The sequence below is a fragment of the Argiope bruennichi genome, chromosome 5 (assembly GCF_947563725.1).
Source record: "Argiope bruennichi chromosome 5, qqArgBrue1.1, whole genome shotgun sequence".
NCBI classification, from domain to species: domain Eukaryota; kingdom Metazoa; phylum Arthropoda; class Arachnida; order Araneae; family Araneidae; genus Argiope; species Argiope bruennichi.
This window is the reverse complement of record NC_079155.1, coordinates 22,639,370-22,889,589: the sequence shown is the minus strand read 5'-3', so window position 1 is coordinate 22,889,589 and position 250,220 is coordinate 22,639,370. Positions and strand designations below refer to the sequence as shown.

At 30.2% G+C, this 250,220-nt stretch overlaps 5 protein-coding genes across 5 annotated transcripts; 3 read left to right on the top strand and 2 right to left on the bottom strand.

The window, feature by feature from the left end:
* Positions 1-13,408: 13,408 nt before the first annotated feature.
* Positions 13,409-42,280, top strand: LOC129969007 (uncharacterized). Its single transcript, XM_056083399.1, has 15 exons — positions 13,409-13,525; positions 19,004-19,054; positions 20,393-20,434; positions 22,238-22,503; positions 22,609-22,791; positions 23,869-23,975; positions 25,923-26,019; positions 26,126-26,178; positions 27,763-27,859; positions 27,960-28,012; positions 29,441-29,579; positions 31,727-31,791; positions 35,292-36,006; positions 37,592-37,746; positions 42,057-42,280. The coding sequence occupies exons 1-15, from the start codon at positions 13,512-13,514 to the stop codon at positions 42,090-42,092; spliced, it is 2,073 nt and encodes a 690-aa protein (XP_055939374.1). The 5' UTR covers positions 13,409-13,511; the 3' UTR covers positions 42,093-42,280.
* An 8,375-nt stretch (positions 42,281-50,655) lies between these two features.
* LOC129968135 (coilin-like) lies at positions 50,656-61,832 on the bottom strand. Its single transcript, XM_056081956.1, has 8 exons — positions 61,534-61,832; positions 57,692-59,078; positions 54,990-55,121; positions 54,413-54,517; positions 51,949-51,996; positions 51,213-51,288; positions 50,892-50,956; positions 50,656-50,790 (listed from the first exon to the last, which is right to left on the bottom strand). The coding sequence occupies exons 1-8, from the start codon at positions 61,767-61,769 to the stop codon at positions 50,743-50,745; spliced, it is 2,097 nt and encodes a 698-aa protein (XP_055937931.1). The 5' UTR covers positions 61,770-61,832; the 3' UTR covers positions 50,656-50,742.
* Positions 61,833-62,085: 253 nt separating this feature from the next.
* LOC129968208 (ribonuclease P protein subunit p21-like) lies at positions 62,086-75,830 on the top strand. Its single transcript, XM_056082061.1, has 5 exons — positions 62,086-62,264; positions 65,209-65,309; positions 66,064-66,146; positions 70,373-70,474; positions 75,721-75,830. The coding sequence occupies exons 1-5, from the start codon at positions 62,208-62,210 to the stop codon at positions 75,828-75,830; spliced, it is 453 nt and encodes a 150-aa protein (XP_055938036.1). The 5' UTR covers positions 62,086-62,207.
* A 2,666-nt stretch (positions 75,831-78,496) lies between these two features.
* Positions 78,497-170,620, bottom strand: LOC129969446 (uncharacterized). Its single transcript, XM_056084019.1, has 31 exons — positions 170,604-170,620; positions 169,328-169,549; positions 167,161-167,393; positions 165,353-165,567; positions 158,156-158,328; positions 153,721-153,855; positions 153,499-153,605; positions 147,183-147,366; positions 144,483-144,641; positions 139,827-140,012; positions 132,838-133,050; positions 129,665-129,870; positions 128,807-128,999; positions 127,276-127,760; positions 123,133-123,354; positions 120,494-120,638; positions 118,832-118,999; positions 115,075-115,321; positions 109,358-109,497; positions 106,720-106,880; positions 104,240-104,530; positions 101,074-101,269; positions 98,105-98,335; positions 94,575-94,786; positions 92,536-92,722; positions 92,341-92,428; positions 88,937-89,179; positions 87,333-87,502; positions 85,428-85,624; positions 81,772-82,006; positions 78,497-79,017 (listed from the first exon to the last, which is right to left on the bottom strand). The coding sequence occupies exons 2-31, from the start codon at positions 169,542-169,544 to the stop codon at positions 78,716-78,718; spliced, it is 6,141 nt and encodes a 2,046-aa protein (XP_055939994.1). The 5' UTR covers positions 169,545-169,549; positions 170,604-170,620; the 3' UTR covers positions 78,497-78,715.
* A 30,304-nt stretch (positions 170,621-200,924) lies between these two features.
* Positions 200,925-222,312, top strand: LOC129968737 (transcription and mRNA export factor ENY2-like). The gene is made up of 10 exons (XM_056082935.1): positions 200,925-201,079; positions 202,233-202,277; positions 203,649-203,680; positions 205,602-205,628; positions 205,838-205,870; positions 205,983-206,042; positions 212,370-212,440; positions 215,324-215,395; positions 217,749-217,860; positions 222,061-222,312. Exons 1-9 carry the CDS (start codon positions 201,062-201,064, stop codon positions 217,826-217,828), a joined length of 438 nt encoding a protein of 145 aa, XP_055938910.1. The 5' UTR covers positions 200,925-201,061; the 3' UTR covers positions 217,829-217,860; positions 222,061-222,312.
* Positions 222,313-250,220: the final 27,908 nt, after the last annotated feature.

Here is a 250,220-nt window from a genome sequence, read left to right as displayed (position 1 = left end):
TAACATTTAGTTGGTTTAAATTTCATTACAACAATAAAATTTATTGCCGCAAATCACGAAAAAATATTTTTAAAAATTTTCAAAAGTCAGGAAAAATTTGTAGATTTTCTGAATAGCAAGCAAGATATCGCTTTAGATTTTAAAAATACCTAAAAATCAGCTTTGAACAATAATATAGCAAAAAATATCGTAACATAGCGCTTAGTCTAATTAGAATTTCAAAAAGATCTCTCAAAAGTGCACATTCCCATATTCCAAAACATATTTGTAGCAAATTAGGTAGTTCTAAGTCTAAACGATCTATCCTGCAGAGTCCCGGCGCGTGATTGTGTATGTGTGCTGCGCGCTTGTTATCGTTGTTATATAGTTAAAATTAATTTTTTTAAGTAATATATATCGACAAATCAAACCTAAAGCATAAACATGCCACGAATTTTTTTTTAATTGAGATGATTTCCTTTGATTATTAAAGAAATAAATAATTATCATGAAATTTTTCGTTTAAGCATCCATTTATTTATGTTTGATCATACTTATAAACGAATTACAAGAATTAATTTTTGCAAAAAAAGCGGCAACTAGAAATTTTTTTTCAATCGAGCCTTATTTTTCTAAATGAAAACTATTTTTCATTGAAAGAATTAAATCGCTGAACCGAGTGTTAATTAAAAAAAAATATTTTACTTTATAAAAGCTTTAGATCTTTAAATCATACGATATTTTAACTGTGCGATTACAATAATCCGGTAACAAAAGGAATCTTTAAAAAAAGAACAATAAGAAGATAATGGATATTGTTGTTTTAAGACTTCACAAGGTCGCAAATGAATGATTCATTAACTACATTTAAGATATTCTTAGCATTTGTACTTTACCTACTGACACTAATGTATCTTGCTTATTGTACTTTGCCTGAGACACTAAATATAGCAAAAAACTGAATGAAGGATAACTTATCTTTTCGTTGGCATTCTGTGCATATTAATAGTGGATGAATTAATCAAAGAATTTCTTTTCTTTTTATCGAAATTATCATAATATCTTTTCCTATTTTTCGATTATATTTTTAGAAAAAAAAAATCCTCTTAAAAACCAAAGATGAAGTTTTCCATTCTTTTTTTATATATTTCTAAAAATTATAGTTACAAATCTGAAAAAAAAAAATCCCCTCTCCAGTTAGTCACATAGCAGGAAAAAGAAATGTATTGTTCTTTTAAATTAATGATGAAGGGATTCCAATCAATATATCCCCGAAACGTGCTAACTTTAGCGATAAAAATAAACGCTCTGTAAAATTTATGAATTTTTTCTCTATTCCTGTTAAGAGCCAAGATCTAGAGATCCTTCTAAAAAATTCTATAACTCGTGCTCATATTAGCAATAATTATTTTTTCGACATATTGATGGCAGTAGAGCTTTTTAATCGCAACCATTATTTATTGTTTAGCAATTTGCTGTCTTCTTATGTTGTTAGCGTCTGCAAATGCTGTTCTTTGCTTTCAGTTCGGCTGTATATTTGTTACTTGTGCTTCGTTCGGTTTTTTTTCTCTCGCTTTGAATAAAGCGTCGTTTTCTATGTATTATCCAAGTGTTAGACTTGTTTCACCATACACTTTCCTGTCCTCCCAGATTTTTCGTAATAAAATAGTACTTTTTCTATTTAATTTTGTAGCACGGTGCTGTCTGTTCGCACTGGCACTGGAGGCTCTCATGTCCTGTCTAGAGAACCAAAATCTATGAGGTGTTCACAGGAGTCCTAAAAAGGTGGAGAATTCACAATATCAAGCAATCTCAAATTAATTTTTCGCCTGTCACCTCATATTATCAAAATCTGCCATTGATGTAGCATATGGAGGAAAAAAATTGAGTGTTATGGATTTACTCCTATGAACCAGCTAGGTCCAAATCTAATACAGATAAAATCAAAATAACGTGCCACATATTTTATTATTTACCAAATCGTTGTGTTCCTCAATTATATTAAAGTCAATGTGATTAATCAGTTATTATTAATATTACTAGTTAATCGGTTATTAATCACACTGTACGTAACCCTAACATACAAAAGAACAGACAAAAATAATCTAATGGCCGCAAGGGCTTAATAGTAACTAATGAACTTCGGGGATGCAGGACTCTGGCTCCAAACCCGATTCCTCCAAAAAAAATTGTAACGTGAGCCTAGTAGAAGTTAAATTTAATGTCGTTAGCCAGCAGCCTTCTTGCTAATGTTGTTCTAAAACTTGAAGAAGGGAATGCCAGTTCAAGCCAGTGGCTTAGCAGTGCTGATTTTTTTCGCTACTAGTCATCTTCAGTGATTTAGAAAGTGCAGATGGCACCCGAAGAATGATAATAGTTTTTCTATTCCTTCTTGATATTTCATTTTAAAAGAGTGAAAAAAAAAACGCCATAATCTTTTATCACTTTATCACTCTTTCAATCACTCCTTAAGATAATGCCCTCCTCGGCATCTTTGACTTTGCTTCTGATATCACATTCGCCACCTAAAAACGGTTCAAAATTACAGATTCGTTCCAAAGTAACCTTTGTGTTGCTTCAAAATTGAGCTTTTGTAATATAACTAAGCTAAAATAAACATTTCCCTTTGATTAATTCGGTCGAAAAATAAAGGTAAATCTAAGATTATGACGTGATATTCAAGTGCTAAAATTCACTCTAAAGATGTGTTGAGTTTTAGAATGATTTTGTACACATATGTACAAGCAGACAGATTGTCAATCAACCCTTTGAAGATTTGGTCAAAAACATGATACTAAATTTAATTGGTAGTCTTTTATTTTGAACCAAGTCTACATCTTTAGAATATAGTAGGAACTGACAGTTTTAGTAATAGAATCAAGTTATTTTTAATCTATCTCCTCATTGTATTTTTGAATTATAGTCACAAGCTTATCGATAAAGCGTCATTTACGAAACCAGAGGAAGTGGTCTCCCCGAAATATTCTCCCATGTCCTCCAATTAGAGTCTTATCATCTCCCCCCCCTACAAGAAATTATGGGCCTTGGGTAAGGACGTAAATTCCTTGCATTGCAATAGTGAGCAATAGTAGTCTTTTATTTTGAACCAAGTCTACATCTTTAGCATATAGTAGGAGCTGACAGTTTTAGTAATAGAATCAAGTTATTTTTAATCTATCTACTCATTGTATTTTTGAATTATAGTCACAAACTTATCGATAAAGCGTCATTTACGAAACCAGAGGAAGTGGTCTCCCCGAAATATTCTCCCATGTCCTCCAATTAGAGTCTTATCATCTCCCCCCCCCTACAAGAAATTATGGGCCTTGGGTAAGGACGTAAATTCCTTGCATTGCATTAGTGAGCAATAGTAACGAATTGTTGATCAGTACCTTGAATTTATTTTGTTCAATCTATCCTTCAAATATGTATTTTGAACACTTTTTTGTCTACTGAATGAAAGCAAAATTAAACACAGAATTATAATTGAAGTCACAAGTTTACATACCGAGTTTCATTGATTAAGTCATTCCTACATGAGTTATTAAGTTTACATGGATGCGAAAGTACAAACCGATAATCAAATTTTGAATCGGACTGTTCTCAAATTTTGAATCAAATCTGTCAAATGACCGTCTTTTGGTTTGTACGTTCGTATGTATGTAAACTCAATAGTTAAAAAACGCAATGGTTTAAATAAATAAAATTTCGTACATAATCTCAATCATTAAATTTGAATTCTGCTTTAAATTTTGACTTTCATCTATCGGAAGAAAAACTTTCAAAATGAATATTCAGTTTTCTTAATTGTATTTGTAAGTACATTACTCTCCTTGCAAAATAAGAACCCGATTGCCCATGGCGTTCACAGCCTTATCCAAGATTCACAATTTTAAGCGAGTAAGGGGTTAATATCTTTATTAGAAAGTGAACTAGTTTTTTTTAAGGGGGGAGTAATTTAAGTCATTCCTTTTTTGAATTATTGCATTGACATTCACGCGAAACACAGATCAATAGACAGTCAATCATTCCACAAATTCGGTTCAAAATTTGATAAGAATCTATATTTTAGATGCTACAGCTGTTATGAATTTTATTTATTTAGCCTTTTGCGTTTTGGAGAATTCGAGTTCAGTTATAGTCAAAGAGACAAACAAGCAGACAAACATCTTGTGAATAGATTTCATTCAAAATTTCATAGAAATCTACAAATTCGATTGTGAGTTCATATGCCAAATTTCACCCATCAAGCTCAAAAAGTTTTTGAGTTTTCCTATGCACTGGCACATAGACTTAATTCCAAAAATTAGTTTTTCGAGTTCTGAAACGTAGAGATTCGTCAAAATCTCTAGTTCGAAATTTTGACGATTACAATACTTCTTATATGTTTCGCATGTAAAAAAGTATAAAGTGGTGGGGTTTTTTTTTTCGCATTAATCTAAAATAGGAAAATACAGTAAAGTCTAGAACTTCAGTTCTTTGATAATGGCAATACTTAGTGTATTTCATATATCAGATGGTAAAAATTTGGGATTTTGCATAAACCTTTTATTTTTATAATCCTGTTTAAAAATAGCATGGAAACCATTTCATTTTCATCTATTAAATGTAATTGAATACGAACGAAACGAAACGAATATAACGAAATTTGAAACTCATAAATTGGCTATTTATGCCAATAACCAATTTATGAGTTTCAAGTTCCCTTTTATAAACTCTACCTAAATGTGTAGAGTTTACTATAGAAAATTGAGCCAACTCTAATCTGTTTCACACAAGAATGCACAGAATTCAGTAACAAATTTTTCATAATATTTTAATAGAAATTTTGTGTGTGTGTGTGTGTGAAGTCTCAAAAACACAGTTAACTTCTATCTGTTTTTCCTGAATCAGTTCTCTTTTATGGAGTAAGTATTTTCTTTTGACACTGCAGAGCTGTAGACACTGTAGAGCTTTCGATGGAAATTTAAAGTTGTAATAACATTACGCATATAAAATGAACCTGCAGGAAATTCTGCTCTCGACTTTTTCAAATGTTTAAGAATATGAAATATTTTGTGTTTAGCTTCTTAGTAATGTGCATAGAATCAAGAATGCATTATCACCTTGTACAGCTACTGGACTTTCCCACGTACTCCCAGTTAGCAGACAGGGAGCCTTAATGGCTACGAGTTCAGGGTGGTAAGTGGCTACTGAGTGCAGAATATGAAATGATTGTGTAAGTTCGTGAGGGAGGTATATTTCTAAATCACAAGCAGATGTGAACAACAGAGAAGGGATCAATAGCCCTCTTCGAACTTTCATACCATACTGGTAGAAGGACTTATGGCCCCGACGAGAATATCAGATCCACTTGTCTGTTGAATATATCGTGAAATCGATTCTCAACTAGGGATGACGAATATTTTCAGAGCGGTTATTACGTAACCAATATCAAAAAGTCACAAATACAAGTGATCAATACTTTTCAAAGAGGGGTGTGATACGATCTTACGATCTTGATACGATCTTACGATCTTGATACGATCTTACTGATGATATTTCAATTACAGGTTTTGGATCACGATAGAAAGTCTCAATCGATACGATATCACTGAAATTTGCCGGAGCGGTGACTTCACTGGAAAATAATAATCGATACGATCTGTCCAATGGAAGCTCTGGAAAGGAATCTGTGATTGGATTGAAAAGTGAACGGACCGGTTATTGGAATTATCGTATCGTATCATTGAATTGCATATCACTGAAATTTATCGGAGCGGTGATTTCACCTGAAAGTGCGAGGCTTCACTGGAAAGTGCGAAGTCACCGCTCCACTTTACGGGAGTGACCGATATTCGTATTTCATGATGCACTATTCCATACAGATCATTTTTAATTGCTCGTGATATGATTGACTTTGATTACATGTACTCTGTTTATTGCTGGCGCTATCTATTGGTAGAATATAGGACTAAAGTAAACATTTTAAAGAAATGACATATATTTTTAAACCATCTTTTCCAGAAAATGGTTCATTCTAATAAATAAATTAAATAAATAGTTTTGAGAAAGAAATAAAATTTAAGAAGTAAGCTGAAACAGATAAATTAATTCAATCACACGTTACTTAAATTAGTAAATTAAGTATTAATTACAATTAATAAATTTTATATTAAGTAATAATTTTTAATCAATAATATGATTGAAATAACAGATATTTGAAACGCATATTTAAAAATAACAATAGCAATATTACTTGTTATTCAAAAAATCGGGGATTATACATCTCTATTCTTAACCTCATGATGCTTCCTTGGGACCTCCCTACTGGAAAGCCAAGATTGTTATCAGAAAGATGCCACATTATTGTCCTATTTCTGAATTTTTATTGTTGCCCTTACAAGAGGATTCGATGAATGTTAACGGATTATTAATAAAGAAAGAATTTTATGATTTGTGCATTTTTTAAAAAGTTTCAACTGAAACCCGATGTGCATGCATAGTTATTCATTTTTGCTGAAACAATATTCTGGAGTAAAATTAACCCCACAAATAGAATTTTAATTAACTTTGACGATAGCATTCATATTAATATAAATAACTCATTAGTTCTTTATGTTTGTATGTAATTTTATCTGGTATTAGGAATGATACTTTATATTTTATAGCATTAGCTACTATGCATACTCGGCAGCATAAAAGGTTTGTTTTTTATTAATAATTTTGTTTTAAGGAAGTTGTATGGCAACGGAAATCTTTCGATCTTCATTGGTTAATTTTTTTGGAGGTTTACTGACTAGCGTCTCAATCGCAACGTCTATCCCTAAGGGATGGGCGAATCCATCCCAAACCATACTTTCGACAGGTAGGGACGTTGACCGAGAGGGGCAGCAGGGATAAACGTTGTCTTTTAAATGTTGAGTTGTAGCTCAACGCTTATCCCGTTTCAATTGAATAGTTTTCCAAGCAAGGTGTTGACATATTAGCTTAAAACATATTTTTCAGTGACCTTCATCTTATTCAATGGATATTTAATACAAATACCATTTATTTTACCAAAAGCAATATTTCAGACAATTCATTTTCAGGTGGCTTTTACTAGTTTTCTACTGTTTTTATTATTATTATTACTAATTCTGTTTTTATAGGGTTCTGAATTTCCTGATATTAATGAATCTTGAAATCATTTAAAAGTACTTTTGACCCGACGAATGTTTCCATTAATACATCATCTTCAAAACTGGTAATTTACTGATTTTGAAAAAAATTTAATTGTAATATGATAACATTCCTTTACAGAAGAATTTCTGAATAATATGGAAACATATTTTTTATTTACATCTAACATGTACTATTTCTGCAGTAAGTAAAAAAGATGTGCCTATTATATGATTGTATGGATATAATATCTTTATAGTCCGAGAAAAGAAAATATTCTGCCAATGGTTATATTTGCCTTTACATTCCCAGAACAGTGTATGTCTATTTTTTTATAATTCCTAAATTTCACATTTCAATTTTGTAATATAAACTAAAATTTGGATTTTTTAAACCATAGATAGTCACAAAAGGCATTGACAAATTGAAGCATCTGAAATATATATACTTTAAATAGAATATGCTTCCTGATATAATCTTTCTGTAGAAGTATTTTCTATAATATGATTAGAATGTTGTTAATTCAGAATATAAACTCAAACAGAATAAATTTAGAATGTTTTCTGATATTTTGCATTTTCTGCAGTCCCAATTTAAAGATATAGCTGGCCAATTTTTTTCTGAAATAAAAATTTCATTCCCAAAACTGTATCATGTTCCCATATCATAAAAACACAATTTAAGACATTATTTGGGAACTTCATATGTTTTACATTTATTTTCCATTAGCCAGTTGCAGTTATATAGTTTCTAAAAATAATTATGCAATGATAAATTCTTTTTAAAAAGAAAAAATCCAAGTAAAATATTGCATACATAGATTCATAGTGTCTCTTTTAGAATGTACTAAGTATTCAAAAATTGATTATTCAAAATTAATTGTAGTATTGGCAATTTGAATCTTGGAACGTTTTTTAACGATAAAATGCGACATCACATGATTTGTGAGAAGATATACTAGTGTTTAAAATACTTAGGTAAATTTTTCCTTCTTGTCGCTTTCTTTACTTTATTGATCCTGAAATTGTAATTATGGTATCTATGTTTTTCAGTTGTAATATTTTTTTTTAATATTATGCGTTGTTCTCATTCTTAATAAAGTTTACGCATTTTATATGTAGTTTGTGCATTTAATATGTGTATTCATTGCAAAACCCTCACGATAATGTTAATTCCTTTTATTAAAATTTTACATTGTAAATTAGAGCCAAATATATCAATTCAATAGACAATTTTTTTTTTTTTTCATATTAGTATTTCAATTTAGTTACATGCTAAATAATTTGCTGTTTTTATTATTTGATTTTTGAAAGTTATATAGTAAAATATTCTACATCCAAAGCATCTCCTATTATGCAATATCAATGTTTGTTGGACTAACTCGGTCAAATATTCATGTATAAATGTTTTTCATTGTTAGTCTTATAAATTAGGAGAATTGCCTATATAATTCAGTAAAATAAATAACAAATTATAGTTATTTTTTTTAATCACTAACCACTTACCAAAGACATTTTTAGCAGGCATTCAGCTAAGTGTAGCCTTCTGTAACCAATCTGTAAATATTTTTACTATATTCTTTAACACTGTAACATTTCTATATTTTAAGTGAATAAATATTTTTCCTATACCTATAGCACAATCATTAAAATTACATATATAATGCACAATATGCAGGCACAATGGTTCCAATGCTAATTGAGAGTATATTATCTATGCTTATCATTCATATTTTGGTTTCCTTAATGATTTCGAAGCAAACCTAATGAAAACAAATATATTATTTTCTTAACTGCCTCAGAAAAATGAGCTGTTATGTAAATATTTAAAAACAAGTTTTAATCAAATTACTTTCATTCTGTTTACTTTGTTTCTAGAGTGTCCATCCAACTTTATTTTGTGTTTATTATTTTTTTTTATTGTAAAACAATAAAATAAATAATATAAAATTATAGAAATATAATATTTCTTCTCATAGAAAATAACATATTTTTATATAAATACTAATAAAAAAATGGAAATAACTATTTTTATTATATTTTTTTAATTTGTGTTAAGTTTTTTTTCTGCCTCTTATAGTTAAATAGCACAATAAGTTCTTCAAATGATGAAATATATTGTATGCTTTTGAAAAATTCTTTGTTTCTAATAAAACTACAATGCTATATTGTTTAATAATTAGATACAATATACCAATGGAAAAACTAAATTGCATTTGAAATTTTTAAAAAATCTGCCTTGAAAAATTTAGATTCATTTGTATATTAAGTAAAAAAAGTATTTCATTTCTTATTCTTTATTCAATAAAGATAATAAAAAAAAAGTTGTTTGCTATAGAAAGTTTATAAAATATTATTTAAATTTATTAAATTAAAAGTTTTTATAAAATATCTATTAACTATCATCAAATTTATTCAATTCTTGAGAGCTGAACTTCTACAGATTTACTAGTTTATTTAGCATAATTATAATATATAAACCAAAATACAGTTTGTAACATTTAACCAAATAATAGAATTGCAAGTCATCGTGCACAGAGTTGTTGTCTGTAGTATTTATGTAAATATCTTTGTCTGCATTATTTAACCAATAAAAAAAAAATCATTTATTGTATCACTTGCATATTTTTTTAGTATTATTATATTTAACTATTTTATTTTAATACATTATAAGGATAAAAACGGAATCATTTTTTAATCCACCCCATACCTAACTTGCTTCAACGAACGAATAACGAAACATTTAATTATAAAAAAAGTGGAACAAATATATTTATATACTAATAATAAAGTTGAATGTGTGTGTTTTGGTGCTCTACAAGCCAAATATTTGACCTACATGTATCAAATGTGACACATATGTAGAATGGTGGATGTGTGCACCTTGGACCGATTTTTTGGAAATTTTAAATAATATTTTAAGCTGAAATTCGCTGTTTTTCCACGATAATTTCTGAAAATATCACTGCACAAACATAAATTTTACATTGTTTGAAATTTTTTTATTTATATCAATTGAATTGTAGTACGAATATTTGCTTTTTTAAAAATATCCCCCCTCCCTACATTTAATGTTACATCATTACCCTGAAATCCAAATCGTTTTCATTTTTTCATCATGTAATTAATCGCATGGTTTTTGCCTATTATTGAAAATCAAGTAAAGAAGTATTATATTTAATATCTGAGCAATTTATAAAACAAATAGAAAAAGGGAAGTTACAATACCTCAAATTTAAAAGATAGATGAAAGGGTTATTTACATTTTCAACAGCGCCATGATGTCAAGTAACAGTCTCAATCAGAAAAGTTTATGATCACAATACACAGAGTAAATAAGAATATTTAAGTAAGTCAGTTAAAATCACAATTTTAATGCTAAACTATTTGATAGACTCATTGATATGAAGTTATATCTAAACAATTTATCTAAAAACAAATAAAACCAATGTTCCTGATGAACAAACTGGTCACCTGATGTGACAAATATGAATATATATACTATGAAATGCATAACAGAATGATGGAACAGACTATAACAAATATGAAAACAATGTCATGTTTCAATATTGCATAGTATTTATTCCCTTGTCCTTTATTAATCCATTTTCTGTTTGTTTCATTACACAATGTTTTCGTAATAAATATGTCTTGCGTTTTTATTATATTTAACTTTATTACATACTAAACATTTTACCATTTGTGAGCAATGTCATTTAGATTACATCTCAAAAAACAGTTTGCTTCTGTAGGCTCTTCTAAATTTAGCTTTTAGTTTTCCTTGTTATGATTCAAGTGAACTTGCTAATCATTATTTAATTCTTTTTATCGTGATTTCATATTTGGTAAGGATATCTTTGTATTTTATTTGATAAACAGTAAGATGAGAATCTTATTTTGTCATTAAAATAGTAGAAACTTGAGTAATGTGTAAACTTGCACTATCATTTTAATAAGATAAGCATTAAGATTTAGATGAGAAAAATTTTGACAAATCAAATAAAACCTTTCTTATGATAAGGATTATATATATTATAACTATTTCTTTTTATGACTCTTATAATGAAACCAACCAAGATTTTCCAAATAAATTAATAAGTATTGCAATTATTCACAAAAGGAAGATAACACGATTACTTTATTCCCAAACACTGTAAATATGATTTTATGTCGCAGAACAACAATCTGAAAAAAATTACCATGAACACATTTCTTTACATTTTATAGCTGTATAAAGCTAACAATTGATACGTTATATTTTTCATCACTCTAAAAACTGCCTAGTTATGACATTAACTTATTAAAGTTTAGTCAAAAAAATTTTTAATACAGTGCTATATATTATTTATTTTCTTTAGTTTTTATTTCATATGTTAATTTGTTTATATTATACTGTTAAACCAATAAGAACTTGATATTTGACTATATTTCTATTTTTCCAAGTGTTATTGCTTAATTCAAAATTCAATATTAGCTTGTTATTTAATTGTAGAATTTTCAGGATATTATATTCCATACTCCTAAACATGAAAAAAATAACTGCTGCATGATTTAGCAGGTAAAATTAATTCTTTCCTAACTATAATTATTTTGCTCCAGTTTTTACTTTTTTTAAAACTTCATTTTGCCATATTTCAAAAATTTTGTGTAATTAAACTACAGGGTGACCATAAAATAATTTTCCCCATTTCGAGGCATCTACAACTAAATAGAATGATGCCAAATTCCACTAACCCTCTTTAAAAAAGTTTTCACATGGAAACATATTGGTGCTACTAGAAATAGAACATGTGACATGCTGAACATTCAGGCTTTCTATATTTGTAAAATATATTAGTTCAATATCACTTCTTTTTCAGTTATTAACTGGAAAATGTAGTAGTTTCATTTTTTAAAAATAAGAGATTTATTCCTTTCTTATATTCAGAATGTCAGTAACAGGCTGCAATATTGTGAATATTCTGGACATCTTTTAAAAGACCATTATATTAATCTTTCAAGAATATTTATATTTTGAAATATACTGAGGAAGCTGCAAGTATGAACATGAAACTCTATATAACAGTGATTTCTTAATAACTAGAAAAACAAACCCTAATTTAAAGAAAACCAGTATTAAAAAAAAACTTATATCCTCCGAAACATTCGCAGGGAGTTACATTTTAATACTTTTATGTAATTGAATATAATCTTATACTTATCATAAGAAAATTGAATTTAAATAGTCCTATGTTTAAAAAAAATCAATAATTACAAAAGAACTTAAATTATCAATAAAACATGAATTGAAAATAGTTTTATTTCATGCTTTAAAAAGGTTCATATTTTTACAGCTCATTTAATGAGATTTATCTGTTAAGTAATAAAACACAATTTGTTTTATTTATTGAGAAGAGGAAAATAACTTGTGATAGTAAAAATTTATAATATAGTAAAATAAATCTCAATCAAACATTAATAAAATCAGAATCCATTTAAGAAAATTGTTTCTTGAATAAAGGTTTGACTTGATATACAATAAATATTTCAATATTTACCTACTCAACATGCTATGTCTATTATTACACTATGATCCCCAAGTAGGAAATAAACTTTGTGATAAAGTTGTTTTTACAGTAAGCACTTTATAAAATTATTTTTCTAAATTTTTGTAAAAGTTATTTTACTTATTTTTTTAAAAATAAAGATGACCTAGATCATTAAGTTTTGGTTATATGTCTTCTACTCACAAAACGTGTTATTTAAATACAATAAGTTATTTCATTCCTGTTAGTTTATTACCTTTACAAGAATTTAGCATGCATTTACTTAAAACTACAAAGCACAAGAGTAATATAATGACAAAAAAAAAAATCAACAAGTATGAAAATGAAATGGTTAATGATTTGCTTTATTTCCATATTACATACTATGAAACTTAAATATCACATTACCTCTTCATTCACAATGTAATTTTATACATTTCTAAAAATTATATATGATCCGTTTATGAAATGCAACACAAGAACAAATTTGTAAACATTTTCAAAGATAAGAAATAGTGATTTAAAAATAGACATTAATAGAGAGGAAAACTATATCCACATTCACATGGTAAAGTAGTGACAACGTATTCCCTCGTGATCCACGAAAAACGATTCAACTGAACCGGGATAATCGTTGAGCTACAACTCAACATTTAAAAGCCAACGTTTATCCCTGCTGCCCCTCTCGGGTAAACGTACCTACCTGTGAAAAGTACGGTTCATGATGGATTCGCCCATCCCATAGGGATTACGTTGCGATTGAGACGCTAGTGTTTTTAATAAAAACATTAACAGTTTTGATCTTAACAGTTATTATAAATAAATGGGATTCTTTTTTTAATTTTATATGGGGAAATAATTTGTTCACATGGCTACCCTGAGGTAAAAGATTTTTTGCTTTTAGCTTAATTATTGTTTTGGTCTTTTATTTTTAAAAGTAAACTTTTTAAAGGTTTTAACGTTTACTTGCAGACTCGTTTGGATGTATATCAGTATGTTAAATTTTTCGTTAAATATCATTAATGCAGGAGTGTACATAGAATTTATGTTATTCTGTCAAAGGCATTATTGTGAAAAGTTCTCATAACACAAAATATATATTAAAAAGAATTGGTTGTTATGAATGTATTTTTTTATATATCTGTGTGCTGGTATTATTAATATGAATAAAAGTGCAATCAGATTTAAATTTTTAAAATGTTTTGCTTTTATATAATAATTTAAATTTCCTTTTTATTTCTTCCACATATACCAATTATATTTAAAAAGAATGAGAATAAATATTTTTAAAAATACAATGAATATACTCTGAAAAAGATACAATGAATTATAAAACTCTGATTTTTTTAATTATAAATAGAGAATATTATATATTTATACTAATGAAGTGTGAATGAAGGATATATGTAACAATATATTTGATTGCTTTTTAAACAATAGCCAAAAAGGCTGTAAATCTACTAATTCTCCTTGCCATCATTATTCAGTTTACTTTAAAATTCCAAATTAATTTTAATATGCTTATTACTGAATCTATTTCAGATATAATTTGTGCTGTTATTTAAGCTTAGTGACAACTGATGCTCTACTAACCTTTATTTCTCATATAAATTTAATTGTGTAGCATTTAATTCTTATTTGTTCTACTTCCAATGTAACTCTTTTATTCCAAATTCGATTCATGAAGCATTTCAGAATAAGCTCTTGTTAGCTATAGATCATAAAGAGGTATTTTTTCGTTAAGAGACCACCATCATAGTTGTAGTTAATCATTTTAAATATATAACCTTATTTCAGCAATTAATTTAAAAAGAAGAAACTAATAAGTTATTTGGTAATCAATGATTGCCCCTGATGTTATGAAAAATTCTTAGCTCTATCTGACACTCTCTAATACAATACATTAATTATATTTATCTTCCCTTTAATTCAATAATTTTATCAGACGGTAATTACAAAAAAAAGTATTAATTTTCAAAAAATGCTTAAATTAATTTAGGGAGAAAAAAAACCAGTAAAATATATAAAAACTAATAAATAAGTAATTGAAAACATAAGTGATAATCATTTATTAATATAACATATATGTAATGATATCTTAAAATCTAATTTAATTAATTTCCTAATTTTTAGCACATATTAACTTCACTCTAAAATATTCTCTTATTTCCTGATCCATTCCTCTTTTTCTATTTAATTAATGCAACAAAAAGCTCTATAAAAATGCTTTCATCAGCAATTCCCACTCTCCGAGAGAAGGGATAAAAAATTACTGATCTAAACAAAGTCTTCTAAAAGATCCCTATGATTCCCTTGTCTGTGGTCAACACATGTAGGAAATCCTTATCAAAATTTCACAGTATATAATCACAGGAATATAAATCTTTCATTAGCTTTTCGTTTTGAGTCGTTCTGTGTTGTGCTTGTCGCTTCTGCTTGTACATAAATTGTGTCTCCAGGGATGGAAATGAAACAAAGTTATATATATATATATACAGTGGCTCAAAAAATTGCGAGTGTACCTTACTTTTACTTCATAAATCTGACTTTCAATATAAATAACACATTACTGGGAAGTGTAAACATGTTTTTATTTTTGCACATCAATAAATGATTTAATTTAGAATAAAAATAAAGAAAAATCAATTAAAAACTTCTAAATTGAAAAGTTTCAGAAGCATTTTAAATAAACATATGCAGAATTTTGCCTCAAAAAATTGAAAATACACCAATGAAATTTTTGTAATATCTCGCATAGAAACAAAGTGTCACTATTAAGGTGCATGTCTTTTGGCTGTTATAATGGCCTCTAAACATTATGGTACCGATTCAGCCAATTTTTGATGGTATCTGAAGATATTTTACCCCATTCTTCTTGCAACAACTGTTTGAAATGGGTTTTGTTTCTAATTTGTATTTTTGAACTACTTTTTCAAGTATGGCCCATGAATATTAAATGGTATTGATGTCGGAGTACTGTTGTTGTGTGTGTAACTGCTATTTACAATGAAAAAGGCACCATATTTTGACATGTACATTCTGTTTAGGGTCGTTGCCCTGTTGGAAAATGGTATTTCCATTTAAACCCAAATTTTTAACACTTTCTTTTAGAGTGCTGAGATCATATGGTTCATCCAACTTGTTGCAGAAACTTTTCAAATCATAGGCAGAAATGTAAGTGTTGAAACTGTACAAAAGGCCATTAGATAAACTGGATATAAAAGCCACATTGTTAGAGAGAAACTGTTTATCAGCTTGCAAATTCAGAAAAAGCATTTGAAGTTTGCAAAAACTCGTCAATTGAAGACCAATAATCTTTGGAAGAAAGCCATATTTAGTAATGAAAGAAAACTCAACATTTTTGGCAGTGACAGCCATCGTACTGTATGGAGAAAGTCTAATACTGCTTTTGGATCCAAAAAATTTATGTCCTACAGTTAAACATAATGGTGACTCCTTCATGATTTGAGGTTGCATGGCTTCATCCAGGGTTGGAAATTTAATTTTTATAGATGGCATTATAAATGATATGGTTTACTTGGATATAATTTGCAGCAATTTAAAGGAAAGTGCTAAAAATGTCGATTTAGATGGAAATTTCATTTTCTAGTAGGATAACGACCTCAATCAAAATGCACATAACGTCAAAATATGGTGTCTTTTTCATTGTAAACAGCAGTTACACACACCACCACAGTACTCCGACATCAATACCATTTAATATTCATGGGCCATACTTGAAAAAGTGGTTCAAAAATACAAATTAGAAACAAAACCCATTTAAAACAAATGGTGCAAGAAGAATGGGGTAAAATATCTTCAGATACTACCGAAAATTGGTCGAATCGGTACCACGACATTTAGAGACCCTTATATTTGCCAAAAGACATGCAGCTAAATACTGACATGTTCTTTCTATGCGAGATATTACAAGAATTTCATTGGTGTATTCTCAATTTTTGTAGGCAAAATTCTACGTATCTTTATTTAAAATGCTTCTGAAACTTTTCAATTTAGAAGTTTTTTGTTTATTTTTCTTTATTTTTACTCTAAATTAAACCATTTGTTATGTTTAAAAATAGAAACATGTTTGCACTTCCCGGTAATGTGTTATTTATATTGAAAGTCGGATTTATCAAATAAAAGTAAGGTGTATTCTCATTTTTTTTAAGCCACTGTATATGTGTAAAATTTTTTTTTTTTTTTTTTGTAGCAGAGTAGTGGCCAAATACAGAGAAGACACTTTGAATTTTTTACTTTGTTTTATTCTCCCTCAAGAGACATGATTTATTTACAAGAGGCTTAGTCAGGGCACATCTGTTTACAGTGCTTACATACAATGAAATTTTGATAGGCATTTCTCTACACTTCTGATTTAGACAAGAGAAACACAGTAATCTTTTAGAAGAATGTGCTTGCTGGACAATTTTATATCCCTTCACTCGGAGTGTGGGACCTTGTCGGCTTTTATCCAATTCAGCAATTTTAGAACTCGTATTGAATTAATTAAATAGAAAAAGGGGAATGGGACCAGGAAATAAGAGAATATTTTAGAATGAAGTTGATATGGGCTAAATTAAACTGAAAGTTAGAAAATTAAGTTTAATTAGATTTTAAAATATCATAACATATACATATGCTATAAGGAGAATAAAACAATCAATTCATGTAATATAACATTTTCTTAATAGATGTATTTCATGCTATTTGCTGTCTAATACAATTATTTATTTCACTGTAATGAATGTCATTTCCTCTTGTAAGATATATGATAGCTTCCAAACTTAAATTGGCTTATATCTAAAATCATTTAATTTATATGATGCAAGTGTAAAATGATTATATAATTTTTAAATATAATTAATTATATATTTCAATCTTCTCATTTTATTAAAAAAAATTTAATAAAAATGACTGGAAATCATTGTCATTTTTCCTCTGTTCTCTGCATCTGATTTGTCTGTTTTTGATTATGCAAATAAAAAAATTAGGAAATATATTACCATGTGTATTATTTTTAAAATTTCTTATTAATTAAAATGATTGCTTTCATGTCATTTTTCCTTCCTCTTATCATCTGATAACATTGTTGGTTATTTCTATCAATATGGAAAGTCACAAATGCACTTCCAGTGAAGCCAAGGAGTCCACTCAAGTCACCTGGGTATCCCTGCCAAATTCCTATCCTTTTTATTAAGTTTTGATTAATTGAATAGCCTTGGTGTGTGCTTTGTTTGTTAGAGATGCTCACCCAGATACATTTGGGGGACAGTTTTTCTAAAAACTCTCCAAGGATATCCAAACATATATTTTCTTGATAGCAATTAGCTAAGCTGAAATCTCTTTTGTTAAATAACCCCTTAACAATAGAGACTATAACTATGTTTTTAAAAGGGGTCTGTGGAGAATTTTTCTTATTTTTGAAAGAGAAACTTGGGCATTCCAGTATTCTATAGTACCTGAACTAAAGTTATATTGAGAAGGAGGAATGTTCATTTGCCTAGATATGCAAATACTTCATTCATTTAATGATATCTGTATTTTATAATTACCACTTAACTTTAATATTTATCTAACTATAAAAATAATAATGATTTAAAATGTCTGGTTTCTTGTGTAATTAAGATACAAAATCAAATTTAAATGCAATAAATTTACCTATTAATTCATTCTTCTGTTAATTAAGATATGAAAGATGATGAATATGTATAGTTTATTGTAGCATTAGGTTTGTATGTAAGTTGATGCAGGTTTCGGCAAGTTTTTTGGTGCAAGTCCAAATTATTTGACGACCTTTTACTTTTACCCATCAAACCAAAAAGTGCCAATAATTTATATAAAGTTTCAGTATTAGTGTGCGATAAATCAAAGATATATATTGAGAATTAAGTTTAGAATTAGTTATAATCTAAGTAATCCGTGTGTCGCAAATTTATAAATTTTTATTGCATATTACATTTATTTAGATTAGATTTTCTTTTTCTGTAATTTTTAAGAAATTTACAGGAAAAAAAAATCCATCCTATTCTTTGAAAAATATTTTCCAGTGTTTCTAATATACCATTCTGAAAATAATAATATTTGAATAGCCTAATTTGTGGTATAAAACATTAACTTAATAGTGTTGTCTGGGTATTGCAAATAAATCATCAAATAATTATTTTTGCTAAGTAGCTCTGCTTTTAAAATTAATGCTTCTTAGCAAGTTTTGTGTTATTTTTATTTTATTGATTTATTTTTAAACTTTACACTTTATCAATGCATTTATGATTGTAACCAGCGATATGGCTTTACAAGCCATGCATACACATCTGGGTTTTTTTATTTTGTTAAACTACCTTTTTTTCCTTTTTTTTTTAGACAAAAAGAATCAAAAATACCTCTGAGAGTAGATTCAAAACTGAAAAATATGTAAGTAAAAGGTCCTATTCAATGATGATTAATTTAATTCTATATTATGAAACATTTAAATTTAGTATTTTCACATCAGTAAATCAAACATGTACAAAAAGATAAAAATACCCTCCCAACAAAGGCAAGCACTAGTTTCAATGAGGCTAATAAATGCTATTGACTTTTATATCCCTGCTTCTTTTTGTACGTGCATGATTTTACTGGCATGGAAATACTGAATTTATATTAACACTCCTTTAAAAAATGTAAGTGTCAGTTAGTTTATTTAGTCTGATTATTATTTTTCTTTCAAGTATAAAACATAACAGGATACAGAAACTGAAAAAAGATTGCACGTATCTGCCAAAGAATGTAATTTTTTAAAAGGTTATTCTACATTTCCTTCCATATAATATTAATGTTGTGGTGATGCTGCTTTCATCATGATGACATTGCAGTTCAAGCTGCATGCTCGAGCCAGTAGATTAATCATGCAACGTATTAGCTAACTGTATTTTTTTTCTGTGTTCATGAGATTTATATATATTCCATTAACTAGCATAGAAACTTTTTTTCCCCTTAAATAAGAATAAGTCATTGTTGAATTGAATATATGGATAACCATCCATATGGTGACCCAGACGTGATCTGGATGAAAACGGATCGCCACAAAATCATTCTTTACTGTATCAATTGTGGATGATTGGTGAATTGGCTGGAATAGAAACTGTGACCTTGTGGTTCGCAGCCAAGTAATAAGACCACAAGACAAAAGTAATTACTTGTGTCCTGTAGCTGTTATCTAGCTTATAAGCTTCACCACAGTACTCTCCCTCTACTGAGTCAGAGGTGAACTAGCGATATGGTTGTTGAGTGGTGATGTATTAGCTGTTGAGTCTAATGCGCCTGTAACCATTTGAGTAGCGCCAAACACTTTGGCTACTTTGGGACTTTGTGGTTTGAAACCGAATAATAAGACCACAAGACAAAAGCAATTACTCGTGTTATCTGGCTTTTAAGCTTCACCATACAATTATAATATTTTAGTGACTATTAAAAACATGCTGACCTGTTCATGCTCAAGATTCAAACACTTTTTTGCAATTAAGAGACAAACATCATGAAATAAAATTTGTGCAAATGGTAATAAATATGACCTACAAAAAAATATAATTATATTATATAGAAATATAATTAAAATTCTATTTCTCATCCATGTTACTAAAGTGAACAAATAGTTTTTACTACTTGAACAAATAGTTTTGTTTGTCTGTAGCTCTGTGTTTCTAAATTTCCCATTTTTTTTTTTTAACTAATCTTTTTAAAATTGCATATTAATATGTTTTTACATTTCAGCTCAAAAATACCATTAAGAGTGGAAACTAAGCCTAAAATTTTGTAAGTAAATTTTTTTAAATATTGCTACAATTTATTTATTTAATGTTACTGTATTTTGTTTATATAGATATCACTTATTTTAGGTATAAAAGCAGATAATTAATCAAAGAGGAGGGTATTAAGTATTTTTGATATTTTATTGTTGCAAAAATTTGATATTTTTGTAGTAATATAATTTTTTTCCTCTCTTCTATGCTATATTGATAGCTTTTTATGATTACATTTATGATGTCATACTTTTTTAAAACAACAGCTTGTGTCATTTTATTGTGATTGTTGATCAAGTGGATTCAGTATAATTTGGGAAGGAATTAAGTTTTCTCTTTTTTCACAAAATAATAAGATATCTACAACATCTCTAAGAAAAGGAATTTTTTATATCTTGAACTAATATTTTATTCTTCTTCTGAATGGAACACATAAGGATATTTGGGGATCGCACTAATGTTTAAAACTAGTTGATATAGATATAATGTAAATAAACCTGAAAATAATTCCAAGGAATTTTCAAAATAAAACAACTGTTAATATTTTTCATAAGTTTTAAAAAGAAAGAATTTCGTTAAAATTTATCAGCAAAATTTAAGTTTTAAATATTTTTTTCATCTTATTAATGTAAAAACTGAAAAAAAAATTATAAAGAATTTTATTTTCATACATTTTATATATCAGAAATTTGTTATTGTCTTAGAATAAGATGTAAAAGTCATTTAAAGCTTCTATTTGAAAATAAACTAATATATTAAATATTAATAATATTTGGATATTAATAATAAGATTTTCTGGATTTGCTGTAAAGCAGACTAATTATAAGTTACAATGCAGTATAAATTTTCTAAACTTTTTTGCTGACATGATGACATGTTTAATTTATATTAATCCTCTAATTGGAATAACCTTTGAATAGTGCTATATTTATCATGTACATTAGCTATTTGAATGACCAATTTACTCGGGAAATTCCCCAGAAGCACATTTTCAAGCATAAAGGATTTCACCATTTTAAGGTACCGTAGTGGTTTGGTTTAACTGTAAGATTGTCCTCTTTTTAGTCTGTCATTGATATTTTTTAGTATTCCACCAAGTATTTTAGTATTTGACTAGCACAACATAGATAAATTTTGCTTTCACTCTTAAAATTTAAACTAATTAACTAACCACTCGGATGATTTACTGTTGATAACTAGATATTCGTTTAATGCATCGATAAGTATCAATACATTAAATGAATACTATACTTAACGAAAACTATGCTTATCGATAAGTATAGTTTTACAAATTTGAGATATTCCTGTTTTGTATACATCATCTCAGTGACAGCATCTTCATAATTAGTAAAATTAGTTATCTAAAAGGGTAAGCACAAATGTATACTTGTTCTTTTCGTGATATGCTGTAATCATCGTAAAACGGTCAGATGTTTAACAATAATTTGCTGAAATTTGTGTCAATGATATGTAAAATACTAAGAAATGGTAAGACTCCAGTCAAATGAGCGATAATAAAAGAATAACCTCAATTACAGAACTTCATAAAATTATAAAATTTGATTTTAACAAAAAATCTGAAATATATTGACATGTCTAATGTATAATAAGTTATTGTGAGTCTCATTATAGATAAATTATTATTCTTTGAAGCTGAAACTCAACATATATTTATTTTGGTTTTTAAGAATTCAATTTTTAGAATTTTTGAGTCTGTTTTTAAATGTAAGCATTATTTATTCTTTTATAAGGCAATGAAATAGATGTTATGGAGGGGGTAATGTGTAAAATTCTAATTCTGTTTTCTTGTTTGTAGAACTAATACTGAACCTGAATTGAAAAGGACTTCTACTGTAGCTAAGAAAAAGACTGTTATAAATCCTACAAACAGAAATAAAACATCCACAGCAGAAATTCCTAAAAAGGAACTGAAACGAGTGAATTTACAAATAAAAAATAAAGCAAAGGAAAATAAATTCCAACCACCTGAAAAGATTTCTCTGAAGAATGAGCCTAGCAACAGAGCTTCTAAAACTATTACAGATGAAAAACAGATTAAGAATTCAAATCGCTTTTCAAATGGTTTGTCTTTTATAATATTTTGCAGATTCCATTTCACTTATTATGAAATAATTTGAAATTAAGTAAGATATATAATTCAATCCTCTATAATGTTTTTAAATTTAGTTCTGAAAAACAGAAATAAAATAACTACTAAGAAACTTCCTGAAAGACCCAAACCTATCAAAGGTAAAGAAGATGAAAATCCATTTGAGAAGAAGATTCCTGAAATAAATATCGAATCTGATGATCCTTTTAAGATTAGTGAGGAAGAGAAACAAAATAAAAATTCTAATCACCCATCTCAGAGTATGTATATAACACATTTTTACATGTTATTTATTTTTAAAAAAAACATTAAATAGCTTATTTGAATTTTATTAAATTTGAATACATCTTTTGACTCTCAACAATTTATATTTTAACCAATATGTATTCTTTTTTCATTATAATCAAGTAGTAATTTAGTTGTCTGTATAACATTATAAGCAACTGCATCATCATTGAATGGCTAATAATATGTTTATAATGCTATTTTTTTAAAATTGAATAATTTGTAATTAAATTTTGTATTTTAAATACATCAAATGGCAATGCTTAAACTTAATTACTTTGAAGTATATATTAATTGTTAGCTGATATGCCAAGCATTGCTTAGTATAAAATTAGTTTAATCTTATTTTTTACTAATGAAAATTTATCTATTTGATTAATTGTTGCAAAACATTTATTAAAAGCTTTTTAATACTTCAATGTTTTAAAATGGAATTTGAAAAGATATTGCGTGGCATTATTTATAGCAAAAATTAAAGTTGTCTTATAATAAATCAGCATATATAAATAAGTTTACTGCAGAAATATCTTTTATATAAAATATTACAATATGCAAAATGTTTCCACAAATGTCTTTTAATTTAAATAAAAGAATCTATCGCACTAAAGAATTTTAATGCCTTATAGTTTCTTCCCAAAATTGCAGACTGTCCCAAATATTTTTTTAACTACAAAAGGTAATTTTTCAGCAAGTTATTCATAAATTTAAAAAATATATATTTAAAATTTAGTTAAACTTTTTGAATGGCAAGTTAAATATATGTTTGCAACTCAGAATATAAAGCCAGCCATTTTTAACTGTGAATTTCAGCTTTCCATCAACTATTAAAAGCAAGTAATCAAGTTTAACCTTTTGAATTTGTTTTCATGTGACATTTAAAAAAAAGCCCTTGTTTCTAATACAGACCAGTTTATTTTATTATATCTGCACTTTATCACTGTAAATTATGTTATAAAATCAAAAATTATCATCTTAATTTTTTTTTCTTTAATCTGTCTTTAAAATACAAAGTCTCATGGTTACTTTGTTTATTATTATTTATATTTCTGTAGCGAATATTGAGTTTGTGGCTGATGAGCGTATGAAGAATTTTATTTTGAGTAACAGGGAATTGACACCTAGTATGCTGAAATCAAGTTCAAAAATTAAAACATCTATGGTACGTAAGTAATATCATTTTTTTTTTTTAAAGTGGTTTGCTTAATAATGAATCAAGGGTTAAATAATGAATTTTTATCAATAATAGTATTTAAATATTCTGTAAAGAATGGTACATAAATTATATTTGAAATTGAGATAAAACTATGTTAAAATTTAATGTTATGAAGTCTTTTTAAACCAGTAACGCTCAGAATCCTATTAAAAAGATAATAAATTTGAAAATAGTCTATTTTTTAAATAGATTTTGTTCTATTTTAAAGAACTTTTAATTTATTCATGTATGTAAAAAAATTTCAAAAAATTAATAACTCTTACAAAAATGCCAATTGGTATAAAATATTCTTTTACACATATTTTAAACTTGATGTTATTAACAAAATTTAAAAGAAATTTGCTGAAGTTCACAATTTAAATGTTGGATATGTATTTATTCCAGATGCAGATAAGGGTTTTAAATATAATGTGTAATAATACATAATATCTTTCCATGGTCATCAAATTGAAGCCACATTCAACATGTCAGATCTAATAGATAAAAACATTAGGAATAATGAATATTGAAACATATTATTCATTCAGATTGCAAAATAAAAAATGATGAGCAAATGACACCTTGCTGTAGATTATTTTAGAAAGAAAAGGTTTCTTTTTATTATTATTATTATTTTCCTTTACATATTGATAATAGCTTGTGCAAAAATTTGAGATCATTGGGAAAATGACATTAGGAGGAATTCGGTCATAAGAAAACAGCAATGAAGGTAACAATGCCCCCCCCCCCTTCTCCCAAAGAATTTGGGCGCACTGCTTTTCCAAAGAAATGCAGGTTTCAGCGTTTTCAAATATCTAATTTTATCATTCTCCAAGTTGATTAATTTTTTTTTATGTAATAATTCTACAATACTTTTAATGTATCAGGCACTTTTTGTACAAATTTATTCATTTTATTGTTTGTTAATTATACTTATTTTACTTCTTCGTGTTTATGTTTGGCTTTATTCATTATTAAAGAGTAGTTCAACTTTTTTTTTAATCTGTGCCATGTCTGATTATTTTAAAATTTCCTCTTCTTTGCTTGATTTGAATCCATTTGTCTCTACTATTTTGATTTTGTCAGGAAAAAAAAAAGAAAAACACCAATATTTAGTATACCACAATATAAAAAATCCTCCCTTTCTAAAACTATTATGAATAGAAAATTAAATTTAAGCCATTTTATAATTTTAGAATGTATTCTTATGATAAGACCAGTTTTATTTACATATTATTTTTGAAGCTGATATCAACAACTCTTTTTATTTTATTATTACTATCATATAATTATAGAATGTACCTCTATAATGCTAGTTTTATTTCTCTATTTTTGAAGCAGATATCCATAATTACTTTTATTATTTTAGTTCATACCCAGAGTAACTTGCAGCTGAAAACTTTTTTTAATATTTGTTCATGCAATTATATATAAATGCAATGATTAAAATAATTTGATATTTTTGGGAAATAAGAATAGAAATTCATTGGCAAATAAATAAGAAATTATCCATGTTATAGATAAAATTTTAAAAATAATGTAAATATGGCAGATTCTTTATTTAGCTTCATCTGATATTAAAAGAAATTGTACATGTAACATCCACAAGAATAAAATATCTCAAAATATAAATTAATTTAAAAACCACCAATCAAATTCATTCGTCTGACTAGTATTTTTATTTTATCTTATTCCTTTTTATCTGAACAGACACATAGTTCCAAAAATATGTTTCTTAGGTCTCAGAGGATCAAAATATGTGCAGATGTTGCAGTCAGAAGGTTAAAGGCTTTCAGTATTACAAGAGTTTCTTTATATAAAGAGAAATAATAAAAGAGGTTTCTGATAATTTCACATTAGAGCATTTTAAAAAAATTTTCTGTTGCAAAATTGATGATAATTTTTCTTTTACAGATGGATAGACCATCATTGTATAACAGATTCAAACTCTCAGTTGATCCATACAAACAAGCACTTGCAGACATAGAAAATTATGACCTTGCATCAGAAAGTAAATATCTAGCTAAATCTGGTTCATAATTGAAAGATTTTTTTTCTATTTTTAATGAAGTTTTTCAATTAATTGTTTAACTGTTTTGAATTATATTGTTTTGAAGGACAAAGGGCTTCTGAAATGCATAAGAATAAACTGTATGGAACTCCTGTACAGGTACGTGTATTTTTAGGTATCTTAAATTTGATAAAAGTACTCAAAGATTATTTAAAATATCTTGATTATTGAAGAACTTGAAAGACATATTTTTAACATATAATGTATTTTTTAAATCTGTAGATTTAAAATGCTTAGATACTGCTACTACAATTGAAATAACATGGAATTTTTTAAAAAGTATCGAGGAAATACTATAACATAATGCATGTATGTAGCGTTAAGGATATCTGAATGAATCAAAATATATATTAATTTGACTTTACTTTTCACACCCAAAAGTAAATCAAACTCATTTTGTTTCATTTTTGTTTTGTCTAAGAAGTCAAGTTCTCCAGAACACCTAATCTGTATATATCACCCATTAGTGAGCTTTTAAGGTCAAAGTATGCCCTTTTTAATTTTTTTTATTATTATTATTCTTTGATTTTATTTATTTTTGAGGTAGTGGTTGAAATTCAAAAGTAATCTCTATTTTTTAATATTTATTATATTTTGAAATATTTTTGGTAATTATCTATAAAAAAATGTTGTATTAAAATGATTTTGTACACATTTTTTATTATTTTTTTTCTCTAATTTAAAATTTTTTATTCCTTTAAAATTGAATCTCATTTCATAACTATCTTAGTTTTAATATTTTCAACATAATTTGATAGAAATATAGTGAAATCTATGCTTTAAATGAGCATCAATGGATAGTTGCTGTCAACCAGTAATGATTTTTTTTTAATTTGCTGGACTTTAGAACTGAAATTATAACATTGTTCCAAGGTAATGATTTTTAATACAATATAAAATAATATATAATAACAGAAAATTAGCAATATTTTATGTGTTAAGCTTTTGTAATAAAATTTTCAATACAAGAAATAAACATTAAAACATAAAATTTACATAAATGCCTTTTTTAATTCTCTGATAATCAATTATTATATTCTCTTAATTTTCATCATTTTATCTATTTATATATGATTAACAAGAATGAGTATATTGTGATTTAATTCCATATACGATTCAAATTTATTAATTTTTACTTTTTCATATTCAAATTATAGAGAAAGTATTGTAATTGTCAAAAAATTCAATCGTGAGATTTTGATGAGTCTCTGCATTTTACATCTTCCCGAGTTCAAAAAACAAATTTTTGGAATTATGCTTATCTATCTATGGCAAAAATACTCAACAATGCTTTTAGTTAGATAGGTAGCATAGTATCTTGCGTTTACATAAAATTAGATAGTATAATTAGAATTAATTAGTACAGTATAAATGGAAAATTTTAACTTCTATCGAAAGGTTATAATTATTATTTCAATTTAAAAACCACAGGTCAAATTCATTCATATGACATATTTTTATTTTATCATATTCACTTACTCATGGATAGACACTTAGTTCCAAAAATATGTTTTTCTGATTTTAGAGGCCTAAAATATGGAGATAATCAAAGTCTTCAGCTTAAATGCTTTTAATATTAGCACTTTCTTTATATAAAGAAAAATAATAAGTGATAATTTCACAGGAGGGTATTTTTAAAAAATACATCTTTGTTACGATACCATGATAATTTTTCTTTTGTAGATGGAAAGATCATCATTGTATAAAGGATTCAAACACCCTATTAATCCATATAAACAAGCTCTTGCAGAGATTAAAAATAGTGATCTTGCATCAGAAAGTAAGCATTTAAACCAAAATTTATTTAATTTATAATGTATTTTTTTTTTCTGTTTAATTTTTGAAAAGTTTTTGAACTAACTGATTATATCATTTTGAAGGACAAAGAGTTTCTGAAATGCATAAGAATAGAGTACATGTATCTCCTTTACAGGTAAGTATATTTTTAGGTGTTTTATATTTGTAGGAATTACTTGGATTGTTAATTACATTAATAACATTAACAATACATTTCACTCCTACAACCAAATAAAACTCATTCTGTTATTCTATTTTTATTTTGTCTTAAGAGGTCAATACATTTTCCAGAACCCCCAAACAATTTTTAGCTGCCATATTCCATCTAATTGTGAATAATTGAGATAGTGAAAGGAATTCAGAAATCTTTTTTCTTGTATTGTATTTTATTATATGTTAAAATCTTGTTCATATTTATGTATTAAAATTTTTCTTTTAAAATGATTTTATACTAATTTTTGTTTTCATTTAAAAAAATTCAAATAAAAAGTTTATTTTTTCTTCCAAATTTAATTTTACTTTGCCATTAAGTTAGTTTTAATATTTTCAGCATACTTTAAATTAAATTTAGTGAAATCTATGCTTAACTTAAATTCGACATTAAAGTGTTAATGAGAAAAGTTGTTAATGCATATTTTTGTAGACTAGTTAAATTTTTAATTAGAGCAGCAACATATGTCTTCATTTCCATTTATCATTTTAACTCTCCGGCTGCTTATCCCACGATTTCTGTGAGTTGGCAATATTCCATTTCTATCTTTTTCCACTTTAGAATTTATTTTTCAATTGCAGATTTTTATCATGTTATATTATTATCATGTAACATATAGCATCAGTTTACTTTGTTTCAAAAATATTTAAACTAATTTGCAAACATTGCATCTAAATAATGATTTTAAAAATTCTGCAGTCAGAGGATTAAAATTACCTGTTTCAAAACTCAGTGTATTAAAAAAAAATGTTAATAATCTTTGAATAATTATTACCTTTAAAAATTAGCAGAATGTTAATTTAAATTACATTAAATTAATAACAATATAGAATATTATCTTTTATGGAAAATGTCTTCAAATGATTATACAATATTTTTTCACTCTTTGGATTATTTTTTGTTGTTGTTGTTAATCAAGTGGTTTAATTAATCCTTATCATTTCAGCTGCTTAAACATATACTTATTCTAGACAGTAGAAAAATGTTTTTTCCAAATTTTAACAGTATATGATTACTTAGTTTTTGTATTAATTGGACTTCCTTAAACATAAGTGTTTAAGGTAAACAAAGTTGTGAAACTTTGAGGTATGCTATTGATTGGTTGTACAATGATAATTCAAGGCCTCTATGCATTTTCTTGGGACAATCCAATGATACAATTTCGTTTTCCATTTCCATCTTGAATTCTCATCATTGTGTAACACTTATAGATAAGATTTATGACCTCTTAATGGATTTATGACCTCTCTCTCATTTATTATTAAGTTATATATTCTTTTATAAATACTGAATTGAATTACTTATTAATTTATTTATGTAATTATATTTTTTTAATTTCAAAATTTACTCTAGAATCGCAATTCTCTATACAAACCTTTAAAATGTGTTGGTGATCCATACCAAGATGCACTGAAGAGTCTAGCAAAATTGCGAGTACATCGAAATATTAAGAGTTGCAAGAAAAAGGTTACTTTTAATATTTCTGGTGAAGGTATGCTATGTACTAAATTTTTTTTATTGTTTCTGTTATTATATTTTATTATTATTTATTTTCACGTGATATTTTTTGTTTTAAGGTCTTTAATATTCTGTTTATATTGTTACAAATCTGTAAGATAGCTTCCTAGCATGTTTAGCTCGATCATTGGAAAAACCATTTTGTGATCAATTCTGTTGAATGCGATTGATTGCCGAATCGGTGATCTCAGGGCTACCCGACAAAATATTTAATACTGGAATCTTCCAGAATTTCAGCAATAGAGAAAATGGAAAGGGATATATGCCTGAATGTTCCAGAACCTTCTCTGCCTGGCTCCGGGAACTATAAAAGGCCGGCAGTCTAACTCGTTTACAGAATTGTAAAAAGAATCAATGGAAGGCTTAGAATTGCATTGCAAATCAATGGAAATTAGTTGGATTAGACTAGCGAAGTGCAGGTCTAAGTGACTGCTGAATTGAGCTGTGTGCCGAGTCCTGGAATGTATTGTAGAAGTAGCATCGATTCGAGTGTGGAGTAGCCAATCATGTAGTGGTGAGTCAGCAGTTGGATACAACTAAAACGAGGAAACAGTGGAGAGTTGCAGAAGTTTGAAGAGATCGTAGAGTGAAGCTACATAGATTCCCTCCTCCTGCTGAATTCTGTGTGGCCGCTTTGTGTGCTGTGGTTGTTATTATTATCGATTATTACTTGTAGGCTATTGTTTGTTGTATACTGCTGTGTATTGCATGTATTCAACTGTGCATTTGTTGTCTGCATATTCTTGTCTTTGTTTTGATAAAAGTTGTTGTTTGTTACTGAGACCTGTTCGTAGTGTTTTTTCATCAACTAACAAATCAAAAGAATCCTAAATTCATAATAATATAAGCTACTGAACCTGTGTTATATATATGATTTTAAAGGCATCTTTCCTAAAGTTGATAAGTTTTGATTGTTGGGGGAAGTGATGAGTTTCTCATCTGTTTGGCAATTTTGCCAGTTTTAACTGCAAAGTAATATCTTCAAATTCTATTACTAACAGATGCAAGTTTTTAAAAGAATATATAAAATAGTTTTGGAGATCAGTTATGAGATCAAAAAAAGAATGGCAGTGATCTTTAATTCATTTATGGATTATAACTTTGTGAGAATCTTGAATACTTTGAAGTAGTAGCAATAAATACTGTGGTTAAACTTAGTTGTGGCTCTAATACACACTGTGGCTCTACTCTACGTAATGTGGCTAAACTTTTCATGTTTAATTATATTTACATTATTTTGTGGACTTTATGTATATTTTTATTTATTGCCACTTTAAAAAAATAGTAGCCTCAATATATTTTTATACAAGTTGGTACAGATGGGTCACTGAACTCTCTACAAAACTGTACTCTCGTATCTTTTTGTATCACTCCATGTTTGATAGCCTAAAATTACAACATTTTTTTTGGGGGGAGGGCACACATTTCTGTTTCTAATTCCTGTTTTTAAAGGATATTTTAAGATTTTATCATGTGATGATTTATAATTTCAACGTCTCGCTGATATTTGTTGGAAATCTTCATGTTCTTTATTTATTTTGATACTATAGGCAGTAGGTTTTGTTTAGATTGTATTCAATATCTTTAATATAACGACTGCTCAATAAAATTCAATTTATTTTTCTTTCCTCGATGCTTATTTTATAACTCTTTTCTATTTTTATTTTATATTGATGTTTTTTTTAAAAAAATTTAAAAACTGTTTTTTAGAAACTAGGAAGTTTTTTCCTTAAAACTGACTAAAGTTTCATAGCTTAATTGAAAAGTTATAAAGTTTTTTTAATTGAAATTATCTGATGGAGGATGTGGGGTTTCATAGTATTTTTTTTTTTTTTTCCTTCTAATGTTGGATTGTTTTCTCCTAACAATGAATTTTCATAATTTATAGCAAAAATGTATTTAAAATGGTTTAGTACATCTTGTAGTTCTATAATAATTATTTTTTTATTTTATTTTCATTGGATATTTAAAATTGCCATATTTTTCCTTTCTTTTTTAAGGATTTATAAATTTATTGAATTTAAAAAAATGCCAATGATATAATTTATACAAACCATATGTATTGGCTTTTATCAAATATTTTTGTGAATTAAATAAACCTTTTTTCTGCCTTGTGTACAGATAAATCTTCTGAGACTCAAACCAAAGATGAAAATGTTGAAGAAAAACCAATTGAGGCAATTCAGGTAATTTATTTATTTATTTTAAGGAGGGAAAAAAAAGGTAATACCTTGCTTATAGATTTGGCTTTATTTTTGTCTTCATAAATCTTCAATGTCTTTTGAAAAAATATTGGCAAATTTTGAATTCAAAGTACCTTCTTTTTATTAATAAATACTGTAATATTTAAAAGAAAAGGTGTGAAAATTAGTGACAACCTGTAATAAATAGTACCTGCAATAAATTAGGTATTTAAAATGCAGTTTGTGAATATGCAATTATCTTCAAACCAGGAATGTGGTAGTAGTGGAAAGTATTGTAGTGCCATTCTACAGAAAAATATTTAAACAAGAAATAAAGCTAAAAAATTATTAAATTAATTAGTGATTTTACAATGAAATTGCTTAATTTTAGTATATGTTGAAATTAACTTAATCATAAGAAAATTACTCTGTAATATATTTATTATATTCTTGTTTTGACTAAAAATACATTTATCTAGGCAATGCCAGATTTAAAAAACAAAACAAAAAAAATGCATTTAATCTTATGCCCATGGTCCCTTCAAAAATGTATTTTTATATATCAAATTGTAATATATATTAAAACTGTGTTATTTTAATTGTCTTGTGTTTGTTTGTATTCATTATTTATATGAACCATCGTATGCAGATCCCAGCATTATGACATCATAATGTTATTTAAGATGTAACTGTCTGCTTCAACTATCTTCTAATTTTTATAGTATTGTTTCTTTATTTCTTATTTCTGATATAAACATAGATATTAATTAATCTATTTGTTTTAAATGTAGAAAGTTACACTAGTTGTGCTAACTAGAATTCAGGGAAAACACATAAAAAATTATACAAAAGAAATATTTAAAAAATTGTCAAATTTCAGAAAAGATTTTACAAGACATTTAAATTTGCATCATTAAAAAGATAAAGATACTTGAAAATGTGTAAAGATCAGTTTTGTGAGCTATTATTTTAAGTTTCATTGAAGGAAAATGTCAAAGCATAGCACAATTTTTATATAATTAAAATTTTAAATACTCTGAGAAGCACATCCCAGTCTCTAAAATATATCAGTATAAAATTTGGTATTCTATGTCAAACATTCGCTCTTATAGAGCACCAAAATGCAAATACATATTCTCCATTATGATAAAGAGAAATTATATCTTTTATAAATGTTATTCACTTATTAAAAATCATTGTAATGGTAGAAATTAAATATGTTTTAAAAACCTAAAGTAAATTTTCATTTTTCTTTGAATTGACAGTTTGCATCTGAAAAAAAAAAAAAAATTAAATATCTCTTAAATTTTAAGCATAGATTTATTTATAATTGATATATAATATTGCACAATATTTTGATTCTAAATCATTTTATCTTTAAATTATTTTTAATCTATGTTTTTCCCCTTGCAAGATTCCTTTTTGATTTTTAGATTACTCTACTAGACTACTTATCTTCAATTATTAGGTGCTTTATTGATCATATCCAACCAAGTCTTGAAACTCTTGCACTGCTACTCCTTAACAGCCATAACTCGCACAACTATTCCTGTGATTGAGGTGACAAACAAATTGATGCAAATAACACAATCTCTTATCCTCACAACAATCATTGAATGCATCCATTTGACATAAATGTACTCAACAAATTTGGCTCATTCAAAACTCATCACAACCGAGCAGTGAACAAACTGGATATTAACACCTAATATTAGTAGTAAACTATTTACCATATATGATGCGGCTGAATTGGCTTATTAAATCTATGACTCCAAATAATATTGTGGAAAGGTTCAATGGTATAGGTTTTGTTCCCTGTAATAAGAATATTTTTAATGATGGTGAGCTTCTGCCTTCATCTATAACTAACTGACAGTCAATGAATCATCCTGAACTCATGTATGTTTTGGCCATTGCAAGTTCATCAGCACAAACTCTGATCCAAAGACATATCAGTCTAAATATACCACTGATCTCCTCAGTTATATCCACTGAAAATGGGACGTCTTTTCCTAAGACTCAGTGAGATAAAGAAACAACTGAAGACTGAAAATTATCACATACAAATCTGAAAAAGCAATAAAATCAAATGATGCTCCTGAAACTAAAAAAAAGATCCAAAGGAAACTCAACTACTTTAACATGGAAGAAAAAAGAATTCTAAATGTAGTGGTTTTTTTTTTTTTCCCCCAAATTATTAAGTTTAGTAAAGATTTTCCTCATTAGCAGCATAATGAATATATATTTTTTTAAATGTAACTTTTAAAACGAAAATCTTGTAAATAACTTGTTTTATGCTAAAAAAAAAGGGGGTTTTAATTTTTAAAAATAGCAATTTTATCATTTTATATGAATAAAGTTCTTTTTCTGATTTGTGTTTGCTTTTATTATAGATGTAGGTCAAAAGTATGACACTATGTTATACTATTGACCACTGTAAAAGGTTTTTTTTTTTTTAATTAGGAATGTTAAAATTAAAAATTATGGTTTTTTCTAAATATATAATAAAGGCAAAATTAAGATCAGCAATCATAGCAAAATTATAAGCTTAAATATGAAGCTAGTAAAACAATTAATATTGAAAATCAGTCAAAACTGCAGCATTTTCTCCTTACTTGTCACAAGTGTGCTTTGGAGGTCAGAGATATACACCTCAAAACAAAGGCTTTTGACATTTTTATATGTAAATGTGTATGTATATGATATTTTATTGTTGAAGTGAAGCTCATATCATTTTCATTGTTATTACTGTTTTATTCTGCCATTTCTTTTTTCTTCCTTTATTGATGATCAAGATATGGAGATTCAGCTTATTTTCTAAATTGTATTGTTTATAGTATAAGACATGCTTTTAATAAAATTTTTGAACTTTTTTATAGTTAAACTTCGAAATGAAGCAATGGCAAAAAGAAAAAAAAATTAAAGAGCATCCTGTTGTGTGTTTTAAACATTACTACTTTTCCACTGATAATTGCTGTATTAAAAGTATAGATAAAAATTAGGGAAATGAATAGAATGATTCAAGGCTTCCACAATATATTTCATCAAAATTTGAGTTTAAAAAAAATATTTCTTATAGAAAGCCATTAGAAGACCAAATTACAAAAAAAGAAAGAAAAGAAAAAGAAAGAAAGAAATTTTTAGCAACCATTATCTCAATGAAACAGCCAGTCTCTTCCAAAAGCAGTTAGCATCTAATATAGCCGAGCATTAGTTAGTTCAATGAATTTTTCTCAATTTACCATAAATAAAATTATACTGTATCTATCATATTACATATGGTTATTTTATTATTTCTTTGCTGAATATAATTTTTGATGTCTGGAAGGCATTGCATGTTTCTACTAACTGGCATAAAAGTGAATATTCTTGATAAGAATGATTCTTTTATATGGATTAGTTATTTTAATAAAATTGCTTTTTATTATTAGAATAAGGTTTTTTTTTTTTTTTTTTCCCCTTGTAGATTGAACTATTTTTCTATTGTTTTTATTTTATTTTAGCCTGAAATGACAAGAATAAGTGAAAGTTCAGAGAGCAGCACCCTTCCAACACCTGAATGCGAAGAAAATATATTAGTGTCTCCATGTAGCAGTCCCTTAAAAAAAGTTATACTTGACTCACCTTCAAAAACAGATGAAGTTTTGGAAAACAGACAAATCAGTGACTTGTGTTTACCTGAAAAAAATAAAGAACAGAAAGAAACTGACTGTTTTAATAATAAGATGTTAAAGATAAGCACTTTAACATCTTCCTTAAAGACAGATGCAAATAATGAAAAAGTTGTTCGTGATTTGTCTCCTACATTAGATCTAAAGCAAAAGAGTGATAAAAAAGCAGCTACTTTTAATCATGAGTTCAAGAACTCAATCCTTAAATCTATGAATCCTTTCCTAAACTTACTCAGAACATCTGAAGTCAGACAGAGCTTATTTTCACATCAACCCGAATGCTTCTTTGAGAAAATGAATCCAAAAATTTTTACTCCTCAACCAGTTTCGTTATATCCACGGCTTAGACTATCTGAAAGTATCAGTCCAGAATTTCTAAGTAGGCGGACCACAGATATATTATCCTGTGCACCGATTAACACTCCTTTAGTTTTGAAAAGTTTGGGCAAGTATGAACTGAGTCCTGTGTGTAAAAAACTAGAATTCAAAGATAGTCCAAAAGAAACTAATAAAGAAGAAAATGATTCAAGAGAAAACAGCCAAACATGTAAGAATAATATATTTTACACTTCATTTATGAAGTTTTAAACTGAAATAACAACTTGAATATTTATGTTTGTATAATTTATCAATTTCAAAATGTTATCAAATCATTAATTAGATTTTTATCTGGAAACTCACTATTACTCACTTTTAATATCCTGTATATTTGATATTGAATCATGTAAAAAACAAATTGATTGTTTTTATATTAAAGATTGAAAATTAAGTGTACATGAAATTTTATCGTCAACCCATTTTGAATTAGAATTTTAATAATTTTTCAAATAAGCAATATATAGTTTATTGAATTATGATATTAAAATTAATATAATTTTTAGTTGAATATATTGTTATGTACTTTGATTAAATTTTTAGCTGTTAGTTATAATACTATTATTCTTTTTGTTTATATTATCTTTTTTAATTAAGAAGCATTTCCTTTCTCATTATTTTAATTGCTTTTAAGATTCTTTTGGGGAATTAAACTTAAAAAAAATCTAAATAAAATATTTTTGTGTAACATAAGTAAATAGTGGATATTTTGATTTTATTAATTTTGATGGTGATTCTGGTTGTTGTGTGTTTTTTAAAATTTTAATTCCTATTTATAAAATTTTTCTGACAATTCGTTACTATAAATTGGCATAAAGGTGAAATAATGAATATTTTAATGAAAACAAATGCAGCTGAACTATTTTTTCCCCCAAATCCTAAACATAAAATTATCAAAACTTTAATTAACTTATATTATTATTACTTATATTATATATTAATTCCAAATACTGAGCGTAATTGATTGAGCCTGATTTTTTTTGATAACCATTAATAATTCATATGATATTAATTTATATTGGCTATAAAAACTAAACTAAATGTTTAATAACTGAAAATAACAAAAGATATTCAGAGTTTACAAAAAAATCTTATATTATAATTTGGTGTTCCAAAATTTAATTATATGATCATATTTCATTTTGAATCTTAAATTTTAGCAACTTTTTCTGCTAATACGAACATTGATTAGTAGATAAAATTTATTTTTGATTAAAAAAATTAACCATTGGATGTTAATTTAACCAATGATTCATGTCTAAAATACATGAAAATGTAACACTATTAATATTTATTGTATTTTTTTGAATACATAAGATGTGCTGTTAATGAAATTGAAATGTTTACATGGGTCATAGTCACAATATGAATATTTTTGGAAGAATCATTTACTAATTGGGGGAAAAAATTAATTTTATTATCTATCTGTGGCATCCAGAAGATTAAAGAGCTTATAAATTATGTAAAGAATGGGTGTTTAAATTTTGTAAGTTACTTATTTAATTTCTTCTGTTAAAAACTGGAAAATGTCATTAGGTTATATATGAAAGCAAGAAACATTTTTTTTAAAATAACTACATTAAATAAGTTCTTGTGGATATGAATAGGCTGTGGTAATTGCTATTGATTATCAAAATTATTGTATGAATTCAAGGGAAAGGTTATATTTCTTACCTAGCCAACTTTTCTTTATAAAGTATACAGGAATTCCAGTGTTTTACTTACATTATATCTTAGCTTGTATTATTCTTTTACAGTTTATCTTCAAAATATATTGACACAGCAGAAAATTCTAGACCAGTTAGCACATCAAGAATGTAGTATCTTAATGCATGAAGCTACATTTCCCTGTGAAATTAGAAACTATTTGCAGAATCCGGTTGCTCAGATTTTAAATGATGGAGATGAAACGGTAAGGAAACATATTTTTTTTCTTTTTTCTACCTCCACTGTGCAAGTAAAAATTTTGCTTTTAAGTAAATTTTCATTGAAATAATCCAATGAAGCAATGATTAAAAGCAACATTTAATATCAATTAAAAGTTTTTATACGGCTATCTGTTGAAAAGTTCTAAAGTTAAAATTCCTTGAAATGTCTTAATAAATTAATTAAAAAATTCTTTATAAAGAAAACTTGTTTGCTAGAAATTTGTAAGTCATATTACAAAAATAAGAAAAAAATAGTTTATCCATTTTATTGACTTTGATATATAATTCTAGATTGCAAATCCTTTGAAATGGCCTTTTCATTAACATTAGTGTCTTTCACTGTAGTCTGCTCATTACATTTTATATCATGTTCCATAAGGTATTGAGCATCCAAGATGTTTTTATTGATGTGGAGAAAACTAAATAGTCTTCAATTTTCCCAATTCTTTCAGATAATCTTTTCCGGTTTTGCTAAACAGTTGAATTTATTACCATCATGTTCAGCATCAATCTTGAAACCAAGTTGTAACAAAATATTTCTTTATAATAGATGCTATTTCAGGGATGGCAAACCATTGGCACGCATGACATTGATGGCATGCGACACAATATTTTGGGCATGCCGCCGATCAAAACGGTTTGCATTTTAGTTCAAAATAACAAAGTTCACTATGAAGTATTATGAACAAACACGAGTATTCCCATTCCATTTAAAGAGAAGAGGCATAGATATTTATACGGCTTTTAAAAATTCGCTTTCTGCAAAAGAAATTGATTTGAAAAGAATTGTTTCAGCAACTGATAGTGCTCCAAATATGGTGGGTGAAAGAAATGGTTTCATTTGTTTATTTCAAACAGATGTAGGATTTTCTATTCTTGAATTCCACTGCATTATTCACTAACAAGCGTTGTGTTCGAAGAGTGGTTTAACATCTCTTGATAATGTAATGGCGTTAGTCACAAAAATAATCAACCTCATATCATCACAGGCTTTAAATAAGCGAAAGTTTGAGGCTTTGTTGTATGAAATCAACTCGTTTGGTGTATAATGGCTTACTAATGTATAATAATGTTCGCTGGTTGAGCCGCAGAAACATACTTCAAGGATTTGTTGACTGCTTGTAAGAAATCAGACTGTTTCTGCAAAAAGAGAGGATAATTGAACAATATCCACAGTTGTTGAATGTTATGTGGCTCCCAAAATTGATGTTTTTTGCAAACATATGCCAACATTTCAATGAATTGAACGTAAAGCTTCAAGGTAGAAATAAAACAATTATCGTCATGGTGGACTCATTCGAGCTTATGACGCTAGATTGCATGTTTTATGAACAATATTATTAAAAAAACTACAAGTACTTCCTAGATTTGAAAAAATATATCAAAGATTTAGATGTACATGAGAAACCAGACGAAGAAAAAGTTATTGAAGAATTTATTTTCTAATTGATTTGTCAATCAAAGAATTTTCAGCCAGATTTTCTCAGTTCAAAGATTTATCGGAAACGCTCAATTTATTATGTACCCTGCCTGATGTGACTTCATTTGATAAACTGAACTTGTCCGAATTCGATGAGTTGAAAATTGGAGAATTTGAAATGCAACTGATTAATTTCCAGTCTAGTTCAGTAAGGATTCAAAAATTTATTGAAACAAGGAAAAAGGTGATATTGATTGAAACAGAAAGATTAATAAGCAATATAGATAAAAATGCCAGTAACAAAATTTTGGAAACATGGAATTCGATTCCAGACACATTTAACGGTTTGGGGAAGCTTGTTCATGCTATTTTAACCATATTTTCATTTACCTATGCCTGCAAGTCATTATTTTCGGGGAGAATAACATTAAAGACTTGCTTAGAAACCGTTTGGCAGATGACTCAAATTCAGCTTCAGTATGCATTCTGCGAAAAGTAACATCTTGCAATCCTAATATAAGTTATAAGTTGTCATCTAATCTGCAACAAAAGAAGTCCACTAATGTTAATTTAATTTGAATTACACATATAACTAAAAACCTTTACTACTATATAGTGCAAAATGTATTTTTTCATAGTAAATAAAGAATTGTTAGTATTTAATTTTACTATTTTCAGAATAATCACAAGTCAAAAATATTTGACAGCACGTCTCTACCTCATTAATTATTTCTTTAGAAAAAATGGCACTTTGATCCATAAAGATTCGCCACCATGTGCTATCGCATCACATTGTCAATGTTTGTCATCTCTGATTCTTAAATTAATGTCTGTGGTTTAGTTCTCTCAAGGGTAAAAATAACTTTATATGTTTTTTTTATAATAAACTTGGGATTTTTTATATATATAATATATAATACCTTAATGCAATGGCTGAATTTTTAGCACTTTATAAATCAGAAGAGGAAGCCCTTTTTATTGTAAAATTTCACTAAAGGTTAAGAGCAAAAAATGTCCATTAACCGTTCAAATAAAAATAGTTATTAAGATATGTTTTATAAGATAATGGTTTCTTAATCCTGAATTTCCAAAAATCTTAATTTTACTCAATTATTTAGTGATACACATTAAATTTAATGTAAATCATTCTTTAAAAAAAATTTCATTCTTTTTTAAGGCTTAAGTTTATGATGTGTTACTTTCTAATATCTGAATAAATATCAATCATCCAGTATTTATTACTTGTGTCCTGAATGGAAATATATCATGTATATATATATACATATATTTCTCTTTTAATGAAATGATTTTATATATATATAATTTGCATATACAAGATGCTATTAAAACTCACATTTGCAAGACATCAAATATTATGCTGCAGAATTTCAGAAAAATTGGATAATGGCACAATGAAATAATAAGATATTTATATAGCAAAAAAAAAAAGATATTATAGCTTTATAAAGAACATAATAAGAATTTGCAAAATGTAATAATTCCCTGTTTACAAAACATGCTTAATATGATGCCCACCATTCTGGGCTACCATCTGGAAACATAAAATTGCAGGTTCAACTGTGAAAGTAATGTATGCTGGGGAATGCTACGCAAATTGTGTGATATGCTATCTTTTAATTCAGGGGCAGATGTAATAAAATCATGCCAGACCAAGTCTTTATGGTGTCTCCACAATCAAGTTACAAGGATTCAAGTCTGGCAGTCTAGGAAGCCAAATTTGTAGAGAAATGATGGCTGATCATTGTATTGTCAGATAAATGGCAGCAAAGCACTTGTTTCACATCAAGGTAGAAAGAGCACCATCCTGCATAATAACTGTTGTTAAAATTCACCTAGCCTGAACAGCCGGAATCGCTTATTACTCCAATAATGATGTGTATCATTGGCAGGTGATAGAATATTTGACAGGACCTGTGGCATCGAGCTATTTGGGGGGGAAAATGGATACAGAATGAATGAAGCAGTAAAGCCTCTCCAATTGTTACATACGAAAATGTAACAATTTGTGGGTTTGTTGTAACCCATGTTGTTTCATGTGGATTTGTTGTAACCCAAATATGACAATTATGCGTGTTAACTGCACCATCCAAATGGAAGTGGGCCTTGTCCATCCACAAAATGTTCCATGACTATTCATTTTGGAGCTCTTATTGCACAACTCAAAGATTTGTCAGCTGGCAAAAGTTGCTGCAAAACTCTTAGCAACCAACACTATTTGAGGGGATTAGTAGTATAACACCTCTTGAAGAATCTTATGAACCATGGAACGAGGTCAACATTTTCTGCAATACACCGAATCTAAAGTGTCGGTATCAATGAAATGGAATATCTTGTTTTCCTCCACTTGCATTGCAACAGCATCCAGTACTTTTGTTGTAACTCAACATCATTTTCTTCCTGGCTGAACAGTCTTATGATCCTGTTGCTTCAAATTTCTTCTGGTCCTTGGATAGTAACTGGACCATTTCGTAACTTCATCAAAGAAAATTTGTATGATCACCATTTTAATAAAACATTTTCACTACTAAAGCATGTTCCTGCATAGTCTTAACATTATCTTCTTTGACTTGGAAACAGGTATGACTTAGATTTGATTATTGCATGTCCTGCTGCTAGAGCACAGGATTACTACAATTAAAACATCTGGCAGGTGCCAGAAGAGCTGTTGCACATTGCTAGCATTTTGTGCTAGATAAACTTTTTACTATGCCATTATCCAATTTTCATCTTATTTTACTGATATAGATGTCTTGGAAATGTGAACTTTACTTGTGAACACCTTGTATATTTATATGCCAAATTCAAGCATTAAAGTGGGGAATTTTGTAATATTAATCTTATTTTTATTTTCAGCATTTTGTTCCTGTTTCTTTGCGGAGACTAAGCTAAAGCTACGAGTGTAAAAAGAAAGAATTTTATAATTGTACATTATGAATTTTAATTTGTATTTAAATTATCATATATATTAAATTTCTATATTGTGTGCTTTGATATAGATATTTCAGTAAGAGCTTCATGTAATTATTTTTCCATTTAATGAAGTAGAGAATATTGGAATAAAAATATTTTTATTTATTTTTCCTTAGCATAAATGTTCAAAATTATAAGAAAATTTCAACTTTGCACTTCTTCAACTTGCATTCAAGTCATATTCTGTATAGCTTACTTTGTTTGATATATTTTTGTGTGTCAAACTAAAATCTATGCAACAGTTGCAGAAAGCAGTTTTGATCCTAGATATTATTTCTGCTAACATTCCCTTTTCTCAATTCAGAGCTTACAACAATAAATAATCAGGGGATAGAATTTTATTTATTAACTTCTGACATAATGCACCCAATCTTTAATATTTTAATGAAAATTAAGCAATGCCAAGCTTGGAATTTAAGACAGCAGAAAGTCAATGATTACATAGTTACTTAGTTATAACCTTTTCAAAAGGTTATAACAAAGATTCATTATGCTGTCTTCCAATGCAATAAAACAAAAGGGATTATCAATCAATTATACCCTCAAGAATTTTTAAACAGTTAAGCCTATTACCAACTCATGTTAATTTTGAAGAAAAATACTATTGTCATGTTGACCGGAAATTAACATAATAATGCAGCAAGAATGATAAGTCGCATATCTTTATGAATATATGGTCACAAGTTCTGAAACTATGGGGGGGGGGGAACTATTGGTGTACTACAATTAATTTCATACCTTCCAACCAGTAATGCTTTTTCAAATTACGAAAAGACATTCTCCACTAAAAATTGCCAATTAACTTTGTTAAAAATTTTACAAAAAAAAAAAAAAAAAAAAAAAGGGGAATAATAACTGTAGAAATATTTCAAATGGGTTTGCTTGTAAAACTTTAATAACACAACTACCTGTTGTAATGTAACTGGATTTTGATCACAACTCTGGAAGTCTTTTATGAAGATGAAAATATACACAATATAGTTTTCTAACTGGCTTAAACTTTCTTCATTGAAAGAAACAAAAATTCCATATTTTTTTAAAAAAAAGTTTAAGTGCAATATTTAATTTGTCTACACAAATGGGAAAAAGAACTTAAATTCTTTAAAATGTTTTTTATTAATTTCATTATTTGGGAATCTATTAAGCATCCATGCTTAATAGCATAGCAATTTCATCTAAAAACCTAATTAATGTCAGGCTATTTTAATTCAACTCAAAACACAAGATTTCTTACCACTTTAAATCAGACAATTGCATCTTGTTTAAAGCTTTACTGAACAAAGGAAGCGGAGGCATTATGTCTTTATTTACTTCGGAATAAAATTACAAGTAATGTTTTGTAAAATACAGGTACAAAAAGGGAAGGAGAGATTATGAAGTTATGACACAAATATAATGCCAATAGTCCCCCCCCCTTTCAGAAGTCCAACTTTTAAAACCACAGTTTGAATATCAATATTAAGAAAAGTAGTGAACACATATCTTGTTTGTGTAACAAAGTTCCACTATGAATATGATAGAACTACAATGTAAATAAAGATGCATCTGATTAACATGAAATTATATTAGAAAAGAGGAATACTATGAAGTCTTATAATCAAAAAACAAAAACTATTTCATGTAATTCACTTAAGGGGAAATAATTACTGGAAAGATTATGAAAGGCCTTATTATTTGTATCATTGTCAATTTTTAAATGAAGCTATTAATTTCACACAAAATTATTAATTTGATATTACTGTGAAGATCTCGGGCATCTCTTAAAACAGCTTTGCTAGAATAAGCAAAAGTAAAAAATACTGTTACAGAATCTGAGTTCATAATGAAGATTAAGTGATTAATAAACGATATTATCCAAGTTTTAAATAATTTTACTGAAAATAACTTGATACATTATAAGTTTTTCATATGGAATGAAAAACAGAAACATACTTGTCTGAATGGCCCAAGGATTTACTTGATAAAAATTAGTGCTACTTGAAGAATTAAATATTAAAAGTTTCTAAAAAGGAAAAAAAAAATTGACAATACATTTTTTTTAGTCATTTATTTTAAAAAGACTTTTTTAGCTTATTTACAATAGAATCATTTAGTTGCTGCAGGCTTGACAGCTTCCTTCACTTGTTTCCTTAGCTTCTTATTATGCTTTCTGGAGAACTTCAGATTCTTAAGGAATTTAGGATCAACCTGAAAGGAACACATAATTTTATACACTTCTCCTTTTCACATTGTTGTATATATGGAAGCATTTTTATCTCTAATTATATGCACAAAAATACAATTAAAATCAGAAATTTTACAAGAACATTTTATGATAAGTTTTGATTTTAATAAATATCTATAACAGAGAATTACAAATACAAAAATTTAATATATAATATTGATGTAGAAATAAATATTTTTCCCTTTAAGAAGGGAAAAATAAATAGAAGAATGGGACTTGGAATTAATTTTAGGACGCTGAAATGTCCTTAAATTTATGTAATATTTAATAACTAAAACTATGACAATACATTCAATAAATATCTAAACAAAAAATATAAATAAAATTCAAATCGAACTAAAAACCAGGCACCAGAGAAAAAAAATTAAGAGACGAATCAACTAGATTTATACTATTATATATGTTGAGAATTCTTTAACAAGCATGAAATATATGGAAGGTACTTTTCAAAAATTACAAATATTTATTTTTTATCTTTAAAAATATTTTTAAATCAACTAAGCACTGCACATCTAAAGAAATACAAAAACTAAAGGCAAGTACTTACACCCCTCATAGATTCCTTACGAAACCTAGATGGTTTCTTGATTCCATTTCTATGGTCCTTGCGATCTATTTAAAAGATTCAGAAACTCTTTAAAATATAATTATATTTTATTAATACTACTATTTTACTTAACTATTTCTATGGTCAAAATACAATAACTATTAAAAGCTTCTGAATGTAATTAAATCACATAAAAATAAACTGCCTTTGTAAATAACAGTAATGTTTGCAAAACAAAAGGCCCACAATTAATAATCTTAATTCAATTAAATTGGAATAAATATAAATTACACAAAAATGTAAATTTCATAAAAGTTGTACCCTAATTTTTGATTTTAAAATCTGCCTGTAAACTGCACAGCACTTTTTTTTTTATTTTTATCAACTTGTATATATTTACACTCAACTCATTATGTAGAAAATAAAACAATCAAATTTCTAAACTTCATTAACTTTCATGATACATCAAAATTAACTGCAAGGGAAATTAATAATTTCTTATTGAAATAATTTCTTAACCTATACTAACCCAGCTCAATCAGATATTCCAATGAAATCAATGATTTTTGTCAATGATATAAATCTTTACTTAATAGAAGTCCTGAATGAACATAGATAAAATATTACCAATTCATACTTTATTCACTATCAGTTACATGCTACTAAAAATTAAGTTCCAATTCTGCAAAATTCATGATTTAAATGCATTGATACTTACTTTGGTTATGATTAGTATGATTCTTTGACTTGGCCATGGCAGTCTAAAAATTAAGAATAATCTATCAATTTTAAGATGCAAAAAATGTCAAGTAAAAAAAAAGATTAAAATTTTACATGAATCTTTCAGCTCATTAAAAGATAATCTACTTTTTAATTTTTTTTCTATTATTTGTTCCAAATTACTTTTCAAAATATTTATATTATACATCAATAATTCAAAAGAAAAATGCACTGAAAATTAGCAGTATTGCAGGGTTTTTTTAAACAGCAATTGATCATAAAAATATTTTCAAATTGCACATATAGATTCAAAAGATAAAACACTCGTTACTTCTAAAGCTCTGATAAAAACGTAACTGAAATTTTTTTTTTTGATATAACAGATGTTCTTTTTGAAATAAATTAGAAGACAAAATTGTATTTAATACAACCCTGCTTTTTTTCATCGGTCAGTTTTAGTTTTGTTACTTTTTTTTCCTTACTAGCAAATGCACTAATCTGTTTCATTCGAAGATTACCACCAACTAGTTAACCAGGGAAAATCTTCCTAATTTATTGTTTTAGTTCAAATTAACACTAGTAAATTTTACGTTTCTTATTTTTCCCAATCTATAATTTGTGATAAGAATAAGTTTCTAAAATTCTTCCACCAATTACTGCAATATCCACAGATGGTAATTTAAAAAGTTAAAATTCCATTCAGTGAACATGGGATATCACTCAGGACTTCATTGCTATCCTGTTCAGCAAATCCAAACAGAAAAGAGAGGAATGGGGGAAACCACTTGAAAATTTATACTTAAATAAAAATACTTTTCACCTTAAGCCATCTTTCACTTCTTTAATAACTTGGTCTAGAATAAGTACTGTTGCTTTTAAAACTGTTCATCTGTTTAAAACATTTAACTGATTCATCTCATACTTTCATAGCTAAATATCTGCATATCTATTACTACTACATGCAGTAATATTTATTTTATTGCACATCTAAATTGCCACAATGTTATGAAATAAAATTTGCTGTTAAGTCTATTGGTAGGAAAGGCTTAGTTACTAAATCAGGTGATAAAATATACTAAAAATTAGCATTTATTACATGAATTTTCTTCGTTAATTTGCAATGCGATCCTGTTTTACCGTGATAATGATGGTAATTAGCTTGCATACCAATGAAAAATCAGCGAATAACACAGGAAATACTTTTCTTTAGGAATATTTCTAAATACTTTATCGGCTTGCATCCAAGATCTAACTTTTGATATGTAAGAGGAGAAAAGTAAAATTTGGATGCAATCAAGAAACCAATAATGAAGGAACAATTGATTCAATTCTTTACTGATTTCCGCTAAATACAGGAAATGTGTATGTAAGTTGCTGATAATACAAAAACCGATTGTGCTTCATACCTATGAGTAAGAAAACCCGTTAGTACTCCTCTACATCAATCACAACTTGCAAAGAATTACAAAACGAAAAAAGATATATCGTTTATTTCAGAAATATTTCAAAAGGTAACAATGCTTCGTAAATATGTTTACTTACGTTGGAATTAAAAATACTTTTTAAAGAGAAAAAATTAGCAGAAACATGCAAAAGAATAATTAGGGCTAACATATAAATACGATTAAAAGGCTACACACATGAACAAGCAAAAAAGTTCCCTTATGACAGAAATTTAAAAGCTATTAATTATTACTTTACTTACCTTTTTTTAGTCAAAGTTTATAATTTTTTACTTTTAATAAATTTCTATCTTTCAACACGGAATGAAATTCGGACCACGCGTTAAAAGCACCGATCAAGTCCAAGCAGAATGAAGTTGAGTTGTTGTCCGTAAGCCGAACATTAAAATTTATATCATAATAGTGTTATTAACTAATATGATCACAATCTTATAAACAGCAACAAAAAAAAACTTTCAAACGTTCAATGAAATAGAATTGTAGTTAAAAAAAGTTATCTTCCAAAATAAATAACTTTCTAGTCGAAATAAGCATGAATAATCGAAAATGTTAATTATGAAAAGTCATCTAGTTTTTACTTTTTCTTGCTTAATGAATCCAAATCTGTATATAATGAAACAGATTTTACAGCAAAATTAATATTTTCTCTAATAACAAAGGAGAATATAGGTGTGTGAGTATGTATTAGCACTCTACAACCTCGCCTAGATCCTTCCTGGAATTCCTAATTCTAGTTAGGGATGATGAATATTTTCAGAGCGGTTATTACATAACTAATATCAAAAAATCACAAATACAAGTGATCAATACTCTTCAAAGAGGGGTGTGATTCAAATCTTCGATACGATCTAACTGATGATATTTCAATTACAGGTTTTGGATCACGATAGAAAGTCTCAATCGATACGATATCACTGAAATTTGCCGGAGCTGTGACTTCACTGGAAAGTAATAATCGATACGATCTGTCCAATGGAAGCTCTCGAAAGAAATCTGTGATTGGATTGAAAAATAAACGGATCGGTTATTGGAATTATCGTATCGTATCATTGAATTGCATATCACTGAAATTTATCGGAGCGGTGATTTCACCTGAAAGTGCGAGGCTTCACTGGAAAGTGCGAAGTCACCGCTCCACTTTACGGGAGTGACCGATATTCGTATTTGATGATGCGCTATTCCTTACAGATCATTTTTAATTGCTCGTGACATGATTGACTTTGATTACATGTACTCTGTTTACTGCTGGCGCCATCTATTGGTGGAATAAATAACTAAAGTAAACATTTTAAAGAAATGACATATATTTTTAACTCATCTTTTCCTGAAAATGATTCACTCTAATAAATAAATAGTTTTGAGAAAAAAATTTAAGAAGTAAGCTGAAACAGATAAATGAATTCAATCACACGTTAATTAAATTAGTAAATTAAGTATTAATTACAATTAATAAATTTTATATTTAATATTAAGTAATAATTTTTAATTAATAATATGATTGAAATAACAGATATTTGGAACGCATATTTAAAAATAACAATATTATTTGTTATTCAAAAAATCGTGGATTATGCATCTCTAATCAAAACCACTGATCACTTCTACCTTTCTAGTACATCCTCTTCCCCGCATTAAACTATGGAACTTGGGAAAGGTTAAGAATACCTTGTATAAGGAAACAATAATTACTAATACAGATATTTGCTATAAATCCTATCATTTTTTTCTAAATTTATCATGCGAATATGTATTTTTTTGCGACTGAATGAAGCTAAAATTTGACGCTGAACTACATTTCTAATCACAAGATAACATATCAAATTTCACAGTCAGATCGCAGCCTTCGTAATAGATTGCATTCCGGCAGGCATACTTCTTATGAATGGATTTCGTTCAAAATTTGATTAAAATCTGCAAATTTGATCTAAAGCCAGTACATCAAATTGCATCCTTTTAGTTTAAAGCGTTTTTTGAATTATCGTGTTCACAGACATTGATGCTAAAAATTTATTTTTCGAACTCAAGAAGACCTATAATGTAAAGATTTGCTAAAATCGCGAGTTCGAATTTTTCAACCATGTCAATACTTTCTCCAAGTTTCGTATTCAAGAAGAATGGGAAAAAGCAAAGGAGAAGTCTCGGTCTTCCGTTTTGTTTTGTGGAAATCGTGAAGTTAAAGCAAATAAGCCGCAGAATGATTCCGTAAGAGAAATGCATTTCTAAAAGCGCCCAGAAAAAGAAATTGATTTATTCTATTAACATCATTACCATTTGGGTCGAAAAGTTAGAATAATCTTCTCAGTTATTTGAGATTTTGTTTTCTCTATCCTAACAACTACCGATCTTTCTTAAATGGAACTTCAATTACCAGTTTAAAATGGAGATAAAGGTATTGACTGATTAGAATCTATAATCAAAGTTTAGATGTGAAAATTTGCTGTCTCATTACAAAATTGCAGTTTTTTTTTCACTTCACTTACTATGCATTGCAAAAAAGAAATATGCGCAGTAAAGATTTGGTATTTATAATCCCATAGCACAGTTGCAGATGCTTAATCATTGTTTTACATCGGCAATCTGTCGATTTTCTTTTCTCTTCTTATTTTTCTTTGAAGGAAAGAATATAGAGCAGGAATGTATACGATTCAAAGCCGTACGTTTGAAATCTTCCAAAGTCGCAATTTTTGCACACTGTCGGCCAAAGATTCCAACATTCGTTGTTTCTATCGAATCCCTTGATCAGTTCGTTAAATAAAACCCCATGTTGCAAAAAACACGTAACGGCGTACCCTTTAATCTAAAACGTATCTTAGAGACAAGTTATTTTCAACTTCTCTGTATTGAAGAACTGATTAAAAGACAAACTTCCAAACTAATGAAGAATTTCAAAGCAACTTAAAGGCCCATCTCACTTTAATACCGGTAGCATTCTTCGAAGAAGGGGTCAGGAACTTCTTAGTCCACCAATATGACAACTGCCTGAAAATTCACGGCGATTATATCGCAAAAGAACCATGTTTGTACGTAATTTTTGTGATAAATTCATTGTTCTATTGTATTTTTTTATGGTTCCTCGGAGTTTGTAAATAAATAAAATGAACTAAGTAAAAAATTTGATCTTTTTCAACAAACATGTATTTTTAATAAAATTATTCACAAATTGTTGAATCTCATTAAAATTGTCAAGAACATTTTTCTAAAATTAGATAACAAATTAATAAAAATAGATAATTAGATAGTCTATATTAAGCATGTCTGCATTTTTTTATCAAAGGGCTGGATATTTCCTTTAGTTGTAAAATTGATTCCAAAACTGCAAATGCAATACATTTTTGTAATTTTTTATTAATAATTAGATATAATGTATATGTACTGGATGCTTAACTTATTAGTTTCTCCATTATTACAAACACATCAGTCATGAAATACAATGAATCATGATAGAAAATTCATATAATTAATCATTGCATGGCAAGAGAAAAGATGTATGTCATAATAAAGTTTCCAGTCAGTAAAATTGTTTGCGATGAAAGTTTTTATTAATAACTGCAATTTAACAGGAAAATATTACAAAATTCTCAGGAAATATAGCAGTTGATTCTTTTTTCTTGTTCATTATATCACTCGAACAGGATCAATTAAAGATGTCCAATTCAACGTTACCTGAAAGGTAAAATAAAATTTTTTAAACAAAAGGAAGTAAAAAAAAAAATGAACATATAACGACATTTCTATAAAAATTAAGTAAATAATTTGAAAATTACTTTTTTGATCACTTCACAAGAAGGTAGTTCATCTTGATATAAAATTTCAAACTTTCCAGTCCTACCTAAAAATTAGAAAAGAACACTAATAGGATAAAAATCAATTTACTTATTTTATATTTCATTCAAAAGTGTCATTTGTTAGAAATGTAAAAAGTGAAAAGACTCAATGTATTAGTTGTGTTACTGTCTGTCTTTACTAATTTTAAAGAAACAAAGCAAAAAAGTTACTCAAAAATGGCAAAATAAATTTATGATGTAGAACAATTTCATAATATAAGGGGAAGAAGATTTCAAAATAAAACGTTTTTTTTTTTTTACCTTCTTTAACTTCAGGTTCTACCAATTCTATTTCTAGTTCATCTGTTTGTGAATTTACAGCTTTCACTATACCTTCCTGTAATAGAAATAAATAAATAAAACTACAAAGTTTTAAATCTTTATTTCGACACTTTACAATCATTATTAACATTTAGATTAAAAAAATACATTTCATATCCAGGAAATTTTAAAGATAATCAGTAATTCAAATGAATAAACAAGCATTAAAAAAAATCTATAAACAGTATTTTTCTTTGCAATTGCCTCTGAAAAATAGAAGTTTGTTAAAAGGTAACTAATTTTTCAAAGAATTTTTAAGTCGCATAATTCTAAATAATAGTATTAATATGAAAAATAAGAAGAGGCATGATAAATTTAAACAAATCATTATTAAGCTTGACAAATGTGAAAAAAAAAATTGTTACAATTATTTAGTAAACGGCACAAAAATATGTTTAAAACTCATTTGTTATATCCATTAAATTATATTTTGCATATCAATTAGTTTTTTTTTTTTAATTATTTGTCGGCTGTAACGACGACCAAAAAGCGGCAAGAAAAAATTTCAGATGATTTCAATCATCAAACTATAAGTGCATGTATATATATTGGCATGTGTATATATATGGACTTGAGTATATTTTTATAATTTGGCAAACTTTTTTTCTTGGTGCTTTTTGATTACCATTAAAACCGAATTGCACTGTTTTTTTTAAATAACGAAGAATAAACTTACTTTGTAATTTGATACTACAGGACTATATGATGCATCCAATTCCAATACCTAGTAAATTTTACAAATAAAATACATGAAATAAAGACAGAAAATTTTAAAAATTAGATTATCTATTTATTTTGGAAAGCAATAATATGACAAATATTGCAAATTTTATGTTCATATGAAGAAATGTAATAAAAACTATGCTTTACATAACACGCACTCATGTGCATGCACCCCCCCCCCCACACACACACTAAAAAAAAAAAAAACTTTTTGAAAAATGCACAATATATTTTTTTGTCCAACTTATAAAAAATGAAACTTCACTAGCTTGCTAACAAAACTATTTTCTCTCAACATAAGATTTTACGCTGAAACAAAAATAATAATAATAAAAAATTCAACATTAGAATTATTCTTTGAGGATATTAATTTTATAAGATTGAAATCTAACTTCAATCTTGCAACTATTTTGAATCTAATCCCTTGATCAGCTGAGTTGTATAAGGATACATTGATTCATAATGCAGCTTTTACAGCAAATTAGCACTAACATTAAAAGGATATTATAAGTTTCAAACTCTAATTTAATTTAAACACGTTTATATTTATAATATACAAACAAAAGAGAAATACAAATAAAATATTTTTTAAAAAAAGTGGAAACTGAAAGTAAATGGGAGTAAACAAGAAAAGTGCGTAAAAAAATATAAAACACATACTAAATGAATGTGCAAAATACTGCAATTCAAAAAATTCTGTGGAAATTCATAGTAAGACAACACACAAGACAAAAATAAAATGTAACGCAGAATGTGAAACAAGGTAATCAGTGCATTAATTGTACCTCAGGGGATGAAATTAATGTGGATAACAAAAAGAATTATAGTATTTTTTGCAAATAGTATAAAATGGTGAAAAAATACTGAGGTAGTATTATTGATTGAGGCAGTATTATTCATATTTATTACTTTGTTTTAATATTCAAGACAAATAAAAAAAATACTTTTAACTTTTTAGTTATAATAATATTTTAAAACAACAGCAGAGCTATTTTGGTTCAGTCTTCATAAGGAGCCTCCCTTTTCCAATAGGATTGGGAAGGCATTAGGTCTATGCTGTGTACCAGGTAAAAAAAAACAAGGCATGTCTTTAGTGGAATCAGATTTTGGCCTTAGAATTCTATAGCTTTGTTGTCGAGACTTTAGGCTTCAGTTACATATTGTTATTTAAGAATATGTGAAAAAAAATATTTCATGGAAAAAAATTAGTTTTAAAAATTATATAGGCTGAAGCTACAGAATTATTTTCAAAAATAATAGCATCAATTTTCAAAAACACTCAAACCAGATGAGGAATAGGTCAAAGACAATATTTAATTTGTAAGCTAAAATAAACTGCTCTTAACTTAAAAACCAATAAATCAAAACTGTATAAAGTAAATCTGGAAAATGGATTTCCTTTTAGGCATTAAAAAAAATATTTTGAAATTCATTGGCTAGCAAATTAAAGTAATTATATATATATTTGTAATGATATATTAAACTCTTAATTTAACCAAATTAATTTCCAAAACTTTATTTTAATTTAGCCCATAGTAATTCAACCAAAATAGTGTTACTTGCACGCACGCACGCACACACACACACACATGCACACACACACACACAAACAATTCTACAGGTTTATGATAGAGAGGGTTTAGAATCTAAGGTTCAACTCTTCTGAAAGTGCATTACTAGTATGCTAACTGCAAAAATTAATTATGTAATATAAAGAAATCTTATAAATGAGAAGATTAAAGCAGAATTACAATGAACTCATCTTAATTTTTTTGCAAATTAGTGCTGTTTATTAAAATTAAAGGAAATCTCAAAAATAGCAACAAAAAAATCTATTGAGAATCCACAATTATCCATTTAGATTTTTTAAAAGCAAGATTGGAATGTTCTGATTATTTATTAGCAAAATACTAAAAATCAACAGCATTATAATGGAAAGAAATTAAAGTACCTGATATATTATTAACAATGACAGCAGTGATCCATTAGTATACACAGGTTGACAATTGATTCCTTTCTCCCAAATTAATTATTTCAAATGATCCTTTCATAATATTTTAATAACATCACTCCTCAATTTATTTTTAATTAAAGTAAAAAAACAGCAAGCATATTTTATCACTCCATATTGCATTCTGTACATATTAGATTCCTGAATCTTTAAATTATTTTCATTATTCTCATAAATAGTTATTGAAAAACACAGATGCAGTTTTGTTTTATTTATTTGACGAATCTTGGAAAAAATGAAGCTAGAAGCAAATAACCGAATGAACTTCTGACTATGTTGAACAACTCTAATAGAACAACTATATTTGATCTTAACATTGACTTAACAAGATATGCTGTTTAACAAACAGTAACAATTTTCAAAAATTTATAAAATAAATAAATTTTGAAATAAATATATCACTTACTTTATATGCAATATGAGTACCTACAAGTGGACAAGAATTTAAAGGAGGGAAACTTTTATAGGAAAAATTTGGATCCAGAAATCGATTTATTCCTTTATTAGAAAACTGCAAAATAAATTAATATAGAAATTAAAGAGTTGCCAAAAAATAATTCAAACAGAAATTAAAGAGTTGACAAACAATAATTCTAACATATTTGCATCAAACTGTTATTTGAACATTTTTAATTGAATCATTTCAAACGTATAACAAATGTTAAATTTAAATAAAAATATAATATTTATGTTCCTTCAGATTTCTCAAGCCTATTTAACTATGCAAGAAGTTTCCTGCCATTTACACTTTTTAATAGTTTACATCAATAATTTATTGGTTCTTTGAAAAGTGCAAAAGAGAAATAATACAATAGTATAAAGATTAAAAAAAAAAAAGAAGAAAAAAAAGAATTAAGAATTTAGATTTTTTTTATCTAGTAATACATTAAGGGTCTGAAAAGCATGTATTTAAATTCGTTTACTTATATCTAAAACAATGGAATTATTATCATTTCATACAAATGGTGCAATTAAATACTTACTGAATCTGAGGATTTAGTGGAAGAATTATTTATCTTGACTGGCAAGCTCTTTTCTTGATTTGAAGTGTTATCATCATTCTTATTCTTAGTAATAACGCTGGGTGACGAGCGAGTGAAGAGAGAATTTTCATTCTACATCAGGAAATATAAGTTTATTTAAGATCTTTCATATCTAAAGAAGATCAAATATATGAAGTTCATCAAATAATTTTTTAGCTAACATTAACTAAAATTAGATACAGTAAATTGCAAACATTTAAATACACATAGATTTTCTCTAGAAATAAGGAAATTTATAAGCATTTCTCTTTTTCAATAGCTAGAAATTTAGCTTAATTATTTCTACCAATTTTCATTACATGTTAATAAAATTCACATTTTGTTTCAATTTTATTTCAATCTCTAAAGAAGTTGTATAAATTTTATATTTTAATTTTTTAAGCTTTATAGTAATATGATTCAGTTGATTCCCCTTGTTTATAAGATCAAAATTCAATTCAAACAAATTAAATCATAATTACTTTAAGTTGCAGAATATATAAGCAAACACTTATCATCAACAACTAATAGTTCAGACAAAGTTTTTTTCTTTCCCCTTCTAAATTTCATTTGGATATACTTAAGTGTGTGCGGTTGCTTTTCTCCCCAAATTTCTAAACTTTTACATTCATAAATAAATAAATATTAGTTAACAGTCCAATAGCAAATCAGATTGCTTTTTAATACATTTAAAGTCTTCCTCAAAATCTATAAAAGAACTTTCTATATTGTGGGCAGCAACCTCAAATGAGCCATATAGATAAAAATTATTAAAGCTGTCACAATGAATTTCTTCTTTCAGATTCTTCAACAACTATAAGAAATGACTAAGAAACTCATTTTGATTTAAAATATTCTTTTAAAATTTTTTTATTAATTATTTTTAAGTAGGTCTTTCCATTGCCTTCAATTAAAATTTCACATTCTTATTTATTTTCAAAGCTTGACAAGATCTTGGCTTTGGAAGAAAGTTACAGAATAAGAGAGCTTGTAGATATGGAATCTCGGAAAATGAATTGCACATCCTCATATTCATGTGGCAATGAAGTCAGAAAAGTGAAACATTCCTTTCAATCTCAAACTTGCACAGCCTATGTCAATAAATCTTGTATATTTTTGAATTAGAATATTAATTACCATTAAACTTAGGAAAACATCAAATTTTTCACTTGTGAATAGTGCTACAAGAGATAAAAGTTTATGTAATTCTGATTTATAACATCAACTACAAAAAATTAAAATGAATATTGAAGTGATTCTGTTTCCAAAGTATTCCAAAGGCCAACTACAGTTTATCAGGGGTGTTTGTGGGACCCCAAAAAATCCCCTGAAACTTTTACGGACTTATAACCGACATTTTGGAGTTTCGAGAAGGGGGGGGGGAGAAATGAAAAATTACGATTATGAAGTATTGAATGACCTAATTATAAAAGTTCAATTAATTACTTTTTTTTGCAAAATTAATAACCATTAATTTTGCAAAATTAAGACCTTTGAACCCAGGTCACGTGATCGCACATCTGGTCGAACGAAGTCTCTCCCTTTTTTTTCTACCGCGCCTACTTGCCGAAAAGAATCCAGAAGAGAATGTCCGAGAACCGGGGGAATGAGTCATAACTTGCAATAAGGAAAGAACAAAAAAGTTTTTTCCCCCTTTTCACGCATTATCACTGCCTTTGGAGAAAGAAAAGAAAAGTTTTCACCACACACACTGACCTTGCGTTTTCTGCTTTCAAAGCAAACAAAATTACCCAGATCAAAATAAATAATTCATTATTATTCCTACTTCCTTTTGAACGACGATCCCCGGAATTTCCGTGTATCGAAGTTCAAAATCCCCGGAATTCCGGGGTTTCCCCGGAGCACAAACACCCCTGGTTTATAGTAGCTTAAAACTGGAGATGTTAATTTAATTAGATAAATAAGTAAAATGAAAGTAATTTCAAAATTAGTAGTAAACTTCATCAGTAAGGGAGGCACACATTTATTTATTGAATAACATTAAATAAAGTAATGCAAAATAAATCAGTGACCATTAAAGCTTTCTTAAAGCTGTTTTCTTCCAAATTCTTAAATGTTTGGGAGCAAGAAATAATTCAAATAATCATATTGATTAAAAATATTTCATTAAAATTTATATAATAATTATTTTAAACATATCAAATTTTTATTTATTTATTATTACTCTATAAATCTACTTTATTTATTTTTTTTAATTTTCGAATTTCTGATTTTTTTTTTAGATTGATTTTAAAGCGTTAAAAAATCTTATTGCTATGTATATTTTCAGTACTTTTGAAGAAGGAGAACATGTTCCCAAAGTTGATTTTTATGGTATATAAATAAAATAAAGATTACTTTTGTTCATTTCTATATCAGATAAGAACAAAAGAAAGATGCAATAAATGAAAAGGAAGCATTTATTATAAAAACAAATTTTGCTTTTTATTTGATAGCTGAAAATCTATTCTCTTTTGAAAGACTTTTCGATATTTCAACTTGTTTCACTCTTACACAACAAACATTCATAAAAAAAAAATTAGTCATAAAAGATTGATCCTAAAAAGTAAAATGAACACACAACAACAAATAAACCACCGAACATATAAAGAAGATTTAATACAATTACAAATCAATAAAAATCAGTCACTTTGCAGAATTACCGTTTTTTTCTGGATGGGAAGTAAAATCGTATTCTGCGATGCTGCAACTGAGCAAGATTGATCCTCAGAGGTATTAGAACTGCTGGGCATTTTGAAGATATTTTTTCTTGGAGATGCAACCTGATTTAGCAAAAAAGGTGTAGATGTGCTTGGAAGATAAGTATCAAATGGTTCTAAAAAACTACTTTTTATTTCTGAACAATTACTATGTTTTTTAAAAGGAAATGCATTGGATTTAGAGATGTCTGAAGTTTCTTCATTTCTGGAAGAAATTTCAGCAGCTGATGTATTTTTAATGCATTGATTTTCATTTTTCTGATGCGATATACCCAAATTATAGTCACTTGATTCATCCATTTGTGAATTAATTAACAGTGGTTTCCTTTTTCTATGTCGTTTCCTTTTCTTCTTCTTCTTACAATTATTTCCTTGACTAAAAGACAGATTACTCTCTTCTGTTTCTACAGTAGGAGCTTTATCATCAGAAACATAGGATTTATTACAGTTTTGCTCTAAAGATACCTTCTGATTATTTTCTTTAGAAGTTTTCAAGGAATCGCCAATTCCTGATGAAGGACTTGCAGAAGGTGCACAAAAAGAAACTGGACCAAGATTGAGAACTTCAGAATTATCAGTAACTGTTTCAAATATACTTTCTCTTTGTTCTGATAGATCATTTCTTGAATTAAATTCTTGTTCAAAATCGTCTAATTTCTCAGTTAAACCCATGATTTCATCAGAAAAAGAAATTGCAGTTTCAGATACAGAATCTATTTTAGATGCATCATGAGAAAATTTATTATTCTTTTTCTTTTTATGAAGCTTTTTCTCTTTTTTATTTATTTCAGGTGCCACAATAATATCATCACAAAAAATAATCTTATTCTCAGAAGCAATTTCAGAAATATCTTTGAAATGCTTGTGTTTCTTTTTCTTTTTACAAGAATTAACCTTACTTTGGTTTTTTTCCAGTACTGGAACAATATCACAGGAAAGAAAAGTTTCATTCTCAGAAATTAAGCTATTCTGTGGAACATCATTGGAATATTTTAATTTCTTTTTAATTTTAGATGATTTGCAATGCTCCTCACTTCCAAAATTATACAAATCTGAATTTGTAATATTTTCTGCATCATTAGAAACAGCATTTAAAGAAATATTTTCAGTAGAGCTATTACTTTTAAAGATATAAGTTCCATTTGAAAAATTGCATTTTCTTTTTTTATTAGGTTTTTCTAGCTCATTACTGTCTTCTAAAATATCTGAGTGCCCTTTGCGTTTCTCTGGAGATTTTACTTTGACATCAATAGCACTTTGTCCAACTTCTTCATAATTTATTACCTTTGAATCATTTAGATTTAAATTAGATGGTTCTGCATAAAATAATCTGCAAGAGAAAGGCAAAGATATAAATTCTTCTTATAAACTTATATAAAAAATTTAACATTGTAAGACACTATAGTTATTTTTCTGCTATTTCTATCCTAAAATTCACATAAATTATCACAATATAAATATGAAGTAATGTGAATTGGAGCTGAATTTCAATTGTTTATACTCACTCAGTAATTAATACTGATTTTGCAATAAGAAATAATATATATGTAATGACATGTGTAATATTAAAAGAGTAAAGACATTGTAAAGAAAGAAACAGGCACAGTAACAAATTTATAACAACACAAAATAAAGGAAATGCAATAATACAAAATAAAAGTTCTTAAATTTTAACTAAAGTGATCCAATCTTTTACCAAATTTTAAGCAATTGACTATACAAATTTATCTGTGGTAAGAGCTCAAAGCAAAAGCAGGCAACTGGCAATATATCCAAAATTTTTATCAACTCAGAAAGGAGGTTCATTCATTTCACAAATGAAACTAAAAAAATACTAAATAAAACAGAGAGACTGCATAGACCAATTTGAGTATTTTTATTCATGAATTTAAATTAATTAAATTTTTATATCATACCATATACAACTGTATCTCATTTAATACTTGGAACAAAACAATGTTACACTGTTTAGTTGGCTTGTCCCTTTTCTCAATTTAATGATTTAATTTTAAAAGAATTTAGATAAAATATTATGAAAAAAAAAGAATCATTTTGATTTGGCAGAAGTTCAACATACGCCAAAACAATTTTATAACATATTTGTAAAAATGACACTGCATAATTAAAAGACGTAAATGAAAAAGTATTCCTATTGCTACATACTCGGATTTGTTCATTTCATGCCCTGAATATCCAGATATAAGTTTAAACTAATAGCAAAATGCAAACATTTATAGAATACTCAAGAGTATAGGATTGCACAATTGCCAATCATTTTGATGGCTGCTATCATGGGATGATACTATGGATATAGGTGTTATAATCTAGATTCATTTTTTAAGCTTTAAAACAAAAATAGCAGCCATAATGATTGATTGCCAAATAATTGGATTGGAAATAATTTTTTTAAAAATTAATTAAAAAAAATTTTTAAGACTACAGAAAAAAGTTCTCAAAGTATTAGTTAATATATCAGATCTAACATAAAATGTCTTTATTTCTACATCACAGAACAAGAAGTATATAGAGCCTATAAATTTAGAAAGAGTAAAAATATATTCAATTAAGCTCAGAATGTCTGTTTTATGAAATAATAATAACATATTATATACATATAAGTGCTAAAATGAGATAAGTAATAATATAGTAAAAAGGATCTTAATACATGAAAGTAATTTAACATCTATTATTTTTACTACAAGCAAGTAGATAAATCTAGGAGATATAAGTTTTTAAAAGAAAGTACAAGATTATACAAGACTGTTGACATATTTTTAGAGAATCACTCTAAATAAGTTTCTTAATTGACATTTAAATCATTACTGCCTTATATATGAAAGCACAATTATCATTACATAATTATTTTAGGTAAAATGCATGTAAATAAATTGGTAATAAATCATATATATTATTTATCAAATATATTTCTAAAGAAAACTATTAATAAAACAACATATAACAATTATTACTTAAATCCATGCAATTGGCTAGGTCATTTTAAGCAAAAATAAATGGAGATAAAGATTGAAAAACCGAGTTTAAAATAAATTATCAGCTGTTTAACTGAATAAATTTTTCCTGCTTCCTTAAATAATTTATTTGTCTTAAGCTATCTACTAATTTTTCACAAGAAATGTTCTCAAGAATAGAAAAGCCCTACATACAAATGTAATTGGAAATTCAAAAATACAGATCTATTTAACAACTTTTTGGAATAATTTAACATTTTAATCTATTTAACAACTTTAAAAATTTGTCTATTTTTTTTTTTCTATATCAAATGATCTACTTGAATAATAGCAATAAGTTTACAATTCTTTTTTTTTTTTTTTTTTGCGATAATATGCATTTAATAATGCCTTTCCCGCTTTTAAAACTTTTAAACAAAAATAAGATCAACTAATTAATTTCTAAAGCGGGAAACCTTTCTCTATTATTAAGGATAATATTAATTTTATTGCATTCATCACATTAATATATACAGAAATTAACAACAAAAGGAGTTATGGCTTTGAATAAATGCATGTAACACCAAAACACGAGGAGCATGTCCATTACAGGTTTATTTGTCATTAAAACCTTGGACTCTAGGCGTAGGGACAAGACACAGCTACACATTATGACATTAAATGAATTTTCTTTTTGTTTTTAGGGTAAATATTTCAATATTAACATATCTAGCAAGTAAATAAAAACATTTCAACATTGAAGCGCATCAAAATGAATTCAAATAACATATATGTAAGAACAGGGAGATTTAAAGTAATCATAGTGCATAATCTCACCTAACATTATCATTTTCTCTTAAAATATTAGTGATATTCTCATCTTCCGGAAGAAGACCATCACGAAGAAAAAGCAGCAAGTCAGTTCGCTCAAAAGCAAATTTTTTCAATATTGCATCTTTTAAATCATTTATTGTAAGTAATTCACGAGGTGAAATACTCATCCACACAAATTTGTAGAATTTGAAATTCAATTCACGAAAATCTAAGAGAATGCGAAAAGGATTTTCAGCCATTGGTTACTTTTTTCGCTTATTCCCTTATGATAAAAACACTTCGCTGATTTAAAAACTTCGGCATCTCCCTCTTTTATAAACAAAATTACATCACTTCATTTCTTTTGCAGATATTGATACAGACAAAGCAGAAATTTGAATCGAAAAATTTCTGATTTTTTTTAATTAGAATGATTTAAAAATCAACTGAGTCAAAATGAATATTCGATAAAAATAAACTCTGTTCGAAATTTCAAAAAAAAAAATAAAAATGTATTTTAATGATTTTTATTTAAAACTTTGAATTTTCTGGCAACAAAAGTTTGTTGCTATGGTAAAGCTGATAAATAAATAAGCCTTTAAAATACCCACCGTGTATATACTTTAAAATCTGTTTTTCAAAAAATTAATAAATAAGTTTAAATTTTGTAAAATTACTGTAATTAGGATTGGAAAATTATGGCAAAAAATAAAAAAGGGCAAGACAATTATGAACGAATTTGCTTTTTGTTTGAAGTATGTTTTAAAATTTTACCTAAATTTTACAATGTATTAGTGATAATATTTATTTTTGGATCAAATATACCAATAAATGAACTTTGATTTTTTATTCAGTGTAATTATATTTTACCTCCATACCTTTTGTCAGCTTTCAAATTTGAATAATGGGTGAAGATGTACATATTGAGATCAACAAAATAAACATTTGTGAAAAAGTTAGCCTTATTTGATATGTGTTCAGTCAAATCATAATGTTCAGCTCCTCAAGAGGTGATAAAATTGTTACATATGCTTATCACTCTCTTTGAGAAGTCATGTAGTTTGATAGTTTTCTCATGAAGCATGAGTATTATTCTTATGTTGTAAAATTCTTGGTTATGAAAACAGCAATTCTCTTAATATTTTTTGTTTTGTTTTATTTTCAATGCTTTCTTACAATTTTTATTTCTATAGACAGAATAAATGTTGAAATAGGCTCTATAAAATATAATAGTGAAAGGAAGATAAAATTTACTCATAAGAACAAATGGGTGTTAACACGTTGACTTTCGCCCTGAATTTCTTACAATATAATTTATATTGGCCCACTGGTCACCAGTTACTCCCATGGCAGTCAAGGTGTTAAAATACATTATGGCCCACAAATATAAGCTGTTGCTATAATTAGACATATTCAGAAAAATCATTTCAATTGAAACTGTTAAAAAGGATTCATATGCTATGAATATTTATGTCAAACTGGTAATTCCTAAAACTTTATTGACATCTATTTATGTCAGTGATGTAGAATTTCATTTTCGAAGTATTCTCTTACAGCTGATGTTTTTTGCATGAGCATTATGTGTTGCATTGGATTAAAATGTGATCTATTGCTACTGTATTTAGAATTTAATCTGATTAATATAAAAACCATTCTACAATTTTGGAATGCTAAAATAGGCCTTTTACTGTGATTCATATCTATACAAATGAGTATTAATTATGGAAAATATGCACATTTCTGTACCAAAAAAATAAATAAATCATGCTAAATAAATAAAAATAAATAATTCTGTGTGCTGGAAATTTGAATTTCTTTTTGTTTCCTTATAATATTAGAATTTGGTCTTGTTAAATGATTTTTTTTTCTTTATTGGCATTCTAAAGGTTGTTTGTAAATATAACTTTTTTATAATTTTAACTCTAATACAATATGTTCTACTCATTGAATAAAATTTCAAATTTATTTTTTGTATATTTTTGATTCTATCAATCAGGAATAGATACTTAGGAACCTTTGCATTTAAATAAAATTTTATTTTATAAAACTATTTCATACCGGTTTATTAACTGCAAAATAATGAGGCAGTATTTTATAATTTGATACTATGAAGTGAACCAGTTATTGTATATATTCCTGGCTAAATATACAATGCGGACATTAACCCTTTGCCTGCCATGGGTGTTTATATATGTCTCCCTAAGTCAATGTGTTAACTGCCCCTGGCATATATATACATCTTGCAACTATATATGTATATATATGTGGCACTGGGGACCGAATCTCGCAAGTTATCCTCAGCAGGTAAGGGGTTAAATGTCAGCTGTTATACATATATTTCTTTACATATCTGGTGACTAAATGACTAAATTAAATAATTGGTCATTTATTACATATCATATGGCTACAAAATGCTATTGCATAGCACACTCAGTCAGATACATCTATAACTTTAACAAGCCTTATGTTAATTCCATGAATTTGTATGGATTTTTTGCAATTCTCATCTGTTTTATAATAACAAATTAAATGTTGTGCATTCACAGTATTATTCCATATGAGTAAACATAAGATTATTTATTTATCTCTTTTTTTAGACATTCTTTTAAATATTTAATAATCATCCTAAGAGAAAATGGAATACATTTTTATCATTGCATGTTTATAGATCATACCTTTCACAAATGTTTATATCTTGAGGTGTCTAAACATATTATTTTTTTTAACAATTCATGCTTAAATTACTACTTAAATATGCCTGTAATTCTGCAATAAGTCTAATGTAATATTTGTAATTATTAAACATGTTTGATAAATTTTGAATAGTGAAAAAATTTGAATTAATTTTGAGGAATGAGATTGGTCTCATATCATTTATAATTCACAGTCTCTAAAGCATTGAAAAGGACTTTTTATTTATATTTGAATAATTATGCATCAACTTACTATCTATAAAATTTAAATAATTCTAAAAATTAAATAATATTCAAACAAGTTGATCTTTAATGGCTTCAACTTTAAAAAGTTAGAGATTTATTTTGATATTAGATTCAAATAAAATCAGTGCATTGATTTTGATATTGATTGTATTTCTGCCATTTTTTAGTTTATACTGATGTGTTATCACCTATTTGAAGCTTTTTGTTAAATTAATATATCATAAATTTTTTTAAATAAAATAATTATATATGTTAATTATTTTATAACAACCTAATAATTCTATTATTTTCATAATTTCAGCTGTTGTAAAAAGTAAGATCTAATAATGTCTAAAGTTGCTTTCTAAAAATTAAAAGGCCTAAAATTTAAACACACATCAAAGAAACCTTTTATATCTATCGGTACTACTATAGACTTGCCAAAATAAAAAATTTTTAAATTCTGAAAATTTATAAGAAAACAAGTTTAGCATTTTTTCTTCAGTGATGTTCCAATTGCAACCAATTTTAAATGTTGATGCTGTTTTTTTAATGCCAACATTCATTACTAAGAGATTTAGTAAGTTATTAAAAAGACTTGTCTGGGGCTCCAGTAATGGAAAAGTACACCCAACAAGATTAAAAATATATAAAATCATTATGTATTTTTAAAAATATTTTTATCTGCAATGAAATATTTATGGTTCCTGAATTTTTTTCATCATTTATGGGTTTTTAATATATTTTTTGAAAATTCACTTTAATTGTTTTGATCTTCCAGGCAGCTTATACTTTAATGATGGCTTGCCCATCAAACATAGGACTGATTTGCAATTATGGTCATATGATAAAATTGTTAGCAATGAGAACTCAATCCAAGTTGTAAGTAAAATTGTATTTTTCATTGCATTAATTCAAATTTATTAAATGTTCATCTTTACATTTCAAAAAGCTGTTATTTATAATTTTTTAATTTTTAAAAAAATATTTAAAATGTGCAGTTATCTAATTGATTTAAATTTAATTAATACACAAGAAATTAGAGCTAGATTTAAATACAAATTTTGTCAAATGAAAATAAAAAAAATCCAGGACAAGACAATTTCCAGAGAGTTAATTTTAATATCCTGTACATAAATTTTTTTTAAAAAAATCATCTTTAAAAGCAATTTTAAACAAAATAATGAAAAATGTTATAACTTTTTAAAATAAAATTTTACACATGCTCAACTTTATAAAACAATAATTTGTTATTGATATAATATACATCAAAAATATATAACATTTTGCAGAATATCAATCAAAATGAAACATTATACAAAAGGAAAAAATAAAAGACTAAATTTAATTTAGAATTTAAGACGATATATAAACTATTGCCTGACTCACCAAAACAATGTATGTGGAAATAAAAATAAATAATGACAAGCATCAAAATATATAATAACAAAAAAGAAAATTGCTTGATATAATCAGTTGTAGCATGTCACCACAGTGTTTTAACTCAAGATTTTAACTTTTAGATTTGAATGTAATCTAAATTTTATGCTGTTAAAATTGAGAATTTTCAGACTTTTGTAATAAAAAAAAATTGTATCTTTATATTTGTGTAATATGTGTTATTTTACATTTTCAGAGGACCTTATATCAAGAGACAAATTTGTAAGAAGTGCCATCTGATATTAAGGCCTGGCATAACATCAAAAGTACAATTGAAAAGTAATTAACTTGCCTTTATGCTTTTTCTTAAAAAATTAGAATGTTTCATAAGGATTTTAATCAATTTGTGAGTATATAGTTCAAATTTTACAAGTTTTGGAATTTAAATATAACAAGGATATAAATCTAATAAATATTCTAATAATGATATGTGTTAATCAATAAATTTCCAGTAATCAAATTAAATGCAAATTTTATATTAATATAAAAAAACTGAGATAGAGAAGGATTTTTCAATATTTATTTATTTAATTATCTGTAAGGTGTACTGGGAAATATTTATGCACTTAGATCTGTATAATTTTGATATCATCAAAATTGTTGAAAGGCTCACTTTGTCAAGATTGAAGATTAATTGTAGTCAAAATTATTATTATTATTATTGTTTTTACCTGATATTTTATAAAATTAATAGAGAAATACTAGTTATAATTTTTATGGAAATGTAAAGAAAACATTTCCAGTTTCATGTAGTAGAAAAAGATACCAAATAGCATACAAATAATATCTGTTTTAAGATATAAGATACCCTTTTATTTCAATATAATGCATGATTAGGATTGCTTTTTTTTTGCAATTTAATTTTTTAAAAAAAATATGACTTATTTAGAATTGTTATAGCATTTTCAAAATCTGTTACTATCAACAAATTCAAATCAACATAAAGGTTTTATTTTTTTCTTAATTTTTATGAGCTTTAGAGAGACTTTTTTTTTTTTTTTTTTTGTTATTTTTGGTCTGTTATAGAAAAAAATGATAGTGACTATAATTGTAATATGTCTTACAGAAAATTCATTCCATCAAATTGAATTGTATAAATACACTTTTCTCTACTTTCTTTGTCTATTATGGATTACAGATAGGCTCATATTCCTGTATCTGTAGGATTCCCATTTTTAATTGTTCTGTTTTAATAAGCTTCATTTCCAGATAAAAATTACTAATAACAAGCTTAATGGCTATCTGTAGAAAATATATTTATGTTTATATTTGGCATTTGTTGATACAAAGATTAATATTGGTAGTTATCCTGTAATGTTCAATCAACCTAGAACGGATTGCTATGAAGAATGGAATCTCTATTTTGTTTCCAAGGTTGTCTCTTAAAAAAAAATCTGTAGGTATCATCAATATAGGGAATTTTCTAAAATCATTATAACATTAATTAACAATATTTTATCGCATATTAAATGTGCAGAATTAATCTACTTCTGTTCTTAGTAACAGGATGTAACATTAATATGCATTATATTTAAAGTGAATTTAAACAAAACAATTATCAATGCTTATGAAAATCTATTGATTAAAAGTATTGTTAGTGAGAGGCTGCAGCATTGGAAATAAGATGTCATTCACAATCCAAGTGCCATTTGCTGCTTAGAATGTTATCTGCATTTCAATCTTCATTTCATTTTCATATGCTTATATAATTCGGAGGCAAGACTGTTTGCACGTGCACATACTGACAATAAAGCAATCATGGCTGTCACCACATATCTATAATATATTTTTAAAACTAATTTTATAAACTAATTATCCTTTTTATAAACTAATTGTTATTTTATACATTTTTTAATTAATTTTAACTATAAATTTTATAAACTAATGGTTACTTCTGGAAATTGTAATGAATCTTCAAATAAAAGAATGTTTAAATACTGTCATGCACCACAATGATCATTTCAGTTGTTTGAAAAATATTTCTAACATTTTTAATATTTTTTCCCCTACTGCTTCTCAAAGAATATAAACACTATTTTGAGCTTCCGTCTTTATGTTTGTAAGTGAATGGAATGGAATAATTACAATGGATTTTCTTCAAAACAGTATAGGAAAGAGTACTTTTATTTAATACAATTAGAAGCAATATGAATATTAACATTCTGCTCCCAAATCAATGAATGGCATGTGGAACTAGCAATAAATAAACTATTAAAAATTGTACTTATTGGTGGAACAGAAAATACCAATGTTAAATATTTGATCTCATCTTTATCTTATATTTCAGAATGTAAATTTTTAGAAGATAACATCATTAGCTTTCAAATGTTGTATATTTTGAAATAATTTTCACTTCACATCTAATGCATTGACATTTTAGGCTCAGGGAACAAATAATTCTATAAAATATTAAAGGAATAATTTGTTTAAATATATTTTTTTAATGCACTTTGATATCTAAGATTTCTGTGGTAGGAGGTAGATATTTTGTACTTTATTATTGCAACATCTGATATTTAATGGCAAATATTAAATTTTAAGAATTATTAAATGAGTTAAATGAAGAGTTAAGAATTGCATTAGATGAGCAATATTGCATACCTTTTCAATCTTGCCCATTCCCAGTTAGAGTGCTAGTGTAAAAGTGTATTTCAAAATCTATTTCCTTCTACAAAAACTCCCAATAATCTTTATCTGAATTAATGATTAATAATAAAAGAAAAAAATAAATAAATAACTGATATAAATTAAGCAGAAAATACTGCTTGATGTGGATATGAAAATATGGTAGTTTTTAGAAAGTGAAGCCAAAACAAACAATTCAAGTTAGAAGAGGGAGAAAAAGAAATAGGGCGAGTATCAGAAAAAAAAATGGTAATAGTACCTATTAGTGATTTTCTGCATAATGAAGATGAATGTAAACATTCTCTGGCCTTCTAAAGAAATAAATTTTTAACTCTTTCCTTATATGCACAGCATTTTATTATGTTCATTAAATTAATTTGCCCATTGTTGACGCTAAAGTTGGCTTTTGGTATTTTTATGATTGGATATGAAATTTCTTGGCAAATAATTGATATAAATTAAACAGGATGTGCTCCTTCATGTGGATGTGAAAATATGATAATTTTTAAAAAGTAAAGCCCCCCCCCCCAAAAAAAACACACTTCAAATTAGAAGAAACAAAAAAGAAAGAGGGAGAGTATCAGAAAAAAATGATAATAGTGCCTTTTAGTGATTTTCTGTATGATGAGGATGAATGTAGACACACTTTGGCCCTCTAAAGAGACAAATTTTTTAATATTTACTTATATGCACACTATTTTTTTTTAATGTTCATTAAATTAATTTGCCCATTGTTGAAGCAGAAGTTGGCTTTTGAATTTTTATGATTGGATATGAAATTTCTTGGAACACCAATAGGTTTCTTTACCAATTTTTTCAAAAATTAATTCTCAGAGAAGAAAAGTAGACAAATATATGGAATAAAGATGCTATTAAACTTGAGTAGCCATTAAAAGAATATGAAGTAGCATTTACATTCTTTTCTTCTGTTCTATTTTGTACATTATTTGTCAGTAATAAAAAAAATGCATTTTTATTTTAATAAATCAGAATCACTAAATTTTGCACTTGCTTTGTGGAAGCACCTTAAAATTCAAAAGAAATGCAGGGCATGCAGTTTGTTCTTTGTAATGTACTTTAGAAGCGAGCATTTTGTTATTTATAAATACTCTAAAATCATTTTAAAACTAATTAAACATTAATTTCTTTTATATTCAATAATATTTTAGTGTAAAGTAAAATAATTGTGTAAGTAATTGTGTTTTTAAGAAAAGCTTTTGTATGAGACATTTTAATACATAATTTTCAAAAAGTAATATATTTTTAAACTGAAAATGAAATACGTTTTACATTCTTTTCAGTGTTAATTTGAAAACAAAATCAAAGCAAATTTTGTTATGTAATTCTAAGATTTGTTGATTTATTTTTAGATAGGATTGCATATTATTTTGCTTTTACGTTATAATTTGATTTTTTGTGAAAAAAAATCATTAGGTGCTTGTTATCTATTTATGAAAATGTTATTCTAATAATGGGGTTTATTTATCGAATGAGATTTCAATGCTTATTTAAAAACTTTAAAAAAATGTGCCTGTTACTTTTAATCTATTAGTCATTTGTGTATAGTAAAATTAAAATTATTAAGAATTTGTATAACTTCATACAAGATTAATTTAGTTAATGTCTGACATAATTATTTTGTTAATGTCTGGCATAATTATTATAGTAATGTTTGACACAAGACATTAACAAAAGGTATTCTGTAAAAAAATTATTATTTTACAATTTGTCTATTTCGTAACATAAAATTTTTTAGGATTTTTACCTATATTATTACAATTAGATAATAATAATATTGTTATTTGTAAAAATGATGCAAGTTTTTTTTTTTTTTTTGAAGATTTTTTCCCTTTTTATTAAATTTAATCTTTAAATTTCAGGTTGCCCAAAGCGTACAGAAGTCACCTGTCTTTTCTGTGGAACAAAGAAAAGGTTTCATAATAATCCAGATTATGTATTATTTTATGATAAAATAAAACAAAAGACGTAAATTGTGCATTTTTTTTTATTACTAAGCAATCCTTAAGGTTATATATGCGGAAAATAATGAATCAATTCGAAATGCGTCAAATCTATCGGCTAATTGCCTTCTATGATATACAGGGCGTATATAAATTGCATATCTTAACTTTGCAGAGTTATTAAAAGGAAATGAAACAAAGTACAATCTTGCTGTTCATTGGAAATCAAAAATAGCAGTTGCAAGTTTAAATTCAACATAGTTATAAGTGTTCAATCTGAGCTGCCCCTCCCCATCATACATACAATAAATGGTACATTAAGTCATCCACACACTTTTTATTATTAGCATTGGAAGGCTGCAGATATGCATGTTTGAAGCTCATGAACGTCGGTTGGTAGCATTTGCATAAACACCTACTCACATTGGACATTTATAATTGTGTTGAATTAAAACTTTCGGTTGTTATTTTTGATTTCCGATGAATAATAAGGTTGCACTTTGTATTATTTCCTTTCAATAGTTCTGCAAGTTCTGGGATATTCATTTACACCCTGTATAACTGCGCATCACCAATTGTACCTTTGTAAAGAGACTGTGTTAAAATTCAATCAATTGTTACAGTTGGAGAAGTGCTTAAGACTACTACAACATCGGTCTGTGGCTGGGCCTTATTGATCATTTTCAATTAGCCTCGACCACTCTTTAATGGACACTTGTGTTGTCTGAAATACAGTACACTCTCAAGAATCTGGTTCGTGACTATACGGGTTAGTTTTCTTTTATCGCGATTAAATGAGGAAGGCAAGGCATTGCGTTGGCAACATTACCAAGGCATTGGAAGCCTGCTTCCTACGACCCTCCTGCGTGTCGTGTGCAAAATACAAATTGTGACAGGAATGGAGCAGAGTTCTGCTCGTTATTCATTGTTTCGTCAGTGTGTAACGGACCTCAATTGTTGCCACTGTTCCTGTTTTTAATTGCTCGGTACATACAATATTCGTAAATTGTACTTGGGCTATACTTAACGTTTTTCAAGCGACCACAGGAAAATTTCAAACTGGATGATAAACGAAAAAAAGTTGTAGTGACTGTGGAGGAGAAAATTACGCGCTATACAACGATAGACTGGTGTAATAGAAAAAGATTTAACTTCAGAGTTAAGAAAAGTACAGTGGGAGATTGATAAAAAAAATCGAAAGGAAATTGAAAAATGATGTGGTGCGCAAGCTAGTGGAAATGAAATAATAGAAAGAAACAGCATGCTGAAAGGTAAGCATAAAGAAGTTGAGGGAACTTTATTTTGGTGGCATGAACACTTAGAATGAAAAAGTGTACCTGAAACTAGGCCAATATTCAGAGTTTCCTGTAAATGATGGATGGTTAAAAGCTTTGTCTTCTTTTATTGGTAGGCAAATAAATGAGTTCATAAAACTCCGGCCTGTCCGTTTTTTTTTTTTTTTTTTTTTTTTATCCGGCTTGCCCTCCCACCACATTTGGTCAGATACTCGGGAGTATACTGTAGTTTATTTTTTTTCCACAAGAACGTTACATTCTCAAATATATGAATACAAACAATCTACAAGTTTAATGAATATAGTGGAACTCTTTAAATTTTTATGAAATTTAATTAAAATCTTATCTTGTCAAGTTTTGCTGAAATGTGGTATTGAGTATTGTCTGCTGGCCACTAGAGGGAGTGTTCTTCTACAGAAAGCGGAAGATGCATTCAGATCCAACATATAAGAGCTTCATTAGTATCGTCATATGAATGTTTATTTATACTGCAATGCTAAGATCTGTTCCTGACTTATGCACGTCTTGTTTGAGCGTACGCCTCAGAATCGAATATTAACATCATCTACAGTTGTAAAAACATTGTCTTTAAATAAATAACTAAAGTGAGATGATGCATCAAAAATGGAGAGATGTCATGCCTTCAATATTCCTACCATCAAGGGATTCAAATTATTTAAGAGAAGCTCTTCTCGAACTTACGGATAATGATGTTATTAAAGTAATGTATATATTTTCCAAATCATAACATTAGAAGATAGCGACTAATCTAAAATTTAATATACTATCACACCTTTAATATTAATTTTATTTTGATCCAGATCGTCTGACTTTCTGATACATCTGGCTACTCTCCTTCTCAATCCCATCCATCTCATTTCCTTTCACCATCAGACAAAAAACATTCTCTCTCCTCTCCTGAAGAACATCCAGATCGGCAAAAGTTGACGTCACATTTACTACCACAGTTGTCCTTACTCGATTGGTTCCCGATATCCTTTTCAATATCTAGACTCTAATTTTTTTTATTTTTTTTATTGAACATTTATAAATCCCCCGTGCACCACAAAGTTTCACACGGGGCTTACAGAAGTAAGTATGTAACACATTGCAAAAAGAAAAAGAAGAAAATTTAACAGTTAAGAAGGAGTACAGATGTCAACAATAAATTTACAGAAATTTTCAAAAGCACTTCTAGTGGAAATAAGTTGGTGAAACTCTGTAGGCCAATTTAAATTCATGTGCTTAAGAGCCAGTCTTAGGATCTGTCTTTCTTTGACGAACTTGGAACATAGAAAGAGCACATGTTCAACATTTTCCTCCCCACCAATATCACAATCGCAGGAAGATGACGGAAACAAATTAAATTTGTACAAGTAACTTTTAAAGTTACCATGACCAGTTAGAAATTGGGTTATCTGGACTCTAATTGGACTCATCCACAACTCTGCCTCTTGCCAGCATCACAATAATATACTTTTGACTGTAGAATAGTTCAATCTTCGTCATGCACCAGCTCTAGTGTAGCGTGGGTAATGGCACTTCATGCCACAGGAACCACAAATCATTTGTCTGTGTCTGCTTTCATTCTTCAGCTTTTTAACAGTTTTTCTCATGGCTTCTTTTTTCTTGCGGAGAGTTCTGGAGCGTGTCTTACTTTTACGATTTCAGTTTGTCTAAATAAACGATCCCATTTTTAATCTGTCATGACCTGAAAATGCCCTCGAGCTTTCTCTAGTTGTAGCCAACTGTTTTGTTATCCCCTCCCCATTTCTAAAAGATTTGTTATTCATCCTTCCTAATAATTCACGACGAAGCACTTTAGTGGAGTTGATATTTTAATTAAACAATTTGTTATTCATCCTTCTTATTATTTCATGATGAAGGAACAAATGTTTCAGTGGAGTTGATGTTTTTAATAAATGTGTTTTTTTTTTTGTCCTTATTAATTCGCGATGAAGGAACAAATATTTCAGTGGAATTGATGTTTTTATTAAATAATTTGCTTTTTCGTCCTTTTTATTAATTCGTGATGAAGGAACAAATGTTTCAGTGGAGTTGATGTTTTTAATAAATGTGTTTTTTTTTTGTCCTTATTAATTCGCGATGAAGGAACAAATATTTCAGTGGAATTGATGTTTTTATTAAATAATTTGCTTTTTCGTCCTTTTTATTAATTCGTGATGAAGGAACAAATGTTTCAGTGGAGTTGATGTTTTTAATAAATGTGTTTTTTTTTTGTCCTTATTAATTCGCGATGAAGGAACAAATATTTCAGTGGAATTGATGTTTTTATTAAATAATTTGCTTTTTCGTCCTTTTTATTAATTCGTGATGAAGGAACAAATGTTTCAGTGGAGTTGATGTTTTTAATAAATGTGTTTTTTTTTTTTTGTCCTTATTAATTCGCGATGAAGGAACAAATATTTCAGTGGAATTGATGTTTTTATTAAATAATTTGCTTTTTCGTCCTTTTTATTAATTCGTGATGAAGGAACAAATGTTTCAGTGGAGTTGATGTTTTTAATAAATGTGTTTTTTTTTTTTTTGTCCTTATTAATTCGCGATGAAGGAACAAATATTTCAGTGGAATTGATGTTTTTATTAAATAATTTGCTTTTTCGTCCTTTTTATTAATTCGTGATGAAGGAACAAATGTTTCAGTGGAGTTGATGTTTTTAATAAATGTGTTTTTTTTTTTGTCCTTATTAATTCGCGATGAAGGAACAAATATTTCAGTGGAATTGATGTTTTTATTAAATAATTTGCTTTTTCGTCCTTTTTATTAATTCGTGATGAAGGAACAAATGTTTCGATGGAGTTGATGTTTTTATCAAAGAATTTGTTACTCATCTTGACGAATTCATGACAAAAGAACATGTTACATTTGGAGATAAGATTCTGGAGTCTGATATAAATCAATCCAACCATTGCTTGGAAATCAACTTGGCTGCCATTAAAAGAAACTAAATCCATCAAAAAGGTGAAAAATGTAAATAAAAGTTAAATATTTAAATTAAATATACTATTAGAATTTCGGAAAGTTGCATGTTCCGAAACTACGTACTGCATAAAATTCTCCAGATACTTTTCTTCGTTATATTTCGCTTATATTATTGCAACATGAGGGCTATCGAAATTAAGTTTCTCCTACTTATGAAGTCTCATTTGAATGCAATACATATAACTTGGTCAACAGACACTTTAGGTGATGCACTTAAAATTTATTAAAAAAAATGTTAGTCTAAAAACTGACAGTACATATCACTGTAACATCAGTTGGAATAAAATTTGCAAATACAGAAACTGAGTCTGGGCAATCAAGGCGTTTGGCGAGTTTTAAATAGAAAAAAAAGTGCTGCTCGAGTATTTCCAGTTAGCTGATGGACCGTGTAGACACTGAAAGTTTGTTGATCAAATTTTTTTTACAAGAATGACGAACTCTGTTGCTATCATAAGAAAATTCCTCTGTCCCAAGAAAGTTGAACGAGGATCATCTATACCCTAAAGTGGCAAAGGCGAAATTTAAAAAAAGTTACTATCTTGTGAAAAGAAGTTGACAGAGGACAAAAATCTGGACTTTGCAATATTAACATTTAAATTTCCGCATTTCTAATAGAAAAAATGCCGGCAATATTTTTGAAGAATTAAAAAAAAAAAAAAAAACTGTTAATTCACGAAAGAATTCAACACATGCGAACACACACCCTAGAAGGTAGCATCCCACATATGTGAACGGGTAGTAACATTTGTTCCAGTTTTCACACGTGCTGTGTGAGCGGCCATCAAAGTGTTCAAGAGATGCATGTAACAAACGTTGAAACATTTAGCCAAGAATTACATGATATTTCGAGCGTATCAGCTGTTTCTTGTGCTGCTGATATGTCTCCCGACTCTGGTAGCCTAAAGTACTTAAGATTGTTACGATATAGTTTGATTTTCTGAACATTGGACAATATCTTGTTCTAATAGGTTGTACTCTTTTGACAAATGATGGACGAATTCTTAATCGTTTTTCATACAATCCCATACTCTTCACTGCCTGTACTGCTGGAATGCGGAAGTCCGAGAAACATTTCTAGGACACAGATTTTACGAAAGATTTTATTCTTCTTATCCTTCGCGATGCTGAACAGATATTACTCAAACTCACTGATGATAATCAGTCCATCTTTTATTTTCATTTAACCTCTTGATTCATCTGTTCTCATCCAGATTGTCTTTTGTTAGAGAAATTGTTTTAAAGCTTGAAGATTTTAAAGTTACAAGAGCAATCCACAAACGTTTTCACATCTTGAAGACAGCGTGACCACCAAAATCGTCGACGGCTTCAGCGTCAATCACTTTACAGGCGGTATACTTTTAATGAGTAAAGCGTTTGACAGGATGTGGCATAAAGGCTTTATTTCAAAACTAATTGATTGCAAATTCCTTAGATACTTGATTATTAACAATTAATTTTTAAGGAGGTAGATCATTGAAAGTCCAAGTCGATAATACGCTTTCTGGGACAGGTTCAAAGCAGGTACTCCACGAGGATGCATCTTAAAAATGATTAAATCCTCAACTGCGTTTTCGTGGATAACCCCGCTGTACTTACTCAAGGCAGCAACACCAAGTTCGTCATCAAGACATTTCAAGACCATCTAATCAAGACGGAAATGGTGCCCTCTGTCAGGCTACTATCAATATGGTCAAAACCAAAGCAATTGGTTTTAGAAAAGGTCACTAACAAGATGGGACTTCTTGCCTTTTTTGAAAAAAGAGCCAACATGGAAAAAAGTGAGATACCTTGGATTAATACTAGACAGCAAACTTGCTTTCAAATCCCATGCTAAGTGCGAGAAATTTTGAGAGTAAAGTATACTTTATCTCCCCACTTATTAGCGGACATTCCTTGCGTTCACTCAATAACAAAGTCCTAATTTACAAACAGATTCTTAGACCTATTCTAACTTACCCAGCTCAAATTTGGGGTCTCACAGCTAAAATCTATTACAAAATGATCCAAACTCAACAAAACAATTCTTAGGATAACGATGAATGTTCTTTGGTTTGTACGGAATTCAGTAATTCACAAAGATCTCAAAGTAGACTCGATCGAAGAACAAAGAATTTAATCAAATCTTCACCCATGAGAATCCTCTAATTAGCTGTCAGTTTGAATTTATACACAAAAAGGGGCAAATATCCGTCATCGTATTCCATTACTAAATGGCTACTTCCTCTCAAGTAGCCTTAATCTGTGGCATTATGGTCTCTTTTCTTTCTGAAAAATTTCTAACCATTATTTAAGCTGCATCTTCTCTGAAGACTTCCGTCACCCTTCGACACCACCAAACACTTTCAAGTAAATTATCGATGTTCCATTTCAAACTATTCTGAGCACTCATTCAAAGTAGAAGCTAATTGTTGTGCTGATACTCGAACATCAATGTGATGTGTGAAGACGGCATTTTCCGGCATTTTCTTAAAATAAATGTGGATTTACCGCCATGTCTGTAAAACGCAGCTTCCCCACAATCATTTCGAAACAGAAAGTAATGAACTTTAAATGTTATAACGCTACTTGTCTGCGAATTTTGACTTAAATTTCGAATGCAATATTTAAAGCAGAGGTTCCCAAACTTTTTTTCTCGTGGACCACTTTCAAAGTTTTACTATTTTCGGTAGACCCCCTGCTGCTACATTTCTACTGTATTCTCAAAACTCCTAAAAAATATCACCCTAAATTGGGGGTGTTAAGAAAAAAGTAGCACATTTTCAGTTTCAAAAAAGTAGCACAGAGCAAGTCGCATTTCATCCCTTTGCAGGTCTAAACAAGCATCCCGGACGAGCGGGCGCACGGGCGGTACTTTGGAAGTCTCGACATGTGGTGTACACTTGTACTATTATTCTATTTAATTCTGTGTTTGAACTGAGGCTCGAATATTTCTGAGTACCTACCTAGTGAATGATGCTACCTACCTACGTTGATATGTAAATCCAAGCCAAAATTTTTGTTCTTTATTATGAAAACCAGAAAATTTTTCGTGGACCCCCACTTACAACTTGTGAACCCCTGTTTTCTTTTCACGTCTACGTGGACCCCCGTGTGGTCTCCTGTGGACCCCTGGGGGTCCACCTGGAACACTTTGGGAACCTATGATTTAAAGCGAGGTGTAAAATCTGTCAGTGGCTAAATTACGTCCTACAGAAATTTCCACAACTATTTTATTTCAATGCACACATCTTTTCCATGCAGCAATGTGGTCTGTTCGGAAATCAGGGAAAATATTTCTAAGAAATCGCCAAAATTTAAAAGATAATTACCATGTTTATTAAATTATCATTAAAGCATTTTTTTTTTAAATTTAGAAACAGTATAAAATTCCTTCTTGTGCAATAATATTTTCGGAATTTATAAAGGAGAAACAACAAAATTATATTAAATTAAAATTTTAAAAGCCTCCAAGGAGAACATTACAATACTACAATACAAATTTATACTAATATATATATATGACAACTTTGATGGTTCTAACCAAATGGTCTGGGCTGTGGAGCGCGAACACACATTTTATTGTATGATTAATACTTCTTAACTATTGTACGGCAATGGCATGCAATGTGTTCTCTGGCATGAAACCTATATTAGAATGCAAGAAAGAATTGAGGACAGCACTCTCATTGGTTCTCTGTTGTGGAGATGGGGAAAAAAAAAGCAACAAATGGGTAACAAATTTAAAAAATAAATTTTATTGTAGCCTTTTAGATTTTACTAAATGTTTAATATTGTATACAGGTAGACTATTTCGTTTAAAAACAACAACAGGTATTAATATCGGATAATCAACAATTTAAAACAATGTAAGTAAACAATAAAAACTTAACAGTATTAGATGCCTCTGTTCTTGGTCCAAAACAAATGACAGAACATTTTTAAATAGTTCAGAGAGTTAAAAAAATAATTGAGATGTTTAAAACATCAACATCCTGGCACTAATTTGTCACCTGTAATTGCTTCATCTTTCAGTTCACGGGGTACAATTTCTTTTCTCACTGGAACTGAAACTGCATGTTTACCTTGCACAACTACTTTGAGAAGTTTTGAAGGACCATTTGTAACAGCGACGGTGATGTAGGTGTCATCACCTATTGTGTAAGTGTTGAGATGTCGCACTTCCCCAACAAACATTGATTGGATCAGGCTAAAACCAGCATAGCCTTTCCATTCATAGATGAATATGGACTGCAGCTGATGACTTGCTGCTATTAAGAACGTATCATCTGTAAAGGAAGTTACAGTTAGCATTTTTGTATTTCATTTAAGGAGTGTTCACACGAGGCCACGTCTACTTTAGGAAGTTTCCGTAACCCCATTGGGAAAACTGCAAATAGTCTCACCATGTCAACTATTTGCCATTGTCCTGTTGGGGTCGCGTGATCTTTCTAGCGTAGGCGTGGCTTTCTACTGCTCGCAATAGGTGTGAGCGTTGCTTTATATTAGAAATTCTTGATCTTTTAGAACGTACAGTAAAAGAATAATTACAAATCACATAATGACCGAGCAGATTCTAATAGACATTTCAAAAGAAATTTGACAAAGGACGATCCATATTTATAGAAGTAATTTTTTTTATGCGCATAGCGGCTAGCAAAGTTATACTTATACCTATGCAATTCGATATACGCATAGTAATGGTAGTTCAATGTATTTCTTACCCCAAATTTGTAAAATCTATTTTATTTAAAGATTGTGTTGCTTTAGATGATTTTACGAAAGCATTTGTCCATAGTTTTATTCCTAATGATTATAGTACTATTGAAAGCAACAAACAAATGCCCTAAGGAAATTTGTTTTGCATCTTTCACAATTTACTGAATCTTGAGAATATAAATAAAATTTTTCCTGAAAATTTAAGAATTAAATTCCAGCATCCGACATTATAATTCTGCTAACTTTTTCAAAATATTTCAGTTCAATAATCGAATATTCCAATTTAAAACAAAAACAAAAAATAAATTCTTAGCTATTATTTTCTTGCTGTGTTCAAAGGATCATCTTCGCAACAAAAAGCGCGGATATGTTGGAGCGGGTATTTTTCGCTGAATTGGCAAGGAGACAAATGAGGAAATCAAGAATAAATTTTTATATATGTTTTACATTTTAATGGATCGTTTGCTGCGAACTTGAAATTATTTATCTTTAGCAGGTCTTCAATTCGTTGTTTCAATTTCTATTGTCTGTACTTCCCCAAGCGATATCATTGTGTTACGAAAGAAAATAAACATGAAAAATTAGTATTTTTTTTTTGTACTTTATTTCCTGGTTTATGTTATTATAGTTTGATTTCACTGATATTAATCAACTCATGGTTAATAATCCTATGGGAATTCTTCTAGTAATAAGGAGAAACGCTTCTAAAAGATAAAATGTGTACTCGTCGGTTGTAACGGAGAACAAAAACCGCCACGAAGAAATTTCGCGAACTTGGCGATTTCAATTGGCAGCATGCGATTCGCACATGATTTGATCTATATTTATGCAAGTATTTATTGCATATTTATACACTTGTTTATTTTTATAATTTGGCGAAATTTTTTCTTGGCGCTTTCTGATCACCGTTACAATCGACAAGTGCCCAAAAATGTTGCACAACAGAAAATATCCCGACAAGTAGCATTCGTTATGGAAGGAGCAACGGACTTGGATCCTCCCATAATACGATACATACGCTCAACTTACACACAATTTATTAATTTCAGATGAGTAAAGAAAGTATGGCTCCTACTATCATCACTATAACATCTAGTCAATGCTTGAATACCGGAAGGAAGAAACTGTTGATTTGAGACTCCTTCAGAATAGGCGGCCGGTGAGTAAACTAAGGCGAGCTACCAACTTCTTAAGTGAATACCAACAACAACAAAGAGCTACCAACCCACAAAAGCCAACTTTTAAAGTAAATCTGTGAATGTCTAGCATTCGACGTAAATTTTGTAAACTCAGAGTTGAAAATATTAGTTTCGAATATCACGCAGCTTCGCATAAAATGAAAATCAAGGTTTTGCTTGAAAAATCTTAACTTAATGCGTTATATTTATGTATTGTTGGAAACTGGAACCGAGACTTTTTCAACTTTTAGTTAATAATAGATCATGTAACTACTATGCCTTCAAAGGAAGTTAATTTTGTATTACAGAAATGAGATTTGGATTATTGATTCATTCCGAAGGTTATTTTAGGGCGGATGTTGGTAGTTTGAATCGTGGATAGAATACAAATGCAGTAATTTTGACGGCATTGAACTTCTCTAAACTACTAAGCCACCATCTGAGTTTTGAAAGAGGGTTTAGAATCATCAGCTATTGGATATTTATTTTTAATTACTAGAGCGATTTATGGTCACTAGAATCTCATTAATGAATCTCGAATGATTGGATAGCTTATTTGCCAGGCATATACAATCGATATACTCTTTTTTTCTTCTTTTTTTGAGAAAAAGATTGCTAGTAATATTTTCTCAAATGATACACCCCTCTTCTACAGTAGTAGGAAAGAGCCCTCCTAGCACAAAATAAAAACATTGTTACGATACCTTTCTGATATTGGCCGACATTTAGAACATTGACCACATCGTGGGAATGTTGTACAATATCTTGCGCTAATAGGGAGATTATCTCGGATCCTTGATAGGCAAGCAATTTAACTTTCTGCCGATGGAAACAATGGTCATAAAATTTTTCTATTAGATGTTCATTAAAAAAAAACAGTTTATTTTATGCTAAAGGAATTAAATGCCTTCCTTATTATGTGTATTATACATTTCATAATTTGAACCACCTGTGCATCATATTAGTGAATTTTATTCGTCATCAATTCATATTAAATTCCTTAATATCTCAGAATTACTTTGAACAGTAAAGAATAGCATTCTTACTGAAGATGTCCCTATTAAAATAAATGACTTCATTTAAGGATCAGTACATTAACAAACAGAAACGTGAATTATAACTGTCGACGTTTTCAAAATGCCTTACCTGCTAAAGTTAGAGAAATCATGGAAACTACTCCACGTAATGGTATGCTTTGAATCCATTCGGCTTTTCCCTTATACAGAAAGATGTCCACCTGTCCACCAGACAGAAAATCGAAACAGTCTTCTTTCTTCGACCAATGATCAACACTCGACATAGCCAACAACTGATCGGGACCTTGCTTCAGCCACAGTGTGCTTGTAACGTACTTGGGATGTATGTTTTGTAGCAACTCAAACTAAAATATTTAAATTATGAAACAACTGATCATTCTTTGACAATGGTACCAAAGACCTGAAGAATTTTATCTGCTCAAGAATGTAATCTATTAAGTGACATAAATTCATCACCATGGCTTAAAATTCTGTGATCAAGTAAGAAGCAGTTAAAAAGTTACTTATATGTGCTCTTGACATACTACAGTTTCAAATTAACAAAACTACATACTAATAAAAATTAGTACTTATTAATAAAGTTCAGAATTCTGGATAGCATTTATGATTCACCTTTGTTGATGAATCAGTATTGAAGCAAGTTAAATTTTCTATAGAAAGAAAAGCAATTTAAGATATAACAAGAGAGTATAAATGATTTGTTAAATTTTAAAACTGAAGAACGCTGCTTACTGCAGAAGTAAGGAATCTATTTCTGAAACCAAGAGTATGAATATATACGTTTTAAGAAAACAATCCAAGCGCAAGATCTTTCATAACATTAATAATTACTTAGTTTTCATAAGCCTTAACTGTTAAGTTCTAACTTTTATTGATGACAGTTTCTGAAAAAAAAAAATTTCTTCTAAACTGAAGCTTTGGGTTGTAAAGATTAAAACTACAGCTCTCTAATCTTAATTTTAAGCTTTTATATACGGAATTCAATTTTATACCTTGTTATAAACAGTAGTCAAAATATCTTGGAACTTCTTTCCAGAGATAGTTTCAATTATCAACCAGCCGGTCTCTAAATTTCTCGTATATTTTAACGCACTTACAGTGGGTAAAAAAAGTTTCCGTACGGAAGACTAAAATAAAAATAAACTAGCATAATTTCTAATCTTTGCTTTTTATCTTTATAAACTATTAATATATTGTTAATGTGAGTCTTTAAAAGGGAGTTTCATAATAAATTTCTCTTTTTTACAAAACTCAGCAAGTCCGTTTGCAATTTTTAAGATAAATGACGAAGTATCATGCAAAAAAAGTTTCCGTACGCAATATGCAAATTTCTCATGACGTGCTCTACAACTAATCCACAGTAAATATTCGAAATTTGATGGTTTGTCAGAGTGAAGAATACGACATAACAATAGTTGTTTAATTCCAATGTTTCACTGATCGTCTTAAAAAAAATGGAAATTCGGAAATCCATTCTAGAGGTAGCGATTCGGTTGCGAAAAAATGGATTATTTATGAAAAATCAGTGAAATGACTTACAATCCAAAGTCAGTGCAGTATATTATTGAAAGATACAGTGATGTGTAAAAATTTGAGGATAGAGATAGATCCGGAAGAACTCCGAAGTTAAATAGCTTGCATAAAAGAAATATCATGTGTAAGGTGCAAAATAATCCCACGGATTAGTGCATTTCAACTTGAAACTGATTTAATGGTTAATTACAAAATTAAATTCGCATCTTAAATTGTGAGAAATATTTAAAAAAAGTTTATAATGGATTGGGGCCCGTAAGAAGCCTGTTATAAGTCTCTGCTACAGAAAAAGAGTCGAGTTTCCAAAGAAGCATATAAGCAAGCCTCTATCTTTTTTGAGAATCGGTCCGTTTTAGTGATGAATCAAAATTTAATATCTGTGTGTCAGATGGTCGAGTTATGATTTGGAGGGAATCAAAACAGCATATGTTACTTAAGAATTTATGTGGAACTGTAAAGCACGGTGATGGTTGGAGCATGGTATGAGGGTATATAAGTACAGCTGGTGTCGGAAATTTATGTTTTATAGATGGAAATATGGATAGGTACATGCATGTTGACATTCTAAAACAAAATGTTTTAACCAATACAGAAAAACTGTCCCTTTATGTGGACTTTACTTTTCAACAGGACAACGATCCTAGGCACACCTCCAAGATTTGTCAAGAGTAATGTCTCTATTATGTTAAAAAACAGCTTCATAGCCCTCCCCAGTCTCCCGATTTAATCCTCATAGGACATTTATTGGAAGAAATCTGTCGTGAATTAAAAATATATGACATAAAGAACAAGGCTGAACTCAAAAGGGTCATTCAAGACATTTGGAGTAGTATTTCTCCAGAAACAAAAACAAACTGACGAGAGTTATGCCACAACATTTGAGAAGAGAAAAAGGCCAAAGGAAGGCCTACCGATCATTAAATGCAAGTTGGTCAGCATAAAAAAGGTTTTTCAAGTACTATAAAAATACCGTACTAAAATTAAACTTATTAACAGTCATAGCTGCGTACGGAACATTTTTACCCACTGTATGTCAGAACACTTTACATGGCATTGGTGTACAATATTTATGGAGAATTAACTATTAACTTTTGGTGTGAATTTAGCATTTTTAGTGAATCGCTCATGTCGCTTAATGAGTTATTTGGAGATTAATCATTGGCAGGCATTAATAGTACCCCCCCCCCCAAAAAAAAATCAAATTAGTGTTTTAGACACGTTTCGCTCAACCTATTAATATAAAAATTCGACACAAAACTGCATTTGTTGTCGCTAAATCCCATATCAAATTTGATATGTTTAAGTGATGGCGTTTTTGAATGATCTCGTTTACATGTTTCTGAAAGGACAGATCGAAAGACAGCCAACCAGTTTGTTGGTTTAATCTCAAACATTGACAGGTGTCTACATTACAGATGTAGTACTTACGTATTAACACCACCGCAGCTACAAATTTGGCGGCTTTTGCGCTAATGCGCGAATAAAGAGCAATCATGTTACGCATCAACGCCACCGCAAACACAGATTTGGCGGTTTTTGCGTTAATGCGCCAATAAAGAGCAATCCTATTAACGCTCTTTATTGGTGCATTAGCGCAAAAACCGCCAAATCTGTGTCTGCGGTGGCGTTAATACGCAAGTACCCAGATGTAGTATATGTGTGTCGAATTTTATCTATCTAGCTCTCTTAGTTTTATAATTATCGTGTTAACTCATATTCGAACAGCGGGACAGACGGACTTCTGAATAGGTTTTTCTCCAATTTTTTTTAGAAATCTACAAGTTTAGTGTAATGACCATATGCCAAATTTCATTGGTCTAGCTCAAAAACGTTTGAGTTCTTTCTCGCAGATAGACATTTTCCAAAAATGTGATTTTCGAACTCAGAGGTCCAAAACATGGAGTTTTGTCAAAATCGCGAGTTCGAATTTTTTTGACTATTACTATACTATATTACGTATAAGAGAAAGAAATGATTAGCTAAATAATTTAGAAGCAAAGAACGATAGAACATTACAAAACAAATATTCACGCATTTCGCTTGCAGCTGGATGTGAACCTACAATCTGCCCCATCTGTCGAAGCCACTTAATCTCAGTGCACTATCGACTACTCCAGGGTTTCACATACGAAGAATAGTTTCACTGCATTATACACTGACACTAACATGCTACCAATTACAGAGGCAAAACTCCAATATAATTTCAATAAATATGTGTATTGGGAAACTTACTTTATTTTCTTCGTCGTCCCATATGTAGATGGAAGAATAGGTGCCCATACCAGTCCCAATGGCCAGCAGGATTTCGTCCTCCAATTTGTCGTGTGTAATGTCCAGCGACAACACTCCGTAAGATGGCAAATATTGACGGTCTCGCCATTCACGCCGTACCTCATTAAAGACGTATACAACTGCGGAACTGTATTCGTCTAGAAAATAAATGAAAAGATTTTCAAATTAGTAGTTCGAAGTAATTCGTCTCTTCAATGTATAAGTATCCTTTAACTGAAGGAGTTCTAATGACAAGGGATTGTATGCTAATGGCCTGGTCTTATATTTTCCATTTGTGATCCCTTTTCTTCTGAAAATGTATTGCAGTATGTCCAATAACTTCGGAAAGGCTGCTACTATAGTCATAATGGCGGTGCCCAAGTACAGTAAAGTAGTCAAGCGTAACTGAGTGAAACTACCTACGGCTCCACCTGCTGGAATACTGCGTATACGGCATTCATAAATCGAAAACTGAACAGAAAAATCGACAGGGAAAAAGTGATTTACAAAGATGTAGAGCATTATCACGAAAGGCGATTAATGCCTTGTGGACATTAATATGAAGAATAGAACGGTTGAAACGAGCTTTTGCTTTTGGCTATTGCCCCAACTATGTGATAAAACGATCTGAGAAAAAAAACTTGTTATAACCCTATCTTTATTTGGGAAGTTCAAACTTTTCACCATCAGTTGCAATGCAAATTAGAGCCTCGTTTGATTTCACACGTTGCAGCATAGAGATTGTTCAGGTTACTAACAGGAAAAAAATCCAATGGAGTCGGATCAGGCAAACACAGAAGCCAATCTTCGAAACCGCCATACCTAATTAACGTATTCAATAGTACTTGGCTATTTTACTATACCTAGACACAACTTTTATGAATATAGCACGAATTTATCCGAAGTTAAGAGGCAATGGTGGGAAGAACTTTAATGGACTATTGTATAAAAAATCGGTTTCCAACATTAAAAGTGCAAATATGAAACTGTTACATTTCGAATATTCCGTTTTGTGTAATGAACAGGAAACAGCAATAGAAACGGAATAAATTTCTAAGAGGGTATTTTCTAGGGAATAAAACTCTCGCCCTCGTATTGGGCATACTCGGATTACCCACAAGTATCCACTTTTCGGTGATAGAGCAAGTATGTGCTACACATGCCACACTCAATTGACAGCTCGTCACATTTTGATGGAATGCCCAGCTTTCGACTCCCATTGCCGCCATTTTTTTCATTCATCAAATGGAATTCTCCCAGAATTGCTGGGAAATAATTACCATCCACACATTAATTTTTTAAATTGCTTTACACCTTTTACCATATACGTTACTTAATTTCCATCTTTTATTTGTTCTTTCAAAATCATATCTTACGTTTTTATTTGTATTTCAGCTGTTTATTAGATTATACATAAACACTTGATTTTATACTAAGTTTTAAACATTAACAATGCTCTACTTTACCTAAGGATGGCGCAATATGGCCAAAAATGGCATTGTAACAAAAAACTCAAAATCAATAAATCAATCTGGGGAATAGAGTATAGTCAAATGGATTTGAAGAGTTCCTATTAGTACAGAATTCCATATAGTAACGACAGTTACGGTATCTACAAGATACTGGCTGATATTCAGAATGTCGTATAATATCATGGAGATACCATACAATATTTTGTCTAATAGGATTCCAATATTATTAAGAATGTTAGTCTAAGGATTAACAGAGGTAGAAATGACACTTCCGCAGCTAATCGAAAAGGGAAGATATTTCAATTACTTGAAAAATTTGTGTGCATTCAGCGTTTTAAGAAGATATTTCAGATTTGTGCAACTCATAATCTGAAATAAAAAATTGCAATCATACCTTCTTTACTATCGAAATAATATCCTGCGACAGCATACAGATTCTGCCCCCTCCAAAATGACTTGACTTCACTCAGTGAAGGGGCACTCTTTATCCTCAGGAACACTTCTTTTTCGCCAGATGCTTTAAGAGATGCCAAGAGCAGCTCCCCAGATATACTGTTGTTGCACCTAGTTGCAAGAGGAAGGTTAGACGAATTAGTTGACGCGCTTGAAAACGTATAGGATTCTAAAAATTGATTCGTAAGATGCCAAGCAATGGTAAACAGCCATTTAAAATTAATTACTTTTTCATATAGTTGCAATAAGAAATGGTTTATTTTGAATTTTGTCATATATACAAGAAGCAACTAGTATTTTGTAAATTTCAACTGATAATCGATTGTATTTTATTTAAAATTAAAATTTTAAATGATAAATTAAGAAAAACACAGCAAGAACATGTAGTGAAAAAATCCTCATAACACATTTAAGTTATTTTCGAGTTTGAAATATCGAAAAAGCAGCATGAAATATAGAAAATTAACAATCATTTTTTTCCAGTTCTTTTCTCAAACAGAAAAAAGCATAATACAAATGGTCTCTCCCACGCCTGCTCTCTAAAAACTTGTCATGCAAGAGGAAACTTTACATGGTATTGGCGTACAATAGTTACGAAATATAAACCTTTGGCGTGGATTTAGCATTTTTATTTGGCGAGTTATTGGTGGTTGATCCTTGTCATGCATGGATGATATCTAAAAATCAAATTTGTGTTTCAGACACGGTTTTTCATAACCAATTTAAATAAAATTCACACAAAACTGCACTCGTAGTCACAAAATTAAATACTTTTAAGACATTGCGTTTTTGAATTATCGCGTTTACATGTTTTTGATAGTACAGACCGACAGACAGTTAACACGTGGTTGGATTTGGCTCAAAATTTGAGGCGTCTACACTATAGATGTAGAATCTGTGTGCCGAATCTTATCTGTCTAGTTCTCTTCAATTTGTAATCATGTTAACTTATATTCGAACAGGCGGATAGACGAATTTCTTTTGAACAACTTTTACTCGAAATACGATAGAAATATACAAGTTTGGTGTAAAGAGTGTATAGCGAATTTTAATCGTCTAATTCAACGTATTTTTTAATTATATTTGTGATACAGACATTTTCCAATTTTTTTTTTTAAATCAAGGTCTAAAAATATGGAGATTGGATAAAATCTCGAGTTAGAATTTTTTTGGTGATTACTATACTCTATATTACTATATGAGAAAGTAAAAATATATCTTGAATGAGACCATTCGCAAAAATAGAGCAAATATTAAAAAACTAACAATATATATATTTTTTAAGAACCATCGTTGCTCCCTGGTTCCTGGAATTTTAAACGGTTTATGAAACATGTTGATTATTAAAATTATTACTAAGATAACTACCAAAGGATGAAGTGTAAAAATTACAAAAATTAAAATCAGCATGCAGCTTTATTTTTTTCATTGCTGACGAAAAGTTTTTCACGTATTTATGACGAAAACAATTTTTATTTCTTAATTGGGTTCTTTACTCTTTACTTTCCATTTTCCGAAGCATATTTTAAGATGAAAGCAAATTACCATTTGGATTGTACAGCTGCCGAGTCCGTCCAGAAGACGAAATCCTTATCGACAGTAATTGGACTTGGGTTCTGGAGTGGGTAATACCTGCCCGTTTCGGGGGTTCCATCGATCATTAGATGACCCGACTTTTTCACACGCATCCAATAGGAGTATTCCACATGGCAACAGAACTCCAGGTAAGTGCATTGTTTTTCAGAAGTCCAGATAACCATGGAATGCGAAAATTCGCCAGTTGCACGTCTGGAAGAAGAAAAGACCTGTAAATAATGCCTTGCCACATCTATTGGATCTGCACTTCTGCTGTAAATTCAAAACTTTTTATTTCCAAAGCGAAAATGTGTCATACAGATACGGATCAGATATTCTACCACTTTCTTTGACAACAATTTGAGTGTTGACAGAGAATGAGAAAGTTGCAGATTTGCTAATTTGTTCTGAATAATGCATCTTGAATTTGATGGATTTTAACCTTCGGAAGTTATATGAAAGTTACATAGCAAATATAGTAAATCTACACTGTAAAGAATTCGTATATTCTACATTAATTTGCACTAAATGCAGTGTAAGATTTTGTCTAAAACCAGCGGGAGTGGTCTTAAAAATTCCTCGCATACTCTAATAAACTTATGACAGATGTCTTGCATTGCATTGACGTACAATAGTTACAAAATATTAATCTTTGGTGTGAATTTGGCATTATTGAATATAGTGTCATCCTTGGCGTGTTATTTGGCGATTAGTCCCAGGCATGCGGTAAACAATATCCGAAAATCTAAATTGTTTTTTGACGCCTTTTTACCTACAGATTGGAATAAAAATTGACTCAAAACAGTATTTGAATAGTAACAAATTCCCATATGTAAATTAATTTTGAATAATTGCGTTTACATATTTCTGAAAATACAAACCCACGGACAGTCAACCCTTTGTTGGATTTGGCTAAAAATTTGTTAGATATTTATACTATAGATATTAAATCCGTGTACCGAAACTTATCTGACGTTTTCTAGTTTTGGTGTTAACTTCTACTCGAACAGCCGGATTTCCTTTAAACAAATTTTACTCAAAATTTGATAGAAATCTGAAAATGTAGTGTAAAAATCCTATTCCAAATTTCAATTGTCTAGCTTAAAGTGTTTTCGAATAATCTTTGTCACAGACGGACATTTTCCAAAAATGTTTTTCGAACTCACGGAGTTCTTAAATGTGGAGATTCGTCACAATCTAATTGAAATTTTTTTTTTGACAATTACTATGTCGCTTCTATACTCCCCATACGAGAAAGAAAAAATGCCGAAATGCAAAGACTATTTGATTTGTGAGGAAAAGAATGAAGAGAGTTAGCCAATTATAACAGGGAAATGGTTTTATGAGTAATTGCAGTCATTTATAACTACCTACATTTGTTTACATATTCAAGAAACAGATTGGTGGGCATGACAAAGTTCAGCTTTATTCAGAAGAGTGAAATAAAAACTTTGAAGACATTTTTTTGCAGGTATCGCATATTGCCAGAAAATTTCATTTCAAGATATGCACCAAAAACTTAAGAAAATAGCAAGTATAAAAAGACTCTAGGGCATATTCTTTCATTTTTGCCCCTTACCCTATATCTTAAAATAGAAGAAAATAATTCGTCTAATTATCCGGACGGTAAATAATACTCGTGTTTTACCGAATAAATCCGGCTCCATAGTAATCCTCATTGTCACTCCTCTATTCTGAAAAGCGACATTTAACATATTACCTTGCTCGATCCAGAACAAACTTTTGAAGCAATATGAAACTTAATCATTACAAAATATTGTTACGAATCCTTGATGAGGCTTCCCAGCATAGTGGGTTCCATAGGAGGTCCCAGAGCTTGGCGACGAATTTGGCGACTTTGGCGCCAAAATAGATTATACCCGAAACATCGAGAATTTTCCCGATCTGTCCAGCAGGAACGGAGTTACGTCTCGAACGTTCCTGATTGGTTGAAAGGCTTCTAGCCCCGACTCCTGAGACCTATAAAAGGAAGCACCCGCAGCTGCCGGGGACGGTGAATTGAGGAGAAGTCGAAAGCGACAGAGCAGAGCAGAGTAGTAGTGAACCAGAGTCGTCGTCGCGAACTGAAGAGTCATCGTGAACCAGTGGTGAATTGGGTTGCGAACCAGCGGAGTCTAAGAGTAGTCGGAATCGACAGAAGGAACTGTCCTTCAAGAGATTAGTGGAGCAGTGACGGAGTCGAGGGAGTGCTGAATTAAGTTGTGCGCTACGGTCTGCATTAGTCTGTTGTGTGCCGTTGTCTGCACGTCTCGGCTGAAGATAATTGTGTGCTGTATATAGTTGTCTTTCTGTTGTCCTGTGTGTCTTCGTGTAAATAAACGTCGTTTCATTTTCTACTGCCGCCTGCTGATTGAGTGTTCTCCACACCATATAACTCCCACTATCCAAACGAACCCCGGAAATTTCGTAACAATATTATCTAAGTTTCGCGCCAGAAAGATCTGTCATAAGTAAATTTGCTACTTATCACTTATGCTTTTTATCACTGAAGTATTTTTTTTTATCATGTAAGAACATGTTTTGGTTTGGGGCTTTTGAGGTCTCAAAATGCACGGGTAGAAAATTGGCGATTTATAGCTTTTGAGTCATCAATTTTTCGCTTTTAGGATTAAAAAAAAATGAAGGTTGTCACATTTGGCGACTTATCTCCAACAAAAAAATTACAACTTCACGCAAATGTCGCATTCACCCGAATCTTTGGTTTCGCCAAAAAAGGGGCATGGATCGTGAGAAGTTATCCGAAGAAACACAGAAGAAAATGGGAATGAACGCGAAACAGCGAGATGTCGTATCGAAAGTTATGTTTAAAAATTTAATTTTTCTAGCTGGCAAAAAAGTTTTAAAACTCGAAAAATTTTTTTTAATATTGACGCATGCGTAACCCGATAGACACGTGAATTTTCAAACCGGTTTTTCACGGGAAAAATATCCTGGCTTCGAGAAAATTTTAGAATTCGATTGATTGTGAGATGGTGAAAGATCATCGCTTCTATAAATTTGGCGATAGCGAAATATGAATCACGCGAGAACATGCTTTTCTGTCGGATCGATACCACGCGATTTACAAAAATAATGTTCCCTCATGATAATTTGAAATTGGCGATAGAAGATTTCAATTTAAAAAAAATAAAACGAACATTAACCGATTTCCGAGAAGAGATGAAAACCTTTGTTTCTAAATAAGTACATTTGAATTTTATCTCAGTTTCCCGTAGACATTTCTTGGAATGACATTTTAAAACGAAACAAACATTTCTTCTAACATTGGCACCAAATCTGCTTGGAAACCACCGACTTTGAAAAATTAACATACACTGAACTACTCAAATTTTACAAGTTTGGTATTAACTCACCTCAAATCGTGTCCGTATAAAATCTTAGTCGTTGGTCCCAAATTGAATTCTTGCACCAGAATAAAATACGCAAGCCTTGTAATCCGATCTAAAAAGAGGTGAGACTATTAAAGTAATTTTCGAATTGTAAGCATTAATGTAGTTTGAAATTGATGCCTGTGATATCATAAGGACTTCGAATCAATGTGCGCTTACCTACAGATGCTTGCAGCTGACTGCTGATATGTTGGTCCAAACTGTAGCTCAAATCATCAAAATAAGTTAAAGTTCTGTTATAGTTTCCGGCAATAGAATTGAACGATTTAACCATTTCAGAGAGGGATTTTCCATTGATCGAATCTGTGGAGAGCGAATTTCGGACTTGCAAAGAATTTTCGAAAACCTGGAATAAAAGAGAAGTCAAACATGAAATTATTGCAAATAAAAACTAGGAATCGGCACAAATTAAAGTAAAAAAAAATCGAAGGATCTCTTAGCTAAGGGCGATTAATTTCAAAATTTCCTGCAGATTTACTGCTTTAATATCAATGCTATATGCTATTACAAATCTATACAAAAATATAGATATTCTGCAAGAATTTCAATTAGACAACATAGATGTTGGCAACAAAATTGACTATTTGGGGACTAGTATAGATATTTTCCGAAGATGTTATAGTCATGTGTTATTTCAATCAAGAGCCGAGATCTGGAAATCCTTCCAGAAAATTCCTTCCGTAATTGAGAGACTAAAAGGTAAAGTGTTCACACAAGGAGTGAATTCTCTTTGGAATTGTGTTCCTGGAGCGAGATTTAGCAGTGCCTTCCTAGCTTTATTTTTTCCTTGGTTTTTTACGAATTAGTGAAGTATGGACGCGAAATTGTCGATATGCATCTAAATTGCTTAGATTAAGAAAGAAATTTTAAAATTATCTATAAAGTACATATATAAAATATACAAAAGTAAAAAAAAAAAAAAAAAAATTAAAAATTCGACTTTGAGAGGGATACATTTGCAAAGATTTTTTCAGATCTTCGAGTCGAAATAATTGTGGAATTATGACCATTTTAAACTTAAAAACAGAAAGAGCCAGACGAATGAATTCCAAGTTGTACTTCTGCATAAATTTGGAAACGAAAGGTGAAGTAAGGTTTTACAGCATGAATATAGATCTGCATTAATTTTTTAAATTGAATCCGTCCATTATCTATTTGTGAATATAGTAGCTTAAGAATACAACTAGCAAAATTGAATATTGTTACAAAAATCCTTTGGATGTATGGTAAAACAATTCTAATTGGTTGGTTAATGAAATACGACGCTCTATTCTACGAAATAACACAAAGAACCGATAGCAAAAAGAGAAACATGTAAAAACTCAACACAACCACAGTATGTAGCTAATTCTAAAGAAAATAATGAAGCTAGGAAGACACAACTAGAGCATGCTACAGGAACACAACTCCAAACAGAATTTACACCTAGTATGAGCACTTCACCTTTTACAGTCTCTTAATAAGGTAAGGAATTTTTTAGAAGGATTTCCTGATCTCGGTTCTTGATAGAGATGGCAGATGACTATCATTTTTTAGAATCTATACTTGTCGCAAAATGGTCAATTTTGTCGCCAACATCGACGTTACTGAATTGATATCGATTCAGTATTCTTGAAGAACATCTCCTTTTTATAGGTCGAGACAGTAAATCTAATTAAAGCTGCAAATCTGCAGAAAATTTTGAATCTAATCGCTCTTGGGTAAGAGCCATTTTTCGATGAAATTAAGCACAAAATAACACCATATAATGAAAGTAGGTGAGAAAATCTACTTCCATACTCAGTACTCATTGCCTCCGAGAAATTAATGAAGCATTGAAGATACAGGATCTATTATAAAAACCTGAAATATTTATTAAAATTTCTTTTGCTTTGTACTTGTGCAGTATACTATAGCAAATAAAACTGTTATTTGTTTACAATCTTTAGAAAATTGCAAATAATTTCCAAATAAAGGAATCAAGAATGTAAGCTACCCTTCAAAGACTTGGGTTTGAATGCATTCAAACCCAAGAGACTAAAATTTGTTAAACATTTAAATTATCAGTTAATCATCTTTTAAATGTTCTGTGTTTATTATGTAAACACCTGATGAAATATATATTTTAAAACAACTAATTATACTCGTAAAATAAAAATATGATAACAGACAGTGGGAAAATTTTAGCTGTTACGGCAGTCTTCCAATTGAATTTTTACCTGCAGTTCATTCAGAACTTCGTTCCTGTTATACCGCAGAATTCCGTGGTCCATCTTCTGCACGTCATAGCCGTTTATAGATGATGCAGAGAGCGATCCTTTGACGTAAAAGTCCACGAAGGTTTTGTTTCCTTCCAATGGAAAAGCTGGTTTAACCTTGCATACCAAATCTAAGAAGACGTCATTGATGCTTTCATCAACAAGGAGATCACCTGAAAAAGTACGTTTGAACTTGAAATTTTGCTAAAATGCTGACAAGACTAGTCTAGAATGTATTCAGTATAAGATGAATTCATGTACCAAGGAATTTTACAAACACCATAAATGACCCTCAGTGCAGCTTCTTGTTTTATTCTTGTGGCTATATCTAGGGTAATTTGTATTATTTAGTTTTCGCTTTCTTGTATACGTAGTACAGATAAAGTATAATGATCGTCAAATTTGCATGTGAGATTTTGATGAATTCCCAAGTTTCAGACTGCCCTGAATTCGAAAGACACATTTTTAGAAAATGTCCGTCTGAATGCAACAAATATAACTCAAAAACGCTTAGAGCTAGATGGTTGAAATTTGGTATGTGATCTTTATACCAAATTTGCATATTTCTATCACATTTTGTATAAAATCTGTTCAGAGTAAGTTCGTCTGTTCGAATATAAGTTAAAACTATAGTAACAAAACTAAGAGTGCCAGATAGATAAAATACAGTTCACAGATTTAACATCTATAGTGTAGATGTCTCAAATTTTGAGCCAAATCTAATGAGGAGTTGACCGTTTGTCGGTTTGTATTTTTAGAAACGTGCAAACACCAACACAAAAACGGAAAGGAATATATCAAATGTGATGAAATTTTGAGACTACAAGTGTAATTGTGTCAAATTTTTGCTTCAATCGGTTGAATAAATGCCTCTAAAATACAAATTATATTTTCGAATAATTTATCAGCATGCCAGGGATAATCGCCCAATAACTCGCCAAGGAGGACACGATAGATTCAGTAAATATGCTAAATTCATTCCAAAAGTTAATATTTCGTAACTGGTACGGCAATGCCTTTTAATGTGTTTTCAAGCATGACAAGTATATAAAAGCACGTGAGAAAGTTTTGTAGACACCAATCCCGTAGTTTTTATACCCAATCGAAACAACCAATTTTTAAACATCTTTCGGAATCTTTTTTTTTTTTTTTTTGCTCACTTAAGTGAAACACAAACATTATCACATGTTAACAATATATCTATTAAAGATGAAATAGTTTTCAGAAAATGAAATCGATTTATATATATGATTAAAATAATTAGTAAAAGCCATGTTCCAGTTCCCCAGCCATAACTACTTTACCGATTTCGACCGTTTTCTAATCATCTGAATTATATTTTCTAAAATTATAGTAAAAAATTGATTTTACATCGAATAAAAGTAAAGCCTTTTTTAATAATATCAATTTAATATTCGTGCAAAATTATCCCGCATTTTAGCATTTTTTACTTCATTTCTGACAATAGTTTACATCGCTATCCTGAAATTCAAATCGTTTTCGTTGTTTCAAAAAAGTAATCTAGTGATTTTCTTCCATTGTTGAAAACTAAAAGATAATTCCGTAAAATAAAGATCTGTGTAGTTTACAACATAAAAAGTTATATTACTGCAAAATTTAGAAAAGATGAACTCGACATTAGCATTTTTAAAAGCACTGCCAATTCATGGGAAGAAGTCCATTAAAAAGGTTTACAAATTGAACAGAACATCAACAAACAGACTTTTTTTTTTATAAAGATTTAATGTCCGACAATTTGACGAAATCAGACGTGGAGTCCTATTCAAACTTTTAAAAATAAATTCAGCATCCAAAGAACTCAGCTGGGTGCCAATGACAGCTAAAAGATAAATTAAAACAATACATATTCTCAAAATGGGGAAAAATCCCAGCCTGAAGCAAATCATTCATTAACAAGTTAAAAGCATGTTGAAATATGAAACTAAGCATTTCTTTCTTAATAAGAGGGTCAATTAAATGCCTCAATATGCTTAAATCCACCAAAGCGAGGAATCGCGATTACTTGCACTTGAATAACTTAAAAATCTGATACAGAAAAATATCCTTTTCTATTGATGGTACAAAGTGTGTTTTCCATGAATCGCTTGTGGTTCACACCTACTGTTTAACTATACAAAGCCATCTAATGGAGCGGAACAGTCAGATAGCAAACATAAGATTCTTTGCCATAGTTAAGAGGCATCAAAAATAGGGGCTAACTGGACCAGCAGTAGTGTTCTCCCAAAAAGTCTCATACTTAACTATGTTATCCCAGAAACCACCTTCTGGTCATTGGCGCAGAATAGCTAGAAAATATTAATCCTTGGCGTGAATTTAGCATTTTTACCGAATTTATCGTGTCATCTTTGGTGATTACTTGGGTCATTACGATTAATCCCTGGTATGCTGTTAAAAGTATCTGAAAATCGAATTTATGCTTTCGATACATTTTTCTCAATCGATTGAAACATATTTGACACAATAGTACACTTGTAGTCAAAAATCCCATATATAATTTGATATATTTAAGTCATTGCGTCTTCGAGCTATCGAGTTTGCACTCTTCTAAAAGCACATGCCGACAGATTGCCAACCCTTGTTGAATTTCGCTCAAAATTTGATTAGATACATATACTCTACAGATGTAGAATCTGTTGAATTTTATCCATTCTAGCTATCTTTGTTTTGTCGTTATTGTGTTAATTTATATTTGAACAGCCAGATTTTTCTGAACGGCTTCTGTTCAACATTTTATAGAAATCCACAAATTTGGTATAAGGACCATATTCCAAATTTTATCCGTCTTTCTCAAATCGTTTGAGTTCTTTGTCGCAGACATGCGGACATTTTTCAAAAATGTTTTTCGAACTCACCGAGGTCTAGTTTTAGTTTAGTTATATTAACGTCCCATTTAAAGCAACACTAGGGCTATTTTGGGAAGGATCTCGCAATTTTGAACCGCGGTCAGATGACGAGGACAACACCTGAGCTGGTACCCCCTTTTCCATTCCACACCACACCAGCAGGAGGACATTTGGCCATGACGGATTTAACGTGCAGTAGACCCCCTTACACGGCGGTTCTTCGGTGGAATCGGGTCACAAACCTGAAACCCTCCGGTTCTGAAGCCGAGACCTTTCCACCAAGCCACTGTGGCCCTCTCACTGAGGTCTAAAACATGGAGATTCTTCAAAAGCTCGAATTTTTTTGATGATTACAATATTTTTTTCTACACTACGTACACGAAAACCTAATAAATTATCCAAATATCAGATGTGAATCGTTGCAGCGAATGTGTTAAAGATGCACGACGGCCAGTCTTCAAAGTATTTATGACTAGTCACTTATTTATATGCAAAATTAGTTTGCAATCACCGAGTAAGACTCAAAACGATATACATTGAGAAATACAGCATTCTACTACAAAATACAAACTCTCAAAATACAGCATTTTTGTAATGATTTAGGCCACGAAAACAGATTTCACTCACCTAGAGTAATAACGTCTTGAGAAAATGAAAGATCAGAAGAAACCACTTGTTCTCCACTCAGCGTGATTCTATTCGAAATAAAATGTTGCAGGTTCATTCCATTTAATAGTCCTTGAATGAGGATGTCGGAACCTAAAGTAATATCTGACATGAAGGTGGTGTGGCCCCGAATGTGACCCGACGTATCCGTCCTTACAACATCATCAGGCAAATGAAGACCGTTGATGAAACCTATGTAGAAAGAATCAATAAATATGCATATAGTGTCCTGCCAAAATCTTATTTTTGCCTCTTGGTGCATGCGCGAAGAAATGTTCTATAAAAGAATGTTATATAAAACTCCAAAAAGTTTCAAATAGTTTTTGTATAACTTAGATAAAAATAAAAAAAACATTTTAGATTATGCGAAAATCCTTAGAATCATTCTAAGCGAAAATCCTTAGAATCATTCTAAGCGAAAATCCTTAGAATCATTCTAAGCGAAAATCCTTAGAATCATTCTAAGCGAAAATCCTTAGAATCATTCTAAGCGAAAATCCTTAGAATCATTCTAAGCGAAAATCCTTAGAATCATTCTAAGCGAAAATCCTTAGAATCATTCTAAGCGAAAATCCTTAGAATCATTCTAAGCGAAAATCCTTAGAATCATTCTAAGCGAAAATCCTTAGAATCATTCTATGCGAAAATCCTTAGAATCATTCTATGCGAAAATCCTTAGAATCATTCTATGCGAAAATCCTTAGAATCATTCTATACGAAAATCCTTAGAATCATTCTATACGAAAATCCTTAGAATCATTCTATACGAAAATCCTTAGAATCATTCTATACGAAAATCATTAGAATTGATAAGGATTTATTTATATCAATGATCAAATGTCCAGGTTCGTATAAGTGCTATGGGACAATTTATCGGGTGCATCCTTTACTTATAAGAGGTTATTTCGCGGAGCTAGATCTGGTATTTACCCTTCGCAGTCACAGAAGTAATACGATGCGTGATTATACCCCTAATACAAGGTATTTATTCCCCAGAAATACAATTGTTTTAAATTGAATTTTCCCGAAAAATTCACCTACCTCTAACTACTTTATAGATATTTTTTTTCAAAATTAAAAAATAAAGGAAAATTCTAGATGAAGCACCGTTTTGAATGATGCCTGACAGGAGGCATTAGAAAAATCCATTAATCCTTTCTCCTCTAAGTCAACTCAGATTATATTCTGCACAAAATGCAGATGGAGCAACGATTTTAAATGGATTCTGCATTCATGCAAGCTTATCGATATTAGAATGAAAGTTATGAGTTTCAATCCAAGTGATAAGCCGATACCACTATTCTGCAATGAGGCCACTGTGTACGAAATTCATAATTCTGCAATATCCCACAGCGCAGGGCTATTACAAAGGGAGATTTCTCAGGGTACAACAGTGTGCATTTTTAAGCCACTGCGATAAATGGAATTTATTCGATAAATTGTATACAAATTTATGAAAGTTCAATAGACGAGAGATTTGTATTGAATTTAAACAAATAAAATGAATATATTTGGGAAAAATATGTCAAAAGATTGAATTACAAATGCTATATTTATCCGAGCTTTTAATCGTAAATTATCAACTTATGATTTTGTTTGGTAATTTCAATTTGAACAAGTTTTAAAGTTCCAATATGACTGAATTTTTTACTAAATATTTATATGGCAGAAGTATAATACACTTTATAAAATATAAAGTTTGTGAAGCGAAATTTCTCATACCGAAATTAATGCAAAAAAATGAAGGATTAATTTTAAAAGTCTCCAAAAGTTCAGATTTTTTCCAAACAAGGGCATTTATTTTAGGAAGTCAAATTAATAAAAATAAAAATCAATGAAAAACTATATTCAATGTAGTCTCGAAAATCCCGATTTGATTCGGAAAAAAAGTCGGTACTGTTACGAATATCGAATATGGTTTCCTAGCACCTTATTTGCATCGTAGAAAGGACAGTTTTACGGTCTTTATTGGATATTGACAGAATATCAGATCAATGACCCTCGGGGATGACGACAAACTTGGTGACTTTGGTGGCAAAATGATACCGGCATCTTCAGGAATTTTGGCGATATAACCAGTAGGAGGCGAGTTATTCTTGATTGTTAGAAAACTTTCTGTGCCTTGCTCTGGAATCTATAAAGGGTCAGCTATCGAAGTCAGTCGTATAGCGAGTCAACGACGAATTAGTTGGATCAGTCCAGCAAAGCGCAAGCTTAGCATGGAGCTCGAGCAATTAGTAAAATAAGAATTGGTACCATGTACGAGTTTTGAAGACAAGTATTGAAGCAGCATCGAATCTCGTGTGGAGCAGCCTGCCGTATAGTAATGAGTCGGTAGATGGGTACAGCTAAAGCGAGGAGGTATTAGATATCAGGGATTTAGAGAAGCCTTAGTAAATAGCTATATTGATTCCTTCCTGTTGCTGTTGATTTCTGTCCGGCCGCATTGTGTGCGTAGTGGTTGTTTACTATCTATTACTACTTGTGGGCTGCTGTTTGTTGTAAGCGATGCTGTGTATTGCTTGTGCACATATCGGCTATGTATTCTTGCTCTAAGTCTAGTAAATGTATTTGTTATTGAGGCTTGCTGATTGTTACACCATACAACCACAACGAGTAAACCCATCAATTTTAACAAAACTGATGATTTTTGTTACAATATTATTCGATTCTATTTCCACAAAAAAGCAACTAACTTTATAAAAACGATTTTTTAGTTGATTTAAAAAAAATTAAGTCCAGACATTTTAAATATAAAGGGGGCTTGAAGGACGATTTCTTAAGATCGGGTTTATGATGGAGTAAAATCTTTTAAAACTAGTTTATAATAGAACATATATTAACCATGGTATAAACTAATTCACAAATGTATAATTCGAGCAATATACAAATCCTTCTTATTGTGATTCAATACATAAAGGACTACTTACCATCTATCACAACAGTGTTAGATTTGACCGAGGAAAATGTTATGTCGCCATCAATGGCTTGATCTCCAACTTTCCATACTGCGTTATTAAATATTCCATTCACATCAATGCCATCCAAACTTTCAACGATGAACACTTGACTTGCAGTAAGCGTATCCGCTTTTACGCTATCGAAATTCTTCAATCCTGATATACGCTGTTTAAAGTGAAGAAAAAGTTATTCTTTTATTATTTAAGTTACGAAAGTTTCACGTGAAACGTCAATTAACAAAAAAATGGCAAAAACCTTTTTTTGGAGAATATTTTACAAAATTTGGAGCAATATTGAAGTTAATATATACAACTAAGTGATATAGCTAAAAGATTCACTACTCCAAATTTATAATAAAAAATGTCTTCAAATTAAGTTTACCTTTGCAAAACACAGAGCCATTTCAAATATTTTGCTTTTAACATACGTTTATAAAATGTGGCAATGAGTTAACTAAACTATGCTATACTTAGAACGATCAATACTATGTCTCTTAAAGTCAGAGAACTCGTAAAAATTCCAGTCATTAAATGTTCTATTATAGGACATTGTCTAATCTTTTGTATTTAGCTCTCACCTAATGTAAAAAGTTAACACATTTAGTTTTTTTATGCATTTTCAATGTTTTACAATTTAATACGTAATGTAAAATGTAATGTTTCTTTTTCTGTGCCAATATGCTTATCTAGAGGGTTCTTTATTGTTTGCAAGGGTCCAATATCATCAAGTGTAGTTTGTTCCTTCGTGCTAGGTGGGGTTGCTTTTCGGCGACCCCCATCAAGTTTCCCACATGGCCTCTGGCTAGGTCGGGGTGTCTATATGAATTTATTTCGTGCATGCCGGAAACAGCTTTAAAGATTTGGATCAAATTTTATATTTAGTTAAAGTTTGCTTTTTGAGCTTATTTATATAGGTGCCTTTCCTAAAAAAATGCGATTTTAGGCACACTTTTTTTGTAACTATTAGAATAAAAGTATATTCAACTTCCGCTTCGAAGTATGGACAATGCGATACATTGATCAGAACAGGAATGACGTGTATTGCGGGTCATCGGTTCGATTTTTGCTTTATTTTTTACTTATGTATTTGCACTTAATATTTTTGCTTTTTAAGTTTATCTAAATGGTATCTTTCCTGAAAAAACGCCATTTTACATAAAAAAAACCATTTCTTTTATACTTAGAGCCTTTCTATCTTCTCTCATGCTGACAATGTTATATAGCGCCATCCTGGACCCGATTTCACCGTGGGAAAGCTAAGTGTAAGCTAAAAAATATCAACTTGTAAACCGAATCAACTTGTAAACCGAATCAACTTGTAAACCGAATCAACTTGTAAACCGAATCAACTTGTAAACCGAATCAACTTGTAAACCGAATCAACTTGTAAACCGAATCAACTTGTAAACCGAATCAACTTGTAAACCGAATCAACTTGTAAACCGAATCAACTTGTAAACCGAATCAACTTGTAAACCGAATCAACTTGTAAACCGAATCAACTTGTAAACCGAATCAACTTGTAAACCGAATCAACTTGTAAACCGAATCAACTTGTAAACCGAATCAACTTGTAAACCGAATCAACTTGTAAACCGAATCAACTTGTAAACCGAATCAACTTGTAAACCGAATCAACTTGTAAACCGAATCAACTTGTAAACCGAATCAACTTGTAAACCGAATCAACTTGTAAACCGAATCAACTTGTAAACCGAATCAACTTGTAAACCGAATCAACTTGTAAACCGAATCAACTTGTAAACCGAATCAACTTGTAAACCGAATCAACTTGTAAACCGAATCAACTTGTAAACCGAATCAACTTGTAAACCGAATCAACTTGTAAACCGAATCAACTTGTAAACCGAATCAACTTGTAAACCGAATCAACTTGTAAACCGAATCAACTTGTAAACCGAATCAACTTGTAAACCGAATCAACTTGTAAACCGAATCAACTTGTAAACCGAATCAACTTGTAAACCGAATCAACTTGTAAACCGAATCAACTTGTAAACCGAATCAACTTGTAAACCGAATCAACTTGTAAACCGAATACCGTCATAGATTGTTTCAAATAACATGCTAAACTAAGTGCATGCATGATTTTTTTTTTATTTGAATGACCAGTTCATATGCAGGCAAGACTGAAAAATATTCATATGTAATCAGTAGGCGATGCCTAAATATTTTCTTAAAAAAAAACAAAAAAAAACACGATTTTACAAAAAAAACACCGCCGAAAGAAACGATCTTCCAGATAGTAGGAATACTTTAATTGTGCATTCAAGGGAGGCAGCCAATGTGCTTATTTCTTTTGTGATGACCATATGTATGCAAAATACAACAAATCTCCAATATTTGACATGACATATGACAAAATTATCAGTGGTGCGATGGGCAGATACCCTTTTTATCAGTGATCTACAGAAGGTAAACAGCGCTCTTGGTTCTTACTTTTCCACTTTTTCTTCTAACTTCAATCCTGACAGACACATTATATTAATGTTTCCATGATATCTCCCTTCCCAAATACAGGTACCCATAGCTTATACCATTTTGCTCCTTTAGTCTTACATCAATGAGATCTATTAAACGAGAACGATGACGATTGATTAAAGCTAGTTTGATAGGAGAATAATTTTTCCAGTGGAAAATCTTGAATGACGGAATTCTGAACCCAGAACAAAATCCACCTAAGATTACAGCCTAGCTTAAACCAATATTTATCTTTTAGTGAGTCATAGTAAATATCAGCTTGCTACACCAATAAAAATGCTTGTAATCATCGTGTAATAATCATCACAATTTTACAACAAAAAGCAATTACAACAAAAATGCTTGTAATTTGTGTAATAATCATCACAAAATCATCGTGTAATAAAGGAATGATTTTGGCACTTGTCTGTTGTAACGGCGACCAAAAAGAGCCAAGAAAAAAATTCGCCAATTTGGCCAGTTCAATCGTCAAATGTGTGTATATATATTTATGCACTTAAATATATTTTTATAATTTGGCAAAATGTTTTCTTGGCGTTTTTTTATCGAAGTTAAAATGAATTGTACCATGATTTTGAATTCAAAAATCAAAAGATCTTTTTCAAAAAAATTAAAAAGTTTGGTCAAGACTTACTTGAGGAATAGAATGCCTTACGGCATCATTCATTATCTCTGCAATGTCAATATCATTCATCAGATCCAATAGATTCAATACAACTACTTTGACATTAGGTCCCAACTGCGCATTCGAAGTAATAATCTGATCGCCAGCAATAGTCACGAACTGCCTTTGGATATCATCGATTGAAATAAGATTCACCTTTTCCTTCACATGCAGATTTCCTATGATATTCAGTTGCTGGACGATTATTCTTTCGTTGATGTACTGAGTTGCTTTCTTGGAATACAAAGCTTTTTCTCCAATCTGGGAAAAAGAAAAACGAATTGGTTAGCTATTGGGGGATGGGCGAGTCATTCTTGTAGGTATCCAAAAAATATTTCGGGGGAGGAGACGCAAGATTCGGATACATCTTATTGAGGTCAGATTTCCCCATGGCTTATTGTTTAGAACAGATGCTATACTGCTAAATATTGGTCATTCACTTTATTAGCTAGTGAATATGCAAAAATTTAATTTACAAAAACTTGCATACGAATCTAAGAAAGAATTCAATAGAAATCGCGCGATAGCTACAGTTGGTGAGACAAATATGTTTGGTATGTTGTCTGAGTGATTTAGCGTATGATATCAAATTTCACTAGTTTGAAGATATATTAGCAGTGGAACTCCCAAAAAGATGTCCACTCCACGAAAATATGTTCCATCTATAGCCCACTTGCTTCGTTGTCGGCTGTTACAGCGAACAATGTTTCTTGCGTGAAGCAGTTCACCCTTTTCTAATTCAATATAATAGAAAATAAAAGACCAACTTTACAAATCGTAGCACAATTTATATAACTCAACAATTTTATTTCAAGAAAAAAATTTGCAATGATTAGTATAAAGCTAAGACAACCGAGATAGCAGTTACTTCTTGATGAGAGAATATCCTCACAGGAAGGAGAAGTCAGTATTGCAGTGGCTTGGCTTATTTGGACACTTGTTGGCACAAGAGCCATTACTTGACCCTACTATGTCAGACTTAATGCCACAATTTTGTCAATCATACTTGTTAACAGCGCAGTTATTTGACAATACATGTGTTATTTATACGATAGTCTTGGATTTCATAAATGTATAAAAAAATGCCAAACTCATAGGTTAGAGATAATACGAATTTAATGTTGCTTCCCAGCACAGTTAATTCCGTCGTTGTAAAGATAGTTTTACGGACGTCTATTGAATGCTAATCGAATACCGGATCAATGAATTCCCCGTGCTTAGCGATACACGTGGCGAACATTTGGCGACAAAATTGACACTAGGATCTTCAGGAATCTTGGTGATATTCAATTTTGCATTATTAAAGTAATTTGCAAGTTTTCATCATGCAACTGAATTTTCTGAAATTATCTAAACCACTATCAACTAAATAAATCGAAAGTATCAACTAACATTTGTTATTGGTATTGGAAGGATGCTAAAACCAATATCAAACATGGAAAACGATATAAAAAATAACTTATTAAATCATACATTAACACTATGCCTTCAGGTGACAACGTGGTGTCATGCAAAAACTATCAGACAAATGCTGATGATATCACATTGGTGTCGCAAGAATTTTTTTTATGAATATAATTTATATTATGAAAATTATGATCTCCCGAAAATCTCGAAAAACCGTCCAGCGACAGAATTCCTACAGGCTCCAAAAAATATCCGTTTAAACATAGGGATGGCATAGCGTTAAAATCCAAAAATTAAATCTCGTCATGGCTCAAGTCATAACAAGACATTGAAGAATAGGGTTTTTCCATTAACAGACTGCAATGCGACTCGAATAAAATAAGATTATATATATATATTTATTTATTCAAAAAACAGATTTGAGATGTCATTTATACTCAATTTTAAAGTTAAATTAACATTTCTTATGATATGTTCATTTAACAGTTGTCGGGCCCTCACGCAATTTTGAATTATGGCTTAAGATGGGATCTCACATCCAGTGCCAAGTATGACAAGTAGCTTCATATTCAACTCACTGTGAAACCTAGTATTATTCTGTGATCATATGCAAATACTTTTGCACCCTAAAGTAAAAAGGATGTGCGTGTGAAGGAAGAATTTATTAAACTCATCGAAATTTGCTTTATGTCACCTTAATAGAAAGATTTGCACTTAGCACCTTAAAAGAGCAAAATATTCTACAATATTTCTGCAATATCTTATTATTGATGGTATTTAGAAAATCGAATGACAATATCTATAACATCGCTATGTTAACAGGAACATGTCGTGTGCCCTGACGTCGGTTTTTGTCCAAACGTTGGATAATTTAAGGGTAAAAAAGGCTTTTATCTTCGTTTTTGAAATGAGTTTAACTTAACTGAGGCAAGGCAAAAATATTCCAAAAACTCGTCCAAGCTGGGGTAGAGTGACAACGACGATGGTATGAATAGGTTAAGTAAAGGCAGAATAATAAATTTCAAGTAAAGAAAGCCGAATACCTTAACGATATCGCATTCGTTTAATAAGCCGTCGACCCGCATGTTGGCGCCAAGGATTGCATCCGACAAGAGCAGAACAGTTTCCAGTTTTTCATCTTGGTGCGTGTATATGAGGTCGTTCCAGCTCAAGCCGTCAATGGTGGTGTGCGCGTCAAGATGATCTAAAAAAGGCAAGAATATAATCAAATTAGCTTAGATTGCGCTCGGATTTGCTTACAAGACTTTATACTGAGTCGTGAATACTAATTTTCATTTCCTGTTTTTATTCTTACGAAGCTGAAAAGATTAATGGCGATTTTTATACATCTCTTGCGGAAAGGTCCGCATACTTTAGCAAAGAAGTGGATTGCTATTAATATGCAACACAAATGTATGATTGCTTGCCAATTTACAAGGAATAACATACCTCGAACCAGGTAAAAAGAACATTAAAGTGAGTGGAAAAATAAAATCAAACCTTTTCCACGAATTTATGATAGTCTGTATTTTATGTAGGCGGTTCAAGGTCACATTTTCTACCTCGTTATTGGTTGTTTGGTACCAGTAACGCGGTAGAAAATACGACCTTGAACTGCCTACAGAAAATACACAGACTATAAAGCTACGTAAAATATTAGCGAGAGGTTCGATTATTTTCAAAAACTGAGGGGGAAATTGGCGGGTACAAACTTTCAATTAAAAAAGATCGTTAAGAAAGCATTAAAGAATTCCGCCTATTATATTTTTTTTATTATTTTCATATACCACATGCTAGTTTTGCTTCCCAAATGTTTATTGGATTGCTCTGAAAAGTTAAAACAAATATACTGTATATTTTCAATCATTTTATATAAATGCTTGCTGTATGCTATATATTGTTATAACCAGCAGAAGTGGTTTCCCCAAAACTTCCTTGCATACTCTAGTAAAGATATACGAGAGAAAGCCTTATATAGCACTGACGTACAATGATTATGAAATATTAACTTTTGCCTCGGATTTAGCATTTTTACTGAATATCCTTATCGACCAATCCCTGGCATGCTGTTAATAAAATATGAAAATCAAATCAGTGCTTTAGATACGTTTTCCTCAACCGATTGAAACAAAAATTTGACGCAGATCTAAACTTGAAGTCACAAAAATGCATACCGAATTTCAGATATTTAAGCTATTCCATTTATATGCTTCTCCAAGTACAGACAGACAAACCTTTGCTGGATCTGGATCAAAATTTGGTAGATCACACTATAGAAGTTAAATCCATGTACAAATTGTATCTATTTGGCTGTCATTTTGTGGTTATCGTACTCTATTCGAACAGGCGGACAGACGGACTTCCTCTGATTTGATTTTGCACAAATTTTGATATAAATTTGAAAATTAGATGTAAAGACAGTATACCAAACTTCAACGTTTTAGCTCGAAGTATTCAAGTTTATTTTTGTCAGACGGACATTTCCCAAAAATGTGTCTTTTGAACTCTGAGATTAAGTTTTAGAGACTCGTCAAAATCTCGAGTTTAAAGTTTGACGATTGCTTTGATTTCTCTACACTACATATAAAAGAAAGTAAAAAGCAAAAGATAGAAAGGATTATATTGGAACATTGCATGCATAATTCATTTAGACATTTTATTAATGAAAAAGTAGTCATACGACTGAAATAAAGATAGTTTCAATGATATATTGCGGATTAGTGACACTTGACTGATTGCTGTTTTTACCCCTTTTCGTGATATTTCCCCTAAAAAAATGTAGCAAACACCATTTATGTCTTGTCCTCAAAGCGCTCTCCAAAATCGTTGTCCGAGGCATCTATACCCCCTTTCCCCTCCATCGATACGCCACAGCAACTTCTATGTCTTGTCATGGGTTTTATTTTTTAAATCTTCAGAGATGTGCGATTATAGTTCTCAATTTTCACAAAATATTTGTATTCGGCTACATTTTTGCTTTTTGTAAATGTAGTATAGAGAAAGTATAGTAATCGTCAAAAAAATTTGAACTCGAGATTTTGACGAATCTCCACGTTTCAGGCCTCTGAGATTTGTTATACGGTTCTTCTTATTAAATTTTAAGTAAAATCTATTCAGAAAGTCCATCTGTCAAGTTGTGCTAATACAAGTTACACGATAATTACAAAACGAAGACAGCTAGATATAAGATTCGGTGCACAGATTTAACATCTATAGTGTATACACCTTTATCACCTGTTAAAGTTTCAGACAAAACCAATAATGTGTTGACTGTCTGCCGATCTGTACTTTTAGAAACCTATTAATAAGGTAATTCAAAACCGCAATAATTTAAATATATTAGATTGTGACTACAAGTGCAGTTGTGTTAAATGTTTGTTTCAATCGATTGGAAAAAATGTGTCTAAAACAAATTCGATTTTCGAATTCTATCAACGCATGCCAAGGATTAATCGCCAAAAACACTTGCCAATAATCATGATCACAATAAAAATGCCAAATTCACGCCAAAGGCTAATATTTCGAGAATATTGGGACCAATGTTATGCAAGGCGTTCCCTGGCATTTCAAGTTTATTAGAGAGTATGTTAAAAAGAGTTTGGGGAAACCAGTCCCGCTGGTTGTTAGATTGATACTATGAGCAACAGCAGCAATAATAATTATAATAATAAAGAGGCTTACCAACTATTATATGATTTAAGAAAATCATCGGAGGTTTAACTACATTATCCCGAGACTTCATAAAAGCATCCAGCGCCATTTGATTGATGTCAATGCCATTGATAAGTCCTGCGATGGTCACGTGGTTAGCTTGAACATCCCTGGAGAGAGAAGTGAAAGTTTTGCAAAAATGGCATTTTCAAAGTAAAATGATCTTTGCTGGTCTCTGGACCAATGCAAGCACTGATCGTTATTTTAACACGAATCAAACTGCCAACAGGGCAAATACCGTTCAAAATGTCAGGAAATTTAAATTGTTCTTTCAGACTTTGAAATTAATGAATTTTGTATATATTTTTTACCCAACAAAAACAATTTCATTGAAGATAATATTTAAAGCAATAAATCCGTCGTCAATACCAGAGGACTGAAAGCTGGTTGTTCCTTCGATAGCAATCTATCTATACTTATAATAAAGCTCAATGTGTGTGTGTGTGTGTGTGTGTGTGTGTGTGTGTGTGTGTGTGTGTGTGTGTGTGTGTGTGTGTGTGTGTGTGTGTGTGTGTGTGTGTGTGTGTGTGTGTGTGTGTGTGTGTGTGTGTGTGTGTTGGCGCTCTACAGGCCAGGTCATTTGGTACATGTATACCTTAGAGGTCGGAAATGTGCACCTGGGGTCCCTTTTTTTGAAATTTTAATTATTAATTAATAACTAACTTTCCCGCCAAAAAAATCTTCCATTTTCCCCACCGCCAAATGAGTAAGGATTTTTTTTCCCAACAGTAATGAGTCTAGGGTTAACATTTTTCGGTGGATTATTTCAAACGATTCTGTTTATTTTCTTAATGTTTTATGCATTTAAAATTAAACATTGTTAATTAATCCATGTTTCAGATTCATTCTGAAGTACTTTTGAATTAAAATAGCACAGAATAAAGAAAATTAAAAATGTCTAATCTGCATAGCGTTACCCCAACTGGCGTAGAAAAATTCACGCATTTGCGTTACCGTAAGTGGCGAAGAAAATTCAAGCATGCGCATTCTGATTGTTGCCATGACAACCGTTATCAACGGATGATTTAAATTATTTTTAGGTTAGTTGCATGCTTTTGTAAGTAAATTGTATTTATGTTAGTTATATATTTTTTTGTATATGCTTGTAGTTTTAAGTACATTGTTTTTTAAGTAGTTTTTTAAACCTGTTTTCGACCGATTATTTTAAACAATTCATTTTATTTTCTTAAAGTTTGATGCATTTAAAATTAAACATTGTTAATGAATCGATATGTTCATGATGAATCTGAGAAAATTTTGTTGACAAATTCTTGAGATATTACATAAATTAAGAAAGATTCTTTAGTGCCCATAAAGTTTAAACGCTCAGTGACTCTATTATCAGTAATCATATTATTAAAAAAAATGCTTTGTTTCAGTTAAAAATATTATATTAATTGCAGTTTAGTCATTTCCATTTTAATTTTAAGCATAAATTCTACCGGAACTAACAGAAAATTAGAGAGATACATATTATGTTATGGCTGAAGGACTTTATATTATTATGAGTGAATTACATGACTATCAAAATTTGAAGCTTTAAAATATTTGATGAAGCTATTAAAGTAGGAATTACATAAAATATTGAATTATTAAAATTTTAATGAGCATTAAGATTGGCGAACCTGCTGGTCGCCAAAGGTGGCTAGTAGACAATAAAAAAGTATCAAATAGATTAAATCCAGTTCTGATCGTCGGTTTATGTTCTGCAATAGAGGTAGCTGGCTAAACTGAAAGCACATAGATAATTTCCGCGCTTAACGCGTTAGATTTCTTCATCCAAAAACGAGTATACAATTTTCATGAGTAGAGTAACAGGGAATTGTTCAACTTGAAAACTTTACTTATTTTGATAATTAAATATCTCCAATAAAATAATCTACTTTTATGCCTTGAAATATACATATTCAATGCTCAGAAAGTAATTACGGTCCTACGTGTTACGAACCTAGTACAATTTCATTGTATGTTAATACAAATTAAGGAAGAAAGATTTACAAATTTTTAATGGATGCCTCATTATTAACTATTTTGATAGGAAATTCAGTTGCAAAATGAAGATTCTGGTAAATTCAAGAATTTTAACCATCTATTAAGAACAGACGTGAATTCTTTCAGAAAACATTGTTGGGAACTATAAAAATACGAGGGCGTTCACAAAATTTACGTATAAATTCCTCAAGGGCTCTTAGGAATACTAAGCTACATTGAAAGTTTGTACACTAAGCATTATTTAACTCTAGTTTTATAGTCTTCATGTTAATTTCTATAAATACTATTCCTTGAGCACATCTCGGCCAATTATGTGTGCTTGCGTTTTCTTGAAGAATAAAGTATAATAAAGTATAATTTGTTTAATTTTCTTCACCGTACACTCCCCAAACTATTTTTGTAATATAATCTTCAAGCAAAGTTCAAAATTAATTTATTAAGTCTTGTTTTGTTATATTTTAATACATATTTGTTGTTTACGTATAAAAGTAAAGACATCAGCCAACTTTCAGAGAGCTAAATCATAAATGCAAGAAGCCAAAAGAAATAACCATTTTCTCAATTAATAAAAAAAATATGCACTTTTGTTGAATTTATATGTAAGCCGTTTTCCCAAGAACTATCAAATTTGGCACTAATAAATATTGCAACGTAAAAATATAAAACTTAGAGTGCTTTGAAAATTTAAATAAAAAAAATTAAGCGAAATTGTGGGACCTCCCTCGATTATTCCTGCTAATATTGTACAAAAGTCTTTAAGAATGCCAATTTAGTTACATAAATTTAATCTGGAATTTTGGCAACTTTTTTTTGCCTGATTTTCAACAATAGATTCGATTTTTGCAGTGAAATTTAAACTGCTTAATATTTCAAATATTTAAGAGATTTACTTCCACTGTTGAAAGCTAGGGAAGAAAGATCGCTTATTTTCACAGTTTACATATAGAATCAGAAAATGAAATTGCACCATGGCAAAAGAAAATGTGAAATTCGAAATATATTATAAACACCTGTACACCTTTTTTTGATGTCATTATGACTCACTTAAGAATGTTCGTGTACACAATTAACAGAATAGGTGCAAGGCCATTAAAATGGTTTTAATGTTAGAATTTGAGGTTTAAAAATAATTTTTGCAGAGAATCATAACCATCAAATTATGTATACGATTTAATTGAAATTTCAAACAATCCATATTCTTAAGCAATTCTGTTGGTCAAAGGCGGCTAATTGAAAATAGAATTGACTTTTAAAGAGGAAAAACAAATAGGCAATGAATTACTTAAGGGCTGTGGATAGAGTAAAGTTTGTAGTTGTTCATAAAAATACACACTTCAAAGCACAAAGACAAATTTATCAATAAGAAGATTCTTCAATGGATCATTAAGTATTCATTCGAAGTCTTTAACAAATTAAGCAAAATTATTAAATTCACAGAATAGCCTTTAACGGCGCTTTGACCAATCGCTAATATTTGCTAAAAACAAGTATTACATCAAATGACAAATTTAGATATTTTAAGGCATAAGGCACACTACGATACTCTTAATTTACCTAAATTAATGGTTGATTTAGTATAAAATTTCAATGTAATTATTTACGTAACATTAGTCGGTTATTACTAGTAATTTGTTTTCCTTTTACACAAAGTATAGTTATCGTTAAAAAAAATTCGAATTAGAGATTTTAACCGATTTTCGCGTTTTAGATCTCCCACAGTCTGATAAACACGCTTTTGGAATTATGTCTGAAAATATGACAATTCAAGAACACTTTGTGCAAGATCTTCACAGCAAATCTTTAGATTTATATTAAATCTTGTTGGAAATCCATTCAGAAGAATGGTCTGTACGAGTACAAGTAAACATGTTAAATATGAAGCATAAAGAACTATATATATTTTCTGTAGGTGGTTCAAGGTCACATTTTCTACCGCGTAATGGTACCAGACAATAATAACGACCAATAACGAGGTAAAAAATATGACCTTGAACCGCCTACAGAAAATACACAGATTATAGATGTATTAAATGCTAAATATGCGTATCAAATTTTACATGTAGATTAGTATCGAATTTGGAATTAAATCCTTCAAAGAGTTGATCATCTATCGGTCTGTACATATGCATGCATCTAAATATGTTAATATGCAATGACTTAAATGAAATTTGGTATATGATATTATGACAAATCACAATCGTAAACCAGGGGTGTGATCACCCCAAATTTTCTTGCATACTCCAATAAACTTTTCATGTAAGAACGTTTTACATAGTATTTGCGTACAGTAGTTAAGATATTAACTTTAGGCCTGGATACAGCATTTTTACTAATCTATCGTGTCATCCTTGGCGATTTATTTGGTGATTAACCCCTGGCATGCAGTCAAAAGTAGCCGAATATCAAATTTGTGGTTTAAACGCGTTTTTACTCAACCGATTGAAACAAAAAAATTTAGCACAAAACTGCACTTGTAGTCACAAAAGTCTATATCTAATTTGATATATTTAAGTTTTTAAGTTTGATTAATTAATTAAAATTGTTTGATATATTATTCTCTAGAAAGCAGCAAACGGCTCTCGTTTTTTAAGTGGACACACCAGATCCTTCATTTGTCAACACGGCCGGAAGATCTTTGCTGAATGTCCTTGATACAAGGCAGACCAAGTCTACCCCCCCCCCTCCCCAATCATATTCCTAAATGTTTTAATTTTACTATTTGAGATTCTAAGAGATCTTTTATTTTTAGACTTTTTAGAGATGTTTGGTTTCATGGAGGCGATATAGAGCAGCTATACCGCCTGGGATCAGAAACAACAATATATATTTAAGTTGCTGTGTTTAATTATTGGGTTTACATATTTTGAAAGTACAGACCGACAGACAATTCCCTTCTTTGTTTCGAAAAGCCGGAAAGAAAATGAATGTATTTTGGACACCTTTACTTCTTCCTATGGTTCTCTAAAACTTTTATAGGTATATACACTATAAATGTTAAATCTGGGTACCGAATTTTATCTAGCTCCTTGTTTTTGTCCCTATCGGGTTAATTTATATTCGAACAGATGGACAGACGAACTTCCTCTGATCAGATTTTATTCAAAATTTGGTAGAAATCTGCTAATTTAGTGTAAAGGCCAAACATATGCCAAATTTTAAAGTTCTAGTGAAAAGCATTTGAGATTTTGTTGTCAAACAGACGGACCTTTTCCAAAAATGTTTTTCGAATTCAGGGAATGTGGAAGCTTAGAGATTCGTCAAAATCTCGAGTTCGAATTTTCGGCGATTACTATATTCTCTATACGAGAAAGTAATACAAAATGCATTACTCAACATCAACATCAACTTGCATATGCATTTTGGACCTAATGCATATTCGCTTTTCTTTACTGAAGTAAAAAAGAAAGCTCATTTACGGGACACTGAGCATAAAAATCTGGACATTCCACCATCAGCTCAACGTTTCTTGACAGCTGTCTAATCGGAAAATCGGCACTATTATTATTGCCACTTTCGCGTTGTTTGTTTCATTATCACTTTACCTTAAGGACATAATACAGCCTTCATCTTTTAACAAAGTGTTTAATTTAAATTATTAATTAAGGAGTCCTTAAAATCTTCAAAAGTTAATTTGCCAATTTTAGCTTAAATTTAAACAGCAAAATTTGAAGAAAAAATTTTGAATTATAACTTACCCTGTAAAAGCCTTTTGAGAACTGATACGACTGGATTCATCAAGAAGGACTACGCTGTTGATTATTCCATCCCAAGGTTTACCATTCAGATAAGAAACAGTTGACGACTTCTCGAGTTCAATAGAATCGATAAATGTTTTCTGAACGGGTATTTCTTGACGAGTATTCAGAGTGACTATTCGTCCCAGCGTTTCAGAGAAATTTATTCCATTTAGCGTGCTTCCTTCGTTAAGAATTATATGCTGACCTGTTAAAAAAATTTACAAATGAATACAATGCAAGCGTGATTTGTGAAGCGAAAGATATTTGATTGAAATTCAGAGGAGGCTAGAATGACGGATCAGCGTATTGGGTTGTCTGCAGTCTTGTTTTAATTGATTATTTAAGCAACTATTCTGGCACAACTTGTTTTTTTTTTTATGTAGGATTATAGCTATTAAAAACTGTACATTTCTGCTTCTATTCTTGATTTACCTTCATGTAATGCCTTTTTATGTGTTTGTCTTTCTAGATCTGTTTTTCACCTTGTCATTCTGTATTTTCATCTTATATTTTTGTCATTTGCTTATTTTTCACTTTATATAATGGAATAGATATATGATTTTAGATATTGGTACAATGATATTGCTATATGTCTAATATGCTACTATGTCTTCCTTCCTTTGGACATGATATTTTTAATGCTTATGTGTGTTACTGCTTTCTATATGTACTTTTCAACTTAATCTCCAAAACCTATTTGTTTTTCGTTTGCTAACTATTTAAATATTTTTAGTCAAATGAACTAAAATGTACACCCTTATTTACCGCCCATATTCTGGCGATGGCTGTAAGCCTTTTAATAAATAATGGTTCTCTCCCCAGCGACCTTCAAGGTCTTACACCCTTTCGGGTCATCGAGAGGGTAGACAAAAACCCATGAAAGTTTGAACGAAAGAAAAATCCTCTCTGCAGGCTGGAAGGCAAAGGTAGATCCCTTTACATTTGAGTCACTATCTGGTAAAAAGAAAATCAAAATTAGGGCGTTAAAATCAATTTTTAGCCCCTAACTTCTAAGATATTGCAGATATCGAAAAACTTTAAATACAAATGTTGTTCGTCTTAAATAGAAAAATCTAATTAGACAAATTAGCGTCTATCTTCAATATTAAGAAAATTGTAGACAAAATGGAAATCTCAACCCTCCCACCATTTCCACCCGCTTTGAGCTATAGTCCATTTACGAATTCAGAACATATTCCAAGCTAATTAAAATCCAAATAAAATTACTCGTTATCCTGTTCAAAAGATAACATGTACAAAGAGTTATATGCATATTATATATATGATATTTTAAACTCTTAATTTAATCCAAATTAATTTCCAAAACTTTATCATCTTAATTTAGCCCATAGTAAAATATTCTCTTATTTCTTGATCTAATTCTACTTTCTGTTTAATTCCTTTAAAAATAATGCGCCATCAGTACTAAGTATCAAATGAAAGTGATACTTTCGTTGCCCTTGTCAAAGGTCAACATATGTATTCCATCGGCACGTGGCCGGAAATCCTATGTTATATAAGACTAGTGATAATTTGCTTCGTCCCTTTTTGCTTTTTCTTACTTCTGCTTTTGTGCCGCGCTGTGGCGGATGGGCCTTGTACGCGTCTCTGCTTGTAAATAATTACGCTTTCCCGGAATGGATATTAAAGAGAATTAAAAATACAAAGTCTCGTCGATGTCTTCAAACCTGCCTTCTACTATATAAATTTCCTGCAGTGTCATAAGTTTCTACAGACGAGTTTAAAAAAATAAAAATTAACGTGCATATCGTACGTCACCTCTTTCATACAAGCGAAATTGAAGTAATGCGATCACGGATGGTTGCCGAAGTTGCATCCATTTTTATTTATTCCTCTACACATACCTTAACTTTTCTTGTTCTTTTTAAGCGCTTTTAAAATGTTTATTCTATATTGAATATCCCTTGTAATACACTGAGTTTTTTTAAAACTTTATTTAATATTTCCTTTTTAAAAGTTGAGCGGAAATTTTGGAATTTCTTCTAAGTACGTGTTACAAAAAGTAATTATAGAAATCTCGTATCTATTTTATTTTTGAAAAATTTTACTTTTTAAGTGAATAAAAACAAGATCGTCGAAAAATTTTCTATCAATCAGAATTCGTAGGCAGAAAAGTAACCCCATTTTAAATGTATTTTTCCCATTTTAAAATGGTATCAATAGTCGATATTCAAATAACGGATAAATTTGAAAATCTTCGTACTATTCGGTTATTGAAAATCATGAAATAAGGTGAACGTGATGGCCATCGGGAAATACATTCACGATAAAATATTAACTTCCATTTTCATCAATTTTCCCCGCAAATCAACCACTCTAATACAATGCTAAATCTGAGAATCTTTTGGAATAGGATTATTTTTCCCAAATTCTCTTTAAAATTTATTTTAACCCTAATTAAGCCATCAATGCTCGACAAATTGTTTTATAGCAGTTTTTAAAACAACCTTTTTATTAAAATTTTTACATTAATAGCTTTATTTAAACGGGAAAGCCGGTTTTCTAAACCCACCCCCTTATCCAATATCTTCTGGATGCAAACCTAGGGGCCGATTATGGGTAGTCAACTCAAACCAACAGTAGCTACCACATATTTTCCCATGCCACAATTCAATTTGACTGGACTATTTGATTTCTATAGTGTTATGTTGGCACTCTGCGGGCAAGATCGCTTGAATTGATCAAACGATTTGCCAAATTTGGTAGATCCGATTCAATATATACCTTACAGGGTGGCAATACACCTCTGAGTGACTTTTGAAATACTAGAATTTTAATTAAATATTAAGCTGAATTTTGACGTTTTTAAGCGATAATTTCCAAAAATTTTACCGTACAAAAATAAATTTCACACCATTTTAAAATATAAAAAAAATGTGACTAATTATATCAATTTAATAAATCTGGAAAATTTTTACTGAATTTTAGCAATTTAAAAAAAATATTTTTTGGCTTATTCCTAACTACAGGCGTTGTTGTCCCGAATTTCAATACGTTTCATTCACAAAATATTTAATCACGTGATTTTCCTCCATTGTTGAAAACTAAGGAAGAAGAATTCTGTTTAGTGCCTGTGTATTTTACAAGACAAAAAATTGAAGTTACAAAATCACAAAATTTAGACCTGGACATTCAAGTCTTTAGTAGTCCTATGTTATGAGACTGCATTAGGAAGGCTCATGTACTCAATAAATAAAGCTAAAATAATACGATTAAAATAACACTAATAATAACACTAACACTTTAATATCAGGCAATTTGGCGGACTAGTGAACATGCGCTTATATCTCAACATTTTATTCCAAAACAAATATAACCAATATTCCTGTCGAACCAGATGGTCGCCTGAGGCGACTAGTAAAGCAATAAAAGAAATATTGCTACAGCAATAATATAAATTGAATAGGCATCAAGATATAACCACATGCGATGGAAATTATGAGTTGAGCAGCGTTCACACGAGGCCAATTATTGCGCGCATTAGAAGGTCACACCTACTTCAGAAACATCACGTGACTAATGGGACAATGGAGAATAGTTGTCCCGATAAGACAACCATTTCCTTGTTCCATTGGAGTTACGTGAAGTTCCTAAGGTAGGCGGCACCATCCATTAAGCGCAATAGTTGGCCTCGTGTAAACGCTGCTTTAAAGACAATATACAAGATGATTGGTGCGAGTTTTGTAATATTTACCTTCAATGGTCGAAAATTTTTTGTTTCCAATACCGTACTTTGGTACTTTCGTAACAGCGTTATCAATAAATATCCGAAGATCGGTTCCTTTGAAAGTATGGAAATTTACGGTGTCCGAGTAGAAAACATTCTGTATGACAGTCGTCTCCGAAGGAAATCTTATTTTGCCTGAAATATGGAAAAGTAATTAGCATCAAATCTATCCAATAACTTTTTTGAATAAAAGACAAACATTTGATCCACTTTCAAAATATTATTAGAATGTAGTGAATGAATCAAATCATCAATATGAATCTAAACTACAGGCTCCGTCGAGGCTGTGTGTGACGTAACTGGCGTGCTGCCTATCATCCGGGTATTGTCACGGGCGATGCTTCTGAAAATTTATTCTTTCCTTTTTCTTCAAAAGACTCGGTGAAGCTTGTAATCAAAATCAATTATTTAATTTCTTCAGTTTAAAAATAAAATTATTTTTCTAACATGTCGCAATAATTGGAGTCAACTACAACTACACGTAAACCTAATTACAACAAGAACAAACAAGAGCATTTGACTAATTCTGTTATGCTTGGTTAGCATATCAATTGGGCATTTTAACTTTTTAGAATGAAAAACCAGATGAAATTAATGATTAGTAAATAAGAAGTTTATATTAGTTTAATGGTATTGTAACTGATATGGGGAAATGGATGATGAAACAGTCAGTGGCGACTCGTCCATTAGGTCAGTAGAGCTGCAACACCTCGTAAAATGTTTTGAAAATTATACATTTCTTTTTATAATCAAATTTTCTTACTTCTCCATCAGACAGTTCGATGTTTTCTGCTTACTTTTTCAATATAAGAGATCGAGGGTCAATAACAATGGAAAAAACCTAAAAATGTAAAATTCAGAAAATGGATCAAACTAAATTTAGAATGGAATGATCCCAAGAAAGCTCATTATGAACAAAACTGATTTATGTATTTTCAGACCGAAACAACTGTTTCTTCCTTTGAATTTAGAGACCCTGGAGCTGCAATTAAAGTAGCCAAATCTTTGAGTGTTAATTCTTTTTTACTCCCATCCTAAGTTCATCATCCTCTTTTATGTCTCGTATCTTATTAGAGTTTTGATTTCGATTGTTGCTGCTTTGAGTTAAACATCTATTTTATTGAATTATTCATTCCGAAGAGTAAGCGAACAAACGAAAATACTTGGGTGGTTTCCTAAAGCGTTATTCAAATAAATTTATGAGATATCAATTATAATTGCATGTAAAAAATGAATATTTCAGATAATTTATTAGATATTTATTCGATATTCAGCTTTTGAACAAGCATTAGTTTAATTATATTATCGTCCCGTTTTAAAGCAACCCTAGGGCTATTTTGGGATGGATCAATTTTCAGATGCTGTCAAATGATGTGGACGACACCCGAGCTGACATCTCCCTCCAAACTTCCACATAACACCAGCGTTTGGCCCCGACGGATTTAACTTGCACCAGACCTTACAGGGTGGTTCTTCGGTGAAATCGGTGAATTCGGGTCGAACCTGAAACCATGCGGTTCCGAAGCCGAGACCATACCACCAGGTCACAACAGCCATACGAATAAGGAATTTAAAATTCTGTAGAATGTTAAAACTGCAGTTCTAAATTAATTTCAAAATATAATTTACCATTTACTTCCTGGGGCTTTGTAGGATGCATAAGGTTATTGACCTGCAAGTCATTGAAGAGTTCTGCTGCAATATCTCCATGAACTTCGAGATTTTTCAAACGTTTTGTACCGTGAATTTTACCATCCTTTGGGATACGATACATCTGAAAAATGAATCTCAATTATAAATGCTTACTTGTCGTAATTTGTCTTATTTCGTGAATCAACTACGTTCTCATTAATTGGAGAATAAGCTGAATTCGATGGATTGCTAGTCATTGATTTAACCGATAGGCTTTGTAGCAATCTTATTTAAGCAAGCAATGCAGTGTGGTAGCCAAAAGTTTTAGGGGATAAATCTCTCAATGCGTTTCAATAAGGGATAAATCTCGCATAATTAGGGATAAATATCTCAATGTGTCCCCCCTTATTGCAACCTAAAAGAACACTGCTTTCGTAAACAAAACATTTGTGTACGTGCGCTGCTGCCGAAATAATGGCAGCTTTTCGAACATACAAGGACGTGGCGACGAGGCCATCCCGTGATCTCATGTCTATCAAATAATTGCGGCTAATGGCATGCTAATTTCATTGTAAATCATGGTTAATAAGCATTATAAGCATATATCAGCGTTGAAGAAAAGCAACCGCTTTTATACAGTCTTATGACTGTATTACTGGTTTTCATTAAAGTACAGTAATTATGTTATTAAGTTGCTTATTACCATGAGGGAACATGTTTTGGTTTGGGGTTTGAAGCCACAAAATGCACGAGCAGAAAATTGACATCACTTTTGAGGCATTAACTTTTCGTTTTTAAGGTTATTGGAAAATGATAAAGGTTGTCACATTTGTAGACTTATCGCCATGAAATTTACAACGTGGCACGAATGTTCGCTATATGCCCGATTCTCTTGTCTGACCAATAAAGGGCAGGGTCTTAAGTTATCACCCGAAGAAGCAGAGAAAATGAGAATGAACGCGAAACAGCGAGAGAAGGATCGAAAGCTCCATTTTAAATTATATATACTTTAATTTTTCTAGCTGGCAAAAAAAAAAAAAAAAAAAAAAAGCTTTGGAGCTCGAACGATTCTAAAATTAAAAACTACCGCTTTTTTAAATATCGAAGCATGCGTAATCTGATAGTTCCGCGATTGTTTCAAACCGTTTTAAACTGGTTTTTCAATAATATAAATTCTGGCCTCGAGAAAAAAAAATTTAGAATTTGTTTCATTTTAAGACCATTGTTTTTCTAAATGTTGAGGATTGCTATATACGAGTCGTGTGAGAAAATGTTTTTCTTTCAGACTGATACCAAGTGACTTAAAGATAATGTTCTCGCATGGTAACTTGAAATTTGCGATAGCAGATTTAGTATTTTTATATTTTATTTTTATTATAGTCTCTTAATACAAATTCAAATTCTTATCCATACAAGAGAATGAATCTTCTTTGAAACTTTCTTTTAATCGTTTCCTAATTAGGATTGGGATCAAAAGTTTGTTTCTGAAGTCGAGAATAATTGGCAATTATTCAGCAATAAATACTCTTAATTAGTGGTAGATTTTCTAATAAAATTAATCAAAAATTTTTTGTAGGCATTATAAAATTGCTTTAGGTTTTTTATTTAAAATTCACATTTAAATTCATTAACTACTAAATTTACATACTGAAAAAAATGGTAATGCAATTCCACACTGTATGCAAAAATTATTCCTAATCCTTTTTATGCCTCAATTTGTTTCTCTCTTGTAATCCCAAACGATGTGAAAAGAAAAGGAATACAGTGCGGTTGTCAAAATGTTTAGGTGGTAAATCTCCCAATGTGGTAACGCAAAACATTTGAATTTCAACCCTAAAAGAGAAGCTCATTCTTAAGGTGGGTTTCCACGCGGCCAGTTACAAGACGTCCAATAGAGAGAGCATGCGCAGAAAAGCTGAAAAATGCTGTTAGGTAGATGGCAAGTAATTGTCCTGACGGGATAACAATATGCCGCTGTATTGTTTTTTTTTAATTCTACGATTCATGCGTTTGTAGAATTTGGCGAGTTTTTTTAAATTTTTGGCGTGAAAAAATTTAACACTTATCGGATTAATTCCGATATTTTTTGCTCTGTTCTTTCTGATGCGAGGTTTTTTTTTTTTACATTTTATTTACCATTTTTTTATAGTTTTTCAAATTTAGGTATGTCGACCTCTTATTTTACTAGGTTTCTTTGTGAAAATATTCATCATTTTAATACAGATGTCATCATTATTCAGATATTCAGGGACGCCAAAACGGCAATTTATATCCAAGCATGGAATACCAGAATCTATCGTATGAAATTGTGGTAAACATAAATCACTGTGCATGTGTCGTCTTACTGGTCGTCGTATATTTGGCCGAATTTAAACCCAGATTGAAGCAAAACATTTGTGTTCGTGCGTTGTCATCCGAAATAATGGCAGCTTGGCGAACATCTTACGAACTTGGCGACGAGGCCATGCTATGATCTCAAATCTAACAAATAATTGCGGCTCACGGAAGCTTAAGTTAATTTCATTATAAACCAAGGTTAATAAGGTTTTTCAGCATATACAACGTCGAAGGAAAGCAATTGCTTTTATATAGTCATTAATGAAAAAAAACCCAAGGATTTCTAAAAGTAAACTTGCCTCATCTTCGATAGACGCAGTGTGCAAACCATTAAAAACTATTTTGTTAGTATTCACATGTCTTGGTATAATGATTTCATTCAAGAAAGTCTTGACGGACGTTATCGTCTCATTTTTGTAGCTGTGCGCAACGTCGACGTCCAGAATGAAGGTATTCACCGTTTTGACCTCCATATCCGCTTCTGCCGTGACCTTGGAAATGTATATTGGAACTTCCACAATCTAAAAATACAAACAATGTAAATACGCTTAATGCAAATAATGTCCAGTTTCAGAGTTGCTTTACCCTAGTAGCACATAAATATTGTATAATATAGCATTGATCAATATTCACAATATTGTATAATATTGTTGGATATTGAATAATATACAATACAGCACAATATTGAACAATATTGTACAACAAGCTATTAATGTTAAATCCTGGTCAATTGGATCTATTAACTGGAAATTGGATCTATTAACTGGAAATTGGATCTATTAACTGGAAATTGGATCTATTAACTGGAAATTGGATCTATTAACTGGAAATTGGATCTATTAACTGGAAATTGGATCTATTAACTGGAAATTGGATCTATTAACTGGAAATTGGATCTATTAACTGGAAATTGGATCTATTAACTGGAAATTGGATCTATTAACTGGAAATTGGATCTATTAACTGGAAATTGGATCTATTAACTGGAAATTGGATCTATTAACTGGAAATTGGATCTATTAACTGGAAATTGGATCTATTAACTGGAAATTGGATCTATTAACTGGAAATTGGATCTATTAACTGGAAATTGGATCTATTAACTGGAAATTGGATCTATTAACTGGAAATTGGATCTATTAACTGGAAATTGGATCTATTAACTGGAAATTGGATCTATTAACTGGAAATTGGATCTATTAACTGGAAATTGGATCTATTAACTGGAAATTGGATCTATTAACTGGAAATTGGATCTATTAACTGGAAATTGGATCTATTAACTGGAAATTGGATCTATTAACTGGAAATTGGATCTATTAACTGGAAATTGGATCTATTAACTGGAAATTGGATCTATTAATTGGAAATCCTGGTCAAATACAGAAGGCATTTTCGAAACCTCCCCAGCGAGACATACGAGCCTGGTACAGATTCAGCATGCATCTCTTAGATTTTAAGGGAAATTGAGCGGTTATTCTAAACTGCAACCATTCGGTGTTTCAAATAGAATAAGTTCTGCCTTTACCACCTAACTATAAGTTGAGTCTAGAATTTGAATTAAATATGAATTCAGACTGGCATTCATTTGGGTATCAGTAAGGTGACATCATGAGCTATTGCAATTAAATTTTTCTTCAAACAATTATTTTGTAAATAATTCATAAAATAAAATATTTATCTATACTTATATAAAGCTCACTGTGTGTGTGTGTGTGTGTGTGTGTGTGTGTGTGTGTGTGTGTGTGTGTGTGTGTGTGTGTGTGTGTGTGTGTGTGTGTGTGTGTGTGTGTGTGTGTGTGTGGCGCTCTACAGGCCAGACCGTTTGACCTACAGCTACCGAATTTGGTACATGTATACCTAGGAGGTCGGTAATGTGCACCTGGGGTCCCTTTTCTTGAATTTTTAATTAGAATTTTAATTATTAATTAAAAACTAACTTTCTAGCCAAAAAATCTTCATTTTCCCCACCACCAAATGAGTAAGGCTTCATTTTTTTTCCACGCTAATCAGACTAGGCTTAAGATTTTTCGGCCGATTATTTCAAACGATTCTGTTTAGTTTCTTAATGTTTGATATATTTAAAATTAAACATTGTTAATGAATCGATATTTCAGATTCATTCTGAAGTACTTTTGAATTAAAATAAAACAGAATAAAGGAAATTAAAAATTTCTAATCTGAATAGCGTTACCCCGACTGGCGTAGAAAAATTCAGGCATTTGCGTTATCTAACTGGCGTTGAAATTTCACGTATGCGCATTGTGTTCCGATTCGGATGCGATTTATTTAAATTATTTTTAGGTTAGTTGCATGCTTTTGTATTTAAAAATTGTATTTATGTTAGTTATATATTTTTTGTATATGCTTATAGTTTTAAGTACATCGTTTTTTAAGTAGTTTTTTTTAACCTGTTTTCAACCGATTATTTTAAATGATTCGTTTTATTTTCTTAGTGTTTGATACATTTTAAATTAAACATTGTTAATGAATCGATCTGCTCTTGATAAATGAGAAAATTTTGTTGACAAATTCTTGAGATATTACATAAATTAAGAAAGATATTCTTTAGTGCCCATAAAGTTTAAACGCTCAGTGATTGTTTTCAGTAATCATATTACAAAAAAATACTTTGCTTCAGTAAAAATTATTATATTAATTGCAGATTAATCCTTTCCACTTTAATTTAAAGTATAAATTCTACGGGAGCTAACAGAAAATTAGAGAGATACATATTACGTTATGACTGAAGGCCTTTATAATATTATGAGTGAATTATATGACTATCAAAATTTGAAGTTTTTAAATATTTTGATGAAGCTATTAAAGTAGGAATTGCATAAAATATTTAATTTAAAATTTTAACGAACATTAAGATTTGGCGACCAGCCAGTTCGCCAAAGGTGGCGAGTTAGAAATAAATTTATAGCGAAATATCATTGCTCAGTTTTATCAAAATCAAAAGCTTTATTTAAAATTTATAATTTGATTTAATCAATGAAGAAATTCAGATAAATATGTTTATTGGTGTACCATACCTAATTTTTTAAAATAGAGAAAGCCGATTTTGAAATCGTATAGATTAGTAAACATTTCATTCGAATTTAGTTATTTTATATATTTTTTTGCGAAAATAGCTTTTAAACTTTTTGCGCCCAAGCTCTAAAACTGCTTTTAAAAATGAATATTTTTTTTTTGTCCTTAAATGAAATTTTTAAAAACCTAACTTTCCATTAGTGCTAAAAATGCTCAAATAGTTTTTTTTTTATTTATTTAAAATTTCTGTTGTAAATGTATAAGTTTTTTGATATTCAAATTCTTACCAATAATTCTTTTGCGTACCTGTATTTTATCTATTTATTAAGATATCTTAATCTACTTATTTCAGATATTTTAATCTACTCATCAAGACATCTACTTAAGATTATTTAATCAACTTATTAGTCAGACACTATTTGAAATATTATAACGAAACTTGTTCCAACTTGGCACGAACTGAATGGCTTAGTGATAGAATGCTATGAACTGAACAGTTCACAAGTTCGTATCTGATTGCAGGCAAGTTCCCTAACAATTGTTTTGTTATTGATTTACTTTATTTCTCATTTGTTCTAGAATGTTCCTATAATTTCTGCAACTTTCTAACTCTGGAAGATTCGAGTCTTTTCGTTTTGTGGAAAAAAAACAGATGTAAGGTTTAGTTTCTTGAATAGTCTCGAGTTATAGACTTAATTAACACAAGGTTTATTTGCGCGATATTATTTAAGAATATTTTCTGAGAAAATATGACGCATTTCCCTTGCGTTATTTGACATAACACTTTTATTAATACACTTATTTTTTTCATTCTGAAGGATTGAATAGTAGCAATGTTTATATATTAATATATGTTTAATCTAAAGAAAAAAAACCAAATGGATATCGTTGGAAAGGTATATCTTTAATATAATATTAATTTAATTTTTATACAATATTTGAGGAAGTTCTAACTGAAAAACCACCTAAATTTTTTTTAATCAGTTAAGAATGCTCCAAGTTTTATTTGTGCTTACTTCTGAGTAAAATACCATTCCTGTAGTGCATCAGTACAGACACATTGTTTGCCAAAGGATTTAAAACTCTCCGCACTTTTGCGCACGCGTTAGGACGGGTTTAATTCGGCATAGGGGTGAGACGAAAGATGAAATCTTCCTATTTAACAATAAATTGGATTAACGAAATGCACACGTCCTTCCGCGTCTCACCCCTCAATGAGATAGGATCGTCAAAAACGGTCGTCTCGGAATATTAAAACGAACAATACTAGCTTTTATTATTAGCAAATAAGTAAAGATTATAGGTGTGTATTATAGGTGTGTAAAGATTATAGGATTTAATTCCGTGTTCTTTTCCTCCCTTTTAATCTAATTATGCCATTGGAAAGTCTTGGAAATTGAACTTACTTGTGTTCTTGCCTTTAACCATACAGTAGTCGGCAAGTCAGAAATGGTGTATCCATTTATCCCTTCAGAAACGACTAAATCTCCGAGCACAACGACGTCGTGGAAAACAGTCTCATCGCCCCACACGACCCCTTCCACGTGCCGCACGATGCTCTGGACCAGCATAGAAGGATCCACTGTATCCAGTGTCACATATTCAGTCATGCTGATTTCAGTCGCAGTCAGCTGCTGGCTGAAAGTCACAAATCCGCCCACAAACTGCGGCTCGGTCGTTTTTTTGATAGCAGTCTTGTCTAGATCGATTCCATTAATATTGTTTGAAATCAGATCGACTTTTATAGTCAGCTGCTCCTGAAATAGGACACCACCAGATATGGTTTGCTCTGTTGACAGTGTCACAAGTTGAGTGGTATCGATGCTGTTTATATAACCCGATACATCTAAGTTTTCGAGGACATCAACCTGCGAGGTAAACACGAAGGGTCCTGCAATGATACAACATAACAATTGTTTTTTAATGTACAGTACATTCCGGACATTTCCTTTTTTAAAATCAGTTTGAGTCGATATTTCTTGAGAATTAGGCCTATGATTTAAGTTAATGTTTTATGTTTCCTGCATTATACGTATTAAGGCTATCCGGCTTCCGTACAATCCGGCCAAGTTTTCTTTTATTGTAATTAAATGAGAAATGGTTGGCAAGGAGTTCTATTGGTAACCTTGCCAAGACATTGGAAGCGGACGTATGGTTCTACGTGTCGTGTGCAAAATACAAGTTACGACAGGAAAAGAGCAGAGTTCTGATTGTTGTTCATTGTTTCGTCAATGTGTAACGGACGTCTATTAAGAACTTTTTTAAAACTAAAAATTAATTTTTGACTCTTATCTTAAGGCTATCCTTTCTATCTGTATAATTATTTATCAAATCAGTTTGAATCGATATTTCTTGAGAATTAAGCCTATGATTTAAGTTAATGTTTTGTTTACGTTTCCTGCATTTAAGTTGAGCATTGTAGAATTTATAATGTGAACAATTAATATCTATTAATTTACTTTTTCTTTAATAAATTCTTGAATATGCAGTGCTATATGTAAACATATATAAACTACCAGTACTGAGTCTATTTTAACTTGACACGTTACCGGCAACTGCTTCTATGATTCAAAGGCCCGGAGACACGTTCACATTCTACGTGGCTTGAAATAACTGCAGGGCTTAGTACTCAATTAGAAGCGAGAAAATACGCATTATAACAATGAGCACTAATGTCAAAACTTTGTCTTCTGGTATTGGCGAACAAAGAAACGATTTCATAGAACTACGACCCATCTGGGTTTATTATTATTATTATTATTATTATTATCCAGCCTGCCCTTCCGCCATATTAAGCCGGATACTCGAGTGTGTGTTGTATTATCTCTTATGTTTTAATCAGTTTCATTTTTGGTTCAAACGGCTTTTGCTGCAAACCGAGTAGAAAAGCAACGATTTTTTTTTTAATTTACCATTGGAAATCAAATAATTTTTTACCTTTTAATGTTTGATCCGTATGCTTTAATACACTGGAAGTAGATAGTTGCACAAGACTAACCAAGTTGTTTATTAAACCCATCAGGTAGAGATTTCCTTTGATCTCCAAAATCGATTCCACAGTGCATTGGGCAGTTATTTCGTCATCGTCAAATATTGAAACAATCTGTTGACTGAATTTCTGCAAATCTTCCTGATGGGGAAAAAAAAAGTAAAGTCGGACACCATTTAGAAAGCTCATTAACCTATTTGCATCTATAAGCGGAATAATCCGTCCACGATTTCTTAAAATCCGACATATACTGATCAGAACGAAATTTCACGATTATTAATAGGTAAATTTATTCGAGTATGTTGCTACGAATCCATAGTATTACTTTGCCATAATGGTAGTATCATCGCTAAAAATACACAGATAATGGATGCCGAATATGTGCTATGTTATTGAACCCCGATATTGGTGGAGAATAAGCGATAAAAAAAAATGAAGATTCTGGAACATAAAAGAATTATGATATCTCAATTAGAAGCCATGATTCAAAGATCCTTCTAGAAAATACAATACCTTGTGACGGAGACTGAATGGAGGCGATCACTCGAACGCCTCCACTGATTTCGGGCTGCTGATAACGGAACGATTTCTAGCTGCACTATGAAGCTATTGTCATGTTCTATTTGCTTGAGCTGTTTGTCGCGTTTCCTTGTGGAATAAACCATCGGTTTCCATTTGCCGTTGTTTCGGGCTTCCACTTGACTATTTCAGTAACACTTGACTATTCGATGGTGATTATCGATAGGTGCCATGGACGGATTATTCTGCTTAGGAATATAAATGTAAACAGATAAAGAAATACTTACGCCATTTGTTTCTCCATCCACGTCTATAAATTGGGATTTAAGAATGGCAAAATTTTTGAGATCTCCAATTGTTTGAACAGAGCTGGTGGTGACGAAGCTTTCCACAGGAATGGAATTGACACGGTTGACTGCGATATCCTGCGTCGTTATGTCAAAAAATTCTAAATTTCCATTTACGGTTTGTTCACCCCGAAGTAAAAGCAAGTCTGGAAACAATCAGATGTCGCTATTAAGAATTTAAGTATTATGCAAGCAATTATTTAATTTGTAAATGATACCAGAGATTGAATATGAATATGTAAATCTAAACATCAAAACTCAGTTGAGTATTTCTTATAAAGTGAAACCTCTTAGATTTTTTTTATTCTTATGGAAATTCAGACTAATCAATAGATTTTCAAAATTTGATATGCAGCATCAGATTTTAGTCAGGTTTGTGTGCTAATCGTGAAGTTATTATTCTAAAAATTATGTTTCCACTGAGCATTAGTAGAAATGCACCAGCCAACTAAACGGCGGTGAAGTTTCATTTAGTAGACAGAATTTATCTTTTTTTTTATTGAACTGAACTTCAGCTTTCTATTTTTGTACAGATCCCCGTTCTCATGAATATTTTAGTAAAAAATTGTTACACTTACATTTTAAATAAAAAGATCCATTCTATTGCGACTGTAACTGAGTAAGTTATGAATACTTGAATATTACTATCTCATTAAAGTGCGCTATTTTAGACCATTCATTGATCATCTTAAAGATACGACAGTCAACGCCTTAAGTTTCCCAAGGCTGATTACCATTATGAAAATTTTGCTCGTCCTGAAATAGCGATATTCAAAGCTTCATAAGTCGGTCAGATTTCATCGTAGAATATGGAAAAAAATTTTAATTTAAGATTTAAAGTATCAAGAATATTTTATTGAATACAATTCCTTAGGGCCAAAGGTTTGTACGAAACTTGGGTTGCATTTTTTTTTTTCAGAAAACATTTATCGACTGAAACAAAATATATTATTTACATCAAAATTCTTTTGAAAACAAAACTAAACCGAATTTGATGATCAAATGTTTTTATTGGATAATTCTTTTAGCTATTGCATTAATTATAAATATTCTATGAACTTAAAATTTCTTGCCGACAGAATAGACTTTCTGTATTCGTGGTAAAAATCATTTTAGGTTTTAAACAAAAAAAGTTTCGTATTCAATTTTAATCACTTCCGCTTCAGTGCAAATTTTACGGGAGCTCTCAAAAAAATAAAAAGATACATAATGCAATGAACAGAAGCCTCCTTTAGCCAGTCCTTAAAGCCTCAATAATAGTATGAATTATACGACTTAAAATTTGAAGCTTAAAGATATTTCGCTGAAGAATCTATTAAGACCCTTATTCAGTCTCGAATGTTCTGCCAAGACTACTCCAAAACTGCTAGTTTTTTCTATTATCCGTGAGCATATTATTGAAACCTTCGTTTGATCAAGATAAAAGCTTGTAAAAAGTGCAAGTGGGGCTTACTGGTTTAGTTTAGTTATATTAAAGTCCGATTTTAAAGCAACACTAGGGCTATTTCGGAACGAACCTCGTCATTTTGAACTGCGGTCAGATGGCGAGGACGACATGAGCTGGCACCCTCCTATCCAAACCACACCAGTGCGCGTGACTTATTGGAATCTTGTAACGAGCTGAATGTAAACCCACCTTTAGTTTTAACGAGTATTACAACTTCACCATCATCCTACATATAATGAAATTGTTTCTAAAAAAAATGATCCCCCCCCCCACTAGGAGTGTTTCTAAAAAATTAGAGCCGGGTACTTTTTTGGTTGGTTGGTTGGTTGGTTGAGTTGCGTTTTATGGCGCAAGAGCCATATTTGACTAAACTGCGCCTAACACTGGATATGTACATTCTTCATATTTTGTGATAATAACCAGTTCAGTAAAAGGAAATTTTAAAGTTTAAAGAAAAGAACTTAAATGAGATTATAAATATTTACATCTCTAAGGAACTTAAAAAGGTTTGGATGGGGATTTTCTCCAATCAGTTGGCTTAAGGTAACGCTATTTGTTCCAAATCGGTTGAGTCTATATGTATTAAAATTTTGACACTCTTAAAATATGCCGCACTGAAAGAATGCATTGACAATGAGAGCAAATAGGTGCAGGCTCTGAACAAAGCAAGTGCTTGTGCGTAATTTTTATATGACCGATTCTAAGGCGAGTCAATATTACATCTTGTTTCCTGCTTAAATTAGATGTATTAACGCAACCGATAAAAGGCCAAAACGCGTGTAATTTATTTGTGAGCTGCTCGTCCCAATTTCTTTGCCATTTTTTATTGATCAAATTCCTAACAGCTTGTAAAGAATCAGTGGGACAAAGTTTTCCACCGTGAGCGTAGCCATTTTAGATGCCTGGTCAGCTACCTCATTACCTACAATACCCACATGGTCAGGAATCCAACAAAAAGCAATATACAGACCTTTATAGGTTAAATATTTGTACATTTCTGCACATTTAAGAACCAGAGGATGACTAAGAGGATTGACATTCTTCAGAGCATCGATTGCACTTTTTGAATCTGTATATAAAATAAATTTCCCTCCGAAATAAATTCAGTTTAAGTAAAGCTAAATATATACCATATATCTCTGAGGTAAATACTGAACAAAACTGGTGTAATCTTTCCAATATAGTAACATCTCCTATCACAACTGCTGCTCCAACATGATCTTCATTTTTAGAGCCATCAGTAAACACAGGCTCATAGTTTGAAAAGCGATCTCTGTGATCGTAAAATAAATTTTTGTACATTATTTCAGGTGTTGATTTCGGCAAGTGTTCAAACTCGTTAATAAAATTTATATTTAATTCCTCCCAAGGTGGAAGTTCATTTTTCTCCAAGATTGGAAAATCGGTAACGTTAAAATTCCTCAAAGTGTCCCCAACTCTGAAGCCGAATGAAGGGATGAACGAACGCTTTAGCGCAAATAATGACCCATATATAGGATTAAGGACTTTATAATGCATCGGGTGAGATGAATCGCTTTTAATTTTAAAAAAAGCATTGAGAGGTACTTTTTTGATATGAGGTCGTCGTGCCCCTCACAACCTTGCATGTATCGAAAATGCAGGCCTGTTTCTATATACTATTCAAAATTAATATTCATCAACTCACCATCTACTGGAATCCCATTAAGGGTATTGGTCCAGACATTTTCAGAGGAAATATGATCAATTGTCAGAGGATGCTTGAACGTCTGGTTCCCCTCCTTCCTTAGGGCGAAATTGTAAATCCTGGATATGAGGATGCCGTTGATTGACACATCGTCGCTTGTTGAGTGCAGATTCAGGGAAGGGACGATGATGGTTCCGTCAAAATGAATGTTCCCTGAATGAAAAATTAGAGTGAATACAAAACTTCTCTATAACGAGATTCGACTATATTTTGAAAAGATTCATTTTAAATTAGTAGATTACTAATTTTTAACAATGTTTAAGTTGGCCATCTATTGTGACGTTTCCCCCTTTTCCTCGCATAGTAATTGGCATTCCGGCCAGATGTAATGTTACTCGTTTTCCCACATACAGTTAAGTGCATATGGGCTTCCAAATGTGGTCCTTTTCACTAGCAGAGCCATCGGGTCTGGTCATTTGTTGTATCCGGGTAGGAAAACACAGATGTGTACCCCGTCGTTTCAAATAGAGCCATCATATCTTCAAGGGAGAACGTCAAAACACCCAGATGCTAATTTTCTCTTATGAAGAGACTCAAGTCATCAAGAACCTAACAATCACTAGCGACTATTGGAATTAAATGTCAAACCCAGGTGCACCTCAGCCGGCGTTAACTGCGAATTGATTGTAATTGACATATGCTAAAGAGGCGGTCGGTTACAAAGATGGTTCCATACACTTTCTCGGCCGGGTTGAAACCATTGAGGAAGCGTTACTGAACACTATTGGGTGATAGGGAACTCAAGTTCACCAATGAGAAACCGGAGGTAGGCATCTAGTGAAAATGAAATGCGGGTTTTCCCCCATAGGTGAGCAGTAGAAAAAGGCTTCGAATTGGGATTCGGAGTGACGGTGTCCGGGAAGTTGTTCCCGATTTTTTGAAGAGCTCCGTGTGATTCGTGCTTCCGTGTTATTAACCACACGATGAAAATCCGTGGATTTCTGAAAAGGCCCAGGAGTAGCTGTTTAGAGCTAACAGCCTTTTAGCAGTTTTTTTGTGATGTTTCCTTCGATTTGATCGAGGAACTATTTGATTATTGAGCCGTTATTTGATATTCGTAAATATTAACCTAGATGAGAACAACTTGTTTTTTTGTACATATATAAGGCCTGTAAATAAAAAAAATGTTTTGTTATGTAGCTTTCTAATGTGATTGGTCTGGATCATTATGAATTACAACTTACGAACAATCGATAATGTTGCGACAAACGTAGTTCTGAATTCGCTCGAAATGAGCAGATCTCTGGGATAGAGTTAATAAATTTGGAAGAGTTGCTTCTTGGTAGTAAATGTTCAATGAAAGGTTTTCAAGCTCTTGTGTAGACTTTTGATTTAATCTTTAAATGCCGAGTGCTGCCATTAGCAAACATAGCCAATATTGTCTTCTAAAATATTATACGAACAAGACAAACTACTGCTGGTTATTGCCAAATATATATATATATATATACACTGAAAATTTTACTATCAATTTACAACATGCACATGCCTGCACATCCTTTTCATTCAGTTTATACGATTGACAGTTTGATATTTCACTCCTTAATGTTGAATTAATCAGCAGAAGTGATCTACCCAAAACTTTCTCCCATTCTAATAACCTTTGCATGACACTGGTGTACAATAACTACGAAATATTAACTTTCGGCTGGAATTTAGCATTTTTACTGAATCTATGTCATCCTTCGCGAATTATTTGGCTATCAATCCATTTTATGCAATTAATAGTATCCGAAAATCGAATTTGTGTTTTACATATTTCCCACTACCGATTGAAATTATGACACAAACCTGCACTTGTCACAAAATCTCAAACCAAATTTGATATATTTAAGTCACTACGTTTGAGATCACTCTAACATGTGTCTGAAAGTACAGACCGACAGACAGTTAACCCACAGTTGGATTTGGCTCAGAATATGACCGATATCTACACTATAACCGCTAAATCTGTGCGCCGTATTTTATCTATCTAGCTCTCGTCGGTTTGCGATTATCATGTTCATTTATATTCCAACAGCCGGACAGATGGACTTCTGGGCGTATTTGGTTCAAAATGCGATAGAAATCTACAAATTTTACAAAGACCATAAATCAAATTTCAACCATCTAGTTCCAAGTGTTTGTTATCTTTGTCACAGACGGACGGACATTCCCAAAAATGTGTTTTGTAATTATCGTATCAACTTATATTCGGACAGATGGACCTCTGAACAGAGGTTACTCAAAATTTGATATAAATCATTAAGTTTGACGTAAAGACTGTATACCAAATTTCAATTGTCTAGCTCAACGCGCTTTTGTGTTATCATAGTCACAGACAGATGAACATTTCCCAAAAATGTGTTTTTTGAATTCAAGGAGGCCTAAAACACGAGATTCGTCAAAACCGCCAAGTTCGAATGTTTTGACGCTTACTATACTTTCTCTGCACAACGTGTAGAAAAAAAAAGAAGTGTTACTTGAGAAGTAAGGTCTCATTTATCAAGACTCGCACTTTTTAAACTCAACTGAAGTCCAGTATTGCCAATTGATAAACCATTTCTTAATTCTAAATCATAGAAAATACTTTTAAAAAATTACGTAGTTTATTCAAGAAATGGAGAAACATTTTTAAAAAATTAATTTTTTAAATTGATTAAGAACATTTTCCGATTATAAATTTTTAAACATTATAGCGTATTTTGAAGCAATATTTCCCACTATTTTTAATTATATATATGCCCATAACAATCAAGAACGTTAAGCGAAATTTAAAAGATTTAAAATAGACGATTCATTTCTATACATAGGGTATTGGGATAAGAAATATATTCTGAATGTGTACATGTCATCGCTGCTTTACAATTAACCTTTCAACCCGACTTTTGCACAATTAAAATTTTAAGTATAAAAATAGTATTTGCCACATAGGGAATAAAATCTGATCCCCTGAATATACATGCCCATTACAACCAAAAAAATTAAGCTAAATTTTTAAAATTTAAAATAGATTAATTTCTAAAAACTATTCTATGACGTTTCAAACCAGAGGATCGAATTTCACAATTAAATAATGAGTTAAGTACTAGTGAAATTTCTAATTAATCTAATTAATTTATAATTAAGGAAATTTCAATAATTAATGTGCTTTTAATTATTAATTAAATTCTTTAAATTAAATAAACAAGCTATATAATTTTTTTCCCCAGGAGTATCATTTTGATACCATCTAAAATGCTCACAACTCCATTACTGGAATAAGAAAGTCAGGACCGGATGTAAAAAAATGAAACAATAGTAAAATCACTAAAATAATTTTTAGTACTAATGGTAAGTAACTGCTCTATCTTGCAATCAATACCAATGGATTCAATAAAAGCAACAAGTTAACTAAACAAATTTAACGAAATTAAAACCGAATCAGAACTAAAAAAAAAAAGAACAAATCATCAATTTTAAAAGGAGAAATGGGATAAACAGAATATTTTCTTTATATATTTAGGATCGTCTGAACAAACATGGGCCGGAGACGGAGGCAACCGACGATAACGATTATTATATCGATCGCCGGAAATCTTTAGCTCTCTCAGTGACGTATCGACGGGAGGCATGGAGATGGACTATATATAGATGGCTATAGCAGCAGCCTCCCGGGGCTCCAATGCGACAAATTGATGCATTTGTCATATTTCATGAGCATGAGGGGGATGAAAAGTTCACTCCTACGCACGAGGCGCAATCGATTTTCGCTAAGTCATTTATGATATCTGGAGGAGGGAAATTCACAATACATTCTTTGCACCCTTTCCCCCTCTTTGCGCTTCTGCATCTATGTATTCAGCTGTCAACAAGTTAAATATTCCAAACTTTTAAATATTGCAAAACGCTTAGTTTTCGGCGCACTGAAATGAACAGCATAATTTTTTCAAAAAGAAATTAGGGATGAAAAAAGAAACTTGGAGAGAAAAATATTTATAATTATTACGATACATTAATATTTAGAAAAAAAATTATATATGGCTTAGTGAAGATTTTAAACTCGAATTTATCGAAATTGCGGAAAGATACTTATAGTAGGTAAAAATGTTTCTATGCATAGCTATGACTTAATAAAAGTTTAATTTACGACAAAATATTTTGTCATGAAAATGAAAATTTCAAAATTGGTTTAACATTATTTCATTTATTACTTATGAATGTTATAAAGGAAAAAAATATGGCGAAAATTAAATACATAAATTTAAAAAAATTCCACTAATAAGGAAGAAAAGTTTCCGTATGGTATTTACCTAGTACATGAAAGATTTTTTTCATGCTGACTAACTTGCATTTAATGATCGATAGGCCCTCTTTTGGCCTTTATCATTTCTCTTGAGCGTAGTGACATAACCAATAAGTGTTGTTTCTGGAGAAATATTTCTCCAAAATGTCCTGAATGGTTCGAGTTCAGCCTTGTCTTCGTCATTTTTTAGTAGTTCACGGATGTCAATTCTACCCTTAAGGGCTCGATTCTACCCTTAAATGCTCTATAGGGTTTAAATCGGGAGAGTGGGGAGGGCTATAAAACTGTTGTTTAACATGGAGGCTCCATTCTTGACAAATCTTGAACGTATGCTTAGGATCATCGCCTATTGAAAAGTAAAGTCAGTTTTTCTGCACTGGTTAAAACGCATTGTTTTAGAATGCCAAGATACATGTATCTGTATTTTCTTCCATATAGCATGAATTTACGACACAACAGCCATTATACATCTCCAAACTACGACCCCGCCATCACCGTGCTTTACAATTTCACATAAATACTTATCTGCTGCTTGAGTTTCCTCCAGACCATAACTTGACCATCTGACCCACGGATATTAAATCTTGATTCATCACTGAAAAGGACCAATTCCCAAAAGATAAAGACTTGTTTACATGCTTCTTTGCAAACTCGCTTTTTTCTATTGCAAGGACTTATAAAAGACTTCTTAAGAATCCGCATGTCTATTATAAACTTTAATGATATTTCTCGCCGTTTTGGATGCGACTTTAATGTTGCAATCGACCATTAAATTAGTTGCCAGTTGAGATGCACTCATCCGCGGATTATCTTGCACCTTATGCATGATATTTCTTTTATGCAAGTGATTTCACTTCAAAGTCTTTCAAATCGAACTTTATCCTTAAATGCTTGCAATTCACGATATCTTTCAACTATCTATTGCACCGTTGACTTTGGTTTGTTAATGATTTCATTCATTCTTTTCATAGATAATCGTTCTTTTCGCAATAAATCAACTCTCGTATGGCTTTCGGAACCTTCATTTTAAGACGATCAGTTAGAAACAAAAAATAAACAACTGTTACTATGTTGTATTCCTCACTGACAAACCAACAACCCTCGAATATTTACGGCGGATCCATTGTAAGATACTTCAGGAAGAATTTGCAAATTGCGCACAGAAACTTTGCATGAACATTTCGTCATTTATCTTAAAAATTAAGAAAAATCTTGCTGCGTTTTGAAAAAAGAAATTTATTACGAAACTCCCTTTTAAAAACTCGTATTAACTATATACAAGTAGTTTACAAAGATAAAAACAAAGATTAGAAATTATGCTTGTTAGTTTTTATTTTGCCTTCCGTTCGGAAACTTTATATAATCAAGATGTTGTCACAACTTGCCGTTTCGGGCCCCTGCTATAATTTTGTGGTTTACTTTTCGTTTATGTCTTTTTTAGTTTTTTTAGTTTAATTATATTAACGTCCCGTTGTAAAGCAACACTAGGGCTATTTAGGGACGGACCTCGTAATTTTGAACCGCGGTCAGATGACGAGGACGACACCTGTGGTGGCACTCCCCTCTCCACACCACACCAGCGGGAGGACGTTTGGCCTGTCGGAGTTAGCGTGCAACAGACCCCCTGGAATAGGGTCTCGAACCTGAAACCTAAAGGCTCACGAGCCGAGACTTTACCATCAGGCCACCGAGGCCTTTCGTTTATGTCATCCGATTCCCTAGGCTACAGAACTTGGTTAAGGCCATGAATGTATTACTTGGCATTGGTGAACAATAGTTACGAAATAGAAACCTTTGGTGAGTATCTAACATTGATTGAATTTATCGCGTTAATATGAATTTGGACGCCTTTTCCCCTACCGATTATAACAAATTTGACACAAAATACGATTGTAATTAAAACTGAATTTTATTGATTGAATTCAACTCGTTTATGAGTTACCTTTACGTGCATGTGAATGCTGACGGACAGTAAAATTTGGCAGAATTGGTTCAAAATGTGATAAGAATCTGCATTTTTGATGCCAAGTTTTTGTACCAAATTTTACCCGTTTAGCTTTGCGTTTTGTAGTAATTGAGTTCACTTGTACTCCCACAGCTAAACATAAATTCCTTTTGAAAGAAATTTCGTTCAGGAATCTAAAATTTAGGTATAAAATGCATATATCAAATTTGATTCATCTAGTTTACAGTTTGTGAATTTCCTTCTCGCAGATAGAGAAGGCCAAAAATAGGATTTTTGGAGGACTTTGAGAGTTTGAAAGGATTGGGGGATTCATCAAAATCCGAGTTCGAATTTTTGACAACTACAATATTCTCTATGTTTCTTATACGAGAAGATAATAGGCATTTCTAATTAATACACAATTACATTTTGAAATATAAAACCAATCATAACATTATCGAATGAATTCCGACAAGAAACTTAGAATTTTAATTGTTCAAAAGGGGAAAAATTCAGCCATATTAATTTACCACCTAAACGTCAATAATTAACTAATAAATTTACACTTAAAGTACATATTCCAGTCCAATAATTCATGATGAACCAACCGATCGCTAGGGCCACCTGACGGTAAAACCGGCCCTGTCTGATTGTTCCTAAGTAATAAGCTTCTTTTGCAATTACATAAATATTTTATGTTTTAAAAGTTAAAGTACTCACCAGTAATTTTCTGTTCGCCTGATTTTAGAACACTTCCTTTAATATTCTGCTGAATGCCATTTACAATTGATTTTATGGTTGAAATTGCGTTTTCAATCCGTGGCATCGAAGTGTCAGGAGGAACCTTATGATCGGTCACCACTTGAAGAATGGAAATTGCGCTGTCATGAGGGGATGAGGCTTGACCTAAAAAATACACAACATTTTAGATACATTTGCTCATAGAATCATTTGAATGACTTATTCTTGAGAGATTCTGTATACAAACCATTTTATTTTACAACATCGATAAGAAATTTATAATTTCACCATTTAAAATATTTTCACTTTGAGAAAGATCTTAGTTGTCGTTTTCATATTAAGCTACTTCATTCATTCCGATGCTGTACGAACATAAAAAACTCCGCAGTTTTCCATTATTTATAAGACTAAATTATTGAAAATAAGCAAGTCGGGAACAAATATTGACTCTTTGTACTCAGATGCTGGCTCTCACCATTCAAGACGGTGATTTGACATTTTATAATTTTATTTTTATTTATATTATTAAAAATGCCTACAGAGTTGTAAAATGTACTTTTTCGGAGAAATAAAACTTAAAACAAATATATTTTCATTTTTCGGAGCACTAAATACAGATGAGTATTATGGAGAATAACTATGCATCAAATTACTTTTTCGAATGCAAAGAGTTAAGTTTCATTTGCAAAAAATTCCTCTTGGCAAAGCTGGTAGACAAAGATTCCTTTTCGCTTAATTTAATATTTCTTGAATTTAATTTCAGGTAACATTAGAGCTTGAAAATTACTTTTACCCTAATGTCTACGATATTATAGTTAGCGAAAAACTTTATATACAAAAAAATGTTCGTCTTAATGAAGCGCTAATTTGATCTATTTTTCTATCTTCAATATTCACAAAATTATAGCGAAATGAAAATTTCAACTCTTCAGCATATCCATCCTTTTTGTGCTAAATGGGCCATTTACGAACTATATTTTTTCTAATTTTTTTCTTCTACACTTCTAACATATTCCAAGCCAATTAAAAATCCACACTCAATTATAACAGTTATCTGGTTCACAAAGTAATATGGAGAAAACGTTACACGCATTTATAAACATTTGAACAAAGGGAGGTTTTGCCTTCTAGGAACCATAATCTGTGAAGATCAGCTGAAATTTTCCCATGTTATGGAAAGTATCATGAGAACCATTACGATAGGTATTTTCCCTATAGAAATCTACCTAAAAATGAATACATTGGAATAAATAAGAAAAAATTAATCCAGCTTGAAGACTTTACCAAGGGTAATCCTCAGGCTGGAATTCAAACCAGGTTTTTTTTTTTTTTTTTTTTTGCAAATTTAATTTAATATTTTTAATTTGGTAAAGTTCATTTCTGTTTTAGAAATAGCAGCATTGGTGCACTCTAAATACATTGCATCCCTTTTAGTAGTTTGACTCGCGACATATTTACTTTACAAGTTAGTTTCATAAATATTCCTTCCATTTTATGGCTTGTGCTTTCCTATTGAAAAAATTTCTAAATTTCTGTAACCTCCACTACCAAATGGAAAATTATGTTCAATTTTAAATTATGAATTGAATAAAAATGCATTTAAAGACCGGAGCAAAAAAAAAAAAAATTACCAGAATTTTCCTCCATAGAAAAGCTCAGTTTTTTTTAATTCAGTCTATTACAGCGTGTTGTGGTGACCTTGCGAGTACTTCAGCAAAAAAGTAAAAGAAATGACGCACCTAAACTAATAATACAAGCCTCATGAATTCAGTTTTCGTCTTGAGTTCAATTCCGGAATTGGACTTCTATTTCTCTCAATTTCCCGCTATTTTCATTTTGAAGTTTACGACAGTTTTCGTTTCGCTGTTAACGGAATCAGTTTGCTTCCTTCCAGAATATATTTAACTTACGTGATCATTCTTTTCTTATTGCTCATCTGCTGTTATCTTCAATTGTTAACTTACCTTTTTACTTCCTCGTACATGTTGTATAGAGAAAATAGAAATCGTCAAAAAATTAGAACGAAATTTTGATGAATCTTCAGGTTAAGACTTCCTTGAGTGTGAAAAACATCTAAAAATGTCTTGTGTTTGTCTATGATACGAAAATGTTTTGATATGAATGGAATTTGGTATACGGTTTTTAAACCAAATTTGTAGACTTCTTTCAAACTGAGAAATCACTTCAGAGAAAGTTCGTCTGTTCGAATATAAGTTTACACGATAGCTACAAAATAAAAGAGCTAGATAGACAAGATTCAGTTAGTCATATTTAAAATCTATGGTATATACACCTGCCAAATGTTGAGCCAAATCTGACAAAAGGTTGACGGGTTTTCGGTTTTTACTTTCAGGAAGACATAAAGGCAATAATTCAAAAATGCAGTGACAAATGTATCGAATTTGGTATGGGATTTCGTGAATACAAATGCATTTGTGTCCAATTTTTGTTTCAATTGGTTGAGAAAAACTTGTCTAAAGCCCAAATTTGATTCTTGAATAATATTAATAACATGCCAGGAATGAATCGCCAAATAACTCGCCAAGGATGACAAGATAGATTCAGTAAAAATGCGAAATATCTGCGTGGATTCAGCAACTATTTCAAGACCAGTGTTATATAATGCGTTCTCTGGCATGCCGAGTTTATTACAGATTATACGAGAAAGTTTTGAGGAGATAACTCCCAGTGATAAACTTAAGCTTTATTAAATGAATTTATTACGTATCCCATGATACTTATAGACAATAGCTTTAGAGGAAATCGGGTTATGCATTCGAATACGTCCCGATCCACTCGCAGTGTTCATGTTGGCGATACTTTTTCATTCATTGGTGATGGTGGGCAGCAGTACGCAAGAAATGTCAGATGTCCTAAAAAGAAAATTTGAGGGCCAGAGTTGAGAAAAGAACACGAGTTATGCCCTTTCTTTACTAAGTGATGAAAGATTGCTAAATTCGATATTTCCTAATGCAATTTTCAACAAAAAAATCACCCACAAAAATTTTTTAGCGGCAATGGTCTTCCCAAAACCTTCTTGCATTCTCTCAAATTCACTTGTCATGCCAGAGAACACCCTACATGACATAGGCGAACAATTACAAAATATTAACCTTTGGCGTGAATTTAGCATTTTTGTTAAAGCTATTGTGTCATACTTGGCGGGATTTTTTGGAGATTAATCCCCGGCAAGGGGTAAATAGTACCCGGAAACCGAATTTGTGCTTTTGGCGCGTTTTTCTCAACTGATTGAACCAATATTTGACACAGAACAAATGAAGTCACAAAACCACAACAAATTCGATATATTCAAGTCATTACGTTTTTGAACACCGTGTTTACATGATTTAGGAAGTACAGACCCACAAATGGTCAACCCCTAATTGGATTCGACTTAAAATGTGATGGGCGTCTGCACTATAGATGTTAAATTTGCCTACCTAACTTTACCCATTCAGTTCTCTTCGAAGTTTTAGGGTTAACTGATATTCGAACAACCGGACATACTGACTTCCTCACAAGGGATTTTGCACAGAATTTGATAAAAATCTACAAATTTGATGTAAAGACCGATTACGAAATTTCACCGTCAAAGTTTGAATTATTTTTGTATTTTTTGTCAGAAACAAATTTCCTACAGATGTATTTTTCACATGTCGGGGAGATCTAAAACGGAGATTTGTCAAAATCTCTAGTTCGATTTTCAGACGATTACTATGCTTTCTATATACCACGTATACGAGAAAGTAAAAGCAAAAAAAAGTAAGATTTCAATTAGACATCAGAAGCGGTCTTACCGAAATTTTCTCGCACAATCTCTAGTAATTATCTTATTTTGCCTCCCCGTGACTGGAGTAGTTAGTAGCAATTATGTTGTATAGTACGCTAGCAGATTCAAAATTCGAACTTGCACTGATCATTTTAAGTTATTCATAGGATATATTGTAAAGGGTGTCCCAAAATTAACGCAAGATGAGAAGTTGCCACCATACGTGCAGTAAGGTGTTGGAAACTTAAACGGTTTGGCAACTGGTAGTTTAGGGTTAGCAAATATGGAGGGTTCCACGATATAATAACGTATTTTCATTAAAGAACAATATTTAGAAAATAATAAAAGTATGGCTGCCCCAATTAAAAAGTTTGAGATTTTTTCACCTAGACCTGGTGATTTAACACCACTAGATTTCATTTTATGGGGTTATTTAAAGTAGAACGTCTATGCTAACAAACCCACAAGCACGCGGGCATTGAAGGAGGAAATTCGACGCTGCTTCAACGAAATTCAGCCACATTTATGCAAAATGGTAAAAAGAAAAATGTCGACAAAGGAGTCCGTATGTGCCAGTAATGCCATGGAGGCCATTTGCCCTATGTGTTATTCCATACACGACCCTATACTGTGTACTTTACAATTCAATAAAAATATAAAAATTTAAAGGAAAAAAGTATTTAATTCAAATCTTCTGGCAACACGTTCTATCATTTAACGTCCCATTTTTACTAACCCTAAACAAACTACCAGCTATCAAACGGATTTTAGTAGGGTTGCCAACACTTGTTAACAAATTCAAATCTTGCGTTAATTTTGGGACGCCCTTTAGAAACGAATCTAATACAATGTCATTCCGTACTTACCTGTGACGACGACTTCCGCAGTGATGGTTTGGTTTCTATTTTTGACCCAGACACGCCCCAAATTGCGGTTAGCTTCTTCAATGTGCATCTGGCGTTCGTCAGCAAGTCTCGTCACTTCCATTAGGCATTGGTAGAGGGCACTAAACGTCAATTCGGTCGCTGGCGATAGAAATATACCAGATTCAGGGTCATTTTATTCAGAATCAGTATTTAATGTAGATACAATTAAAAACATCCAAGCACTCGTGTAAAATATATTGCTTGCTTTATATTATTATTAAGCTGTGATTTTTAAAAAAAATCTAACTTTGGTGCTTTGAACAATTTGAAGTGCTTTATAAATTGAAGTTGAGATTTACAAAGAGTAATTTAAATGATAGTCAAATGACAACTGAACCAAAGCCTGGTCGTCCAATTCCAAGCAACAGAAACTAAGAGGAGTAGTTTGAGCGTTATTTTATAACTTCAAACGAGCAATTTTTGAACATATATAAATTTCTTGAACCTCGGAAACGGATCTAATGATTTAGATCAAATTTTATATTTAGACAAGGTTTTGTTTTTTAAGTTTATCTTTATAGGCGTTTTTCCTGAAAAATGGAGCGATTTCGCACACACACAAAAATATTTTTTTATAAATAATTATTAGAATAAGTATATTCAACTTCCTCTTCGAAGTGTCAGCAGTGCAGCATAATGGCCAGAGCATGAAGTATGCATTACAGGTTCTCGGTTCGAGTCGGACTTTTTGCTTCAATCTTTTATTTATGTATTTATATTTAACATTTTTGCTTTTTTAAATTCATCTATGTAGTACTTCTTGAAAGAAAAACGTATTTTTGTATCTTTTTGTATGCTGACAATGTCATAGCACCATCTCGGACCCAATTTCACTATGGTAAAACTCAGTGCAAGTTCAAAAATACAAGTAATAATAGATGAACTATAAAATGAATAATGTAATATAGCAAATTGTTTCGAATAACATTAAAACTAAGTGAATTCATGATTTTATTTAATCAGTTCACATATAGGCAAGATTGAAAAATATTCATATGTAATCAGTATGATTTGAATCTAAATGTCTTCTCCGAAAAAATACTTACCCTCCGAGTAAAGCTTTATTTTCCAGATATTTGGTTTTAAAACAGCTTTACATAATGAATTCTGACTAATATTCGAGTCGAATAACTCATCAACTGCAGAGACAAATATTTCTGCTTTATGGAAAGGTGAGAATTGGACATAGTTTAATGATCCAAGCAAGCAGTAGTGAACATTGTCTCGATCTAGGCTGATTAAAGAATTATCCGATTAATTCGGCAAGATTTCTACTTAACAAAAGAATGGATTGCTACGAATTTCTTTTGACTCGAGTGATAACTGGCGAACACTTTGCAAAGCAACGAAGCAGCACTGACAGCGAAAACTCAAAATTAGAAATCCCTCAAATGATACTACAAACTATGAAGCATTCAATGTGGGAATATATTCGCAAGATGATGCATCTGAAGCATTATCTGTTTAAAGTTCGCAGATTTATGTCTGAGAATGGATGGAAACCCATATCAAAAGCTTATACTCCAGCCTCCAAGTCCAAAATCGAACACTAGATCACCGCCAACCCACTGTTAATTATAAAACATAGCAAACTTCATCAGCAAGTACGATATCCCAAGTATGGGCGATTATATTAGTCTTCAACTCTTGGATTTGGATTTCTGGATTTTATTGGCACAAGAGCCATGATTTGGCTATGCTGCGCCAAACTGTATTTTTCAGAATTAAAATATAAAATTTCAGTTATAAAAACAATATGAAAACTTTTGAGAGAGATGAAGAAAACTTAAATATGTGGATAAAAACCTATTGATTTCAAAAATGCAAAAATTTGAACATGTGGTGTCTTACCAAGTAAGAAAGGTAATGGAGTGTTCGTATTTTGAAAGAAGTGCAAACGTTGAGCATTGAAATTTGGACATTCTGACAATATATGGACAGACATTTGACAGTCACACTGGGAAATACAACTATAAAGTTAGCATAACGAATTTTATGCTTCAAAAATATTACATTCAAAAATTTCAAGAAATAGCATTGGTTTATAGCTACAAATTTCATTAAAATTTACGATTGAAACATTCGATGACTACAAAGCTTCCTCCTTGTATACTTAAACCACAAAAATTACTTAGGGAGTTAACATTTTTTTTTCAAAAAAATTGAATTTGTTATCGCAAATTTCAAGTTAGCATGCAAGATCCTTTTTTTCAAGTCACGTGGTATCAATCCGACAGAATAACATGTTCCGACACTACTCATATTTCGTAATCATCAACATTTAAGAAAGTGATGGTTTTTAACCATCTCAAAATCAATAGAGTTCTAATATTTTTTCCCTCGAGGCCAGAATTTTTCGTGAAAAACCATTTTAAGCCGGTTTGAAACAATCGCCTGACTATCAGATTCGCGTGCTTCCATATTTAGAAAACGATGGGTTTTTTCCCCCATTTCAAAATCGTTCAAGCTCTAAAACCTTATTTGCCCCAGAAAAATTGAAAAATTTTAAAAATGTATATATAAACTTTTGATACCTCCCCTCGCTGATTCTTGTTCATTCTCATTGTCTTCTCTATGTTCTTCGGGCGATAACTTCTGACATTACTTACGATTCTCACCTAAAATAAAAAATGTACTTACGCATCGAGTAGTGATCCAGAGTCAACTTCCACAGCGACTGAGGTCGTGTCTGGAAAAGCGTTAACGCATAATATGCTTTCCCGCTGAACATGATCTGAAGTGAAACCAGGTGTTCAGGCAAGCTCATTAGGAAAGCTCCGATGTATCGGCCAGAAAAATCTTGGGCGTAGAAATAGGCTTCTTCCTGAAAAAGAAAAATGCATCACTTTTCGATTGCTCATACAAAATATAAAATGCTAGATATAGTGAATTAAGTGGGATATAATATCGCGAGTTCGCTAATTGTACAGACTAAGTCTATCGCAAATTATACCGACGTGCTCTGATTGGTTTATGCCTTGGCATATTTTTGGCAATGTTTTGCCAAAAAGAGGCCATACCGAAATATATTTTTTTAAAAATAAAATTTGTGAATTTATCCCGCCCCCTATTTTTTACGGTTTACATGTAATATTAATCTGGAATACATATACAGCGGAAAGGATCAAATCCTGAAACCTAAATTCAGGAAATATAAAAATTACAATTTATTAAAAATATTTTTTGTATGCGTTTCTTCCTAATATTATTTTGATACAACTAAAAAAAATTAGCTACGAAATCAAATTATTCCGTTCAAGCTTACATATTTATACGTTTTGGGTATTAAATAATTATCTTCCCATATGTAGTTGATGGGAAAGTAACAAACGTTCAGCAACAAGTTTCAATGACTGCATAAATTATCTAATAAAGGCACGAAAATCATAGAAAATAAGAATTATTTAATTGCTGCATCATATGTTGAGTAATTACTTTCATGTAGTTTTTATACTTCTGTGCATAAACAACATTAGTTACTTGTATTACTAGTATTATTAGTAATTATTATTATTGTTTATTAATATTAGGAGTATTACTAGTAATATTTAGAGAAAACAATTATATTAATAAAAATTAGATCGTGTTGATATTCACTCCTATCTTCCATAAAACTAATGAAAGGTACAAGGTTTTAGCCAAATAAGCAAAAACTACACTATTATGAGTGCAAAACATTGCCAAAAAGATGCCAATGCTTAAACCAATCAGAGCACGTCGATATCCTTTGCCATAGACTTAGTCTGTACAATTTGCCAACTCGCTATAATATCCAACATTGTGAATTAAAACTCAACACCGTTTGAAATAGCACTGTACATTTCAAATTGCATCGTGTAATGTAAAACGAGTTTCAAAGGCTAAAATCTGCTGTTAGCATTCATCATTACCAACGATAAATAGATTACTCACTTTCTAGTTAATAAAAAATCAGCAGTAGTTTCCCCAAAACTCTCATAAACTCATCATACCACAGAACGCTCAACATGGTAAGAAGTATGAAATATTAATTTGGCGTGAATTCATCACTTTTATTGAATCTATCGTGTCAACCTTGGCGAGTTATTTGGCAATTAATCTCTGGCATGCTTTAATATTATTCAAAAATTAGACACGTTTTTTTCAAACAGTTTTTAAAAAATTCACATGAAATTGAACTTTTAGTTACAAATTTCCATGTTCACTTTGATATATTTAAATCACTGTAGTTTTGAATTATCGCGTTTACTTGTTTCTGAAAGTACAGACCGACAGGCAATCAACCCACAGTTAAATTTGACTCAAAATTTGACAGGTATCTAAATATAGATGTTAAGTGTGTACCAAATTTTATCCATCTAGCTCTCTTCGTTTAGTAATTGTGCTAACTTATATTCAAAAAAACCGAACGTCTGAACACATTTTACTCAAAATTTAATGGAAATTTGCAATGGAATTGGAATGATATGGAATTTTGTGACTACAGTTACAGTTTGTATCAAATTGTTTCAATCAGTTGAGAAATATTTGTAAAACATCAATTTGGTTTTCGGATATTATTAAAGCATGACAGGAATCAATCGCCAAATAATTCGCCAAAGACGACCAGTCACGCCAAAAGTTAATATTTCGTAACTATTTTACGCCAATGCCATGTAAGGCGTTCTCTAAGATTACACCTTCATTAAAGAGAGAAAATTTAGGCGAGACCACTTCCATTGGTTACTTACAAATTAACGCTTAACTTCCCAAGTCAAAAGTGATTAGTGTGTATGTGTGTGTGTGGGGAGGGGTATTCACTGCTATGCCTTAATGTTATATATTTCGATCTTATCCTTATCCCCTGAAAATAATTTTATTTTTATTTTGGTATGTTGAATTTTTTGTTCAGATTTTTTTTTAATTCAACAATACTCTGAAAATTATAAATATAGGAATTTGCACATAAAACTTAAATGCTAAACAATTTTACAGTCTTATATTTAAAACTTATATTTATCAAAATAGGTTTTGCATTAGTTGAAATAATTAATATAAAATTTCGTATTTCAAATTAAAGTTAATATTTTAAGTCATATGGCAGAAAATTAAAGAAATTCATTGCAAAATAAAGGAAAACTGTTAAACTAATACATTATACATGTCTAATAATTTTTCAATTAAAAAAGCTTTACTGAAGAAACTTTTAAGAGGAATTTACATAGAATGTTTAATTGAAAATTTTAGCAATCATTAATCCCTCAAACTGGATATTCGCCAAAGACGATTGATAGAATAACCGATTCTTCATCAACAATGGGAAAAAAATCAGGATGAGATATTAGTAGCAAATAATGGCAGAAATTTACATTCACAACAACAAAAATATTGTGGTAAAATACAATAAAAAATCATTAAAATTCAATATAAAATAATTTTACAGCAACTTAATTGGCATCATTGAAAAAGTATACATTTTGAAACTTAGTGTAAAAATAAATTTTTGTGCAGGAGTATTTTTAGAAGTTATTGAGGGGGAAAAACTAAAAAGACAAATCATTTAAAAACTTAAAAAACATTCACTTCGAGGTTAACGTATCACTTTGCAAAGTGTATATGTGCTAAAATTAAACAATTTTTTTGTTTTTGTTTTTCTTACAAATAAATAGAATAAACCATGGAGGAGGGGTATATTTAATAAAGCTAGTATAGAATAAATTCAAGAGTTGGGAGGGATTTCGAGCGTGTAGTTGTTCAGTACGGTTTCATTGAGTAAAATGCAACAGTTCATGCATGATTTATCGAATCAAAATTTTTGAAATGGAAACTCAAAGTTCGCTTTACGAATAATCGAAATTCAACTCCCCAAACGACTCCTTAAGAAACAAAATCACAGCGGCCCTTGACATTATCGATCGCATACTTCCTCAGAGCGTGGGCGGAGATCTTACCGTCCTGATGCAGAGAGCGATATTTAAGGCGAGTGTAATTATGCTCTAAACGTTAATAGATTCTGGATTCTAGTTGCCTTTGAGGGTCAACTGATTGACCGAGATGGAAGACTGCCAAATATTTCAATTAAATATTTTATGTAACTTGGTTTTAATATTTGGCTTGCTGCAAAATACTTCAGCTTCAAATTTTAAGAATCAAATAACTCTGGCCATTTCATACGCCTTACAGCCGTTTTACCGATTCTATCGTGTGATTCTTCGCGAGTTTTTTGGCTATTAATCCCTGGCACATGGTTAATAGTATCCGAAAATCGACTTGTGTTTTAGACACAATTTTCTCGATTGAAACAAATTGACACAGGACTACACTTATAATTGCTCAAATATATCAAATTTGGTTTGCGCTTAAGTCGCTGCAGTTTTGAGTTATCGCATGTATATGGTTTTGAAAGAACAGACCGATAGACGGTCAATCCCTTGTTGGATTTGGCTCAATTTGATAGGTGTCTATACGACAGACGTTAAGTCTGTGAACCGAATCCATCTTGTTCTCTTCATTTTGAAATTGTGCAACATTTGAACAGCCGGACAGACTTTCTATGAATGGATTTTACTCCAAATGCGACAAAAACCGACAAATTTGATATAAAGTCTGTATACCAAATGTTATCAGTTTAGCTCAAAGTGTTTGGGTGATCTTTGTCATTGACAAACACGTAGACTGAAATTTTCCAAACTCGGGGAGATCAAAAAAGCGGACTTTCACCAAAATCTCGAGTTCGAATTTTTTGTCGATTATATTATTTACTCTGTGCTACGCATACGAGAATGTAAAAAAACTCAAATTAGTCAGATTCAATGAAATTAGGCTTTTATACTTGTGAGCGCCCAACACCTAAACTTAAATCAACTCCTTTACCCTGGGAGCAAAATATTTTTCCTCCATTATCTATATTTTCAATTTTCTGCATCATCTTTGAAATATTGTGGGAAGACTTTTTGCTACTTGAGTAGGAAGCAGAAATTCTAATGCAGGATGCTAAGTACATAAATTTGTAAAAAGGTTGAGGTATTTAAGAGAAATGTTTTCATCGAAAGATGTATACATTGCAGATTTCGATAGTAATTTCTTACCTTGAAGTATACCACTTGAAGCCCGATTTATTCTTACTAGAAGCGATTAACTAGCAATATTTCTTTAAAATCAGCCTTAAATTAGATACAAAATTCAAGTATAAAGGCATGTTTTTATGGATAAAAGTGATAAGTTTTTCAATAATGGACATTTCCAACTTTTATTAAAAAGCTGAACTCTGAATTTTTCATGTAATTTAATGCTTGTATAACGTTGACAAAATCCGTTTCCAAATGGTTAAATTTCATTTACCCTTGATCTGAAAAGTTCCAATTCATTTGCGATGGGTATCTACGGGAGTCTCAAAGAGAACGCTAACCATCCATTAAAAGCTATATTATATGTCACATTATTCCGGATGCACATACTGCATTTGTTTGCAATTTCCTGTATGCAACTTAAAATGTTACTACGCATTGCTATGCATACACAAAAGGTACTACGCCTTCATTATAAGAGAACTACAATCAATCGACCTGCCTTCATTATAAGAGAACTACAATCAATCGACCTGCCTTCATTATAAGAGAACTACAATCAATCGACCTGCCTTCATTATAAGAGAACTACAATCAATCGACCTGCCTCCAAATCACCAAGCCTAACTTCACTATTTTCAGTTGTGGGTACATGTAATCAAAAATATGAAGGACCTAATTAGTCATTGACAAAATTGGCAAATTTCATCCAGAAACGTATGTCAGTCTATTAATCAATATATGGCTTAATGAAGTGAATATATGTGGTGAATTGCATATAAGCCAGTAACAGCGCTTCTGCCCGAACAGCTGTTTTGGCAAAATCGAATCGTTACTGGACTGCTAACCAAAAGGTCCCAGGTTCTATCCTCACGCGTCTCATACCGCCTTGTATAGATCACACCACCCAGACTCTTATATGACGCATCGCTCGATTAACTGCAATACGATATAGGGGAATAGATTGCGTCACCAATAAATTAGTTTTATGACGAAAAAACAGGGTCTACAAAACTTTCTCGCATTCTCCAATAAAGATAAATTTCCTTTAGATTTTTTCTCCCTCAACGATTGAAAGCAAAATTTGCTGCAGAGTTGCAATCGTAAGCCAAAAATCACACCGAATTTTGAAATCTAAGTCGTTGGGTTTACATTCTTATTTAGGCGCAAAACGACAGATTCGGATTTAGATCAAAATTAGATAGGCGTCTGTCTCTACACTATAGATGTTAAACCTGAACTGAATCCATCTTGCTCTTTTCGTTTTGTAGTTACCACGTTAATTTATATTTGAACAGCTAAACAGATTAATAGATTTTGCTCAAAATTCGACAGAAGTTTACAAAGACCACATACAAAATTTCACCCGTCTCGTTTAAAGCGCTTTAGTTATCTTAGTCACAGATACAGTGACAAAATGTTTTTTCGAACTAAAATAGAGCCAACTTATATTCGAAATCCGGACAGACTTTCTCTAGATGGAATTTGCTCAAAATGAGTTAGAAAACTACAAATTTGAAGTAAAAATTGAATACCAAAATTCATCCAGTTATCTAAAAGTGATCTTGAATTATTTTTGTCACCGATAGACAAGATAACATTTTGCAAATGTATGTTTTTCGAACCAAGAAAGGTATAAGTGGAGAATCGTCAAAATTTCGAGTTGAAATTTTTTAACGATTACAATACAATACTTCTTATACAAGAAAGTGAAAAGTTTCGTTCCATCCTTTAACATTCATTTGCAAACTGATGATTTTCCGTTCTCTTGGTTTTGAATCTTCATTTTTTGTCGCTCAGGATACTTCGAGAACAGAATCTATATTCCTATTAGTATATTCCTATTAGAGTATTCTAATAATGTCAATGTTTTAGATGCTGATATTTTAAAAGTGTGAATTTTAAATGGCATGAAATAATCAGTGTCTTACCTTCAACGCGATGACCATCATTGCCTCACCGTCGGCCATTGCCAAAACCGCAGCATCTGAAGCGAAAGCAGTTCCCTCTAGTCTTTGCCAGAACAAGAACTGGTCATCTGCAGAATAAACAAGTATTCTTAATGCAGTGGGCTGAAGGCAAATACTGGTCAATAAAGTCAATAAAATACAGGTATTTGATGCAAAAGGAAGATTTTGGTATATTAAACTTACTCGACCACCAATAAATAACTGCATCTTCCTGCCCAAAGAATATGATGTAGTGACTGCCACTCATAAAGAAATGTTTCACTTTTCTTGGACCATACGTGCTCAACACCTGGAGAAGTACAAGGCCATCATCATCCACTGAAAACAGAAAACGCAATCTGTTTAATTAAATTATTTATTCTGTATGATTTTCTACAAAAGAATTATAGTTATATTTTTTTTAAAAATAAGTCGAATTCGGTATCTAGATCTTGCTCTTCACCCACACAGATGGTAGCATTCCAAATGCCCACATATCCAATGCCATTACAGAGTCCAACGTACAGGTCGTAACTTATTAGGCCTAACAAACTTCCACAAGCTGTTCCAGAAGACTACAGATTAAAAGTAGATCAGGCATAAAATAATTTTTTACTAAATATGGAGTTGCTAACAGAGATGAGGGGGGTGCTATAAGTTTTTTGTGAATGAATTAGATGGAAAGATAAAATTTATAACACATGTTTAATGGAATAGAAATTTAAAGCAGTATGACAAACGACTGCATGAATAACACCATTAGATCAAATCTCATGTAGCATGGCAGATACAATGACAAATAGGATGCAATATCAATAAAGAATCTGAAGATTTCCGTTTATAGGAATTGTCTTCTGAAGCGGTATATGCCTCTCATAATTTACATAAGATTGGATTTTTGTTCCATTGTAAATTTGTATTCCATTAAATCTGTCTTATTATTTAGTATATTTTGCTACTATTCACTGGTAATGCAGTGATTCTCCCTTACGTTTCAGATTCCATGCTCTATTGCTTACCTTCATAATTTATATGGGGTACTTTGCATGTAATCCTTTCTACATTTTATCGTCTTTTTACGTTTTTTGTGCATTTTTTTCTTAGAAAATATTTTTAACTTGTGTGAAGTATATAAATATCGAATTTTATTTTTTGCGAAATTATGAATTTTTAAAAATTATTCTTAATGTTGGAACAGGATAATTCATAAAACCGTTGAAGTTTTGTATCTAAATTCATGTTTTAAGAACACTGATTTTTATATTTACGTACGTTTTAATGCTATTTTACATCTTTAGAAATTATTTTCTCGCCTTCTATTCTTTGACAGAATTTTCTTACGGAAAACAAATTAAAATCGCATGCATAATTTACACTCACATTTTATATAATTTCTTAATATGTTCTTGAAGTAGAGAGAAAGCATTCTTCATTTATAAATGTTTTATAATTTTTTTAAACCCAATATATAAAGAATGGGTAGAAACTGCTTTAAACAAAAAGTTTTATTCTAGAAACTAGATATTATATTTAAGTTATTGGCAAAATTTTAAAACAAATCCATTGATAAATCTCTAAGTTAAAAAGCAAAATCTGGTACTTTTTAGCCAAAAAAGTTCTTTTTCCTAATTTAAAACTTGCCAGTTTTTTTTCCCAGTCCATTTTATGCAAATATTCAAAAATAACCATTTTTGAAAGTTTTTCAAAAAACTCATCCCAAATGTAGTCGCATATCTTAATGTTTTATACTTGCAGCGACAAACTTTTCAGAACCATCGATTAATTATTAGCCTTTCATTAAACTTTTTTCAGCTCAATTAAAAATAAAAAAGCTCAATTAAAATATTTCAAGTTCAAAAGCTTTACACTAATTTCATATAAATTATTGATCTGTGTTTGGATCCCGTTGCCATCTAAACTCCATCTGACACACTACAGCCCTGATTAAAAGCGAGAATTTACAGAATTTGCACGCTACCAAATGACATGACAAGTCTCAGAGTTAAATCCTCCTATCGCACTTTCTTTGGTTAAAAGGTTTGTCATAACGTAAAAACATCTTTGACATAGCACACTACACTTGCTATCGTGTAGCGTCAAAGCATTGGTAATAAGCTACTGATGGTAACTTTATTTTTCCCTATACGTAGTACACAAAGAAAAAGTATTCTATGCATTAAAAGATTCGACCTCAAGATTTTGATGAATCATTGCATCTCAAAGCACCTTGAATCCATTTTACAACATAAAACAAAAATGCACAACATACATAAAAATACAACAAAAATGCTTTTGAGTTAGACAAATGAACTTTGGTTTATGCTCTTTACATCAACATAGATTTCTATCTTTACATAGATTTCTCGGTACTTACATATTAACGCCACCGCAGCTACATATTTGGCGGTTTTTAAGTGCCGCCAATCACTTTCAAAATTCAACACTTTCAAAATTTAATGCCGCCTCAGCTACAGATTTGGCGGTTTTTAAGTGCAGCCAATCTACACCTAAAATTTTTGCGGCAAATCATAAAATAAAACACTTTATTTAAAATCAAAACATTGATCTTTATTGGCGCATTAGTGCAAAACCCGCCAAATATGTAGCTGCGGCGGCGTTAATACGCAAGTACTGATTTCTTTAACATACATTTCAACATAGATTTCTTTTACATAGATTTCTATCAACTTTTGAAAGACATTCCTTCAGAAGATTCTTTGTCGGAATGCATGAGGAAGAGACTGAAGAGTATAAATCAGCATCATATATTGGATTAAATCCGTCAAACGGTGGACTATCTGCTGTATATTGTCATTCAAATAAATACGACAACTCAAAACACACAACGGCATAAAATAAATGAAATTTGATGTATGCTCATGTTTTTATTTTCTCGTATACGTAGTATAGAGAAAGTAATAATCGCCGAAGTCGAGATTTTGAAGAAACGTCGCTTTTTAGACCTCCCTCACTTCGAAAAACACATTTGTGAAAAATGCCAGTCTGCCGGTAAAAGATAACTCAAAAACTATTAGCTTTCCGGTTGAAATTTGGCATACGGACTTTACACCAAATTTATAGATGGCTCACAGAAAGCTTGAGTAAAATCTGCTCAGAAGTCGGACTGTTCACATATAAATTAACACGATGATTGCATAACAAGAATCATCTATACAAGATTCAATACACAGATTTAACATCTATAGTGCAAAGACCTGTCAAATTTTGAGCCAAATTCAACTAAGGGTTGACTGCTTCTTTGTCGTTCAGAAACATGCATACGCAATGATTCAAAAACACAATGAATTAAATGTATCAAATTTGGCGAGAGATTTTGTAACTACAAGTGCAGTTTTCTGTTAAATTTTGGTTTCAGTCGGGTGAGGAAAACGTGTAGAATACCAATCCGATTTTTGGGTACAATTAAAATATGCCAAGGATTTATCGGTAAATAACTCACCAAGGATAATCCAATAGAATCGATAAAAACGCTAGTAGCACGCCAAGAGTCAATATTCAATAACTATTGTACGCCAGTGCTATGCAAGGCGTTCTCTGGTATAATAACTTTATTCGAGAGCATGCGAGAATGTTTTGGGGAGACCATTTCCACTGGTTAAAATTGTTTTCAATAAGCCGGCAAAGAGACGTTCAAAATACTCAGTTTTCTTCCCAATATACACTCAGTTTTCTTCCCAATATACACTCAGTTTTCTTCCCAATATACACTCAGTTTTCTTCCCAATATACACTCAGTTTTCTTCCCAATATACACTCAGTTTTCTTCCCAATATACACTCAGTTTTCTTCCCAATATACACTCAGTTTTCTTCCCAATATACACTCAGTTTTCTTCCCAATATACACTCAGTTTTCTTCCCAATATACACTCAGTTTTCTTCCCAATATACACTCAGTTTTCTTCCCAATATACACTCAGTTTTCTTCCCAATATACACTCAGTTTTCTTCCCAATATACACTCAGTTTTCTTCCCAATATACACTCAGTTTTCTTCCCAATATACACTCAGTTTTCTTCCCAATATACACTCAGTTTTCTTCCCAATATACACTCAGTTTTCTTCCCAATATACACTCAGTTTTCTTCCCAATATACACTCAGTTTTCTTCCCAATATACACTCAGTTTTCTTCCCAATATACACTCAGTTTTCTTCCCAATATACACTCAGTTTTCTTCCCAATATACACTCAGTTTTCTTCCCAATATACACTCAGTTTTCTTCCCAATATACACTCAGTTTTCTTCCCAATATACACTCAGTTTTCTTCCCAATATACACTCAGTTTTCTTCCCAATATACACTCAGTTTTCTTCCCAATATACACTCAGTTTTCTTCCCAATATACACTCAGTTTTCTTCCCAATATACACTCAGTTTTCTTCCCAATACTGAGAACCACAAAACGCTGGTGTGCTGTAATCTTAAAATAATTTTACAATTATGCTGGGGAAAGGAGAAAACTCTTATTGAGGAGTGCGCAAGAAAGCTTCGAGGAGACAACTGTTTATTTAAAATTAATATTACCATTCTCGGCATAAAGATTCCGCATCACGAAATCAATATTTACATCTTAATCAAACGAATATATATTTTAAGTGGTTGCTTCTACTTACTTGCATTGTAAAGAAAGATGGGAGATCCTATTCTGTAATTGCCTTCCTCGTTCCTTTCCTGTGCCACAGCCAGGTACAGGCTGCCATCCAACACCCAGCAGCTGACAGAGCGGGCAACCTGCACTGGACGAGAAGCTATCATGTCGAATTGAGTTTGAGTCCAGTGGTAAAGCCTGGAGATGAAATGACCATAAACAGAAGGAATAAGGGCCGCAAGAAAACTCATCTTATTTCAAAACTTTCAGATAGGCTTCTGTGTATTGCCTTTCTTTAAACAAATTAATTAGACTGATTCTATTTAGAACACCGCAAAGCAAAAACAAGTAATCGTAAGATTAAGCCTTAATAGGATGCATTTCAAAAACATGAAATTAATGATAAAAATCGCAGGACTGTATGTCTACACAACATTTCTACCTCTATTTGTATCAAACTCGTATTGTATCATACCTTTCTTATTACCTCTGTTCTTTATATCAGTCATGTTTATCTATACTACTATATAAATGTGAAAGTTTGGATGGATGGATGTTAGTCAATCACGCCAGAACGGGTGAACGGAATTGGATGAAATTTAGCACAGAGATAGATTATAGTCTGGAATAAGACATAGGCTACTATTTATTCCAGTTAATTGAGTGGTTCATTTTTTGTTAATTAAAAATTAACTTTCACGCCAAAAGTGTTTCCCCACCGCCAAATGAGTAGGGCTTCAGTTTTTCTTTCCCATGCTGAAGAGGCAAGGCTTAAGATATTTTCGATCGATTATTTCAAATGATTCTGTTCATTTTCTTAGTGTTTGGTGCATTTAAAATTAAAAATTGTTAATTAATCGATCTTTCGGATTCATTCTGAAGTACTTTTAAATTAAAATGAAACATAATAAAGGAAATAAAAATTTCTAATCTGCATTGCCTTACCCTAACTGGCGTAGAAAATGCACGCATTTGCGTTACGCCAACTGGCGTTGAAAATTTACGCATGCGCAGTGTGTTCCGATTGTTGACAATTGTATTTTCATTTTAATTAAAAAAGTTTTAAAATTATGTGTATTATACTGTTGTAGCTATCTCAAACTCGATCGATAAATAAAATAGACTTGACTTGAGTTTAGAGAAATACGGACTTAATTTTCTATTTTGTTTTATTATATATTTTTAATAAATTTATTTATAGCTTTAAGTACATCGTCTTTTAGGTTAGTTTTAATTTTTTTATTTGATACTTTTTCGAAATACGCAAATCTAATCTTTCGAAGAGGAGTAATAAAGCTCGAGCTATGAAAGTAGCTAGAATACTAAAATTGCAAACAGGTGAGAACTTGCGGACTGCCAAACCTCCTCCAGTTGTGGAATACATACAAGGACGCTTTGTAAGAAGATATCTTGTTTAGGCTGGAGGAAGGCTTCATATGAGAGAGTTTGGCAGTAATATTATAAAAGCTACCATTATTACAGGAGCTGCTAAAGGAGGCAGCGTTTGAATTAACCGCATACCTGTTATTCCAAACAACTCGCCCTTTTGTTTCAAGAGGTTGCAATTTCCTTAAAAATTGGCTTTTACGATGACGATCAACAAATCTCAAGGCCAAACCAGGGCTCAATGTTGTATACGTTATGGCATTAGAATAAAAATAAATGTTGAAATTTTCCAGTAAGCCTTTCTCAATCAGTTACAAGTTTCTTGATTAGATCATATCAGACTTTGATTTCAACACTATAATGATACGATTTGAAAACATTTTACATTTTGATCATACCGTCAGTTCTCATACATACACATCAAAATTTCCACATGAACGAAGTCGCGGGTAATGGCTAGTATTTATAGAGTCAGTTAGCCCAGACTTGCCTTGTCTGAATGATTAACTAATCATTTACACCTGTTAAAAGTCTCTCCGGAATCCCCGCTCCTACTAAAAATTAAAAATATTCAAACGATTAAATGTTGGATGGCTAAATGCTCTGCTGGATTAATGCCTACTTTTGAATCTATCAAAGTCGATTGTAGACGACTCATGATTTCCAGCTGTCACTTGATCCATAAATGTTGCCATGGACTTACGCAACAAATCTTACGTTTAAGCTGCGACAGAACCACTGTTACATGGCACTAATCTTTTTGAATGTATCTATACATATGTTAAGAGACGTTACTGCCATGTTGAATTAGTTACTATTGAGATTCAATAACTTAATTGAAAGAATCAATATAAATTGGAATAAAAATAATTTCCACCACTATTTTTTTAGCTAAATTCTAATTTGTTTATTTGGTAAATTGTTGACTCCGATGTCTTACAGGTTCCCACAGCAACGTCAGAATCAATCTGAGCGCCAGCACGTTTTTCACGACAAATCAGGGGTAAAAGTGAATTATAGTGTTTACCCTGCTGCGCCAACAATGCCAAGTCGCCAATAAAGATGGCGGACAAAATAAACAAATACTTCCGCGGAACAGTTATGGTTATCATTCCCTCCCCCCCATATAATTAGGACTTTTTACTGATAAGTATTTTTTCCCATACTGCCTGGTGCCTTCTACAGATGCTGAAGGCGTCTGTAGAAGGCACCGGGCAGAATTTTTTTAACTTAAAAAACATCCTACGGCTTCGCTAGCACATTGAACATAAGGACTGTGTGGATAACAGAAACAGTACATAACCAAAAGTAAAAGAACGAAGAAAGAAGGAACATTCTCCATACAAAATTTCAAAACAAACACCCTTTTCCCAACTTCATCAACTCGTAAAAAATATATATATATTTAACACCCTTCATCCATTCTATAGGTTCGAAATACTCCCGACCATAACAAATTATGAAGAGAACCAACCGTTAGAACACCAAAAGAATTACGAGAACTGCGAAGAATTCCACTGCAGCTGTCTTTTAAAGTGAGAATGCAGACGATTTTTTAAAGCGCATACTGAGAATTAAAAATTGCAAAAGAATAAATATTTTCTGTTCGAATTCACATTAAAAAAAGAAGAAAATAAATTATAAGCTTAACTTTGTTTAATAAATTTTTAAGGTTGAATCGGAATTTAACCCCCTTCTTCACCAAATCACGATAACGCGCCAAAGCTGGCAACCTCCAAACTGGCATACCTATTATCTTTCGCCTTTATTATACACTATGATTGGACATTGCTCCCTCGCTTTTGTACATTTCACAAAACACAGCGCAAGACCGTTGTCGGTGAGTTGGCGATTTTTGAAAATTGCGCCACGCAGGAGGTTAAACTCCGGTCGTACCATTTTTAATTATAATAAAGAACAAAATTAAAATCTAATCGATATTTTTTTAAATATTTTTCATAATATAGTTGTAATTTATATACAACTCAACCATTGCAAAAAGTTGTAAAACAGCATTAAGGTTGCTAGAAGAACGATCCGATGGGTTGTAATATTGACGACAAACTCGGGGGCACACTATTCTTCACTTAATCCCAAATCAGATTATATTTACAGTTAACATCCACAAATATTGCAATGAGTTAATGGAAAATATTTAAAAATTACAACATTGCTTTAAAAACTTGTACTATATGCTGTAAAAATTATTTGCTGTTACATTACTTACTCCCTTGCCAATAACAAAGTTACGATACACAGAAAATACATGGAAAGGCATGTTCTGGCAATTAAATTCAACTTATTGTATGGAACCCAAGGAGAAAATAAACAAAAATAACTTTTAACTTACATAATGCATGTAATGATTCTTCAAGGATTTGATTAAATTTGCTTGCAGTGTCTCTTACTAAGGATATATCTATGCCAGAAAAGGCTTTCAGAACACATGACGACATAGCCGCTGCAAAACTGAGATTTTAAAATTTTCTCAGAAGGTTTCTTGGTTCTTCCTTTGATGGAGATTTGGATCTTCGTTTCTTAGGTGCTGGTGAACGCTTTGGATTTGTGCGTTTTCGCTTAGGGCTTCATTTTTTAATCTTGGCCGGTTTTTTCAGTTTAATTGTCGCTTTTACAGGTCTCTTAATTTTGGCAACTTTCTTAGATGGTTTCCTGGTTCTTCTTGGTGGAGTTTTGTATATTCGTTTCTTAGGTGCTGAGGGTCGCTTTGGACTCCTGGTGACTTTCCGCTTCTTAACGTCTGGTAATCGCTTCGGACTTTTACGTTTCCGCTTAGGGCTTCATTTTTTAACCTTGGCGGGCCTTTCGATTTAATTGGCGCTTTTGCAGGTTTCTTAATTTTAGTAACTTTCTTAGATTCTTCTTTCTTAAACTTAGGTTTCCTGGTTTTTGGTTTTTCTTTTGGTAAATTGCTGACTCTTGCAGGTCAGCAATTTACCAAAAGAACAGGATGTCTTGCAGGTTACCACAGCAACGCCAGAATCAATCTGCGCGCGAGCACGTTTTTCACAACAAATCAGGTGATATTTACAGTTAACAGCCAAAAATATTATTGCAATGAGTTAACGGAAAATATTTAAAAATTACAACAATGCTTTAAAAACTTATACTATATGCTGTAAAAATTAATAATTATTTGCCGTTACACATAGTATATAATGAAGTTACCCGAGAGCGTCTGTATATTGAAACCCTAAAAACTCTAGAAATACTTAATTTTGGCGATATTTGTACCATTTTGTAGGGCATTTATTGGGGAAGGTTTTAGTATACTGAAGTCATATCAAAATAAAAAGTTATAATTGCGATTTTAATTATTTTCTTACTACGATTCGAGCATGCGTAAAGCAATATCTATGCTTTGCATTTATCCACTCATGAACGGAAATCGCAAACTTCGCATGTTCAAATAGTAAGAGCTGTGGTATGCACATAAGATACATTTCTTTGTTTACTTCCAATTTTGAACAGCAGCGATTCAAATCCCCAAAGCAGGAAATTCAAACTTGGACGGAGCACATTAAATGCCAAAACGCTTCGTTTGTTGAGCGATAATGCAAATGTAGAGGAAAGAAACGTTATATTAGTGAATATCATAGAAAGAATATCCTCATTTCCTTCAAAGAGAGTCTTCTACTGAACGAAGTAACTGCCTCTTTAAATCGCACTGCAATTGAATTACAGAGACGTAACGAATCTCGACTGTCTGCTGACAGAGAAAGACATTTAAATTTGAGAACAGGAAAAGTGAAAGAACAATCGTTCCTGATGTTTGGTCCGAAAAAGGGTACTCCGCTCTGAATTTGGATCCATGTGTGGATTACAGAAATTGACACCGAGGCATCATAGGAACAATGCCCATGTTATTCAGCTTTAGGAACAGCTTTGATATTTAGTCATTTTCTCCAAAAAATAATTTATCGACAGATTTTAGCGAAATGGCCGAATGTGGCGAGAAAGGCAGAAATAGGGTAGCGGTAGCAAAAGTGCCAACCTCGCAAGGCGCAAAATGACTGGATATCAAAGCTTAGCCCTAAATATTTCTGAATATGTGTTATAATTTTTTTTTTGTAATTATTTGATGATTTCTAAATATTTTTGATTCCACATGACATTCCCATGTCATATCGGGTGGAGGTCAGACTTAAGTCTAAAGCTAATTTTTCCTCTTAGATGTTATGCCACGGGCAACGTTGTGCGGGAACTGCTAGTTTTTTTAAAATCCATATGGATAATACAACCTTGAAGTTTCTGGTGCTATTCCATCTAAAGTAATACAGGAGTTTGTTTCTAATTAAATTAATACTGGTGGTTAAGAATAATAAAACAGAAATAGGCTTGAAAATAAAGGCAAAACTCTCAAAAAATATTTTTTTTAATTAAGTGGCTGAATTCGTCTTGACGTGTTTAAGATATTCCAAAAATGTATATTTCTAATAACTTTACATTTTTTTATAAAATTGACGACATACAAAGCTTTACGATTCGAATTTATCCAAACGTAGAATTTTGTCACTAAGCGGAGATGTTCAGATTGTCTAGGCAGAGATGATAATGTTCATCTAAATAAATGTAAGCATATTTAAGTGTTTTGTCCCATACTCTTTCAAAAATTACTACCAACATTTTGATTCATTAGGGTTCTATTTTTCAGGTATTTTCACAAATATTAAATTGACATAATGGAGAAGAATCAATGTCTTAATTTCTGCTTTTCATTCTCTCTACTCACTAGAATTCCCAAATTAGGTCTCTCCGTCGTGATAATTATATGGAAGTACTCCATCACATAAAAAGCTAGAAGGCAAAGATAGATTCCTATCATCTAAGTAAATATTTCATGAATCTAATTTCAGGCAAAATTAGGTTTTGAAAATCAATCTTAAGCTCCTAACTTCTAAGACATTGCAGTCATCGAAAAACTTTAAATACAAAAGTTGTTCGTTGAAATCAGACGCTAATTTTGCTAATTAGATTTATTTTTCTATCTTCAATATTACGAAAGTTATAGCGAAATGAAAATTTCACCCCCACCACAGCCAATTAAACATCCTTTGAGCTATGACTTATTTACTAACTCATCCGAGGTTTCTACATTTTTTTTGCAACACATTCCAAGCCAGTTAAAATCCAAACAAAATGACTGCAGTTTTCTGGTTCACTTGGTGAAAGCGTTATACTCGTATATAAAATTTTGAATGAATGGTAGTTTAGGGTTCCAGGGACGATTTCCTGAAGTCGTGTCATGAAAACCATTGCAATAGGTAGTCTTCCGGTAGGAATTTACCTACCCAATACACTTTTTACATTCGAAATACATTTCGAATGCGTAGCATAATTTTTTCGGGAAGTTTCAAGAAGATTTCAGCAGTCAGTATTTTCTTTGACAATTTAAGTGTCCATTTTTTTGTAATGGAATATTAAAATCTTGTTTGAGACTGGATTAAGGAAAAAATTCATTTAGCATATTAGACAGTTTGATTAGTTAATTAAAAAAAAATCAAGGCACTTAGGACTGAAACCTTTAGGTTTATTTTATCGAAGTATTCGGCAAAATTACGAGTTAGCCTTTATGGTGTTAGTTGCTGGCGCATTGCTATAACAATTAATAACCTATTGGTAGTTTGATTTCTAAATTTTGTGGGAAAAACTTTTCGATTTCTATAGTTCCTAAAAAAGCTCCTATAAGAGGCATTAAATACCTCACAATAAATATTTACATATTAAACTGCTTGGTAGAAAACATTTTCCAACAGCCTTAGACAAAAGTGTGGCTCCAAGTTCCGAAATTATGTGAAGGTAGTTTAGAGGTACTTACGTCAACATGGATTGGTGAACAGCAGCCCTATATGTCACAACAGCCAAATAATGAACTCCTTTTATCATTGCCATGTCGAAATCCGATTCGCCATCCAAGACGATCATTTGTCTACCTTCCAGGCCTCGGTTCACTTTTTGGTATAAGCGTAGCCACGTTAATTCTCCGGAAGACTGCAGAACAACAAACCACTGCTCATCGAAATAAGAAAAGGCCTAGAAAACAAATCCATCATTCTGAGTGAAAATGTTAATCAAAATCAACGCAGCTCGACGGACTAAATGAGGAAGATTTGTGGAAAGGTGGCTTATCGATCCAAAAATGTAAAACATCGAACATTCATAGAACGAATTTCTCCGTGTATCCGATTAAGTTTAAAATCCAAAATGATGCAATCGAACATTCATAGGACGAATTTCTCCGTGTATCCGATTAAGTTTAAAATCCAAAATGATGCAATCGAACATTCATAGGACGAATTTCTCCGTGTATCCGATTAAGTTTAAAATCCAAAATGATGCAATCGAACATTCATAGAATGAATTTCTCCGTGTATCCGATTAAGTTTAAAATCCAAAATGATGCAATCCATCATTCAACTTTGGACAAATTTTTACATTCTATATAAAAACTTGGAGTTTGACATTGACATATGCTACTCTATTCTAAAATACCTTGCAATATTCTAACGATATTTTCTGGATATTGTCAGGTATTCAGATATCTAATATTGCGGAAATATCTTACAATGTATTTATCTCATAGGGTAGTGGCCATGTAAAAACAATTTTGGATATGAATAGCAATTTGTAGGCAGCTATAAAAATCAAAATTATTGTGGTTAAGATTGACATCGACTCTTGGATTTTTTTGCTCCGGCAAAAAAATATCAATGTGTCGCGAATTTCATTTTTACATCTTTAACATTTACCTGATGACGTGTGTAGCGCGTCGTTGGCGATTCTGTGATAAAAGCATCTCGACGTGTATAGCACTTCTTCCCACCCCAAGTGGTTAAATAATCGAATTTCGTGCACATTTAAGGAATTTGGTTTTATTATATAATTCTGCTGGTGATCCTTTTTTGTTTTTGCCAAGAGAAAAATATTAAAATTAAATCGCCTCCCAAACTAGCGGCAAGGGTCTCCCACAACTTACTTGCATACTCTACTAAATATGCTATCCCAGAGAACACCTTATATAGCACTGGAGTACAATAGTTACGAAATATTAACTTGTGAGGTGAATTTAGCATTTTTACTGAATCTATCTTGATTCTTGGCGAATGTTTTGGCGATTAATCCATGGTATGTGGTAAATAGTACCCGAAAGTCATTTTCTTTTAAGATTCGTTTTTCACAATCGATTGAAACAGAAATATGATACAAAATTACACTTGTAGTCACAAAAATCACATAACGAATTTGATACATTTAAGTTATTGCATTTAGATGTTTCTAAAAGCATAGACAGGCGGTTAATTCCTGGTTGGATTTGGCTCAAAATTTAATAGGTATCTAGATTGTAGATGTTAATATTGCTCATAGAATTTTATCTAGCTCTTTGTTTTGTATTTATGTTAAGTTATATTCAAACAGCTGGATTAATAGACCTCCTCTGAGTATTTTGCTCACAGTTGGATAGGAAATTACAAATTTGGGTTAAAAACCGTATATCAAATTCCATCTATTTATATCAAAGCGTTTGTGTCATACATTTTCCAAAAATATTTTTCGAGCTCATGAAGGTCTGAAGCGTGGAGATTCTCTGCACTTCGTATATGAGAAAATAAAAATGTATAGACTTACCATTGCTTTAGAGGCAATGTGTTCCTGCACCGACAGCGCAACCGTGTTTGCTTCCCTATCGTCCTCATCAGAGATCTCGAACAACATCATGCTCCCTTGCTGAGTGCCGACAAGGATGTGGTACGTGGATTGATGTTGGAATGAAATCCAGAACGTCAAGTTGAAGTCAGATAGGTACGATAGTCCATATTCTTGAGCCAAGGTTCCAACTCGCAACTGATGACTCGGATTTCCTTAAAAATACAAAGAATGAGCAAGCTGAAAAAATAGTTCATAAAAATTCATTACTTCTCAGTATAGAAGAAAAAAATTGGCCTAAATTTGAATTCAAATTAAAACGTGGAAGACATTGTGCATTTCTTATGGTGGGTTCACACGAGGCCAATAGTTGCGCGCAATTGTTCTCTACTGTTGTCTCTGTATTGTCTCAACTGTTCACACGAGGACAACGTCAGTGGAACAATGGCAAATGGTTGTCTCGACGGGACAACCATTTGCCATTGTCCCATTGTGGTTACGTGATTTTCCTGAAGTAGGCGTGACCTTCTATTGCGCGCAATAGTTGGCCTCGTGTGAACCCACCTTTAGAGCAAGTTTCAATGAAGCAATAAAAAATCATTCTATATTTCTTACTAGGCAGCTGCTGAAATCTAAGTTTAGAGAGGAAGGAGTGCAATTAAGAGGATTAAGAAATTTTTTTAGCTTAATTGCAAAAATTTTTGCAAATACAAATTTTATGAATAATGAAATATTAAGACTAATGTGTGTTTATAGAGAACTATAAAAACATTCAATAAAATTTCAGAATACATGGATAAATGAATTCAATTTTTTATATTGGACAAATTTTCTTAATTATATTAGAATCCCATTATTTCCTTACACTTTCTTATAACTAAATGCTTCAAAATTCGTCAGTTGATAGTTTGTACAGTAGCTTTTTTGTTATGATATAAATACTAAAAACAAAAACATTGATATTTGGACAAAACTACCAAGAAAAAATAAACTAAAAAGTTGAACTAAAATAAATTAACAAGTTAACTTGAAAGTTTGCTGAAATGTGAAATTAAATCAACTAGCGTTGAAAAGAGCCCTCAATGTGCACTGTTTGGGGCCACGAGATACCCAATATCCACCCTAGTTTAAAATCCAGAAAGAATGATTGGTTTGAGAATTATTGTGGCGCACGAGTTTTCTAACCCTTTGCACTCGAAGAAGTAATTCGATGCATAATTATTCACCTAATACAAGGAGCTTATTGCTTTCAAAAATCACCTTGTTAACTAATAGTTAACTGTTTCAATCTCTTCGGAAAATGCGTATCTAAGTTATAAACATATATGTTACAAATATTATGTAAATATAAAACAATTATATAAATATAATTATCATTGAACAAACTCGTTATAACGCAAATGTATCTTTTCCTTGACGAATGTACTCATTTAAAGTAATTGGGTAAGTTAAATTTCCCCGAAAGTTAATTCTTCATTTCTTAACTACTCAGATATTTTTAACAATAAAAGTTATTAAAAACATCAAAATCAAGCACCTTCTTGAAGAGCACCCGAGAAAAGATATCCGAGTGTCAAGAGTTAAGCTCTAGCAAGAGACCTCATTCGTGCTACTCATTAAAACAATAAGACTTGACACAACAGCAGTGTTATATTTGCAATATTGATAGATTTTTTCAATAGCCTATCAAAATTATAATTCCCGACAATAAAATGTTTTAAATTCTGTGCCCTGCACAAAATATTTTACATTTCCAAAATGCTCCTACATTTTGAATTCACTCATTTAAATTAAATGGCATCTCATTTGAGGACTATTATTGTAATATATATTGGAGTCAATCATAAAAATATAACAAAAATGCTACTGCTTGTACAATGCGCTATATCCATTACCGATTATGTAACGCATCAACCATTTCCTATAACTCCTCTATTGCAAATCTATCCTTCCTTTCACTATCCTCTTGTGGATCCGCCCCCAGAAACCTAACGGCTAAAAACTTTATAATCTGATCGCCAACAAAAATTTTGCACAGGAAGCCTTTGAAACACTTTCTGTACCATCTGAATTGCGTTCTGTCCAGAACAAACTCTTTATAGGAACACCAAAATGCATCAAAAAACAGAACTTATATAACCCCTCTCACCTGGTTTGGCCGGCTGTTCATCCGGCTGTTGAAACCATCGTTTCTTGCGAATTCTCATTCCCTCCAGGAGCTGGTGGACATTGGTTTTGAAGTTCGCTAGTCTCGGTGCGAGGTTCAAAGACTGAGTCCTATTTTCTTCAGACAACACAAGTCGAGTCTGCAGGCTGAGGAACAGCACGATTTCCGAAAGACCAACAAGGCTTGTGATGAAATTCATCGCTTCTGGAAGTGTAAATATAAAAATTAGCATTTTTACTTTCTGGTATAAGTACAGAAAAAGAATTTCAATCGTAAAAAATCTAACACGAAATTTTGCTGGATCACGATGTTTTAAATCTCACCGAGTTCGAAAAACATTTGTACTATTATATCCGTTTGTCCGTGACAAAGATGACAAAACGTTTAGAGCTTACGAGCTTAGAGAAGTACGAATGAAATGATATTAATGCAAAAAAAAAAATGCTACATCATTCTAAAAGGGGTTGATGAGATAGAATCAAATCACATTTTCCTACCATATTTCGGAATATATTGCACAGAAATTTTGATACCATCTTAATATAAAAGATTAGAACAGGAAATCTCACAGGAAAACTATTTCTCCAATTATAATCAATTTTTCAAAGTTAATTTAAACAGTTCATAATGCTCCCCCCCCCATTTTATCGATGATTTACATCTATCACTCGCGCATTTTTGCCAGTGTTCAAGTTTCTGCTTTACCAATATTTATCCGAAATCGTTAGTATTTATTACTATTCAAATTGGAGAAGTTTTCTAAGAAGTTCATTAAGACAAAATATACATTGTAAAATTATATGCATTTTTTTCTACATTAAGAATAAATGCAATGTAGTCGCAGGAACACCGACTAATATTAATATAAATATTTAGATTGAGATTTGATCTATTTAAAATTTTAGGTCGCAGATATTATGAGACGTGAAGGTAATTTAATTTTTAATTTAATTGTAATTTTTATAATTTTCAGTATTAAAGACTAAAGTTACAAGATTTTTTAAAGTTGCATCCATCGATATATTAAAAAAATTACCAATATCTGGAAGTTAACATCAGAAAATCATTAATCTTAATACATTATTATAAGAAAACCAAAATGAATCATGAGAATATGTAAAAATACTTATAGAAAAACTAATATATATATGCAAATGAAATTTCAATTTATTTAATGCATTTTTTATTTGGGTCTAAAAATTTTAAAATTTGATTTTTATATCACAATTTTTTTAACAAGTTTAGATTTTCAATATACCTCTAAAAACGCATTTCTTAAAGAAATCAACACTTTTCTTATAGAACTTTTTCAAACTGCTGCCAGGGCAAGTGGTCAGTATGGAGAAATACAGAAACATAAAAAGGACAAAACAAAAGGTGAAGAGGAACAATGTAAAACAAATTAGGGAGCCATAAATGCCAACTTCGATTTAACGATCAGATGTAAGAATGGACACGTTCGGTTTCAAGATTGTACGTTTTAACGCTCAAAATTTTAAAATATTCCCAAACATATCAATAAAATTGCCAATAGAATTTCGTTTTTTTTTCCCTTATTTGTTTCAATTTACTTTTTCACCTTACGCAAATGATAGGCAGAAGAATCTAAGTATAGATTTCGCATTTGATTTTTGTTCATATCAAATGAACAATTAATTTAAAAAGACAGTTTGAACATGTTTAAATAAGGCATTTCTTCCCTTATGTGGATTGGGACAAAAACCAGTGGGAATGGTTTCCATAAAACTTTCTCGCATACTCTGTAATTAAGGTATCCCAGAGAAAGCCTAGCGTGGTATTGGCGTACAACAGTTACGGAATATTAACCTTTGGCGCAAATTTAGCCTTTTTACTGAATTTATGGTGTCATCCTTGGCGAGTTATTTGGCGATTAATCTCTAACATAGGGTCAATAGTATCTGAAAATCCAATTATGTTTTAAAAACTTTTTTCCCCAATTGACTGAAGCCAAAATTTGGCACAGAACTACACTTTACAAAAATTTCAGACCAAATTTAATATATTTACGCCATTGCGACTATTATCGCGTTTACATGTTTCTGAAAGTAAAGACAGCTAACCCTTCATTGGATTTGGCTCAAAATTTAATAGGTGTCTATATGTAGGTGATGAATTTTATTTTTTAGTAATTATTTTATATTCGAACAAACGGACAAAAACACTTTCACAGAACAGATTTGGTTCACAATTTGACATCAATATACAAATTTGGTGTAAAAACTGAGCTAAATGGATTGAATTTTGTATACAAACAGTTTGAGTTTTTTTTTTTTTTTTTGTCACAGACAAACTGACAGAATTTTCCTAAAAATGTGTTTTTTCGAAGTCAGGGAAATCTAAAACATGGAGATTCATAAAAATCTCGAATTTGAATTTTTTGACGATTACAATATTTTCTTTATATTGCCAATACCAGAAAGAAATAATTGTCAAAAAAAAAAAAAAACTAAAGAGGGTCTGCGCAAAATTCTAACATACACCTTAAATAAAGATGTTATTTATTGCGACTATATAAAATTCAAATAAATTAACTAAATTGATGCCACTAATATGATAGGGGAACAGCTGGTCGCCAAAAGCAGCTAATATATTTGATAAATAAAATTTCCGATGGATACTCATTGGTAGATAACGTTATAATTTTAAGTAACACCTTATGATAATAAGGTATGACATAAGTGACATTAAAGTCACTTAACAAAATGAATACTCCTACCGAATAACACAAGAAGTTACTATGTTGTGACATGGCGTTTTTTTTTTTTTTTTTTTATGAAGCAAGATGCGTGCAAGATTCTAAAATTCGCGAAATTTGATGTATCTCGTTATCAAAAATCAACCGTTTCTAGCATGAAAATATAAATAATGGAGCTTAAATTACTATCACAACAAGATTTACGAAAATAAATCCCGAGTAATCCAGGTCTTACGTTTGACTGACTATACTAGTTGTATTCAATAACTTAAGAAATATAAAAATCGAATATTTACATACAAATTATGCATCATCTTAATTTTAATAAGGATTTATTGAACTTTGAAACAAATTTTTCTGATATTAGTAAGCAAAAATTTACACAATTTAAAATTATATACAGCTGTTGAATGATTTGCAAGATCATTTACTTGAAGTCTCAATAAAAGATTTGAAATAAAAGAACTTTGAAACGTTCTGCAATCAAAAAATGGCCGAGATCTTGAATTGCATGCTTTAGTATGAAATCATTTGCACTGAAATGTAATATTTAATTAAAATAAACAGTATTTCCTTTACTTTGTTTCAAATTTAAAGCACATTTTTTTCTGAATTTAGCTATTACTAAGTTTGAAATAACATCGACACAAACGCAAACTATCGAATCTGAAAAATCAAGTTTTTCAGTTCCTCCTTCAAGTTTGTCGCCAAAAAATATGCTGATGGTAACGATATATGAAGGCTAAATTATTTTCACAAATAAAAACAGTAATTAAAATTTATAGAAAACAAAGTTCCACAATTCGACTGGTTATGTTTCGAATAAACTTTATGAAATCGATAGATCGCATTTGTATTGATATAATCTATATAAAAATGTAAATATTAAAAACTTACTAAAGAGAGGCGCAACAGTTAAACATAAAAAAGGGGTTCCAGCCCCTTTTAGAACGAGAAAACAACGTAAAAGAACGCGAAGCTCTTCACACTTCAGTTTTCTTTGCCCCGCTCTCGACCACTTATGTACTGGTTGCCACAATTTGACAGCAAAATGAGCGTCAAAAATATTTCCTTTTCCCTTGCGGCACGCTTTTTTGTTCGTCTTAAATTTGAATAACTTTCTGAAGAAGAAAATTACTAAGAACTCTAATTTGGTGAGAAAATTATAAGAACGGATGATTTTTTTTAAGATACTGTGAGATACAAAGATACTGTATTTCGACTTTTAATAATTAGGTCAAAGGTAATTAATTACCTTCTAACTCTGTATGTAGTGATTTGCGGGTTCAAACTTACTTTGTTGTTTCCGTGGACTAATGTGTAAATCTTATTACTTAAAAGGAGCAGTTCCTGTATATATATATATTTTATTTCGTGTATCTCGGAAACGGCTCTGACGATTTGGATCAAATTTTATATTTAGATAATATTTTGTTTTTTAAGTTTATCTATATATATGTCTTTCCTGAAAAGAACGCGATTTTGTACACACAAACAATTTTTTTATAACTAACTATTAGAATAAGTATATTAAATTTCCGCTTCGAAGTCTGGGCAGTGCAGTATAGTGATCAGAACAACATGAATGATTCGGGTCCTCGGTTCGATTTTTTCTTTTATTTTTTCACTTATGTCTTTATTTTAATAGTTTCGCTTTTTAGATTTATATATATAGCTGTTCTTCCTGAAAAAACACTATTTTATACAAAAAATATTTTTTATAACAAATTAATACAGCCTTTTTCTATCTGCTCTCATAGGCCGCGGTGGCCTGGTGGTAAGGTCTCGGCTTGTGTGCCGTAGGGTTTCAGATTCGTGACCCGATTCCACCGAAGAGCCGTCGTGTAAGGGGGCCTGTTGCACGTTAAATCCTTCAGACCAAACGTCCTCCCGCTGGTGTGGTGCGGTGCGGTGTGGAGAGGGGGGTGCCAGCTCAGGTGTCGGCCTCGTCATCTGACCGCAGTTCAAAATGACGAGGTCCGTCCCAAAATAGCCCTAGTGTTGCGATACAACGGGGCGTTAATATAACTAAATTAAACTAGTAACTGTTCTCATGCTGACAATGTCATATAGCGCATCTCGGACCCGATTTCAGCATAGTAAAACTGAGAATAAGTTCAAAAATATAAGTAATGATAGATAAACAGTAAAATGAATACTGTAATATAGCAGGTTGTTTGGAATAATAAGTTAAACTAAGTGCATTCATGATTTTTTTTATTTAAATGACCAGTTTCAATTTTACCATGTAGGTAAAATTGAAAAATATTCATATGTAATCAGTAGGTGATTCGTATCTAAATATTTCATCCTAAAAAACACAATTTTACAAAAAAAAACAACAACAGCCGAGCGAAACTTTGTTTTCCAGATATGTCTTATAGTTAAAGCAACGGAAAATTGCATATAAATAACAATTCGCTTCGTTTAAATAATATTCTGACCTATAATAACCTTTTAGTAGTCCAATATATCATTCCAGATGTTTTTTATTTTTGTTGTGTACAGCCAACCACCTCTCCACCAATGAAGGAAACAGTATCGATATGATTTGTTGTGGCCGATTACCGTCTTTATCACAATCCACCCACATCACTAGCCGATTCTCGAGCACTCAGACCAGAGGTTGTCGAATTGGCAGACTGTGGATGAAAATGGCAGAATTATGGATGCTTATTGAAAAAATATATATTTTTTACTTTCAAACTCAATGTTTATTGCATAAAATATATAAATCTATATATTATATGCAATAAATACTATATACATTATACTATATACATCAACTAATAGAAAATACTATTCATAATGCTGTTATCCGCATTGAACCATGATGATTGAATCCACATGTAATAAGCCGGCGTCCTGGCATAGGGGTAGCGCGTCTTCCCCGTGACCTGGGCTTCCTGGGTTCGAGTCCCGGCTCGGGCATGGTTGTTCTTCCTGTTCTATCTGTGAGAGGTGTGAATGTGCCCCCCTGTAAAAAGGGGTTGTGCAAGCGAATGTGATGCGTCAGTAGCTAAGACGTACTCTTGGCCCTTGTACTAAAACAAGAGACGCTCCCTTGGCTTAAAATCACTGACTTCGTCAGCGAGCTTGTCCATGGCAAGTGCCATTATAAACAACAACAACAACATGTAATAATTTGCTTCAGTTTCATGCTATTAACATGTTCTTCTAAAAAGATCATAAGGCCGTAATGGTCTGGTAGGAAGCTCTCGTTTTCGGAATCGGAAGGTTTGAGTTCGAGAACCGATTTCACCGAAGAACTGTCGTGTAAGCGGATCTGGTGCGCGTTGAATCCGTCGCAGCCAAATATCCTCCCTCTGTTGCTGTGCGGATTTGGAGAGAGGGGAGTGCCAGTTCAGGTGTCGTTCACATCATCTAACCGCGGCTCCAAAATTATGAGGTCCGTCCCAAAATAGCCGTGGTGTTGCTTTAAAACGGGACGTTAATATAACTAATCTGAAAACGTCGATTATTGGATGGAGAAATGAAAGAGCCGTATCATAGAGACCCCTAACTGGCAAATGTTGCATCTAAATAACAATTTGCAACATTCGGCAATTGGAAAGATTAATCTATAAAAAGTTTAAAGCTGTCTGCGATTGCTACTGGTTCAGATTCGGAATTGAAAAATCACGGGATAGAGCTCCAATTTTGCTGATATGATTGCCCATATATTTGGTTTGGTGCATGTTAGTGCTGAATGGAGTTTTTGAGATTGAAGCTCCGGCTTAAGCATCGTTCCCGTTATCTGACCAAGGGTAATAATTACCAGATCAGTTTCAAATTATCTTTCATGTTGCTTCAGAATACACATTAATCCAACCAGATCACTGATATTAACTTAAAAACACACCATGCATTAAAATAGGCATATCATACTGTCCTGGAGAGATGAACGAATAAAGTTCTGAAGAGAGCTTGGGAACTCTGAAGTACATTTGAGACATTATTCAAAATTAAAAATAATAATAATAATAATAAATCTTAGATTGCAATAATAATAATAATAATTCAGCCTCAACCTGAAGTTTTATTTCTAATTTTAGCTGCATTTACATCCTTCTTCCAAGCATTACCAGCTATTTCGGGAAAAAATTCGTTATTTAAAGCCGCTGTCATCTACCATACCAAAGGTTAAGTGATATTAACGCCTCGTTTTAAAGCAACACTACGCTGTTTGGGGACAGACCTCGTCATTTTGAACCGCTATCAGATGACGAGGACGACACCTGAGCTGGCATCCTCCTCTCCAAACTTTCGGACCAACGTTTGGCCCTGATGGATTTAACGTGCACCAAACCCTCTTACACGGCGATTCTTCGGTGGAATTGTGCCAGGAACTTGAAATCCTCCTGTTTCACAATCGAGATCTTACCACCAGACGACCGCGGCTCTCGTGCCATACAAAAAGAAAAGCATTTGGTCTCGAAATTTGATAATCGTCACTATTCAGACAATAAATTAATATTTCATTCAATAAACCAGCATGGATATAGTGATGTGTTGTCGTTGTTTCTTATGGTACTTGACATGGACAACCCCGCTGTTACGAAGACAGCGATTTAAGCCGGTCGGGGAGCGTCTGTTGTTTTTATAGTAGCGCCAACTAGGGCAAAGAGAACGACTTTGATACTCACGCATCACTCATTAACTTGCACAACCCCTTTTTACAGGAGGGCACATTCACACATCTCACAGATAGAACAACGGAAGAACAACCATGCCTAAATCGGGACTCGAACCCAGGACGCCCAGTTCACGGGGAAAACGCGCTACCCCTATGCCAGAACGCCGTCGTAGTGATGTGTTCTGGGATGAGCGTTTTGGAAGAATGTTTGACCTTTGTTGGCGTTTTGATGGTTTCGCATTTGTGCTGTCTTTTCTCGACTTGGCAAAATATTTTTGAGGTTACTTTGAGATTTCTTTTGTTCTTTACAGCGTTGCATCCTTTAAGTTTGACCAGGTCAATGTGTGCTATTATTTAAGCTCTGTCACTTAATTCTAGAAAAGATTGGTGATTCTAGAAATTATTACATATAAATCTTTTTGAACAAAAGTACCACTTTTCTGAATTCCAACGTAGCTGAAAGTTTGTCCCTGAAATTTATTGACAATAATCGCAAAGTTCAGAAAATGCTTTTTAAAAAATTATAAACAGAGTGTATCCTGGAAATTTTTTAATTGCTGGTATCGATTTGATTTGCTGACATTACAGATAAGAGAAGGGATTCTTTTCTTTGTTCAAAACCAGGATTAGGATTAAGGGAACAAAAGTGACAGTAAACTTTACCCTTGAAATGTAAAAAAGCCTTCATACAAGGCCAATTAGATGCAACAGAAGGCCAATCCTACTTCGGGAAGATCGCGTGACCCTATGGAATAATCATAACTTCGCACCTCCGACCCGCCACTAAGGCACACGGATTAATCTGACTGACCGGTCGGCGACGACAGCATTGGCGGGAATTAAGATTGAATCCTAAGGACATCACCGGCTACGGTACAGCCCTTCCTGTGGAAAGGACGTCCCATCATCGGTAGCAGGTAGCGGAACTCCACCATTTCTGTACCCACCCGGCGGCGAGAACCAACTCCCATGTCAGAAGCTTCTCATCCTAATATCTGATGTGTGTGTGTGTGTGTGTGTGTGTGTGTGTGTGTGTGTGTGTGTGTGTGTGTGTGTGTGTGTGTGCACGTATGTGTGTGTAAAACATTTTTAAGCCTGCGTGGCCAAATAGAAGACAAATTTTCAAAACTTCTATTTATTCCATCCCAGGAGGCATAATTTCTATAGAAAGAAGCGATGAGATATATGTCACTCTACATCGCGGCACATGAACAGAAGAGCAAAAGAAACCAAAATGTTTCCTTCGGTGGTTTTTTCAATGAGATTTTGCGGGATTTCTTTGACATGTGTCTATTTAGGATAGGGAAATGTAGGTATCTTTAAAAAAATGCTGCAAACATTAAGGATTTTTATCCTTTCACTCGACGCGTGAGAACATGCTAAATTCAGCAGTTTTACATTGCGCGTGTAGGATTAATTAAATAAAACAGTAGGAATTGGATCAGGAAATTAGAGAACATTTTAAAATGAACTTAATATGGGTGAAATTAATTAGGATTTAAATTAGATTAAAAGATATCATTACAACACACATACACACATATATATACATATAGTCAAACTTTACTTATTGAGCACTTCTCATAATGAGCGATTCACATAATGAGTAAAATAAAATGTAAAAAAAAAATGACTCGCTTAGCAAGAGACACTTTGCAAACGAGGTGTCGTGGTGACTCGAGGGGATATCGTGACGTCATGCGTAGCGTAACAGGGTCGATCTGTTTCACTTTGTATTGAAGGCTTGAAGAGAATCCTGATTCTACATGGAAGACATTTTGGTTGGATAGCGTTGTCGAACATGACTCCGAGATTTTTGAGAAAGTGCCTGCTGAACCTTAACCGATGAGATTGTGTCTCTATCCAAGATTATGGAGCTAGAAGTGAATAACAAAGACATCGATGAGCTAGTGGAAGAGCATAACCCGAACTACTGGAGAACTTATGTAACCGTACTTTATATCACAGCAAAGGAGATTTGGCCAAAAGATGAAGAAATATTAGGATAAACGGAATATCAAACTTCCAATGAAATAAGGAAGAAACCTTTATTTACCGAATTATTTTACCATCAATTTTTTTCTTATTTATTTTTGGATCATTAGTTAAGTTTGATAAAGAATAAATCCAGGTAGAAGAAAAAAACTTTTTTAATCAATTAAATTAATAATAAAAGATTTTTAATGTTATTTTTAGTTGATATCTTCTGCTTTCTATTAGAAATGCGATCTTCATGTTCTTTCAAATACTGTTAGAAAAAAAAGTCATATTGTAAAGATATCAGCAGGATTTTAAATGATACTTTAAAGTACCGTAGGTAAATAACGGGTTAATATGCCTGTGTGCACTACATAACAATTTAATAATAAAGCTGTTTCTCATTTTCACCAAGTTTTAAAGATTAACTAAAAACAAATGTCTTTAGACAGTTTCTTTTTTAAAAAAACAAAATCTTCATTTTAGATAATAAATCATATTATAAATTTGTCAGATAATTTTTTTTTCGGAATAAAACGTATCTTTCTATTTTATATGGATTTCTGTCGAAAAAAATTATTTCATATAATGAGGTAGATTCGGGAACAAATTATGCTAGTTTAACGAGCTTCAATCATACTAGCTATACGGAAAAGAAAAAATGTTAAACCGATACAAAGGAACCTTACTTACGGATGCATTTTAGATTCAAATTAGCTTTTAATACATATATCAATATACATAAGGATTTAGATAATATTTCTAATAAAATAAAAATACTAAAAGTATAACAGCTGAAATTGGAGAAAAAAAAATAATTAAATAATAAACTGCAAGAGCAACCAGAACGTTCCCCTCGTTTAAAAATTCTGAATAAATAACAGTAAAAACATAAGCATGATTCATTATTATGCGATCAATTTTATCTTCTTTTTTCCGATTCCAGGTTACTAAACCACGGATATATGCAAAAATCATCTACCAGTGGATGATAACTTTTATTCTTCCAGGAATTGCTTTCTCTGGAATTATTCATTTTTTTTTATTATTATTTCCTTCTTCTTCTACAAATTTTACATTTGATGGTAAGTAAGTTTGCTAAATGAGTTATTTGTAACTCCGATTAGAACTTTTTTGCTAGCAATGGAACCAAGCAGGAGTAAAGGTAACGGAATATGGAGAATGGAATATCCAGGTTTTCAGGTAAAACTTATTTCAGATTGCTGTCGAATTTAATGATATATTTTTGTTAACAAATTATGAATTATTTTTATTATTTGATATTTTAATCTGAGAATATATAAAGTTTCATCTTAATTCTACTTTTTACAAATGGAATACTATGTGCGAAACATATTTGCACAAATAAAAAGATATATTTCATACAATAGAAATTCGTTTTCCGACTTATTGTTTTTACTGATTTTGGTTCTAAATTAATTTAAAAACATAAATCGAAAGATTTACTGCGAGGTTTCGATTATCGTAAAATAGGTCGACTATTATTTCCTATTTCATTTTATTATTTATAAAGGGTCAGACCTTTTTACGTTTTATTCAGTCAGTATTAAATCTGTATTTTTATAAGCGACTATTTGAAAGAAAATGACTGATGAAAAATACGATTAATCGTAAACTCTCAATTATATACATAAAATTGACATTTATTTATGGCTTATAAAAATCTCCTTGACGTATTTAAATGAAATGTGACACATATATTCCATGAGACCTAGTAAGATTAAATGCGCTATTAAAACATTTCTCTATCATCTAAAGGGAGTGAAATGGTGCGTTTAAGGTTTGGTTTGATTTGATTTTATGGAACAAGGACCAGATTCGGTCATTCTGCGTCAAACATTTGTTAAACATGGTTATCGTGTTGAAATTTAAAGCATTCTGAGAAAAAGATACAATTAAATATGATGTAAAATTTATAAGCGACTGAGCCTTATGTTTAACCGTTAAAACACAATTGCATTTATTACAAAATGGTGCATGATCAGAGTGCAAACGATGTTTTTGCGTCAGATAGGTGTTGCTTGTTGGAAGTCTCCTGGTAATGACATCTTTCTGTATTTTGTATTTGAAATAATTTATTCGCAGATAGCTTTTCCCACTTAGATTGCCAAAATTTTGAATTATTTTGATTGCTTGTAATGCATTGGGTAACGGAACAAATTTTTCTTTCAACATAGTTGAGTGTTTTGCTGACTTGTCAGTTAAAAGGTTAAGGATTTAATGTTTTTCCTCCATAAATTCACCGCATTAATGTTACGTCTATACTATCTTAAAATTCAACAAAATAGATTTATTATGATGTTGATTTCATTTCCTTACTATTTTCTTTGATTTTTAACCATTTTTCTTAAGTTAAATATAATTTTTATCAATTCCGCTTTTTTTTTCGAACTAATTAGCCTATTTCTCAGTTTAATTACATCTGTCACTCGTGGGTTTTTGAAAATGTTGAAATTAATGTAATCTCTTCGGATATTTTTGCTGTTGTTATGTAGGTTTTTTTTAGTTGAATTTGTTATGTGGTACATTTTGATACATCTTTAAATTCTGTCTATTAAAACTGTTGCAAATTCTTTAAATGTTTGGTTTAATTTTGTTATTTTTATTAGCCTAATATTTTAATTGTTTAAAAAATTTTATGCACCCAATTTGCATATAATATGTATTTTTTTTTTATTTTTTTTTTTTACTGTTTTTGCCTAACTTTATTTTATTTGATAAGTTTGCGGTAAAATCATAGATGGGCCCATCTCTTGGCGACTTATTTGAAATCTCGCCAAGTTGACTATTAATTGAATATTTGTTATTATTATTATTTTTCAATTAAAAAACGATACTTGAAGGCCAGAAATAATAATAAATATAATAAAATAAGCATAATAAATAAATAAATAATATTAAATAAATAAAATAAATAAATAATAATAAAATAAAATAAAAAGAAATAAAATAAAAATAAACTTTGCTTATAAAGTTCAAAATTCAAATACAAACTTTAGAATATTTAATTAAATATTACGGAAAATTTCGAATGTCAGTGCTCCTAAATGCGATTGATGCGATTTGAGCGCAGATTCTAAAATCTTCATTAATGCAAAGCTGTTTCCTCCCACCATCCCCCCAAAAAAATTAAAGAATATGTTCATTAAAAAATATTTTTGGAATTATATATAGACGTGTTGGAAATCTTATCGCTAACATTGTATCTTAATCTGTGAAATTTATATACTAGAGTTATTACAATGAGTAATCAGGGCCTAACTAAAACAGAGGCATACGGGCAGTTGCCCCGGACCCCACATCAGAGGGGTCCCCCATATCGAATAGAAAGTTTATTTTGCGTTTTCTTCTTTAATGAACGTTCTTCATTATTGAAATAGTGAAGCAGAAGGGGCCCCCAAAGAAGTTTTCGCCCCGGGCCCCAATTAGGCTAAGTCGGGCCCTGTGTGTAATTGTTTGAATTCTACTTCATTTGCAGTATATATATATATATATATATATATTTATATATATATATATATATATATATATATATATATATATATATATGTGTGTGTGTGTGTGTGTGTGTGTGTGTAATGATATTTTAACTCTAATTTCAATTTAATTAATTTTCATAGTAACTTCATCTTAATTTAGCCCATAGTAACTTCATTCTAAAATATTCTCTTATTCCTTGATCCAATTCCACTGTCTTTACTTAATTAATTCAAGATAAGCTTTGTTAAATTGTTGAATCAGCTAAAATCTTACTTTCCCACACTACGCGTGAAGAGATAACATACCGCTGATCATGCAAATTCTTTTTTAAAATCTCCCTGTGTTTCCCCTACCTTCTCCGCGCCTGTAATGAAAATCCCTATCGAAATCTCATAATACATTAGCACTGTGAAGAAATGTTTTCCCTATCAAAATCATAGGTTATATAAGACCAGGGATAAAATGTCCGAGAGCTCTTCCCTCATTCCTTTCTGTGTCGTTCTGTGTGCTCGTCGCTTGTACATATGCTTGCTTCTTCAAAATGAAATAAAACGACGTCACGAAATTAAAAGTATCTTCATTGTCTTCAAACTGCATCATGCTTCACAACAAATAATATTATATATATATATATATATATATATATATATATATATATATATATAAAAGCTGCTTATTACTACAATTAAGCATCTTATTATTCTTTATTAGTACAGAAAAAGTATTGTAAACGTCACAAAAATTTCGTTCTCAAAATTTTGACAAATCTGATTTTAGACCTCTTTGCATCCGGAAAACACATTTTTGGAAAATGTCCGTCCGTCTGTGACAAAGATAACTTAAAAAAAGCTTTGAGCTAGAAGGATTAAACTCTGTATACGATCTTTATACCAAATTTGTAGATTTCTATCAATTTTTAAGCAAACACCGTTCAGAAAAAGCGTGTTGGTAACTGTTGCCTGTTCGGAACAAGTTTATACGATAACTACAAAACAAAGAGAGCTAGATGGATAAAATTCGGTACACATATTTCTCGTGTATGGACTTGACTCTTATCAAATTTTGTGGCAAATACAATAAGGCTGTTGGTCTGTTTTTTCCGACCGACTGTTACCGACTGTTGGTCTGTATTTTCAGAAACATGTAAATGCGATAATACAAAAACGCAGTGACTTAAATATATCAAATTTGATATGGGATTTTGTGACACAAGTGTGCTTCTGTATCAAATTTTAGTTTCAATTGGTTGAGAAAAAAGCGCCTAAAACGCAACTTCGATTTTCGAGCATATTAAGCGCTTACCAAGGATTCATCGCCAAAAAATTCGCTTAAGGATCCTACGATAGATTCAAAAGAAATACCAAATCCACGCCAAAATTTAATATTTCGTAACAATTGTTCCCCAATTCCATACAAGACGTTATCTGGGATTATACCTTTATTAGTGAGTATGAGAGAAAGTTATGGTGAATCCACTACCGCTGGTTTAGAAAAAAATATTTAAATATTTATTCATTTGCGTATAAAATTTAGAAAACTGATGAATTATATTTATTTAGAAACAGACAGTTTCAAGCAATCTTTTATGTGCTATGAATTATGTCTGCAATTTTATATAATTTTGATTGCTTAATTTTAAAACAAGTAATATATAAAACAAAATTTTTTAAGTCAATTCCTACTTAGGTCAACATTTTTTTATTTTAGTTACTTTTTATTAAATAGTTACAAAATTGGTGACCGTTTGGCGACATGGCGACGGATTTGGCGACCAAATAGAAATTACTGGACAAATTTAATTAATTAATTAATATTTAAAAACTTATGGAACGAGCTGTACCAAAATTCGTCAACTGCCTCTTTAACTAAATTATTTTTCACCACAATTTCTCAAAGGTTGAATAAAGGTTAATATATCTGTATGCTATGAAATTAATATATCTATAAATATCTTGCTTTACAAAAGGTTTAAGTTTTGCTTCTGAAATGCAGCATATATATACATTGGAATATTTGTATAGTAGCTTTTCACCACAAACATTTATTGTGTTCTTATTCCTGTTCTTGGATTATGTATTCAGCTTCTTAAAATAAAAATTTCATGGGCTGTCTTTTGTGTTATTTAATACTAGCCGCCTTTGGCGACCAGCCGGTTCACCAGTATTACCGCTTGCTACAATTTTCAATGAAATATTTTAAGTAACTTGTCTCTTAATAGCTTCTCAAACAAAACATTTTTAATCTTCAAATTTTGATTGTCATACCAAACTTATACTGTTGTTTAGATCGTTTCGTTCAATTTACTATATATATTTTGCTAATTTGTTGTCATTCCCGGTAAAACTTCAACTTTAATTTAAAGTGGAAATGCTAAAATTGCAATTAATGTAAAGATATTTTTTAATGAAACCAAGCGTTTTATTTTATTTATCATTTTTGTTGTTATTTATTTATTATTATTATTATTGAATATGAGCACTGCAAACAGAATCGTTCGGTATTTAAGTCTTATATGAACTACAAAATATTTTTCATAATTTGCGTAATATCTCAAAGAATAATTCAACAAAAATTTCTCAGATTCAGCATAAAATTCAGTTTTTAGTTTTGCTTTCAAAAGGATTGAAATGAAATCAATAATAATGTTTTGTTCTGGCCTATAAATATATTTCAAAAATTATGAAGTCTAAATTTTATGCAGTAAGGTATCATATTCTGAGAAATATTCTGGACACGCCAAATTTTAAATAAATGAATGAATGTTTCTATTTTCCACGATTAACTAAGACTGATTTATGAAGTTTGAATTATGAATGTTAAAAATTTAGAAAAACTCAACATTTTCATAATCTTAGGCCAATTAATCTTGAGAAACCTGCGCTCTGATTGGAGTATTTTCTTTAAAACGATCGATGGAAAATCTAGAATTATCCTTTTTTTTTTTTAATAGTGATATTCAAATTTTTATAAATCAGTCAGTTTAAGTGATTGATTTTGTTGATTGGAAATTAATTCTTTATTTAAAATATTAGTGTTTCAAGAACTTTTTGTTAAACGTGATTTCCACAGCAGAAGCTTTATGTAAAATCAAAAATTCGTTATATATTAGAGCATTTATTGAATCAAGTTACATAAAATATAATCATTTTCCATTTAGACCATTTTAGCAGATCTGTGTCTTACTAAAGGTTTACAAATTAGCTGTGTGGCCCTGATTTGAATGGATATCCTGTTCATATTAAACAAAACTTGTCTTAAAATAAAACTGATTTATTGGATTAATAATATAGAGAGTGCAAAAGATCATAAAATAATTTTTCTTGAATTTATTTTTTAGAAAAAAATAATATTTTATATTTGTTTCATTTCCTACAGACACGTGACGAAAATCATATTTTTGCAGATTTCATTTCCAAAAAGATTTAATTTATTTTTAAATGGAGCTTTAATCGATGTAATGGCAACACTTTGAAAAAAGCTAATTTTTTCCCCATGAATGCGAAACGTGCTCGTGCAGCTTAAATTTTATTTTTATTTTGTACGAAAAAAATTGTTGAAAAATAGAGTTAAAATATTTATTTAAAAATTAATTAAAAATAGAAATTTAATTTTAAGGTTAAAACATTGGTATCATTTAAAAGATAATTTTTTTATCTTTAACTTGATGTAAAAATCTTTTTTGTGCGGTAATATTTTTGGAAGTTATAGCAGAAACACGCTAAAATTTCGCTTATTTTTTAAATAAATAGATTTCTAATTAAAAATTCGAAAAAATAACCCCGAGGTGCACATTCCCGGCCTCCAAGGTATACACGTGCCAAATTTCTCAGCTGTTGGTCGAACGGTCTGGCCTGTAGAGCGCCAACACACACACACACACACATTGAGCTTTATTATAAGTATAGATAAAAAAAATATTTGAAAAGAACTGTATTAACATCAAGTGCCATCCACCACAAGTTTAAAAAAATGTATTTGAACTTGAGTAGAGGAATAAAAAGTCATTATTAACGATTGAAAATTTGAACAAGATATATATATATATATATATATATATATATATAAAGAGAGAGAGTGAGCTAATAGAAGGAATTAAAAAAATAAATCCAACTCCAAAAATCCGTGCCGTTCGGTAATGTTTTTTAATCTTTATTCTGATGCAGTACCGGTTGATAGCAAAGATATATAAACACACCATCTCCCCATCAAAAAAAAAAAAAAAATGCCTACCAAAAATACATAAACATCTCACATGGGGGAAAACAATCACATGAATCTAAACTTGATTGCTCATTTTGAGACGTATTATTTTTATTCTTCTATCAACGCTTTAATTATTCAAAGCTTCAATCCCTACTTGTTGCTAAGGTGTCGTGGAGCTTGCGCTTTATCACAGCTTTTACTCTACAATTATTATTGATCGTTCCTGGAAAAGGGAGGTAAAAATAGCCAACACGCGTGGGAAGATTTGTTTCCCAGATGGATCGATATTCCTCAGTCGAAAACGCTTGCTTTAAAGAAGTTGTTCAACTTCTTGATTTTATATCGCTAACCATCTTCCCCAATTTTTATATTTTATTTTGTTATTATATTAGCATATGGTATCCAAAAAATATTAATGTAAATATAAAAAGATAATTTATAGTATTTATAAAGTGTTTCTGTTTATTTCTAGCTGCATTTGTATACCGGAAGTTTTTTAAATTTTAAAATCAAATGAATACTTGAAATGAATTTTGACTGAATTCTTTTTCCAGTATTTGCCAATGATAATCGAACAACATTTCATCTATCTTCATTGTATATTTTCATAAAGTTATTTTATATGTTGTACATCATATACGACAAGATATGATTTATATGTTTATGTTAGTATAAATTAGTGGATTTATTGATAATATTAGCATATGATAATATTTTTAATACATTACAATTTGCTAATATTTATATTAATATTTTTTTGAATCCCATATGCTAATATAATAGCAAAATAAAATACGAAAATTCGGGATAGAAGTTAGAGAATTAAAATCCTTCATTATTTTTTTTTTCGCACCAGATTTTTTTTATATAAATACTTTTCTTATTTCAAACTACTTTTTTATGTCATGTTTAATTTTTTAAAAATATTGGCAAATCTTGAAATGCCAACTTATTGTAAAGAAATTCATTAATTATATATTTCAGAACTTATTAACCAGTTTTTGACGAGTATACTCTTCATGGAAAATGTTTTGCGTTATGATGAGTTTATTCGTCAGGAGTAATAAGTAGTGACAATTTACATTTTGAATTACAATTTTCGTAAAAACTCAACTTATTCGTAAATTTTAAGATGCTTAAAATTTCAAAAGAACAAATATATATATATATTATGCTTTGTACCATGCTTTGCTCAATACTATTCTCTAACAGCAAATTAAAATAATAAATTAATTTTTTATATTTCTTTTTTTTCATATGCAAAAAATGCATGTTTAAATAAATAAATAAATTATTATTGAAATAAGAAAAATAAAAGTCATTTCATTACAACATAATTTCATATTACACATACTCTGTGTTTGACGAGTATACTCGTCATTGCTAAATTTTTGCGACACAATTTAGATACGCAATTTTCGAAATTAAGTGGTTAAACTCTTCAGATTTGCAATAGGGATAATGATAGCTAAAGATCGTCTCAAAAATTATAGAAAATTTTCATGCGGTTCTAATATTATGTGAATTGATTTCACTATGGGAGTTCATGTACGTAGAGAATAGAATTGGTGCAAGGCTGCATAAATTTCAATCTGTGTTTAAGTTAAAAAAATACATTTAGAGGAAATCAAGAATAATATGCGAAAGAGAGAGAGAGATAGAGAGCAATATATGCAACCAATATGCCCAATGAATAAGCTGATGGTCGAAGGCTTCACTAAAGTGAAAAATAAGGAGACTGACATGTTGTTGTTGTTACATATGGCACTTTACAAACCCTCTAACGAACTGTCAGCGATAAAAGACTGACATAAAAAAATAAAAAATTATAGAGCGCTGCAATTGTAAGATAAGATAGATGTAATATAATGTGTATTTTATTTGCTTACTTGTCTTTTTATACAAGAGAAAGTCGAAATCATAGGTTGACATTAAGTCGATCTCGAACGACCGGTGGACCACCAATGCATTTTGGCCTGGCCGCCTTTACTAAGACCTAGACGTGCATACTAAAAGAAACATATTTATGGAACATTGTATTCCCCTTATCTCTCGAGGAAAACGAAGCTTTTCTCCTTCAATATAACATAATTTTAAAAGCACGTCGTCCAGAACCTTAGAATAATTTTTGGAATCTAATAAACGTATCCTAATTTTTAAAAAAGTTGCATATCGTTTAACATCGTTCTTTGGTTCTACTTACCTCTGTGAGTCTGCGTTTTCAACAACGAATATAATTAACCCTTTAAAGGGCCATTTTTTCCTGGTCATATTATGTTAAAATATTTTTAGGCTTAAAATTAGAATAAGAAAAGGAATTCATTTATCATATTAGATAAATTTAATTTGATTAATTAATTAATTTGGTTAATTAATAATTAAAAAATCAAGACACATCATTTTGTGTGAGATAAAGAACTAAAGCATCTAAGTTTCTGTCTTTCTAAAAAAATTTGCCAGAACGTATGCCAACCTACATAAATTCATACAAAGATTGATAAATTTGGTGGGAAGCATACTTCCCACGGCCTTAGAAAGGGTTAAGGCAACATTTCGTTCCGGTCTCACAAACGACTTAGAATCCAGTGCAAGATTAGCATAATAATTATATACCGAGATATTGGTGAACAGTATGTAGCCGAAGTCTTCTACTAACTATAACTACAAGAACTAACTTTCGATGAAAATTATTTATTTTTTGAAGTATTTTGTGTTTTTTTATATTAAATGCATCATTTGATATTATTTGTGACACTTTTTATGTTTGTGGCTATGTAGGTAAGTACATATTCCGTATTTATTATTAAGTTATAATCAATATTGTAGACTAACACCACTGGGTGGATCGCAACACCTTGAAAAAATTAGAAATAGCCTGTATCCTGAGAAAGTCTGTCCACCCCTGGTCAAAAGTAAAGGGACATTGTAATTTCACTGTGATTATAATTTCTCTTTTTGTATCTAGCGCTGAATTAGTGTAATAGGCAACTCTTCTATGCAATGTATCATTCTTTTTCCCGCGTTAGTCATTGAAGTGGAGCAGAATCGTTAAATATGGCTGCTCCATTCTCGATCCATATCAAAGAGAAAATAAGAGCAGTGATGCGCTTTTTGTTTGGGAAAGTGTTAAACATGCGGAAATTATTCGTCGAATCCAAGCGCAATATAGTGACAACTGTTTATCGCGAAGCAAAGTCTATAAATTTCTTTATATAACGATGAAAGATCAGGCGGGCCATCGACGTCAACTACGGAGGACAATTTGAAAGTTTTTGAAGGTATGGTAATGGAAAACAGACGGATAAATACGTCGTGGAAAACTGAGAAAAGGTGTCCTGTAGCAAGATAACGCTCGACCACATTCTCCCCAACTGCCAGCCGAAATTATAAAGGAGTTGGGATTCAAAGTGCTGGAACATCCGCCATACAGTTCAGACCTGGCTCCAAGTGATTTTCAAACTTTTGGACCACTGAAGAAATCGTTAAGAGGAAGAAGATTTGCAATCGATGAAGAAGTCATTGATGCGGTGCAAAATTGGTTACAGATATAGCCGATAAACTTTTTTTTCCAGAACCCCCCCCCCCCAAAAAAAAAAAAAAAACTTGTGAAACGTTAGGAAAAGTACGTTAAAGTCCAAGGTGGTTATTCAGAAAAATAACGTATGTTTCTGTTTTCTATCATTAGAATAAATGCACTTTTTCTCAAATATTCCTTTACTCTTTGACTCTCCCTCATATAATTTTTCTTTTCATTTTTATTCCTTAAAGATGCGTTTAATGTTTCAGTTTTATGTATTTTCTTTTTTTTTTTTTTTTTTAATAATTTTATTTTTGCTTTTCTTATCCAGATTCATATTCCTTCAGCTCATCTCGATGAAGCTTTATCATCCAGCTAGGAGACTGTTGTAAAATTTTTAATCTTTAAAAAATTAAATATTTTTAATGCATGATTTGTTGAATGGTTTATAATGTTATTAATAATTTAGTTTAATTAGTTATTCAACAAATTGTATTAACATTTTAGAAATTACAAGGAACCAGAAAGAAAATATTTTGATAAATTTAATTTAATGCGTCACTCGAGGTTGTGAACAATTAAAAAATGAAGGGTTTTGACTTGTTGAATTGTACACCTGCTACTTTTGCGACTTGGCAATATGAAGGGACATATTAAAATAGATTTCAACCATTGATTCTAAGCAAAAATTCGAAAACAATGCTCTCTTTTTCGTATTTGATTTATTTTATCAATGTCTTTTTTGTTTGTTTTTTAAAAGTAAGTTTGGCTTATAAAGTGTTAAAAAAGGCTTTATTTGGCCTGAATTTCATAAAATTCATCATGTTGTTTACTAATCTTTAGTTGGCTTTATTTTATGGTACAAAGATCAGATTTAATTAATCTACGCCAAACATTTGTCAGACATTGTTTTCGTGTTAAAAATTAAAGCATTCTTAAAAAAAGATACAATTAAATCTGATGTAAAATTTGAATATCTTTTAAAAAGGCAAAATTATTTGAATGAGGGTTATCACCTAAAATGCCATTTAAGTTAAAAACAGTCGCGCCGAAATGAACTTGTCGCTGTGTACTAAAATCTTGGCATTCACATAGAATATGTTTAACTGTTAGAATACAATTGCATTTATCACAAAGTGGTGCATGATTAGAATGCAAAAGATGTTTTTGGGTTAAATAGGAGTGGCCTATTCGAAGTCTCGTGATAATGACATCTTTCTTTTTGGTTCGAGTTTTACTTTTAAAACCTTTGACAGATGGCTCTATTTGAAATAATTTATTCATAGATAGCTTTTCTCCCATAAATTGCCAAAATTTATTTTTATTTATTTTCATTGCTTGTAATGCATTGGGTAATCGGACAAAATTTTCTTTCATCAGACTTGAGTTTTTTGCTGCCTTGTCAGATTTTTCAGTTCTCCAAATTCCAAAATACCCAGCGATCCAACAGAATTTAGTTGCGAAATTACTTTCGAGGGAAATGTATATGTACAAGCTATTTCGAACTAAGGGATGACTTTCAGATAACACAGTCTTAAGAGCTGTAATACTACTTTTAGAATTGTAGCGATTTGGTAATAGCGAGGACCGAGCTCGTAACCTTATGGTTTGTAGCCGCGTAACAACATGCCTACAAGACAAAGTTAATCACTCATGTCTCGTAGCTGTTATCTGGCTTATAAAGCGTCACCGTAGAATCAGTGTGTATATATATATATATATATATATATATATATATATATATATATATATATATATATATATATATATATATATATATATATATATATATATATATATATATATATATATATATATATGTAGTGACGAGCGCCATCTGCTGGTTGTTAGACGGAGTTGACGCTGGTTAGACGGAGAGCAGATCAGACGGATCTGGACGAGAGTAAAGACGTGTCAGATCAGACGGATCTGGACGAAAGTAAAGACGAGACGAGACGCGACGTATTCGACGAAATCTACTGAATGTTCAATTCTTTTATGTTAATGTATATATATCCTAAATGTCCTAATCGTCCTAAATGTAATTAAATGTGCGTTCTAAAATAGTAGTGATTCCTGAGTCCTACATATATATTTCTAATCTTTAAATAAAACAAAACAAAATCTGAATCTCATTTAAATATTTTTATTATAATCATGATTTCAGTTATAATTTCAAACAAAAATTTCAACATTAGCTATTAGATATTTTAAATAAAAACATTTCACTTCTCGAATATCCTCTCGGCTATCCCTTTACTCCATTCCAGGCTTTGAGGCTGTACCTTAGGTATTGAAAGCTGTTTGTCGTATTCACTCTTGGGCTCAAATCGAAGGGGACTTTTTGGTGGGAAATACGGTATCACAGGATATTTCTTACTGGGCCACTTGAAATTAGACCTGTATTCAGAGCCATGTTGCGTGTACTGTGGTTGAATGAAATGAATTATTCGATTGTCATCTCGACCACGAACGAATACCAGAGCTGGATCCAAATATTTTTGGCGCAAATTTTCTTTGCTCAAGCCACACATACAATGAGTGGGTATGTTGTGGTGACAGTGCACTCTGGCGTCGAGGGTTTCATGAATATGTCCACTCATATCGGATTTCAAAAAAAATCTATCAATGCAGGTTGTTTGTGTACATTTTGAATTCAAATCGACGAGATACCAATTTAGATTCAAATCGTGCACACATAAAAATCAATTTAGTTCGTGTTTAAATTTGCTTTCACCAGCATTGTTGTGTATTTCAGTTTTAATTCCATTTTTGTATCCAGTACATAGTAAAGTTTAAATTATATTTTTCCTCCTGTGAAGTACTGAAATCTATTGGCGATGTTCCCACCATGTTTTCCCTTACTCCATGGCGCAATCGAAGACCTAGATGGAGTTACAAATCTTAATTACGTAACATTAGTAGCCCCTTGGAAAGCACAAAAAATAGAATGGACTTATTTTAATGAAATCATGGATGGGACGCAAATATACACCGATGGATCAAAACTTGAAGGACGAGTGGGGTGTACTATTGTTATTTATCAACAAAGCATTGAGATTGATTATATGAAGTTTAGACTTAATGATAATAGCACAGTTTATAATGCGGAACTCTTGGCCATTATCACTGCAGTTGACTACATTATTCACAAAAAATAGCTAAATGCCTCCATCAGATCGGATTCAAGGTCTGTTCTAGAAACATTACAAGCATCTAATGAAGATAGAAAATTAATAAGTGACTTAAAATCAAAAATAGTCAACTCAAATTGAAATATTAAAATAAAGTGGGTGAAAGCCCATAAGGGCATTGTTGGTAACGAAAGAGTTGACTTTTTGGCTAAAGAAGCACCAAAGAAAGAAGGAATTAATTTTAATTTTGGACCTTCAATTACACAATTAAAAACAGAATTAAAAAATAAGATAATGGAAAAATGGCAAGATAGATGGACAGACTCTAAAAAAGATGAATGGACCAAGAAATTTATACAACAAGTAAGCGTAAACAAATTATATGGAGACTTTTATATTAACCAAATCATTACTGGTCATAGAACTTTTAGAGCTCACCAAGCAAAGCTCTTTGGTAAATCGACTGTTTGTGGAAGAGCCTCAGGGACTATATTACATGCGTTAAAGCAATGTGATCTTTGGAATGATTTTCGGAGTAAATGGCCAAGAGAATGGAGCATTATGGAACTTGAAATGTTAGTCAAAATTCCATCTTTTCGCTCTAGTGCTTCTCAAATTATTGCTAACCTCCAACAAATGGAAATGTCTAGCCTTGATTGATTTTTGATTTGTTTTGTTTATTTGTAAATTACTCTTGTAAATTATATGTTGGTTTTTGGGTGTTTCCACCAATCTTTATCAAATTCATCATTCTTTTCAGTTTAAATGTCGTAGTTTTGGGATATTTTTAATCAATTTTGTGTTTTATTACTTTGTAGAATGTATATTCATGTTCCGATTATTAAGTTAGAATTTAATGTGATATCACTGTAATAGTCTACTAGTAACATTAATTATTTGTCGTTTAGAGTATAAGTACTATTAGATATTAATCGGTATTGGAGCACGGTGACAGGAAACTAAATTTATATTCTTCTGGTCTGATGAATATAATGAAAGTTATCAAGAGTAAGTCCTGCGCCATTGTGCTGGGTGGTGTTGCTTCGCGGTGGCCCATCGTTTTATCCGAATGGCTTTGGCTGGGGCGGACTGTAGGTATGCCTTATACCATGGCTCAAACATATAAGAGAAGATACCATAATTGCACGTCTTTTAACATCGATGACTATTACTCCAACTCTATTGAATAGATTTGGTCTACACAGTTATCTTCACTGCCAAGTTTGTAATCTTGAAAGCAACATTGAACATATCATCTTGTTTTGTTCCAAATACACAACTCATAGGTCAAACCTTTTTTCAAAACAATTTTCATATTCATTCTTGCTCTTCATTGCTATTATTCAAAAGCTTTAAGGTTTAATCAAAAAGCAGTATCTTCAGATCCTTCTTCAATTTATGAAGTTTTTAATATCTACTGAATGCACTCTTCTAGCATTAGGGGATAACGGCTTTTGTTGCCAAAAATCCCATTCTCATCACATTTCAATCAATTAATCCTGCGAAGATGATTTTTGTATCATGGATTTTTATTAACATTTTTTTGGGGGGGGGGCTATCAAATGCAAATGTTTAAAACAAGAGAAAGGTTTGAAAATAATTATCAGTCTTCAGAAAAAGAAAAGTGGTTGATCTGATGGTATGTTAAACTTATTTTTCAGAGTTGCATTATGTGAATAGTTGCATTTTGTGACCAATGGTTCGTCGGGAAAATTGGATACGTATAATATTAATCAAATCTCTTATCCATAACTTTCTAATCATGTATCCCCAAGCAATACACTTCTAAATATCAAATCATGATAGATATTAAAGCAGTAAAGCGTTATTTCAGTAACCTTACGCATGGTCTGTTTATTGTGCACATAAACCTTTCTAATGAAGTCAAATTTCATGACATCATAGAAAATTTAAAACTTTGGTACTTGTCGGTTGTAGCGGTCGATCAAAAAGCGTCAAGAAAAAATTTCGCCAATTTAGCGGCGATTTCAATCGTCTAACTATATAGCATGTGATTTGCATTTTCAAAATTTTTAAGTAAGTTTTTTTTTTTTTATTTGTAAGTAATATTTATGTTAGTTATATATTTTTTGTATATGCTTATAGTTTTAAGTACATCGTTTTTAAGTAGTTTTTTTAAACCTTTTTTCGACCGATTATTTTAAACGATTCATTTTATTTTCTTAGTGTTTGATCCATTTAAAATGAAACATTGTTAATCAATCGATCTGTTCATGATGAATCTAAGAAAAGTTTGTTGACAAATTCTTGAGATATTACATAAATTAAGAAAGATATTCTTTAGTGCCCATAAAGTTTAAACGCTCAGTGACTCTGTTATCAGTAATCATATTATTAAAAAAAATGCTTTGTTTCAATAAAAAATATTCTTATATTAATTGCAGATTAATCATTTACACTTTAATTTAAAGCATAAATTCTACGAGAGGTAACAGAAAATTAGAGAGATACATATTACGTTATGACTGAAAGCCTTTATAATATTATGAGTGAATTATACGACTCTCAAAATTTGAAGTTTTTAAATAATTTGATGAAGAATCTATTAAAGTTGGAATTGCGTAAAATATTTAATGATACGACCGGAGTTTAACCCCCTGCTTGGAGCAATTTTTAAAAATCGCCAACAACGACCTTGCGAAATGTTCAAAAGCAAAGGAGCAGATGTTCAATTATAGTGCATAATAAAGATTGCCGGTTTTGGAGCTTATTTGGCTCCAACTTTGTACATTTCCTTAGTTTTATGGAAGATACGAATGAATATCCACACGATCTAATTTCTATTAATATAATTATTTTCTCTAAATATTACTAGTAATACTACTAATACTAATTATTATTATTAATAATAAATATTACTAAGAATACTAGTAATGCAAGTAACTAATGTTGTTTATGCACAGAAGTATAAAAACTAAATGAAAGTAATCACTCAACATATGATGCAGCAATTAAATAATTCTTATTTTTCTATGATTTTCGTGCCTTTATTAGATAATTTATGCAGTCATTGAAACTTTTTGCCGAACGTTTGTTACTTTCCCATCAAATACCTATGGGAAGATGATTACTTAATGCCCAAAACGTATAAATATGTAAGCTTTAACGGAATATATGATTTCGTAGCTAATTTTTTTAGTTATATCAAAACAATATTAAGAAGAAACACACACAAAAATATTTTTAATAAATTGTATAATTACTGGAATTCAGATTTTGTTTTTACACCTGTATCACGAATGATTTTCATGCTTCTCAGAGTCATCCTCGCTCAGCTGAATTTCGGTAACCCCCATTAAAGTTAAATAAGCTCTGAATATGTTGTCATATACTATTGCTCCTATTTTATGCATTTGTTTGTGCATGTCAGTCTAATATTAGTCATGGAACTTTAACATAGAGCTGAACTATCACTATTTCTACTCTATGTACTTTTAAACAGCGTTTCTAAAAATGTAACTTTTTCGTAGTTGGAAAAAATAAAGTTGTCACTTAAGTCGTTTGCCCTTTACCAAAAAATGTTTTGCATGTAAATGTATAAAAATAAGGAACCAATTAATTTCCTCAAATTCATTACTTTTTTGTTTGTTTTTAAACTTGTCTTTAAGCCAATTGCACTGATTTCACTTTTCTGTAGTGTCGTAAGCTTCTTCAAAGTCAGAGGCAGCGGTAGGTGGTGGTGGTGGGCAGTCGGCAGCCTCTTGCCCCCCGTCGGCGGGAGATTGAGAGTTTCGTCGGCAAAAGTGTTCACCATTTTACGACAGTTGTACAGAGTAGCGCATTATCGAATATGATTTTTTAAAATCCACCTTAGTTAATATATGGTAACCAGTCGAAGTATCCCAAGTAACGATTAAGTAATTTGACTATATTCGGCAAAATAATCAATAGGGCGGTAGACCAATAATATACCATATTTTGAGGATAATTTTTGATAGACCGAAATTAAGGACTGAATGCAATGGATGTTGAAGATATTAAGTTCGCAGATTTTCAGACATCTGATTCAAATGTCTTTCATTAAGCTTATAATTTGTACTACTTTTGGTAATATAACCGACAAGGTAACAAGTGAATAAGATATCGACAAGGTGGTATTCTCATTTTGCTGACAATTTTTGGTTGGCCGACTATGAACTAAATGCGGTGATTGCCGAAGACATTAAATCTGCAGATTTTCAGACATTTGATTGAAATGTCTTTCATTAAGCTTATAATTTGTACTACTTTTGGTAATATAACCGACAAGGTAACAAGTGAATAAGATATCGACAAGGTGGTATTCTCATTTTGCTGACAATTTTTGGTTGGCCGACTATGAACTAAATGCGGTGATTGCCGAAGACATTAAATCTGCAGATTTTCAGACATTTGATTGAAATGTCTTTCATTAAGCTTATAATTTGTACTACTTTTGGTAATATAACCGACAAGGTAACAAGTGAATAAGATATCGACAAGGTGGTATTCTCATTTTGCTGACAATTTTTGGTTGGCCGACTATGAACTAAATGCGGTGATTGCCGAAGACATTAAATCTGCAGATTTTCAGACATCTGATTCAAATGTCTTTCATTAAGCTTATAATTTGTACTACTTTTGGTAATATAACCGACAAGGTAACAAGTGAATAAGATATCGACAAGGTGGTATTCTCATTTTGCTGACAATTTTTGGTTGGCCGACTATGAACTAAATGCGGTGATTGCCGAAGACATTAAATCTGCGGATTTTCAGACATTTGATTGAAATGTCGTTTATTTAGCTTATAATTTACAGTAGATTTGGCAATATATCAGACAAGTGAATAAGATATCGCATTCTGCCGACAACTTCTAGGCGACCGACTATGAACTGAATGTGATGAATGTCGAAGATTCTATCCACAGATTCTCAGACATTTGATTCAAATGTCGTTCATCAAGCTTTTAATGTGCGCTACTTTTGGCAATATAACCGATAAGACGACATGTGAATAAGACATAAGATATGTCCCATTGTGTCAAAAAATTTTGATCGGTCGACTCATAATTCAATGTGAATGATTGTCGACGAGTCCAAATTTTCAGTCATTTTATTTAAATGACATAATGCTCATTCAGCATTTAATTTATATTAAATTTAGTAGAATAATTAATAAGCTGTCCAATGAATAAGACGTCACATTTTTCCTGATTAATATTTGTCCTTCGGACAAGATTTTATCATAGATTATGGGAAAAAATTGTTTTCATCACTTCGATTTCCTCCAGTGGAATTATTAGAGAAATTGATGCTTTTATATTATTCATGAATAAGACAATAAAGTTGTTTTCCATAATTCATCATTCAAATTCAAGCTCTAAAACTTATCGTTATCTTATATATATATAATTATTACTTCCTCAGTAACGAATTGATACATTTATTTTATTCATTTCACTATGAGAATAGTCTAACTAAAATCTAGTTAATGGTTAAACTAAATTTAATAAAACACTCTTTTCTTTTGACACTCTTGTGAATATGCATGCTAAAAAGAGTTATTTTGCTGTAGCCACATTATGTGAATTCATTATAAATCAATGAAATAAGTAAATTGTATAATTGTAAATTAAATTTATTTAACAGTGAAATATCTGTTTTCTTTTGCAATCTAATTTATCAGGCTACAATTATTACACTAAATAAATATTGCTGCCTGCAGTTGACGACAAAAATAAATAAATATATGTGGTTTGATAGTTTTTTAGCTACACTAAAAGAGTTTACCCAAATATGCAATTTCTTAAATAAATAAATTGCAACCTATCTTCAGACTCTCCATTCAATATTATGACTATGTAATCGGGAACGTATCGTTTATACATTATTTTTTTCTTTCAATTACTATTCGCGGCCAAAACTATATAACTTCAGATGCTTCTAAATTTTTAACAGATTTTGAATAAAGATGTCTTGATAAAAAGATGATTAAAATAGTTATTTTTAGAATATTCATAAATAACACATTAACCACTTGACATACGAACTTACTTAATTCCCTAATAAGATGGCAGATCTTTTTTCGGACAATTACTGTTATTTTAATCGCTAGAATAACATAAGGGCATTTAAGGTAATGATGCATTTTCAATGGATTTTTGTATTTTAAATTACTTAATGCTTTCACTTAATTTCAGATTTAAAATTTAAAATTCCATAAGGGAGTCAGATTCGCTATTGTATATGAAAAGTTTAAGAAAAGAATGCATGCAACCGAGGGGATGAAACTCACGTTTTTGGGTGGAATGTTAGTTTGCAATAACTTCGAATTAAAAATGTACTTAACCATAGAGCGCGTGCCTAAAAATGAAAATAGGGGAATTCATATTCAAGATCTAATTATTTTTTAATAAAAAACATTGGTTTTTAAGCCTAAATATATTTTGAAAAATAAATACTTGGGGGATCTAACGTTATAAGAATATTTTACATAAAATAGTAAGTTTATACATAAATTTAGAATATATTTTCTCCAGCCTTCTTAAGAAACAACAACATTGTATCTTTTTCGCATTCTATATTGTTCGTGTCCCATCTATAGTAAATTTTTGTTGAGCAGGCATGCTTATTCTCTTCGGATTCGAAACACCTTTGCTCGTTGTTGCAATCCTTACTTAACAAATATTTTAGTTAGGGAACTACGCTGAAAAAATCTATTTTTTGAGAAAACATCGCATATTTTTTATTTGTTATTCTAGATTTCTAAAAAAAAATTTCTTTTATAAAACTTTTTCTTTCAACATTCATTTTATATAGATTCCATGATAAGAAGATGCATTTGTTCATTTAGAATGACACACCATTGTTAATTTATGTTCCTATCTTTATACTACAACCTAGAATAAAATATAATCATATTTTTTTCTAAAATTAGATCTCAATGCAATTAAATCTCAAGAGTCTGATAAAAAAATATTAATAAATTTTATATACTCAAATATTAGCGATATTTTGACACTCAATAAAAGAAACTGATAACAACATTTTTTTTACAAATATCTTTGCAAATTTTTAACAATGTAAGAAAGGGTCAGTATCTGAATAAAAAAGAAGCTAAATAATACTTTACTTTCTTTAATTAAATGTGAAATTAATTATTTTGAAGCCATTGTGATGAATAGCATATAATCCAGTTAACAACTAGGCTACACGAGCTTACGCTTTTGTATCCTGGTTAAGTTACTGGATTGCTAATCACAAGGTCCCAGGTTCTCTCCTCGCGCATTCCATACCATCACACCATATTAGAGATATTGTGCTTGCCTCCCTGTTGGAATTGTCTTACCTGCCCGTCGGCAAATTTCTGCCGCCGCCTCTGTTCAAAGTTTAACCTAAGCACATTCTAGCAGCTATTTTAATCGAAAATAGTACTGTTATATGTAATTTTTTAGATAACAACATTCTGCTATTTATTCATTTTCATAAAAATTTATAAAGCTGGCGAAATATACTTATTTAACGAATGGAACTTCCATCCCGACGAAAATGGCCTTGCATTTTTTATATTAATTTAAGTCTCAGTTTTTTTACACTGTGTCATTGATTATGCAATCTGTTATGAAGTATGTCTAATTTGATATACTTTTGGTCGAAAATAATTTTAAGATGATATTGAAATCTAAAGTTTTGTGCTGTTCTGTAATGTTTTCCTGTCTTTATTGGGGTGCGATAACAATTTATAATAAAACATACAAATATGTCTGCTCATAGGAAAAAAAAATAAAAACATCAATTTAAACATGATTCCATATTATGAGATATATTTATTTTTGATTTGCAACAAATGCTGATTCAAATGCTTTGATTTGCGCATCAGTATTTCGCCTTGCGCAGTACCATTCTACGCATGAAAGCTATAAAAAAAATACAGATATATACTACAGATAATATTCCGCAGCGTCCCAGTCAAGCAGTCTAGGCGCTTCTGTGTTGTGACAGCTTTTGCTCTGCGAGTATTATTCGGTGTGTTTGCTATACAGAAATCGAAATGGCTGGTCCTGTGAAGGTATAATTTTTATTATTTTTTCAGATTGATTAATATTCCTCAATTGGAAATTTTACCTTAGAATAAAATTGTTTAACCTCTTATTTTATATCTTAAACCATCATGTTTAATTGTGTGTTTTCCTTGGTTGTCATATAGGCATATGGTAGACAATAAATATTGATATAAATCGAAACGCTCAGTTTTTTGCTTTGATAGAAGGATTCTGTATTTTTTAATTTACTATATCGGTTTATAAATTAAACTCGGTTTTTTTCTTTACATAAAATCTGTTCAAAATTTGAAAGAAATTTGATTGAATCTTATTTTATCAATTGTGACAGTTTATTGTAAATCGAACTAAGCTACATTTAACTTAATTTTACTTGCATTTGCATAACGTTATCTGATAAGTACATCATTCATGACAAGATATAATTTGTATCGGCTAGAAAAAATTAAGTGTGCTTATTGTTGATATACCTATTATAATTTTTCTACTAGGCAATCTAGGTTTTCTTTCGTAAATGACATCGGCACATTACTTTAATCTGAATTAAAATTTGTATTTTGTGTATATTTTTACAACTTTTTGTTGTTGAATTGTTGCAAATATATCGTGGAAACGAAATCAGTCAAAGGGATTTTTTTTTTTTTCTTTATAGCATATTTCTGAATTCAGTAAATTCATCAAACTTCATTAAAGGATAAGGACAACTTACTTCATCAACCCGGAATTTTAAAAAAATCGCACAGTTCTTAATATCGTGAATCTCGATTTCATGAAAGAACTTCAACTACTTAATAAATAAAAGAAGCATAGGCTTGAAAAAAACGTATTGTTACCGAAATTTCTGTCTCTGTTTATAAATATTTAGTTGAGGGAACCATGGATTTCAGGCAAGAGACAATAATATGCAACCAATATTCGCAGCAAATAAGCCGATTGTCAAAAATGCTAGTAAAAAAAAAAAATAATATAGACCAGTTTTGGACCAATTAGAGTGTTAATAATTTACAGAATGCTCGGCTTTAAAAGATGAATCTGTATTGCTTGTAGATATAATGCATATATTTATTGTTATAATATAATTTTTCGTATTATTAGTACTAGTTGAAAATACTCGTTAATATTTTAATTTCAATTTTTTAATGATTGTTTTTATTCTTTCAGATTCCTGATTGTGTAATGGAGGCTGGAACTTCCAGCGAAGAATCTGTTAGTAAAAGTTTCTTTTTTTAATTAAAAAATATTTTAAATGTATAACTCGCTATGATTTTCATTATTAATAACTACTAATGAATATAAATTGCAGTTATTATCCTTCAAATATTATATTATCAATAGCTGCCTTTTTCTTTTTACTTCAAAATAATATATGCTGAAATTAAGCATAGAATTTTATTTAATTCCATATTCTGAAAATTATCTATTCTAATAGTATTGGAAACGTGATTTGGAAGTTGATCAAATATTTAGTGCTGTTGAATTTTTTGTATTTTATTAAAGAAGTATTTATTGTAATTGTCATTTCTGAATAATTTTATATAAGGAAATTTCTTTCTGATCTTCATTTATTTATTTTTATTTTTTTACCTGTCCTCTGTATTTTTTTAATTTTTTTTTTTTTTTTTCCCTGCCTTTAAAAACTTTATGTATTGTATGAAACAAAAATTCTAATTTGAAACTGATATCTATTTTAAAAATTCTTTCAAAGTTTTTTTTTTTTTTTTTTCTTTCAGTTACTGTTTTTGTAGTAGTTATTGTTAGTGATTTTTCATTTGATCAAATCAACCTTTTAGCCTTATTCTTTCTTAATAAAAATTCTGACTCGTTTTATTTTAAATTGCAAATCTCTGACAATACATTTATATGTAGTCATATCTTTGTTAAAATATATTCTGTATTTTTTTTTTTTTAAGTATGCTAGAATTGATTTTTAATATTTATGCTATTTTATACTTGATTTTTTTTTTTTTTTTTTTACTTTACTTGTAGCAGGAGCAAAAAATATTATCTTTATAAGCATAATAAATTTCGTGAATTGTTTAGCCTTTAAGAGTTTTCCATTAGGAAACTATCTGTGATAAAAAGAAAATCAACTGTCTTTTGTGTAAATTAGTTAGAAGAGATTGAATTTCTATCAAGTTTTGTGGTAGAAAAATGTTTCTATAGCTTTTTGTCTTGTTCTTATTTAAGGTAGGAAGTTAGCAACATTAATATATTTTATGCTGATTCTACAACACATACATTATTGATAAAATATTCTTTTAAGTGACTTGTGCAAATTGCTAATAGACCATTGCGTGTTTTATACCTTCAGCTATTATATTTATCATTTATATTTATTTTGGGTTTTTTTTTCCCCATTCAAAGCAATCAGTGCTATGTATTATGCAAAAATATGTAGTAAAGTATGAAAATGACTGTGAACACATTTTGAATTACTGTTTTAATTTGAATAAGACATTTTGCATTGTTCTCTCTTTATTAATGATTACCTTTAATCTAATAGATTCTTTTTGTAAAAATGCAACTTTTTTGTATTTTTAAAAATTTACAAATTCATTTTTTTTAATTGAACTTTAGGATTCTATGGATTATTCTGTAGCTTCTAACAGGTAAATACTTTATTTCTAATTTTTTTTGTATTGTGTTTTGTATTCTATGATATGCATAATGATGCACAAGTTCTAAATATTTCATATTCATTTTAAAAATTTGAGAAGTTTAATTATTTTTTCGAGGCTGAATATCCTTTTTTTGTTGTTGTTAAATATAATCTGTTTAATTTATTTATATCTAAAATATTTACTTATATTATAAATTTTGTGATGAAGTAACATTTTTTTTTTTTTTAAATTCTATGATCTTTCTTTTTTTTATGTATATTCTCTTGTATCTAGAATTTTATTTATTTATATTGAGCAGTTTATATGCCTATTATTATTATTATTATTATTATTATTATTATTATTATTATTGTTATTGTTATTGTTATTGTTATTGTTATTGTTATTGTTATTGTTATTGTTATTGTTATTGTTATTGTTATTGTTATTGTTATTGTTATTGTTATTGTTATTGTTATTGTTATTATGAACTCAATTTTGGTAAATTTTGCAATGACTAAAATGATCAACAAATTCATCTTTTTAAGCAATTGTACAATATTTTCTAAAGTCAATTCTTAAATAAAATATGAATCTTAATGTTGAACTAAAATGAAGTAAAAGTTAATTTAATGCATGGTCCATTACTTTTGCAAAACTTGACGAAAGGATTATATAAATTCCTGTTAATTTTCTGCATGCACATAACCTGCGATAAAATTCAATTTTTACTTACATTCATAATATAATTCAATATTGTGGTTCTGAATGCATTTTGATTATGAAGTCATTGTATATAAATTTTCATGTTTATTAAAAACTGAAATTGCAAATCTCAAGCTAGGTAAAAGGTAAATAAATTCAATATATAAATATCATGTTAATATTAAAGAATTCATTATCTCAAAGGTTTATTAGGAGAGAGATTGGTAGTTGAATTTTTTCAAGATTAACAAGATAGTGGTGCAATGATTTATATCGAATATTGTTTTTTACTTAGAACTACTCTATAGAACTTCTAATAATATTATCTGTTTAGTTAATGTTTAATATACTTGTTTGTTTTTTTTAATCTTTTTTCTTAATGACTTTTTTTTCCAGTTTTAAGAAAGGATATATGTTTGATCGTTGTCTGTTGAATATTATATGTATATTGTTTTATTATACATTGAGTTTTTCTTGTAACAAATTCTTATGTGTGGTTAAAATTATATTTAAAAGTGAATTTTTTTTGTGAAATGGTTAAATTAGTTATAAAGAAAGCTTATTTGTTTTTAATTATAACTTAGGCCTATTTAGAGAAATAAGGTATTTGTTTAGATGCCATCCTGTTTTGAAATTAGACTTTGATTATTCGTAGACTGATCTTGGCTCTTTGTAAAATGATAGGGATAAGTCTTAAATCTTCATCATATCTCTAAACTCCTAGAAAAAGAAATATTTAATCCAAGTGAATTTGACAATATGTTTGATAAAAGGTTGTATGAAGAATTATAAACTTAAATAAAAATTTATAACATGAATCATTTATTTCTCTAACATGTTTGCATCCAAATTCCATCAAATTATTTTATGCTTCAAAATTAACAATTTTTTTCACCATTAATTCCTCTATATGATATTGTACTAAGTGATTCCATCATAGCTTAGTAACATTTTTCAATATTTATGATTTGATAGCAATTCTTCTGGAGATAATATAAAATTACTTACGTGTTCCATAGTGGGAAAAACTACTTGTGTCAACAAATCATAAATTTTAATAAGTATTGTAAATTTCTTTTGAATGTTATGTTATACATCTTATTTTACAACTGTTTTCTAATAAATTTTTTCCTTTAAAAATATTTGAAATTTAGTAAGAATGTTTTCTAATTATTTCTTATCGTATTCTCTTTATTAATCTTCTGTTTCATTTATATTTTTTAAGCGATCATGCATCTCCTGAAGATGAGAGGTATGAATACTTCTGTTTTTAATATTCTATTTAATGCTAGATTTTTTAACTAAATTTAAAATATTGGGGGGAAAAAAAGCTGGGCAAAATACATGCATGTAATTAAAAATATTTCAAAATTATAAAAACAAGAATAATTATTGAATTTTATAATATATTATTTTTATTAATAACACTTATTAATAATGCTTTTTTTTTTTTTTTTCTAGCAATCATGATTCTTCTGAAGTGCGAGACGAACAGTATGAATTTTCATTTAAATTTCTACTGAATGTTATATTTCCTGACTAAATTTAAAATTGGTTGTCTAAATTAAAGATATGTGATTTTCTGTCTCTCTTTTAATACTTATAGCCATGCACTAGCTTATGAAATAGTTAGACGCAAGTTAATTGAAACTGGCCAAATGGAAAGGTAACAGTATGAAATTTTCAGCTCTTTATTTTAAAATTGTATATTAGTACTTTTTCTGTTGTAAAAGACAACTGCTTATGCCTATTAAGTTACAAAATACTTCATGTCTATCAGATGCATTATGCAGAAATACATGCATGCATGCATGCATGCATGTATTTCTGTATGTGTTAGAGTGACTTCCTCTTTATAACTCAATGTGTAGATAAATATTTATGTAACATTAAATGCCAAATGTTTGCATTTCAGTCTGTTTTCACAATAAAAATTGCCATGGTCCCCCCCCCCCCATATTGCATGGGTGCATAAAACTAATGCTTTTTTTTATTTTATTTTTTTAATTTCTATAAATTACGAAATCGTGGTTCTGACAAAGCTAAAAGTCAAAAATAAATTATAATTTGACTACATTTAGGTTTTAATTATCAAATTAGTATCATTTTCTTCAATGAAGAACTGTTAAAAATTTTTTTATTTAATTACTAAAATTTTTTTCACTAAAAGTCTGACTTTTTAAATTTATTTGCTTGAAACTTTGTGAGAACGGTGATTTGAATTTATCATAAGGCTGTAATCGGCATAAGCAATAATAATGATTAAAAAACATTAAATGCTCGAATGTAAACTCAATATAGAATAATGAAGATTATATAATGAAAAATCTTTTAACTCTATGCATTAAATGGTGGGAAATTTTAATATAAAAAAACTTGTAGCCATGTATACATGTATATTCTACATCTTCTCTTAAACAATTGAATTAACCGAATTTTGCACACTTATTATTTGAGATTAAAAAAAAAGGAAACTGTCAACTTTTTAAAGATTAACTATTAAGACAATAGAGGTGTTAATAGCATTTCTGTACTGTATTTTATTTTCCTTAAATATACATATTAATATTAATTTTAAACTCCTCCACCATTATTTTTTCATACTTCATTTTCATGCATATCTTTTCACCAGGTTTTCGTTTGTTTTAAAATGGTAATTTAACAATGCAGTCAAGCAGATGAAGGCAAGAAAAGTAAAATTCTTGAGAGCAGATACAGATGTTTGACAGCAAGGGCTTCAAGCTTTGAGAATTTAATGAACAATTTGCATTTTTTCCTGCAGAAACTTCTGAAAAAATTATTCCTAAAAGAATTATATTTTTAATAATACCAACTCCATTTTTGTACAGTTTATTTATTAATTGTTATTAATTCTTCAGAAAATTTAACCCTGACGATTTTAAAAAAATGCCATAAAACAAATTCTGTAAATTATAATTTTTTAAATATTTTTTTACAGATGTAGTTTCTATGTTCAAAGTATTATGCACAAAAGGATTTTAATCTCAAACAGTTCCAAATGTAATAGTTAGTTACATAATAAATGTAAACTGAAGTATTTAATTACAATACATATTTTAAAGTACACACTTTAAATATTGTAATGAATTGTAACATTTCTATTAACTTTTCCAGTATATTGTCATACTTATTTCTTTTTGTTATTGTTTTTGTTACATTATCCACATATTATATTTTTCATAGCATATAGTAGAAAAATTGGAATGAATATATATATTCCAATGGTTTAGCTTAGGATCCTTGGGTAACTTAGTAAAAATTTTAAGAAGAAACAAAAGAAATTGCAACTGCAACGTGTACCCTCTGTTACTATTAAAGCTGCTGTTACTGGAAATGGAAATATGTTATGTAAAAAGAAAAAAAAGTCTGTTTTTATGCTTTCTTTATAATGGAAAGAAATGGAGTAAGGTTCCATGGTTCTTGAAATCTTCCTTGAATTTTATTTTGCTATGTTTGGGGGCATCAAAAAAAATACTTTTTTTTTTAGTTAGGTTATTGAAAAATAAGCAAAGTATAAAATCATCTTCTTAAGTTTGTTTACTTCTCAGATAAACAAATCAATAAGTTTCTGTGCAATTTCAAAAATGGTGTTACAGTAGTTGATTTTTAGAAAAAAGGAGGCAAAAATCAGACTTAATAATGGAGACAAAATGCTAAATTTAAGTACATTTTCCATAGACCATTGCACTTGGGAAACTACTATTTGTTTCTTAGAAACCAGTCACTACTAAGCTTTTGTTTTTTCAAATCTTATTTTCATTACTTTTTCAGAAAATTGACCATTAGTGTGCCAACTGAAATCGTATAACATTTTTAAAGTTAGATGCCCCCCCCCCCCCAAATAATAGAAAAGTATTTTTAGTCATTTTTCAACAACAGCTTTTTTTTAAAAAAAATAATAATAATGCAGGTAATATAATTTTCAGAATTTTGTATTAATTATCATTTAATGATAACATTGCCATTCGAAATAAGCATTGAAGCTGAATTCAAGCTCTAAAGAAAGTTATAACCATTTTTGGAATTCATCATGTCATGTTATAATATTTCGATTAAAAATATTTAAAATTAAAAAAAGTTTTAAATTTTTTTTAATAAAAATTATAATTTATTATAAATTAGGGGGAAAAAATTCTGTCCTTAAAAAATACGGTTTTAAGTATACATGAATACTTTATTTTTGCATCTGTTTCTCATTACACGTTCTGCTAATATAATCGGGCAATTTTAACATTCAACAGCTTATTGGCCTTTTTAATATCTATAGTGTTTTAAATAAAATTTTCCCCTGAAATTAATACTTTTGAGTTATATGTATAGTTATATCGAGTTCAGACTTCTCCACCTCGTTTCTTCCATGCTTAATCTGGTACACTTCTGAGTATCCGGTTCGCGATTATCCGCCTTCCATACTATCCAGGCCTAGTTTTCTTTTTTTGTAATTAAATGAGAAATGAAGGTGTGCATTGGCAACATTGCCAAAACATTGAAAGTGGACGTCTGCTACGATCTTCCTATATGCCATGTACAAAATATAAATTGTGACAGGAGAAAAGCAGCTTTCTGCTTATTGGTCGTCTCGTCGGTATATAACGGACCTCATTTGTTGCCATTGTAACTGCACAGCACGTATAGTATTCGTATATTGCTCTTGGGGTATACTTAATGCTTTCTTGAATGTACCACAGTGAAAATTTCAAAATGGATGATAAACAAAAAAGTTGTAGTGACTATGGAGGAGAAATTATGCGCTATGCAGCGATTAGACTGGTATAACATAAAAAAATATAGCTTTGGAGTTTGAAAAAGTATAGTAGGTTACTGAGTAAAAAATTGAGCAGAAATTGAAAAATAAAGTGTTGCACAAGTTAGTGTAAATGGAATAAAAGTAAGAAAAAAACCATGAATACTCGATAAAAAGTGAGAAAATATGTTTTATAACAGTGAATTTTGACGGCCACTCTGACTTTTTTTCCCGCCTGCTCTTCCACCATATTAGGCCAGATACTCGGGAGTGTACTGTATATTTATGTATTTAGGGTCTTGTTTTAGCCAACTGAAGAACTTAAACCACTAAAATGGTTTTTAATGTATGCCCCCTCCCCTTTGATACTTTTTGTGGCAAATCAACTGGACTAATTGTTTTTTCCTTGAGAATTCCACCAATTAAAAATGGTTATTGATTTGGGAGAGCTGAACATCTCCAGTTTTTTTTCTTTCTGTGTAAGGAAGAAAAAGAAAAGAAGTTGCAACAAGTTGGATAACCTCGCAAGGGAGACAAAATCTTCGACTGGCCCAGCTGCTGGAGATATTATTACGCCAATTACACTTTATATCTTCGCATGGTTAGATGCAGATCTGAAATGGTCTTTGAAGTGTGTGGACAGTCAGATGATATGATTGATGTATATAATCTAATGTTTGATTCAACTAATATTTGAAACAAACAGAAAATTACATTTTCTGTTTGGGAATGATAAAATAACAATTGTAATATTAAATATGTGACTCCAGCTTTTATGAGCCATCTTGTGCCGAATATATTTTGCAAGTCTTGCATGATTCTACAAAAAAAAAAAATTGAATTTGAATGAGATTTTATCTATCTTGATAGAGAATCTATCAGTAATTAAGGAAATTTTAATTTATTAAGTGATAAAATGCAAATAATAATAATAACTGTAGCCTGTGTGGGATTTTGAATTTTTTTCTTTTTAAAATCTAATGCATATTATTTATTTGAAGATTTGTCTTCAAAAAGAGAGGATTATATTTCAAACTTTCAGGAGATAGAAAATTTCCCAAGAATTTTTAGAGATCTAAGTATCTATAGAATGCAGGTGCCATTCAAGTGCAGTTGAGATAAGAAACAATTTCATATTTGATTTCATAATATGAGAAGAGATGATCAATGGTTGTTTAAAAACTTTTAAGTATTATGAAAAGTACGTTCTTGAAAGCCTAAAAAAATGTGATGTCTCTGATTTTTCAATTAAAGTTTCATACAACATTATAAAAAAAAGGCAATATTGGATTCTTTGGGCACAAAATACTACAAACAAGTTAGTAATCGAGGGGTGGGGGGGGAGTAAAAAAAATAGCCTATAGATTTGAAGCATGAATATCTGTTCATAGTATATACCATTTGAAAAACTCCTTCTCAACTATATACTTTCCAGAAGTATGAGTAATTAGATCTGAGAAGAATACCCATACAACTCGGCTATAACAAAATGAAAGCTTTTTTTTTCTGGTCTTGTGAATTGAAAGTGCCTACAAAAAGAGTGATTTTAACAGAATTGAACAATTTTTTGAATGATTTGACTTGTAATTTAGTAGAATTTCAGGAGTTTTGAAGTATCTAAAAATAGATTTATTAAGTTTTCTTCAAAATGTTTTAGTAGTCATAAGTGTTATCAGAAATTGTGAGAAGTAATTAAGATTCTAAAGAAATACAAACAATTTCATTGTTTCATCAAATATTTAATTGCATTATTTTCTTTCATTGTTGAAGGATTCTATTTAATATCTATGTAGTTAGTTAAATGAATTTAAAAAGCTTAATTATACAGCTAAAATTAGAAAAAAGAAATTAGGACATTTGTGTTTTTAACTGCATTATGATATAATGGATTATGTTCCATTAACTTCATATATGTTCAGTGAACAGAATGTATATGGGAAAATTAAAATAGCATGGCATTAATATCTGATATACTGACAGAATCTTGAACATGAAGTTATATTTAAACAGTTTAACTGAAATTAAATCTAACCAGAATCCCCATCAAACTATCTGGTCGTCAAACATGACGACTTTTAATAAAACAATTCTAAAATTTCAATAATATTAATAATTATTGATTAATTATATTATTGATTATTTGACTTGTAATTTAGTAGAATTTCAGGAGTTTTGAAGTATCTAAAAATAGATTTATTAAGTTTTCTTCAAAATGTTTTAGTAGTCATAAGTGTTATCAGAAATTGTGAGAAGTAATTAAGATTCTAAAGAAATACAAACAATTTCATTGTTTCATCAAATATTTAATTGCATTATTTTCTTTCATTGTTGAAGGATTCTATTTAATATCTATGTAGTTAGTTAAATGAATTTAAAAAGCTTAATTATACAGCTAAAATTAGAAAAAAGAAATTAGGACATTTGTGTTTTTAACTGCATTATGATATAATGGATTATGTTCCATTAACTTCATATATGTTCAGTGAACAGAATGTATATGGGAAAATTAAAATAGCATGGCATTAATATCTGATATACTGACAGAATCTTGAACATGAAGTTATATTTAAACAGTTTAACTGAAATTAAATCTAACCAGAATCCCCATCAAACTATCTGGTCGTCAAACATGACGACTTTTAATAAAACAATTCTAAAATTTCAATAATATTAATAATTATTGATTAATTATATTTACTGTAATATAGATATTAAAGTTCTGTTTGATAGATTAGAAATAATTATTTTGTATTTAAAACCCTTAGACACTTTTTTTTTGATTATTGAAAAAAAAGTTTGCAATGTTCAAACCACTGTGAAATTTCTTGTGTAATTATTTTATTTATAATCTGAAGCAAGTCACAGTCTCAATGACAGAAAAATTTACTTAAAAAAAATTAAGGTATTCTATTATGACTTAAATTTTGCCTGTAAAAAATATTTGCTTTAAAAGTATTGGGGAATGAGGTGGGGATGTTGCTTATCTTTATTTCAAGTTGAGAAAATAAAATAAACTTAAAAAAATAAATTGAATAATTTCAAATGTAAATCATATATATATATATATCCTCTAAACTTGATGTGTTTCTTAAAAAAAATAAACATGAATATTTAAGTTTTGTAAATAAAATTCAGACTTGTCTTTTTCAGTTCTAAAAAAAAAATGTCATCGTGATAACAAAATAGTTTTACCTTTTTCATAAATTGCATATCTTGAATCTTTTCTAGATTGAAAGAATTGATGGAACGTCGTCTTTTGGAAGTTGGATGGCGTAGTCGAATGCTGGGAAAGTGTCGTGGTATGTCATATTTTAACCTTTATGGCTTAGTGAAATCCAAAATCTGTTTTCACTTTCTTGTATTTTAAAAAGAAAGTGTTATAATCATCAAAAGATTTGAACCCAAGATTGTGCCAAAACCCTGTTTCTGGCCTGCCTGAGTCTGAAAAATATGGTAATTTCAAAGCGCTTAAAGCTAGACAAATGAAATTTGATTTGTTGTCTTTACACCAAGTTTGTAGATTTCTATCAAATTTTGAAGTAAATTCATTCAGTGGAAATCTGTTTGTTTGCAGTCTGAGCTTATAAAAGCAGCAACTCAAAAATATGATGGCTTACATAAATTAAATTTGACTGTGTGATTATAATTGTAATGCTATGTGTAATTTTGGTTTCAATTAATTGATAAAAAAGGTCTCCAAACTATATATGTGGCTTTCTTTTTTATACTGTGAAGCACAACCCTCATGTATGAGAGTCTGAAGATAAAAATATATTATGATGTTTATTCATGATGTTTATGCCCTTGTTGAAGATTTCACAATTTTGGTGGGGGGGGGGGTGATAAAACTTTATTAGATATGTGAGAAATTTTTGTAGAGATTTCTCTGGTTGTTTAAGTTGCAAATTTTACTGGAGAAACTGAAAAGAATTTTATCCCTTTTTCAATACATTGGTAGATCTGATTAGCCATCCTTGTAGACTGACTGCTTGTGGTGTTATTAATTATCAATTCATCCATTGTCCATTTCATGATAAATATATTAGCTGTCTTTAACGGTCAACTTATTTGCACAGATTTTGGGCTTTTTAAATGATTAATATAGACTGGTTGTCTTTGGACTTACACACATGGTGATGGTTAAGTCTATTTTGGCACTTTGATAAACTTTCTCATGCTTCTTGATTTCTTTTATATCTTCTTTTATCTGACTGAAAAGAATGCCAACCATCTTCATAGCATTTCTAATGGAAGTTTTGCAGCTTCAGTAATTAACAAAGCATTGAATTAAATGCAGCTGTAAAAATGTTCAGTGAAGTAGTCTGAAAAATCCATATATCAATGTGTCTATTGCTGAATGACAACAATCAATAGTAACTGCGATTTCTGTGCCACATATATAGAGTGAGAAAAGTAGAGAGTTTTATATAGTGAGAAAGAGATATTGCTTTATTTAGAGTATTGAGAGATCAATTTAATATCGTGAAAGGGGTAAAATCATGGTACAGTGGTGTAATTGTTGATTAAATTCACAATTATTATTAACAGTTTTATATTTTAAAAAATTAACATGTTTATAATGTTATACTAATACTGTTTGTTTGGTATATTTTATTTATTTTATAAAGATTCTCTAGCAAATGTAAATTCTATTAATCTGTTATAAATAAAGCAGTTTTATAAAAATAATGTACTCTTTGAAAAGAGTAATTTCTTCATAATATTTAATTAAAGCTACATAAATCTTGATCCAGACCGATATCAAATAAGGGAGTAGTGTAACAAAACAATTCTTTTATATACAGCCTTATATTTAAAAAAACAATTTTTTTCATCTAGGTTAATATTATTTAATAAAATCACATAACAGTTGAAAAATTAATCACAAAATAGTTCCTCAATCAAACTGGAAAATAAATAAATAAAAAAAAATACTAACAAACTGTTAGCTCTAAGCAGCTACTTCTTTGGTAGCTCCTGAAATCCACCACCCTTTATCAGGTTCATCCTAACACAGAAGCCAAATCATACGGAGCTTCTAAAAAAATCAGGAACAACTTCTCCGGATACTGACGTCCCTTCGAATTCCAATTCGACGTCTCTCACTTCTCTCCTCTATTCACTTTGACTCTCAAAAACAACAAATTTTTTTTAAAAAATACCGCATTTTATTTTTGTCAGATATCCACCTCGAATTTTTTCATTGGTGAACTTGAGTTCAACTATCGCCCACTAGCTGGCTCAACAATGCTTCCTCAGTGGTCTCCACTTGATCATGGAGTCTCTGTTAAGGATCTACCTTTGTAGCTGACCCCTCTTGAACACATGTTAATTATTATCAATTTACAGCTAAAATCGGCTAATGTCCTCCAAGGTTTGGCACTTAATGACAACAGTTGCTGATGATTGATCGTTTCTTGTTGACTTGTGGAGCCTCTTCATGAGGGAAAAAAATTTAGTGTCTGGGTGTCTTGACATTCTTCTCCCTTGAACATGTGATGGATTTATTTGAAATGATGAGACTTACAACTATATCCCCTCGCTTGGATATAACAAATGACTGGACACAATGACTCTACTAGTGAAAAGGATCCACATCTGGCGGTCCGTATGCACTTGACTATGTGTGGGAAAATGGATGACATGACATCTGGTCGGATTGCCAATTACCATGTGAAGAAAAAGGGGAATATTACAACATTAAATATAATTGTAATAAAAATAACATCATGTGCTAAAAATAACATTTTTATCAGCTGTGATAAAAAAATAAATTAAGCTGTTATAAAAATAATTAAAGTTGTAAATTAAAAGTTACTTTTAGAGTAACTTCTTGGTTTCTAAATTTCTTGCCGACATTTTAAACAAACAGTATCATGAAAGAGTGTAAAGATTTTGAAAGTGTGAAACATTTAATGAGATTTCTGCAGCATATATTTATTATTAATATTGTAATCTTGGGTTGTTGTTTTTTTCTCCCGTTTAACTTTGTATGGAAGTTTTAAAACAGTATGTCTGGAAATTTGAGACTGTTAAATATCTTGGAAAATCAGGGGGGGGGGGGTATACATTTTTGTTATATTATTGAGTGCAATACAATACTGTAAAACTGTTTCAAATATTATTTGTCTTAAAACATTTTTATAAAAGAATCTTCATTTGCTTTTTACTTTTATTTCAAGCTATTGCCCTGAGAACTGGTCAGAATACTACATATGAAATGCTGTATCAACCACTGAAAGATGAGGGAAAAGGTAAAAGAACTAATGAAATATAATTTTAACATTTTATTCTAGTTATCCAATTTTATAAATAACATTAATTATCTAACCAACTTGAAAACCTAATTAGTTAAAAACTATTCTACAATACCTCTTCTTCTTTAGTAATTTTTACCTATGAAATAAATTAATACTTTTATATTGGAGATGTTCTTATTTATTCATATTATACCAGATTCTAAAAAGCTGTATTTTTGCATGCTGATACAATTGAAATAGCATTAATCATTTTATTTTCAATTGTAGAATCTGGCTAATATAAGGTAATGCTAAAAATTTCTCAAATTTTTATATTGCATGCCCATTTTATATCTCATAGCATCTTGATTTTTTTTTAAAGTATTGCTTTTATTTTCTTTGCAGTATAGTTTTGTTCTGAATTTTGTAATTATTCCGGCTTTTTTTAATATGTGCAGTAAACCTTCAGTATTCTTACAGATATCAGATTACAGGATAGCTAGGTCATAAAAAGAATGAGATTAATTAAAATTTAATTTTCAAATGTATTTAAACAGAAAAACCTATATTATTGTAAAAAATATGAAATATATCAAATTATACATACATTTTTACTATATTTCTGAATCTAATTCAGACATTGTAATTTTGCAATACAATTAAATGTTTCTGAATATAATTCAATATCCTATTTATTTTGTGACTAAGTCTCTGAAAGCTGCATTCTCTAACATGTTTTTCCCTTTGCAACTTTAATACGAGTAGAATCAATGCATTTCTAAATTACTTCGAGTCAGTCTGTTGTGCATAGATTACTTTAAACATCATTACTTATGAAACTTTTATAATTATAAATTATTATTGTAATAATCCATCTAAATCAGACATTTACAACTCATTTTTAAAAACCAAATTTATAGCAGCCCATTCATTTTATCCTTCGCCCATTGAATATTTTTCAAAAACAAATAGCACCATGTTTTTACAAAAGTGACTTAAGCCAAAGAAGAATTTTTGTAAAGAAACATATTTGTAATTAAAGATTCTAATTTCACATTACCTTTTTGCAAATTGTGCGAATTTCCTGTAACCCATTAAAGATTGACTTGCAATCCATGCTTTGGTTAAAAGCTAATTTGGTGTATCTATCTTAATCATTGATTCTTAATATCCTCCCCTGCGAATTATAAATTCTTATTACTATCTGCTAAATAAATTTTATATTTCTATTGTGTATATTTCATATTCCTTTAATTTAATACTTCTTTACTATGGAGTTCAACTAAAGAGGGGAAGGGAAAAAAAAATGTTTGATATTTCTATCCTTATTTTTACAGGGGTGAGGAGTTATTTTGAATAAAAAGTAAAATAATGAAGTCATCTGTTGGAATTTCATGTAACTTAATGTTTAAATTAAGAATATAATATATTACTAAAAGGAGTCCCAAAATTAATGCAAGATTTGAATTTGCTACCATTAAAAATTTGAATTTGTAACCCTATTAAAAAAAAAAAAAAAAAAAAAAAAAACCTTTGACAACTGATAGTTTAGGGTTAGTGAAAATGAAGCATTACATGATAAAACATATGTTCATTGTTGAACAATATTTCAAAAATAATAAGTTTCAAAATATATTGAAATAATGACTTGAATAAGTTTTGCAGCCACAGTTCAAAAATTTGAGAATTGGCTCCCTAGATTGTGTGACTTAATATTATTAGATTTATTTTGTGGGGGTTATTTGAAATCAAAGGTTTATTTCAACAAGCGTGCATGCATTGGAGGAAATTCAACACTATATCATCAAAATTCAACGACATTTATGTAAAATAGTCAAGGATAATTTTGACAAAAGAGTGTGTATGTGCCAGCTAAGCCATGGAGGCCATTTGCCTTATATGTTATTCCATACATAACCCTATCCTATGTACTTTGATTCAATAAAAGTATAACAATTTAAAGAAAAAGCTTTTTTATTTCATTCAAATCATGCATTAACATATCGTTCTATTGTGTAATGCTCCATTTTTACTAACAAACTATAAGCTGTCGAATCGGGGCTTTTTTAATAGGGTTGCCAACACTTTACTGCATGAATTGTGGCAAATTCAAATCCTGCATTAATCTAAGGATTTCTTTCATAACCAAAGTTTACTACTTTAAGTATTAGGAATTTAATCTTTTTTTTTTCATTTAATTTTTTTAAATATCTTTTTTCTCCCCTATTGAAGCATTTTTAATATTTATGTCATTAATGAAAAAGGTAAAATTTCTCATTTTAATGTAAAAAAAGGAGGATTTCACTATTCTGTTTGCACAATGAAGGGAAAGAACAAATGTTCCTAAGCAAAATCCTTTCTCTTGCAGATATGATTCCTTCAAGCGTCAAGTATGATTTATTGCAAAAGATAGTGTGCAGCTACGAAACTGCAAACAGGATGAATTGAAATAACGTGAATGCTTGAAGTTCCCATAAATGGTAATTATAGCATATTTTTTTTACCAGATTAATATATTTTTCTAAATTAATTTATATTGAAGAAAATAAGCATGTGCAGTCGAGTTTAAATAATTCAAAATGGTTAAAGACCATCCAGTTGATTTCAGTGAATCTTGGCATTTCTTATCAAACAGGACATCTTTAGAATTTTCATTTAAAAAGTTGAAATAATTCAACAAAAAAAATAGAGGAAGAAAAGAAATGATTTAATTGGATATAATGTCACTATTTTTTGTATATTTATTTTGATACTTTTAATAAATAAAAATATAGTGAAAGATTTTTAAAAAATTATTACTTTTAATGTCGTATTAATCAAAATATACTCTAAAAATGAAAGCACCTCTTAATTTCCATTTTAATTCGATTATATTTACAAAACTTATTAATTCAACCATTTAATTTTTTTACAACTTTTCTTAATTGAAAATTATATTAATAAATTTTCATTAATTTATTGATATTTTTTCAAATTCCTTTTGAATTTTTCTGCCTTTTTATAGCTTTTGATCTGTAAATGAATTTAATTATTACTTGAAAATAAGTTATTTTCACCTATTTTGTTAGTGATTCCATATGGGCTGGTTAGGTTGTTTATGAATTCAAAGTTAATTCATTCCTTCAGTTTGTTGACATTTGCATTAGAATCTCTGTTTGTGCTTTGAAGTTAAATATTTTTACTTTGTTTACATTACTTTGTTTAAAATTACTTCTAAATATCAAAATTTAAATCATCCGTTCATTTTATTTATTCCTTTCAATCAGTCTTTGGGATAATTTCAGTTTTGAATTTGATTGTTATACTTCTAGTGATTTTTTTTATGTTAAAGTTTATGTACATTTTGTTGGATTATGAAATTTTTAATTAATTAATTAAAAATAATATATATATAATTAATATGATATTTTTGTAGTTATTAGATGTATCTTGTTAGTTACTGTTGTTATATTTAAGTTATTAACAAAAAATCCACTTTTTAAGCTGATCAATATAATGTTGATTTGCAAATACACTAGATGATATTAGTTATTTAAATTGTTGGTATTTTTTTATAAAAAAATCATCAATCTGTAAATTTAATAAAAGTGATAAAAATATTATTTAAGTATTACTTTGCAATTTAGTTTTTATATCTATGTCTGTTTATTTATTTGAATATATTTTCATTTTGGTTGAATATTATTTTGTGTTTCTTAATTGTTTGAAAAGCAATAAATAGCTGTAACCACAAATTTAAATTCTGTGCATTTAAAAGATCAATTGTTACTTTATAGTAGTTGATTTTATTTATTTAACTACTTTTATTATATTTTCCCATTTAGTTTGTAAGTTATCGATTAATTGGAAAATTATAGTGCCTGATTGTATTAAATATTTGTATAAATACAAAGATCAAAATATATTTTGATGCTGGAGATTTTTTTATAGCTGATTTAATGGAATATTTCTTTTACTGAAATCAAATATCACTTAGTTTTTGCCTAGCCACTCTTCTTTGTGAAGTGTGATGTTAGTATTATTTAAGTTAGCACAATAATTTTTATTTAAACTATAATCATTTATTATAAACTTTTTTCTGTAGTAAATTAAATAAAACAATTTAACTGATTGAAAAACAAAAGAACTCTAAGTATTCTTGAAGAATGAAATATAAATTATGAAAAATGAAATATAAATTAAAAAATATTACATAATCTGGTAAATATTCAATAGCGTGATTAAAAAATTTTAAACATGAAGAATCAAATATAAATTTTTTAAAAAATTATTTTGTTCTACTCTGAAAGCTTCTTTTGATCAATATTCTTGATTGAATTTTGTTTGATATTTGAATCAAAAATTTGTGATTGGATAAATAGTCCATCTGCCCTCGTATTGGTTCTCCATTTTCTCTTGTCCCGTTGCTGTGGTGCAGAAGCTTGGAGAGGAGAATGTCAGCTCAGGTGTCATCCTCGTCATCTGAACATGGTTCAAAATGACAATGTCTCACAAAATTGCCCTTGTGTTGCTTTTCTGAGATGTTAACATAACTAAACCAACCTATTTTCTTTGTGTCCCTGTGAAATTGTTCATCTAGCTCTTAGTAGTATCACCAAATATGATTTGACAAAGAAATAGTCCAAATTGCTGTATTTATATAACCGGCATTAAATTGGAACCTTTTCCCTTGATAATTGTTTTAAACATTTTAATTAATCAAGATAAATCAAATGTTAGATTAAAATTTGTAAACCCGTAATAACTTTATTAAAAGTTAGAAATTAGAAGAAACAAATAAAAATGTAAAAAGATTAATTTTTTTTTGGAAGGACTTGGAAAACTTTGCAGATTTTCAATGGTTATTTATTGCTAAATGAGTATTTTATCTACCTTGGTATTAGTCATTCATTATCTTTATGCAATTTTGAAATAATTTTCCTTTGTTCATAACTATTCACCAATGCAGGCAAGATTTCCAGAAAAATTGTCTGAATAGCTATAAAAGTAATGAATCTGTTTGTATTACAACCAATTTCTGCAATTGCTTAGGTGTTAGCTCTTGCTATTTACTAAATCGGAATAATTTTCAGCTTTGTTTTTATTTAGAAAGTTCTTGACTGTAGAGACAATGGAGATCTATACTTTTCACTCTGTCTCATTTCATGGAATCAATAAAATCTGATTTGAAGCCATAACAGATACTTATTATCTTTTAAAACTTATTTCACACTTTCCTCCCCCATCTATGTATGTTGAGAATTCCCATGAAACTGTTTCATTAATCTTTGATTTTAAATGCAGCAAAAGTAAGATGGTTATACCTCGTTTGACTTTTGATTCACCGATGGCATTTCTTTCTCTAACAACCATATTTTTTGTAATAAATCACTCTTATTATTGGTATTGTTTAATTCTGCTATACTATAAACATAAGAATCAAGGATATTTTAAGTGTTCTCCTTGAAGATCAAATGGGGTTCACAAAAACTTTCCATTGAAGTTCATAAATTAATTATCTTCCATGATCTAAATTATGGTAACATGTTTATTATTATTCTTTACAAATCTTTGCACTAGAAGAAATACTAACACATAACCTCCAATAACTACGGAATTCCCGTGGTTGCTACGGAAATTAGGTGGAAATTGCAGAATTATGGGTATATAATGAAAAAGTACAAAAAACTGCAGGAAACAGACATATATAGGAAAAACTGCAAAATATGCTGAAAATAAACTTTTTTCGAATCTTCACATATGGCAGACAGTAAAACTATTTTTAGTATGGTTAGAGGGAGGAAAATATATGTATTTATTTAAGTACATATTTAATTATATAAAATTTATATTTATATTCCAGCATAAATACAAAAACTGGAGTCACTCCTCATAACAAAAATGAATAAATTAATTTATTACGATGTTAAATTGAGCAGTGGCGACTTAAGAAAAACAAAAGCTATACTAAGCTTGCTATTTAATGAAACAAATAGTGTTAATTTATTTGATCAACAAAATCGTATTCTGTGATTTTTTTTAAAAAAAATATTTCATTTTATATTTAGTTAATCACAAATATATTGTTAAGAAATGCTACTGATGACAAGGTAACCAATGTTGTAGGATATGCTAATATCCTCTCACATTCATCCTTTTCTTCACCATTATCTTTCCTGTTTTATAATTTAACTACTCTGAATTTGAAACAGAGCTGATGAAGGAAAATTATTTTCATCACAAAAAATCAACATACCAAATATATTCAAGTAAGTTTAAAAAAATTCAGGCACTTTTTTTTGTATTTGATATCAGCATACCAAATACTGTTCGTTGCAGTATTCTGAAATGAACACTTTTGGACGATTCTATGTCATTAAGGGGAGAGATGAGGATAAAGGATGAGTGCATTTCTGGAATTCTTTGTCATTCTTTGACTTTGATTTTCATTCTATTAGATACTTTTTGTTCAATTTTTTTTTCTTGTGTATGTGAATATCATGTCTGTCCGTGTTATTTTAATTCAGTCTGTGAGTAATCCGAGTTTAAAGTATTAGTATTTAAGACTTCTAATATGTATTTTTAGATTTTGCAGTGTAAGTAGTTATGCTTGTTAAAGCAAGTAAAAACTGGTTTACTATGTAAAGAATATGATTAAAAAAATTACTCATTTGATATATTCCATTTTCTTTCTATTATAGTTTTCTTTTAACAAGTGGTGTGAATTTCCAAAGATAAAATGATTCTATTATCCTGTGATTTTACCTGTCCTGTGGTGTTTCATATCCTCTTCGTTTCTTTTTAAAATTGGAAAAAAGATATTTTAAAGGGGAACTTTCAAGCATCATTTTGCATTCTTGGATATATGTCATCTCTATGGATATATTTATTATTGTATTATTTGCTACTTTCTTTCATTGTTTCCCTTTATGGATGTCATTAAATTAGTCCAACAAAAATTGTTTGTTTGTTTTTTTCTGTTTTAAAAGAAAATATTTGGTATTTTTGTTATTTATAAAGAAAAGAATGTGATGAAACAAACTATAGAGATAGCTTCTTGAAAGAAATGGTCTATATTTTATCAATTTATTATTATTATTATTTCTTCGAAAATATTAATTTTTAAATTTAAAATCATTTACCCTGTTCTATGATTCCTACATGCATTGCCTATGTTATAGTTGTATGACCACATGTTATAGTTTGTTTTCTATGACCACAGAAAACAAATTTCGTTATTCTGAGAACAGTGTGATAATGGAAAGACAAAGTTGACATGAATATTTGTTTAAAAGTTATGGCTGCACAAACTTTTGAATTTTTCAAAGACAAAATATTCTGTTATGAACAATTACTCCAGCTCTGAGTTCAGGGTGCATCTGTCTTTTTGACAGAAAGGATTTAAAATATTGTATAAGAAAATGTTTCAGAAATTATTCAGGGGTGTTCAGAAATTCAGGGTTATAGCAATAATTTAAAAAATAATTTGATACATTTGTATATACATATTAGATGCATATATATGTGTTAATACACATTTGTTGCACATGTTCAGATGTATTGTGCACATGTAATATATTTGGAAACCATTTGAATATGAGAGATTCAAATTGTTTTCATTCCGGAAAACTTCAATTTAGTAGCTCTATTTTTTGCCAACTAAATTTTTATTTTTATTCTTTTGACTTTGCTAAAACAAATGTAACACATTTCTTTCAAAAAAATTCATTTAATTTCTGTTATTATTATAATAATTTAAAATTTATCAATTTATTTTTAAATTTATTTGTTAAATTTCTATTTTATTAATTTAAATTATTAATTAAATTTTATTAATTTAATGTTTTACATTTTATTTTGTACTAGCTAACCTTAGTCAACCATCTTGTTTGCTATGACTATTGTTTTAATCTTCTTTCCATAGAAGAAATAGATTTTAACATTAGTGTTCCATGTATGCAATTCCATACCACTAATTTTACAGTCTTAACTATTTATCATTTTTAGACCCACAGATTTTTCAAAAATGTACTAATGAAGGAAGCTCAACCAAAGTGTTTCCATTTTATTTTGATATACTTTCAACCCAAAATATTTTCAGATTTTGAATGAAAGAACCCATTTCGTTCCTATGCATTTCTATTTAATCTGATAAAAAAACAATTTTTTTAAAAATTCCCTTTTATTATTTTTAAGCGAACAATTCTTGTATATATTTATTTCATGCATCTCGGAAACGGTTCTGACGATTTGGATCAAATTTTATATTTAGATAAGGTTTTGCTTTTTAATTTTATCCATGTAGATGCCCTTTCTGAAAAAACGCATACACAATTTTTTACACACACAGAATTTTTTTATAACTAACTATTAGAGTCCAAGAGATGGCGCCACTAGTCCAAGCAGAACCTAAACAAACTGAAGTAAACATCCGAGCTGTAGTAAAATTTAAATGAGCAATTCTTGTATATATATACGAATTTATTTCGTGTATCTCGGAAACAGTTCTGACGATTTATATCAAATTTTATATTTAGATAGGATTTTGCTTTTTAAATTTATCTATATAGATGTCTTTTCCTGAAAAAAGAAAAAGCGATTTTACACACAAAAAAAAGAAAGTTATAACTGACTATTAGAAGAAGTACATTCAACTTCTGCTTTGAATTGTGGGTAGTGCAGAACAGCTTGAATGACACATGTGTCTAGGATTTTTGCTTTAAGTCTGTTTTTTACTCGTTATGATTTTTAACATGATTTTGTTTATTTAAATGTTAGTTCATATGTAGGTTGAAAAATATTCATATGTAATTAGTACTAATGAGATTCGTATGTAAATATTTTCTCCAAAAGCACACGATTTTACAAAAAAAAAACTGCAGTGCAAAGCTTGGTATACCAGATATTTATTGTTATATTTGATTTTATATTGAGAAATGGTAATGTTCTGAGATTCATCTAATTAAATTTTATATAATATTCTTTGAAGGAAAACAATTAATTGTTTGTTTCATTTTCTGCATTCTAATTTTTAGTAAAATTGAAAATAAAAAAAGGATAATGAGGCATATTTTCTAGAGGTAATAATTGTGATTACAGTCAGTAACGACAACAAAATTGTAAAATCCAAGCTATAAAGTAATGGTATAGTGCTTTCAGCTCAAAATGCCTAATGACCTTCATTCTCAAGGAGGCAAGTAGATAACTTGAGGAATGAGGTAACTGGACAGTAGGTCATTGATATTATAAGGTTATTCTAATAAATATTTGTATTGATATATCCTGACTTATCAAAATAAGCTTATCTGGTGTTGTTTACTTTACAGTTATCTTGTGGTGAATGAATAATAAAATATATCTTCTCTTTGCAGTTAAGAGGTAATGAGTAATAAGATATTTATGGAAATCATACAAAATAATAGAAAATGGTACAATTTTTGAACAATGGTATGTAGACAAAACAATAGTAGTCTTAAAGTTTGAATATTATAATTTATCAAATATAAAAACTTTGTGTAAAGAAAAAAAAATTATTATCTTCTTAACATACTACTCTTCTGTTATTATATGTACATGTATTAAAATTGATGATCTAAAAAAATTAACAATTCTTGTTAAAAAAAAGCAGAATAACTCATACTTTATAATGGTCAAGCTAAGTGAAGTATTGAACAGCCTATTATTTTAAATGTATTGAAAAAACAAAAATATTTCTTTGAAGTGAAAAAAAAAATTATCTTTTTTCAGAACTCCCATGAGAGAAATTCAAAAGATGCCGTTAAAAAACCATAAGAACGTTATCTGTATATGAATAATGCAGTGTTAAAATGATAGTAATAACCATTTTTAAAAGCAATTATTTTTTTAACAAATTAAGTCTTAATATAGCAAAACACTTGATGAAAAGAGAAAATGTGTCATTTAATTTTAAAATAATTGCAAATATTTTAATTATCACATGAAGGCATTCATTGTTTTTTGAATTTCTGTTGCTTGGGCTTATATTGGATCAAGCATTTTTAGCACATACAGTAAATATAATAAGTATCTTTTTCTACTAAAAATAACCTATTAAACAATTATGTTCAAAAAACTTCTGAAGGTAATTTAAGATTTATAGTTAACATTTGCATCTCATGATTTCTTATTTATATAATTTTATTTTTTTTACTGTAAGTTATTGATTGCCTTTTGTGTGTCATGTATGGTTCATATTATTTGCAGTTATAATTACATATTTGATTTACATGCAACAATATTTTATAGCAAATATTTTTATCTATAACATTTAATTTGAAATTTCTATGATTTTTTTCTATAACATAGTTTTTATGTAACTGCCCAACAGGAGTCACTTCAAATGTCACCACAACCCAATAATAATGTAAGCTTAAGTCTGCACATTATTACATCGTTTCTTTTGGAAGAAATCTTATGTCTTGTTGAACATATTCTTAGTATTAATGAATTTTACTTGTGCAATTTTCGATGACTACTGATTTAATAATTTACTATAATAAATTAAAAGATTATTATCGATATAGCTATTTACACAATTATTTTAGAGCTGAAATGATCTCTAACAGTCAACCATTTCTTTAGTTTGAATATCATACATACATGTAAGAAGATCTTTTGCTTCGAAATCATATTATGGGAAATGAAACTCGCAAATAAATTTTTGAAACTAGAGAATGATATTTTCACTTTTAATATGCATCATTATACATTTTTTTTTTTTTTTGCCAATTACTCAATCGGCATTTGAAAGTAAGCTTCCTTATAGTTATTTTTTTAAATTTCTATAAATTAAATAGATACATTTGATATTTTTTTTTTTTGCCCATGAAAATTTTTAATAGTTCAGTAATCGAAGTTAATGAGATGCCGATTGAGCTAACAATATTTTTAGATTTTTGTTTTTGCAACAAATGTGGTGACATCTTGCTGAATGTGTCCAAACCTAGAACTTTCATTTGGTATGGACTTTGTTATTAATTATTATTACCATGAAGCCGCTTTGAATGTCAGAATAATAACATAACACTGTATGACCAAAGATTAATAATAGAATTAAAAATGATGTTGTGCCAATCTCAGAATAACAGACAAGAGTTTTTGAACATTCTCGTATGCTAGCATAATTTGGTATGTTTTATGCATGATAGTAGAGTAAAGGAAACTTTATTTTAATGTCTTTTCTTCCACCGATTGGATTCTAAATTTAACATGTTGCCAGCAAACTATAAAATCTGGCATTCTATAGAAAGCCTAAGCATTGTATATAATGCCTAAAACGAGCCAGCAATGTATGAAACTATTCATCTTTCAAACATTTCCTAGGCTACCTATAGAATGCCAAATGAGAAACCAGGAAAGTGAGAAATAAATCTCCGATTTGTTCCGAATAACACGATAATATTAGCAGTTGAATGAGTGTGACAGAGGATCGTATTTAACTTCTGAAGAATTTTAAAACAAGTATATGCGAGATCACAATTCACTTTATGTCCTAAGAACTTGCTTTAGAATTGAAGATATTTCTAATCACGAAATTCGGTCAGTTGCAATTGCTTATTCCAGTGGAAGCGGCCAAAATGAAGAAAAATATGAAAATTTTGTTTCCCTTTATAAGAAAGGCATAAATTTTGTTTTGTGCAACTTTCATTTTTCTTTATGTATTTTGGATAATTTTTTTTAATGGCACTCTCATCATTTTTTCAGAATAACGTGTATTTTTGAGGAATGCTCATCATTTACATAACAGTTTTATCAGGACTTTTCCATACTTTTTCTATATAGCATTTGTCATTCTATAGAATGTCTAGGCATTATATACAATGCCTAGGGAAAGTTTATAATAATTCTCATATTTCATACATTGCCTGTAAATATCCGGCATTGTATACTGTAGTGAAAGCCTATAAGCCAGTTAACAGCTATGCTACACGAGCAATTGCTTTTGTATTGAGCAGAGGTGGCGGTAGAGATTTGCCGACAGGAGGGCAAACTCCATATCTCTAATTTGGCATCAAAATAACTCTTAATAATTAATTTTACATTTAATTAAAGAAAATCAAGTATTATTTAACTCATTTTTATTCAGATGCTGATCCTTTTTTTTATTGTTAAAACTTTATAAAGGTATTTGTAAAAAAAAAAAAAAAAAAAATGGTTCTCACTTTCTTTTACTAACCATCAAAAAATTGTCAATATTTGAGTTTATTTTTTATGAGACTCTTAAGATTTAATTTCTTTGCGATCTAATTTTAGAAAAAAATATAGTCATATTCTACTCTAGATTGTAGTACATAGATAGAAACACAGATTATACCAGAATGACGTGTCATGCTAAATGGAACAAATGCATACTCTTACTATTTTATATCAGAAGCTAATATATAAAATGAATGTTGAAACAAAAAGTTTTATAAAAGTAACTGTTTTAGAAATACAGAATAATAAATAAAAAATATTTGATGTTTTCTTCAAAAACCGATTTTTTTGTTTAGTCCCGTACCTAAAATATTTGTTAAGTAAGAATTGCAACAACGAGTAAGAATTAAGATGTGTTTCGAATCCGAGGAGAATAAGTGCGCGTACTCAATAAAAATTTACTATAGTTCGGACACGAACAATATAGAAAGCAGAAAAGATACAATATCTGGTTTTTTAAGAAGGCCGGAGAAATATTTTGTAAATATATGTACAAACTTCTTATTTTATGTAAGATATGAAAAATATTCTTATGAAAAATGGACTGCTTAAACGTTAGATCCCCCTTGGATTTATTTTTCTATATATATTGAGGCTTAAAAAATCAATGCATTTTATTTGAAAAAAAAAAATAGATCTTGAACATGAATTCACCTATCTTCATTTTTATTTATATACTTTCTGACTATTCTATGTATTATTAAGTACCACAAGTAAGTATTAAGTGCCACAAGTAGTACAATTATAAGCTTAATGAAGGACATTTGAATCAGACGTCTGAAAATCTGCGAACTTAACGTCTTCGACATCCATTGCATTCAGTTCTTAGTTTGGTGTATCAAAACTTGTCCGTAAAATACGGCATATTATTGACGTACCACTCTGTTGATTATTGACCTAACCCCAATCGATTTTGCCAAATATAGCCAAACACTTTAAACATTGCCTAGATATTTCGAGTGTTTGCAATATATTAACTTTAAGATGTATTTTAAATAATCATATTGATAATGCTCAACTCTCTACAACCATTTTGAAATGGTGAACACTTTTGCCGACGAAACTCTGAATTTCTCGCCGACGGGGGGGGGGGCAAGAGGCTGCCGACAGGGGGGCAATTGTCCCCCTGCTACCGCCGCCTCTGGTATTGAGGTCATGTTACTGGGCTGCGAACCACAAGGTTCCAGGTTCTATCCTCGCGCATAACAAACCGCTACAATACCATGTCTAAGCATTTTATAGAATGCCGGTATTTCATGCTTTGCTGTAACAAATACAAACTTACAATTTTGATCACATAAGTACACACCAAGTTTCATTTGTCTGTCGTTGTGTTTTCAAATTATCGCATTCATATACAGGATAATCGGTAAAGTTCTTTTAGGCCCTTTAAGTTCAAAATTACATCTCGAATGCAGAGAAGAGAAATAACATCCAAAGAAGTCGCATAAACCTATAAAAAAGTTATCATGCAAAATTTTTGAGGCTTTTTTATATTTTGATTTATATAGCGCCAATAGCGACAAAATTAATAAGTTATAAAAATAATTTTAAAAAATAAAGGAGATTGGCCAAACATTCCAGGCAGAAAAATATACGTTATATCATCATAAAAACACAAGAAAAAGTTTCACATTATCTGTAAAATGGGCGGAGATATTTGCGATTAAAAATATGAACTTTCCGTGACTTGAAAAAGGGCTCATCCTAAAATTGAAAAATGTATTCTCCGCTACCCTCCCTATATATATATATATATATATATATATATATATATATATATATATTCACACTAGAGTAATTTTGATTGGAATTTTTTGTAAGAACCATCTAACTCAATAGAAGTGGAAATGATGAGGCATTGAAATTTTCATTTCCCTCTAACTCAGTTAATATTGAAGATAGAAAAATAAATCGAAGTACCGTCTCATTAAGACAAACAACTTTTGTATTCAAAGTTTTTCAATAGCTGCCATTGCTTCAAAATTAGAGGCTAAAAAGTGATTTAAAACCACTAATTTTGACTATTTCTAACATCAACAATTTATGACAGTTTTGGAAAAAAAATAGCATAAAACTTCTACATTTAGTTCATTTCCCTATTTTGATATTATTTAAATGCTCGTGGACAAAAGATTAAATGCTTGAATGAAACTAAATAAATAAAAAAATAGAAGACGAAGAAGGTTTAATATCATCATTATATAAAAACGATTAGCTTAAAAATTCTCAGAAGCTGGGTGTTATTTAATTCTTTTGAATATGTTTTATTATAATCTTTTTCTTGGAAGCGGGAGAATGAATTTGTTTGTTTTATTTCTCCTCGAATACTGGAGAATCGTAAACCAGTTTTCCCGCCAAGGCGGGAAAAAATTCTAGCCAAATCTATCAAAATTCGATACGCTAACTAATATAATAAGAAATTCAGAAAAATTATTAGCACATTTGACGACTTATCGATTAAAAAAATTACATCTTGGCTCCATAGCCTGATATATATTTAATTTTCCTTTTTAAAATAAAGGAGAATCAAAATGGTAATTTCTCCTTTTAAAATGCAACTATTATAGCTTTTACCCAAATATGGTTCTTGTATTAATCGTGTACTAGCAATTAATCGCCAAAGAAAGAATGCTTAAGGTATAATGTTAATCTATTGACTATGTCCGCCAATGGCATGTAGTTAATACAGAAGTATCGAGTATATATTTAAAAAAAATTAATTTATATTCCCTTTTACTCGAATTAATAGTTATAATGGAAATATTCACAATTGTATTGTAGATTTCAAAGTATTAACCATTCATATTCAAGCGCAACAGATAACATCTTAATTCCTACGTTAATTTAAAAATACAAATGACTTTCCTTTTCAATATAATTGAAAAATTAAACGATAGTTTCGTAACTTCTGTCATAAAACCGTATTCTGTGCATTTAATTGCAAAAAGATTAATTGCAAACGATAGTTAATTTCTTCAAATATGTCTAAAATCTAAAATTGAGCTTTTAGTTCTTGCAAAACTGATACAAACCTTTGGCATATGCTTAAAAACATCAAAGAATTTCAATAATATAAACTTTATAACAAGTATATATTTGTGGATTATTTTTATAATATTTGATACGTTAATATTTTTACTTTTTCATATACATAATATAGAGAAAGTATAGTAATCGTCAAAAAATTCGAACTCTATTTTTTGACAAATCTCCACGTTTTAGAACCTTCTTGAATTCGACGAACACATTTTTGGAAAATGTCCGTTTGTCTGTGACAAAGATAACACAAAAATGCTTAGAGCTAGGTGGTTGAAATTTGGCATTACGGTCATTACGCCAGATTTGCAGATTTTTATCAAATTTTGAGTAAAACCTGTTCCGCGGAAATCCGACTGTTCGAATATAATTTAACACGATAATCCTAAAACGAAGAGATCTAAACAGATACAAATTCGGCACACAGGTTTAATATCTATAATGTAGATACATATCAAATTTTGAGTGAAATTCAACAAAGGATTGACTGTCTGTAAGCGTGTATTTTTATAAACATGTAAATGCGATAGGTGAAAAACGCACTGATTTAAATATATCAAATTTTATATGGGATTTTGTCAATACAGGTGTAACCCCGAATCAAATTTTGGTTTCAGTTGGTTGAGAAAAACGTGTCTAAAAACAAATTCGATTTTCGGATACTATTAACTGTATACCAGGGATTAATCGCCAAATAACTCGCCAAGGATGACACGATAGATTCAGTAAAAATGCTAAGTTCAAGCCAAAACGTAATATTTCGTAACTACTGTGCGCCAATGCCATGTAAGGCGTTCTATGGCATGACCAGTTTATTAGAAAGTATGTGAGAAAATTTAGAGGAAATCACTGCCGCTGGTTTGTTTTGCAATAGCAATAAAATCATTATCCATGATTGCTTTGAAATATAATATTTCATTGTTTTTGTCTAAAGACTGAAACGAATTTGAATAACTTAAATGATAAGAAATCATTTTTCTCTGCCATCTTGACGAGATATTTTTTTTAATGTTGGAATCAATTGTACATTTTATAAAAGGAATAAAAAAAAAAAAAAGCGAAGTCAAAGTATTGTTTGAAGCAATATGCCATTAAAAGTTAAATGTTGAAGACAACTATGTTTATCGTGCAATTGTGATGACACAAATTTGAGTCCGTTAGGAAGATTCAAGAACACAGTAAACAGAACCAGTACACTGCTACTAAATTAATACGTCTAATGCAAATTTTAAATATATTTTATTGAAGGAAACATAAATGTCAAATTATGCAGAAATTAAATTTAACCAAATTATATGTTTGGTGAACAAGCAGATCGCCAAAGGCAGTTGGTACAAATAAATTTTTTTTTAAAGCTAATCGCCGAAGGCGACTAGTATAAAAAATAACCTTCAGATGCAAATGCTAAAGGTGTTCTCATGTTATTTGCAATATTTCCTAGTAACGTTAAAATAACATTCTTTTATCCTCTATATGATAAAACTGGTCATGAAAGAAATATTATAAATACAACAAAAATATATTTTGAGGAAATATTTTGAAGAAAAACCGTTCGATTGTGCGTGTGCTTTTTCTGAATTTCATATTCATCATAATGTCTCTGCATTAAATTGAAAAATCTGCATGAAATGGAGAAAATAAAAAGATTGCTCGTCATTTCGAGGATTAAGGTGTTTCTTTTTTTTTTCTGAGAACACGATGAAAGGAAACCAATTAAAAAACTTTTTTATAAAGCCCCCCTCTCCTCTTAAGTGAAAAGTCTTATAAATTAAATGAATTGAAGAACGATCCTGTAATATTTTTTTTTAAGGAAAGAAGATATTGTTCTTTATAACTAAATTTAACATAAAAAAAATGATATTTTTTTTAGATTTCCATCTAGTTTTTTCTGCTTTTTCTATTCGTATTATTTACATTTTATTCGAGAAAAAAAGAATTAGAAATGCATGCGAGTTAAAAATATGTTAGGAGAAAAAGAATTTTGTATGTAATTTAAAATGTTAAAATTAATTATAAAAATACATATTAGGTAAAAAAAATAACAAAATTTGCATCTTCTGAATTCTCGCATTACTCATTACTTTCTAAATAAAATGGAACAAAATTATAAAAAATACAAAAATATTAATTATTGAATAATAAATATTAAACGTTATTGATACTGAAATAACTCTGGAAGTACATAACGTTCTAGAAAAAGCAAGTATATACTTATACTTATTTATAATTTTCTTATTAATTCTTATTCATGATTTATTTTATAATTAATTCATACCTTTATAATTTAATAGTAGTATCCTTTTAGTGTTGTCCTTGACATGATAAATGCCAGGGAAGTCGAAACCGTGATAACATATATTTGAATGATGATGATTTGGGACGTTTAATTTTGATCGTTTAGTTCTTAAAAATCACGACAAATAACTGAAAATGAAGATATATTTTTTTCAAAAAAGAGGTAATGAATTTAGAAACTTTGTCGTGAGCGATATTATTAAAAATTTAAAATATATAAAATTACTTTTCATGGTTATCAGAAAATCAACCCCATTTGGATCTTTGCCAAGTGAAGATTAAAGAACCAAATGGCACGCTAAACCAATTAGAATCTAGAAAAGGAATTTTTTCCACCCTGTTTATTTATGCAGATTTCCGAAGAAAATCTTTGAGTTTATCCGAAAAATAATTAAAAAATCGACAATTAAAGACATTTTGACCGTTCTTGCTTTAAACGAAAGAGATATGTTCAAGTTATGATCCCCAAATAATATGATAAAGATAGCAAAATTAGAATTTCGAATATTGGAATTTTAGTTCTAATTCTTAAATTTTTTATCTTTTCAGAAATTTAGACATAAAAAAAATATTACAACAATTATTCTTTTTATTCGAAGGAGCATCGATTTTTTTCTGCAATATTTAGAAGCGATATTATTAGCAAATTCGTACGAAAAATTACTCACAATAACACAAAATATTCAATAAAACATTTTTTTTCGTTGAATTTTAAAATTCTGGCAATGAAGTGAATTTTTGGTCACCAGACCAGTGTGCCAAATTTCAAGGTTGTAATGCGCTAGATCAGCTGGACGTAGCATCAACACTTCTTTTAGTTTAAATGAGTGTTACAAAAAATGTGCAAACGTTATTCTATTTAACTTATGAATGAAAATTCAAAGGTTCGAATTTAAAAGAACTTTTTAATGTGATAGAATAAAATTATTGAGAAAGATTTCTTTATATATATATATATATATATATATATATATATATATATATATTTAACTTTTTTCTGCCATTTAAATTATTTCTAGTGAATATTGTGGTGGTTAATTGAACAATAACGAATGTATTGTAAGTGTGTGGGTTTGTCTATGACAGAAAGAGCAATGGAGCGCTGTGGACGATGATCGCCAATAAAAACCAAACAAAAAAAAAACCATTCGTTTTCTCAATAGAATGTATTTCATTAACATTGTCCGATAACCTAAAAGTTAAACTGAAAGTGAAAAAAGTAATATATTTTTTATTCTAAAGTATAAAAATGAAATAAAGAAAATCAATATTCATTTCGAAGAGCAATGGAGTGTATGATATTTTTTGTCAGTCCGTCTTTAGCCAATACAAATAAGCTCGATGATTTGCCCACGCAAGAACATGCCATGTAGAATTGTTCGTGTGAAAAACATGGTGTGCCCAAATCTAAGCCTCAAACAGACATCGTTTGGCCTTGCGACTTGTTGATTGTCATTGCGAATGCCAATCTAATAGGAAATTGAACGCGTTTGAATTCAATTGGCACGTCTGTGAGAATCACTGGAATTCGTGGCAGCAAAACATTTTCGGCTCGGAATTTACCATTCAAAATGGTGGCTTCGATAATGCTTTTCATCCATTTTTTAATGACCAATCGCGTGCCATTGCACAGCCGTGGTGGGTTCAAATTCCGAAGTAAAATAACCTGAGATCCAACTTTCTGTCATAGAAGATGTGGTGACATGCCTGGCAAATCCAATGAGTTCAAAAACTCTGTTGGATAATTTACAGCTTCGTTAGCATCGCAAACTGTATAGACCCATTTGTATGATACCAAGTAGCCTGGCAACGACTGCTGTATCTTGAAATTTAAATCGTCGATGTCCAAATTTCTTGCTACCAAAATGGCTCTTTCTGCCAGCCACGCATGATTTATGTATTGTGGATTTACATCGGGAAATATGCGGTCAATGAGAACATTTTGCGAATCAACGACAGTGCAGAAATGAGTGGGCAATTTTATGCATCCGGTATTTTCATAGACAGCAATTTTTCCATCGCCGATATCCAACAATTGGTCCGAAAATGTGTCAGCAGATGGATCTTGTAGCATTTGGACGCGCGTGTTTATTTTTAGCTGGACTTTTTCAACATTACGCCACATTGCCGATAATTTCAAGGAAGCGTTGATCTCATCAGCGTACGTTGAATGTGGATAGGGACACCCTAATTACTTAGCGTTATGAAATATACTTTACGACCTATTCTCATACCTACCAAATACTCAAAAAATTTCATAAAAATCGGTCCAGTCGTTTCAGAAGAGTACGAACACAAACATCGTGACACGAGATTTGTATATATATATATATATATATATATATATATATATATATATATATATATATATATATATATATATATATATATATATATATATATATATATATATATATATATATATATATATATATATATATATATATATATATATAATGATACTTATTTTTAGATACTAAATTTAGAGGTGTTTACTTAATATACTTAATTTAGATATTAAATTTAGAGATGTTTTGTATGTTTCAAAATAAGATTATCTCTTAATTTTAGTTTTAAGCATAAAGAGGACAATAATTAAAATTGAAATTTTTATTTACATTAATGTCAAATTTTAGCTTTATAATAAAATAGTTAATAATAAAATTTGATCTATCAATTTTGTGATAATTATCATTGTCTGTTTATTAATTTTACTTCTATATTAATGTTTAAAGTATTTCAAATAAACATCGTCTGCTATTAAATATCTAAGCCATCAGCTAAATGTCGTCTGACAGAATGTTTCGCTGCCAGAGCCATTATTGGAAGATGATCTGTGTATTCTCTGCCGGCGACGGGATGAACGTCGAATTTTGATTAGTGGAACTAATCCACAATCGGGTTCTGTCTCGACGATTTTAAGCCTATTTAATGCGCTGTTGATAATTTTACGTAGTCAGCTGATAAAACTGTTATTATTTACGCCAAAGCTTTATTCTGTGGCATCCTATAAATAATATTTGTGGCTTTGTTATTCGTGTGTGGCATCATAATAAAAAAAAATATCACCATAAATGAAGTGAAAATCGTAATTTATGATTGAATTCGAGTACAGTATACTTTTTTTATTGCTTCCTTCTATACGAAATATAGAGAAAGTACTGCAATCGTCAAAAAATTTGAAATCGAAATTTTTATAATAAATGAGATAAAAATTAGAATATTACTGAGTCATATGTATAGTAAATATATTTTTCTGTAGTAAGTTGTTTAGCATTATAAGTTAGTAGTCAGTTTTTATTTTCACAATAATTTTGATAAATTAAAAGTGTTAGATAGTTTCGCACTTCGTGAGCTTCTTTTGAAAGCTGATTTAGCAGATTAAATTCAATATTGCATTCTATTTAAGTTTAAGTACTCCTGATTTTTTTTTTTTTTTGTTACCAAATATTTATCTACTTTGTGCTTTCTTTCATTTTTAATTTTGATTAAAGAAAGATGATATAAAAGAAAATGGCAGACGATTTAAAGATGGCTTGTTTCAGAATCGCAAATTTTGATTACATCTCGAATAAACTTACTAACAAATTTTTAATTTTATTTTGGCACCATTTGATAAGTTTAGGCGCACCATAATCTCAGGAAAGAGAGAAATAATTGTTCATAAAACAACATAATGTAATTAATGATTTTAAAAATTCATTTCCTCTTTCAGCTGCCATATACTGCTTGCTATCGAAACTGTTTTCGGTATTTATTGTAAACTAGCCGCCTTTGGCGACCAGCCGGTTCGCCAATCTTAATGTTCGTTAAAATTTTAATAATTAAATATTTTATGCAATTTCTACTTTAATAGCTTCTTCATCAAAATATTTTAAAACTTCAAATTTTGATTATCATATAATTCATTCATAATATTATAAAGGCCTTCAGTCATAACGTAATATGTATCTCTCTCATTTTCTGTTAGCACCCGTAGAATTTATGCTTTAAATTAAAGTGGAAAGAATTTATCTTCAATTAATATAATAATATTTTTTACTGAAACAAAGCATTTTTTTATAATCTGATTACTGAACATAGAGTCACTCAGCGTTTAAACTTTATGGGCACTAAAGAATATCTTTTTTAATTTATGTAATATCTCAAGAGTTGGTCAACAAAATTTTCTTAGATTCATTATGAGCAGATCGATTCATTAACAATGTTTAAATTTAAATGCATCAAACACTAAGAAAATAAAACGAATCGTTTAAAATAAACGGTTGAAAACGGTAGAATTTATGCTTTAAATTAAAGTGGAAAGAATTTATCTTCAATTAATATAATAATATTTTTTACTGAAACAAAGCATTTTTTTATAATCTGATTACTGAAAATAGAGTCACTCAGCGTTTAAACTTTATGGGCACTAAAGAATATCTTTTTAAATTTATGTAATATCTCAAGAGTTTGTCAACAAAATTTTCTTAGATTCATTATGAGCAGATCGATTCATTAACAATGTTTAAATTTAAATGCATCAAACACTAAGAAAATAAAATGAATCGTTTAAAATAATCGGTCGAAAACAGGTTTTAAAAAAACTACTTAAAAAACGATGTACTTAAAACTATAAGCATATACAAAAAATATATAACTAACATAAATACAATTTACTTACAAAAGCATGGAACTAACCCAAAAATAATTTAAATCATCCATTGATAACGTTGCCATGGCAACAATCAGAACAGAATGCGCATGCGTGAATTTTCTTCGCCGGTTACGTAACGCAAATACGTGATTTTTTTCTACGCCAGTTGGGGTAACGCTATGCGGATTAGAAATTTATAATTTCCTTTATTTTGTTTTATTTTAATTCAAAAGTACTTCAGAATGAATCTGAAAGATCGATTCATTAACAATGTTTAATTTTAAATGCATCAAACATTAAGAAAATAAACAGAACCGATTGAAATAATCCGCCGAAAAATTTTAACCCTAGCCTCATTACTGTTGGGAGAAAAAAAAACTGTAGCCTTTCTAGTTTGGCGCTGGATATAATGGAAGATTTTTTTGGCGGAAAAGTTGGCGGTTTGGAAAATGGAAGATTTTTTTGGCGGGAAAGTTAGTTTTTAATTAATAATTAAAATTCTAATTAAAAATTCGAAAAAAGAAACCCCAGGTGCACATTCCCGACCTCCAAGGTATACATGTACCATATTTGGTAGCTGTATGTCAAACGGTCTGGCCTGTAGAGCGCCAACACACACACACACACATTGAGCTTTATTATAAGTAGTATAGATATAGATATAGACTAGCCGTTTTTGGTTATCAGATGTTTTGCAGGATTAAGAGTTAAAGAAAATATTCTAAATAACTTGTATTTAATGATTCCGCAATAAAATATATTTAAACTTCAAATTTTGACAGCCATGTACTTTGTACTATTTTAGGAGGCTTACATTATTCTGTTCATTTTGCTATATATTTCTCTAATTCTCTTTCATTTTACGTAGAATTTGAAATTTTTACTTGAAATAGGATTATTATTGGGTTATTGGATAAGTTGAAATGAAGTGTACTTCAACCATTCAATAATTTTCTTGCTGAAATTAAACATGTTCAATAAAAATATAAAAATAAAAAGTAGAATCGACCACTATAGAAGCTTCATGTATACTAAAAAAATTTATTATAATTTACTTAACATCTTAGAATATTATTAAATAAAAATTTCTCTAATTTGATAAAAAAAAATCACTGTCTTAATATAAGAAAATAATTTTCAATCTATAAAAAAGTTTTTATTTTTTAAACGCCCAATTATTTTACATGCAATAAAAAACAGCTTTTAAAAATGGACGCACTTCAAAAATTTTAATCATTATTTGCTTTTGAAATTAAAGCATAACAAAAATTTTATTAAAAACATAATTTAAATAAAAATTTACTCCGCGTGGAAAAACAAACATTATCTTCAAGTTTTAGGTATAAACAATGAAAAAAAAAGTTGAAATATTAATAATAACAATAATTATGTTTGCACTTCAACAATGTAATATACTATGGTAAAATACGCTTAAAATCTTTTTTTTAAAAAATCGAATAAAAGTAAAAAAATAGATTACATGTCAATAAAATTGGTATATTTTAAAAAATAATTTATGAACTATACAAAAATTATATTTGCGCTATAAAATTTTCAGTGGATATAAATTATTAAAAATTTTTAAATTTCATATTGTTTTTAATTAATTAAAACTTCAAAACTTAGCAACAAAGATCCCCCCCCCTTTCCCGGCCGTTCAAAGTTTGGAACTATGATTCAAAAGATATCTTGTGTAGAGCGTCAGCAATCAACTCACTATCTAACTTTATTTTTGGTAGAAATATCGTCAAGCAAACGATAATATTATGAACATGTAAACATGATTGATATTTTTTTAAAAATACTATCCGAACATGAATTGCTATCGATTTTGTGATCAGGTAAGAATAAATTATCGACAGATTTCAAAGCATTTATTTTAAATATACATGTGATAAATTACTTTTAAATTAAGTGCATCAGTTGAATCATTATTTCTAATCGATCACTGATATGGATTCATATCTTTAAGCAGTTTGTCATTTTTTCAAAATTAAAGCATAATCTTTAAATAATCTGAGTTATATCTGTAAACAATTTGTCAGTTTTTCAGAAATTAAAGAGGAGTGTAACAGGCAGCTCGAGTCGACTTGGTTCTAATAAGGTCTCTTGTGTATATAGTAACACGTGTATAATCCTTCCGTTGATGTTTAATTCGTTGATGTTTCAAAAATAAGCTGTTAGATCGATTCAGAATTACAAAGTCCGTTCACTCGTTCTCACCATTTTTATAGTTGCAAAACAAAAACGTAGCTTAACAGATCAGATTAACTTGAAAACTAAATTACATGCTAAGAGCTACTGGATAATTTGAGGATTCCTTAACTGATTGATTTTTTTTTCTTGATTAATTTAAAGCTTTATTTTGAAGCTAGGTCTATTTCTTGATTCTTTCAGGTACACGATTTGAAAGAAAATAAAAACCCTAATAGCATAGAATGTTTTTTATTATAAATAAAATGGAAAAAAAAAACATTTATTTCGATAATTTAATATAAAATAATATAATAATTTAATATAATAATTGGTAATTCGATAATTTAATATAATAATACTCGCCATAAAAAATAATATAAAAATCAATTAATTTAATATAAAACATTATATCAAAATTAGAAAAAAACATATACATAATAACATCTCAAAAAGTCCTTTGCGCAATGAGGCATACATAATCCCACCACTTCACAGCTTTAAATTTCATATAAAACATCAAACAACATTTTTTTATTATCAAGCAATTTATTCACTCATAATAAAATAACACACAGCGTTATGAATGACAAAAATTCACCACACACAATGCGCGAATCTTAATCTCAGCTGCACTCACACAACTTATCGATGTGTTTTGATTTGTATAAATTTTTCATTTCATTTATTTACACTGAACAAGGTGAGGTTCGAACTTGCAACGTTAGGGTTCATAGCTGAGTAACATGACCACTAGACAAAAATGTACACTCTAGTCCGGAAGTTGTTATCTGGCTTATGAAGTTACCACCACAACGCTTTTGCCATTGTGGCATAGCTTCGCCAACTGAATGGAAAGCTTTAAATAAAATATTAAACTGCAAGACTTTGAGTAACCAGCTTTTCTAAGTGATTTAAAATATATCCCACTACGCACAAAAAGCTGAGCAAAAGGTAGAATCTTTTAAACTATCTAGCCGCAAAGAATTAACGGACCTCGTCATGTGCAATCCTGGTCAGACTATAAGGTGAATGCCTTAGTTGAAATCACATTTGTCAAACTTTCGTGTAACATTAACGTGAGGATGTTTTATGAATTTTCGTTTCAACTGCTTGTGAAGTTATGCAATTTTCGTTTCAACTGCAATTCGTTATAGTAACTGAGAAATTTTGGTGGAAGCCCCGATTCTCCTCGAAACCTCAAATCCAATCTTGATTTTAATCAAAAAGTTTCCGATAAACTAGACAGTTGCCTAGAAATTATGGCTATTACCTTGTTGCCAAACAAATTAGTAAAATATACAAATTCTACGAATTATAAAATATTAATTGTGTATTAATATCAAACAATATTTGGAATTAATTATAAAATGGTATTGTCAAGTGTAAATGTTAGAATTCTATATGTTTTTTTACGTTTATTTTGTATTATAATATTTATAAAAATTGAGGGTCCGTTTAAATAAAAATGAGTACAAGCATGAATGCTGAGCGATAATATAATCTTATCTAATAATAAAGATGAAGGTGTGTATGTTGACGCTCTACAGACCAGACCATTTGGTTTAAGCAACCAAATTTGGCACATATACATATAATTTGCACGGGGAGAATGTGCAACTCGGAGCTATAAATTTTTTTAAATTTCAATTAATTTAAAATTTGTTGAATTTTAGTTTTTTTTTTTTGATAATTTCCGAAAATATTATTGCACAAAAATGAATTTTACACCATTTCAATATATGGAACATTTTTTTTTTTTAATGATACAAATTTTATAGTCGTGCAGATTTTTCCTGAATTTTGGCAATTTTCTAAGAATATTTTTTTTTCTAAATTTCCAACGATGGATTACATTATAACGCTTAAATTCAAACCGTTTTCATTGCTTATATCAAATACTAAACAGCGTAATTTTCGTCTCTTAATTTCTCTCTTCTTCAAATTTGTCGAAAGCCAAAGAAGTATTCTGTTTAATACATGTGTAGTTAACGAGACAAATAAAAAAGTGAAGTTACTATATAGCGAAATTTAGAATATAGATGAATCGGATATTTATGTTGTTGTTTTTTAAATTAATAGTGCTATGATGTTATGGGACTGTCTCCATTAAAAAAGTTCATGCATATGATAAACAGAATTTAGACAATTAAAATAACACGACTTTAATGTCAGACAATTTGGCAGAATTATGGACATGGATCTATATTTAAGCGATTTATTTGAAATCAAATATAACCAATACACCTGGCGAAACAACGGGCGCCTAAGACAACTAATCATAACTAACACATACATCTACATAGTTAATAAAATAAAAGATTAACCTAAAATAAATCTTTAACACGTTGATTAAGTTAAAAGTGTTTTGAAATGTTAAATCTCATAATGTACACTACCTAATAACCTTACCATCGCGACAGCAATTGGCAATGAATTAAAAAACAAACCGATTTTTAGCTGCTCGTAAACTTCACAAAACTTCTTTCATCAATAAAACTGTAGTTGTAACTTTCCCTTTCCAAAATCAAATTAAACTTGTAAAAAAAAAAAAAATCCCACACCATCCATTCCTTTTTATTTCTGCACCTGACTGGTTGTTATTTGCAAACGCGCAGTGGCACGTGCGACAGTAATTGGGACTCCAAGGACAACAGACCTACGTTATCGCGCGAGCCTGCCTTATCAGACGAACTGCTGCTGGTCGGTTACTCTGTTTATCGGAGGAAGAAAATAAATCGGCTGCGCTCAAAACTCGCCCGAGCCGAAATCAGCTGCAGAACACTTTTACTGTGTCACGTGACCAGTTTTTTTTCTTTTTCGGGTTCCTGCTCGGAGCGAATCGGAATGGTTTTAAAAATTCGTTCTGACTGGAGTGAACTGCTAGTTGAAAACTTTAAAAGCTGAGGACATCGTAACTCTGTTGCCAATTTGGTGGCTTAAAATTCTCAAAATTATTACTGTTTAGGCCCTAGATAGCTACGATGTGCTACACGCGTGAAAATTTTCTGTAATTTTTATTCAGCCCAGTTATGATCAGTCCCCCATAGAAAAAAGGCACGTGCAACGTAAATCCATTAAAATTATCTATTTACCCCATAAATAATCTTTTTTATTATTTTAATTAATCAAATTAGATCAAATATTGAAAAATATGCATAAATTAAATTAATTACCAAATTTCATGACGTTAGAGCTTTACTGCGCTCGTCTAAACTAGTTCAATTAAATTTAACTTTCCCTAAACTAACAAATTAAAGTATCTATTCCAAATTATGATGTGGAGGTGCTCGTGACCACTTTGTCACATCGCGGAACTCCGAAACATCACGACGTTGCCGTTGCCGTTGAAAACTTTATGGTTGATGGCTTGAATAGTTTTTGTTGATCTTTTTTTTTCAGAATTTTTTCGTGAAGTTTTCTTTTTATATTCTCGTTTATCATAAGAATTCCTTATGATGAGTTAAAATATAATTTAAATAATCATGTGTAATATTTAAAAAGTTATTAACCACTTAAAATTTTATGAAATATAATGTTATGAATTGATACGCTTTTTATAGAATTTTATTTAACTTGATTTGTTTCGTGGTTGAAATGTTAGTATTTTGTAATCGAATTTTCACTCACTTTTCGATGTAGTAGAATTTTAAAATATTGTATAGTTATGTTATACTGAATGATAATTTACTATTTTAATTTTTCAGAATTCAATCAGTTAATTTGTCTAGTTAATTAAATTTCGGTTTAATACGAATGGCAAGACTTGCGAATAAATTACAAGTAAGTTTAATTTCAAGGTTCTACATTTATAACAATGAATTGTAAATTAAAAACTAAAAAAATAAAAAATCTTTTTTTAAAAAAAAATTCTTCTTTTTGTACATTAGTACACTTTATTTTTAGAAACTATTTTCATTGAATTCATATCAAAATTTCTTCGTAAAATTGTCTTCTGCATTTTTGTTTAGTTTATGTATCTTTCATGTCCAATTAAAATGTAATTTAACTAATCGTTTGTACTACAAAATAAAATTACTTAAAATCTGGGGACATTGAAAGAATTCCACAAATATGACTTCAATGAGCAACTACTTTTTTTTAATTATGAAAAAAGGAAAAGAAGAAAGAAAAAGAATTATATGCAGCTTGATATTAAATACCATTTCATAAATTTTGGGCCCACTTTTGTAAACTACTAATAAATGTATTCAGATTACTATATAAATTTAAGCTAGCTATAATCCATTACATAACAAACAGAATATTAAATAACAACACATTATAATGCAAATTTGGATTATGCTGTATTGAATGTTTCTTAAGCATTATTTTCTGAGGAAAATAACTTTTCAAAACTATATTTTGAAAATGCATCCTATTGCGCAAAGTATACTCAAAATGCCAGATACAACTTAATAAAAAAGCTGTTTTAAATAACTTAATTCTAGTATGGAATTGAGGGTTCAACAAAAGAACTGCATATCTGATTATATCTCTCTCTCTCTCTCTCTCTCTCTCTCTCTCTATATATATATATATATATATATATATATAACCAATCTAAAGTAAGAAAAAGTTTGAAAACGAAACTAAAATGAAAACGAAACAAAACAGTTTCGAAATCGCAACTAAAATTTATTACCTATTTAAACTAAAACCAAAAAGGAACTTCATAGTATTTAGAGAGCGCAATTGCAGCTACTTCTAAAACACAGATGAATTGATACTAAAGTATTAGAATCAAGTTAATAGGAAAAACAAAAATCAAATAAAAATTAAACCAAAAAAATTATTAAAAAAATATTAAAAAAGAATCCGGCCTGAAGACTTTTTCAAGGGTCACCCTCAGGCAGGGATTCAAATAAAGGGATTTTTTCTGTGAGGACATACAGACATAAGTCTAATAATGATTCCTCGTGACCCGAAAATCCCCTGAAATTATGCTCAAGAGATATACCATTTTAACAGAAAGGAAATACAAAATAACAAATTAGAAAAAAATAACCACAAAGTAAAAATACAATAAAAACAATAACAATAAAAACAAAAACAGCATTAAAATTAAAATTAAAAACGAAAAGGCCAGAACATACCATCTAACAGTGAAGGAAACTTTAAACAATCGTTTGTGATTTCCTGTTTTAAAAAAAGTTAACGGTAAATTATGTAAACAGAGGTAGGCACCCAGCGCCATCTATTGAGTGATCCAATATGCAAGTAAAGTTCTATTTTTATTTAAGCCAAAAGATTAATCCCAAACCATACCTTGCTTAATTAAAAAATTGACATTACAGTAATTTCTAGGAAAATCATTTTTAATTAAATTTTTAAGGAGGATATTTGATGCTTCAATATAAGAATTTTTATTATTGCAAACCCTTTTGATCCTGTTAACTTGTGAGAAAATTAGATTTTTGAAAATTTTAGAGTTTAGATTGGAATGGTAGTTACATAGTTTTGTTATTTTAAAGTTGAAACCATCCCTTTTATCGTATATACCAACTATTGTTTTATCATTAGCAATTTCGATTTTTAAATCCAGAAAGGTAGCCTCAAGTTGATTTTTATTTGTATCTTTTAGAATTAAATCTTTTGGATAGCAATTAGTAATAATATTAGTATTGTCGAAGTTAATCAAAAGTAGGTCATCAATATATCTCCACCCGTTTATTAAATTATATTTAATTATTTTTTTCTCATAGTAATGCAGGAAAATATTAGCTAAAGCACTTGAGAAAGCTGTCCCCATTGGAATGCCCTTGACTTGTTTATAAAAATTAATACCATTAAACACGTAATTTTCAGTAATATTAAAATTACATAACTCAAGCCAGTTATTTTTAGGAATGATATTTTCATTTAAATATTCGTCATATATAAAAGTGCAGACCTTTATTAATTTTTCATGAGGTAGATTAGTGTATAAATTTTCGAAATCAAAAGTATTAAGTTTATTAATGTTGTTATCTTTAAGAAAATCCAATACTTCTTTGTTACTAGAAATAATAAAGTTGTCTTCATTTTTTATTTTGTCCAGGATAATTTTTAAGTATTTAAAGAAATGTTTACCCGTATAGTAATTATAACTAAAAGTGCTACAGGTTACGAATCTGAATTTTAATGGATTTTTATGAAATTTAACTGTTGGGAATAAATAAGGATTGTTAAGAGAGCAAGTCTTAGTTTTGGTTTTTTTTTGCGAAAGCTAGCATTCTTTTATCTAATTCCTTTTTTCCGGTGTTCTTTAACATATAAGTTGCATTAGAGTTATATTCATTAATTAAAAGTTCTTTATAATAAAATTTACAAATTAAACAGAAATTATTTGCTGATTTATCTATTACTGTAATAACAAATTTTTCTTTTAAATTTTTTATTTCATTTTTTAATGTTTTACTAAAATAAATCCCTCGTTCTTTAGATCTGTCAAAATCAGTATTCAATTTTATTTTAATTTCCTTTAAAATTCTCACTTTCCATTCCCCGAAACCTTCCGCAGGCCAGTGGTATTTTCTAGATAATTTGGCAATAAAAACAGATTCTTCCGGATTCTTTTTTAATATTTTTTTAATAATTTTTTTGGTTTAATTTTTATTTGATTTTTGTTTTTCCTGTTAACTTGATTCTAATACTTTAGTATATATATATATATATATATATATATGTGTGTGTGTGTGTGTGTGTGTGTGTAATGACATTTTAAAAATCTGATTTAGGATTTATTTCCAAATTTTTATCTCAATTTAATCCATATTAACTTCATTCTAAAATGCTCTCTTATTTCCTGATCCAATTCTTACTTCTTTACTTAATGAATCCTATACGCGCTCTATAAAACTGCTTTAATCAGCAGGTTTTCACGCTTCGGAATAAAAATCTGTAGTGTTTGCAACATTATTTTAAAAATACCTAAATTTCCTTATCAAAACCAACACATGACAAAGAAATCCCTATCAAAATCTCATAGTAAAATGATTGAAGGGGAAATTTCCTGCCTCTTTTTGTATCGCGATGTTAACGGACGTCAGTTCATCATCGCTTCTTATACATAATAAGCCTTCCGGTTGGAATAAATCAAGTTTAAAAATTCAAAAGTGTCTTCTTTTCAGCCAAAAAAAAGTTCAGTTTCAGTTCAAAAGTTTTCAGTTGCTTAAAAAAAAAAAAAAAAAAAAAAAAGTTTACATACATATATAAAGAGCTAACGTGGCACAAAAATCCCTCTTTTTACTTATTGCTGAATGGCAACTGTCAGATGAAAGCAAGCCATCATGCAAATTTCAGACTGCTTCATTGAACGCTTTTACAGCTGCAGTGAATTTACCGCTTTGTTTAGCTAATTAATGGAGCTTCAAAATGTTTTTAGAAATATTCAGGAGGGTAATCGAACTGTTCATTAAAGAGTCTATTCAGTCAGAGGGAAAAAATATATAAAAGAAATCAAGAAATGGGCTTCAAACAGAAACTTTAATCGGGCGCAAAAGTAGGCTTAACCGTGCCCAAGTAAATAATCATTGACTTGCTAATGAAAATTGATGTGTATATCTTCCAAGATAATCTGTCTTGGAAGATATCAAGGATCCAATATTCCATTTTAATCAAATGTTTTTTGCATTATCTTTAAATTAAAAATAATTATCTTTTTAATGATATCAATTTCATTTCTATGTTGTTTTTCCTTTAATTTTAATAATATTTTCAAGACACTGTCTGTAATAAGGTTTTTAAATGCTATGATAGAATTCAAATTCTTCCACCAAAACATTCAATTGTATGCTTTTGCCAATCATTAACTGCGTAATAAGATTTTCACTTACACTTTTATCTCGTAATACAGGTCTTTTTTAATTCTTAGTAAATTGATTTGATTGAATATAGGATTTGCAATCGAATACAACATGGTGAAATGTTCTTTTTTAAATGCATTCCTTTTTAATCATTTAAAATTCTAAAACAGTGAAAATGGTCTAACCAAACATTTCTCGATTACTGTTTAATACGCTGTCATGCCAGAGAACGCCTTACATGCCATTTCCTTTACAATAGTTATGAAATATTAACTTTTGGCGTGAATTTAGCATTTTTACTGAATCTATCGTGGCATCCTTGGCGAGTAATTTGGCGATTAATCCCTGGCCTTAATATTATCCGAAAATCAAATTTGTGTTTTATACATGTTTTTCTCTGCCGATTGAAACAAAAATTTGACACAAAACTGCACTTGTGGTGACAAAATCTCGTTCCAAATTTGATATATTTAAGTCACTGCGTTTTTGAATTATCACGTTGACATGTTTCTGAAAGTACAGATCGACAGACAGTCAATCCGCAGTTGTATTTGGCTCGAACCTTAATAGGTGTCTGCAATATAGATGTTAAATCTGTATACCGAATTTCATCTATCTAGCTCCCTTCGTTTTATAATTATAATGTTAATATATTCGAACAGGCGGACTTCCTCTGAGCAGATTTTACTCAAAATTTCATGAAAATCTGCAAATTTTATGTAAAGACCGTATATCGAATTTCAACCGTATAGTCCAAAGCTTTTTTAAGTCATTTTGGTCCCAGGCAAACGGATATTTTCTAAAAATGTGTCTTTCGAACTCAGAGAGATCTAAAACGTGGAGATTCGACAAAATCTGGTGTTCGAAATTTTTTTTGATGACAACTATACTTTCTCTTTATTACGTATACGAGAAAGTAAAAATCAATTATTTGAGAGAACAAGCTGGTCGACAAAGGCTGCTAGTATTTTTATAAGTTAATATACAAATGTGAATCAAGTTTGCCATCATCATACTGTGCTTCACTTCTTCATAGCATGGGGTTGATGATGATATCAATAATGACAAATGAAAAAAAAATGCACCAATTTTAATAAGTTTGTTTCTATATTAGAGGCTCTTCGTTTCACACTTTCTCAGCAAATCCACTCGTCTATATGAGGTCTTAATTCATCGCCAACTCATTAGAGTACGCTATATTGCATTTGTTGTGACTAAAACACCAATTAAATACATAAATTGCGTTTTCTCCCTTGACGAAATACGGGAAACCATGACGGTAATAAGCCACATTCCAATTACTTCTACTATTATAATGCTGATTCGTTGACGAAACATATCCGGATTAATTACTATTTTTACAGCTTCTATTAATCAACGATTTAAAGAAATTTCGAATATAATCTTGTGATAAAACTATTGTTCTTGAATGTTACGTTGTTAAATTCTTGACTAAAACACTTGACTACATCTGTTTATTAGAAATAAGATAAAGGGATCAAATTTGAAGAGACAAATGTTTTGATACGCTTTTAAATATATTTTAATTTTGTTGTATGTAGGATTATGCACAGTCAATTTGAGAATGAAGCAATTTTTATTCACCAAATGCGAGCAGTATTCAGGTGACGTCATCTGCTTGACAACAGTTTCTTATATACAACTTAAAAATGAAATTTTAAAATTACGTTAATTTACATAATCTGTAATGAATTACATAAATTCACATATATTGAAAATTCAACACGAATAATGCAAACAACCAAAAGCCAACCAATCACTTAGCCTCGAATCGATGGTCCCGCAGGCAAAGAGGCGCCCATTAGATCACGGTGCCACGCTCAAAATTCCTCAGAATGTGATAATATTAATAAGCGATATTTATATATATAAGTAATGATATTTTAAAATTTAATTTAATCCTAATTAATTTCCAAAGTTTTATCTTAATCCAGCCCATATTAAACTTCATTCTAAAATATTCCCTTATTTTCTGATCCCCTTCCACTTTTTCTATTTAATTAATGGTACAGAAAGCTTTGTAAAAGTGCTTAAGTCAGCGGTTCCCACACTTTGAGTGAAGGAATAAAAAATTGTCAGCCAAGAGTATTCTTTGTAAAAGATCCCTAAATTCCCCTACCTAAATCGACACGTGTAAAGAAATCTCTATCAGAATATCACAATATATAAGCACAAGAAAAATATTTCCTCCCTCTTTTAAGCTCTTCTGCTCTTGTATCACTAGTGGAAGGACGCTAGTCCGTCAGTGCTTATTGTACATAAATCATGCCTCCAGGAATGGAGGCATGATTTATGTACAGGAGTATCTCCTGTACATGATTTATGTACAGGAGTATCTCCTCTGCCTTCGGCAGCGAAACTTCTTTAAAAATTTTATGTTTACATATATATATATATATATATATATATATATATATATATATATATATATATATATATATATATATATATATGGGGGGGGGTGTATGTGTAATGATATGTTTGACTATAATTTAAATCCTAATTTTATCTTAAATTAGCTCGTTTTATTCTATAATTTTCTCTTATTTCCTGATCCAAATCCCACTTTTTTTTTTATTTGATTATTTCTAACACGCGCTCTAAAAAATTACTGGTCATTGCATTTTCTCACACTCCGAAAGAAGGGGTGTGTAACGTCCACGTATTTCTTTCA

Bases quoted from the DNA above. Each gene is read 5' to 3' on its own strand.
- LOC129968135 (XM_056081956.1), bottom strand. From the start codon at position 61,769: ATGGCTGAAAATCCTTTTCGCATTCTCTTAGATTTTCGTGAATTGAAT. The intron at 55,122-57,691 runs GTAATTCTGCAA...TTCCTGATGTAG, and splicing joins TTCCCATCCAGAAAAAAACG to AATGAAAATTCTCTCTTCAC. The intron at 51,997-54,412 runs GTAAGTGATATA...AAAATTTACTAG, and splicing joins GTACTCATATTGCATATAAA to GTATTGGAATTGGATGCATC.
- LOC129968737 (XM_056082935.1), top strand. The intron at 202,278-203,648 runs GTTAGTAAAAGT...ATTGAACTTTAG, and splicing joins GAACTTCCAGCGAAGAATCT to GATTCTATGGATTATTCTGT. The intron at 205,629-205,837 runs GTATGAATACTT...TTTTTTTTCTAG, and splicing joins GCATCTCCTGAAGATGAGAG to CAATCATGATTCTTCTGAAG.
- LOC129969007 (XM_056083399.1), top strand. The intron at 19,055-20,392 runs GTAAGTAAAAGG...TTTACATTTCAG, and splicing joins GATTCAAAACTGAAAAATAT to CTCAAAAATACCATTAAGAG. The intron at 22,504-22,608 runs GTTTGTCTTTTA...TTTTAAATTTAG, and splicing joins TTCAAATCGCTTTTCAAATG to TTCTGAAAAACAGAAATAAA.
- LOC129969446 (XM_056084019.1), bottom strand. From the start codon at position 169,544: ATGAATTTCATCACAAGCCTTGTTGGTCTTTCGGAAATCGTGCTGTTC. The intron at 165,568-167,160 runs GTAAGTCTATAC...TTTGTTTTCTAG, and splicing joins ACATTGCCTCTAAAGCAATG to GCCTTTTCTTATTTCGATGA. The intron at 106,881-109,357 runs GTAAGCCTCTTT...TGCCTTTTTTAG, and splicing joins CTTAAATCATATAATAGTTG to ATCATCTTGACGCGCACACC.
- LOC129968208 (XM_056082061.1), top strand. From the start codon at position 62,208: ATGGCAAAAAATAAAAAAGGGCAAGACAATTATGAACGAATTTGCTTT. The intron at 65,310-66,063 runs GTAAGTAAAATT...TTACATTTTCAG, and splicing joins ATGAGAACTCAATCCAAGTT to AGGACCTTATATCAAGAGAC. The intron at 70,475-75,720 runs AGACGTAAATTG...TTGTTCTAATAG, and splicing joins TTATGATAAAATAAAACAAA to GTTGTACTCTTTTGACAAAT.